Source organism: Gorilla gorilla, chromosome 14 (assembly GCF_029281585.2).
Source record: "Gorilla gorilla gorilla isolate KB3781 chromosome 14, NHGRI_mGorGor1-v2.1_pri, whole genome shotgun sequence".
NCBI lineage: Eukaryota > Metazoa > Chordata > Mammalia > Primates > Hominidae > Gorilla > Gorilla gorilla.
The window spans coordinates 102,540,365-102,828,722 of NC_073238.2; the positions used below are offsets into that span (position 1 = coordinate 102,540,365).

Sequence of the window (288,358 nt, forward strand, 5' to 3'; positions counted from 1 at the left end):
TGTCAAAAAACGATGATGTAATGACACTGCTGGACCTTCTCTCCAGGTTCTAGTGTGCTCCCCTTGGCACCAGGGGGGTTTTCTGGTGCCTTCAGTGAAATGCATGCCTTGTCCAGTGCTCCACACCGGCAGCATATGTGGCTTTCTTGTGTTCTTGAAGAACAGGCAATTTCTCCAGAACCTGTATACTTTCTCTAGGTCTGGGATCCCACAACGCAAGCAAATGTGCCATCATCCAAATTCTTCAGTACACAGTTTACAGAACTCAGAGGCCAGCAGATTCCTCTGGCACTCTTTCTTGGGTAGTTTTGGAGTAAAGTGGTTTGGAGTAAAGTGCCATCAGCGAGATATGTTCCCATGAGTAGCTTTTTCTGGCACCCTGGAGAGCAGATTTCCTGCCAGTTCTGCCATCAGAGAACTACAGACACCTTTGTGATATTCAGTGGCCATGGCCATGTCCTCTTCTACAAAGGCTGGATCTAAGTCCTGGAGAAGGAGCAAGTTTGCCTCGCATGTTCCAGCCCAGTCCAGAAAGTAGTGGCCGTACTTTCTCTCTGTGCTCTTATGTTCTTTGCAGTTCTCTTTACTACTCTCTACGCCTTACTAAGCAATATCCCCTTATTCCAACCACCTGTTACAGTTAATCATTCTTTATATTAAACTTTCCTTGTTCAATTACTATGTGGTTTCTCATATATAATAGATATATAATTGAATAATTAGATAGAATATAATAACCAGACTAAAAATGATGATGTGATTAAGTTCTGTTTACTGATGTTATTTTACATCTTTATACTAGACAAGTCATAAAACATGAAACCTGAGAAAGTTACAATCACTTCAGCACCTACATATATTTTTTAAAAACAAGATTGTTGACTTAATAAGCCCTGTCAATGGTGGTCAGAATGGCGACCATCTCCAAACCAAAATATATAGTTACACAATTCAGGATGTTTCTCTGGAAAACTTAGAAAGAGGTATCTATCTTCAAATATTTGAAGCTTTATTATATGTCTGAAAAATAAGATTTGCTGTAGAATTCCACGAAGGGAGCAGTGGGTAGTACTTATAGAAAGACAATTGTTGCCATAATGATAAGGAAGAACTTCTAATAATTGGCTGGGTTAAAAAGAAGTAATACTTTCTCTGTCACTAGGAATGTTTAACTCAAGGTTCTTGCTCCTCTTAGATATTATTGAAGCACAATTTATATTATAAAATATACAACATTATAATTTTCAACTATAAAAATCATGAATCTATACATCTCTTGTCATAATGTGATTGATAATTATATCGTGTAATTTGTGGTTTGTGAAAGATTTTAGTTGTATCTTTGAGTTTGTATATAATTCACAATTTTGGTTGACATTTATGTATTTCTTCCTATCACTTTAGGTTATGCAGGTCAGTGAAAAGAGCATTTATTCAAATGTAGTTTTGTAACTGAAGTTACTTTACTTGAAATAAATAGACTTTCAATAGTAACAACAACAAAATCAGAACGAAAGTCTCATTTAGGATTTATATAATAGGATGTTATAATACAATGACAAAGCTTCTTTTTCTGAATATTACAGTCTTTGTGTAATCTCATATAAAATTATTTTTCTTTACTCTACATTTTTCTGTTATCGTCTTCGGGAAAATGGGCACTGATAGAGCTCATGAGACATGTAACCTACTGCCTAAAGTATAAGCTAACAATTCAAGCAAAATAGTGTTTGACTCTAAATTTTAGAAGTAATTTAAGGATACTGAATAAAATGAACTAAGTTGGCATCTGTCCCAGGAACTGGAGTGACATGAGAGCTTCATTGAACACAATCAGTTGGGAATCTGATTTCACTTTTCATCCTTGCCACTTATGCCATTTTAATCATTGTATCATCCTTGGGTATTGGTGCATTTCTGACCTTTATGAAAATGCACCATCTTATAATTCACCAGTACTATGGTGTACTTCCCTTAAGTGTTCTTTAAATCTATTTCCTTTTTTATTTTTAAATTTAAAAATTTAGTACTTTCCCGTGTGTGTATCTATTTCAACTAAGGCATCTGTACTAAACTAAGCAGGTAGAGATGTTTGACATTGCTTGTCAAGTTTTTCCAAATCAATGACCAACTTAGTAATTCACGGCCCACAAAATATTTCTAAACTGTATTGCATGCACTCATGTATATATTTACTTACCCATAGAAATAGTCAATCAATCTTTACTTAAAGACTGTTACATGTTAAGAATTTTGTTAAGTACTGGTTATACAATTTAGTTAAGTACTGGTTTTATACATACACAAAATTATGTTTGTCTTTTTCTTGAATACAAAGTCCCATCTAGTTTGGATAATTGTTGTAGAGGCTGAATTATGGAAAAGCAGTGGTAGAAGTATTATGTTTAATTTGCTATGAAATAGAGAGAAAAGGTAAATATGGCCAGTGTCAGAAGGCCAGGGTGTCATTTAAACAGACTTTAAGTAGACTATTTGGAGAAGGTATAAGACAGAGGGAACCTTATGGATAAAATGTTGTGCAAGCAAAAAATATGGCTACATTTAGCCTGCTATGGTTGGAACCCGAGGTAGAGGGGAGAAAGTGAGACGAGATAAATCTAGGTATGTAGATAGATGTTAAAAGTGAAACACCATCAATTCTGGACCAGACCTGATACTGAATTTTTTCATGTCTTTATACAGGGAGCAACCAATATTCTATTTTATGTTAAAAACAAACAAAAAAGCAAACCCTTGAAATCTTCAACTCCTTTCCATATCCTTTCCTTTACTTTCACGTATGTCATAGTCATAGATGGAAACAAATAGCCCACACAAATTGAATAATTTGAAAAGCACCCAATAGAGAAATAATGTATGTAAAAGTGCAAGCGATGGATAGAGGCAGCCCATATAAAAAGTGTTGCACTCCAAGACAAATGAGATGTAGAGATACGCATGGCAGGGGCCTTAAGGTGAGGGGAAGAGTCAGGCCGAAGGATGAAGATGGGGAATGCATAACCCAACTCACCCTACATCCTACCACATACCTATTAACAGTGCTACCCTTCTACTCATTAGCTAAATTGTTGTGGTCTGAATGTCTGTGTCCTACCAAAAGTTAAAAGTTGAAAGCTAAAACCCAAGGTGTTGGTATTAGGACACTGGACCACTGGGAGAAGAATAAGTTATGAGAGTAAAGCCTTTGTGAATGGGATGAGTGCCTCTATCAAAGAGATGGCAGGGAACTAGCTAGCCCCGTCTGCCTTGTGAGGTGACAGTGAAGACTAATGTCTAGGAAGTGGGCCTTCATCAGACATTGAACCTGCCAGTGTCTTGTCTTGGCATTCCCACCCTTGAGAATTGGGAGTAATAAGTTACTGTTGTTTATAAGCTGCCCAATTTATGGTAGTTTGTTATAGCAGCCTCAATGAACTGGGACACAAGCTCAACAGGAAACCAATGGACAAAGGGTCTAATGACCATAATCGTTCACTTCCAGTGCATAGAACCTGCTGGAAGATGGTCAAGACTGATCCAGAGGGGCAAGCAGAAGATATGCAGTGCCTTGTCCTACAAAACATCCAAACCCACAAGAACTTTTAAATTTGTCCCATAAATGTATCTGTTATCTTTGCAAACATACATGTGCGTAGTTATTTGAATTTTATTCTATACAAAAGGGGTTCACTAAAGGTCTTCTACAAAGAAAACCACATAATCTGATTTATATTTTAAAATCAGCATTTATAATCTCTATAATGTAGAGAGTGGTTTGAGAGGCAAATCTACTTGCAGTCAATAGTCCAAGGAAATGAAGTACATCATGTCAAGAGCATTGAAAATAGGCAGTAAAAAGCATATAGAAGATTATCAAGAACTAGGTGAAAGAGAGTTTACTAAACAGTTGTCTGGCCAGGTGCGGTGGCTCATGCCTGTAATCCCAACAATTTGGGTGGCTGAGGTGGGCGGATCATTTGAGCTCAGGAGTTTGAGACCAGCCTGGCCAACATGGTGAAACACCATCTCTACTAAAAATACAAAAATTAGCCTAGCATGGTGGTGGGCGCCTGTAGGTTCAGCTACTTGGGTGACTGAGGCACAAGACTCACTTGAACTTGGAAGGCTGAGGTTGCAGTGAGCTGGGATCACGCCACTGTACTCCATCCTGGGCGAAAGAGTGAGACCCTGTTTCAAAAAACAAAACAAAACAAAACAGAGAAACAAACAAACAAAAACAGTTTGTGTCCATATCTGAATGAGAGTGTCTGTGTGAAGGATCACAGTGTTAGTAAAGTATGAAATTGAAACTGATTTCAAGAATTTAGCTTGGAGTTATTCTCATGACATTGACTTAAATACAAGGAAATAAGGGGTTCTTGGGGAGTTGAAAGTTAATTTAGTTCGGATGTTGAATTTGAGATGGCTGTGACATGTACAGATGGTGATTAGTGATAAGTAGTCAGAAATATGTTTCTAAAGCTCAAAATCAGAGTTTGAACTAGGATATAAATTGCAGTTGAAACTATAAAAATGAATAAGATTGCCCAGGGAGATCTATTGCAAAGAAAAGGGGTCATACTTGTAACATTCACATTTCCAAATATACTAGATATAAGAAAAAGAAATAAAAGATCTAGTGATTTAAAAGACAGAAATATAAAATTTTATTATTCACGACTGAAAAATTTCTGCTTTAGAATGCCTAAAGCAGAGAATTCTAAAATTGCTATAGGAAAAATAAAACTCTAACGGATCCAAGTAATTTTATAAGTCAATTTAGAAATGTTATAGAATCAAAATCAATTATATATCTATATGCTAGCAATAAAAATTTGGAAAATAAGATGTAAAGGATACCACTTACGATAGCATTCAAATACATAAGGCATTTGAGATTATAGTTAGTGAAAGTTTTTTCAAGATTTTAAGTAAAATTTTTAAAAATATGACTGAGATAAAATTTTTAAGTCCCCAAATAACTGAGAGATATACAACATTCATGAATTAAAAGACTCAAAAGTGTTACATGTTCCCCCAAATGCTCTATCAATTCAGTATAATTCCAAACAAAATCTCAAATTTTTTCTTATAGTTAATAGTGAACTAATTCTAACATTTAATTAGAAACACAAAATCTCTATTATAACCAAAACAGTCTTGAAAAAGTAAAACAAAATAGAAACTTCCTCTTTCTGACTTCAAGTTTTACTATTAAGTTACAGTAAATAGGACAGTATTTTGTGAGCATAAAGATAGACAGATCAATGGAAAAGAATAGATAGTTCAAAAATAGGTTTGCACACGTGATGATTTGTTTCAAGGATATTAAAATAATCCAACGTGTGGAGAAAACTATCTTCAACAAGTGTTGTTGGAATAAATGAATATCTGTATGCAAAACAAAACAAATCAAAACTTTGATCCCTAACTTACACAATACACAAATTGATTCTAGATGGATGATTTTGAATTCAAGACTTAACATTCAACATGTAAACATTAAAGCTAAATGCCAAAAAAAAAAAAAAACACAAAAAACTGTCAACCTTCTGAAAGAAAACATAGAATATATTTGTGACTTAGGCAGGCAGTTTGTCTTTTTCCATAAAGAAATAGTTATTTCTACATCATCATTTAAACTTGAACTGATATTTTACAAAAGGAAATAAAATGTAAATGGCTAATAAACACATGAAAAGGTTTTCTATCATTAGTCTTTAAGGAGGCACTACTTAAAAGTGCAATGAAATAGCATCCTTTAGAATACTAAAGAAAAAAAGAACCATTCAACACGGTCAATGATGTGGAGCCACTAGAAATCTCAGACACACGGTGGTAGAATGTAAAATGGCACAACTATTTTGAAAAAATAAAGTGTCAATATTTTTTTGGGCAAAGTTAAACAAAGATCCATTCTATGACAAGCAATTTCATTCCTATGTACTTACCTAAAATAAGTGAAAACATGTGCTTATAAAAAGCATTGTGCTATAATATTTATGGTAATTTTATTCATAATTGTCCTAACCTGGTAAGAATTCAGATATCTATTGACAGGAGAATGGGTAAGCACCTATTGTAGTGTAGACCCATTCATGGAATAATATTCTACAATTCAAATACCAAACTACCAACACTCTGCAACAACAAAGACGTAGCTCATAGTCACTTGAGTGAGAGAAGTCAGACAAAAAATGGAATACTTTCTAGAAGGCAACTCAAAGAAACTTTCTGAGGTGATAAAAATTATTTTGATACATGTATGAGTTATAAAAATGTACACATTTGCCAAGTTTATCTAACTATACACTAAATATTTACCCATCACATTGTATGAAAACTACATTTCAAATATAAAATTAAATGAACATTTCATTGTTTATTTGGCATTTTTTGCACTAAACAATAAAAAGCTAAAAAAAATGCTTCTTGTATCTTGTGGCTGGCTTGCCATTCTGTAGAAAGAAATAATATTCTCATTGCAAAGCAATATATTTTTACTATGAAAAATTATGATATAGGAACTTAGGATATATTTAGTGCCTAACAGTCATTACTTACGTATGTGCTTGGTATTATTGTTTAACATAACAAGTCAAATATAATTAATCAAAGAAAGAAACAAAATGAGTCTGATCAGCTCTAAAATATTCCCTCACATTTGTATTAAATACTAAAAAAAATGGTCTGGGTGTGGTGACTTATACATGTAACCCCAGCATTTTGGGAGGCTGAGGGAGGCAGATCACCTGAGCCCAGGAGTTTGAGATCAGCCCGGGCAACATGGCAAAATCCCGTCTTTACAAAAACATGCAAAAATTAGCCAGGTGTGTTGGTGCGCAACTACAGTCCCAGCTACCTGGGAGGCGGGGGTGGGAGGATTGCTTGAGTCTGGGAGGTTGAGGCTGCAGTGAGCAGAGATCGTGCCACTGCACTCCAGCCTGGGTGATAGAACAAAACCTTGTCTCAAAAAAAAAAAAAAAAAAAAAAAAAGCCAAAGTTGGTAAATATGCTATATATCAATGTGTTTTCAAACTGTCATTAGAATATTGGTTGCTGTCATTATAATCATGCTTTCTTTTCAAAGAGAAATCTGGATTTCAAATTCAAAACATGACATAGAAGATGCAAGAACTTAAAAATTTTTAAATAGTTTATTAAAAGAAACTGAATATTCTGACGACTATTTTGTGGTAGATGTCAAGGAAGTAAAAAAGTATAGTTAACATTCATATAATTTATTTTCTCCATAAACAAACAATAAAGAGCTTTATCATGGTGTTGCCATTATTGCTTTGAGGTGAGGTGTAGTGTTAATCATTGATTGGCTCGATCTTTGTGAACAGTATACATTCTTCTAACCTGTTTTTCTTTTTTGTAACTATACAGTACTGTAATAATGCATGCCAAGAATAATTATCTATTTGTTAAATACCATTATATCTAGAAGTCAAGGACTTTGAGAGGGCAATATTAGCACTGGTAGGCAGACTTCAATTACACAAGATAAAGAAGATATTTAGGATACATTTTCAGGATGTATTTGTAGTGTCAGTAAAATAAGGAACCAGAGTTGGGTTTGACTTGTATTTCCTCTGCAAATATTGTTTCTAATTGAGAGATAACAGAAAGATAAAAGGATTTATCAGTAGTGGTGATGGTAAATTTTACTTGTCAACTTGACTGGACCACAGGGTATCTGGATATGGTCAAACATTACTTTAGGTGTGTCTGTGAGGAAGTTTTTGGATGATATTAACATTTAAATCTGTAGACAGAGTAGAACATTTACTTCCCAGCATGAGTAGCCCTTGTCCAATCAGCTGAAACCTTGACAAGAACAAAAATGTTGGTCTTCCCATAAAAAAGGAGGAACTCCTTCACTCTGACTGCTTTGAGCTGCGACACCAGACCTTCAGACTTGAACTGAAGTACTGGCTTTTCTCGTGTTTTGAGGCTGCTGACTTTAGACTAAAACTACATTGTGAGTCCTCTTGGCACTCAGGCCTTCCTCCTGGGTCTCCAACTTGCTGACTGCAAATCCTGGGACTTCTCAGCCTCCAAAATCGTGTGATCAAATTTCTAATAATAAATCTATTTCTACATACGTATATGTATCCTGTTGGTTCTGTTTCTCTAGAGAATCCCAAGTAATACATCAGTAATATTTTGAAACAGCAAAATCCTGTACTAGAGATGAAAGAGGAAGCCTGTCTACTTCTTAACAGCAAATTCAAACACTATTGTTCCTGGTACTTCCCACCTTAAAACAGATGCATAGATAAGAATGGGATCTATTTCTCTTCTCTACCCAAGTCTCAAGAAGGATGATGATGGAGGTAAAAAACAGAAGTGAGGGAGAAACTTAAATAGTTATTCACACAGAAGGGATAAATGTTAACCGAAACATCCCTAGTGTTCCTTAGAATAATTTGAAAGTTTGTTCAGACATATGTTGACTCATTGCAGCAGTACTTACTTCAGAGTTAGTGTTTATGAAAGTTATTTAATGAGGGTGACCTTGGCTTTTATTTAGTTATTTTGAAATAGACAAGTATGTCCAAGTTATAGAAAATAATGTAACAATTATAATCACGGTACCCGGATTAAAAAAAAAAGTTAAAGTCAAATTCCCCAGTGTTTCTGTTTCTCTCCTTATCCACATTATCCCTCTCTTCCCACTTATCTGAAATTTGGTATGCATCAGTCCCATAGGTGTTTTCAAAAGTTATTACATATTTATCACAAAACAACACAGACTATGGTTTTGGTTGTTCTTAATCCTTGAAATGAGTTTTATTATATTGCTCATATGCTTTTGTAACTTTCTATTTTTCACTCAATACAACGTCAGCGAAATCCTTCCATGTTGACACATGCTGCTTCGGTGCACTCATTTTCTCCATCTTAATTTTGTCTAACAGTTGATAGGGATAAGACGGTGAACTTCCATTTTGATCATTTTGCCTTTTTTCTTTTCTCTTTTAGCAAAATTGAAAGTACGCTGATGAGTATTTCAGGCAGTTTCTGGGTGAGAGAACTGACTTTGGCAGGAGTTTGTATGCCACAGTTGTTTTCCCCTTTCAGAGCTGAGCTGAAGTGTTAATTACTTATTCCAACTGGCAGTCTTGCAAAAATTTCTTTGAAAGCAAGGGCTGAAATTGTGGAGATAGTAGCTGTGAAATAAGAGCATAGCAACCCGCATTTATACCAAACAAGGTAACAGAAACAGACTGAAGCAGTGTCCCTAAAACTGACCCAAAGTCTTAAACAGAACAAAAGAAAATATATACAGACGTGAACATGATTGACTGTGGTATAGATGACATATGCTTCTGTCATTCTTCCATTTAATCCAAATAGAGGGGTGATACTCTTTTCTCAGCTCACAGAATGTTGGAGGTTTTTAGAGACAGAAGCAAAGAAGTCTGCGTCAAGAATTCTCTGGCCTCCATCTGTATGCCCAAATAGTGTAAGATTTCTGTGCATAAATGGACTGATTATAATAATAATAATAGCATTATTTGAGTGCTTATTCTGAGCCCAGCAACATTGTAAAAACTAACATACAACCAATTTAATTTTCATAATAGTCCTATGAAATAAAAACTATTATTTTTTCCAATTTATAAGTGAGGAACTTGAGCACAAAAAGATAAACTAGTCAGCTCAAGAATGAAAATCTTTAAAAAAAAAAAGCCAAAATTAAAATCCATGCTCAATAATGTGCTCATTTTTTTCAGATACTACTGACTGATGCATTACTACTTACCATTTCCGTTAATCCCTTAGGACGAATTTTATACAGTAGACATAATCTCATTTAGAACCCCTTCCAACCTGTTCAAATATAGGTCCCTTAGATGTTCTGAAGACTGAGACAGTTTTTCCAGATACCCCCAGATTAAGTAAAAAGAGCTTGAGCTTGATTGGACATGACTTTGTTGTAAATATACAACTATCATTTACTAAGACTGACCATCAATTTTCTCATTTTTAGAATGGAACAATAAGAGTACTTCATACATTGCTGTGATAACTAAGTTAATATATACAAAGTTGTATTGGGTGAGATCCACAATTGAGAACACAATGTGTGAAGGACCCAGTGTTGTGAGTTTAGGAAACTATCAGCTATTAGAGCTAGCTAAAGTCCCAAAGATAATCTTGGAGCATCACCTCAACAGAAACAACCCTGCCACCACCTCTGTCATCACCTGAATGAAAACAAGTGTACAAAGGATGGCGATCATTAAAAAGTCAGGAAAAAATAGATACTGGAGAAGATATGGAGAAATAGGAACGTTTTTACACTGTGGGTGGGAGTGTAAATTAGTTCAACCATTGTGGAAGACAACGTGGCGATTCCTCAAGGATCTAGAACCAGAAATACCATTTGACCCAGCAATCCCATTACTGGGTATATACCCAAAGGATTATAAATCATTCTACTATAAAGACTCGTGCATGTATATTTATTTCAGCACTATTCACAATAGCAAAGACATGGAGCCAACCGAAATGCTCATCAATGATAGACTGGATAAAGAAAATGTGGCACATATACACCATGGAATACTATGCAGCCATAAAAAAGGATGAATTCATGTCCTTTGCAGGGACATGGATGAAGCTGGAAACCATCACTCTCAGCAAACTAACACAGGAACAGAAACCAAACACCACAGGTTCTCACTCATAAGTGAGAGTTGAACAATGAGAACACATGGTGGACACAGGGAGGGAAACATCACACATTGGGGCCTGTCAGGGGGTGGGGGGGTCTAGAGGAGGGATAGCATTAGGAGAAATTTTAAAAAAATCATAAAGGGCTAGGGACAGCCTTTGTGTGGGGCACAGTTGATAAAAAGAAGCAATTCCCTCACATTTCCTACTATAAGGGGTCAAAATATCAAGAGACGATATCATGAAGTCTGTAACAGACTGCATAAGGAGTCAGATCTTTACTCCCTGGTTGAATGTTTGCTTATTTACCAAATAAGCTTCCAGATATGAACAAAAATGTGGAGAAGACTCGGCAGGCAGGTGGCCAGGAGAAAGGAGAGCAAGAGCACCTACCACCAAACCTCAATCACGAAAAGTCACAAATAATCGATCCATCTCTCCTCCACAGGATTCAGGGTTGTAGGTCATAAAGGGGAGTAACTATAGGTTTATGGGTGACAAAACAAGCAGAGAGCTAAAACACAGGTGTCTCTGAATTTGCCACTTAATTTGACGTGGCCCTTCCCACTGGAGTGGTCAGACATTTGTTCAAACTGTCAATGAGCCAATAATACCTGGTTAGAAGAGTAAGGATTCAGCTTTTATTATCAGGGCTCTCTTATGATCATCAGTCCACCAACAGTTCACTGAAGCCATACAGAATGAAGCCATAGAACAGTCATTATGAGTCAACAAGGAGCAGACCTCAAATTTATTACAGAGAGCCACAGAAGGAGATGATGTTTGTTTTCCCTCAAGAGCTTCCCTTCCACAATCTGAATGGGAACCACAGGGAGAAAGGAGGGCATGAGAAGGAGCAGATTTTGACTCCCATCATGCTCCAGGCTGCTCTCCCTCTGTTTAGTTTGCACTGGTGGGTTGTGGGGAATTGATGCTAAGAAAGGAAAGCTTTGAAAAAAATGAGAATTTGAAATATGAAACAAAATGACAATTCTGTAAGATCTAAAAGTATCTGTTTCAATAATCTTAACTACCTGAAATGTATAGAACTAAACTGAGATGCCATTAAGGAACTCAGCTACCCAGTGGTAAAGCTGGTAAAGCTGGGAGGATTGATGGAACATTGCTAGTAGCCATTACTGGAGAAGTAACAACATAAGTGAATCTTCAAACACCTGCAAGTTAAAATTGCATACTTAATCAGTATGCCAGTTATTAAGCTATTGACTTTCACTCTTAACTTGGCTTGCTTTTTTATTTTTTTTTTAATTTTTTTTGAGATGGAGTCTTGCTCTATCACCCACGCTGGAGTGCAGCGGCGCGATCTCGGCTCACTGCAAGCTCCGCCTCCCGGGTTCACGTGATTCTCCTGCCTCAGCTTCCCGAGAAGCTGGGACTACAGGCGTCCGCCATCATGCCCGGCTAATTTTTATATTTTTAGTAGATACAGGGTTTCACCAGGTTGGCAAGGCTGGTTTCAAACTCCTGACACCAAGTGATCCGCCTCGGTCCCCCAAAGTGCTTGGATTATTGGCATGAGCCACCGCTCCTGGCCTGAACTTGGCTTTCTAAACTCCGTTTTGTGTTGCTGGGATTTGGACTATGGAAACCTCAGTTTCTCATTCAACAACTGGTTCCTTGCGATATTCTACCGACAGGGAGACATAGAAAGAGATGGAAAGATGAAAAAGAAAAGACATGCCCTGTTTGTTTGTTATGCTTGTCAACATTGCCTCTGCAATATCCCTTCAACTTTTTACTAATTCCCATTCTAGCGTTTTTCGTATTCTCGGCACCAGCTGGACAATGCCATCGCCATCCCCCCAGAGGTAAGAGCCACAGATCCATGGGATACCTCCCAGCTTCTAGTTTCTAATAATCTTAAATTATTCCAGCTTTAGGAGTGATATTTGGTTCTTAAACTTGCTATGACTGTGTTAACCTGTGTTCATTTTTCTTTTCCAGTTTTCCAACACTAGTTTAACTTTTTTACATTAATAGTTCTCTTAAAATTTCTGATGTTTCTTTTGCTTTCTTGATTGGACCCTGATTGATAAAATCAGGTAAAATAGCTACAGGCTTGATAGATAGTAGGTACTCAGTAAATATCGGTTCTTGTTCCCTGGTTGGAGGTGAAAATAAAAGTTGGAATTCTACTATGCCTTTTTCTCCCTAACTTGTCAACTAAGAGGAACATTGTCCTAAAATAAAGCCATGCGGACTTTTACTCCTTAAATAATTTTGATATGATAGTGGATGTATGTATTCTCTATAGATAATACATATTTTCTGTCACATTATACACACCACTGTATATGTATGTATCAATGGGTGCACCCAGACACGTGTATGTTAACTATATAAGTGTATGTATATGGGCAAGAACAAAGAAAATAAGGGAGCATTACTTTTAATAATGGTAAAAATTTTTTTCTTAATATTTTTATAGTGTGTGTGCTTAGACAAACGGTGTTAAAAAGTCATTTTTATATTATATAATAATATAAATTATTATATTTATATTATTAAATAATATATTTATCATTTTATTTTAACATTTATTATATTATTTAATAATCAGAGATTTCATAGTTCCTGCATTTTAAAGTCTTATTTCTAGTGACAATAGCAATGTACATTTCTATGACTTAAGAATCACTACATAGGTCATTCAGTAACCACCTTAAGGTTTCCTCAAGACATAGGAAAATATAAGGAATGTGCTTTAGAATCATGCCTCTGAACTTGGTACCTGTCTTCTGTCAGATTTCATGGCCCACTGTTGTGCCATTGAAGAGCTTGGCTACATCTACATAAAATCTTCCTGATTTAGGGATGTGAATTTCCTGATATTATATTTTTATGTTCAACCGTTTTAATTTGATTTTTTTCCTGTCTGAATTTCTTTTTCTGTTTCACCTTATCATAATTGTTCTTTTTATTCTGATGATTTCAGCTTCCTTGATGAATAGCTCAGACATCTCCTGAGAATGATATGAACTCCAGTTATTTAACAAAGTTGAAATTTCATTCTGTAACAGAGAGACAGATGCTGCTTATATTGCCCCAATTAATCTGAAATCTATAATCTCTGAGCATTTTAGGTTTTGGTACCTGGAACCCCTGGGTAACAATTAGTTTCTAACAATGTACTTCCATCTTCTTATAGCAATCTCTGATCACTCATAATTTCTATCTATTCTCATAGAACAACACATAAAAGTGTAATAGACCTGCTTTTCACCACCTGTAACCTCTAAAGGAGCAAATTTTTGACTTTCTTTTGTCCTGAGTCTTCTTATAACAGTAATAAATATTCACTTAACTTGTTGCAGAGGGTTATGTGGTGGTGGGGTAGGGGGGTGGCAGTAGGAGAAATGTCAGTGGTGTCAATGGATAAAACAAGAAAAAAACAACAAAACAATAAAGAGAGGAGAAAGAAACTTGAAAGCCAAAGATCATTTGTTATCATATAAAAATGTATATGCATCTCTGAAAGAGGTCCACATACACAAATATATGTAAATGTGTGTGTGCAAAATATAAAATATTTTTTTCATTTATTTTCTATGTGCTTTAGCACAACTAATATGGATCAAATACTAGAATCTACTATCTGACATTTGTGGAAATATGTTAGCATGTTTTACTATTTTCTCTCAGGGGTACATTGTGAGGTATGTGAAAGCAAGTCTTAGGGCCTATTGGGTAGTAATTATATACATATATATATATATAGAGAGAGAGAGAGAGTAAATTATATGTAGTAAATACATATATTATGATTGAATAAACCTACAGGTTGCCTGTTGACTATTAATTCATTCATTTATTTGTCATGTATATTTTAAGTACCTAATTTTTGCAAGGCATTGTAAATAGAGCAGGAAATGAATCCAACAATAACAAAAACGCCGACCAAAACTCACTGCCTTCATGATGCTTATATTCTAATTGGATTATATGGACACTATCAAATATATAATTGAAATATGTAGTGTATCAGATAGTAATGAATGTCACTGAGAAGAACAAGGCAAGTAAGGTGCATAGGGTGTGTGTGTGTGTGTGTCTGTCTGTCTGTGTGTGGTGTAATTTTTAAAAGGAGTCATGGAGACCTCATTGAGAAGAGGCTTTTGAATAATCACTTAAGGAGATGGACACAAAATGGGTCTTGTAAATAAAGGTAAAGGAAAGGGCAAGGGAAAGATCCTTGAGGCATCAGTGTGTCAGGAGGGCTTAAGAACCAAGAGGAGGTCCATGCATCTGAAGCTGAATGAGCTAGAGGAGGGTACAGTAGAAGATACGATCACAGGGGCAATTGGAACCTAGCTCTGTAGTTTTCCGTTAGCATTATAATGACTGCAGATTTTATGCAAAATAAATATGGAAACCATTGGAAAGTTTTGAGCAGAGGAGACTACTCAGATTAAGGGTGGAAGCAAAAGCCTGGGTAAAAGGCTATTGCTTGACAATAAAATGGCACAGGATGTTATAAAAATTGTGAGATTCTGTGGTATCTTGAAGGTACTTCCAACAGGATTTGGTTATGGGTATGAAGTGGGCTATGAGGGAAGGAAGTGAATCAAGAGATATAAATTTAACAAACAGTGATGAACCTATCACTGTTTTGTTTTACTTGTATTATCTAATTTAATTTTATAAAGAAAATATAGTATTAGAAAATAATGGTAGAACTCATTATTTTTCTCATTTTACAGATGACGAAATTAAGATATGTAGAGGAACGGTATCTTGCCCCAGTCAGATGCTTATACTTGACAGCTCATGGATTCCAGTCCAGGCAGTCAGGTTCCACTGTCTAATTCTCAATAACAGAGTTCTGGGGCTTCTCTACAATGGCATTTAGAGTGTTCGTTTTAAGAAACTGAAAGAATGTTCCACTAGGGAGTATTATGTGCAAAACTAAAACAAGACTTTAGGGAGAAATTTAAGAATTTGGTTGTGGAGTTGTTAAATTTGAGAGGTCATAAAGAAAGTTGGACATACAGGTAAAAATGGGGACTCCAGTTTAGAGATTAAATTTGGCATCATCAGACTGCAGAGTTAGGCTAATAGGTTTAGGAATAGGAATGAAAAGGGAGTGGGTCTAGATAGACTGTTCTGTTGCTTCATTTTACAATTTTATTGTTTAAAGCCAGATAAAGATTTAAGAACATAGCAATCACAACAACAAAGAAGAAGAAGAAACAGCATTTGGAGCATATTATTATTTATAATATTAGAAATATTCTCCCTTGTGCATATTTTATGGATCTGTTCTTTGTCATGCTTCCTGTAGCTTAAATGGTTAAATGTGGGTAAATGGCTTCCAGGAAGCTTAAATGCTTCCTGTAGCTTAAAGAGCAATTGTGACCAATAAGTGCCTGCTTATTCTCTTTTATTTTCATGTATTAAAATAAAATCATTTTAAAAGTAAAATTAAGTTTTCAGTTTGATATTTATAGGAATGAAAAGGCAGAGTTTTTCTTTCTAACAATGACAAAATAATTTGAAAACAAATACATTATCTCACACAATGAATGAGCTGTGGAATTCAATATAAGGTTAATTCTTATGCAACCTCCATTTAGCATGTACGTCACAGAAATATGAGAAAATCTGACTGTAGCACTGTTTTATTTACCATGCGATTTATTACCTAATGAATATGAAAAAAATGGAATAAAGCTGCACTGAAATTCTTTTATTTAACCGATATATCATAGTACATATGCTGTGCCAATCATTGCCTAAGCAGTTTAAACATATTAACTCATTTCACCCTCTGACATTTCTCTGTGGTAGAAACTCTATTATTAGTAATTCAAAGATGAATAAAGTGGAGATACAGAGACAATAAGCATGCTCAGAGACAAATATCTAGCAACTGGTGCTGCCAGGATTGGAAGTCAGGTAGACTGGCACTAGATCCATGATTTTTACCTTCATGAAAATGTTATTATAATTGATCACTGGCTTTTTTCATAATTACATTATTTATATGTTGACAACTTGGGTGTGTATGTCAAAGATTCAGAAAGTGAGATTTTCATTTTCCTTGAGTAGTCTTTTGATGATGTATTTCTTTCACTGAAGTGCAAAACAGTGATTGTATTTCTTCAGCTGTTTTGGAGAAAGGCGTTGCTTTGTGTATTGTCCTTTATAAATTCTCGTATCTATTTACACTTACACTTTCTCATTCCTGACCCCATCCTCTAGAAAAATGAGGAAAGTAGGTGTGATTAACTACATTTATTTTATTTTTTTTCCATTCTGAAGAACTTTCAATAGTCAAAACGGAAGGAAATTAAGATGCTTTTTCAATCCAATTTCCGTTTTTTCTTAGGAGGAAATTGAAGCAGAACGTAATCCAAATCTATTCAGATAACACTTTGGTTCAGTGAGGACTTAATCAAGAAAAGTGTCAACAGACTCATTCTGTATGGGCCAGACAGTAAATATTCTAAGCGTTTTTAGTTACATACTGTCTCCCCTGTATTCTTCATTGTTTATTTTTGAACCTTTGAAATTATAAAAATTATTCTTTGCTCTCTAGAATGTACAAAATCCATTGGGTAAGGTGGCTCACACCTGTAATCCCAGCACTTTGGGAGGCCGAGGCAGGTGGATCACTTGAGGTCAGGAGTTTGAGACCAGCCTAGCCAACATGGTGAAACACTACCTCTACTAAAAATACAAAAATTAGCCGGGTGTGGTACCATGAACCTGTAATCCCAGCTACTCAGGAGGCTGAGGCAGGAGAATTGCTTGAACCTGGGAGGTGGAGGTTGCAGTGAGCTGAGATCATGCCACTACACTCCAGCCTTGGTGACACAGCAACACTCCGTCTAAAATAAATAAATAAATAAATAAAAATTGTTCAAAATGGGGCTGCAGTCATGACTAGCCCACAGGTAAAAGTTTGCACACTTCTGATCTGGATGTATATTTTTTCAAAAATTACCAATTCCAATTTCACAGTGTGATCATAAATAGAATTTTTTTCCCTTCCTCCATTCAACTTTCCACAAATATTTATTAAGCACCTAAGTCTCTCTGAGCCCCATCCTTGATGTTGTGGATATAGTAATGCATCAGGCTGACCAACGCTCTATGCTTACTGAGTTTTCCCTGCTGTAGGACAAGAAATAAGTATATCTGAATGTAAATAGAAAAATATAAATGTAGATATTAATAAGTACATGAAGGAAACAAAACAAGGCACTAGGGTAGGTAGAACATGAAGTGTGGTGCCTTTTTATTTGGGTGGCCAGGGAAAATCCCTCTGAGAAGATGTCATTCAAATAAAGTTATAAATGAACATATCTGTAGAATAAGGAAAAGGCTAGTAAATAGGGCTATTGGCATTAGATGAGCAATGTAACACCAAAGGCTGACACTTAAAGCTAAGTTATCTTTCTTGAGGGGCCAACCTCCTGATAGCTGTCAATGTGGAATTTTTACACTTTTAGTCTGAGTGAAAGAATTCAGTCAACAAAGAACCTGGATCAGGGTTGAAAGTGTTCAAGAAACAGGCAAGAAGCAAACTAATATCCCTGGATCATAGTTAAATTGAGAAGCATAATGATAAATGAGGTTGGGGAAGTGAAAATTATTATGGGATTTACAATTTATTTTAATTGCAGTGGCAAATTATGGCAGGATTTAAGCAAGTGAGGAATATTATCAGATTAATGCTTTAAAAACATTACCCTGGAGAATGCAGTATGAGAATGCAAAAGCAAAATTTGAAAATGTAGATGTAATTCCTCTAGAAAAAATTCAAGCAAAGGCATAAAAAATGCTCTATGACGTGAAATTTACTTTCAGAAATAAAGATATAAGGACTGATTTAACGATCACTGTTTATTATATACACCAGAATTTCAGGCTTGTCTTTCAAAAATAAAAAATGGAAAAGGAGAGCACTTTTGTGGTATAAATATGAAAAATACAGTAAGAAGAGTTTTCTTATTTTTAACAATTAGTGTTTCTCAAAATACTAGAAATTAGCAGATTCTGTAAACACAGGTGGTACATCAAGTTGTATTGATTTTCTTTGGGTAATTTGTGTACATTTATAAAGTACTATAAAGTACTATTTAATAATATTTTTACATAAAATTGGAAAAGCTTAACAATGGTTAAAAGGACATTTGATGTGCACTAATGACTATTTTTTACATCCATTGATTTCTATTATTGTAAGCATAATTAATATATTTTGCTTAAAAGAAAAATGAGGTTCTGCTTGTTTGTCTTTCCGAGATTATGCCTGCATATTAAAAGGAAATAAAGAGAAAACAAATTAGGGAAAAAAAAAACAAGAAAAAGAAAGTAATATAAACAATATTAATCAATTTCTGACAAAAATAAGTATTTAAATTGTTGTTTATGTGGGCTATGCTTGCTTGATGTACCAGTAGGAAGCTAAGTATCTACATGTTGTCAGATACATTTAGTTATATAAGAACTGATTTTAAACCTGTAACCTGTCCAGTGTTTTTTTCATCAGTAAGTCTCCCAAGAGGTCTAACTGCTTCTATTCCCTTCCTCAGTACATAATAAATATACTTTATAGATACACTAGCTGCAAGCAGAATGATCTGTTCAAAATTCAAACCAGAACTGTAAGCATTTTTGCTTAAAATTCTTCCACATCATAGCTAAGATGCTGAGCAATTCAAACTCTATACTGTAGTTTACACCTCCTCAAATGAGTTTACTCCCTCCAACTCAGATTCCCCAGTTCTAAACAATACCAACTTCTTATCATTTCTGAAGTATAGGCTGAAATATTATCTCTACAAAGAGCTTCTTGACCACGCTAGTTGAATCCGCTTTTACTCTCTATTAGAGCATTTATTTTTATTTCCTTTAAGGGCTATTTCAATCTGTGCTTGCCTTGCATGTGAATATTTGCTTATATTGGTTGCCTCCCCTCAGTATATGAAAGTTTCTCTACTGGAGAGAACTCCATTAATCTAGAGACTTTTCATTCACTGCATAGATTAGATATATAGTAAACATTTGCCAAATGGATCGATAAGTAGGATAAGTAACATTATATTACTGAGAACATAATATACCATTGGAAAACAATATGACAGAACATTCCTGATACTCTAGATATATAAAGGAATACGTAATTACGTTTGTTCAGACTTGTGGGCAGAAAGTTCACGTGATGAACACAGTATCTAACTGACTTCTCCACTGATTGCTCCCTCTCCCATATCCATAGATCCACAGCGTTATGTATAATATGAACAGAAAACAAAAAACACTGAAAACTCTAGGATTGTGCTAAGCTATATAAAAGTGCCATTTGTCTATATGTCAAAAACTGAGGAATTCTTTCTATATCCTGCATTATTCAATTGAAAGCTCTGATGTGTGACTTCTCAGGGAAAAAAATATAGCATTGCTATCAAATACATGTTCTAGAACCCTAAAGAACATCACTGGAATAAATTAGTTTGGAGTGATTAAGTCAGAAAGTGAACACTGGTAGTGGAGAAGAGGGGAAAAACTTCATTTGAATTCGCTAATGGTTGTTTCTAAAATCAGAAGTATTTGGCAAAGGCACTGAACAGTCCCTGAAGTGATACGCCCCTATACCCAGCAGAGTCCTTGTGGTGTGATAAGAGCTTAACCCGGAAAAGGAACTGGACATAAGAGTGATCTTGAACTTGCCAATTAAGGGAAATGATACAAAATGTCAGATATAGGAAAATGCTTATTTCTTCCTAAAAATATTGCTAATAATGGAAATAATTATAATAGTGGCAAATAAGAGCACTTTTTCTAAGCAGAGTCTATTCAAAGCACTTTGCATATGTATATTAACTCAAATCTCACCACAGTGCAATGATATAGTAACTAACTATGTTTATCCCCATTTAGTATATTAGGAAATGTAAAGCAGAGGGAAAAGAGGAAACTTTCTCCAGGCCCTACACTACTAGATGGTGGAGTTTGGCTTCACATCCAGGCAGTGTGAACTCTCCACTATGCTATGCTCTTTGCTTGTTGGTTTAAACAAAAGAAGAAATTTAAAAGTTGCAGTGTGGCAAATAATATTCCCCTGTTGAGACTCATGGATTTTAACAGCTATACTCACTCTTTGGATTATTAAAATCATTATATAAATTACAAATCTTCTCTGTGTAAGATATAGGAAAAACTTTGCTATAGCACACAGGCAGATAACAAGAAAAAGAGAATATTATTAAATAGTTTATGTCTTAGATCTGGAGTCCATTCCATGTCTAAATTGAGTAGCAAGAAAAAACAGTAAAATCAAAAACAATGCAAATAACCCCCAAAACCAATGACACAAGAATACAAATACACACAGTTCTAACATAGAGTCAGTTAAAATTTGTGTAAACTTAGCAAAGGAGAAGAAATATTGAAGATGGATGGTAGAGAAAAAAATGGAAAGCATTTGCTTTTGCTTTAATATATATAAAATATATATATAAAATATATATATAATATATAAAATATATATAATATATAAAATATATATATTATATATAAAATATATTATATATGTAAAATATATATAATATATATATAAAATATATTATATATGTAAAATATATATAATATATATAAAATATAATATATATAATATATATATAATAGATATTATATGTATATATATAATATATATATATTTTTTAGAAGGAATCTCGCTCTTTCATCCAGGCTGAAGTGCAGTGGCATAATCTTGGCTCACCGCAACCTCCGCCTCCTGGTTCAAGCAATTCTTCTGCCTCAGCCTTTTGAGTAGCAAGGACTAAAAGTGCGTGCCACCACATCGGGCTAATTTTTGTATTTTTAGTAGAGATGGGGTTTCACCATATTGGCCAGGCTGGTCTCAAACTCCTGACCTCGTGATCTGCCCAGCTCCACCTCCCAAAGTGCTGGGATTACAAGTGTTGAAGCACCACGCCGGGCTGCTTTAAAATAAATATTAAAAAACACTATAAAACAACATAAAACCACAAGATAATAAATAAAAATAATAGGATATTTTATAAGGGGCCAAGTAAAAAGAATTGGGAAAGATCTGGAAAACTGCTATAAAGTCAATATACATAAAATCAAATTATTGATATTTATTATAGCCATCAAAAAGCAGAGTTGTCCCTGCAGAAAGTCAAGGAAGTGATTTGTAGGAGAGATTTGATGATTTTTCTCTGTTGCAGAGGACATTGGCAAAGGTTTATAAAAAGACAGAAAGCAATACATATTGATGAAAGACATATAATGTTGCTTTTGGTAGTTGAGATTTAAGAAAGATACAATAACAACTGAAATAGAAGCAATCAGCCTATGCAAAAGCTAGTAATAATATGAGAGTATGGCAAAAACCAGGAAAATTAATGTTCAAAGATACCAAAGTCATATATACCCATTTTATTTAAACAGGAAAAAAAAAATAAGAACATTGATAGTCCAAAAGAAAAAAATCAGGAAGGTCTCAAATTTCTCCGTAACATTGTATGCCTGAAGAGAAAATAATTTAGACAGTAAGCAAATGTGACTCATAATTAGCTAGTAAAATTGTGCCTCTGTATTTAAAAGCGGCAGAAATATATCTTGACATACATAAAATGCGTCTTGATATTTTTAAAACACTAGCTACATACTCTTCCTGAGCAGGGGAGAAATAGATGTTACATTCGGAAGAATCAAGAGGCTACAGTATAAAATAAATTTAACTGAGCATTGAAACCAGTTATTACAAACAAATTAAAATAATAAATTTTAAATTTATTTCAAAATAGTACATAATGATTAAACTCTAGTTAACAGCAATTATTATTATAATTTAAATATTTGATGTTTTTAAGGGGTACAGCTGAAAGAAGTTCTTTGGAAAAGGAGACAGACAAAGAGCCAAATAAGGATATTGAAACATGTTTACTAACTACATTTTAAAAGAGAAAATACACTAATTTTTGGTTCAATATGTGTTTGTACAATTTTTCATGACTGAGACCACCAAATAAATATCAATAAATTACTAAAGTAGAAATTGTGCAGATTTTTTTTTGCCATATGCATTAAAATGATAGCAATCATTTTAGTGATTTTAAATAACATTTTTACTATTAGTTAATAGTAAAAGTTAACTAATGATAGTTATTAACTATCATTAACTAACATAAGTTAAATAATGATAGATGATATGAAATTCCTTGGAAGTTAAGCTTGTGTTGAACACACAGAATCTCAAGTATTATTTCTATTTTCAAAAATAATTTAAGCCAGAATTATAGTATATGTATGGTCTGGTGGCAGGTTGAATAATAATCCAGAAGTCAACAACTGAAAATGAATTAATTAAATCTTCAATTTAGGAAGCACAAAAATAAAACTTAACTAAATAATAGGAATATAAAAGGAAAGGATTACTTAAAGAAAAGCATAAAGATAATAATTTTAAAAAATAGATTCTCACCTCACAGTTTAATAAGTTCCAAATGGATTAAGCATTCTAAAACAAATATAGTGCAATTTGAAGAAAATATAAAGAATATTTTCTGCCTTCACAGACTATTCTAGACAAAGAGACCACACAAAAAAATCTAAGGTCTATGACTGATACATTTGAGCATGTTATAGAAAAAAAAATTGTACATTTACGTGATTTAACAGATCTTAAAGAACGATCTGGAAAATAGTTTGAAACAGAAGTGGTTGTCATCAATATTCTCTATAAAGTTCTAACAAAAAAAAAGATGATGGTAAAGGCACATGAATAGATGATCTCAACAAAAATGCAAGAATCAAATAGTCAACAGGGCACGGTGACTCACTCCTGTAATCCCAGAACTTTGGGGGGCCGAGGAGGGTGGATCATTTGAGTTCAGGAGTTCGAGAGCAGCCTGGCCAACATGGTGAAACCTCCTCTCTACTAAAAATACAAAAATTAGCCAAGGGTGGTGGTGGGCAACTGTAGTCCCAACTACCTGGGTGGCTGAGGCATGAGAATTGCTTGAACCCTGGAGGCGGAGGTTGCAGTGAGCCGAGATGGCACCATTGCACTCCAGCCTGGGCGACAGAGTTAGACTCCATCTCAAAACAAACAAAAAGAATCAAAAAGTCATTCAGCAGAATAGTAAAAATGCAATGGAAGGAATAGGAGACGGTCTTTATTGTTTCTGGTTTAAATATGAAAGAAGAATATTTGAAACCACTCGCTAGCAATACAGATAAAATGAATTAATGCTAGCTATTAGGAGGAAGGGTGATTGTGTTTTCATAAAATAAATTTGAAAAAATTGTCAGCTAATTATTTGCCTACCTCATTAATTTTTGAATTATTTGGAATACCTGTTTAGGAAAAATATTAAATTGTGAGCAAATGAGCAAGTAGCTTGAAAATGAAAGTTAAAATATTTAGATGACAATTAATAATGGTTATATATAAATTTTAAGGCTAAAAGAGTAAGAGAGAACAAAAATGGCCTTAAAAATAATATCAGTTTAGGAAACTAATCATGATCTGAGACTTTATGTACATTTATGTTTATATTGGAAAATTAAAAACCAAATTTATAACACAATAGTTTTCAAGAAATTAATTTTCATGGCAATAGTCATAAAAGCTATATAATGCATATGAATACTAAAAGCCTTGGTTTTAAATCGCCTTGAATTCATCTTGAGATTGTTGGAGGAGGAAGGTATAATCTCTTTGCCCAACTCCTTAAAATTAAGGACATAATTTATCTTCTATCTCTCTGATAGAAGAAGTAGAATGTTTATTACACACCGATTAATTTATTAAATGACTAAAGAAACATAACAATAATGCAAAAAGTTATATAAAAGATGAAGAAAAGTATTATAAGATCCATGGAGTTCTATTAAATCAAAATAAATGAATATAAATGTGTATTATTTATAACAATTTAGCAATACTCTGTTGTATGAATATTTTGGTTGTTGAATCCTTTCTGCCTCAATTTATTTTTCAATTGATTGGTTTAATTTTTATGCAAAAATTATGCCTTTAGATTATACCATTCGTTGACAACTGCATTAGAAGCAAGGGAGGTCCAGAAAAATAAGAAATGGTCCCTAAACCCATTGTTACTTAATTTGTCAACAGATGTACAAAATAATAACCAAAAAAAGGGCATGATAGTGGAGCTGACGAAGATAAACCAAGCTGGACACTAAGTAAAATGGTAAGGACAGATTTTAATCAGGAATATACTCTTATGAGTATACTCAGTGTAAACTGAACTCACGTTCAATTTGTACAGAGGTGCCTGGGAGTTTTAAAGGGAGTATGTGGGAGTAAAGAGGGGAGTGAACAGAGACTTGGAAAGGCAGGGAAGTGAAAAATTACCAAGGGCTGCTCAGTGTAAATGCTGATTAGATCAGCTGTGTTTGCTGGCTGGCAATTACAGAAGTTAGGATTGTATGCCCACACAAAGGAATTGCTTTCAGTTCTGTGAGAAAGACACTCCTTAGTTTTAAGATATATATATATACACACACATCTCAATAAAAAAAGAAGGATTTCACAATGGTATTAGTCCAGTTTCATACTGCTATAATAAACTGCCTGAGACTGGGTAATTTTTAAAGGAAAGAGGTTTAATTGAATCGCAGTTCAGCATGGCTGGGGAGGCTTCAGGAAACTTACAATCATGGCAGAAGGCAAAGGAGAAGCAAGGCACCTTCTACACAAGGCGACAAGAGGAGAAGTGCTTAACAAAGGGGGAAGAGCCCCTTAAAAAACCATCAGATCCCATGAGAAATCCTTCACTATCACCAGAACAACATGGGGGAATCCACCCCGATGGTTCAATTACCTCCACTTGGTCTCCCCCTTGACACGTGGGGATTATGGGGATTATGGGGATTACAATTCAGAATGAGATTTGGGTGGGGACACAAAGCCTAACCATATCAAAAATTGAAAGCTTTTTTAGTAAAGGCTTTAAGAAGGGTTCTCAGGAACCTATCTTCAGGTGTTGGCCAGAACAAATGGTAAATTCTTTTGGCAGTCTAGAGCTTTCTTAGGAAATTAAGAGAGGCTAAGTTCATCCTAGGAATATGACCTTGAGCTGTTAGAAGCGATGTCAGTGCTTGCTTAAGTCTTTTAATGTTGGGGGATGGGATGGACAAAATCATTCCTGTTGAGAGTTTGGCCTAGGTGGAGGCCTCGTCCAGAAGAGGATGAGGAGCCTGGCTAGAATGTGGTCAAGGAGATAATCTTTGTCAGAGCAAGGGCTAAAATGTCTCCAAGATTCCACATTATCTTAACACAAGACATTACAGTACTCTGATTTATGTTTGAATTGATGTGGGAAAATCTCATCTAAAATGTCAAAACATATTTTTAAACACAATGAGAAAGTAAGAGTATACACAGAGACTAGCATGGTGCCTGGCATAAAGTTGCACTGGAATAAATATTTTATTTTTGAATAAATGAAGATAGTTGAACCTGAAGGTACTACTGTAAATTGCAAGATGCTTTTAAAAACCTTAATTTCTCTACATGTAGTTTGATAATAAAATTGATAATATAGCTTGCTTATTAATCTTATTCATACTCAAAAAAAATGGTTACATTCACTGTTTTGATACTGTGGGAAAAGAAATCAAATGTTTAAGGCATGCCAGGACTTCATAGCTGCTATTTAAGATGTTGTTTTGCTGCTTACCTTTTTTTTTTTGCTTTTGCTTTTTAATGAACAGCTTGTTTCTGAAGTAGACACACACAATTTGGCACAGTTCTCTACAGTTCAGCACAATATGGTTGAATTGGCAGTCTCTGCTCTGAGGAAGCCATTATTTTCTCAGCACCAAAACTTCATTAGTCAAATCCCTATAGAATGAGATCTTTACAAGGCAGAGATAAGACTAATGGCGTGAGGAGGGCACAGTTATGCTCATCTTTACACTTGAAGAATGTTTACCATAGAGAAAATGTGGATAGCTAGCTTATAATGTGTATGCTTTGCTTTGGTAATTCACTAAGAAGAAACAAAGACTTCAATTAGTTTTCAAAAAAAAAGATTTTATTAATAAAAATGGAAAATATCTATTTACTATACACATATATTAAAGTTAATTTTAAAATACCTATTACTATCTTTTCTGGAGACATGAAATACAAGTCATTCACAAACTGAACTTTTCAAAAATAGTGTCTGTAAGATTTGTTGATTGAATTAAACATTGTCTCTTATAAACTATTCAGCTAATCAGAATTTAATGAGAAACAAATACATCTGGATGTTAAAAATTTCTCCATATGTGAAAAAATTTTCTTACCAGCCTTTATGAAGGGAGGAAATCTTTCATGAATAAATCATATATTTCCTCTTTGCAAAGTATAAGAACCTGGTAAATACATCTTCCTCACAACTCAATCACTATTTTGAATTATATTTGTGCCACGTTATAAAATTATATGTTAAAAGGTTAAGTAAAATATTTTAATTTGTAGAATAAAAACCACAATAGGCCAAAATCTTTCCTAAACCTGGAAACACAAGGTATACACGTATACACAAACACACACACACACCAGTTTATATATACATTTATATGTTGATTAACTGTGGGGATACTTTCTGAGGAATTCAGCTTTAGGCAATTTTTGTCATTGTGGGAACATCATAGAGTGTACTTACACAAACCTAGATGGTATAACCTACTACACACTTAGGCTGTGTGGTATAGCCTATTGCTCTTAAGCCTGTACCACATGTAACTGTACTGAATAATGCAGGCAACTGTAACACAATGGTAAGTATGTGTGTATCTAAGCATATCTAAACATAGAAAAGGTACAGTAAAAATACAGCGTTAAAATCTATGGGACCAGTATCTTACATATGGTCTGATATTGACCAAAATGTCATTATGTGGTACATAACTGTATTTAATTTCAGGCACTGTCTATATTTAAAACTTAAAATGGATATTGCCAAATATTTGAAAGAGCTAAAAGTTCTAGTTCTAATTCTAGTTATTATAAGAGATATATAATATAATAGACATATAGTATAATACATAGCTATATATATTTTCTATAATATAATATAAATATATCTATATATAGGTTCTAATTCTAATTCTAGTTCTAATTCTGAAGTTTAATGCAGATTATTAGCTGTGTCACAATAATATATGTTGTAAGAAAAATTGCATGTAATGTGTATATAAAATGTAAAATATACAACATCATTTAAAATAAGAACAAAAAAATTAAGGTATTTAAAAGTGTTGTCAATAGTAAGCTACAGTAGAGTTATGCTAACCATATAGGAAGCATTAAATAAAGACCTTACTAATTTTTTTATATGATTTTATATTTTGAATAGAATTCTAGAGTATTCAAATTAGATAATTTATAAGAAAATTATTTAAAATTTCTAATATAAATATATCTGAGTAATTAAATTGTTATTCAAAATGGTATAATTCACTTTATGTTTTTAATATTGATAAGTGGCAAAAGGATTACTTCCTGTCAAAACTGTTCATGTGATTTTTAAATTTTGATTTACATTCTGTTACTTTTTAAAAACTTAGCTCCTCAAGATCATTCACAAATGTAGAATATATGTTTCTTGTCTGAATTATTTTTGTATTTAATACTAAAGTTTTTACATAATAGGCATTCCTCAATTATTTACTCTTTAACTGTTTTATGAAAACATAATTAATTGGTGTACTGTTATATTAACTAACAGTTATATAACCAGAACATAAAATATATGGTGTAATCAATCAGAATAAATATTAATTTTTCTATGTTTAAATTATTAAAATAGGAACAAAATATCTGTGGCAATGTCAAGTTTTAACAAATAAATGCATAGTCAGTTTGATTAAATATATGGAGCATGGGAATCTGATATTTATTGGGGTAAACTTTCATAATTACTTTCAGAATCAACCAGTTTTAGATATCTTGCAAACCTAATAGGAAATATACTGCCAAAGTCTACATTGCTTGACAAAACACCATAATTTCTCTGTATCTTTAAGGTTCCTAGTGATCTAATTTGTGTTTACTGTATAAGCTTTTTCAGTTAAGTAACTACTTTGAAGTTTTAATCTATGCAACATTTTTTTAAATTACAGAATAAATATTTTTCTATTCCAATTTTTCATTTGAATCAGCTATTGGGGTCTCCAATAGTCTCCAGTGGAAACTGCATTGTTGAACAGAAACTGGAGATACTATTGGCATTCTGCCCATATTCTTGATCTTTCCTGGGTGGCCATCTATTGACAGTTCTTTCTGTGTAAGAACATTCTTTGGAAGCAGGGGCATATTTTCCTGCCCCTCCAAAGACAAGTGGAACATTAGTAATGCTGGGGTATATTCTATACAGCTTTTAAAAGGGTCTCTAGAGGAACTGAAACCAGTTTCCCACTGTGGTTAACCAGTCACAGGAATATTGGCTTTGGTTCCTTCTCTGTCCATTTCATATAACATTTCTGTATGTTTGTTTTCACACTGCTATAAAGACATACCCAAGAGTGGGTAATTTATAAAGGGAAGAGGTTTAATTAACTCACAGTTCCTCATGAATGGAGAGGCCTCAGGAAATTTACAATCATGACAGAAGGGAAAACAGGCACCTTCTTCCCATGGTGGACAGAGACAGCCTGTGAAGGAGGAACTGTCAAATACTTATAAAACCATCAGCTGCCATGAGAACTCACTCACTATCATGAGAACAGCAGGGGGAATCTGCACCCATGATCCAGTCACCTCCCACCAGGTCCCCTCCTCAACACGTGGGGATTATGGGAGTTACAATTCAAGGTGAGATTTGGGTGGGGACACAGAGCCAAACCATATTAATTTCCCTCCATAGTACTTCTGATTATTTCCTGATTGAAATATTTATGTCCAAATTTGTTACCAGAAGTGGTTCTAGAATGAAAGTCTTCAAGATGGGTTTCTAGAATGATTGCTTGCCTCCCAGGTGGGAATGAAGATTTCATTATTGTATAAAATAAATGTGATAGCTCTTGGTACACTATAACTTCATAATTACTAAGAATCTCACCTGTGGTTAATTAGATTGGACATACCTAAAATGGAAGTACTAGCTTGTGCAACATGTCTAGGAGTTGAAATATACAGGGCAATGGTAATTAGAAAGACTGTGAAGTTGGCTAGCTTTGGGTTACTCTCATGGAAGTCTTGAAAAAGGAAAAGATAGTTTTAGGTCATCCAATTATTAATTCAGACTTTGCCATGAAAACCAGACCTTGAATCACATTGTTTAAAAGAGCCATCTTCCCCTGCATATGCTGAAATCAGGCTCAATATTTTACCACAACATTGGCAAAATCAGTACCCTGATAAGAAAGATGAGAAAATAGTGTGAGTCTGAGAGGATATATGGGGACTTTTGGTTGAATGTACTAATAAACCTTGAATCCACATGTCCATGTAAATGCTTAGGCTGATAGAAGCAATCCCTTCATTTTTCTTGACTAGAATAGCCTCGAAAGTCTGGAGATGATGCAAAGACCAGCCCTGAAGAGGATGCCATGTATGTTGATGTTTTCCCTCTTCAGGTTTTACCTGTCTCCTGTTCTCGTTGCTTCTGGACCAATAATTAAGATTGACTCTACATGGCCCAAATGAAGAAATGAAAGGAAATGGATCATTCACCAAAGGATCTGCAGAACTTTGCTAATATTTACCAGAAGTAACCAGAAGGATATGCAAGTGAGTGCTTCTTAAACACATTAGAGCAGGGGTATGCAAATAAAAGGCCGTATTAGGGAGAGTGAATTTATATGGAAAGAGACTCTTTTATGACTTAGGATTTAATTTCCTGGTAAGGATGCCAGAAATGGAAATTTGAATCCTGAAGATCAAATGGCTTACAGTAAATGAGTGGACCTGCTAGAACAGTCTTGGCAGAGTATTTAGACAGAGGTCAGAGGCACAGAGATATAGGCATGATAGAATAGATTTAGTATGTAAGGCCAGAGAAAAGGCCCAGAAAACTCCTTTCACTAAGGAAACGAGGAATATGCTAGTGAGTACTGGAACTTCAGAAAGGTTGGTGGTGACAGTCCACCATAGCCCAGAATGTATTCTGACAGATATAGCTATGAACCCATGCTTACTGGTGTAAATGTGAATGATAATATTCTGGTAAAGCAGAGGACAAGTGGTAGCATCTCACCTTGTCAGAAACAAGTTGGGTTTAATTCCAGCATGTGTAGCAAGCCTGAAACAGCAATCAAGGACCTTACCTATAGGGATCTGTAGCAGTGGCTAATAAACTATGGTATTCCTAGGGGCCAGATAGGCAGCCAATAAAGATATTGGATTGGATTATAGATGTCAAACGGGTAGAGTTGTTCAGGAGAAGAATCATGATGGCAGCTATAAGAGGAAATCATGATTCCTTTCCCAGTTTCTGTACCTAGGATAATTCCTAGACAATAAGATCATCCATTAAAAAAGAGACTGGACCTTCTTGAGGAACGATCCTGCAGTACCAACATTGTTTTTATAACAGATATTTCTGAACCTTTTCCAATGGAACCTATGGCAATTTACCAAAGTAATTATGTATCAGGAGAAATGTAACTAATAGATATTTGAAAAAAATATTGGTTAGAAGATCTTACCTGGCACTGATACTAGGGATCCCAAATGTAATCATAGTACCCTTTTAGAGTGGGGTCATATGGAGGCAAGGTAATAAATGAAGTCCCGGTCCAAGCCCATCTCATGATAAACAAGTTTGGGGTATCACTGTGTTGTCCTTTCTCCATGCTTTAAGCTGAATACTCGGGATGAATATACAGTCATAATGACGTTTCAGTCAACAATGGATGGTGTTCCTATAAAGCTATAAAATTATATTTTTACTGTACCATTTCTATGCTTAGATACACACGTATTTTCCATTGTGTTAAAATTCAGGTTTTCAGCCTAGAAGCAACATGCTATACCATATAGCCCAGGTGTGTAGTCAGAACTATACCACTTAGGTTTGTGTAAGTATACTCCATGTTGTTCGCATAACAAAATCACCTAATGATGCGTTTCTCAGAATGTATTCCCATTTGTTAACTGATGCATGACTGTACATATCAGCTTGCAGAAACCTTATATTGGCTTCCCACCGTATGGAACAAAAACTTTCATAACAAAGTCCAAGTGGGAGTACTTTCAAACCATTGGCCACTTCTCCTGGCCAAGTTAATCAGAAGCAATAGCCACATCCTAAGTAGAATACTAAAGAGTTATAACATATCCAAAGACTTAATAGTTTCAGGATTGCTGCTTTGTGTGCCCCACAAACTCTGGATGGATAATGGAAGATGATATAAATTAACATAACCTTAACCTAGTGGTAACCTCAATCATATCTGCTGTGGAAAACTTTTATATGTTTTTTGAAAGAGATTAACACAAACTCTGACACCTGATTTATGGTTATCGATATGATGACTGCATTCTTTTTATTTCCCATCAGGGCATCCGTACAAATGCCTTAATTCTCTTGTTCTCTACTACAATTTACATATTGCATAAAGGCCTTGATTGTTCAGACATTCCAGAAAGCCTTATGCTGGTCTAATATATTGATACTGTCAAGTTAATTAGACCTGGTAAGCAGGAAATGGCAGGTTCTCTAGATGTCTTGTGGAGAAATGTGTGGGCAAGTGATTAGGAGAAAATCTCTATGAAAATTCAGGTTTCTGCAACATCAGCGAGGCAATTAGATTTGCCTAAAGGGAATAAGAAACTATTTTCTCTAAGTAATAAGGGCATATCAAAGGAGTAAAAATCTATTTTCTCTGAGTAACAAGGGACTGTCAAGAGATATCCAGGGGCAGGAACTACACTATAGAGTGTAAGCATTCAGAAAACCAAGATGAAAAGCCCCACCTGCCAGGAATGCTGGCATTATCCAAAGCCTTACTGTCTCTGTGCGGGTTAGCCATTTCCAGTTGAATGGGGCCCTCCACTGAACTATCAAAAGGGGGAATTAATCCAGCCTCCAGCATCCTCCAGATTTGCTTCTCATAAATGTGAAAATGTGTTATATTACATATTGCAGAATTGCTCTTTAAGTGGTTGTATCAGCTTCTACTCCTAACAACAGAATTATGAGAGTTCTCTCTGGTCTACATCATCACCAACACTTGGTATTGTCAGACTATTTAAAATTTGCCAGTATAATATGTTTGAAAATGTACCTCATTGTGGCCTTAATTTCTCCAGTTTCTATTCAGCTTAGCACTTTCTTATCTTTATTGGCCATTCAGATCTCCTCCTCTCTAAATTGCATGCCCATATCTTTCACCATTTTTTAAAAAGCAGATTATGCTATAGTTTTTATTTTTAAAACTTATTTATATATATTGCAATAAAATCATGTCTTTTGCAGCAACATGGATGCACCTGAAGGCCAATATCCTAAGTGAGATAACTCAGAAACAGAAAATCAAATACAGATTGTTCTCACTTATAAAAGGGAGCTAATCAATGGGTACACGTAGACATAAAGATGAAAACAACAGACACTGGGGACTCCAAAAGTGGGGATGGTGGAGTGGGAGTGATGACTGAAAAATTACTTATTACTGAGTACTATGTTCACTATTTGTGTGATGGGTTCACTAGAAACACAAAACCTTGCATTATGCAATATACCCATGTAACAAATCTGCACAAGTACCCCTGAATCTACAATATAAATAAATAATTTTTAAAATGGAAATTAAAAAAAATTCTTTATGTATTTTAGCTATGAATATTTCTCAACTATATGCATTATAAACATCTTAGAGTCTGTAGTTTGCATTTTAATATATGTATAAAATATTTGGATGCACAGAATATTATTAATGCAAATTTTAGAAATATGTTTTATTTTTCTATCTTGCTTTATATAAAACTTATTTCTGATATCAATGCCATATAGATAATCACATACATTTTCTTCTACATTTAGTCTTTAATGCATAAGAAATCTATTTTTGGATTGAGTATATTGTAGAAATCTATTACTTCTCTTTCTCCAATTCATAACTAGGTTTCTTTTCATCACATTGTTCAAGGAATCATTGCTTTCTTCTAAAATTTATAGGTCCAGGCAAGGTAGCTCACACTTGTAACACCAGCATTATGGGAGGACACAACCAGCCTGGGAAATATAGTGAGACACTGTCTGTACCAAAAAAATACAAAAATTGGCCAGGCTAGGTGGCCTGTGGTCCCAGCTACTTGGGAGGCTGAGGTGGGAGGATCACTTGAGCCTGGGAGGCAGAGGTTGCAGTGAGTCAAGGTAATGTCACTGCACTCCAGCCTGGGTGACAGAATGAGACACTGTCTCTTAAAAAAGAAAATAGAAAATTGCAAAGACAGCTCTTCATTACATCTAATTTCCATACAGACATAAGTCTGCTTCTCTACTATAAACTCTATTTTACTAACAGATTTATCTTCACTGGCACCACTATGAGGACTGTGATTATAAGAATGAATATATTATAGAGAAAATCTTCTCATCTCTTTCTTCAAGAACTTTTGGCTGTATTTAATCTTGTGTTCTTTCATTTCTATTTGAAAACCATCAAAAACTACCGTGAAAACTATTTTGATTGCAACTTATTACATGTGGCTTTTAGCTTAATTTGAAGAGGATTTACATCTTTACACTGTATTAATAGATGCTTTTTATTCATAGGCATGTTAAATTCTGTCCCCTTATTTAGTATTACCTTTATATCTTAATTATTTTCTTTTCATACTGATCTTGCACAAGCTTTTAAAATAAAAATCATTTGAATCTTATTCTTCTGAAAGCCATTACCGGGTGAAAGTTTTGTATTAGATTGGGTGTTCCAGGAAGAAAGACTAAATTCTAACTACAAATCTTAGGTCAATTCTTTGATAAAAGATTGTAAAGTTTAATTATTATTACTTTGGCTGGGCACGGTGGCTCACGCCTGTAATCCCAGCACTTTGGGAGGCTGAGGTGGGCGGATCACGAGGTCAGGAGATCGAGACCATCCTGGTAACACTGTGAAACCCCGTCTCTACTAAAAGTACAAAAATTAGCTGGGCGTGGTGGCGGGCACCTGTAGTCCCAGCTACTCGGGAGGCTGAGGCAGGAGAATGGCGTGAACCCGGGAGGCGGAGCTTGTGGTGAGCAGAGATCGCGCCACTGCAGTCCAGCCTGGGTGACAGAGCGAGACTCTGCCTCAAAAAAAAAAAAAAGTTATTATTTTATTTTATTCAGAATCCAGATGAAGTTAGAAAACATCCATTTCAGGTTATTTTCCTTAATGTCCAGAATTTTTTGTGTATATACTCTTCCATTATGATTATAGTACATTCTTGAGACATTAATTTTACTGTTTCTCAGCTCTGCTTTGTTTAAATTGAAAGCCTTTTCTTATGTGCAAGAGTGACATTTAAACCCCGAATTCTAAGCACAGTAGCTCCCTTCTGTCTCAGCCTCAACCACTAAACTGTTTGGACCATGCACAGTCTCATTTTCAGTTTCCTCTTCATTTGTGTCCTCTGGTTAATCCTGTACCTAATTGGGAGCTCAGCTACAAACGTTTGTTTGATTTAGTTTACTCAACATTTTTCAGTAGTTGCTACTGCAAGGGTTCTCATAGTTTCTAGTGCAATATATTGCCAGAAAAGATAAACTTTTATTTCAAGATTTTTCTTATTAATATGTTCTATTCGTTAAAAAATAAGCCAGTCATTTAACACTTTTGTGAATAATTTAAGTAGCACAAATTCATAAAGAGTTTCAAAACAGTGAAGGGGAATGCTACAGGATTTTCTTTAAGATTATTAATAAATCTATTCTGGCAATGGAGATACAAATAATTCATATTTGAACAGTGAGAACATGGGAATGCCATGGAGCCGATATTCTACTGATGCAAAAAAATACCCTCATTCACTGAGTGTTAAAGACAATCCAACAGAAATTGAGAAGATGATGATGGAGATAAATTGCCAGTCATTTTCAATAATCTTAGCAATTGAAAATAGAATAATTGCAATAATTGCAGGACAATAGCAATAACGCACGGATTACAAGATGGTTTTTTCAAAATTCGTGGAAATTCAGAGCATCTATGTGTGTACATATTATGTGGGAAGTTTTGCAAAACTAAATGGCCATCAGAAGTCTTAGTGAAATTCTGCCTTGGATGTAAACCTGAATATTATACTCAATTATGATTTGGACACCTTTTCCATATGCAAAATTGAAACTAATTTACTTATAAAAGATCCCCTCCTCCCCCACCACTCCGGGCAACAAATTCCCACCTGTTTGAACTGGATAATCACCATCACCCTGGAGGACAATTATTCTGGTGAACATATTTTGGTAATTAATGAATAACACTGAAATCAGTTTTATTGATTTTAGCTTTGGTTCTGTAACTTTTTAACACCACTTTGGGCAAGATTTTTAATCTATTCCATTCTTCTTTTAAAGTAGGGTAAAAATTGTTACTTTTTTACTCCATGAAGGACATTTTGAATTGGATGTAACTATATAATCTAATAAAGTTAGCTATTCATGAAATGAATCATTCCCATGTTACATGATCTTGTTGAATATTCTTATCATCCAGCATTTTGAATCACCAGTATAATGATAATTTGTGTTGATAATGAAGCTCCCAAAATGCATTCTGAATCATCAAAAAAAGACTAGATTAGGTTCAGAATAATTTTAGTTCCAAGTGACTCATCTGTCTCATTAATCTCCAGTATTAAGCCTCAAAGTCCTTCAGAGTATTTCTTCAGAGAAACTCACATTCCATAGCAATCTTATTAAATAGTGTTAATATATTACATTTTTAAAAACTTTTGGTGGCAAAGCATGCACTTTAAGATAGGCCTGCATTTTTCACTACCTACTAGATATGCAGCTTTCAACAATTTACACAATCTCCATAAATACTTGCCTTTACCTGTAAGACTGGTATAATAATGGCTTGCTCAAAGTACTTTTTGACAGTGCATACAATATGCTTAGCTCAGGGCCCGGCAGGGTAGTAAGCACTTTCATTACCTTAAATGTCATTATTTTGTTAATGCTTTTCAGCCACTATCATAATTATGCTTCCATTGTTTCCATTAACAAAAAAACATGAATCATTATTTTTTATCAGATCTAGTCCAAAGTTCTCCAACTTACTTTCCAACAGAGAAATAGGATATTCATGGAACAAAAACACTCCTACAATTCTACAAAATGTTCTTGTGTGATCTTAAGATCGTGATTCTCTGTCATTCACAATTGCTTCCTCTGAGACATGAAGTTCAGGTTTACTTTAATTTTATCTCTTTTATTCTTTCCTTTACCTTTTTTCCTGAGCCTCGGTTTCTTCATCTGAAGCATGAAGTTAATGAATGGTAGACTGAATTGCAAATAATATTTTAGAACATCACTTAGCACAATGTCTGAGAAATAGGTGCCACATATTATTAGATATCTTCTAAAGTCCCTAAAGCATGACATGAACTTTTTAATTAAACCTTATTTCCCATCACTCCTTCAAAATTGCACTGGTTTACTCTTGCCACTGTCCTTTTCCTATTAATTGTCATGAATCCATTATGTCAAATATTAATTATTATGTATTAATTAGCCTTTGTCAACCTTTTTGCCTGAGTAAACCTTCAAACTTTTCAAGAACAACCCCAAGTTGACATTTTCATGATCTTCCTTCTTTACTGCAGTCTAAGCTGATATTTTCTTTAATTAAAATCCTGAAATTTCACTCCTTTAGTGAATACTTATTTAACAACTCTTATTTAAGAAATTTTTATTTAAAAACTAAGATATAATACTTGCACGTGCCTGTCTTGCTCTTGTCTGGCAGAAAATAGTAGGCACATGTATTAGTCTGTTCTCACACTGCAAATAAAGACATACCCAAGACTGGGTAATTTATAAAGGACAGAGGTTTAATGGACCCACAGTTCCACATGGCTGGGGAGGCCTCACAATTATGGCAGAAGACATAGGAAAAGCAAGGGGACACATACATGGTGGCAGGCAAGGGAGCTCGTGCAGAGGAACTCCCGTGTATGAAACCATAAGATCTCATGATACTGATTCACTATTATGAGAACAACAAGGGAAAGACCCACTCCCATGATTCAATAACCTCCCACTGGGTCCTTCCCAAGACATGTGGGAATTATGGGAGCTACAGTTCAAAATGACATTTGGGTGGGGTAATGGCCAAACCATATCAGCATGTGTATAGATGAATTGCAATATTTATAGGAAGTGATATGGGCTGCATGTTTGTGTTCCCCAAAATTCATATATTGAAAGGCTAATAGCAAGTGTGATGGTATTTAAAGATGGGGCATTTGGGAGGTGATTAGGTCATGAAGATGGATCCTTCATGTTGGGATGTGTGCCTTTATAAGAAGAAACACTATAGGACAGTGCTTCCCCTCTCTTACTCCCCCACTAAAATGTCAGGATACAAGGAGAAGACAACACTGCAAACTAGGAAGAGCGTCCTCACCAGACACTGCCAGTTCCTTGATCTTGGACTTCCCAGACTCCAGAACTGTGAGAAACAGAAGTTATTTAAATTACCCAGTCTATGATATTTGTGTTATAGCAGCCCAAACTAAGATAGGAGGGATATTACTAATTATATAATTATGTATTATAATTCTCTTACATATTACATTTGTTCTATAATATACATTATGTATTTCTCAATGGCAAAGAATGTCTCATGTTTCTATTTTACAAATTGTGTTAATTATTCGCAATGCTAAGTGCATTATAATAGGACAAAATAATATTATTTGGGTTACTGAATAAAAGGAATGTTTATTATCATAACATTTTTATTATCAGACTAATTCTAATTTCTATTTTTAAATTGTTTGAGATATTTAAAATATTGTAAATGCAAAGCAATGTTATATGTGAGTTCATGAGAGAAAGTTGGAATTGTACTAAGGAAGATGAAATTTTCAAAAGAAAAGATGGGTAGACATTAATGAATCAAGTAAAGAATAAAATGCTTCTAGTATCTGTCCTGTACTAATGGCAAACTAGCATCATGCTAGCTTCCCCTAAAACTAGTCCAAGAGAAAATATAGAAAAGGGATACACATTTTTCAGGAATAAGCCAGAAACAAACAAAAACCTTTGTGAAGCTCTTGGGTAGACTCAGTATTGTCCTGAACTGGTGACAAGGATGGGAATAAAGGTGAAGGTGTCAGTAAGATGATAGGTTGAAAGGAATCATTTAACTTCACCTTATTCCTATCCTTCACTTTAGTGTTTCACATAGAAATTTTCTGCAACAGTTCTTGTTCTAATAGTGGGGAGGGATGAACCCAATACAGCATAAATGCCCATTGGGTTAGGGAATCTATGAAAAATGGTGGTTGTGAACCAGTTGATCTGCCCTTGAGCATTTGTTCCTCAATTTCTACCCTTCAAAGTTCCCATGCAAAGCTGAGGAAGCAGGTTTTTGCAATGCTAATTTTTCCCAGTAGTTAAATGGGAGAAAAAGTGGCAAGTAATTGCCTGGTAAGGAACCACAAATGTGAATGATACATAATCTTTCTGTGATTTCTTGGTTCCCTTTCCTGAGATTCTGGCTACAGGGCTAGCCTTTTACCCATTTCCAGAAAAGATTACCAGATTGAGTAGCAATTACTGTCAGGGAACCTTGTACTCATGTGCCAAAAAAAAAGCCATCTAAGAAATAGAAAACACTCTGAAGAAATGTTAACTATTCATCTTACACCAACTGAAGCAGAATTCTTAGAACAAATGGACAAAGATTTTATATACAGACATTTAAATAGTATATAGCGAGATAAAATAAATTAATAATAAGGTAAAATAAATTTTAATGCAAAATAAAAAACAAATTTTAAATATTAAATATAGAAATAATCCACATTTAAATATATAATAATGAAATCAAAAATATTAAAACTTAAGAGAAAATGCTAAAAGCACACAGAAAGCAAAGTTTAAAGGCCTATGATTTATAAAGAATTAAGAAGGAGATTAATACCAGACTTCTCATTTTCAATATTGGAAAGGGAATAATAGTTATAAGTTTCGAAGAAAAATAACTTTGTACTTAGATTTATTTCCAACCAAATTGTTGTTCAAAGGTATGGATGTAATAAAAATATTCCCAGGACTCAATGATACCAAAGGGTTTATCTGTCAGATGAAGATCCACAGTTAAATGCTTTTTTGTTTTGTTTTGTTTTGTTTTTGACAGAGTGTCACTCTGTTGCCCAGGCTTGAGTGCAAGGGCGCGATCTCGGCTCACTGCAACCTCCGCCTCCCAGGTTCAAGCAATTCTCCTGCCTCAGCCTCCCTAGTAGCTGGGATTACAGGTGCCTACCACCACACCCAGCTAATTTTTGTATTATTATTATTATTATTTTTAGACCAAGTCTCCTTCTGTCGCCCAGGCTGGAGTGCAGTGGCATGATCTTGGCTCACTGCAAGCTCCACCTCCCAGGTTCATGCCGTTCTCCTGCCTCAGCTTCCTGAGTAGCTGGGATTATAGGCGTGTGCCACCACGCCCGGCTAATTTTTTTTTTTTTTTTTTTTTTTGTATTTTTAGTAGAGATGGGATTTCACCGTGTTAGCTAGGATGGGCTGGATCTCCTGACATCAACTGATCCGCTTGCCTCGGCCTCCCAAGGTGCTGGGATTCCAGGTGTGAGCCACCACACCAGGCCAGTTAAACACTTTTAGGAAGAGATATTCAATAAGAAAAGAAATCAGTCAAAGAATATACTGCAATAGATACATAAGGTAAAGTTTATTGTTGTCTAGTGAAATATTCATAGTGAGGAAAATAAAGGAGGAGGATAAGGTGAAGAAAGACTGAGAAGAAGAGAAAGAAAAAATCATCCCAGAACTAAAGTGTTAGACATATAATCATGATGATAGACCAATGATCAAAGCAGGGGAGAAATCAAAGGAGTATGTATCCATGATATGATGTATGAATTTTATTAGGGAAAGGTGCAGCTCTTATTTTTTAATTAAGAAATATGAACAGGGAACAAATATAAGAATAAAAATGGACTGTATAACATATATGACCCTTAAATAGAAAAGAATCTTAATATTAAAATTCAGAAAAGAAGACAAAATACTATAAAGAGAAAATATTTTTAAACACCTGAAATCAGTCCTAAATTTTAGCAATACTCAAATGGAAACTGCCTCTACTACAGTGTCAAAATTCAAAGGTTTTCAAATTAAGTTTTAGAAAAACAGGATTCAATTATAATATCATTTTCAGAAGATACACTTAACAAAAAGCATGGAAATTTTGAAACAGAAGGGGAAAAACAGATTAGGCAAATATCAATTAAAACTCAGTTGTGTTCTATTTTTGACAAAATAAAATTTAAAGCAAACATTGTAAGAAACAAAATACTTTGCGCTGGTAAAATGTTTATTTTTCTTTTACTCATCTTAAAATGTATTCTATCAACTCATTTTCAAAATATACATAAGTACAATTGAGAGAGCTATAGAGAGAAACAGAGAAAGCAATAATGGTATTTAACAAATCTCTCTCAAAAATAAATCAAGATTTAAAAATAAGCAAAATTCTTAATGATTAAATAATGTTAACTAAGATAATGCACAGAGATGCTGTGTATAAAAATTGTATTATGCATGCATATATACACAATATATGAACATATGCATGTATCTGCATTAGTCCATTCTCACATTGCTGTAAAGAAATACCCAAGATTGGGTGATTTATAAAGAAAAGAGGTTTATTTGCTCACAGTTCCATATGGCTGGGAAGGCCTCAGGAAACTTACAATCATGGCAGAAGGAGAAGCAAACACATCCTTCTTCACAAGATGTCAGGAGAAAGAAGTGCTGTGCAAAGGGGGAAAGCACCTCATAAAACCATCAGATCTCGTGAGAATTCACTCACTGTCATGAGAATAGCATGGGGGTAACCGCCCCCATTATTCAATTACTTCCCACTGTGTCCCTCCCACAACACGTGGGGATTATGGGAACTTCAATTCAAGATTAGATTTGGGTGGGGACATGGCCAAACTATATCAATATCCATGTATTTATATAGACATGCATCATAAATAATATGATTAATAAATTTGCATTCTATGTGTAGAACTCTACATCTAACAGAGAATAGAATTTTTAACTACACCCCAAAATGCACACATATATTTGATTTAAATGGTCAGTAAAATCTAAAAGCTGGTAGGGACTGTATCCTTCTATGATGTAAAATCAGACTATATTCTCTCCCATGCAAAAATCATCTTTAAAATAATCAATATGCTGACAGTTGCCTCATTTCTTTCTCTATCCTACTCTATTTAACATCCAGATTTATATAACCCATTGCCTACTTGGCATACTCACTTGAGTGTTTAATAGATATCTCAAATATTTTATGTCCTAAATTTAAACTCTGGTCTTTTTCTCAAACCTGTTCTACCTCCAACTTACCTTATTTGGGATGACTTCAGTTCAATTTTCTTTTGGCTGAAACTTGAGTTTTTGACTCGTGTCTTTCTCTATACTTTGCACCCTATTTGCGAGTCCTTTTAGGTGGCATTCTGCAGGAAACATATTCAGATACCGCGATTATCTTCAGGAGATTTTGAGAGAACTGTTTCTGGGAGCAATATTTATGGAGGGAAATCTTGGGAAGCAGAATTGGGCAAGGGAGGAGATGAACTGGAATGTATTTGCAATGTTGGCGTCAGCCAATTTCACAGAACTTTGGAGCTGGAATTGCTCTTCGGAAATCCCCTCCCCACACAGCACCATCCATCAGTCAGTAGAAATGCCTTGCTCCTAAGAGAGGCAAATTATCTGGGACTGAGCAGTAGCTGTCAGCTGAAGTCAGTTCCTGGAGAGGGTATTCAGATGAGTCATCAGCAGCCAATAAGCTCTGTGAATGAGCAGAATCTCAGCACTGCCAACAGCATCCACTGCACTGTGTTTACTTCTATAACCTAACCCGTCTTGCTGTGTCTATCTTTGCCCTTGTTACATAACAGCCAGAATATTTTTGAACCAAAGACAAAATCATTTTACTGTTAAAATTAATCTTAATTAATCTTTTCAGTGATTTTCATCTCCTAGTAGAAGACAAATCTTTCCAACTAGGTTAAAATAAAATGTAAAAAAAAAACCACACAAAAAAAACATCTATGGCTTTGCTTATACTAAACAGTGTTTCTACCATGAAAAACAGAGGAAATTTGTTCCAATGCAGAGGAATTAGTCTCTGTGGGCCAGCGCCTTCAGATTAACTGTGAATATAACTTACAATCAGTTCAATGCATTGAAGATTTACTCTTATAGTGGTGTATATAAGGAAGACCATCTCCTTAATGAAAGGCAAGTCAAACTTTTTTTATTTTAACTTTTTTTAGAGACAGCTACTCACTATGTTGCACAGGCTAAGAGTAGAACTTTAAATGGCAAAAGCCACAGTGAAAGAAGGAAAAAAAAAGCCACAGTGAGGAAAAGGAAAAGTAATAGATTACTTGAAACAAATCCTTTCCTTGCCATTTCAGGATTGGTTTGTTTTGGAGCTCTGTGCTACTCCAGTGTAGTTTGGAATTTCTTAGGAACCATGGTTACCCATCAAGTCCATTATTTTGAGTCTCCATGGTGGAGTTGTGTCATAGAGAGCAAAAGTCAGAAGTTAACTATCAGGCTAATGTTACTCAATTTTCAGTGAAGCAGTTGTTCTTGTTCTTTCATCTGTGTCTCACACTGAATTCTATTTTACAATCTCTCACACATTTCAGGCTTAGGAATATGCAGTGGAAAATGTATTATGCACATGCATGTCAAGAATCAGTAAAAATTTATTTTAGCAGTGGTTGGATATGTCCTACATGATCTGAGATGACCTTCTCTTTCTGACTTTCTTTCCTCATCACTAATTCTGCTACAGCCGCACTAGACACCTTGCCAGTCTTACATCACATCAGGCATTGAAATTTTTCACTCGCTTTTCCCTCTTTGAGACACTCTTTGCCCTGATATAACCTAACACCTCTCCTCCTTCAAACATTTGCTCAAATCTCACCTCTGCAAAAGGCTTAGCTTTATGTCCCTATTTATTACAATACTCTGTGCTCGTAATCTCCCTTAGATTTTTTCTTCTTTATTTTTCCCCTAATAGCACATATCAGCTCAAATCATCATCACCTCTGACCTTACCTGTAATTTTCGATGAAAACATTGATTCTGAAGACACTTTGAAGATATGAAATTATATTCCAGATGTGATCATATGATATGTAAGCTATAGTTTGTTTGCTTTACAATATTCTGCATTTAAAAGAGAAGATCAGGACTCAACTTTCTGACCCACCATCCACTGGTGGCATGATTTTGGAAAATTCACTTAATCTGTTGGGATTTATATGGCTATGACTACTGGCCTTCTTTATCATCCATCTTAAGTTCTGCAGCAGCAGATCATGAGACCAGGATTAGTGTGCAAGCGGTTTACTATAGAAATGTTTTCAGATAAACTGGTGAAGAGTGTGATAGCTCCAGGCAAGGGTGCAAGTTCAGGCCAAGTCCAGCTTCGGCCTGACCATGGAGTGAAGCTCTGGGATATAAATTATATCTTAGCATTTGTCCATACAGGAGGCAAGATAACTGAGTTTCATACTGGTGTAAAAGTAAATCCTTGCCTGTTCTGCCAGGCTGCCCAACAGTGGGATAGGCATAAATTCCCAGTCGCTGTTGTCTAGGCAAAGCAGGTCTAATAGCCAAGATTAGTCCTCTGAAATGTATGGTACCCAGACCTGTAAGAAACAAAAGACATGGACATCTGAGGAATAAATACTCAAAAATATTGAAAGGTATTGGAGGACACCTATTTACATCTCTGACAGCATCTACTACATACCTTCAAAAGGAACTGATTTGATGGGTCAACAAATTGCATTACTTTAAAAACTATAAAAACCCAGAGGGCAGTTCCAGGCTGGGGTCTTGAACAACATAGCTTTCACTGGGGTTGGTTTCTAAAATGACAGAAATGAAATCACACAGAAATACACTTGTAGCAGCCCTGAAGTTTTCCAGAAGCCAGGGTTGACCAATGCAATGTTTATTCTACTGTGAACTATACATTTTACTGCTACACACACAAAATATGCATTGTATTAGTCTGTTTTCTGTTGCTTATAACAGAATACTTGAAACTGGGTAATTTATAAAGAAAAATATTTTATTTCTTACAGTTATGGGGGCTAAGTCCAAGGTCCAGAGACCGCATGTTTGAGAAGACCATGGTCCAGGGGTCGCATCTGGGGAGGGTCTTGTTGTTGGTGAGGCTCTCAGCAGAGCCCTGAGTCAGTGCAGATATTTGCATGGCAAGGGAGTTGAGCTTGCTAATATGCTGGCTCAGGTCTTTCTTTCTCTGCTTATAAAGCCACCAGTTCCCCTTCCGTGAGTACTCATTAATCTGTGGATTAATCCATTCAGGAGGCATAGCTCTCATAAAGCAATCACTTCTTAAAGGCTCCACCTCTCATTACAGACACACTGGAAATTAAGCTTATTTTGTTTCTTTCCTTTTTTTTTTTTTTTTTGAGACAAGTTCTCACTTTGTCGCCCAGGCTGAAGTGCAGTGGTACCATTAAAGCTCACTGCAGCTTCTGCTTCCAGGGCTCAGGTCATCCTTCCACTTCAGTCTCCCAGGTAGCTGGGACCACAGGTGTGCACCACTACACCCAGCTAAGTGTTTGTATTTTTTGTAGAGATTGTGTTTCGCCATGTTGTCAAAGCTATTCTCAGACTCCTGGGTTCAAGCGATCCACCCACTCTGGCCTCCCAAAGCTCTGGGATTACAGGCATGTGTTACCTCGCCTGTCCCGGAAGTAAGTTTAAAGATGAGATTTGGAGGGGACACAGCATGCTTGTAGTTATTTTTTCTTATAAATCATATTGTAATTATCTTCTCTCTTAAATTATCATAAGAACTCCATTTTTAACAAAGTCTGGCATTTGAAAAATCCTAGAATATTCTTTATAAATTAAAATATATGCTGTTAGGAAGATTATTTAATGTAATGTATCGTGAATGTTGAAAAAAAGTAGAGACACTACAAGCAAGCCAAATAAACTTTTATTTATTTACTTAATTTGTCTACGAAAGTGTCCAATTTGTTCAGTGAATTGTGGCTAATGGGTGATGCTGTTAAGTCGCAAATTACCAGCTCTAAGCTTCATTTCTTTCGGTTTCCACTACCTGCTGAATGGAAGGAATAGAAAAGAACATTGCAGTGGAGATGGGTAAAGCAAAATGTGGAAAATTAATCAAAGAGGATGAGTAACTAAGAAAGAAAAATTAGAAAAATAGATGCTTTCCAGTTATCGATGCTTCTGTTTTTATCAATTGCCACCAAAACCAATATAGAAGTATCAATAGATGATTGCCTTTGTGTATTATAGAGGACTAGTTTCAAAATTACTTAACTGATTGATTGATGCCTAATTTGCTTGCTCGTTAAGCATCACAAGGTGTCCTGTACCAGGAAACTAGGCACAAAATTTTGAACATCTTTTAAATATAATGGCATTTTCCTTTGTAATTTTGTGTATTGCAACTAAAAGACTATTAATAAAAAATCAAACAAAATGGACCAAAATCTAGATTTGTTTTTGAAATATGGCATAATAATAAAATAAAATCAGATAAGGGTTAATGGTTTTGAAACAAGCAGCCACCTGCAAAAACTGCCCACACAAAAAAATGATAAATATTCCAGGAGATGGACAGGCTAACTACCCTGATTTAATCATTATGCTTTATATCCCATAAATACGTACAATTATCACATGTCAACTAAAAATAAAAGGAAAACAAGTTGATTAATGAAAAAAATGGGAAAGAATACAAAGCAAAGGGGACTAAAACACTATTTAAGACCCTTATTCAAGACAAGGACGCAGAAATGACCATGTTTTAAAGCTCCTAAACTTGAACCTCTGTGATAGAAGATTTTATTCAATGAAGCAGAGTTGTTAGGAATCAATTCTCTATAAAGTGAAGTAATAATGTTACTCGAGCAAACACTTGCCTTATATAAACCCTTCATAATGACAGCAAATCAAGAAAACTATACAATGACAGAGATTAATTTACTGTAGAAGCAAATACAGATAAGAGCTATAGCAAACCTTTCTGAAAGCTTTGTCTAACTAACCCTTCAAAGCTGAGTGCTTTCAGCTGTAAGGGCTCTTCACTTTCCTTAGAATGTTTACTATTCATCAGAGTGTTTCTACAAAATTTGACCAAAGAGTTAGCTACAAATTATACTAATAATGACTACTCTACTGGAAAAATGTGAAATATAAACAGCTCCAAATTGCTTGCAATTGAATGAAAGGTAGGATACATTGTTGTCTTTTGTTTGTTTTTCTTGCTTTTTTTTAATTTTTGCTAATCTTAATTCTTTTTTTCACAGTTGGCTAGGTGTTGAAATATTCTGAGGGAAGAGAAATGACAATGTAGACATTTATAATCTTGTATTAGCTTAATAGTACAGTTAATGTGTCATGATTATCATGTAGGTATAGTTTTACAAATGTGTCTGTCTAGATTAAGGAGGTTCAATATTAGTGCTAGTCTGCTAAGAATACTAATTATATTTTAAAATCATAAGCAAATTGAATTTTTCAACTACCTTTTCTAGATCTATTGAATTAAGCAAAATTTTTATTTTTTTGTATTTAAAACAATAAAACTTTTATTTTTGCTTAAAATGTGCAGCTTCTACCAATTGTCAAAATATAATCTCAGTTAAGAATACTCACCTCATTTTTTTTTTACCTCAGACTTAAAATAAGTTAGAAGAAAACAGAGTAAAGAGCACGTGATTTTCTTTTAATAGCACCTTGAAAAAGTACAGTGCACTAGCAAGGGCATTAAGAGGCGGGGAAATGCCTTCAGACCCAATGGTTATAGGGCACCGCAATGTATGTGACAGCATAAGGAAACGTGGTGACAACATTGTCATGGGTTAATGTTAATGCTTTATGAGAAGGAACTTGGTTAAAATAATTTCCTTAGAGGACAGTTCAGGACCTTCATCAGCTTCCTGGTCTTTTTGCTCTGAGGCCTTCATTTTCTCATTCTTAGCTTCTTTAGCCTGAAACTTAATTTTGTTTAGTTCAGGATCATGTTGGGACTTATTCAGGTTTTTGTGCTGGTAAAAGACAAGGGAGAGGTGAATTGATTGACTAGGCTTTAGATGCTCACAGGAGTCATAGTGTGAAGCTCTCACAGGGCACACTGAATCAAAACTGAGCTGTGCCACGACCACCTGACCAATATATGCAGCCAAAAATATGTGCTCACTGTCTGACCAATACTCACCTAGGTGGGACAATTTCTTTTCAGCAGGTGACAGGCAGTCATCAGATAGCAACTAGCCTGATAGAGGCTCATCTGCTTCAGAATGCTGCTCATCATCTTCCATCAAAGAGGCGAGGTCTTGAGAAGAGTTGAGGAAGGGGTGCTGCTGGCTTGGCTGATGAGAAGTTAGTGGTTCAGTTAGACCAGTGGGAGGCTGAGAAGAAACCAAGGGCTCTGTCACAGGGGGAGACAGAGTGGGGGGAGAAGCCACTTCGCCAGGCTGTGCAATTCTAGAGCATTCCGCAGCAGCTGCATTGGCACCACTGAGTCTTCCAGAAAGCATCGTGCAGTGAGCAGTGGGGAATGCTACTTCTTTCTGAAAACCTGTAGGGGACTGTTGCATCCTTCTTCAATAGAGCTGGGTGACTGAAGCAGTCTTCGGGGACCAGGAGAAGCCTGGAGATGCAATGGCCTCTTTCACTGGGTGACAAATGGATGGAATCAGAGAATAGGTTTTAGTGTTGTGGCCTCACAAATCTTTTAAGATAAAATAGGGTTCCTTTACTTTAGGTTGCACTGTCTCTGTTTTAATTGAGAAGATTGGCAGCAGTGAAGCCTTACTGAGGTTTATTGTTGCTGAGTTATTCCTCCACTTGATTAGGGGAATGTGTTTTTTTCTCCACTGCCCTTATCTTACATGCGAGAACCTCCATCATCATCACAGCCCTCTTCTTCTCAGAACTTGGGAAAAGGCTGAACGAAACATGTTCTTCTTTTTTTTTCTTTTTTTTTTCTTTGCGTCAAGGTGCCAGGACCTCAATGGTCCCAGATTTGATATTGGCTTCCATTCCCTCCCTTCAGCCAAACTCATCTGTGTCTGAAAGTGTATAAAGAAGTAGCACATGGAGCTGCTTATCTTGAGGAATAACACCCAAAGAGCAGTTATCTTCTTGAATTGAAGTACAAACCACAGTGCTTCCATTATTCGTGTTGTGAATGTCTTTGTGGGGTCGGGCAGAGAAGTCCAGGCAAGCAATGATGCCAGAGAAGGAAAAACTATCCTTGCTGCCAAGCTAACATTCTTGTGCAACATTTTCATGTTCCACCTGATTTTGGTAAGCTAATGGAGCATGTTGCTTATATATTGGAACTAATTGTGTAGCCAAACTCTTTAAGTTATCTTCAAGGTTTTTTTCCATGGCCTCATGTTCCACACAAATTTGTTCCAGTTTTATATATTGTCTTTCTGGATTATGTCCTTTAGTAATTCTTTCATAGTAGGTATGTAAGAGAGAGCTTGAATCAATTCCAAATCTTCTGGAGCTTGGGCCTCTACCAAACTTACAGCCATTAAAGTACATACTCCATGAACAGCCAAACGACAATGAAGTGCCACATGTCTCTGGATCAATTCCTTAACATGTACAGGTACGATTTTAATGGAGGATGCATCTTCGGTTGGTGGGATGCATACTGTATGACCTTAGATTCTTGGTGAGCTCTGTGTACAGCCAGTCAGCCACTGAGAAGTGATTGCCATCCCACACCATGATGAGCATCACTATCACAGCAGTTGGACAGTGGTGGCCTGTACACTGCTAGACCAGAGAGCTTTTTCTGTATTACTGCTTCTTGTTAAAACCCACTTAATGATTGGACACCTATTAGAGCTTTTCCCTTCATTACCAGTGTACACTACTGTTTCTATCCTTATTATGTTTCCTTTTTCACCATACATATTCACCATGATTTCCCTGACAGCAGCAACACCTAGTCCTGCCTCAGGTGTATATAATATGAGCCTTTGATTTTTCGTGTAACTCGATCAAGACAGTTGCAGGTGGGCAGTTCAGAATCTTTAGTTATAGACATCAGGTGTTTTGTAGGGATAGTAAAGAAATTCATGGCATATTCACCAGAATTTCATTGTGCATGCTTTGCTGTGGAAAACTGATGTTTCAACACTGGATGAACATACTTCCTCTTCACTTTTGGTAGAAACCATTGTAATTCCACCTGAACATGCAATATTTACACTCCTAAGAGTTGGTGCTGACTTCAGTAAGGATGTCTCATGAGAGATATAAGGTAATGTTGTCAGTCTCTGGTACATGAGTTGCTCTTTAACAGCAAGCATGGGCTTCTTTTTCCAACAATCTCCTGATGAGGTAGATTTTGTCTTTTTCTGGGTTGTGTTCTTTTACTTTGTTAATGATGAACTATGATTATTTTGGAAACTTGAAGGTGGTTTCTATTGTATTACACCCTTCTCCTGATGGTATTTTTGCTATACATTACATGCAACAAGGCTTGTCAGTGTACTTTCAACCTTTTTGTCCTCTGGTTTTATATAATTGAAATTAATTATTGAAGCAAGTTATGTCAACTGTGTTGCAACATGTTCTTCAATTTGAGTATCAGCTGCATCTTGACCTGATAGGCCATCTATACCAATTTTTCTTTTTTGCTACTGTCCAGTAACTGGTTACAATATCCCAACTTGTTATTTTTTAGGGGCAACTGATGGAAATTCTTGCAACAACTGTCAAGAGTAATTCTACCTTGAGTAATACTTTCATTGGTATCACTCTTGGATGAATTTAATTCTGGCTTAAAAAGAGATAACTAGCTGTTCTCTGCTCTGATTCTTCATCATTCTCTGACTTTGATGGGGAAGAATTCTCTGATGGGGCTTCCGAGAGCTGAGTCAAGACCTCTATGGCTGCCACTTCCTCCAGTGTTAATCTCTTACCTTTCATTAAGGATAAGAGACTTGGTTGAGATCCATCTTTTGGTTCTTTACTTGGTATAACCTCAGGAGTCTGTGGTTTATCAACTTCATTGTGTGTAATACCATGACAGTTTATGTTGGAGTGTGAAGAATGTGGAATGGAATTGCAGTTAAAGCCAGACTGCTGGAAGACTAAAACGTTACTTCTCCTTTGAGATGATAACAACTTGCATTAGTAGCAACGGAGCTCATGGCAGGTGTCTTTTAGGAATTTATAAGATTGTTTTTAAATGTCTTGCCAAATTCTTCAATATTAAATTTTTTAAATGACACATTTGTTTCCATTGATAAATAGTGTACATGTTTAGTGCCATTTCTTAAAGTTTGTACAAACAATTTTGGAGGTTTGTCTCTTGTCAAATTCGGAGTCTTTCGATTTTTCAGCTTCTGGGACATTAGCACTGAAATCTCCTTTGACATGATCAGTTAAATGTAATTTCTTGTTTTACATCTTCTCCACCTCAATGGTTGTCATGCTTTCTTCAAGTTTAGTTATAATTTCAAGGGGACGTGGATTCAATTCCAATCCTTGTTCTTCCCCATCTGCTGTAGTCTGTGGATTCTGACTTGGGGACATTTACTGATTTGTTGTCAAAATCTGCCTTTAAAACTTTGGGTTTCTTTTCCCTCTTGGGCCTCTTGATTTCCTTTATAACCTCCAAAGGCACAATGACAGATGATGTCTTTTTCAGCTCCTAACATTTCCTCTTCTTAAGATCTGATGGCTGTTCTTTCTCTTCTTGCAACTAGTGCATTCACCAAAGTTGCACTGCTGCTGGTAGGGTTCACAGACCTCATATTGCTTTCATTTCCTTTTTTTTCAAAGTGGGTAATAAAGTGGTTTAAGAAGGAGAAGAGGAGATACTGACCAGTCAAGCTGGCATAGTCACCACTGTGGTGTTGACAACATGAACTGTGCTTGTTATGCTGACCTGGGAGCTCCCTCTTTCTGATTCGCTGGGACCTGCCTGGGAGAGTTGGGCAATACCCAATGAAGCACGGAAGAGTCTTCTCTCAGGGGCTATTAGGAAACCCCGAGTGTTATCTGGCAGAAAGCTTATATGAACTTGCTTTTCATTTTCTACATTGCTTATAGCCATTGCTGGAGGTAATGAATTTTTCTCTGGGGTTGATGATGATTGAGGAGTGTGTCCTGAGTCCAAAGGCAAAATCTACATAGCACTCTGGACCACAAACCGATATGAGACAGTGCCGTAGGGCTCAGGCCATTTGGGAGGAGCATGATAGGTAGCACTTGGATTTGGAGGAACAGGAAGGAAGAGAGGCAAGTATGGGGCAATGCCCCTACTCATACCAAGGGTTTCTTGTTGGTCTAAGATAGTACCAAAGAGCTCTTCTTGGACTGGAATAGCACCAGGAACCTTTGTTGGATCTGGGGTCTTACCCAGGGCCTTGGCATGAAGTTGCCACTGATGTGGGATAGCACTGAAGATCTGTCCTAGGACAGAGGTGGTATTAGCAACTTCCTGTTGATTTGTAGTAGCTTTGAGGGCCTCTTGATGATCTGGTTTAGCACCAAGGGTTGCTTGTTCTTAGCCTGCCAAAAGGAATTTTATTAGACATGTAGAAGATGTAGACCTACCAAGAGCCAACCAGTTTCTAAGGTTCAGTTCAGGTATAACCTTATTAAAACTGGAGGTGGGATAACAATCATATTCACTTTTAAAGGGATCTGTGTAAGAATCAGATAACCTAAGGGATTCTACTCATTAACCCAACTCTTCTAATTGAATTCTGGGGTTTCCTTGAGAGATAACTTTGGCAGTTGTTCTTTGTGGCAAAGGAGCACACACAGTGCCCTTAGCAAACAGTCTTGGGGAACCACTAGTATCGTTCAATGTTTCTTCAGAGAATAGTCCTTTACCACAGCATGTCCTTTCCAATGGACAAGAAAGAATCTCAGCTGCAGGGCCACTGAGGGTAGGGATATTGATTTGAGAATGTTTAACCCTTTTGTACCAGGACTGAGTTGTCTCTTGGCTCTTACTTTTAATTAAAGAGGGATTTTGTACACCAGATAGAGCCTCTATATTAAGAAGGATGTGGGTGTCTTGCATTGGGACTGAATCATTTTTTGAGCTCTTTACTCCCAACTCAGTGAGTATCTTATAGTTACCATCATGTAGCTTTTCTAAACCCTTAGAAGGTGGAATTTTCTTGAAATTGGCAGTGACCAGTGGGGGTTGGGAGAGTCGCCTGCTAAGAAAGGTTCTTCTTAGAGCCACTGTGAGCCCATTGCAGGTTAAGAACCCTGGGTTCTGAAAAGAAACCTCAGTCCTATCCAAATTCATGTGTGCTGTTCCAGCTCTTGTCAGAAAGCTTCTGACTGGCATGGATGGTTTAGGTTCTGTTTTTTTTCTTAACATCTCTTTCTTGAATTGATTGCTTTAATTTTCCAAGACTTAAAGCCTTGACTGATGCCATACTTTTGTTGGCTGTCTTGGATGTCTTCTGTAGTTTGCTGTTTCTCTTTTTGTTTGCATCTTTCTTCCTGACTAATCTGGAAGCCTTGTGTGGCAGGACCCACACATAGCTGCAGGGTAGAAAAAAAAAATAAGAGGCACAGGAAACAGTCCTTTGTCCTTTAGAAAGTCTCACTTTAGAGGATAATCTGGATGCAGTGTTCTTAATCTCATTCACACAAGGTTTTGGTGCTTACCAGTGCATTATGAGGGACACAGATGATCACCCAAAGAGGACATACTAAGGGCATGGTTGTGGAGGGAGGTGTCACAGAGTTCCCATGCCCTGTCTGGGCACACTACCCTCCCAGCAAGTACCACTCCTCCAAGTGTTCAGCAAGTCCAAAACTCATGAAATCTCCTAGCTCAAAAGTTTTTATAGAAAATGATCTCCAACATGACCATCCTGACTCTGCTCTCACTGCCACCCTCTGCCTTTCCCGGAAGCTGGATCACTTTTTTGTTGTTTTTATATTGTGTAATATGTTGATAGATTTTATTTTATTTATTTTTTATTTTTATTATTTTTTAATTTTATTATTATTATACTTTAAGTTTTAGGGTACATGTGCACAACGTGCAGGTTAGTTACATACGTATACATGTGCCATGCTGGTGTGCTGCACCCATTAATTCGTCATTTAGCATTAGGTATATCTCCTAATGCTATCCCTCCCCCCTCCCCCCACCCCACAACAATCCCCAGAGTGTGATGTTCCCCTTCTTGTGTCCATGTGTTCTCATTGTTCAATTCCCACCTATGAGTGAGAACATGCGGTGTTTGATTTTTTGTCCTTGCGATAGTTTACTGAGAGTGATGATTTCCAATTTCATCCATGTCCCTACAAAGGACATGAACTCATAATTTTTTATGGCTGCACAGTATTCCATGGTGTATATGTGCCACATTTTCTTAATCCAGTCTATTATTGTTGGACATTTAGGTTGGTTCCAAGTCTTTGCTATTGTGAACAGTGCTGCAATAAACATGTGTGCATGTGTCTTTATAGCAACATGATTTATAGTCCTTTGGGTATATACCCAGTAATGGGATGGGTGAGTCAAATGGTATTTCTAGTTCTAGATCCCTGAGGAATCACCACACTGACTTCCACAATGGTTGAACTAGTTTACAGTCCCACCAACAGTGTAAAAGTGTTCCTATTTCTCCACATCCTCTCCAGCACCTGTTGTTTCCTGACTTTTTAATGATTGCCATTCTAACTGGTGTGAGATGGTATCTCATTGTGGTTTTGATTTGCATTTCTCTGATGGCCAGTGATGATGAGCATTTTTTCATGTGTTTTTTGGCTGCATAAATGTCTTCTTTTGAGAAGTGTCTGTTCATGTCCTCGCCCACTTTTTGATGGGGTTGTTTGTTTTTTTCTTGTAAATTTGTTTGAATTCATTGTAGATTCTGCATATTAGCCCTTTGTCAGATGAGTAGATTGCAAAAATTTTCTCCCATTTTGTAGGTTGCCTGTTCACTCTGATGGTAGTTTCTTTTGCTGTGCAGAAGCTCTTTAGTTTAATTAGATCCCATTTGTCAATTTTGGCTTTTGTTGCCATTGCTTTTGGTGTTTTAGACATGAAGTCCTTGCCCATGCCTATGTCCTGAATGGTAATGCCTAGGTTTTCTTCTAGGGTTTTTATAGTTTTAGGTCTAATGTTTAAGTCTTTAATCCATCTTGAATTAATTTTTGTATAAGGTGTAAGGAAGGGATCCAGTTTCAGCTTTCTACATATGGCTAGCTAGTTTTCCCAGCACCATTTATTAAATAGGGAATCCTTTTCCCATTGCTTGTTTTTCTCAGGTTTGTCAAAGATCAGATAGTTGTAGATATGCGGCGTTATTTCTGAGGGCTCTGTTCTGTTCCATTGATCTATATCTCTGTTTTGGTCAGTAAATGTAATCCAGCATATAAACAGAACCAAAGACAAAAGCCACATGATTATCTCAATAGATGCAGAAAAGGCCTTTGACAAAATTCAACAACCCTTCATGCTAAAAACTCTCAATAAGTTAGGTATTGATAGGACATATCTCAAAATAATAAGAGCTATCTATGACAAACCCACAGCCAATATCATACTGAATGGGCAAAAACTGGAAGCATTCCCTTTGAAAACTGGCACAAGACAGGGATGCCCTCTCTCACCACTCCTATTCAACATGTGTTGGAAGTTCTGGCCAGGGCAATTAGGCAGGAGAAGGAAATAAAGGGTATTCAATTAGGAAAAGAGGAAGTCAAATTGTCCCTGTTTGCAGATGATATGATTGTATATCTAGAAAACTCCATTGTCTCAGCCCAAAATCTCCTTAAGCTGATAAGCAACTTCAGCAAAGTCTCAGGATACAAAATCAATGTACAAAAATCACAAGCATTCTTGTACACCAATAACTGCCAAACAGAGAGCCAAATCCATTCCCAATTGGAACTCCCATTCACAATTGAACTCCCATTCACAATTGCTTCAAAGTGAATAAAATACCTAGGAATCCAACTTACAAGGGACGTGAAGGATGTCTTCAAGGAGTACTACAAACCACTGCTCAGTGAAATAAAAGAGCATACAAAGAAATGGAAGAACATTCCATGCTCATGGGTAGGAAGAATCAATATCATGAAAATGGCCATACTGCCCAAGGTAATTTATGGATTCAGTGCCATCCTCATCAAGCTACCAATGACTTTCTTCACAGAATTGGAAAAAAACTACTTTAAAGTTCATATGGAACCAAAAAAGAGCTTGCATCACCAAGTCAATCCTAAGCCAAAAGAACAAACCTGGTGGCATCACGCTATATGTTGATAGATTTTAAAATGCTAAAATAACCTTGTAATTGTGGGATAAATGAAAATTATTTGTGAATCACATTCCTTTTTATATAACACTAAATTTGCTGTGGTAATATTTTGATTAAGTTTTTGTACCTATGTTCATGAGAAACATTGATCTTTGATTTTTATTTTGTATAATGTCTTGGCCAGATATTATGCTGGCCTTGCAAACTATGTTGTGAAATGTTTCCACTTTACTATTATTTAAAAGACTTTTGCTAAGATAGATCCTATTTCTTCCTTTAATATTTGGTAGAATTTCTCAGTGAGTTTGGATATGAGCCTGAAGTTTTCTTTGCTGGAAATTTTAAATATGATTTATTTATGCAATGATTGTAAATGTTTTCAATTCTCTGTTTCTTCCTAGTTCACTTTTGGCAATTAGAGACATAAAACATATAGACTTTCTAACTTACTAGGATGATTTTAAAACTAGTATCCTTATCACCTTTTTACTGATGCCACATTTTTGTCTGTGAGTGTTGCAAGGATGCTCTTTTTGTATTGATACTGCATTTTAATGCCTTCTCTCTTCCTTATGTGCTTGACATTGTCCAGGGTTCATACACTGTGTTAATTTCTTCATACAATCAACTGTTGGCTTTGCTAATTTTTGCTATTTGTTTTCTATTTCACATTTTTTCCACTTTTTAAAAAATAATATTCTATATTTTGTACAATATTCTCTTTTTCTAAATTCTAAATTTCTATAATGAATATGTAGATGATTAATTTGATGGCTTTTTTATTTTCTAAATTTGTCTTGAAAGTTATGTTTTCAATCTAAACCACAGTGAGATACCATCTCACACCAGTCAGAATGGCTATTATTAAAGAGTCAAAAAACAACAGATGCTGGTGAGATTGTGGAGAAAAAGGAACACTTTTGTGCTGTTGGTAGGAATGTAAATTAGTTCAACCATTGTGGAAAGCAGTGTGGTGATTCCTCAAGGAGCTAAAATCAGATCTACCATTCAACCCAACAATCGCATTTCTGGGAATATACCCAAAAGAATATAAATCATCCTATCAAAAAGACACACATGTGTATGTTTGCTGCAGCACTGTTCACAATAGCAAAGACATGGAATCAACCCAAATGCCCATCAATGATGGATTAAATAAAGAAAATGTGGTGCATATACACCATGGAATATTATGCAGCCATAAAAAAGAATGAGATCATGTCCTTTGCAGGAATTTGGATGGAGCTAGAAGCCATTAACCTTAACAAACTAACACAGGAACAGGAAACCAGATACTGCATGTTCTCACTTACAAGTGGGAGCTAAACAATGAGAACACATAGTCACATAGAGGGGAACAACAGACACTGGGACCTACCTGAAAGTGGAGAGTAGAAGGAGGGAGAGGATCAGGAAAAATAACTTATAAGTACTAGGCTTAATAATCAGATGATAACATAATCTTTACAACAAACCTCCATGACATGAGTTTACCTATGAAACAAACCTGCACGTGTACCCTTGAACTTACAAGCTAAAAGAAGAGAAAGTTATGCTTTCCTTCTAAGCACAGTTTAGCTGTATATTGCAAATTTAAATATTCAGTATTTTCATTGTTATTTCAATTAGAAGTACATTTCTTAATTTCCAGACATTTGGATAATTTCTAATTATCTTCTTATATTTGACTCAAATCTAATTTCACATAAAAAATAATGTACCATTTAACTTTTTGGAAATTTGGTGAGACCTATTTTAAAGTTCAACATTTAAATCAAGTTAGATCTGGACTCAGATTTTACCACCAGCATTTGTGTGTGATCTTAATCCAATTTTAATTTATCACTCATTTTTCCAATTTAGAAAGCACATATAACATAATATGCAAAATTGCTAAGAACTTAACAAATAAAATGTCAGTTTTCAGACACATAATAGTTTCTCAATAAATTGAAGCTTTTTAAAAATTCCTTTGTTTACTGACTTAATTTAGATTTCCATTGCTCTATAATTCTATCTTGATCATCCTCTTGAGCTCCAGATTTCCCTTGAGTTTTGCAAGACTTACCTATCATCGTTCTCTTCAGTTAATTGCTCTGGAGGCTTTTCTTAATCAGCAAAGCTAAAGTAGCCATTTGTATATAATGATTATCCTTTTACTTAGTCTTTATTTATATTTGTCATATCACTTAACCTTCTATGAAATTATCTGTTTGTAAATGTTCTTATTTCTATTTCTGTCTATGCAATATAAGTCTTATATAGCTTTTCATTTAAACCTAGTGTCTAGAACAGATCATGGCATAGAGTGCATTCAATATATATGTAGGTTGAATGCATTAAATTCTGATTTAAAACTACAGCTAAAGAGCATAAAAGGATCGAAAGAATGTGAAGTTTTCTAATTCTATATAAAATTAACAGCTCAATTATGTCTTCATGCCAATCTGAAAACTTGTCTTATGTTTTTTATAAAAAGTCTTCTCCTTGAGATGAGAACCCATTTATTAGGCATTTTGATTCATTTAGGACCTAAAAATAAATAAATAAATAAATTCTTAAACAATTTCATTGTTACTTTAAATTTTATCTTTAAGTTTGGTAAAGTATTTGGTTGACAATAGATATCTGATGAGTAGACATGTAAAGAAAGTACATATCTCATTAAGTTTATAAAAATTAGTGTTTAAACTTTAGTGTGCATAAAATTCACTTGGGTGGACTTTCAAAATCAAATTTGTAGTCCCTTTGATTTTATTTATTTATTTTTAGAGACAGTGTCATGTTCTGTTGTTGTAGTATAGAGTGCAATCCTACCTCACTGCAACCTCAAGTTCCCGTGCTCAAGCGATCCTCCTGTGTCAGCCTCCTGAGTAGCTAGGACTACAAGTGCACACCACCACTCCTGACTAATTTTATTTTATTTTATGGTAGAGATGGGGTCTCACTATACTGCCAGCCTGGTGTTGAGCTCCTGACCTCAAGTGATCCTCCCACCTCGGACTCTCAAAGCCTGAGGATTACAGGTGTGAGCCACTGGGCCCTGCCCCTTTGATTTTAAAACCAAATTTTACACTTACAGCTCAACTGCGATTCAACTGGTATGAGATGATATTCCCATTTTTACAAGCACTTTGATTCTTAATCTAGTGCTACACAAAACACATTAGGGAATGCACTGATAATAAAAACATAGATATTTTCAGATCCTGATCCTGGGGTTACATTAAAGGTCTAAAAAACCGTTAAAAATTTGTCTCTTGGAACAGATTTTGTATAATGAGGCCACATTAGAATGAGACGTTAAGACAGTTTTTAAGTTGTTTTTTTTTTCTTTTTTTTTTTTTTAATACACTGGGATCAAGTGGATCTTTTGCAAAAGAAAGGTTGGTTTTACTCACATTGGATCACTATGGCCTATAGTTTTCTTCCCCCCAAAAATTACAAAATAAAATCACTTTTTAAGGTTTTTCTTACAGTTACTACATAGAATCAGTGGGAGGTCCAGTCACTGCACTTCAAGAATAGGAAGAAATAGCATTGACAGTATGAGATGTTTGGACTTTCTGTATTCTGTTCTGTGTACAATTCCAAAATCAAAGTGTAGTCATAATTTTTAGACTTCTTTGAAATGCATACTTGTTGCCTCTGTTCCAGAGTTTTCTAGCAAAAGAATGTTTATTAGAAGATGTTTCAACTCTCAGATTCTTTGATCGTCCTTCCTAGCTGGGAAGTATCTCTGGATTTTCTGGTAGAGTCACCCACTTGCTTCCTTTCACTGGTAAATAAATGAGAAGCTACAAGAACTTCTGTTTCCCTTCTATATCCATAGGGAATTTGTTTCTCTTAAATGAAAACAGCAAATGGCTGCATGATTTAAATTGTAACTTTGAACCAAGCCATCATTTCAAAATCCTCAACACTAGAAAAATGTATAATGCAAGAAAACATGAAAAGCAATTAATGTAGTGAGGCTATTTTGTGTTTTTCCACCAAATCAACAAATAAATTTTAAGCCCATTCCTGTTCTTTTTTTTTCCACTTTCTCTTGCAGTTGGCAGCTAGAGTGTTTAAGTCAAACAATAACTAGATTATGAATGTCTGCCAATTGCTTTCATTTTTTTGCTAACAAACACAGTTTTTAGATTCCTGGCTGAGTCAATAAGTTCCTACACTGAATAGAAAAATTAACCCATGCAGATTAAACTGAAAAACAACAACACAGTTTGGTAGCACTAGGAGATTTCTGAATTATTTTGTACTTTCATGTAAGGGAGTGAGACTTCTCATTGAAAAATACTGAACATTAGAAATGTGTGTCTTAGTCCTTTTCGGCTGCTATATCAAAATACTATGCACTGGGTGGCTTATAAACACAGAGATTTATTTCTCACAGTTCAGGAGGTTGGAAAGTCTAAGATCAAGGTACTGGCAAATTCAGTGTCAGGTGAGAGCCCACTCTCTGATTTATAAGTGCTACCTTCTAGCTGTGCCCTTATATAGTGAAAGGGACTAACTTGCTCTCTTTTATAAAGGCACTAATCCCTTTGTGAGGACTCTGCTTTTGTGAAGCAATCATCCGCCAAAGACTCCACCCCCCAATGCCATCACCTGTGGAGTTACAATTTTAACATATGAATTTGTGGGGTACAGACATTTACATGATAGCACTATGTAGTCAATATACATTGCATTTATTATTTATTAATTTATTAATAATCATGTATTAGTTTTTGCATATCTTCCTATTCGCATTTGCTGATAATCTGTATTTTGACAAAAAATTATTTGCAGAACAGAGTACAGTAACCTGACGTTTTTCCCCTTCTTGCTTGTGTACACAGTAAATTTACTAAAAAAAAAATAAGTTAATGAATAACATTTAGGCCATCTGCTACTTTCTGAATCACATTAAACTCAAGTTTTACTCTAATGCTGGCATAAGGAACAAGGAATTGTGAGATAATTTTATAATTAGATTCATTTTGCATTGTCAGTAACTAAACTTTTAATAACAGTACAATAAAGAATTATGTTAAGCAGAATTGTTTTCTATAGAAAAAAAGTCATAGGCAATCTTTACTATTATTTTTACGACCAACACAGATTTTTATGTGCACTTATAATTCAATTCCATTAATTAAACTCTGTATAAAAATGATAAGCACATCTTATAAACAAAAGACCACTGACCGACTTTTTGGAACAATAGTTTCTCAAATGTCCCAGTAGATTTCATGAAGTTTACTCAGAACTGGATAATGATAAAAATGCAGGATGAAAAGAGCTTAAAGATAGTACTATTGGGATTTGAGATAAAAGAACTAATTTAAACTGACAATGTAGTGAGCATTTTACCATGGGCATGATGATGACAACTAGATCTGATTTTTTTGTTTGTTGCAATTCCAAATTGCTATTCATTAATATTGGATTGAATAGAGAGATGGAATGAGAGTAAATGCTATAAGAAAGATAAATATCAAATATTTACAGTGTTTACAATGGGAAAGGCATTGTCCTTAATACTAGGAGGAATAGAAAGATAAATGATTTCAGATAGCTAATTCAAAGAGCTCTTTCCAATCAGAGTTTCTTATTATAACCTGAAACTGTGCCATTAGGAATATAAGGAGGCATAGGAATATAAGGAGGCACACATATTTTTACTGGTATCCTATAACTGGGGTATTAACTGTGTGCTCCTTAATAGGTAATTGTCTTCACTTAGTCTGAAAGCAAGGTCCAAATCTAGAATTCTAAATAGCAATATACACAGTTACACCAATTCACACGTGTTGACACAGAAATAAATATTCTTAATCATCTCTAGAAGAAAGAACACCAGATTTTCTCATGTTTTCTAGCCATATATAACTTGAAGAAATATGGGCAAGAGACCCTTATGTATGTTATATATAACATATAACACATATGTTTTATATAACATATAACATATATGTTTTATATATGACATATATAACATATAATATATATGTTATATATAACATAACATATATGTGTTATATAACACATATATAACATATATGTGTTATATATATGCTTTATATATAACATATATAACATATAGCATATATGTTTTATTTATATAACATATATAACATACATAGCATATATATGTTTTATATATAACATATATATAAAATATATATATATTTTATTGACTGGAACCCTGAACAGTTTTTGAGTATTTAGCTACAGTGCCACAAATTCCTCCAGCAATTTAATGATAAGCAAAGCAATGAAATACACAGGTTTTGATGTGTCAGACTCTTGGTACTGCTAACATGTGGATAAAAGTGACATCATTTTCACCCTAGAGAAAAATATGTAGGTTTTTGTTAGAGGGGAAAAAAAAGATCTCCTTTTGCATTTTTTAAAAGGAACATTTTCTTCCCTTTTTTCTTTTTCTTTTTACTACTCCTCACCCCTCTCTTCTTCCTTACTCACGTATTTATCAGAATTTTCTTTAGTACCACAATTTACATGAAATACACCTAGTAGTTCATCTACAATACTCTTCTACTATTTTGAAGCCTGTTCTAAATTTGGAGATAATAAGAACTGTAGGATAGTAACATGATCCTTTGTATAAGAAATGAGTTTTACAGACAAAAAAACACTTAAAGGTAAACGAAAAATTACCATTATGATATTTGGTGCAATGAAAACATCCTTTCTCTGATCCAAATATAGATAAACATAAAGGGTATGTGTTAGGAATTTACAGACATTAATAATGATAATACTAAGCAAAAGCAATCACGATGGACTTCATAAAGAGGAAAGCAATAACCTTAAGTTGAGGGTCTACAGAGGGCTGAATAGAAAGTAAGAACCTATGGAAAGTAAGAACCAATGCTTTAATGCCTGCTTTGGATTGAGAGCTCAACATATCCTGTAAATAAAACCAGGATCTGTACATTAAGCTGGGTGGGTATTGATTTCTGAAACTGTGGATTAGGACCAAGTAGCTACTCCCACTGTTCCCGTTCCAAGCTTACATCTGGAAAGATTTTAGATTTTACTCATTAGTGAAAGAAGTAGAAATGGGGGTAGACACAGAACATCCGCCTGACAAGAAACTGCGTTTTTCACCTTATAAGCAGTATTACATCTGTGTGCAGCTGAAGAGACCCAAAGGAGTGAAGTCACAGATACGAAACGGAGAGCTTATGCAACCCATAGAGCTGGTCTGTTCGGGAAAAAACATCAAAATGAGTTCACAAAATATTTTCAGATGCAAGAAGAAGCCCAGTGCCATGCTTGAGTTAAGGTTGATATGATTAGCAACAGGTTCAACAAATGAACAAATTTATGCTTGATTAAATTAGATTAGTTGTGCATCCTGAAAAAAATTATGTAAAAGTATCTTTTAAATATCCATAGTTTAAGCAGGGCAGAAAGGTAATACAGATGAAATAAGTACAGACACATAGAAAACATGACCATTTAAAAAAATAAAACTATAGTCATTGGAAAAAATTATAGGAACTCTTAAAACTGCCCACAGTTGAAGTTAGAACTTGCAAAGTAGACAATATAATTGAAGAAATGTTTCGAAATGAATCATGTAAGGTAAAGACATCAAAAGAATGAACTAGTTGCAAGATGTAAGAGATCAGGAGCTTACAAAGCAAAGCAGCATCAAGGAGATCACAAAACAGTGAACAGTGACTCACTGAGCAGGTGAAGTGTCAGAAAACAATTTGGATTTAGAGAAAGATATAAATCCTCATATCTGAAAACTGGATGTATACTGAGAAAGATGCATTTTTAAGCTTGTACACACTGAGTCCAGGAAAAAGAGAGGGCAAAGGGGAAAGACATTAGAGTGAAGAGTGAGACCAGCCACAACAGAATGGCAATGAGATTAGCTTAGTTTTCTTATCTGAGAAAAATACACGGAAGTAATGTCTTTAATATACTAAGCCAAAAAAGTCAAACCAATAATTCTATGATGTTATGTTTTTCTTCATAAGTGAGACTGAAATAAAAACATTTTAGTCTTACATTGCAAAATACTTTTACTGCTCATAGATCCACTATTATTAAAGTTCATAAACCAATATAAACAATAGATGGACTAAGATTGGGAAAGAAAGACAGGTGCAAAAATCAAGAATAGGCACAGAAATTATTCCAACAGTTATATGATCTAGGTAATAATTATGAGATTATAACAAAATATTTAAAAGTATTATGTTAACAAAATACTAAAGCTCGAAACAGAAGTTGAGGAATTGTGATTCAGCAGGAAATTAAAGTTGTTGGAAAATCTAAAGATAATACATATATTAATAATAAAATGGCAATCATTAAAAAAGTAAATTTAGAATAGATACTTTTCCAAAAGGTTGTGAAATAATAGAAATAAAAACACCAGATAAATCTATCAAAATCCAAAAAGAAGAACAAAAGTAGAGAAAATATAAAACCAAAAAGATAAATCTGTATTCCTCAGTTATCAAATTAATAGAAATAAACTACTATACACTGCAATTTAAAATCAGAGATTCTCAGATTGAGTTTTTTTTTTTAATTCAGGTAGATGTTCTTTATAATTAATTACTGAGTTAGCCAATATAATAACTTGGTTAAAAGTGAAAGTTGGCACTGAAAACTAGCTGTTGGAATATTGTTAGACTGGTGAGCTATATGAGAAGACAGGAATTGTCAAACTTTGCCTTGGGTCTTCTACATAACTTTCAGGGGCCTACTTTCTGGTCCTGTGTTTATTCCATATTTTGAAGTCAATGATTGTCAGGTTGTTGTTCATATGGCTACTTTCTCGCCTCTGTTTGGTAGAAAAAAACAAGACACTGCAAATGACTGTTCATTATGATGGCCTCTCTTTTTGTTAGGAGATGTCTATGTTAAATCTGTAGTTTCCTTTTAGAATTACTTTACTCATATAAAAATTATAAATTTGAGCCATATTTTATTTTATTTTATTATTATTTTTGAAATGGAGTCTCACTTTGCCAGGCTGGAGTGCAGTGGCACGATCTCAGCTCACTGCAACATCCGCCTCCCTGGTTCAAGCCGTTCTCCTGCATCAGCCTCCCAAGTTTCTGGGATTACAGGCCCATGCCACCACACACAGCTAATTTTTGTATTTTTAGTAGAGATCCGGTTTCACCATGTTGGCCAGGCTGGTCTCGAACTCCTGGCCTCAGGTGATCTGCTTACCTCAGCTTCCCAAAGTGCTGGGATTACAGGCATGAGCCATAGCATCTGGCCCAATTTTTACAAATGATGAAATTTTTATTTTAAATAAGAATGGTCATTTTAGGAAATTATTTTACATGTCAAAAGCCAACAATTAGTGTATTTTAGAGAAACTCAAGAAAAAAAAAAGACGACTAAATATTAAGTAGTCAGCTTCTTTAATCTGTATGTTGATATTCAGAAATTCAATTCTAAATCCAAGATATCATTCAAACACTGTGTCTTCTGAAACTTGCCCCTTGCATCTTTCTTGCTTTCTAATCAGATATATGTGCGTAACACGTGTATACTTTTTTATGTCCTTCTAGTGTATCTCATGCCTCAGCCTCCCAAGAAGCTGGGACTACAGGCGCCCACCACGATGTAAATTAACTACACTTTATTATTTCTGTTTTCTCAGGAAAGAACCATCACATTATAAAATTGCTAGACCAGCAAGGTGTGGTACCTTGCTACCACAAAGTAGATCTACAGAATTTGAATATAAATTTCAGATCTAGAATCAAGCTAAGAACTGTAATTTAGAAAGAGAGGCAGACTTTTTCTATAAAATATAGAATTTTGTCAGATGTTCAGTTCCTAGATTAATAGATATGTCAACTTATTTAACTATTTCCACCTCTGATGAAGAAAAGTGATTAAAATCAGCAAGATAGGAAAGAAAAGATTTAAGTAACCCAGCTTTGCAAAATTTTGAAAACTGGCTTTATAGGGTATGCAAAATAGAATATAGACTCCATAAGGGCGTTTTAGACACCTTATAAATGTGGAAAATTCATGCATAATCTGTATCTGTAATAAATCTGTAGAATAACCATGCTCTAAAGGGATGTTTTGAGCATTTCCAAATGGATATGGTTTTTTCCTGCATAGATAGACAGACAGATAGATAGATAGATAGATAGATAGATAGATAGATAGATATGAATGATAACATTATGTTTATTTTCTCATGATGATGTCCTTAAAGAAAAAGGGCACCATGCAGCAGTTAAAAGAAAACACTTAAACCCGTGGATGCATAGATAGATTTGAAATCATGTCAAGTGAAAAAAATACTATTGCAGAATGATACGAAGACAGTGAAGCCATTTATATAATTTTAAAACACAAATAATAATATATTATACATAATTGCACATGTAGTGTGGAAAAGAAGAAAAATACAGACAAGAACAATAGACTCAAGGGAAAAATTGCTTTGGAGATAGAATAAAGGCATAGGTTTGTGCTGGTTGTCAAAAGAGATGCTGATTTTATGAATAATGTTGTATTTATTTTGTTTAGAAACATTGAGGGGGCTCGGCGCTGTGGCTCACACCTGTAATTCCAGCACTTTGGGAGCCTGAGGTGGTGGTTCACTTGAGGTCAGGAGTTCGAGACCAGCCTAGCCAACGTGGCGAAACCCCGTGTCTACTAACAATACAAAAATTAGCCACACATGGTGGTGGGCGCCTGTAGTCCCAGCTACTTGGGAGGCTGAGGCAGGAGAAACACTAGAACCCAGGAGGCGGAGGTTGCAATGAGCCAAGATCACACCACTGCACTCCAGCCTGGGTGACAGAGCAAGACTCTGTCTCAAAAAAGTATATATATAAATAAATTTAAAAATAAAACAATAGGCCGGGCACGGTGGCTCACGCCTGTAATCCCAGCACTTTAGAAGGCTGAGGTGGGAGGATCACGAGGTCAGGAGATCGAGACCATCCTGGCTAAAATGGTGAAACCCCGTCTCTACTAAAAATACAAAAAAATTAGCCGGGCGTGGTGGCAGGCGTCTGTAAACCCAGCTACTCGGGAGGCTGAGGCAGGAGAATGGCGTGAACCCGGGAGGCGGAGCTTGCAGTGAGCGGAGATCGCGCCACTGCACTCCAACCTGGGCGACAGAGTAAGACTCCATCTCAAAAAATAAATAAATAAATAATAAATAAATACAAATTAAAAATAAAACAATAAAAAACATTGAAGGAAATAAGACACTAAAGACAAGCTTTTTCACTGGTCAAAATGGCTCAGTGTGCTTATATTTAAATGTTTCCCTACCCAAAACACATAGCACTAATAGATAAAGAGGAAACTAAAAAGTTTTAATGAGGGTTGCATACAAGACACACATATCTGAAGGCCATAAAAATATAAACCGGACTGGTGAACAGACTAAAGACGTAGGCTTGCTAGGTTTTTGATCCAAAGTAGAATAATAAATGTATTTAAAATGTTTCTCTTAAGATGGGATCCAACTTTTTTGTGGTAAGCCAGAGACCAGGAATATGGTTCTTCAATTTACGAAAAGATGAAAAAAATACTGGAGCTAAATTCCTCTTGGAGCTAAATATTTTAGCACAGAGAAGAACAACTCAGACGGAACTTTAAGACCGAGAATAGAGCCAAGATATTCCTTAGTACTGTTGATGCAAAATAAAACAAAACAAAACAAAAGTCAGATTACTTGGGATGCATTTGTATTCAAAAAAAACCTATGCTGAGTATTTGATGTGACACAAGGAATTGCAAACCATTGGAGCCATGGTGTGTCTCAGAAGGAGATGTCAGGAAGTACTTGTTAGAAGATTAGAGGAGCATTAAGTGAATTGGATGGAGGAGAGTGCATGGAAATGGGAGTCTGTTTTGGAATCAATGCTGTCAGCAAACAGGTGAAGATGCAGTAATCATTCAGGGTAGCTGGGAGAGAGGGATGCTTGATCACTTATTTGGTTGCATTGCATATTTGTTTTCATGATTCTTGATTACAGAATATTCGTGTTATTGTCTTTTTCCATCATGATCACAGATAGACCGTGTCGGTTGGTATTCTGTCAACATTTTTATTTTCAGCATGGCAACTTGATAGCCTCACTGATGGGAACTAGAATAGATACAAGATGTCAGCTGTCAGGACTGCACTTTATTTTATTTATTTATTATTTTCTCATCATCAACATACTGATAAACCCAGAACTGTTTCTAGATGAGGGCTACACAAGATTTAGTGAAGGTACTCGTTACATCACAAATTTAAGGAGAATGCACAAAGAAAGGTGGAGAAGAGAAAAATATAAGTAAATATGAATGCTTGGCTTAACCAAAATGTGTGGGCAAACCCAAACCCTCAATTCCACAAATTCCACAAATGTAATAATAAGGAAGATAAATTAATAATAATTTATGAAATGCACTCCAATTATTTTACTGAAAGATTTTGAATGGCTGCCTTAGGTAGGTATAGGCCATTTAATGAAAAAAACAGAGGTCGTAATTTTCTTAAAAATTATAAAATAGTGAGTTATCAATTCTGGTATGAGGATATAAGTGATTTATTATTTTTATACCCTCTTGCTCTATTGTATATTTTTAATTTCTCAAAAACAAGTTTCCAAAAATGATATGGGAGGGAGGCAGGAAAGTGCTGGATAGAGAAGGGCCGGGTCCCTATAGAGGGACCCACAAACCTAAATGAGAAGAGGCATTTCTGTTTTCATGCCCCAAAAGTTGCCTTTTGGCCTGCCACACACCCCCATTCTGTGCCCATAAAATCCCGAGACCCTAGCGAGCACAGAAACAAACAGCTGAAGATTGAGAGGAGCAGAAGAGCAAATTGACAGACACCAGCAGACACCAGCAGACACCAGCAGACCATCAACGGCAGTGGAATTCAGCAGGGGCAGTGGGAGGAGAGTGCGGCCGCTGGGCGTCCCAACTGCGGGGGAGGACCATCATCCCCTTCCATCCCCCTTCTGGCTCCCCATCCATCTCACTGGGAGCTACTTCCACCACTCGATACAACCTTGCACTCATTCTGCAAGCCCACATGTGATCCGATTTTTCTGGTACCTTAGGGCAAGAACCCGGGATACAGAAAGCCCCCCGTCTTGTGTATAAGGCAGAGGGTCCAGTTGAGCTGCTTAACACAAGCTGCCTGCTGCCTGGAGAAGGCAAAGCCGAAAGAGTGCACTATAACACACTCCCACTGGGGCTTCAGAAGCTGTAAACACTCAACCCTAGACAAGGCCGTGGGGTCAGAAAAACTACTCCCCATGACCTGTCCCTCTGCATGCTCCCCCAAGGGGTTTGAGCAGCAGGGCACTGAAGAAACAAACCACACCCCTGTCACACGCCCTGCGAGGGGAATAAGAGAACATCTCCGCTTTCAAAAACGTGATGGGATAATTGAGCACCCAGCATGTATTTAGCGTCTAGAACCAGAGTGCCATTCTTGTTATTCTGAATTATAAAGAGAGACGATATGATCTTACTCTCAAATGTCTTACAGCAGAGTTGAGAAGACACAGCTAACAAAGTGTAGTGTCAGAGAAATAAATATAGCACAAAATTTTATTGAATAATACAGAATTTATACATTCATTAAATATATATAGAATTAAAGAAAGTTTCATCACTTTAAGTTATGAACAGCTATTTGTTTTTCAAATTTTGGTCAAAAGTCAAAATAAATCTATGACAATCTAAGATGGAGAAAATAAAATATTCTGTATGCTTATTACTAGAGATAGCAGTTAATTTTATCAAAATTACCAAACGTGCAACATGTGTGCTAACGTTGCCTATGAATGAATTTTTCAATGGTTATATAAGATACATGAAAAAAGATATATTTTATTATTCTATTTAATACAATTTTATATTTTTTAATTTTCTTTGTTTTTACACTTTGCATTTTTTCATATTTCTTCCACCATGTCTTAATGTAATTAGTTATATTAAGTATATGTGTATCAAATATTTTCCCTCAGTTTATCCATTTTATTTTGAAAAATTGTAGTGAATGCAGCCCCCAATGCACCCTTTGTGGTGGGGGCATCTGCTTTCTCAGTTGCTGGGAGGGTGGAGGCACCTGTTTTTCTCAATTTCTGGGAGGGCCACCCTGAGTGTTCGCAGCACAGTGCCCTCCCCGGGTTTCCCTTGGCAAAAGGGAGCTGCTTCATTCAAGGAAATGTTTCACTCCCTGGGACAGCCAGGTCCACTGAGTGGGTGTTGAGGGAGTAAAAATCTTAGACTCTTTGCTTCCATGTGAGACAGCTTTGAAAGTCACCTTCAGAGCTGCCAGAGGGATGGGCTGACCCTCTGTGTCCACTGTATTTCAGCTTAACTTCTTCCTCTGTCCAATCTTGCTTTGCTTATCCTTTAATGGCTTTTGTTCCAGAGAGCAGCCCCTAAAAATCTTCTTGTATGCTAAGCGTCTTCTTAGAAATTGTTTCCAGTGAACCTTCTATAAAGAAAGAAACATAATAAAGTTTACAATCTGTAAATGCAAATGAAATCTTGCACAAATTTGAGTGCAATTGGGATTTTTTCTCAATGATTCTACATTAATGTTTACTAGTTATCAAATAAATCCTTAGTTTTCTGAATATTGAATTTATAAATATTAAATCTAAGACTAAATTAAGATTTTCAATTTTAAATAATTTTTAATTTTTAATTTTTTTCTCCATTGAAAAATTCAAATAAAGCTACAGATTTCCTAATCTATTCCCTAAAATATTTTATCAGAGGAAATGTAAAATGGCTTCTGTGGGTAAGATAATAAAAACAAAAAGAAATTACACAATCACATTCTTTCATCACAGAAACCTTAAAAATATTAAAAAATCATGCTACAACTAGCAGTCTCATCAAAGTTTCATATAATAAAATAAATGAAAACATAAAAAGACTTTTCTACTATGTTTATCATCTAGTTTTAACACACAAAAAATTCAACAACAAATTCACAACAAAAAATTTTGTTGACTCTTAAAATATGTGAAACAAAAATTCAAGGTCTATATCACTTGGTGGCCAATTAGTATATTCATCCATGAATTGTTTTAACAGCTTTATTGAGATTTAATTCACATACTATAAAATTCACTCATTTAAAGTGTACATTAAAATTGTTCTAGTGTATTCACATATATGCAACCATCACCACAGTCACTTAAAGAATATTCCCTCACCTCAAAATGTCTCCCTGTCCTATTGCTTTTAGCTATCAATTCTGTATTGTGGGTCTCCCCGCTCCAGTCTTAAACAAACACAAATCTATATTCTCTGTCTATAGATTTCCCTGTGCTACATATTTCATATAAATGGACTGGTTAATGTGGTCTTTTGTGACTGGTTTCTTTTGCTCAGCATAATGTATTTATGAGTTTCATGTTTTATAACATGTATTAATAATTCATTATTTTCATTGCTAAATATTTTTGTGTGTATTTTATACAACTGCTTTTTAAATCAATTAAAGAAAGGCTTTAATGGTATTCATTATAATTACGTAATTATCTTTACCAGTACTCTTGGTTTAATTCTGAGAATGAGAGGAAACGCAAAACAGTTTTTCGCTTCGAGAAACTTCCATAAATTTGAGAAAGTAACTTATAAAGTAGGGGCTGGCACTTAACCATAGCGGGGACACAGAGCAGAAAGTGATCCTTTTAATCAGGGGTTTGATAAAGGTCTCAACATGCAGGTGCCATGAAATAACTTTTATGAGTATAAGAGATATTCCAGGAGCATCTGAAAACGTGTGTGCAAGAATGTCATCTTTCCTCAACAGGATAAAATGGTGTTGTGGCTCCTCCTTGCATTACAGAACAACCAGTGTCAGCTGTGCGGTAGGCATACCCCAGACAAAAATATGTAATAAACAACTATGAAATATGGCTGTACTTATTTTATCCACATCATTTGTGGCATGTAATATTTTCATTTGCGTTTATTTTCTGTGTTTCTTAGATAAAAAATAATAAAAGAAAATTAAATTCTCACTCTGCTATTTAAGTTCTTGTTTCTTTATTACCTGGGAATTTGTAGAAAACATTAAATAAAATTAATCCCAGCACTTTGGGAGGCCAAGAGGGGTGGATCACCTGAGGTCAGGAGTTCGAGACCAGACTGACCAACCTGGTGAAGACCCGTCTCTACTAAAAATACAAAAATTAGCCGGGCATTGTGGCACGTGCCTTCAATCCCAGCTACTCAGGAGGCTGAGGCAGGAAAATCACTTGAACCCGGGAGGCAGAGGTTGCAGTGAGCTGAGATCCTGCCATTGCACTCCAGGGCGACAAAGCAAGACTCCATCTCAAAATAAATAAATAAATAAATAAATAAATAAATAAATAAATAAATAAATAAAATTAAAAAGTTTTAATGAATCTTATGTTTTCCTTGATGCCAGTGTGAGTGAGGAAATACAGTTTTCTCAAAAGAGTCAAACATATTTTTTAAAATTTTACCTAATTGAAAATCTTAGGATAGTTAAATAAAGAGAATAAGAAGAAAAAGTAGAAATATTTCATTTCAGATACATTTCAGTATTTCACTAGACTCAACCAAGTCCCTTCACTGACAAGATATTTGTTCCAGGGCCCAATATAGTATCCAGAAAGTAGCGTAGAATGTCATGAAATTCTAATTGTACGAAGAAGTCATATTGGAAATGACTGAAAAATTCAAATGAACCTGTATCAGTCCCCCTTCTCCCAATGTACTCTTTTAGGAATAATTGGCACAATGCTGATAAACCATTTACAAACATTATCATTTTAACAGATAATAAATTAATTCAAATCTATAGATTTTACATTAAAATATCTACAAACATAAATATATTGCAGAATTCTGATAACTGATCAAACTAAGAGTGGCATCCTATATGTAGAGATTTTTCCCTTAATTTATTGTATTCCAATAAGTTATGTTTTCCTTCTCAAAAGAATGAAAAAGAAAATGTATGCATTCTTCTACTTTACTAGTCCATGCTATGAATAGTATCATATTTATAACAGTATCAATAAAACACTAATGCTTTGAAAATCAATGGCATTAGAGAGAACTTTACTACAGCTTGTATGAGCAGCTATATATGACAGGTTTTATACTATTTGAAATTAAAATAATCTCCAAGATTAAATATGATTGATGAAAATAAATTAATAAATAAGTCACTTAAATTATGTAACTGTTTTTAAATTATTGATTTTTCATCAAATAATTATTTCAATTCCCATTATTTTTATTATTCATATTTATGATAATTTTGTGGTTAAGTTTATTTCTCAGTATCAAACATCTCAATATCACATCAAAAAGCTACAAAAATACAAAAGTGGAATCAACAATTAAGGTTACAATCCAACAAGTAAATTAAATTATCAGATTCAGAATTTCCAAATCATTACTTGGTTCACTGACTCTTGTGATAACCCCAAGACAGTCAGGAGGATACATTATGGGCAAAATATTAGTATTATATGGTGTGACTGTCACAAATTATGGGTAGGTAGTAATTGAAACAACAGAATTAATGGAAATAAGGAAACCTCAACTGTGCTTCAATTATTCCTGAATGTATAGTTTGGTTTCTAATACATATGTTGGCTTCCAAAAATTTTTCCATTTACATATTTTATGATTATTTTTCTCACTTGACTGGTGATCAATTAATTATAATAAATAGAAAGTAAGCATATAGTTACAAAACTAAGCCTCATTGGACATTTGCCTTAGCAAATACGTTTTTAAAACTAAAGTCATCGTCATAACCATTTACCATGTAATATCGTTTGGCTGTTTCTCACCCAAATCTCATCTTGAATTGTAATCCCCATAATCCCTACATGTCATGGGTAGGACCCTGTGGGAGGTAACTGAATCATGGGAGCGATTTCCCCTATGCTGTTCTCGTGATAGTGAGTTCTCACAAGATCTGATAGTTCTATGAGCATCTGACTTTTCCCCTGCTGGCATTCATTCTCTCTCCTGCCATCCTGTGAAGTGATGCCTTCCGCCATGATTGTAAGTTTCCTGAGGCCTCCCCAGCGGTGTGAAACTGAGTCAATTAAACCTCTTTGTAAATTACCCAGTCTCGGGTATTCCCTTATAGCAATGTGAGAATGGACGAACACCCTATGCTGGCATAAAACAGTGTGGAGCAGGAAAAATTGCACGCGCGCCCGCACGCATGTGTGTGTGTTGACTAAGAATGCCTTAATATTACCAGCAGCTGGACTAATCTTTAGAGAGGTTCCTTTCTGAATATAGTCCTCTAATTTTCCTTCTTTTTTTTAAAAAAAGAAAACAGGCTGGGTGGATTGGCTCACACCTGTAATCCCAGCACTTTGGGAGGCCGAGGTGGAGGAATCACCTGAGGTCAGGAGTTCGACACCAGCCTGGCCAACATGGTGAAACCTTGTCTCCACAAAAAAATGCAAAAATAAGCTGGGCATTGTGGTGTGTGCCTGTAGTCCTAGCTACTAGGGAAGCTGAGGCAGGAGAATCACTTGAACCCAGGAGGAAGAGGTTGCAGTGAGCCGACATCTCACCACTGCACTCCAACCTGGGTGACAGAGTGAGACTCTGTCAAAGAAAAAAAAAAAAGAAAGAAAAAAACATTTACTTTAGAAAATGTGCAATTGTAAATTCTTCCTCTTTCCATTTGAGACATAAATCTTATCCTAGCCTCTTGCCACTTTTATAACTCAAGGATGCCTTTCTCATGGACTGTGGGCTGTCCCAGGTCAAGGAATGTAGTGCCCCTCTCTTCCAGTCTCCTGGAAGAGTAGCCTAATTTTTATACATGCCAATTTGCCAAAAGTTTTGTAATCACATTGACTAACGTTCTTCTAAATCCCTCCAGTACTTTTCCACTTTCTTATGCCAGTGCTTAAAAACTTTTCTGCTTTTTGTTTCAACAGCGTTGAGTTCAGTCTCAATCTCCCTTTGAAATTGTCTTCACCTCTATTTGCTGTAGTCTTGAATAAAGTCTCCCTTGTATGTTTAACCCCTTCTCCTACAAATTTTGTTTGACAATACCTATATTCCTTCATCTCATTTGGATAAGGAAGGAGGAATGTTAAATATATATTTGCCCCCTCCCCATGTCCAAATATAATTAAAGGGCAATAAGTTATTTGGCCACTAGACGACACACATTTTAATTTCACTTTACTCCCTTAGCTGCACTAAAGCATGACCAAATAATGACAGACACCCTTTTTTTCTTAACATTTTATCCAAAATAAAAATATGACTACTGTTACAAATTATATGAATAAAATTATTTTAGACACAACATAATCATATCATTCATAATTAATTATTGATCCCAAATGTTATGCTGCTTTTATTATTTATTATTTTAACGGATTTTTGTTAATTTTTGTGTGTACATAGTATGTGTACATATTTACGGAGTATCTGAGAGGTTTTGAAACTGGCATGCAATGTCAATATTTTTTAGAAAAAGAATGAGATACAGTCATTTGCAACAACAAGGGTAGAACTGGAGATCATTATGTTAAGTAAAATAAGCCAGGCACAGAAGGAGAATCATTGTGTGTTCTCACTATATTTGTGGGATCTAAAAATCAAAACATTTGAACGTATGGACATAGAGAGTAGAAGGATGGTTACCAGAGGCTGGGAAGGGTAGCGGAAGACTGGATGAAGTTAGGGATAGTTAATGGGCAGACACACACACACACACAAACAAAATGAATAAGACCTACTATTTGATAGCACAATAGGGTGACTATAGTCAATAATAACTTAATTTCACATTTCAAAATAACTTAGAGGGTGTAATTGTGTTGTTCGTAAATCAAAGGATAAATGATTGAGGGGATGGATACCCCATTCTTCATGATGTGCTACTTTTAGTATTAAAATTTACTTTGCATCTTATTCTTTAATCAGAATTTATTTGAAATCATCTAAATACTTTTTTACATGGTTTTGCATCTATTATAACAATCTTGTATAAGAAGAAAGTACAATGTTCTATCTGGAAGTGGATGAATTGAGGTTACTTCAAACCCAATCACATAGTGTCTTTGCTGTGTTCTCAAGTTCCAAAAACAATCTCCTTGGATTTGTTGTCTACCTAAAGGGATTCTACCTGTAGATCAGCAGCCCTCTGTGGCTGAAACACTTTCCTAGTCGACAAAAAGAAGCACATCTCTGAACTGAGCTTTGATTTATCATTACCCTTACAGAAGATTTCAATGTGCTTTTACCCTGTACTCTTACCTAGCATTGAGGCAGCAATATCAGGATGGAAAATATTTGTAAAACTAAAATGAAATAATATTTAAAGTAATACAATATTATTGTTTGTAGAAATTATGTATTCTGAATTCTGTCTAAACCTGTGTTGTTATTCCAAAGGCCAAATTGTTAGTTCTTATTATTTCTAGGCTCACATTGAACTAGAGATGTTCATGAGTTATCAAATGTAACTCATGAATTGTGGACTTAAGCCTACATTTCAGTGTGATGTTGAGCATTTCCTATTCTTCCATACATATTACATAATCTGCATTGAAATATCAAAAGGCCTGAAGTCATTTTACATTTTCTTTCAGTTAGGTCTGGTAACCAAGTGTGGCTTGCAGTGATAAGCTAACCCTGCTGGAGCCCATCACTCCTGGGCAGTAAAACCATTGAAGAGTTTAAGCCTTCAAGTCAGAGATATGAAAAGCAGGCTGTAACTCCTATGCATGTTAATATCTCTGAGGATTTTGGCTGTTGTTTTACTCTGCTTGTATTGATGTGGAGGCACTTTCTCCTTCACTAAAATAAACAACCTCACAATTGAAATATAAAGCATATGATCAACTCTTTTGTTTAATGGATAAAGATCATGAAATTAGAAGATCATACAGGTTATGAAAGGGTAAAATCCACAAATATTTTCTTTGTACAATTGTCTTAATCTTCATGATTCTTGTAATTCATTCTTTTCAACAAACCTGCTCTTTCCCTTTACCATACCTACAAACCCTTGATTGATTTTCATTTTCCGTTAATCTTCATCTGGATTGCCTTTTACTGTGTGAATAGTTCAGTGCAGACCAGATAGAGCAAATATTTCAAGTGCATTCTCACCAATATAAATCCCTTCAATTTTTAGATTAGCGTATTAACATTAAGTGTCAAACATGAGGACCAAGGGTCACAGAATTTTGGAGTCAGTTGACATGTCAGCCACTTACTAATATCAAGTCGTTAGAAAAATCACATAATAGCTGTATCTCTCGAGTTTCAAGTCAACGTATTGGAAACTTAAAGAATTTCCATAAGAGTAAATAAAATAATTGTAAATTTGAAACACAATGCAAATATAAGGTAGTATTATTGTTCAAACCTCCATTAAAGCAGCTGAGAGTAGTCAGAAAGAATCATATAAAGTAGTATTTTATTTCTATATAAATGAATGATTTCTAAACACACATAAACATTTAGTGCAACTTTTATTTCATTCCTTTCAACTATAGTTAACTCTATTATAAATGTTTTCATCACTCTTCTGTAGACTGAAGTCTGTTAATCAATTCATTTCAATAAAGAGTTATTTAGAATTCCAAGTATTTTATGTTCTGCCATTGTCTCCTATTCATTGCAGATATGCAGGTCATCAGATGTGAATGCTTTTATCCTGCCTGTAAGGGAAGATACTTCTTTTTTATTTTATTTTATTTTATTTTATTTTATTTATTTATTTTTTAATTATACTTTAAGTTTTAGGGTACATGTGCACATTGTGCAGGTTAGTTATATACGTATACATGTGCCATGCTGGTGCGCTGCACCCACTAACTCGTCATCTAGCATTAGGTATATCTCCCAATGCTATCCCTCCCCCCTCCCCCCACCCCACAACAGTCCCCAGAGTGTGATATTCCCCTTCCTGTGTCCATGTGATCTCATTGTTCAATTCCCACCTATGAGTGAGAATATGCGGTGTTTGGTTTTTTGTTCTTGCGATAGTTTACTGAGAATGATGGTTTCCAATTTCATCCATGTCCCTACAAAGGACATGAACTCATCATTTTTTATGGCTGCATAGTATTCCATGGTGTATATGTGCCACATTTTCTTAATCCAGTCTATCATTGTTGGACATTTGGGTTGGTTCCAAGTCTTTGCTATTGTGAATAATGCCACAATAAACATACGTGTGCATGTGTCTTTATAGCAGCATGATTTATAGTCCTTTGGGTATATACCCAGTAATGGGATGGCTGGGTCAAATGGTATTTCTAGTTCTAGATCCCTGAGGAATCGCCACACTGACTTCCACAATGGTTGAACTAGTTTACAGTCCCACCAACAGTGTAAAAGTGTTCCTATTTCTCCACATCCTCTCCAGCACCTGTTGTTTCCTGACTTTTTTTTTTTTTTTTTTTTTTGAGACGGAGTCTGGCTCTGTCGCCCAGGCTGGAGTGCAGTGGCGCAATCTCAGCTCACTGAAAGCTCCGCCTCCCGGGTTCACGCCATTCTCCTGCCTCAGCCTCCCGAGTAGCTGGGACTACAGCCGCCCGCCACCACGCCCGGCTAATTTTTTGTATTTTTAGTAGAGACGGGGTTTCACCATGTTAGCCAGGATGGTCTCGATCTCCTGACCTCGTGATCCGCCCGCCTCGGCCTCCCAAAGTGCTGGGATTACAGGCGTGAGCCACCGCGCCCGGCCGTTTCCTGACTTTTTAATGATTGCCATTCTAACTGGTGTGAGATGATATCTCATAGTGGTTTTGATTTGCATTTCTCTGATGGCCAGTGATGATGAGCATTTTTTCATGTGTTTTTTGGCTGCATAAATGTCTTCTTTTGAGAAGTGTCTGTTCATATCCTTCGCCCACTTTTTGATGGGGTTGTTTGTTTTTTTCTTGTAAATTTGTTTGAGTTCATTGTAGATTCTGGATATTAGCCCTTTGTCAGATGAGTAGGTTGCGAAAATTTTCTCCCATGTTGTAGGTTGCCTGTTCACTCTGATGGTAGTTTCTTTTGCTGTGCAGAAGCTCTTTAGTTTAATTAGATCCCATTTGTCAATTTTGTCTTTTGTTGCCATTGCTTTTGGTGTTTTGGACATGAAGTCCTTGCCCACGCCTATGTCCTGAATGGTAATGCCTAGGTTTTCTTCTAGGGTTTTTATGGTTTTAGGTCTAACGTTTAAATCTTTAATCCATCTTGAATTGATTTTTGTATAAGGTGTAAGAAAGGGATCCAGTTTCAGCTTTCTACATATGGCTAGCCAGTTTTCCCAGCACCATTTATTAAATAGGGAATCCTTTCCCCATTGCTTGTTTTTCTCAGGTTTGTCAAAGATCAGATAGTTGTAGATATGTGGCGTTATTTCTGAGGGCTCTGTTCTGTTCCATTGATCTATATCTCTGTTTTGGTACCAGTACCATGCTGTTTTGGTTACTGTAGCCTTGTAGTATAGTTTGAAGTCAGGTAGTGTGATGCCTCCAGCTTTGTTCTTTTGGCTTAGGATTGACTTGGCAATGCGGGCTCTTTTTTGGTTCCATATGAACTTTAAAGTAGTTTTTTCCAATTCTGTGAAGAAAGTCATTGGTAGCTTGATGGGGATGGCATTGAATCTGTAAATGACCTTGGGCAGTATGGCCATTTTCACGATATTGATTCTTCCTACCCGTGAGCATGGAATGTTCTTCCATTTGTTTGTATCCTCTTTTATTTCCTTGAGCAGTGGTTTGTAGTTCTCCTTGAAGAGATCCTTCACATCCCTTGTAAGTTGGATTCCTAGGTATTTTATTCTCTTTGAAGCAATTGTGAATGGGAGTTCACTCATGATTTGGCTCTCTGTTTGTCTGTTATTGGTGTATAAGAATGCTTGTGATTTTTGTACATTGATTTTGTATCCTGAGACTTTGCTGAAGTTGCTTATCAGCTTAAGGAGATTTTGGGCTGAGACAATGGGGTTTTCTAGAGAAACAATCATGTCGTCTGCAAACAGGGACAATTTGACTTCCTCTTTTCCTAATTGAATACCCTTTATTTCCTTCTGCTGCCTGATTGCCCTGGCCAGAACTTCCAACACTATGTTGAATAGGAGCGGTGAGAGAGGGCATCCCTGTCTTGTGCCAGTTTTCAAAGGGAATGCTACCAGTTTTTGCCCCTTCAGTATGATATTGGCTGTGGGTTTGTCATAGATAGCTCTTATTATTTTGAAATACATCCCATCAATACCTAATTTATTGAGAGTTTTTAGCATGAAGGGTTGTTGAATTTTGTCAAAGGCCTTTTCTGCATCTATTGAGATAATCATGTGGTTTTTGTCTTTGGCTCTGTTTATATGCTGGATTACATTTATTGATTTGCGTATATTGAACCAGCCTTGCATCCCAGGGATGAAGCCCACTTGATCATGGTGGATAAGCTTTTTGATGTGCTGCTGGATTCGGTTTGCCAGTATTTTATTGAGGATTTTTGCATCAATGTTCATCAAGGATATTGGTCTAAAATTCTCTTTTTTGGTTGCGTCTCTGCCCGGCTTTGGTATCAGAATGATGCTGGCCTCATAAAATGAGTTAGAGAGGATTCCCTCTTTTTCTATTGATTGGAATAGTTTCAGAAGCAATGGTACCAGTTCCTCCTTGTACCTCTGGTAGAATTCGGCTGTGAATCCATCTGGTCCTGGACTCTTTTTGGTTGGTAAACTATTGATTATTGCCACAATTTCAGCTCCTGTTATTGGTCTATTCAGAGATTCAACTTCTTCCTGGTTTAGTCTTGGGAGAGTGTATGTGTCGAGGAATGTATCCATTTCTTCTAGATTTTCTAGTTTATTTGCGTAGAGGTGTTTGTAGTATTCTCTGATGGTAGTTTGTATTTCTGTGGGATCGGTGGTGATATCCCCTTTATCATTTTTTATTGTGTCTATTTGATTCTTCTCTCTTTTTTTCTTTATTAGTCTTGCTAGTGGTCTATCAATTTTGTTGATCCTTTCAAAAAACCAGCTCCTGGATTCATTGATTTTTTGAAGGGTTTTTTGTGTCTCTATTTCCTTCAGTTCTGCTCTGATTTTAGTTATTTCTTGCCTTCTGCTAGCTTTTGAATGTGTTTGCTCTTGCTTTTCTAGTTCTTTTAATTGTGATGTTACGGTGTCAATTTTGGATCTTTCCTGCTTTCTCTTGTGGGCATTTAGTGCTATAAATTTCCCTCTACACACTGCTTTGAATGCATCCCAGAGATTCTGGTATGTTGTGTCTTTGTTCTCGTTGGTTTCAAAGAACATCTTTATTTCTGCCTTCATTTCGTTATGTACCCAGTAGTCATTCAGGAGCAGGTTGTTCAGTTTACATGTAGTTGAGCGGCTTTGAGTGAGATTTTTAATCCTGAGTTCTAGTTTGATTGCACTGTGGTCTGAGAGATAGTTTGTTATAATTTCTGTTCTTTTACATTTGCTGAGGAGAGCTTTACTTCCAACTATGTGGTCAATTTTGGAATAGGTGTGGTGTGGTGCTGAAAAAAATGTATATTCTGTTGATTTGGGGTGGAGAGTTCTGTAGATGTCTATTAGGTCTGCTTGGTGCAGAGCTGAGTTCAATTCCTGGTTATCCTTGTTGACTTTCTGTCTCGTTGATCTGTCTAATGTTGACAGTGGGGTGTTAAAGTCTCCCATTATTAATGTGTGGGAGTCTAAGTCTCTTTGTAGGTCACTCAGGACTTGCTTTATGAATCTGGGTGCTCCTGTATTGGGTGCATATATATTTAGGATAGTTAGCTCCTCTTGTTGAATTGATCCCTTTACCATTATGTAATGGCCTTCTTTGTCTCTTTTGATCTTTGTTGGTTTAAAGTCTGTTTTATCAGAGACTAGGATTGCAACCCCTGCCTTTTTTTGTTTTCCATTTGCTTGGTAGATCTTCCTCCATCCTTTTATTTTGAGCCTATGTGTGTCTCTGCACGTGAGATGGGTTTCCTGAATACAGCACACTGATGGGTCTTGACTCTTTATCCAACTTGCCAGTCTGTGTCTTTTAATTGGAGAATTTAGTCCATTTACATTTAAAGTCAATATTGTTATGTGTGAATTTGATCCTGTCATTATGATGTTAGCTGGTGATTTTGCTCATTAGTTGATGCAGTTTCTTCCTAGTCTCGATGGTCTTTACATTTTGGCATGATTTTGCAGCGGCTGGTTCCGGTTGTTCCTTTCCATGTTTAGCGCTTCCTTCAGGAGCTCTTTTAGGGCAGGCCTGGTGGTGACAAAATCTCTCAGCATTTGCTTGTCTGTAAAGTATTTTATTCCTCCTTCACTTATGAAGCTTAGTTTGGCTGGATATGAAATTCTGGGTTGAAAATTCTTTTCTTTAAGAATGTTGAATATTGGCCCCCACTCTCTTCTGGCTTGTAGGGTTTCTGCCGAGAAATCCGCTGTTAGTCTGATGGGCTTCCCTTTGAGGGTAACCCGACCTTTCTCTCTGGCTGCCCTTAACATTTTTTCCTTCATTTCAACTTTGGTGAATCTGACAATTATGTGTCTTGGAGTTGCTCTTCTCGAGGAGTATCTTTGTGGCGTTCTCTGTATTTCCTGAATCTGAATGTTGGCCTGCCTTGCTAGATTGGGGAAGTTCTCCTGGATAATATCCTGCAGAGTGTTTTCCAACTTGGTTCCATTCTCCGCATCACTTTCAGGTACACCAATCAGACGTAGATTTGGTCTTTTCACATAGTCCCATATTTCTTGGAGGCTTTGCTCATTTCTTTTTATTCTTTTTTCTCTAGACTTCCCTTCTCACTTCATTTCATTCATTTCATCTTGCATTGCAGATACCCTTTCTTCCAGTTGATCGCATCGGCTCCTGAGGCTTCTGCATTCTTCACGTAGTTCTCGAGCCTTGGTTTTCAGCTCCATCAGCTCCTTTAAGCACTTCTCTGTATTGGTTATTCTAGTTATACATTCTTCTAAATTTTTTTCAAAGTTTTCAACTTCTTTGCCTTTGGTTTGAATGTCCTCCCGTAGCTCAGAGTAATTTGATCGTCTGAAGCCTTCTTCTCTCAGCTCGTCAAAATCATTCTCCATCCAGCTTTGTTCCGTTGCTGGTGAGGAACTGCGTTCCTTTGGAGGAGGAGAGGTGCTCTGCGTTTTAGAGTTTCCAGTTTTTCTGTTCTGTTTTTTCCCCATCTTTGTGGTTTTATCTACTTTTGGTCTTTGATGATGGTGATGTACAGATGGGTTTTTGGTGTGGATGTCCTTTCTGTTTGTTAGTTTTCCTTCTAACAGACAGGACCCTCAGCTGCAGGTCTGTTGGAATACCCTGCCGTGTGAGGTGTCAGTGTGCCCCTGCTGGGGGGGTGCCTCCCAGTTAGGCTGCTCGGGGGTCAGGGGTCAGGGACCCACTTGAGGAGGCAGTCTGCCCGTTCTCAGATCTCCAGCTGCGTGCTGGGAGAACCACTGCTCTCTTCAAAGCTGTCAGACAGGGACATTTAAGTCTGCAGAGGTTACTGCTGTCTTTTTGTTTGTCTTGCCCTGCCCCCAGAGGTGGAGCCTACAGAGGCAGGCAAGCCTCCTTAAGCTGTGGTGGGCTCCACCCAGTTCGAGCTTCCCTGCTGCTTTGTTTACCTAAGCAAGCCTGGGCAATGGTGGGCACCCCTCCCCCAGCCTCGCTGCCACCTTGCAGTTTGATCTCAGACTGCTGTGCTAGCAATCAGCGAGATTCCGTGGGCGTAGGACCCTCCGAGTCAGGTGTGGGATATAGTCTCGTGGTGCGCCGTTTTTTAAGCCGGTCTGAAAAGCGCACTATTCGGGTGGGAGTGACACGATTTTCCAGGTGCGTCCGTCACCCCTTTCTTTGACTCGGAAAGGGAACTCCCTGACCCCTTGCACTTCCCAGGTGAGGCAATGCCTCGCCCTGCTTCGGCTCGCGCACGGTGCGTACACCCACTGGCCTGCGCCCACTGTCTGGCACTCCCTAGTGAGATGAACCCGGTACCTCAGATGGAAATGCAGAAATCACCCGTCTTCTGCGTCGCTCACGCTGGGAGCTGTAGACCGGAGCTGTTCCTATTCGGCCATCTTGGCTCCTCCCCCAGGGAAGATACTTCTTTAGCTTGACCTTTTGTTCTTCACTTTTCCCTCTGACTCTGAAGACATCTTGGCTTCTGTTCTTTCTCATGGAGTTATAGATACCATTTGATACCATCAGGCACCTTGATGTTTCAATTAGATATTAAATATTTTTGTATCTTCATTTTTTCTCTTTATCAGATGATGTGTTAGGCTTACAAACTCAATCTTAATAACACTTTTCTTGGAACTTCATGATCATTCAAGTTACTGCCATTTCATTTTTCTTTCCCTTATTAGATATCTTTTTAAGCTTTATGTAGGTGTGCATATATATAACAAGAACATTCTCCTACAAAGTCACAATAAAACCATAAAAATCAGGAAACAATAATCAATACATTGCTAACATCTAATTTTCATGCTTCATTCATAGTTTGAAAATTATCCCAATAATATTATTTAGAGCAAACTCATCTAGTACATTATGTCATGTTATATTTAATTTTCATGTCTCTTTAGTTTCCCTTAATCTGGAGAAAATCCTGAGTCTTTCCTTGATTTCATGTCCTTGACAATTTTAAAGATTATTATACCAGTTATTTTGGTGAATGCCTGTCAATTTGGATTTGACTGATATTTCCTTATCATGAGGCTCAGTTTATGCATTTTTGGCAGGAATATCATCAGCAATGCCATGCTCTTCTCATTCCATTTTATCAAGTGGCACATGACTTTATTTTATTGTCCAATATTGATGTTGTTAAAACTGATTATTTGATGAAGCTGGCGCCTGCTAGGCATTCCCAATGTGTGGTTACTCATTTTCTCTTTTTAATTTATAAGTGTGTTTTCTGGAAAGACTGAATCTTTGTACACTTTCTATTTTTCATCAGACTTTATTTTATTTATATCAGTATGTATTTAAGGATTACTATATTGCTCTATGGATTAAAATGTATTAACAATATTAATTATTTGATGATACACTTATTCCAGATTTGGCCAGTGGAAACCCCGCATACACTTACCAGGGATCTCAGTTATAAAAAGTACATTTCAGTCACCCACTTTATTTTTCTTCTTTCCCTCCGCTCTCACTTGTTCTTTCCTTCCCTCTCTGGGCATGCCCTTCTGTCACTGAATGCTTATCTAATTATGTTCTTGCTTCAGAAATTCCAGAGGCTAATCTTGGAACAAATCAGTCACAGACCTAGAACACAGAGTCTTCCCACTTAGAGGGAGTCACGAGCAATTAGTCGCCACCATTGGGCTGAAGTTAGTTATGTGGAACAAAACTCACAGACCCCACACTCTGCACAGCTCCCGTAGGTTTTTCATACCAAGCTTCCCTTTTAAAATCCTATGGTAAAATTTAAATTTTAAGATGGTACTGTAGAGCACTAATTCACTATCTTCTCAGTCTGCTGGCTTTCTAATTAAACCTGCTTTTCTTCCCACCAACACTTGCCTCTCATGTTTGGCTTTCAAGTAGTGAGCAACAATACCTGGGTCCAGATTCGATGGTGGCCCTCTGTCCTTTGGAAATGAATGACAATTTTCTTACTTTCTGGCACAAAAAGATGCTTGCAACTCATCTTATGTTTTCCCTTCTCTGTCCTGGAATCTACCATTTCTCCAAGAGATGATGGTTTCTTTTACTAGAAAATGGAATTTAAAAACCAGGATCTTGGTGCCTAATTTGCTCACTGCTATTGCTTTGAAACTTCTCCCAATAACTCTCCGTGGACAGGGCTATGATATATGTGTGTGATGGTTAATATCGAGTATGAACTTGATTGGATTGAAGGATGCAAAGCATTGTTCCTGGGTGTGTCTGCGAGCGTGTTGCCAAAGTAAATTAACATTTGAGTCAGTGGACTGGGAAAGGCAGACCTACCCTCAATCTGGGTGGGCACAATCTGATCAGCTGCCAGCATGGCCAAAATAAAAGCAGGCAGAAGAGTGTGAAGAGACTAGACTGGTTTAGTCTTCTGGCCTACATCTTTCTCCTGTGTTGGATGCTTCCTGCCCTCAAACATCAGACTCCAAGTTCTTCAGCTTTGGGACTCGGACTGGCTTTTTTGCTCCTCAGCTTGTAGACAGCCTATTGTGGGACCTCGCCTTGTGATCGTGTGAGTCAATACTCTTTAATAAGCTCCCCTTTATATATACATCTATCCGACTAGTTATGTCCCTCTGAAGAACCCTGACAAATACAATATGTATCTTTGCATGTACGTGTGTGTGTGTGTGTATGCCCTCCCTTTCCATATTTGTTATTCATTTAGTTGATAGAAATTTAGCTCTTATTGTTTACAGTTAATTGATTATGACTTATTTGATTACTCTTATTGTATGTAACTAATCTCCCATTGCTGGCTCCCATACAAAATACATCTTTCTCAGATCCACCTTTTATTCAGAAATGTAGCAAGAAGAAAATGGAAGCAAGGGAAAAGGAAAAAAGGAGAATAGAAAGAGAAGATAAAACACACCTTCTTTTAAACTTATTATTTCTTTTTGACTTTGCCTCCTCAGTGTGGATTTGCTCATTTTCAAGTCTCTGAAATTCATTCCCTTACTCCAATACAACCAATCTCTCTCTCACTCTTTTTTTAAATGTCCTAACCATGGGATTAATGGTGAATACCTGCTTTTGCTTCAAGGTGGGGAGGCAGAACTGTCGTCTTGGTAACTGAGGTCAGTCCCCTGGGAGCTGTGTTCTAATATGACAGACATCCAACAAAAAAACTCCAATAGAAAGGCTATGGTAATCTTCCTTATCAGTGATACTTGGCATGTGTTCTCACCTGTCACTGCCGTTTGAATTATGGGCATCCCTGGGGGACTACACTGGGAGTGGACACCTGACAGTTCCCTCCTGCTTTCTTTCAGGTTTTGTCCTGTTAATATTTTTCCCTTGTTGATGTTAGTCTGTATTCTTTCAAAATAATAAGCTCCAAACATGAGTACAACAGCTTTTCTGAAACCCATGCATCTTCCTAACAAATTATTGAGCCTAAGTGTGGCCTCGGGAATACTCAACACACCAGGAATCTACAAATTCTTAAATCATGTGGTATGAGTTTTATAACTTTTTAAGCAATATTTGAGACTTGTAACTCTGTGTACCTCTTAATGTCCAGATCTACTTTTCATGTTTTCTTCTGACTACTATTCTCTGTGTTTCTTAATGCAGGAATTCTCCTAATGATAACATTCGTTTTTTTATGATAGCAAGTGTGTAAGTTATGCAACATTTATAACACAGTATTTAATTTTATATTAACTAGTACGTGTATAGTTGTGCATTTCTCTGTGGATATTTATATTTCCCCTTTAACTCTGAATTCTCTGAATCCCTGGATTATAATTCTAAATGCCACTGGACATTCCAGTATATATGTTCTCTAGGTGCTTTTCATTCAAAACATCCCCATATAGACATTGTCTTCTGGTTCCTTTTCTGAATTAAAAACTGGAACTGGCCAATTTTTCTTTTAACTGCAATTTATTTATACTGAGATGCTCATAAGCGTATGACACTTTCTATGTTCACAGGCAAAATAAAAACAAAAATGTCCATGCCGACTCTCCACATACATGTTCTGCTCCCATATTTTCTTTCACTGGTTATATTGACTTCATTGATTATCTCACCAACATTTGAACAGTTGGAGTCACACTATAGCAATTCTATTGCAGAAATGAGTAGTGTTCTATAAACTGTTACAAACCCATGATATGAGTGCACAACTTGAGTGAAAACAAATAGAAACTCTCATGACAATCTTATATAAGTGGCATTAAGATAAAAAGCATAACAATATAAATCATAAACACTGAATTTCTTTGAAAAAAGTGTAACTGTATTTAAAAGCTAGTAGAAGCAAATGTACAATATTTTACATATAGAACTTAATATTTTGTGGTTATCCTAAGTTAAGACTAAGACTGAAACAAATACATATGGATGACTGTTAAGACATTAATCACAGCATGGCTCAGAGTGTGCTCATATAAGTTGAGTAAATATGTGGCAAAGAAGTTAGCTTAAGTATTGGTTTCCAATAACATCAGAGCACATCGTTTAGCTAAGTTATATGACAAATACACTCAGTAATGTACATTTCATTATAATGTGATGAATGTGCAAATATTTTTAACGTAGATATTCTTCGAGGATATGTGCGATTTGAATATAATGGCGATATAAAGAGAAGATTTCTGTTTTCAGCTTTATTGCTGACAAACATTAGTACTGAACCAAACTATGAAGGTTTACATTGTCAACATACCCAATTTGGAGTTAAAGATTTGTTTTGAAATAGAATCTGATGACACAGCTACAATTACAGAAACATAATAGAATAGCTATCCACATAAAGGAGCCTATGCCAGAATATAAATCACCAGAATGTTTCCTTCATTGAGAAAGTATTTCTATGGAAAAAAAATCAACTGAAATAAAGAGTGCTTACAAGCACAGTAAAACTATGAATAATAAAAAGGCTAATGTTTTATATATCATATATATTATTAAATATAGTTCTCTGTTTTTTTAGGAAAATATGAAAGTTGATTGTAAATCATTGATAATGCAGACTAAAATAGAATTTTATCATGAGAAAATTGTCAAGAATATTTGAATTATGGAATAAACAGGATGTCTACAAGATTAAAAACAATTTGGTCTCAATTTTAAAATATGCTAATTGGACAGTAAAATTTTTTTGGAAATTTCATCAAAGGAAGGAAGGCAACATGCTTCTTCATGGCAAAAAAACAAAGGATAATTTCTGTAGTAACTTATGACATGTCCCATAATTTAACACTACTTTAACAATGGAGTAAGGGATTATCTTGATACATAGTATCTGCTAAAGTTCTCATCAAAAATAAAGAAATACGATAGAATTTTAAAATGTTAATTATATCAAATAAATAGCTTCATACAGATAATATATGGATATAGAATACATTAAACTAAAAAGAAATTATAATTATATATAATTTCAGCAGATTTACAGAATAACATGTATTCAATAAATATATATGAAATGTGCTTGGTAAAGGGTTAAAATTAATTTTAAAAATATAATAGTTGTCTTTTTTTATGCATCTTTCACTGAGATTTTTAAAAAATGTTTTGTCTTCTATCCCCATCCAGTGACCTTCGCAAGTCTGTACTGTGTATAATTTCTGTATTTCTATACCTGAAAATATCATAAAGGACTTTAAATGCTTCTCAAGATGTAGTAAAAGGATCAGATTACTCACCTTCCTTCATAAAACAAATAAAGCAATGGGTTTCAAGAAGCTAGACATTGAGACAATGAAAGTAGTATATACATGTTCAAAGGATTTCAAATCAATATGCCAAAGAGATATCTGCACTTCTGTGTTCATTTTGGAATTAATCATAATAGCCAAGTTGTGGAATGAACCTAAGTGTCCGGCAATGGATGAAAGGATGAAGAAAATGTGATGGGTGATTCCATGTCTTTGCTGTTGTGAATAGTTCTGCAATGAACATATGCATGCCATTATCCTCAGCAAACTAATGTAAGAATGGAAAATCAAATACCACATGTTCTCACTTGAAGCTGAAGGATTAGAACATGTGGACACATTGAGGGGAACAACACACACTGGGGCCTGTCGGAGGGTGTGGAGTGGGAAGAGGGAGACCATCAGGAAGAATAGCTAATGGATGCTGGGTTTAATAACTAGGTGAGGGGACAATCTGTGCAGCAAACCACCATGTCACACATCTACCTATATAACAAACCTCCACATCCTACTCACGTACCCCTGAACTTAAAATAAAAATTGGAAATTAAAAAAAAAGTGAAAAAAAAAAGAAAATGTGATGCAGATAGAGAGTATTAAGATGGTTACCAGAGGCTTGGAAGGGTAACAGGGCTGAAGAATTGGGGATGGTTAATGGGCATAAAAACATAATTAGATAGGATACAATCTAGTATTTGATAGGACAGCAGGGTGACTACAGTCAACATAATGTATTACATATTTTATTTTATTTTTAAAAAATGTATTGGGGTGGAGTTTCACTCTGTCACCCAGGCTGGAGCGCAGTGGCACTGAAACTTTTGCCTACCAGGTACAAGCAATCCTCCTGTCTCAGCCTCTCTAGTAACTGGGCTCAAGCCACCATGCCTGGATAATATTTGTATTTTTAGTAAAGACAGGCTTTCACCATGCTGGCCAGGCTGGTCTCAAACTCCTGACCTGAAGTGATCCACCTTCTTCGGCCTCCCAAACTGCTGAGATTACAGGCATGAGCCAGTGCACTGGTGGTATTCTAAAAGACTATAATCAGAATTAATTGTAACACAAATAAATGATAAATGCTTGAGATGATGGATACCCCATTTACCCTGATGTGATTATTATGCATTGTATGGCTGTATCAAAATATCTCATGTAACCCATAAATATATACATCTACTATGTACCCATAAAAATTAAAAATAAAATATTTAAAAATAAAAAATAATTGATAAATAAATAAAAGAAAATGTGGTGTGTAACAGAGTGCAGAATGATGACTTCCAGAGGTTGAGGGAGGGAAGATGGGGAAATGTTGGTCAAAGGTTAAAATGTTTCATTTAAAAGGAATAAATGGTAAGTACTTGAGATGACGTATATGTTTGTTAGCTTGACTCAATCATTTTACATTATATAAGTGAAGCAGAGTATCACGTTATACCCAATTAATTATACAATTATAACTTGTGAATATTCAGTAGAAAAGAAAACCCTATCTGAGTTCTAAGTAGAATAGCATTCTATTTACTTATTGAAAGAATTATAATTTCTACGAAATTTTCTTTCTATCTAATAGCAGGTTATAATTACTCATGTGCTTAGATGTTGTTTTGTTTTCATTTAATAAGCATTATCTTTTCCTTCAAATATATCCAATACCTATAAGTCATAGTTCTTGAAATTATTGTGAGTAAAAATTTTGTATCTTCGCAAAAAGGAAATATAAGGCATCCAAATAGAGAAGGAATAAATCTTCTTATTTCTGCCTGTAGATGACATAATTTCATATTTAGAAAACCTTAAATATTCTACAAAAAGGGAAACTATCAGAACTAGTAAACAAATCCAAACAAGTAGCCAAATACAAAGTCGATACAAAAAAAAAATTCAGTTGCATTTCTAAGGATTAACAGTGAATAATCTGAAAATAAATTAAGAAAATAACTCCAACAACATCATCAAAAACATTAAAATACATAGAAATTAACCAAGAAGGTAAAAGACACATGTATAATAAAAACTACACAATGTTGTTGAAAGTAATTAAAGGTGTCATAAATAAATGGAAAGATATTCCATGTTAATGGGATTGGAAGATCTAATATTACTAACATGTTAATATCACTCACCCAAAATGATCCACAGATTTATTGCAATTCCTATCACAATCCAGTTATGTTTTCTGCAGAAGTAGAAATATCCATACTAAAATTCATATGGAATGTTAAGGGACATTGAGTAACCAAACAATCTTGAAAAAGAACAAAGTCGGAGAACTAATGCTTCCTAATTTCACAACTTACTTCAGAACTATAGTAATCAAAACAGTGTCTTTCTGGCATAAAGACAGACATATAGATCAATGGAATAGAAAAAAGTGCCCAGAAAAGATCCTCGTATATATAGTCAAATGATTTTTGTCAGTGGTTCCAAAACTATTAAATGAGAAAAGGACAGTCTTTTCAACAAATGATGGTAGCAGAACTGTATGTCCACATGTAAAATAATAAAGTTGAAGCCTTACTTAATGCCATATAGAAAAACTTAAAATCAAATAATCCAACATCATAAATAAAGTATAACCCTGAGAAGGAAATATATGACAACAGCTTTATGGCATTAGATTTGGCAATGATGATATGGATATCATACCAAAGGCTATACAACAAAAGAAAAAAATAAATTGAACTTTATGAAAATTTAAAAACTGCTTTGCATCAAAAACACTTTCAACATAATGTAAAGGCAACCTATAGCATGGGAAAAATGCATTAGTCCAGTCTCACACTGCCATGAAGAAATACCCCAGACTGGGTAATTTATAAAGGAAAGAGGTTTAATTGACTCACAGTTCCAAATTGTTGGGGAAGCTTCAGCAAACTCAGAATAATGTCAGAAGGCAAAGGAGAAGCAGGCACCTTCTTCACAGGGCGGCAGGGCAGAGTGAGTACAAACAGGGATGCCAGAGGCTTATAAACCCATCAGATCTTATGAGACACACTGGATATCACGAAAACAGCAAGGGGGAAACTGCCCCCATGATCCAGTTACCTCAGCCTGCTCCTGCCTTGACATGTGGGGATTATGGAGACTATGGGGACTACAATTTAAGATGAGATTTTGGGTGGAGACACAGTCAAACCATATCAGAGAAAATATTTGCAAATCATATTTCTAATAAGGTATTGGTAACCAGAATATATACAACACTCCCCAAACTCAACAGTCATGAAAACAACCCAATTCAAAAATGAGCAAAGGATTTGAGCAGACATTTTTCAAAAATAAAAAGATATACACATAGCCAATAAGCACATGAAAAGGTGCTCAACATCATTAATCATTAGAGAAATGCAAATTAAAACCACAGTCAGGCCCACCAACTCACATCCATTAGAATGACTGTTATCAAAACAACCACAATAAAGCAACAGGAAATAACAAGGGTTGCTGAGAATGTGGAGAAATTAGAACACATGTGCACTGTTGCTGAGAATGTAAAATGATTCAGCCACTGGAAAATGGTATGGTGGCTCCTTAGTACTTTAAAAATAGAATTGCCATATGATCAGCAACTCTGTTTTGGGGTAAACACGTGCAGGAATTGAAAGCAGGGTCTTGAAGAGCTATTTGTACACCCATATTTATAGCAGAATAGTTCACAACAGCTTAAACATGGAAGCAACCCAAGTGTGCATTGACAGATGAATAGACAAATAAAATGTTGTATATACATAAAGTGGAATATTATTCAACCTTCAAAAAGAAGCAAATTCTGCAATGAATGGAACTTGAGGACATGCTATGTGAAATGAGCCAAAAAAAAAAAATACCAAGTGATTTCACATATATGAGGTACCCTGAATAGTCAAAACCAAAGAGACAGAAATGGAATGGTAGTTGTCAGTGGCTAGGGTAGAAGGGGAAGGAGAGTTATTGTTTAGTGAGTACAGAATTTCAGTTTTTCAAGATCAAAGGTGTTCTGCAGATAGATGGTAGCGATGGTTGCAAACAATATGAATTTCCTTAACATCACTTAACTTTACACTTAAAAAAGTTAAGATAATAATTTTTATGTTATGAATTTACTAAAATTAAAAATTAGAAAAGACAATACCAGTAATTTCAGCATGTTTCCCTTAGTGTAGCACCATCATCAATCCAGTCTCAGTTATATTAAGAAAGAAGACACAGTCTCAATTGTCATAATAAAATGTGTAAAAATTGGTACATTATTGTTAGTTCAAATTGTGTATAGAGGCATCTAATATGCAGTTACTATTTAATCCCATGTTTTTATTAGATAAAATTTTAGGATCACAAAATATGATCAATTGCTCATTTTATTATTAAATTAACTAGAAGATTAATTTATTATTAAATTATTCAATTATAGTTTAGTTAAAATTCAACTACTCACTGGTATGCACACTTCCAATAATTAATGTGTTGACTTATGTAAGATTTTTTTTTCGCTATGCATTTGTTCTATTTGTGCTAAAATGTAATTTTATGTCTGTTGAACCTAGTAATAAAAAATTAAATTATATATCTATGAGTTTTTAGATATTGTTTCCTAGTAATTTATTTCTGTTATGTATTGCAGATATATTGGTCAGAAACCTTTTACCACAGACAGTTGATGGAAGACTAAACTGGATGCCTCCTTCCTCTGTTAGCTTTCTAGAGCTGATGATGAATGTTTTTGAGATCTACCTCTTCAGTATCTCTCAAATAAGACATTTCCTCCCCACACCAATAATTATTTTTCCTTTTTCCCTGCCCTTCATTCCTTCCTTTAGTTTCCTGACATATTTTAAAATATGCATGTCAAGGAGTATCTGGCTGTTTGAACACCCTTTTAGCTATTTTTTAATGCTTTCACCAACCAAAACTTCATTATCTGTAATATTTCTACAAAGGGGAATATAGATTTAGAATCATTAGTCTGATATTTTTAACAGTCAGAAAGGCTCAATGCATACTCTGTTATCCCATAGGTCTTTGTTTGTTTCTCTACTATAGTTATATACAGGGTATATCTTGTTTTGGAGTTACTTGAAGGCAGAACCAACACCACCATCTTCTGTGTCCTTCCAATTTTAGCAGTAGATTTTATACTGCACAGCAGAATTCATCTCCTCAGTCATTGCTGCAGTCATTTTCTTTTTTCTGTATGATTCTATTTTCTCTTTAAAAATCAACTAAATAATTTCATGAGCTTAATAGAAAGCTCTCCTGATCTTTCCTGAGAATACTGTAACTTTGGGCCTCTCACTTGATCACTTACATCATAATAGTACAAAAATGAAATGTATAATAGTGAAACAACTATCTTTTTTCTTTGTCTGCTTGGTGCTAAATAGTATGCCAAGTGCTTTATTGTACATATTTAGTTTTCAAAAACAGATATTTTGTATTCAAACAAAATGCACCTTTATGTGTGATATATTGTGGCATAGTTTAATGGTTTATTTATTATTCCTTTCCTTATTAGATCTGAGAAACTAGTTGGCAAAAAATTGTATTTCCTTTTTGATTACTCCAGTAGAATGTCACCCCATAACCTAAGAGGTGTTAAAAAATGTTGTAATAAACAATCACCTGCAAAACAACCAAAAAACGTAGTAAAACAAGATTTTTTTCTCTAAAAATATTTTTATTATTCTATCAGACTTTATTTGCAATTTCACACATGGCATGTCTCCTTGAATAAGATTTTTTTGGGGGGTGCTAGTGTTAAAGTCAAATTAGGGACAAGTGGCAGGAGTTGACTTAAAGAGCATGAATCTGTAACAATTATAAATGTTAGATTTAATTAATTTCATATAGTTAGATAAATTATTAAATTATCGTGGCTTGCTGAAGAATTAATTTAAAATCAGTTGGAGTTATCATGTACAAATATCACAATCTTTATCTAAAATATAAAAGATTTCTCATCTAAGTAGTATGTGTAGAATACATTTCAAAATGCATTTAAAAATCAATATTACATTTTATGTTTAATGCAGGTCAGTGACAGGGTATCATAGTGGAATCAAAGGACATTTTCCCCGAAGGTAGCATTGAAGTTCTCTATTTCTTAATGCACATTACAGTTCACTGAACTTCTCTGTTATCTAATTCTGAAACTCTCCTGCTTCCTGACAAGCAGCTTTGTAGACAGTGAGATTCTCAAGATTGAATAGGATGGAAACCGAATTTCTGATCACCACCCAAGTTTTCCTTTAGCAAGTGATGTCTTCTTTCTTGAGGATCTATGATAGCCTGAAAAAAAAAAAAGATTATTCAAGTTGGTCAAGAAACATTATATGTACAATGAAATTTCTATTTTTTTATAAAGGAAAATTGACATCTCGTTCTTATTCCCATTCCTTTGCATTATTGTTGTTTTCCTTTTATGTATTATTATCTGTTGCTTTTGTGTTAAATCTCTCTTTTACCTGTCCAGCATTTAAAGAATCATGATGACTACAATGACTGGATATTCTCCAAAGTTCACCTCTCCTTTGACCTGAAATCCATGCTAGTAAATGTTTAATGAATACATTCTCAAAAAATACCTAATATATTCTTTTAGTTGGTATTTTGAGATATTTCAGCCCACTTTACAATGCTAGCCCTGTATTAATGTTTTAATCTCATTAATTAAATATTTGAAACTTTCATTTTATAAATAGTGTAATTATATGTTTGTTTTTCTTTATACCCTATGAAATAGAAGAAATTCATATGCTATTTTTTTCTGAAAAAGTCATCCAATGTTTGGGATTAGTTGTTAAAATTCATGTTTTCAAGTACCACACACCCTAACACAGCGATTTTTCAATTTCTCTCTCCATGAGTCCCTCTGACAGTCTGGTGAAGACTACGGACCACTTTTTAGAATAATTTTGTAGTATATAAAATATAAGAAGTAAGTTTGAAAATAAAATAAATTATATTAAAATGTAGTGGTAAGAATAACCAACCCACAAAATTGGAATAGTATGTGTAGTATATGTTTCCTTATTCATATGATAAAATAAAATATACCAACACATTTAAAAACAACTATACTTTTGAAGTAGTGATGAGTAGAAGTAATGATTTGAGATATCTGCAAAACCTGCAGTATTATATGAAATAACTTTTGAATTCTATTGCTAACAAAGATAAGGCTACATTGACTTGTTGCCCATATTCGTAATGGTAAGAAATAATACATTTCTGTTAGTGATTAACGAAAATTATGCTGTAAATCTTCCTATTTTAGCTCACAAACTCTGAATTTTATCCACAGATGACTTTGGGGTCTATGAATCCCTGTAACTGCATTTTAATTTTTCCTATTAGAAATTTTATAATGACAAGCATCGAGATTTGTTATGCTTGTTGAACTCTGAGGCAAACATTTTTACTCCTCTTGTATAATCTATATCTTGTCAATCTTTTAGAATAGTGTGTTTTGAGTCTCATAACTAAGAATTAAAATTAATATTTGTCATTTGTTAGCTGCTTAAAACTAGGCAAGTCGTTTGCATTTGACATGGCTTTCTCACATACTTTTGGAAAAGTTTTGTGAGAATCAGAAATAATAAAATGTAGAATATAAAATTAAAATACTATAAAAATCTCATAGTCCATCTGACAAAATTGTTCCAAATAAACAGTAGATTAGAGAAAAAGATTCAATACAAATCCGAATTTAACCATGTAGCATGTTGTATAGAGCTAACTACTAACTAATTCACTTCTGAATTTATAGAAAGCTACAGAATAAAGGAAAGAACAGAGTATGGGGAGGGAGTCAAAGAGAAGAAGAGGTGATTTGAATAGCAAAAGAACATGAAGATATTTTATTAACTAGTTCCCAAGAGAGATGGGTTTAGTTACAACCAGAAAGCTGAGCCAATATTACCAGAGTAGGACCTTCCTTCTTTTAGTGTGAGAGGAAGCACTGGGTATGAGTGAGAGGTTTGAGACATAGTAAGTGTTCCTTTAGGTGTTACTGACATGAGGTCATTTATCCTGGGTCTATAATATAGCCTTCTGTCTTCAGGGGATATTGAAGAAGCCTCTTAGCATATATTCAGATTTGTATCAGTGCTAAAATAAGAACATTGTTACTATTAATCAATATAATAATAGCTGATATTTATATAGCATTTCTATGTATGGCACTATATTTTGCTGTTTACAAAATCTGTAATCCTTGTGATAAAAATGAGATAGGTATTGTCTTAATCCATCTGTGCTGCTCTACTAGAACATGTAAATCTCAGTATCCTACAAAAGACGGAAATGTATTCTCTACAGTTCTAGAGGCTGGGAAATCCAAGATCAAGGCATCTGGAGAGGGCTTTCTCATGTCTTCACATGACAAAAGGGCAACAGAGAACAAACTACCTTGTGAAACCCCTTTATAAGGACACCTAATCCCATTCATGAAGAAGAAACTCTAATGGCCTAATCTCCTCTTAAAGGTCTTACCCCTTAATACTATCAAATTGGCAACACCTAAATTTTTCAGAGGACATATTCAAATATAGCCTGCACCCTTTACATTCCTACTGTAGATAAGATAATTGTGACAGAGATGAATTAAATATTCCCTAAAGTCACTTTGTATCAAAATATGCAAAGTACCCAAGCCTTCAAAATCTTTATTACACAGTGAAGAACAGAGGCAGTTATACAGAATATTTTATGTATATCTCTTATTTATAAGTTTTTTTGTGCACCACCTCGCAACCTCTCTTAAAATATTGCCCTATAACTGTTGTTAAACATATAAAACTGTATACAACATGAACCTTGGCCTGGAATTGATTGCACTTTAGTAGATTACATAAGACACATATGTAAGTAGATATAGCAAAATGCAGAAATAAATATTTTGCAACAAGTAATAATAAAGGTAAAATAACATTTAACATTCCAAATTGCATAGTGGCCTACTATCCTCTTTTTAAATTTTGCGTGTGATTTAATTCAAGTATTGATATTGAATGTACATTAAAAATCAAGCAAAGCATGGGAATTTGTGAACATATGGAGAATTTGTCAACAGTGACAAGATTGATGATAAGAATAATTCAGGAACTGCTCTGAAGTTTAACTCTTGCTCTGAATCTATTTCGTAAGGCATTACTATTAACATAAATAAAATCTAAAGACAGCATTCCATAATTAAACACTCAGTGGATTAAAAAATGAGGAAGTTGATACCATTTGCATTTGTCTTCAGGAACACCTGAATTTATTTCTAGGATCTTTTAGTAAAGAAGGAATGCAGCTGCTAATGTTGTGACTAATAAAAAACACGAAATTCAAGTCTCATTATATTTTTCCTACATTATATATTTCCACTACTCTAAACAGAAAAGAGACTTGCCTAGGGTTCAGGATTAAGATCATATATTATTTTGAATAGTAATTAACTTTTAGGAAAAATATAAGTTTGGCCATTTTTACCTGACAATGCCTTTAATGTTGGAATGTAAGCAGGACTGCTTAATGATGAGCAATACGGATTCTGTACTTATAACACAGGTAAATTCAACAATTCTTCTGTATGATGGAAAATTTAAGCATGCGCTCATGCACGAAGGCATAGAAATTATTAACTGGTTGGTTTTTGCACATCATATTAGGAAAGTAAGGGGAAGAAAACTTTATGTGTACTTTCATATGCTCACCAAATTTTGAATTATTTATAAAATTATTTGTTGATTTTAAAATTTAAGGAAGAAACATATATTTGGTTTATTATGCCTCCAAATTTAAAAGTTTAAGCATATGAAAAATTAAAGTAAAAATATTTTTAAAATGTACATTTTTCTCATTATGTGACAATTTAAAAGACAAGTTAGTTAACAAACAAGTTGATACTGAGGGAAGGGGAAGATATCTGCTATTATTATTTTAGTCGACATTGAGCCGGAAGTAATAGAAAGTCTAGTTGGCTGGAAAAAATAAATGACATTTATAGTGAAAAAGAAATTATCTTCTTCCCAATCATCAGTAGAATCTTTTTTCCTATGTCCTTCTTCTCTACTCCTAACTTACATGCTGTTCCTGTTTTCTTACTTTTACTCAAAAACTAAACTTAACTATGTATTTTCCATTAATTTTTATTTAGAATTGCCCACATATTTATAAACTCAGATATTTCATTTGGTTTTATTTTCATTTTTCTTTAAGAATACCTTTTAAAATTTCCATTAATGTGAATTTTACAGCTTTTCTTCATTCTACTTCTTACAATTCGAAAAGGTGTTTGTATTGCTACTAATCCTGAAATATTATTTGCTCATTTATATTTCCAGGCTGAAAGTTATTTTTACTCAGCACATGGAAGGCAGCATTTGATTGACTTTTGACATGCACTTTTTATTTATAAGGAAATTATAAGCCTAAAAACTATTTGTATGTAATTCATCTTCCGTCTCTGTTCTTTTAAGTCTTTTTATATTGTCTACATATCCTGATAACTTACTGAGTTCTGAAAATTCTAATTGGTTCATTTTGAAAACTGTTATTTCAAAAACTGTGTGCATTCTTTTTTTATTTTTAGGCATATTATTATTTAAGCATATAAAATGTAATTAATTTCTGTCCATTATCTCATTAGCCCAGTATCTTCTAATTTTGCCTGATGATTTTTGCTCCTATTTTTGTTCTTGTTGTTGTTGTTTTGTTTTGTTTTTCTCTTGCTTTTGCTCATGGTGCTTTGCATTCTTACCTGGTTTTTAATTTTTGACTGTGAATTATTAAAGTTTCGAGATATTTGAACTAGGTAGAATTTCAGTTCTCCGGTCAGAATTTGCCTTTTTTCTCTGTCATTTCCCAAGGTTTTACCAAGAGGACATCACTTTAAATTCTCCACTTATTTGATTTTATTTTTCAGATACATAGAGAAAATCCAACTATAAACTCTGTGAAGAAAATCAACTTGTTATTACAATTTAACAAGGACCTTCTTCCCCCTACCCACTTACCACCAAATCTAAGAAAATAAGAAAATTGTTTTATTTATTTTTCTCCTTTATACCGCTTTACTTTTGGTGTGCTAGTTTTGTATTGGAGTCTTTTCTTAAACTTCTAACTTATTTGTTAATTACCTCTCATCATGTATTTTTCAAAACTAAGCTCAGGCTCACCCATTGTGGACATGTACGTTTCAGATAAAATGCAGTTTTAGTACTAGTCTATATCTCAATAATCTCATTTACTATTTTGTCTCTGCACAGTTTTTACTCTTTTGCAGTCATGCATTTAAAATATTCACAGATATGTATATATGCGCATATATATATATATTGCAGTATTTTATAGACTTTAATTAGGCTAAGTAATCATGGTATCTATTATTATATATTTTAAATAATATAAAATTAGTATTTTAATGAATTCCTCAGATATTGTTTAAACTCCTTCTTTGTATACCTTATTATAATTTATATTTTCATCTTATGTGAATAACAAGTGCAAAGACAAATACATACAAGCACAGGGAAATACAAACATTTCTACTATATTTGATAAAAGTGGATTCTTGAAAATAACATTTGTATTCATAAATAAATTAACTACATTGAATCATGTCTTCTCTTGGTATCAATTTTTTGGCAAACAAATAGTAAGATGAAAACATCTCTGTAATATATCAAACTTAGAGCAATAAAATAATAAAGATGTTAAAATGAATTGTTGAAAACTACTCCAAAAAAGCAAGAAAGGGCAGTGATTTGATAATCTGCTGGCATTACTGCTAATCAGACACTATCAATCAATGTTAACAAAACACAAGACTTTGAAAATAACAGTCTTTCATAGGAAAAAAAATGAATTCATAATTACTTTTCATCCTTTTTTGTCTTTGAAATTTCAAAGCATATCCTCTAATGTCAAAATATGTTTTAAATAATAATAAAGATATAACTGCTACTTATGAATATGCCATTTCAAATTTTAATCATGCCAGTCTCTCCAACAAATTTTTAATGAATATCTTCCTCTTATTTAAAATATAATTATTTTCTGTTCATTATCTCATTAGTTCAATATCTTCTGATTCTGCCTGGTGTTTCTTGCTCCTATTTTTGTTCTTGTTTTTTTGTTGTTGTTGTTTTGTTTTGTTTTCCTCTGGCTCTTGCTCATGGTGCTTTGCATTCTTACCTGTTTTTTAATTTTTGACTGTGAATTATTAAAATTTGAGAGAAATTAAGTAAGATACTGCTGTGTCTTACCATTAAAAAAGGTAAAATTGTGAAGTATTGATAAAAACATTGTACTGCATTAATATAATAACATATTATTTTTGATCTATTCTTAAAATAATGTGCTTGTCACTTAATTTATACCTACATCAACAGTAATAGGAGTTTTGAGAAAAGAAAACTGAAAAATCACTCTTTATGTAAGCATAAGGAAAATAACTATTTCATATATGGTAGATATCTTCATTTTTTATTCATTACATTTAAAATTGAGAATGTAGTTTAATAGACATACTAAGTGTTCTTAAATACAGGCACTGAAAGTAACACCGATTTATCCAAGAGACTGCAATTCTTGAGGGGAAATGGTTTAAAATTTGTACGGGTTTATACTAAATATGGTCTAGTATACATTTACTTTTGAGAAAATATAGTTGACATTTTTAAAGAAAACTTAAGATGAACCAGTTGTTTTAAGAAAATTAACTCAGTAATTACAAGAAAATGAAATGACGTTTTGATACTTTTAACAGAGTTCCAGTCAAAAAGATAAACTATTCTATATTAAACTAACAATAATAGAGTTTAAAAAGGTATGAAAATTCTCTAGTTAGGTGATTGATTTCAAATAGTAGATGACTGAGTCAAAGTGATAATAAAGTATAAGAGCTGATTATCTTATGGCATTGCCTATATTTACATAGAACTAAGCTAAAAGTAAAGTTAAATAATTACTCCAGTAATTTAAATAATGAATTATTTTAATCTAAAATCACATAAAATATTGTAGTGTTAAATTATCTTTCAGCTTTATTGAAATTGATTTGTTATTTAAGAGATAACCACCCATGACTATTTTAAACAAAATTCATGTAGATAATGTCAGTGAAGCTGATGAGGCAAGGAAAAAAAAAGCAAAAACGGAAAAAAATGTCAGAGTTTAAATTTCTGGAAAGAAACTTAGCTGTATATTAGTTTTATCTCGATCTTTTTCTATGTGATATGTTTTGGGTGTCTGTTCCCTGCAAATCTCAAGTTCAAATGTAATCCCCAGTGTTGGATGTGGGACCTGGTGGGAGGTGTTTGGCTCCTGGGGGTGGATCCCTCATAAATGCCTTGGTGCCCTCCTTACGATAATGAGTGAGTTCTTGCGCTCGGCGCACACAGGACCTGGTTGTTTAAAAAAGTGTGGCGCCTCCTGTTCATATCCTTCACCCACTCTACTATAAAGACACATGCACACATATGTTTATTGCAGCACTGTTCACAAATCAAACACTTGGAACCAACCCAAATGCCCTTTAATGATAGACTGGATAAAGAAAATGTGGCACATATACACCATAGAATACTATGCAGTCATAAAAAGGGATGAGTTTATGTCCTTTGCAGGGACATGGATGAAGGTGGAAACCATCATTCTCAGCAAACTAACACAAGAACAGAAAACCAAACACCTCATGTTCTCACTCATAAGTGGGAGTTGAACAATGAGAACACATGGACACACGGAGGGGAACATCACACACCAGGGCCTGTGGAGGTGTTGGGAGAGCGGGTTGGGGGAGGGAAAGCATTAGGAGAAATACCTAATGTAGATGACGGGTTGATGGGTGCAGCAAACCACCATGGCATGTGTATACCTATGTAACAAAACTGCACGTTCTGCACATGTGTCCCAGAACTTAAAGTATAATAATTTTTTTAAGTGTGACACCTCCTGACTCTCTTGCTCCTGCTCTTGCCAAGTGGCATGCAACTCCCCATCACCTCCTGCCATGATTGTAAGCTTCCAGAGGTCTAACCAGAAGCAGGTGCCAGCACCATGCTTTTTGTAAAGCCTGCAGAACTGTGAATAAATTAAAATTGTTTTCTTTATAAATTACCCAGCCCCAGGTATTCCATTATAGCAACACAAGAATGGCCTAATACAGAATGCTGTTATTTGCATGCATTTTGATTAATTTGTTGTTAACAAAATAAATAAAATAATTGAATACATGTTAACTCTTTAACATTCATAGACTTATGAAATGGAGCTTTTTCTAAGAAGTATTAGTGGTTTTATTCTAAAAAAAAAGTATGACATGCTGCCATAAAACATAGCTCAACTGAATTAATTACTTAATTTTGAGCTCCCTTTAACACATGAAACCAAAATAGTAAAATCCTTGGGTTAAAGGTATTTTAAACTAGAACTTTGTTTGCATCTGCTTGATTTCCACTTCAAGGCCTTCTTGACAGATTTTGCATTAACAGACTAACCTAATAATAACCCCAAACCAATGTGCCTTTGAAATTAATCACAGGAGGACCGAATTCCAATGACTAAAACTGGCACAGAATAACCACTCTTGCACACTGGTTTTAAAATGAAACAGGAGGTTTAATTTTGAACTTTGCATGGCATGAAAAAGCTTTCCTCTTTTAAAATCACTTTTTGATGTAAACTTTCATTGAATTAGTATTTTTGATAAGTTCCCTTTACATTCACTTTGCTTATCTGCACATATGTGTATTCTGTTTATCTAGGAGGATAATTTCAGAACCAATCACATTGTGGTTCAGCACCAGTTTTCTTAATAAAAACTTAATATATCACATTACATTCCCAGCACACTCTAATTAAATTCCTTTTCATTTCAGTCTGTCTCAGAGGGTTAGAGAAGCTCAAGAATATTTAACAAAATTCAACAAAGCAACTACCTGAAGTTGATACATTAACCTTGGCACTGAAAGTTACTTTATTCAAACCACGTATGCCAGAAACATCATTATACAATGACCTAAAAATGACAGTATTTCACTCTAACTGGAGAGCCTGTAAATGAATAACGATCATTTCTGACTCATTATATGTATAATGTATTTTGCCCTGGGAAGTTTTAAAGGAAAAACAAACATCAGCAACAGCAATACCTGGATGTGAAACCTGAAACATCAGAATGTTTTCTTGATCATAAAGAGAATAGATAGAACTTAATGGTTTTTAATGTGATCATTTCCAGTAACAAATGCATATATATATATATATATATATATATGAGATATATACATATATCTCTTATTTTTCCTCCTGGATTCTAGAATGGAAGCATAATTTTAGAGAAGATAATCTTTCCTATGAAATATTCACTTGAGACTGATTATAATTTTCCAATAAAAATAACTCGTTGCCATGGGCAGTGAGGCTAAAGGAGAGGTCTCCCTCTTTAATTGATTCTAGAGGGTCATGGAGTCCTCCTCTATAACAATCACACCTATACAGGCCTATATACCCACTATGGTTGATCCAAACATCTTGTGGTGACATATATTTCACATTTGCAATTTTTCACATTTCAGTAACGTAGTATCATACATATATGTAGTATATTGTGTAGCAGTCCTTGACCAAACATACTCAGTTTTTACAGTGAGACAAAAATATCTATATAAGATTAGGTAAACAATGACCATACATAAAGTTATGTCAGTTCTATCCAATAGTTTTATGTAGGGTCAGGTTTTGCTGTCAACTGAGTTGCAAATTCTTTCAATCTCCAGAGCTTTTTGATTTTGTAGTATTTGATTAGGAACTATGAAACATGGCCACTTTTTGAAAACCACTTATACTTTCTATTCAGGTAACAGTCTGCCCACCTTCATTACCCTGACCATTTTATGTACTCCATTAATGTGAAGCACATTTAATTTGTATCATGAAAAATTAAAGCACTAAAAGAGGTGTTTCGACATCCCACAAGGCTGAATGAGTCAGACACTAAGTGCACAGTGCACAGGTTTGCATGCATTAGTTAGAATCCTTTTTTATTCATTTGTTTTTAATCACCTAGTCAGTTCATTTGGTTTGTCTGCTGAAGCCCCTGAAAATTTCCAGCTATGTTTTCGTTCTGATAGTGACTGAAGCAGCTATCCTACATACATCTTTGTATGGAAATGAACTGTTTCCCCTTTTCCTCTCCCCACCACCAACTTTCAAGTGTTGCTTTCCTTTAACTTCAAAGTTGTCTGCATAACAGCTGATCTTCATCATCTCTCCTTGCTCTGCCATAGGCTGTAACAATTATTTTGCTGGCTGGCTTAACCCTAGACTGCTTTAACATGATTCTATTTGGCCATGGAATTCTTAAAAAAGAAGAGCAGAAGGGGATAAAAGAATAAACATTCTCAAATTTTTTAGCATTCATGGATCAGAATGTTAGTCTATCAGCTGTATCAATGGTTTTGAATAGTAGAATGGCAAAAGGCACCTCTGCTTTACTGGAGATAAAATGGCAGGTGTTTGAATGAGTTAAGCACTTCTTAGCGTGGTAACAAAAATAATGGTCTGGACACTGTTGACATACTTGATGCACAGCAAGTAGAATACATGATCCAAATTCTAGTGATAGGAATACAAAGAACACTTAGATCAAGAAAGAAGTGAGAAAAGGTGAAAATCTCAGTTATGGTCCAAGTTCTATTTGGGGTGAAGAAATACAGATATACATTGGGGAGCATCTGCCCAAAATCAATGGTTAAAGCAATGAAGCAGCAAAATCGTTCAATATAGAGTTCTCTAAAGGCATAGGAGAAAGCTGATAAAAGATGTGGCTAATAAGACACATTTGAACAAAGAGTATAGATTTCCCAAGACAGCAACTCAAACTGAAAACATATACAGTTAAGTGCTTTGAGAGAAAAGTGATTATTTTTCTTTTAATGAAGCCTTATTCCCATTAATATTTTCCTTATTATTTATTTGATTATACAGATACTTTAGACACGTATAAGTGTTTTGTGTCTTCTGTAAAGTACATACCATTATACCAGTCTGAAATTTTAAAAGTATAAGTAGAAAAGCTTAATTTATAAGCAGATGTAGTTAATATGGATAGTTGTGAAATCTACAAGAATTACAGATTCTATACTCATATAATCTATATTGCCAAGACAAGCTCGGTCGGAGATACCCTAACCCAGTGGCACTAGAGGAATTAAAGACATACACACAGAAATATAGAGGTGTGAAGTGGGAAATCAGGGGTCTCACAGCCTTCAGAGCTGAGAGCCCCGAACAGAGATTTACTCATATATTTATTAACAGCAAACTAGTCATTAGCATTTTTTCTATAGATATTAAATTAACTAAAAGTATCCCTTATGGGAAATGAAGGGATGGGCTGAATTAAAGGAATAGGTTGGGCTAGTTACCTGCAGCATGAACATGTCCTTAAGGCATAAATCGCTCACGCTATTGTTTGTGGCTTAAGAATGCCTTTAAGCGGTTTTCTGCCCTGGGCAGGCCAGGTGTTCCTTGCCCCCATTCCCGTAAACCCACAACCTTCCAGCTTGAGCATTAGGGCCATTATGAACATGTTGCAGTGCTGCAGCAATTTTGTTTATGGCCAGTCTTGGAGCCAGTTTATGGCCAGATTTTGGGGGGCTTGCTTCCAACACTATATAGAATTAATATATTCTATATTCCTATAGAGTCTATTCCTCTGGTGTCCATATTTACAGTGACTAAAATTTATTGAAGAGAAATCAGTATTACACTCTGATGAACTGGCTGAATGTCACAAGAGAAATGCTAAGTCAGCAGACTATGGTCATCTTTGCTTAAGAAATAGAGCCTTTGGCTGACACGGCACAAATAATTAGGTGGTCATGAGACATAATTAGATAAATAATCAACAATACCACTACTGAGAATAATTTGATGGATATATTGATGGGACAGATGTTGGAGAAAGATGAGAGAGATTGGAGATAGGGAAGATGTAAGTAATAAATCACTTTTTAATATAAAACACATATTTATATACTGTGTCACCATAAAAATGTTAGGCTACAACTGAGTATTCACTTCCATGAGAGGCATAAAGACACTAATAGGGATAAGGTGAATATTTCTTCTTATGTTGTCTCTGGCTTATTACAAAGGAAGAAAGCTAATGACATTAAGTATGTTCTTAATACTACTTTTCCAGAATCTTATTTTAATGACAATAATTCTGTTCCTTGTAGTGACATGAAACTTATTTAATTTATATTCAGTTATAATCCAGGGTTCACATAAGAGAATTTAAAATGTCTTTACTTTGAAATTAAGTCTGGGCTATTTAAAAAATACATATTTCTTCATTAAGCAATTGGATGAAATGTTTTGCACTTTTTTACCTAACAGCCCAAGTGTTATCATAGTCTTATAATTAGTGCCCATCTTTCCTCTAATCCAGTGGTTCTTAATATGTGATCTGAGGATCTCTGGAGGTACCTGTGTTCTCTGTTTCCATGAAGTATCTGCGTAGAGTCCAAATTTTCCTTGTACACTTCACCCAAAACATTGTATAGCAACACATTTAATGCAGAGGAAATAAGAGCATGTAATGATCTTATATTAAGCTGTTTATTCTAGAGAGTTCAAAAATGTAAAACAATGTCACTCACCTCAGTACATTTTCTTTTGTTTGAAAAATATGTTGTATTTTATCAAAATATGCTAATTAACATGTAGTTAATTTTTGTTATTTTTAAATTAGTAAATAAATAATTATTTCAATTTTCTCTCCATTTTAATTTCCAATTTGTAAATCTAAAGAAATATAATTCACATAAACAAAGCCACTCCTAGGTCTTCAATAATTTTTAAGAGTATAAATGGTCCTGGAATTAACTCATTTGAGGACTGCTATTGCTGTAATCCAGGCTGGACGTCATCAACAGAGTGGTGTAACCTCATCGTGCTGATAAGTCTCCTGTGGCCCACTATGTATTTCAAGAGTGTCTTTCAATATGCTTACCTGGGTATCTACTGGTAAATCCAAACCTTATTTTCTTTGCCTATGCAATCCAAAATTATAAGACAATCTTTAATTTTTAAATTTAAATTCAAAACATCTTCAATTTTTAAAAGCTATTAGTACCAACACCACTTCACTGTCCCTAGTTTACTGAATCCCTGGCAGACTTTTCTTTGTTCACATCACCTGTGGTGCCCATATTTACAGTGACTATAATTTTTTAAGTTATTTATACATCAAGTAATACAGTTTATTCTTTTAATTTCCTTTAAGTTCTTTATACATTTCAGGACACAACACTCTAAGTTAGAAATATAAATAGAGTAAATATTCCAAAAAGGTATTAATCCACTATCACGATAGGTAGATTTTTATTTTCTTGCGTGAAACTTTCTTTAATGAGGATCTAAATTGAGCTTCTGTATAATGTCAGCCTGCATCATCAAGGTACCTTCATGGCAATGCATCAGTTGAATTCAGTTGCAATTTGAAAATGTGTGTGTTCACTGGAGCATTTACAATAACGCACAGCATAGGCTAATTTATTCGAATAAAATCAAACTAAATCTCAATTAAGAGGAAAAGACCACAACTAATAGTTTTCTGGAGTCCTCAGAGTGACAATAGATCAGACTCTATGAAGACATTATGGTCACACATTTCTACCCCAAATTTAAGGGAATGAAATGCTCCTTTAATTCATTCTCAGTTAATTTTTTTTAGTTTTATGTATTTCTCTTCTTAAAGTGAATTTTAACTTATCAGACTTCTGAGAAGTTGCTTTTTGACTTCGGTTGACTTCAAAGTTGTTATTTTAATGAGATACTGTTCAAGCTGTCCTATTAATAATTATTTCCCACATCAGTTTGTATTTCTTGATGCATTGTTTGTTTATTTATGCAGCTCAACCCTAGCTCACTCCCCTGAAAGCTAAATAGCTTTTAAGTAAATCTGAAAAAACAATTTTAATTGTTCTATGTGATCTTTTATAAATGCCTACAATATTTCATATAACTTTCTTTTAAATATTTAGATTCAGGTTGGTCCTAAGCACAAATGTGCCTTATTTATAATTTTTTAAATAATTATTTATAAATGTTCTGGGTATTACCTCCTGATTTGATATATCTCATATGATATTTGTAACTGAACAATACCCCAAAGGAGCTTATATAAGTATGTTGGAATTATTCAAAAAGAAGTTTGGTCAAGACTTGTAATTTTAATCAAATGGCTTTGGGGTGGAGATAAGAGAAAGGAAGGGGAAAAACAAATTCAGGTCATATAATTTAAGTAATTATGGCAACAGTAGATAATAGTTTAGCCTAAAGATAAGGAAATATGGAAGAATCTTTTTTCTTTAGTTCCCACTGCTAAAAAAAGTCAACAAGTCAAATTTTTAGTAAAAATTATCTGTTAGAATTATCTATGTACTAGATATTTTGAAGTTTATAACGTATAACTAGATAAACAATTTTTGCATTGATCACAATGAAAAGGCAAGAAAGATCGAAAGTATACATACACTAGCATTAAATATATTTCAAGATACATATAATAAGTAAGCATATAGGCCTTATTCATTTGAAGTTTTTCTAAAACAATGTAAGCCAGAGTAAACCTCTTAAAGAATATAGGGAAGATAATTTCTTCTTAAATATGCATCCGAGAGCAGTTGCTTAAATATAAAATTAATTTTCTCCCATCTCATTACTTAACTTCAACTAGAACAAAGTCCTTATCAAGGTGCATCTCTTTTGAAGATAAACAGTGGGCCAGAGGGCCCCTGTTCTCCCTGTATAACAGACAGCTCTTTCAATCTTTATGTTGCAGAGGGCCAGTTCACTCTTTATAGAATAAATTCTGGCCTAATTAATACAAGATTTATTAAATAATTGGTTCAGAAACAAAAATAATAACATGTACAATCTGTTAACCTTATACTTAAGCATGGACATTTAGTATATGTAAAATCAAATCTATAATCAAGGTAGTAATAAAAAAAGAATATTTTACATTTTTCCAACACTTTTGAATTTTAACCTTAACAAATAATTAGAGTCATATGTTACTAAGATTCTATAACTTTCAACAATATGCTCCTGATATTTGTTTACTTTTATTTATTTCTTTTTTTTTCAGAAGGAGTTTCCTTCTTGTTGCCCAGGCTAGAGAGCAATGGAGCGATCTCTGCTCACTGTAACCTCCTCCTCCCGCGTTCAAGTGATTCTCCTGTCTCAGCCTCCCGAGTAGCTAGGAATACAGGTGCCTGCCACCACACCTGGTTAATTTTTGTATTTTTAGTAGAGACATGGTTTCACCATCTTCGCCGGGTGTGGTGGCTCACACCTGTAATCCCAGCATTTTGGGAGGCTGGGGCGGGTAGATCACCTGAGGTCAGGAGTTCGAGACCAGCCTGGCCAACATGGTGAAACCCCGTGTCTACTAAAAATACCGTGCCTGGTGGCGGGTGCCTGTAATCCCAGCTACTTGGGAGGCTGAGGCAGGAGAATCGCTTGAATTCGGGAGGCAGAGGTTGCAGTGAGGCAAGATTGTGCCATTACACTCCAGCCTGGGTGAAAAAAGCAAAACTCTATCTCAAAATAAATAAATACATACATAAATTTGAAATAAATAATGGTGTAAAAATCTTATGTAAATATTTCTAATTTGCTATTATTCTTGAAAACATCAGATGCAGAGGGATATGAAAGTCATTATGCATTTCAATTAACATTAACATAGATTATATACTCTATATTCTGCTTAACTAGAGTCAGTTGGGAGGCACCTACTTGTATATTTACTTCCACATTTTTTTCCACATAACCTTTAATGGAAATCAATGAACATTATTAATTTTTATAACTTTTAATAAACATTTAATATAATAATTTTATTAAGTTACACAGAGATAGTACTTTTATGTATTTATTTCAGATCGCTATTTATAAATAAAATATAGAATTACATGAATAAGAAGCAAAGTTGCTTGGGGAAAAGAAAAGATTTAGGTCACTGCTGATGGCTGTTAATTAATGTTTAGAGTTTATAATATAATTAAAATTTTATTTAAAAATGGTTAGCAGTCTGTTTACATGGAAATCGAGATTCATTTTTGAAATTACTAGAATAATTACTAGAGAAAAAATAAAGGATGTGTCTAGAATTATGTATATATCTCACTACTTTTTTAATACATACATGTATATAAATTGCTTTATTTGTAAATTATATATTTTCAAAAGAAAATTCTTATTTATTCATCAGAAATAGAAGATCTTTCAAAAATTTCTTTTTTGCAGAAAAACCTGTAGACTGTACAAGGATATGATATGTGTGATAGGAGGGAGACAATCTGTTATGAAATTGAAAAGTTTACTGCAATTGAAATAAAGGAATTTATAAAATTGTTGCGAAAGGCAGACACTATAGCCTTTAGACGTATGCCCCATGAGGTTAGCCAGTGAAAATAAAAATAAGAATTGGTTTTGATATATGGGAAGAAAGGAAAAGAGCACTCTTCTAATTTGTTGAAGAGTTCCACATTGGTAATTAAGAACATAAAAACTCATGCTAAGTGGAAGTTTTAGCTTCCCAGTGTCTACTAATTTTATGTTCCCATGGAAATGCTTTGTAATGACAATTTTCTCTCAAAATTCTCATACTTTTGGAACCGATAGCTTTTATAGTATATAATAACATAAAAATTCCCAACAGATTGTCAATCATTGAGAACATGTATAATATAGGGATATATATATGTGTGCGCATATATATATACATATACATATATACACACCTCTATGTGTCTAGTGAAAGTTTTTGTACATATTAGATGCCAAATAATCTTCAACCTATATTGAACTTCATAATACATTCTTGACAGACAAGATCTCTGTTATTCCTTTCACATTCACAGATCACATGGTGGTCCATGTAGTTTGGTTAGTCAGGACTTTAGTTTTCAGTAATAAAAAGGCACTTAAAACCAGTTCAAGAAAAAAAAAATATTTTGCAGCTCGCATAACTTTGAAATCAAAGGGAAAGCTCTATTTTGCAGCTCGCATAACTTTGAAATCAAAGGGAAAGCTCTTGCTTTAGGCATGACTGGGTCCAGGAGTTAAAAAGATATCATCTGTTGTCTGTATCTTTCTTGTTCACTTTGATCCATTTTATATATTTTTTTCACTTAATTCTCAGGCAGGGGTTTTTCACATGTTTCCTTTACTATAGACAACGGCAATGCAAGTATCAATGCGTTCTCAGTTATATCCATCTCAAAAAGAGAGATTTCTTCCTTCCTATAATCAGTAATAAAACCATAAAAAGGATCCTTACTATCTATGTTTGTGTAGCCGTTAATGTGATCAGTACATCCAGGAGGAGTGGGATATCATTGTCTATCCTCGGTCATTCACCTACAAAAATGAATGCAGGGCAATGATAGCATTGACAACATCAGATGAGGGAAAGGGAAGATTCCGAAAGGGAAAAAGAAGTATTAAAGTGTCAAGAAATAATAAAAGTACATTACACAGTCTAGTTTCAATTGTTGATCTATTATTCCTATATTATTAATAGAATTTGATCAACTATATTTTTGTTTTTATATTTCTTCCATGTGAGCATAGTTGTCTTACATATCAATTGCTGCATAACTACCCAGCCAAAATTTAGTTGTTTAAAATGTAAATTTTCATTTACTTATGATTCTGTGGAAGGGCCCAGCTGGTGGTGCATATCTGATTCATGTGACAGGAGATGGAGTGTCTGCCACTGGGGGATTCATTTCCACATGGTTTCCTCACTTACACATCTGGTCTAAGTGCCCTGTCCTCTTCCTTTCTCTGTATTTCATCTCTGTCCTCTTCCTTTCTCTGTATTTCATCTCATTTTCTAAGGGATGCATGAGACTTGGGCTTTTTTTCTGTGGTCTGTTTGTCTCAGGGTAATTGTACTTACTGTAGGGTTCCTAGAAAATAAGGCCTCCAGGCCATTTAAAGTGATACTGGTCCAGCATCTCTTCTGAAATACTTTATTGGTTCACATTCAAGTGAATGAAGAAATAGACTCTATCTCTTGATAAGAAAGAGACAAGTTCACGTTGCAGAATATGTAAGAAGAAAGATATAGTGATGTTCTCTAGAAATAAGAGTCGGCTACAATGGGCAACTTAAATACCTCATTATTGATCAAAGATCAAATATGTCCAGTTCTATGAAAATAAAATTATATAAAACCTCTATAATTCTATTGTTTTTGTTTGTTTGTTTGTTTGCTTTGAAAGGGTTTTTCTCTACCCAGACTAAAGGAAAGTGGAGCAATCAAGTCTCACTACAGCCTTGACATCTCGGGCTCAAGCAATCTTCCAACGTCAGCCTTCCCAGTGGCTGGGACTACAGAAGCATACCACAATGCCTGGCTAAACTTTTTATCTTTTGTAGAGATGGGGTCTCACTATGTTGCCCAGGCTGGTCTCGAACTCCTAGGCTCAAGTGATCCTTTCTCCTTGGCCAACCACACTGTTGAGATTACAGGCTTGAGCCACCACACCTGGCCTATAATCTATTTAGTTAGGAATATCAGAATTTGAGGACACATAATTCGGATTATCATTGTATCAGCAAGAGTTACACAGCTAATTATTATCTTAATTATTAAAATTATTAATTATGTGTCTATTTCTTTTGTAAAACAAATAATCAGTGCTCTGTGTCAAAAGTTGATTACTGATTAACACTATGTTAACACACAAGTTTCTTGATTGCCTTTAAAAGGCAGCTATTTACAAAGATCTCACACTGTGTGATTAGAGATCCACTTACCTTAATGACAAGTTTTTTAAAATGTACACATGCATAACATAGATCATAATTTATTTTAAAAAGCATAATATAATAGGTATAGGTATTTTTGAACAAAAAACACTCCAAAAATATGAATTTCACACTATACCTATTATTATTGTTACTGTCATATGACAACATTTAATGTATTTTATTTAGGGGAACTTAAATGATTACATCTGATATGCTATAGAATTCCAGTATGATTTCTAAAATATTATGATTTATTATTTTTGCTTCTGTTTTTACTAGAACCGTTAAAATCTAAGTTAAAGAGGCAACCTAAGACAATATTTTAAAATACATGCTTAAAATTTATAAATATTAAAAACTAAAAAGTTACTGCATTTTCAGAGAAATGTTTTGTGTACCAAACACATAAAAACTAATAGGACCATACATATGTTTCTCAATGTACTTACCGCTTTTTCTGAAGTTGGTCAAAGTGTTATCTGGCTTTGCGTTGTAGGAACAGCACAATCTAAACATGTCCCTTACCAAACATTGAGAATCTGCTGGACTGTTGGTCCTAAAAAACTTGTGAAGGAGATTGAGTGGTCACAGCAGTGTTTCTTTCAAGCTTCCAAGTCAGGTAGCAAGTAGATTATTACAAAAGGGTCTATAAATAATTTTTAAAAACCTGTGGTAATTCACAAAATGAATAGGACAGATAAAATATTGGTATTGAAACTATTTGTAAAATGTAAGATGCAAAAATTTATTACTGGCAGTCATTCTCATTTTAAAAGTATCGTATCAGATAAATTAAAATGGTCTCTATCACTGACACTTTCCATTAGAAAAATGTTGGACATTACTGTAAATTATTTAAGATGCTAGCTAACTGTAATTATTTTCTTGCCTGCAATAACTATATGTATTAAAAACTGTGTGAGTAAAAGGAATATATTTTATGTCTAGCATAGACTCTTATAAAACAAATATAAATATTGTGAATTCATTGAATTGTTCTCTTTAGCGTAATTGAATTTATGACTTACTTTAGATTTATAACTTAACTTTAAATTTATGACTTACTTTAAAATGCTATAAATTAAATAAATACTTTAATTAAAATTACATTTGTTGAACATTTCAATTTATGTGAGACTTCCTACAGGACTATTTTAAAATATTGTGTAATGTTTAACTTCACCAGTAAATTGTGAAATAAGGATAAAATTTAAATTTAAATACATATGTTGATTATCAAATTGGAACAACCTTTAAGATGATGCTACTTAGTACTATCAAGGGGTTAAGTTAAATTCAAAGTCAGTCCAATGTTTATAGAGAACAATGCATTCAGACACATTTGCCAAAACATGCCAATGTATTTGGAGAATAGATGGGTCAAATATGTCACATTTTTTATCACATGACTCAGAAATACTGTCGGTTTTGATCTAAAAGAAATAAATAAAACTAGATACTGATTTAGGCAAAAAAGTTTAGTGTTTATTAAAACAAAACAAATGCATGAGGTTAGATCCTTAAACCTAAATAAATAAATGAAATGAAAATTCTATTCTTGAGGTAATAGTTAATGTAAGGGAGAATATAAATTTTATGAAATGTTGATTTCAAAAATCTAGATAAATTTATCTATTTGGCTATCAGTCTGTGTGTGTGTGTGCGCGCTTAGTTACTTGCTCATTTAAATACGTCATTTTTGCCAAGAGATTGACACAATTCATCGGTGACATTTAAGAAATGTAAAAGACTGGAAAGAAGTCAAGAGATAAGTACATATTATAAATTCTGAGAGAAGTGCTATATACTACATGGTGTATTTCATGTAATTAGAGATGTGGAAACTGGAGGCATGAGAATGTTCTAGGAATACAATAAAAATTTAGAACATTCTCCCAAACTTTTAAAGAACAACTAAAAATTTATTTTAAAAGCATTAAATAAGGAAATACAAATTTTATGATAAATATCTAAATAGAGATGGCAATTAGAAATCTGGAATCATGTTTCAAAAATTTCTTAAAATATCAAAGCCCAGAATTAGTTTTCTTTTACCATATGCATGCACTCAGATAAATCATTATTTACTTCCAACAATATCATTCAGCATATATGCCTTTATCCTTTGAAAAGAAGTTTCTCTGCTAGAGAATATCACACAAACGTTAAAACAAGGACTGAGTTCGTGAACAAATAGAGTGTGTAATTTTTAACTTCACCTACCCCTCCACACACACAAACTTAACTGACCCATTGAGGAACAGTTCTGCTATAGTGTTGAACCAAAGAATAAAAAAGTCTTTACAAAGTCAGGCAGAGAAGGGCCATGCATCCTCTTATGAGGTTTCAGCCTCAGGCATTTTATTTTCACGCTCATTAATTCTGATGTCACAAACAGAAGATATATTTTTGAATGGTTATGATATTCAAGACTTGCTACTATGATTCATATCTACTTATAGTTTATTCCATTGAGTGTTTTAAAGTGAGGATAGGGCAGGAAGGGAAATATTCATCCCAGTGTATGAATGATGGGACATACTTTGTAGGCATTCACCCAGAGACTTGACTTTCTTTTTAAAAATATAGGCATTCCCAGGATAGTATAAGGATCAATTGTGATAAATTATGCAGAAATGCCTTATAAAGTAATGCAAAATAGTTATGAAATTGTTAAATATTTTAAATCCTATTAGACAGACACTGATACAGAATGCAGACAGCAACGCTTTGATATATTTGTCAAAAGATGAGGAACGTTGTCATCCTCACATGCATCACTAATTTCCCCTCCTAGCTGCTTCATTTTCTTTCACCAGCTGCTAGTTACCTCATTACAGTCTTTCTTGGGTTTGTGCAAAAAATCATTCACATCACTCATAAACTAATCTCCTCCAGTCAGTGAAGAAAAATTTTTCACTGTGTCTGGAGATAGATGCTTTTCAGAAACACATGTATTACGAAAATGTCTTCAGTATTCATATTCTTAAAACCCATGGTGAGGATAGTTAAATGTTCTTACTTGTGCAAAAAGGATTGCATAGTTTATACAGAGTGGCATTTCCTCCCACGTTCCTATGTCAGTAGCTTTTCCAAATATGCCATTAATCAGAACAGGGAACAGTTAGAAGCAGGACAGAAGCAGAATGCATCTCTGTATCACATTAGATAATAGCACCACAGAAACAAGAGATGGTAGGAAAGTATGATTTGCCACGACTCACTTCCTAAAAATCATCTTAGCATCTACTGTAGCATTCGCAGGAGCATCCATTGGTATTCCAAAACCCAGTTGATGCCAGACTTATTGTACTATATTTGTGTGATTTTTGTGCAAGCCCTGGGTTGTAAATTATGTACTTATAGATGCTTTAAAAAAATTTAAACTCCACAAGGTAAGATTTACTGCATGGAGTCATGAACAAAAAATAAATTAATGACTTTTCTCTTCCCAAGCAACATGACAATACATAATGCTTAAAAAATTTCATATCCATTATAAAAATATTTATTACAATAGACTGGAAAGATCAATTGAAAAAACAGAAATAATGGAAAATATGGAGAATGATAGTGCACTACTTTTGTATAAGTCTTCTTATGTATTGTTTAACTTCATTCAATTGTCATTTTAGAGAAGAGTGTATATATGTGTGTGTGTGTGTGTGTGTGTGTGTGTGTGTGTTTATATTTTTTTTCCTCTTGGGTATTTTAATTGCCATTATTTTCTTAAAAAGTCACAGGTGATATAAAAATATGAATGGGATATTATTATTTAACTAAAATGTTTGAATGCTTAAACGTTCTTGAGAGTGGTCTCTGTTTTGCTTAAGCCTTCAAGAACTAACTAGGAATTCCCAGCAGATCATTTCCTTTCTTTCTTTTTTCTTTTTTTGTTTTTCTTTTTGAGACAGAGTATACCACTTTTGCCCAGGCTGGAGTGCAATGGCGCAATCTCAGCTACCTGAAACCTCCGCCTCCGAGGTTCAAGCAATTCTCCTGCCCCTGCCTCCCAAGTAGCTGGGATAACAGGCACACAGCACCATGCCCAGCTACTTTTTTGTGTTTTTAGTAGAGAAGAGGTTTCACCATGTTGGCCAGGCTGGTCTTGAACTCCTGACCTCAGGTGATCCACCCGTCTTGGCCTCCCAAAGCGCTGGGATTACAGGCATGAGCCACTGTGCCCAGCCAGAAAGCAGATTATTTTCTAATAGAAGTAACCATTGTTTCTTGCAATGCTCTTTTGATTCAACATATCCATAAAATGCCTTCTAAAAACCTACATAATTAGTCATAACTCATGTCATAACTGCATCCTCGTTGTTTCCTGTAATCATATTAAGCTCAAGAACAGGCAAATATACGTGTAATTAGGGATTATAAAGCAGTATATTCTCTTAATATTAATAGAAATTATGTGCATGAGTACTGAAGGCAAAGGGTCTAATATAAGTTTCACTTCTCCTTACAATTAAATGACTTTGTGAAGCATAATATTGCATGTCCTAGATTTCTAATCTATAAAATGGAGATTATCATACTCATCTCAAATGTTTTAGATATAATAAGTAAGATAAGAAAGCACTGCACTCCAGCCTGGGTGACAGAGTGAGACCCTGATTCAAAATAATAATAATAATAATAATGTAATCAATATCTTATTGTATTCATTGGCTCCATTCTGAAAGTAAGATAATATGAGGAACAAGAGATTAAAGAGAGAATTTTGTGTGCCAATAGAAGGGACCTATTTTGGTGATCAAATAATACATTCTGTGAAATCTAAAAACTGATTATAATAAAATCTGCCTAATGTGCTTATATTGTAGAAAAACATCATAAGATAATATGATTGTCTTACTGTAGAACCTATAAATTTTCTTCTCCTCCTCCTTATTGTTACTATTATTACTTTTAAATATATTTATTACTTTTAATTATATTTAAGTAGTAAATTATATATATATACACACACACATATATATATACACACACACACACATGCATGGGAGTATAGGGAAAATCCTGACCCATTGAAGAACAGTTTTGCTACAGTCTTGAACCAAAGAATTAAAAAAAAGCCTTTACAAAGTTAGGCAGTGAAGGTCCATGTATCCCCTTACGAGGTTTCAGCCTCATGCGTCCTGTTTGACTCAGTTTTAAAGTCCTGGCAAGAAGGCCGTTCAATTTTCCTTCTTGAGCAGAAGATTAAGTCCGCTTTCCCTATCTCCTCCCTTACTGGGCTCTTCCACCCAAACAGCCCTGTAATTTCTCCAAGGCCAGGTACCAGACAATGTGGGGAAGCCACTATGCCTCAAAGCCCACTGAAGTTATGCTAACTAGCCAGTCATAAACATGTTTACCTCCCTGACCCATTGCTTCCCTAGGAAACTACAGTAAAGGCACTTGCCTGGAGTTCCACTCTTTCCCTCTGCCTTGTGACTGACCCCAGTGCCTTGTGACTGACTTCAGTGGCCCTAGGTAAAATGTTGTGTTGTCCCAAGGAAATCCTGAGTAACAAAATTGTGTAACTTCAGGTTCTCCCTCTTGATCTGCATCTGAACTCCCTGTATCTTACCCAAGGTAATATCCTTAAAACAGGAGATTAGGGAGGCAGGTAGGAGATCATTTGTGGTACAGTGTTGGAGTGACTTTACAATTACTGTTGCCATTTTAAAATCTCGTTCCATCATTTTTTTCTCCTAGAGCTTACCCACTGCATTTTCTGGCAACAATGTTGCCCAGTTGTTGACAATGATCAACTTAGATTTTGAAGCTTGCTGTCTACTAAAACTGTCTATACTAACAATGATTACTCAAGGACTATCCTTTGGTACAAAATACTGAATATTTTCTCAATACAAAATAATGTCTCAATACCATGAAGAATGCAAAACAATAAGTCACAAAAATAGATTAATAAAAATGAGCCCAAGGTTTAAGCCGATAACAGGGGTCACCTTTCTATTGTGAGTTCGTTGGCCATCCATTTAGATGCATATTTAGGCTAGTGTCACCCCACCTGATCCACTGGCAATCATTTTGCATCCTGATCTGCAACCCTGAAGGTTGATCTGTAGGAACTCTGATATATCAATGGGCTTTCTTGTCTTCTAGCTTCTGATTAGTTACAATAAATAAATCAGGAGATCTACGCAAGTGGGAAGAATAAGGTCAGGGTTGTTATTCCCTTGACAATCTCATTGTGGGGTTGTCTAAAGTGGTGGTTTCCCTTGGCCGAGGTGACAAGCTTTTTCAAAGCAACCCTTTTCATAGTTCCTCAGTCTGAGTTCTCATACCTGCCTATCTTTGCCCCCTCAGAATTGGGGTTGGTAAAAACCCTACACTTTCTAGACCCCAGAATATTGAATTATTCCTGCGGTTTCCCTCTACTCCCATGACTTTATAAAATGGTTCTTTATTAAACTTTCAAAAATTTTCCAAAGTGAGTCTGCAGTTGGTCTTCTGCTGGGACCCTGAATTATATATTTAGGGTTTCTTACATGTATAAGAAGGTATTATCTTACTGTAGTTTGTTAATAACCAATTCAAGGGGTCCCTGCAAGCACAAAATACTTCTTTTATCAGAACACACAACTTGCATTTTTTAGCTCTACAATAAAAAACCCAGTTAAAATAAATAAAATAGCACATGAATTTAATGAACCTGGATGTGATGCTTCTATTTATACCTCAAACAGTTTAAACCTGAAGCTATAGACTAAACCAGATCATCAGAGAACAAAATACTGAAACCAGGACATTTTAATTCCTTTATCAGGTTTATTTATTGTAACAGACCCCAGAGTTACACCTTAATTCAGCCTTAAGGGCTATTATGAGAAAACAAAAACAATTTAGAGTTTTTAAATTATGTTTATTATTTTGATAACATTGAGTCTGCATTAGTCTGTACCTTGCAGAATACTCTTATCAGGTCCTTTGAATTTATTGGTTTGCTCTTTTGGAAAAAAACAACAAACCTGTAAATCTTGACTATTGGATTTGTCTCTACCTTTAGAAATTTAAGAATTTTTCAAATAGTCATATTTGTTTTGGTAGCTAAGATGCTTTGAACACTCTTTCATTTTGACATATTTATAAAAACTTTAGTCTATGACTTGCATTCTTGAAAATTATTTTTTTTTCTGATCAACTGCTTTTCTAATTTTATATTAGACCATTTTCTAGCAAAAACTTATTGTGTTCATTTTGCATTATGGGTATTCTTATAAAGCATCTCTAGTTGTTTGTCAATAGGTCCAGGATAAAATGATATATACTCACCCACACACACATATATATACACACAAATATACACACACACATATATAAAGAAGTAATATATATAGAAAGAAGTATATGTATTATAAAAATAGAAGTAATTTTATCTTATAGTTGGAGTATCAAAGGTGAAATCAATAGGGGCAAAGTAATCCCATATGCTGATCTAAAACAAGGTACAGACTGATTTGTGGGGGTCTTACAAGGAGCGTGGTCAACCAATATTTTTTTTAAAAATTACTAAAATATAATGTACCGACCACAAAGTCCCTCCTCAGAGTATATGATAAAATGGTCTTACTATGTTTACAATGTTGTCCAAATAGCACAAGAACCTAATTTTAGAAAATTTGCATCACCCAAAAAGACACAGCAATCCCATTTGCAGTGAGTCCCTATCAACTGCCTTCCAGGTTAAACAAATAGTAATCTCTTTCTGTGTCTATAAATTTACCCATTTTTGACATTTCATATAAATTCATGAATCGCCCAATATATATAGAATTCTGAATCTGGCATTTTCAATTAGCTTGATGTTTTCAAGGTTTATCCATGTTGTAGCATGTATCAGCAATTCTTTCTTTCCTTTTTATTGCTGAATAATTTCCCATTTATGGACATATCACAATTTGTTTATCTGTTCATCACTGATGGACATTTGGGTTGTTTCCACCTTTTGGCTATGATCAAGTATGCTTCTGTGAACATCCATGTACATAGGTTTTACGGATAGACATGTTTTCAGACCTATTGGGTGTATCAATAGGAATTGCATTTCTAATCTATCAGACAACTTTATGTTTAATATTTTGAAGAACTTCCAAACTGCCAAAAACTAATTTTTAAAACAATTTATTATTATTGAATTTGAACATATACGAGAGTGTGTAAATAAAATTCATTATGACAGAAAAGTCAATAGTGAGAATTTCTTTGGTGCATTTTTTACTCCTGTTGCAAACAAGAAGGTTTTCATTCTCCAAGTGAGAATGTCTTCTGGAAAAACTAATGGAAATTTTGGTAAATATCTTTTAATGTGGTATGCTCAGGCTTAGGTACCTCTCTCTCATAAAATAGGTGAAGATTGGCAAATCAAGGAGACAGAACCTAGCAGAAGTCAAGTTTTGAGAGATAAGTGTGAGCAGCCAACTAGGAACATTCATCTATTCCGGAGGTCTGAATGTTAAAGTCTTTGGAAGAACAATCCCCACTCCGCCCCTCACAACATGCACACACATAAGAATCAGAGTATGTGGGCATCTGCCATTCAGAGGCTGCTGATAAGTTTGTTATATCAATCAGGTGACACATTTTCTGCTAGTTTTCTTGCCTCTTATCCCCACTGCTCTCTTCACATTCCATCCAAACCTTGAGTTTACAAAGGCTGTCTTAAAAAAAAAAATGTGGAAAGAAGAGTTATCAAACAGAATTCCTTTCAATTCCTTAAACTTTGTGTCATCTCTCTTACCTCCAGGATGTTCCACAAGTGAAAACCATATGTTCTCTTTGCTTTGCCTGGCTAACTCCAAACCTGAAGGTTCCACTTTATTTCATCTTGTCCAATCAATCTTCCCTAACACACTCCACATTCCTACCTTTGAGACCAGAACAGATGTCACTCTTAGTTAAATTGAAAACATGTTTTTTTTATTTCCAATTAATTCTGTAATTTACTGTAGAGTATCCTGAGATCATGCTTACTTCTATTACAAGGTAAATTCAATAAAACACTGTGAGAGGCCATCAGCTTCACAGCTATTTCTCAAAAATTACCATAGTGTCCAATGTTTAATCAATGATTAATAAACATTCTAACAATTTATACAGTACATTGACCTTGGAATCAGAAGACATAGGGTTAAATTTAAATTTTCCATTTTAAATTGTTTGTCTGGCAATCTTTTTTTCTTTTTCTTTTCCTTTTTTTTGAAAGGTACTCTACTGCGATCGTCTTAGACTAATCATTTGCAAAATGACTATGTTGGGCAAGATGAACATTAATTCTTTTTATTTCAACTCTGATTAAAAGACTTAATTGTAAATATGACTTTTTTTAAGGAAGCATTTGTTTACATTTGATTGATTTGGAGTCACCACAGAATCAATGACTAAACTCTTGATCAGATGTCAGTGGTGTACAACTTTTTAACTTGTTTATTCTACCTTGCATAACAAAGGAATAAAGGGTATCTCCTCCTACTACTTACAGAGAAATTTAATCCACCCAAGTATTCAAGTGCTTCTGTACAATTGTTTAATATTTATATAGTTAACACCTTTTCTGAGCATGTTCAGTATATTTTCCTTGATTTTATTACGTGAAGTAGATATATCAATTTTAAAAATTTCTACTACATTTCATTCTACATTTGTCCTGATTGTCATCCTGTCTCAAAGCTTTCTGGCTGTTTTTCATTTATTTTGACACTATCGAATGTATCTTAATAAAAGGAGAATTTAAGAAGTGTTCACTTGGCATATGTATTGTCCTATTTATTGTTTTATAGTAGATAACATTGGTTTATGAGCTAATACGTTTTTTATTTGGACATTAGTATCTTTTTTGCTGTGCTGGGTAGTAGAATATGATAAATGCTAATTACATTACTACATAACACATAAATATATATAATTTATTATCATTATTTAATTCATAAAAGAAAACTTTGATATTTGTACAGTGTGGCTTAATATAATTTTTAGACATATAATATCTTTAAGAATATATACAGTGCATTAAAAATTCTACCTGAATATCAAAAAAAATTTGACTTCAAACATATACTTTAAAATGTCATATGAGAGCTATTGATGATAAAACTGAATATTATTTATTTGACTTCTTGAAGAATAAAATAACTATGCAAGAATTCATATCAGAAACATTATATATTAAAAAATCGATTCCAAAAGTGAGGATTAATTATTAATTATTATGATTAATTTATTATTTCCAAATATTTTTGACCAGAAATATATATATATATGTATATATATATATATAGAGAGAGAGAGAGAGAGAGAGATTGTGTGAGAGGAATTCAAAATCAACAAGAACTCACAGAAGCGTGTTCCTACAGAGGAGAAGAAAAGAAAGAATTGCCACCGAAAGCTACACAAGTATTGCCACTGAAAGCTACAGATGCAAGAAAATAAACACTTTTTTAGGCATATCTTTGTATTTGAGCCAGAAACTGTGAACTACAGTGCTTGTGTCACACAGCTATAAAAATATGCATGTCTATTTCACTTTTTGTTTATAGGTTCACAAACACACAGACTCAACACTTTTTTTTCCTCCAAATAGGACTGAATGTATACCAAGTTGCCTCTACCATGCAAACCTGACTTATTTAAATATTACTACAATACTATCTCTTTAGAATTTTTTAATATTCTACTTTTCAGTAGATGATATTATAGATATATTTTATGCTATCACATCTGGGTAATTAGATGATATTACACCCAACTTTCCAGAACCCCTTTTTCTTCTTTTAGATTAAATTGAAGTCAAGTTATGGAGAGAAACTTCAGCTCTCTTCTAGTTCAAAATACATAAAATGCTATGAGTTATACATCATATATTATCTGAACCAAACGTTATATGTATTCCTTTAGAGATCTACAGTGCAATATTGAAGGAGTAACATCAAACATTGATTAAAAAAAAGTAACACTCCTTTAACTCTGCTGGTATTAATTCCTTCTAATATAATATTTTGAAATATTTTGCAGTTAAGCTAGCTGGGTGCTGTCTGAAGCAGAACAATGGGTAGACAACTTTATCTCTGATACTCAGATGTTTTTAGGCTGACATTGAACATTGTCATCAACCTTATTATGCCAGATATTTGTAGCACTTGGAAAATTAATAATGTGATTTACCCTACATTGATAGGTGCTAACACATTTGTGTTGAGTCAGTGTCACAGTCTTTTCCCAGAATATTAGTTGCTAGGGCTGTTGTGACAAACTGTGCTTTGGCTCTAAAATCAGTTCTGTAATCCAATTTCCAAGAAGATGAATACAGGCCAATGTCCCTTGTCATTTTTGATTCATCAATAGACAGATTGATTTAATATTTATTGGGTACTGTTTTTCACAGTGCATAGCTTCAGTCATGTCCCCAGTAAGAAGTAGCCAAGCAAAGGGAGGGAAATTAATTCTTTCTGGTATTCCATTTTCTAGCAAATTTGCATTCCCTTTAAAAAGTAGACGCACCTGTGAAGCAATTGTAATTAATTATAGCCTGAATTATATTGTTAGGATGAAATTTTGCAAAATTCAAAGTGATTAACATGATATTTTGATTACTAAGAGGAATAGTAGCAGGGTTTAGAGAGTATATATTCTACAAATTACATAATCTGTAAAGTTACAATATATCAATAACAAAAAAAGCAATATTCAAGTGAATACTCTTAGTATTCACCCATATTTAAACAAGAAATTAACCAAATTAACACAATTATTTAGAATATCTTTTGCTGAATTAGAGCTTGAAATAATATTTCAAAATAGCTAGAACACAGTAAGTGCTATGTGTCGAGCAAAATTTAAAGCATTGAAGTACATTATTTAATTTGTAGTTGGCATAAATCGTTAGCTATCAATAACAATACTATCAGTAACAATACAATACAATACAATACAATACAATATAATACAATACAACACAGCTCTGTGTCACATAATGATGTTTTGGTTAATAGACTGCATATATGTCAGTGGTCACATAGATTTTAATACTGTATTTTTACTGTATCTTTTCTATGTTTAGATATACAAATATCATTATGTTAAGATAGTCTACAGTGTTCAGTACAGTAACACGCTTTACAGGTTTATAGCTTAGGAGTAACATGCTATGCCATATAGTCTAGGTGTGTAGTAGGCTATAGATAGAGTTTTGTGTATGTATGCTTAATGATGTTCACATGACAGAATTGCCTAATGATGCATTTTTTAGAACATACCCTCATCTTTAAGTGATGTGTGACTGCAGTTTGTTTTCCTTTTGTATAATGATGACAATGAACTTATAACTGGAACTTTATGGGGTTCTGTAAATGAATAGAATGCCAGAGCATAAGTAATTTGACCATTCACAACGACTTGCCTATTACTTTGAAGAAAAATGCAGAAGTATGAAGATGAACAAGTATTTCCTTTGTTACATGTATAAATTTTTAAAATCAGATCAGGACACTATTTAAAGGTTTATTGAAGAAATATATAGTTGCTTCTGTCTTAAGAGCCTTGAGAGAATAGTAACTGATTCGTACCAGTTTCTGATTCATTTTAATTATACCTATTAAGTGACCAAATAAAAATGGGGGAAGGGGCTCCAGTTGCTTTTTATACAGAACAAATTACATATATGGGATTTTTACTAATTTGCTTAATAAGTTAATCACATGTTTGCCATTCATTTGTACTGAAACTTAGATTATGACTTCAATGAAGTCTCTGTGTATAATATACTATTCTCAGGCTGCATGAATCAACCTTATTACAAATATCCTTGGATTTAGTCCAAAGCAGCAAAGTCTTCCAAAGAATGTGTTTCTATAAAGAATAACTATGTATATCATCTTTTGAATTATTCAAATGTGAATGAAATAGATGATTTATTTCTACAGGTGATTTAGGGTAGTTATTGAAACTTACAGGAATAACAAGATTCACTTTTTACTTATATTTATGTATAAGAAAATTATGTTATTCATCTTTTATTATACTGTACTGGAATACTAGGTGGCCTTTTTGGTAACAGCATACATTTTTAAACAGACTTGCCTAGAAAGAAAAGGAAAAAAATGTATCATGTTCTTTTTATATTAGATAAATATTAGACAAAACACGAAGTGTTGTTATTGCTATGACTTAAAAAGAAAATTGGCTATATGATGTTTTTATGTGATTTTATTTATTATTAAACTAATAAGGCACTTTTCATAGGAAGAACATTGCACATACAGACAGGTCTTAAAAAACTGCATTATAATAAAGTACGTTCAAATCATCATGAGATTAGTCCTATTATTTTTATTTTTGTTTCATTTTTTCTTACAATCTATTTTGAGGGTCAACCATTTGAAAAAATTGAAATTTACATCACCTTCCAGAAATCATGACAAAATGTTTTAAATTTCATGTAATAATACCTCTTAGAGAAGAAGACCACTCCTTCAAATAAAATTACTAGGTACCTTCCAAGTACTCACTGTACACCACACATTATGCAAAGAGGAAGAGTAACACTTCAACCTTGAGATCACTGCGGGTAAAGCAGGGAAACTACATGTTTTCCTTTTCTTGTCTTACTGTTCCCTTACGTCACTCTGTAGCCCAGGCTGGAGCGCAGCGGTGTTATCACAGCTCACTGCAGCGTGTGCTAAAACTAAAGTGATAAAACCAAAACTAAAGCCTTTATAGAAGTAAAGGGATACTCCAGCCTCAGCCTCTTGAGTAGCTAGGATTGCAGGTGTATGCCACCACACCATCTATTTTTTTTATTATTTTTTTGTAGAGATGGGGTCTTGCTATTACAGACCGATCTTAAACTCCTAGTCTCAAGTGATTTGCCTGCTTTGGCTTCCCTAAAACTGCTGAGATTGCAGGAGTGAGCCACCATGCCCAGCCCTTTTTGTCTTATTGACCCGTATTGTCTTGTGAGCTTATTTTCTTGTCTTACTAAGCCATAATTTGTCTACAATATGATTAGGTAAACAGTTCAATAAGTAACTACCAATCTGATCATGTTATAGAACATTCTGGCCAATCGGACAATTACCTTTTATATCTTTCCAGCCCATGCTCTTTCCGGAATATCTTATGAGACCACTGTTCTGATGTCTACTGCCATATCTTATTTTTGCCTGTTCTAGAATGTCACATTAATGGAATGTGGAAATTCGTGCTCTTTTTTATATATTGCAAAATAGTATTTCACTCTGGATATAACACAATCTGTTTTTCTAAGACTGCTCATTTCAAATCACAATGGTGAGTGAATGTTGATAGCAGGGGCAAATTACAGCATTTGAAAAACCAGAAGAAACTTTGCTGACAGTAAAAGTTGTATGTGCAAGTCGCTGAAATTACCAAATTGTTTCTCAGAAAGTAAGGGACATAAATACTTTTAGTGGTTTAAACAGAGGAATAAAATGGGTATATCTGGAGGGAGGTTTGACTGCCTGAGCAAAATTTAGCCTCACATATAATACTTTACTCTTACAATTAAAGAATTACTAATACTTTTAGGTAATACATTCATATAATTTATTAATTATATTAATACTATTTTTCTGATTACTGATTTTAAAGAAAAAGCATTTTGGCAGTTCCACTCTAGTAACAAAATATGCCTACAATAACTTCTTACTCATGTCTCTTTTGTTTACAATAATCTATAGATTAAAAATATCCCCAAACATACATTTGTGACCAGCATACTAACTTAGCGTATACATATTAGGAAGCAAAGGCAGAACAGTATTTCTGATTAAGAGAGCAGACAAAACACTACGGAGTTCCTCCAGAAGATTGCTTAATTGTTTGTGTCATAACATGTATTAAAAACACACTATTGTCTTTTAAATTGCATAGGCTTTTCAAAATACCATAATGCAAATGCGGACTGCTCACATGTACATTTATCAAAATGATAATGGGGTATATTATAATCTTAATAAATGCTTACATGTCGTAGAATATCTATCAACTATATTAGTATAAATTGAACAAATATTTAAGTAAAAATGGTGATACAAAATTTAAGAAAACCTAGAATTATAATGGAGTCTGATACATTTGTAATCATTGCTTCTTTTTTCTTTTCTTTTCTTTTCTTTTCTTTTTTTTTTTTTTTTTTTGAGAAAGAGTCTCACTCTGTCACCCAGGCTGGAGTGCAGTGGTGCGATCTCAGCTCACTGCAACCTCTGCCTTCCGGGTTCAAGCGATTCTCCTGCCTCAGCCACGTGAGTAGCAGGGACTACAGGCGCATGCCACCACACCTGGCTAATTTTTTTTTTTTCGTATTTTTAGTAGAGGCTGGTTTTCACCATGCTAGCCAAGATGGTCTCGCTCTCCTGACCTCGTGATCCACCCGCCTTGGCCTCCCAAAGTGCTCAGATTACAGGCATGAGCCACCGCGCCTGGACCATTGCTTCTTTTTAAGTCATCGTTTAGTGATTCATATTGAATCCAGTTTACTAGTCTCTGATAACAAAGCTTGTTTCCATTCAGTTATATAATAAGACATGGTGGACTTAATGTGGAGAAGAAATCATTTCTAATTCAGGTAGAATATAAAGTTACTAGAACACCCAGTTGCTTCTATTTGTAAGAGAGATATATTCCTCAATATCACAATTCTAGAATATATCTGAAGAATGTTAATAATGTAGTATTTTACACTGCAGCCACTATGTCTTGGGATATTATTAAAAAGAGAATATTAATATCCCTTCAGACTTGTTTATGTTTATATATGGAGTGTATACATATGTATATACACACATATATGTGACTATATTGTGTTATTCATTGCTTATTAATTCTTTAAGCAAATATTTATTGAGCACATATGGTATTCCAGACACTATTCTAGACACTAGGAATATAGTAATAAAGTAAGAAACAAAACAAACATGTGTGGTGTGATTAGTGATTAAAGTTATAGGAAAAATTGAGCAAAGTCAGAGATGTTCACAGATGTAGGGAAGGCCTGTGGTGGAGAAGGCTTTTACTTTATAAAGGGTAGTGAAAGCAGGCCTCCTTGAATAAGTGGTATTTAAGAAAATAATTTGAAGAGAGAGTGTGAGACAGCACATATCTAGAAAATAGTTATCCAGGTTGACGGTGCAACAAGTTCCAAGTCCTTGTAGTACAAACATGCTTTTCATATTTAAGGACTTCAAGAAGTGGGATGAACATAAGGAATATTGAGACTGAAAGTAATGAATAAGGGGTAGTGGGAGGAAATAAGAGAAGAAAGGGTCAAGTTGGCCTCAGAAACTAGAAGCATGAAGCTGCCATTATCTGATATGAGAAAGGCTAAAGATGAAGTAGGCCCGGCGCGGTGCCTCAGGCCTGTAATCCTAGCACTTTGGGAGGCCGAGGTGGGCGGATTGCCTGAGCTCTGGAGTTTGAAACCGGCCTGGGCAACAGGGTGAAACTCCATCTCTACTAAAAATACAAAAAAATTAGCTGGGCGTCGTGGTGGGCGCCTGTAGTCCCAGCTACTTGGGAGGCTAAGGCGGGAGAATTGCTTGAACCCGGGAGGCAGATGTTGCAGTGAGCAGAGATCACGCCACTGCACTCCAGCCTGGGCGACAGAGCGAGACTCTGTCTCATAAGATAAAATAAAATAAGCAGGTTTGAGATGTCCAAATAAGTTCCAAATTAGACTTACTAAGTTTGAGATGCCATCAGTCATCCCAGCGGAGGTGTTGTGATTTTATAGTCTGGAGCACAAGGGAGAGGTCTGTACCGGAGATAAAAGTCAGTACCAATTATGGAGTTGGAATTTCAAGTGTTGAAAATAGACGGGCTCACTAAAGAGGGTAGGACAGAAGGAGTAGAGAAGACATCTAAGGACTGAATCATAGTTCAGAGACCATTGTTTAGAGATTGAGGGGAACAGAAGAATTAAGAACAAACAGAGGACTAAAGCTGAAAAGCGTCAGAAGGACACCCCATTGGTGCTGGAGCTTAGCTAAAGAATTGGTAGCCCCTTCACACCCATGGCCTGATGGGGAGTAAGTCGAAAGAATAAGCACCTTGAAACACTTCTGCCCCGCCCTCCAATCCCCTCCTGGTTTATTACATGTGTTGATTCCAATAGAAATCTACTAAGGGAGGAAATTTACTTGAAGCAGCCCATATAAGTTAATCTTCTGAGACATATCAGGAGGAAATTATTGATGTGTAGGCGAAGCAGTAATTTGATTTAACGAGGGTTAGTGATGATTCTAGCAAACATGGTGGAGAAAGAGAGGACAAGGAAGTTGAGGATATACATAGGAAGATGTAATAGTAGAATATGCAATCCGTTAAGGAAGAAAGTGCAGGAAAAGGGAAGGTAAGGTAGTTAAAAGCAGTAGAATCCATGGATTATAGGTCTTGAGATAACTGAAGAATCGCTGGAGTCAGGTTGCTATAGATGATGATTAGGAATGAAAGGAAGTGATGACAAGAACGGACAATGCCAAAAATGCTTGAAAGTTACACCCTGGATGCCAGTACTTTTGAAGTCCATAGAATGATGAGAGAAGTGTGTGGGTGAAGAAGATTGAAGGACAGCATCATTAGAGAAAGGAAATTAGAAGAGAAGAGAAGTTAAGATACTGAAAAGATCAGCCACGTGAACATCAGAACTACCATAAATTAAGGCAGTCGTATTAGAATGAGTCCCTTTTCAGTATCATTGTAGAATAAGGGGAAATGATACAGAAGGTCTGTTGATGGCCAAACAAGAACCAAGATGTGTAGAGAATGTCATAGGCTGACACAGTAACATCAAATCTGGGAAATTTCAGGCAGGAGGGAATTAAAATGATCTACAAAGTGCAACAAAGAGGAAAAAGACTGTATCCTGTCCTGTATATCACTGACCAGGAGCAACGTTGTGAGAAATACAGGATAACACACCACCACCACTTGAGAAGCTGCAGGAAAAGTTTCCAATGATGGTGGGATATGTTAGTTAGAACAACAAGGTTATATAAACATAATAGAAGAAACAAAGCTCATAGATTTCGCTGCTCATGGATTGTGAATTCCAGAAACCAAAGTTGAAGGGTTATGTATAGTTGATGTAGATTCAATTATGAGGTGAAACATGAAAGGCACAGAGTTAAAATTGGATTACTAATCAGGACAAGCATAGTGCAAATGTTTCAGCCATTTTGTTGAGGTGAGGCTATGAGTCTGAAAATGGGGAGAAAATAAAAAATACCTTGTTAAGCATCTCAAATGATCTTGACTCTTCTTCATGTCAGTGTGGAGGCCAGGAGTGATGCTGTCTGATCACGACAGGAAAAATTGAGCAAAGTCAGAGATGTTCACAGATGTAGGGAAGGCCTGTGGTGGAGAAGGCTTTTACTTTATAAAGGGTAGTGAAAGCAGGCCTCCTTGAATAAGTGGTATTTAAGAAAATAATTTGAAGAGAGAGTGTGAGACAGCACATATCTAGAAAATAGTTATCCAGGTTGACGGTGCAACAAGTTCCAAGTCCTTGTAGTACAAACATGCTTTTCATATTTAAGGACTTCAAGAAGTGGGATGAACATAAGGAATATTGAGACTGAAAGTAATGAATAAGGGGTAGTGGGAGGAAATAAGAGAAGAAAGGGTCAAGTTGGCCTCAGAAACTAGAAGCATGAAGCTGCCATTATCTGATATGAGAAAGGCTAAAGATGAAGCAGGCCCGGCGCGGTGCCTCAGGCCTGTAATCCTAGCACTTTGGGAGGCCGAGGTGGGCGGATTGCCTGAGCTCTGGAGTTTGAAACCGGCCTGGGCAACAGGGTGAAACTCCATCTCTACTCTGTAGTTAATTACAGAGACCTCTTAATTTATAAGTATTTGTGTGGGTATATAAGCATGTATGCCTGTGTGCGTGTTTATTTTTATAATTATCTCATATTAGCAATATCAAGGGAACCATTAGTGTCAGATTGTGTAGGGGCATTTTCAGACTATTTAGGGGTATTATTTGGTGTTACATTGTGAATATTTTATTTAGGAATATTAGCTAAATTAGAAATATTTAATCATTTAGTGACTATTGAATATACGATATTTTTGAATAATAATTACACATCACAAATAATTCTCTGTACCTTTTGAGGAAATAATTTAGCACCTACTTCCGATGTAATTGTCTCTGAAAAAAATGGGAGTGGGAGCATCAGGAATAGACAGATTCCTCATGGTTAGAAATCAATAGAAAGGAATTACTGTAACAGTGGGACCGTGGGAAGGCAGGGCAAGTTATCTGTCTCGCTGATGTTCTGAGTCCTGAACAGACACTTTTAATTTTCTAAGAATAAGCCTAGGGAAAAACTAAGGGCAGTAAAGTCATGTCATGGGCCAGGATGGCTCACCAAGATCCTATCTGTCATCAGCCTTATCTGTCCACTGGAAATGAATGCCCAGATGTTGAAAATATATATATTGGGATAGGGATAGAAATATGTGAATATAGACCATGTAAACTATGGAAAAAGGGAAGGTAGGATTATGATTGGATGGATAGAAAAGATTTGGATTTGTGTATTTTTTTATTTATATATTTATATATCATAGTGATATATATTTTTTATTTGTATATAGATTTTTAAAATTTTCTCCCATGGACTTGATATTTTAGATCATCCTTATTTAGCTCTTACTCTTTTGAATCAGATACATTTCACACAAGACACAATGTAAAACAACCAACATTTTTTCCAGATGGAAAAGAAAAAATTATAATACTGGCTTTTAAATAATACATCCATCCTGCAGTAATCTCTATCCTAAAGCCATCTCTATAATAAAGTCAGCCTCCAGGTATGAATAAGATTTCTATTGTGCTTTATTGATATGTTTTCCTTCTGCACACCTATTTTGTACCATGTATATAACTGCTATTTTGAATTATATCCTTATATCTACATGAAGTGTCTTCCCTGTGTGTTCTTCTCTTTTGAAATTGTCTTGGCTCTCCCTGTATTTTTATTGTTCCTTACTTTCAGAATCAGCTTCCAACATAAACTTTTGCCATTTTGATGAGCTTTGTATTTATTAACGTGGGAACTGACATACATTAATTCACATATCTCCCTATGAAGATCTAGGGACATATGTAAATTCAAAATTTATCTTCTTCTAGGGAAGATCTAGGGATACGTTAATTCAAAAATCTCCCTATGAATATTTTTGTTGCTAGTGTAAAGGCAAATTATTTTATATTGTATTTTCTAGTTGGTAATTCCTGGTATATAGAAAAGCTATTGAATTTTCCATGCTGACCACGCAAAATTGCTGAAAGCACCTTACAGTTCCTTGAAATGTATGTATAAATTATTTTTGATTTATCATATTGGTAATCATGATGTGTCAATCAGGCTTCTCCAGAGAAACAGAGGCAATAGGAGAGAGAGATTCCATAAATAGATAAATGGCTATATATAAATATATATTTTATAGGAACATATTATAATTTGATAGACTATATTATATAGATGATTAATATATAGTGTTATAAATATATTCATATTTAATATATGTATGTGTATGCATATATGTGAATATTTGTGTGGGTGTATATATATATATATGTATACATGTATGTGTGTGTCTGTGTGTATGTATTATATATAGGAATTGGTTCAGATAATTGGATCCTGGAAAGTCTGAAATCCACAGGGCAGGCTGAAACCTCAGGCAGGAATTTTATGCTAAAGTCTTGAGACAGAATTTATTCTTTCCTGGGAAATTTGTATTTTCTGTTAAGGCCTTCAACTGATTGAATGAGGCCTACCCTCATCATTCATGATAATGTGCTTTACTTAAAGTGAACTGATTTTAGATGTTAATCCCTTATACAAAATACCTTTATAGCAATATCTAGACTAGTGTTTGGCCTAACAACCGAACGCCATAGCCTGCCAAATTGGCACACAAAATTAGCCATTACACATGCAAACTACAAATTACTGTAAAAAAATTTTCCCTCACAATCTTTTAGGCTTCCCATTTAGTTTACATACTGAACTTTTGAATTACTTAAAAATAATTTTAAACATTAGTGGTAAAAGCAGGCATTCTTGTCCTTTTAATCTTTAATAAGAAGATGTTTTTAAGTTTTTTCATTGACTTTGATGTGTGCCTTCTTCTGCCTTATTCCTTCTCAGGGTGTGGTTATATTCTATGTCAAAATAAGAATCTTTTACCTGTTTCTTATTTCCTAAGAGTCTATTTACATTTTTAATCTTTGAACTTTGAAAAATTATCTTTTTCAACCTATTTACATTTTCTTTATAATATTTATCAAGATTTTCTATGACAATCATTTTCTCCATTAATCATTTACAGAAATATTCAATGCCATTAGCTCACATGCAAGGGATAAAACCTACTAAAGCAAAATGAGTAATGTTTAATACACTATATAACAAACTGACTAATTATACCAAGATTATCAAACTCTGTTCATAAGAGTATTTTGCTCATAATTTTTCTCCTATAATGCTTTGAAGTATTTTATCATAAAAGTACGTTGAATTTATAAATTGCGTTGAACAAAACTTTTCACACTTTCTACTTCCTAGATATATTTGTGAGAGGAAGAAATTATCTACTTCTAAATAATTTGGTGGAATTTGCCTATAAATTGCTTGGTTCTGAGGCTTTTGTCAGGGTGTACAGGGTGGGAGAAGGGTGATTGGTTTCCATTGCATGCTATCAGATGTTTATTGTAGCATTCAAAGTAGTTTTTATAACCAAGTTTGCTTATTATAAGTTCTAGAAAATGTGGCCATTTCAGTTAGAATTTTTATATTTTGCCATTTAAAGTTTGTAGAATCTATTATGGTCTTTAAAAGCTCTGCAACAGATTTTATTATTTTATACATTTATTTTACTTTCTCTTTGCCACCCTTTGAAAAAATTCTTTTTGCAATAATTTCATCTATTATAATACTTTTTATTTTTTTATTTTAATTCAACTTAATTTAATTTGAATTAAAATGAAATTTAATTAATTAAGTTAAATTTAATATACAAATTAAAACTTAATTTAAGTTTACCCTTGTATATTTACTACCTTAGCATTCTCATCACTGGGTTTATATTTTTGCTAACTTTCTTAGCCTTACAATTAACCCTTCATCCCTTTGTGCTAGTTATTGTATTTTTCTTAAAAGCAGTGTTCATATCTACAAAATCCCTCTAAATACTGATTTGACTTAACTGATATGCAGCGTGTTCTATGTTACATATGATTTTCTTGTAAACCAAGGAGTATATAGGAGTATATAATTTGGTCTCCAGTTATATTTCTTAAATTCACATTTCTGTAATATATTTTAATATTTGGGTTGTTGTTGGAAAATTTCATGTGCATTTGCAGAGAAGCTTCTTAAGATTTCCCTTGTAGCCTACTACGTGGTCAGTTTGAGAGATAATTATCTGATCTAAAGTTACCTCTATTTTGCTAAATCTAATGGCCAGTTTTTAAACTTACCTTACTGGATCTATAAGCAAAAGTGATAACTTCGCCTCCTTGAAGTACTTTGCTAGGTTGACAGTGTACCCCACTTTCTTGGTTTTCCTTTGTTCTGATTGACAGCTTTTCTCAGTCTCCTGTGAAGGTCCTCACATCTCTATCTCAATATATCGTAGTGAGCTTGATTTAGTTGTTGGTCTCTTTTGCTTTCTTCTTTCATTGTCTTCCTTCTCTTTACTTCCCTTTCCTCTTTCTCTTCTCTTTCCTTCTCCTTACCTTCTCCCCTTCCCTCTCCCTTGCTCCCTTACCCACTCAGTTCTGCTTTCTTTCTCTCTTCTTCTTTCTCCCCCTCTCTGTTTCTCTTCTTCCTCTCTCCCCGTTTCTCTTCTCTCTCTCATTTTCTTTCTCCCTTTTCCTCCCTATCAGTTATATTAGAATTATCTATGGTTCTAATTAAATAAACTTATACCATCAATTTCAAGGCTTTCCAGTTTGGCACATTCATATTCAGCTGCCTACTCTTCACCTCTGCTTAAATATCTTATAAGCAACAAAAAATTATCAATTACAAAACTTAGCTGCTGATATTCTGTTCTATATCTCTTGCTTTTCTTGCAGCATCTCCCATCTTATCAAATAAAAAATTCATTTTTATACTGGTTCAAACAAAAATATTTAGTGTAATCTTTAACTCCTTACTTTTTCTCAGCCACCACTGTAGCTAATATGGTTAAGTCAGTTTTCAAAATAAATCCAGAAACAGGCCACTTCTTACTACCTTTGCAACTATCAGTTTATGCAAACATTATTTCTTACCTGAATAATCGTCACAGCTCCCTAATTAGTCACCTAGTTTCTGTCTTTGCCACTTATAGGCAATTTTTAACACAGAAGTCCAAACGATCCTATTAAAATATAAATCACCCTCTGCTTAAAATACTCATGGCTTCCTGTTATACTCTGAATTATAGCCAAAATTTATAAGCTTACTTCCCAAGTCCCTGTGATAATCTCAGGTCCCACTGTCTTTTCTCCTTCACCACTAGGCTGAAGTACCAGGAATTTTCCTCATTCCAATATAAAGAATCGATAATGTATACGTACTTGGAATATTCTTCCTCTCTACTTTACTTCCTAGATTCTTTCAAATCTTTACTCAACTTTACTTTCTAGGTAAAGACATTCTATCCATCCCCTCCATAATTCAAACTTTCCTTGCCATGTGTTTTTATCAGTACTTGTCATCATATAATGTATAACCTGTATAATTTATATAGTTTATTTATTGTAGGCAACCTCCTACAATAAGGTTGTAGGATGTAAGATGTAAGATGACTTATAAGGAGACTGGGATTTTTGTCATTTTGCTTCTCCCTAGAACTGCATGGTCTAGAACAGTGCTACCAACTACTAAATGCAATATAAGCTTTGATATAATGAATTAATAACTAATGAATGAAATTCCTGCACACATTAAATGTCTCTTTACTTCCCCCATGTTAGCTCATGTTGCACGACATCTCTCAGGTACCTTGGCACATAACCTGTTGGGGTTGAATTCTATCTTGAACTCAGGTAGAAGACTTTAGAGGACAAAGAGTTAACCACTCCTCACTTACCCTGCCACCGTATTTTCAAGTAACCTTGACTGTCACATTGCCTCCCAATACCACCATGCTTGTCACATTGAGCTTTTTGTAATTTCCCAGTGCATGACTTAAAAGAGAGCAAAGAGTTGGCCACCATCTATCCACACAGTATTATAGGTTTCCCAGCTTTATAGCGTTGATTTTCTGACCTGTACAGATGAGGCACTGTAGCTTTTACACTCTGCTGACCGAGTTACTCATTAACTTCCCAGTACAATGTGGACAGCTTACTTCGTATAAATTAGTCTTGACATTCTCCTTTCATAGGCTGCCGTTTTTTTAGAACATAGAGTTCCCTGACTCATTTCCAGAACTCCGTATTTTTCCTTGTAGTTTCTTTGATTAGTATCAAATCACCCACACCCATCTCATGTTTGTGGCACTCCTAAACTTGAGGTCAGAGTAGGAAGTGAACAGCCTTTACTGGTGAGTCACAGTATCTGCAACTTGATGCAAATTGTAAAGACCAGAAGTTGCAATATATTACTGAAACTCTGCTTACAGAATTATTACACTTTAATGAAACTACAAATGGTTCCAGATAGAGTAAATGGCAGAAAATGATGATGATTTCACTCATTTCTTAAAAGGTTATAATTATTTCTTTTATATCAGAAAAAAAATTGAGTAACTACCATAGTTCAACACCAAACTATATTAGTTTTCTGTTTGTGTTTTAAAATAGTATAAAAATATTTAAAATATTCTAGTATTCAAGGAAAGAGAAAAAAAAGTTTTCTTTCCCTCTGTGCTCTTTCATTTTTATATTACCAAACTTTATCTCTGCTCCATTAAATAAGTCCTTGCTCTGGTAGGCCAGAGGTGGAACCAGTGGAGAATATTGCTTGCAGAAAAGGCCAAAGAGTGCTTTAAACTTTTAGGGATTTCAACATTAAAACACTTACACGAATGAGGATTTCATGGGTGTTTGAGGCATGAATTCACAATCAGACCAATTTTAGTACAATTTATGTTTTTGTTTTATGTAACTATATAAGCATAATCTTCAGCTGTCTATGCTTTTAGTTTTCTTCTCTGTAAGTAATGCTAATACTTTATCAAATACATTTTCTGTGAACTCTAAAGATAGTATGCCTGCAAAGGATTTAGCACAGCATTTAGTATATCATGAGCACTCAATTATGGTAGCCATTATTATTATTATCTTTTTATAATTCTAACATGAAGAAAATATATTACTTAATTAAATACACAAGGAAATGAAAATATAGAACTGCATATATGTAAGTCTGACATTTGTAGATATTTCATTATTATTTAGAATTAAGTTATTTTAAGAGAGTTGAAATTTACCTTGCATTGTAAACTCATGTATTTCAGGAAAGAAAAGAGGAAAAAATGCCTCTTAAGGGATGATTTTCAGCCTATTATAAAGTATTTGAGATTCACCGTTAAAATCTTTGAATTGCTTTGTATTATTTATTAATATAATTTGATTGTATTATAATCATCATAAGCCATTTCTAGCCAAGTCAACTTTCTGATTTTCTCGTATCATAATTTATACAACTGTTTGTTAGTTCATGAAACTAACGCCAACTAAATTACTTGCCTTCAATTTAGAAATGTAATTTAAAGCCAAATATAATTCCTCAAAATCTGATGAAAACTCTTTCTTATTCAAACAACATCTTCACTATGGAGTTATTCATGAAGAACACACACACAGAATTTAATATAATGCTTTGCAATTGTGCTCATTTCTTCCATGCCATTTCTTCATTACTTTACTAGGCAAAAACATGCATATACTTCAAGGAACTTCACTTCTATGTTTTCATAGACATGTGCATCTCTCACTGGTTTGAATCATTGTTAAATTCATAATTATCTAGTTTTTTTCTGCACTTACAATTAAATGAAGAGACGAGCTACTTTGCAGAAGACATCTATATATAGTGTGTGTGTGTGTATAAGCTCGCGTGTGTGTGTTTCTGTGAATCTATAACAATCAGTCAATATGGAGCTTACATCTATTTTAAAATAGGGTGTTTATCCACCTTTATTTCAGCTATTTAGGTATATACAACTATTTCAGCTATTTTGCCTTATAAACTTGCTCTTTAGATTCCTGATGGAAGATCAACACTGATGATATCTTACTGATTTCGATTTTGTCACTGCATATGCTTAATCCAAATAAACAAAAATTTCTTATCAAATGGTTATAAAGATAAAAATCTTTATAGCCTATTTAAAAATACTCTTCACTTCTCATAAATTCAGATAATTCTAGAAGTACATAGCTTTTATGTGGCTGCTAAATATATGGCTAAAATTAAAGACTGTCTATTTCAATCCTCTATCATGGTTTCATTGCTTCGAGCACTCTTAGCAGTCACCACCAAAAAAAGCAATGTGCCCTTTGTTAATAATAGCCATTCTGACAGGTGAGCAATGAAAAAAAAAAAAAAAGGCAAGTGTTGGTGAGGATGTGGAGAAATTAGGAACCTTGCAAACTCTTCGTGGAAATGCAATACAGTTCAGTCAGTTCATACTATTTGGAAAACAGTATGGAAGTTCCTCAAAAAATAAATAAATAAAAAGAAAACTACCATTTGGGCCAGTAATCATACTTCTGGATATATAACCAAAATAACGGAAATCAAAATCTTAAAGAGATATTTACACTCCCAATGTTTATTGCAGCACTATTCACAACAGCCAAGATGCAGAAACAACCTAAATGTCCATTAATGGATGAATGCACAAAGAAAATATGGTATATACATACAATACAATATTCACCCTTAAAAAAGAAAGTTCTTTAATATGAGATAATATGAGTAGGCTGGGTAACACTATATTTGGTGAAATAACCAAGTCACAGAAAGACAAATACTGCATAATTCCTTTTATATGAGATATCCAAAATAAATTCATAGAATCAAAAAGTGGAATGGTGGTTGTCAAGGCAACCATGGTAGGAGGGGGATATGGACAGGTACCTATCAATGGGCACACAGTTTTTATTCAGTAAGATGAATAAGTTCTGGAGCTCTGGTGCACAACATGGGGCCTGCAGTCAACAACATTGTATTGGACACTTAAAATTTTATTAAAGGTTAGATGTCATGTTAAGTGTTGTACCGTAATAAAATAATTTAATAAATAAATGTAGGGTACATATAACATTTCAATTGTAGCAAATGCAGTTTCCTTTTCATTGGAAATTGATTTGATTACTGAAAAAGTTATTTTCAAAGAAAATTATATTTTAAAATCAACTATTAAGTCAAAATATACCAAACACATATTATAAAAAGAAAACACAGAATGATGAACATACTGCTAACTGTAGCTAATAAAGGGGGTATCTTCAAAGTATGAATTGCACTCCTTTTAGACAAATTCATTAATATGTAGTGATGATCATTTCCCGTTCAAGAACTGAACTGACTTGTATTTCTAACACTGATGCTTTCAGTGCTGCCTCTCAAAACCTCACAAAATATGCTAAACAATAAAATGAAAATAGATGAAATTAAAAAAAGAAAAAAGAAAACCATGTGTCCCATTTTGGATGTCGGAAAAAAACTGATTTCTCTCATATCTAGCACATCATTTGCAGCAAATGTGATATAGCGACTCATTTTGGACCACCATGATTGAACTTGGCCCCAATATTTTGTATTTATATAATGCAGGAACAAAAAAGAGTCTATGGTTTTCCTAATGGTGTCATCCGAGTGAAAACAACAACAACAAAAAAAGACAAACAAAAAAAAAAACAAGATGCCTGCACTATACTTCAGTAGCTTTTCCCAGATAAACATGGTGCTCTTTGAGAGTTTGTCCCATTCCTGCTCATTGGAAATTTGAATAGTTTTATACCAGTTCATTTCTCTCAATGGCTTATTTTCCATTATGTTTTTAACTTTTAGTATGTGCTAAACGCAGGGATATAATGATTTATTATTATAATAAAAATTATCATTGCTTTACTTTTTCTGTTCTGCAGAGGGAAACAAAGGTGAATTTACGAGACAAATCAAAACTTGCCTCTTGGTCTGAATTGTTCATACAAATTAAAATCTACTTCATTGACTTAGAGGAGTATATTCTAAACTAAAACGTATTAAACATTGATTTAATTATCTGTATTTCTATAGTGACATAATATTTTTTAGGAAATTCTCTAGAGAATACAAGTTTATTAAAAATTTTTAATTGCTGATTTAATTTCACTTCCTGCTTTGTTTGCCTTTCTGAATTACTGGGTTACATAATTTAGAGTATTCAGAGCTTTTGCCAAGAATTAAATTCAACTATTTCCCTTCTTCTAATTAATATATATAGATATAGGATATATATGATTCCCTCATATTTCTGAATACCAGACTGAATAGTGTTTGGTGTTTTGATGTCCACTTGCAATGCTTTTATTCTCTGAAGTTTAAAAAGCAAATATCATCCTTGCAAATACTTTAAGACTTCAAATAGCATACATATTTGTTCAAAAATAATTGGCATATTTTCCTTGCAACTCTATTGTGCTAAATCTACATTTGAACGTAGTTTAAGAGATTTTCCCTTTCTCAGCTAATTTAGAGACTGAGAATTGTGTAAAATTTAGTGTATAATTCAAAGTTCATGCTGCATTTTCAGAATAAGAATGGGAGATGAATGAATTCAAACTCTTTTTTAAGGGGAAAAATGGACCCTACTGAGAAATACTTCTTAATGGTGCATAACTGTTTTATGAATCAGGGAGAATGAGTTGGTGTAGGGTTATAAAACAATTAATGTTATTCATTGGGTCTAGAGTAGTAAAGCGAGAATTCAGTGCTAATAGCATTTCATCATTCGAAGTAGCAGAGAACAAGAATGTATTTATCATTAAGCTCTAACTGCTAGCACAATTTGTGGCTGGACGTTTTTGTTTCTGCTATGTTGATAGAACAAATAAAATGTGTGAAGAATTAATTTTCTGGAAATCAGGTCAACAATGAAGACATTTAGAAGGATAATATAAAACCAAAAAAAAAAAAAAAAGAGAAAGTAACTGCTTTAATGCTTTGCCACATAGATGAACTGTATTATCAAATTAAGTTTATCAATTCAGTAGTAATTTTAGACACCTCTTCTGATTTTCAGTGAATAACACAAAACTTAAGTCACTGAAGTTAAACAAATCTTTTAAATGTATATACATTAGTTTATAGTATACAACATATAATGACTGACTTCATTTACAGTATGCAGTTTGTTTGAGTAAATTACCAGAAGCATTTAAAAAATGGAGCACACCCAACATTAAATGGATACAGCAGACACTACTAATTACAAGAACATTTTAATATTTTGGAGACTTCATTATTCATTGGGCAGAGTATATAAGCAAACAATCATATTACAGATTTTTATGGCAAGACTAGAAACTTTTTGATATTATAATCAGAAGTGAGAACATTTCAAAAGGAAAATAATTGAGAGAATGATCATAATACATATTGCCTCAGTGAAAAATAGTGCAAAGTTTATGACCTGAACTATGCAGTAATTGTGTATTCAACTGCCTGCCTAGATGTGATAGGGTGAAAAGCTTGAGTTATAGTGGTAAAATATATTTTTAGAGAAAGATAAAAATGTGTTAAATGCTGCCAAATCTAGATTTCAAGTCTCTATAACTAGATTTTATGTTATACAGTAGTATAATTTGGAAAAGTGATAATAGACTTCAGTGAGAAGAGAACCAAATTATACTGACTCTGAATAGAAAATCTCATTTGAAGACTCAACTACTCTCCTCTCTACTGTTTAGCTAGAGTATTACACTTTAATGAGAAACAGGCATTCAGATGCCAATCAGCAAGTCTAGACAGTATTTCAATACTGTGGGACCAGATGAGAACTCTAAATTTGATTCTTATTTTCTGAGAATTAATATCCAGCATTCATTGTGTAATAGCCCTCCTTACATTCCCTCTGTTCTGCTCTAAAGGAAAGGTAAGAATAATTCTACCTCTGTCATTTCACTCTCTTACTCACCACTGCTTTGACACTGGTATATTTCTAATAATGGAATTCATTTGTTTAAATTTCATCTTTGGTTTAGAATTACTCTTAGGTAAGAATCCTAAATATTGTTCACAAAGTTCTTCATTATTAGTTCCCAATTAACCTTCCAGTTTTCTACTCATATACAGTGATTATATTGAAAATATTTGTACACTGGTAAAACACAGGCATGTAATTGCCACATGAAATGCCACCTGGAGGACCTTTGCTCTGCCAGACATTTATCTCTTAGTTGACAGATCTTGGGTGGCTGGAGGTTTTCTAGGTAGGGCTGCGAGTTCATGAGGGGCTCAGAGTGAAGAGGCTTTATTGCTCTTTTATCAGACATTCCCTTCTGCCTTCAGTCACGCAAATACTTCCCTAGCACACAACCATGGTGAACTGCAGTTTAGTTATTGGGATCTTGACACTTGTTTGTTTCCTCTTCCTGGACATCTCTCCCATCCCCTAACATTTGCATCTGGCTAAGTAGTACACATCTTTCAGGTCTCATAGTGCCACTCAATCCTCATCACAGTCTTCATTACATTTTTCCAGTTGTCCACATATACTATAATGTATTTTGTTTGCACAAAACGTTAATCTTATTATATATTATTATGTAATTAATTAGCATATTCTTTTACTCTAAACCATTGTTTTTATTTAGGGGAACTATAACTCCCTGGGGTATGTGAAAGAAAAATAAAATCTCAGGACCCCAATTTACTATGCCAAAAAGAAAAAATGAAGCGGAAAGATGAGTCATGCAAGAACCTGCTTTCATTTTGTTCCTAAGCAGAGAGCTACAGATAAAGGTTATATATCTCCATAGATAGCTACTCTATGTTCACCTTATGTTATATAAAGTGCTGATTTACTGAGAGCTAGTTGAAAACTTAACGGACTATTCCCCTACCTGCTCCTTTTCTCTTGCAAGATGTGGATACAGCAATGTCACGATACCCTCTCTTTCCCCTCCAGCCCGCATTTTCCCTTTAGATACTGAAGTTTTCAAAATCATCTTTGGAAAAAGGTATGGATCACAGATTGTCCCTATGGATTTGTGATTTTTCTTTTACAAGGAAGTCCTTAACCTTGGCAAAATAAACCTCTAAAATGGTTGACACCTGTTTCAGAGACTTTTTGGTTTACAAATTGGTGACTAACAAAGGGGACTCTGAGTGGAGGTGGCCCTAACCTTTGACAAATCTTCTATTGGTGCTTGGTACCAGCCTGGGTACCAAACCTCAAACCTTGGTACCCAAGCTGGTACCAAGATTTTATTGCTCAAACCAATAGGACAATTTGCTGAGGTACTGAAGGTTTTATTTACCCTCCAGAGAATCCTGATCTCCCCTAATTTGGTTGAGATCTAAGGTTGATTTAGCTGTATGACTCCTTTTCTGAAGTTTTACTCACTTCCAATAGGTAAGGCAAGTTTGAGCTTTTCCCTGCTTCTAAGATGGTAGAGATCAGCTTTCAGCCTTGGCCACATTCCTAGGAAAATAGCCGAATTGGGGTTTTGCCTTCAAATAAATGTCTTAGTCCTGTTTTTTTTTTTTTTTGTTTTTTTTTTTTTTTTTTTTTTTTTTTTTGTTTTTTTACCAAGTTCTGCTCTTTTTGCCCAGGCTAGAGTGCAATGGTGCAATCTTGGCTCACCTCAACCTCTGCCACCTGGGTTCAAGCAATTCTCCTGCCTCAGCCTCCCGAGTAGCTGGGATTACAGGCATGCGCCACCATGCCTGGCTAATTTTATATTTTTAGTGGAGAGAGGGTTTCTCCATGTTGGTCAGACTGGTCTGGAACTCCGGACCTCAGGTGATCTGCCCGCCTCAGCCTCCCAAAGTGCTGAGATTACAGGCATGAGCCACCATTGCCAGCCTGTCATTTTCTTTTTCTTTTTTTAATTATTATTATTATTATATGTAAGTTCTAGTGTACATGTGTACAATGTGCAGGTTTGTTATGACTAAAAGTTAAGATTGTCAACCAGCTGGTCTAGCTCTCAGTAATCATATTGTTTGTTTTTCTTGTTCTTGTTTTGGCCTTTAACTCCCTTTCCCATTGGATTTCACCAACTCTACCTGGTTTGGTCAAATCTGAATGAGAATTCCAACTTGTGCAGAACAAGGCCTCTGAATTGGCTGAAATCCCCTACAGCTGCAAAACTGAAAAACAAACAAAAATAAAAACAAACAAAAAAACATCCAGCAAAAAGGATTTTTTTTAAATGTTTTTCTACTACTTTAGGGGCTTCAGCCACAAAACAAGGGTACATTTTACTAAAAAAGCTGCTTCTAGTTTTTCTTCTTGTAAGAAGAGCAACAGCAGCTACCATTAGCTGTAGTTCAGTAACTAAGATCCTGCCCTTTTTACTTGTGTAACCTAGGTTTGCTTCCTAAATCAAGTCCTTTCTTGTTTGATATTTATGCTCCTTTTGAATATCAGCTGATTGTCCTAGCTAAAATATAGTAGTAAGAGATTTGAAATGATTTTTTAGGGAGCTTTATATTTAAAAGTCAGCTTAATTAAAAGCTGGTATCTAAGATATCTATCTATTATCTATCTATCTATCTATCTATCTATCTATCTATCTATCTATCTATCTATCTATCTCTTTGTGCTCCTATGAGAATCTAATGCTGCCATTGATCTGACAGGAGGTGAAGCTCAGGTGTTAATACTTGCCCACCTGCCACTTACCTCCTGCTGTGTGACCCAGTTCCTAACAGGCCACAAGCTAGTGCTGGTCCGCAGCCTGGCGCATGGGAACCTCTGCAATACGGGCTGCATTGGAAGAGCTCAGTGGTCCAGTTAAAAGACAGAGAATAAATTTAAACTCCCTATCTAAATAAAGTTGGTCTCCTTATAAAATCCTATGGTAGATTTCTGTAATTTTATGTTTGGCTTGGCATCCATTTTAATCTTCTTGCAACACACCCTAACTTTCTCTCTCTGTGTACTTTGCAATGTAAATTTTGCTGATTTTCACCTAAGAATTTATTTGTTATGCAAATTTAGGGTTATGTTGCTGATGATTGCTTAGGGTAATGAAAGAGGTTATCAAGAAGGCTGGGCATGGTGGCTCACTCCTATAATCCCAACATTTTGGGAGGCTGATGGGGACAGAATGCTTGAGCCCAGGAGTTTGAGACCAGCCTGGGCAACATGGCAAAACCCTGTCTTTACAAAAAAATGCGAAAATATATTTACACCTATTTTTCAAGCAGTTCTATATTTATCTCTACTAAATATTAAGGTCAAAATTTTATATTAAGTTGATAGAGCTACAAAGGCAGGCCAACAGAATGATCCTCGTGCAATTTTTTTGATAAAAAAGGTATTCAATATTATTGGTTTAATGAAAACAGCTAGATCTTGGGTTATTACCAAAAAGGCCCATTTATTTAACCTTAAGATATTACTCAAGTAAACAACCAGTCTTCACAGGCTATAAAAATGGTTAACAGGGAATAACTTTAAATGATGATTAGCTTTGACTAATATCACAATTTTTATAAGTAATCTAGGTAAACTATTATGAATAAACTAATTAATTAGGTAAACATAATAAAATAATTGCTTATAAAAATGCTTGTCATATAGTTCAGAATCTTAAAGTTTTATTCAATCGAATAATATATATTCATTAAATGTCTGCATCATACCAATATTCTATAATTATACTATAGAAAAACATTTTTCTAAAACAAACGTTGCTATAAAAGAGAAAATAAGTTTTATCTAATTCAAAGGTTACTTATGACAAAAGGTAAAAGGAAACAATAAACAAGGGAGAAGTAAATAAAGTTTAAATACAAAGACTTATTTTTGATGAGAAAGGTTAAAACTAAAATAATTTCATATGAGAGTCTTATATGGTAATTTTGTGTCCTAAAATAAAGTGTCTGGTTATTTAAGAAAGATACTTGTTTGGGATAAAACTGGAAGTCCAAGCATGTCATAGATGGTTTGTTAGTCATAATCAGATTTGTAAAAAGATAATTTTTGAAAAAAACTTCATGTAATTAAGTTTGCTACAATTGAAAGGAAATTGTATATAATAGTCTTCCTAGAGATTGGGCTTTGATATTAAGAATACATTAATACACAAAAGAATTGGTTAGAGTAATACAATTTTTAAAGTATTGATTTACTTTTAATAAAACTATAATAAATTTTAATTTTTCACCCCAAAATCTGACTTTTCTTGCATCTAATTTTCAGCTTTCTTTTCTATTTGAAGAGTCCTGAAATAATAACTCTCTCCTTCAAGCTTTTTATCACCTCCTGTAACTTTTTTCTCAGGTTCTGTCATTGTGGTCTGATGCTAAAAATATTTTATTTTGAAGATCTAAAATAAATGTATTTTTCAGATATAATAATTCTATGTTCTTGGCTCCTCCTAATATATCTAAATGGCTCTATGAAATGTAAAACCTTCACTGATGACCAAGGATACACTCTTACTATGTTTAATAAATTTTAGTGCCCTTTTCATTAGTTTGGAATTGCAGGTTAACTAAATGAACTCCCCATAAAGAAATGCAATCACACTGCACAAGATCAGTTTTTTGCTTTTTGGTAATTAGTCTAAGAAACACATTTTAATTTTATTGAAAAATTTGCTATGTCAATGTTATTAAGTTCTTAAAAAATCTGTTTTTGCTTAGAAAAAACTGAGATTTTTTTAAATTAATTAATGTTATTACATGCATGTAACTTTCTGTAAGGCTTTTAAAATCCTTGTTCTAGTATGTTACAGGGCTTTGACTCTTGGGTGTAAAAAGGACCCTAACTCCTGCTAAATCTTAAACATTGACCATAGTTAAAAACCTCGTTGTCAGGCCCATGAGAAGATGATTAAAAAATGAACTGTGTTCTTGAGACACAGGGATGAAAATTAAGACTATTCAACCCCTCTAGGCCAGGAACTATTGTGGAAAGGTAGGTATGTGAGATTGTAGAAGCCAATTTTGAGAGAAACAGTAAGTTCAGTTGCTCTATAAATTAAACATTAATATCAAAGGCACACTGATGAAAGACCGGCATTGGGGCCCCAGGTTTTCTTAGATCATTAATCTTCATTTTAAGGAAAAAAAATAGAAAAGTTTATAAAATGGTTTGCAAACATATCTTATGGTAAAGATATTAACAGTTTAATAGATTTGTTTATAATATCTGAGAGATTTTTAACTGGCATCATGCTATCTTTATTAGGGATTATTATTTAGGAAAGTAACTGTCCTCTAATAAAGAGTAAAGGCTTTTACTTTTTTAAAAAAATTGAGTTATGTAGGCTAAATTAATGACTTATTTTACAATAATCTGTGATCCCGTTTGATTATATCAAGTGTCTTAAACTTTTGCTATTTCACAAACTTTCCAAAATCAAATGCTGAATTTATTCTTTTTGATCTCTTTTTTTGATATTAGGTTTCCCTGAAATCCAAAACAGATATATTTGCTTACATTGGTATAATAAAACCATAGGAAGCATTGTCAACTATGAAATAATGTCTAACATGTTTTGGATTATATTTATAAAAGTGTACTATTAGTATGAGTTCCAAAATTATATGAGATTTCTGTGACTCTGATATGTCTTAGTATATATTATTAGTAGTAATTATGATTATGTTAAATAGTTGCAAGCCACAGAAATAACCAAATTTTCCTGTCAATTTTTTTATCATGGTTGTTCTAAGACTTATTTCATCCACAATTGTTATACTTTAACCTTTTGAAAGGGTTATTTATAATCGGCTACAGAGTTCTGAAGAGTTCTCTAAAATATAGGTTTCTGATAAATTTAGAGATTGTGCCATTGGAATGAAGAAAAAATCTTCCAGGACTCTCATGGAGATGTGATATATTCATGAGGATTGCTGATCAAATATGGAGCAAAAAAGTTCATTGCATGGAGTGAACTAATAGACGACTGAAAATAACCTTTTATGACCTTTGTTTAAAACATTGCCAGTTCTTTTTTTTATCAGAGCCAATGAAACTTTTTCCTCTTTTATGCCATTTAAGCTTTTAACAATTGAATAAAATAAACTCTTATGAGCAAAATTTAAAACTTAATTCTTTTTTTTTCAATGTGTTTCCAACATTTGGAAACTTTTTGATTATTCTTAATTTATAGATTATATAGCTATTTGCATCAGTTCAATAAGAATCTGTTTTCTTTTATAGCAACATATGATTAGAGACATTGGTTATTTTATCAAGGCTTTGACTAGGATGACATACTTTCAAATGGCCTTGAAAAAATAGGGCTGACCTAAAGAGCTTTAAAAGCCCCTTGGAGAAACAGGTCTCATATTTTGTCCTTAAGAGAGTCCTGACCTGTGGTAGGTAAAGAATGTTACTTTCTGACAGGTGCAGCAAACCCAAGCTTACTTGGTACCTCAAAAAAAAGAGAAATTCATTCAATTCATACCAGTACCTACAAGCACAGATAAATCTTTGACTGGGATCATGGCTTTTAGAAAGTTTCCAGCAAGGCCAATTTAAAAAAAAAAACAACACTTATATGGCAAACGATTATTCTTGCTCGATTTTAGGGAAATGAACATGCCAAGTATAATACAACTAAAATTTATTTTACAAACAAATTGGTCCTGCTATGATTTTGCCTTTAATAAAATTGGGTAATTAGAGACATAAATTATTTTTTCAAAATAAACTATAGTACACTTCTTACTAGATTCTAAGTTTATCTAATAATTTTCAATTTTTATTATTTTCTAAAATTTGAACTGAATCCTCACATTTTCCTGGCTACAAGTCTCTAAAGTCATGTTTTTTATTTTTTTCTGTTTTCTTTTTTTCTCTATTTTCAATGATTTGAAATCATTGAAAAATTAAAACTGTGCTTTTGTTAAAGTTCTGTAACCTGAAGCTAGAAAACTTAAACATTGGAAATAAACATTGGAAGAAAAGGACAACAATACACACACATATGTATGTTATATATATAGATTATGTATTATATTTTATTATATAGTATATATAATATATATTATATATAAAATGTGTTATAATATATTATAATATATGATATATTATATATATTATATATAAAATGTGTTATAATATATTATAATATATAATATATTATATATATTATATATATACTATATATTATATAGTATATATACTATATAATATATACTATATATACTATATAATACTATATACTATAGTATATAGTATAGTATATATACTATATATTATATATTATACATACTATAATATATAATATAATTATATATATTATATATAATTATATATAATTATGAAATATATTATATAATATATTAATATATTAATATATTAATATATATAATATATTATAATATTAAATATAACATATTATAGATAATATATTATAATATATAATATATTGTATATAAAATATAACATATTATATATAATATATTATAATATAAATATATATATAAATATATATATTTATATATATATTTATATTATAATATATTATATTATATTATATATAATATATTATATATAACATATTATATAATATATAATATGTTATATATAAAATATTATATATAATATAATATAATATAATATATTATACATAATATATAATATATTATGTATAATATATATGTTATATATAATATATTATAATATAAAATTTAATATATTATATATAATATATTATATAAAATATAATATATTATATAAAATATAATATATTATATATAATATAATATATTATATATAAAATATAATATATTATATATAATATATTTTATATAATATATTACATATAATATATTAAATATATAATATATTACATATAATATATTAAATATAAAATATATATTATATATAATATATTATAATATAAAATATATATTATAATATATAATATTGTATAATATATATTATATATTGTATATTGTACAATTATATTGTATATATTGTATAATATACGATATTATATACAATATTATATACAATATATACAATATTATATACAATATATAATATATAATATATATTGTATATTGTATATTATATATTGTATAATATATAAATATTGTATATTATATATTGTATAATATATAAATATTGTATATTATATATTGTATAATATATAAATATTGTATATTATATATTGTATAATATATAAATATTGTATATTATATATTGTATAATATATAAATATTGTATATTATATATTGTATAATATATAAATATTGTATATTATATATTGTATAATATATAAATATTGTATATTATATATTGTATAATATATAAATATTGTATATTATATATTGTATAATATATAAATATTGTATATTATATATTGTATAATATATAAATATTGTATATTATATATTGTATAATATATAAATATTGTATATTATATATTGTATAATATATAAATATTGTATATTATATATTGTATAATATATAAATATTGTATATTATATATTGTATAATATATAAATATTGTATATTATATATTGTATAATATATAAATATTGTATATTATATATTGTATAATATATTAATATTGTATATTATATATTGTATAATATATAAATATTGTATATTATATATTGTATAATATATTAATATTGTATATTATATATTGTATAATATATAAATATTGTATATTATATATTGTATAATATATAAATATTGTATATTATATATTGTATAATATATAAATATTGTATATTATATATTGTATAATATATAAATATTGTATATTATATATTGTATAATATATAAATATTGTATATTATATTATAATATACATTATATATAAATATACTTTTATACCTGCCTACTGACGTGTGAACTTCAGAGTAATATGGCCTATATCAGTTTTCCAGGATTGTTTTACCTTTCTATTTGTTAATTCTCTTTTTTGTTCTTGTTTTCTTTCTCTCTTCCATCCCCAATTTTCCTTAATGGAACAAGAGACTTCACAACCTGCTAACAATGAGCTTTCCTCACAATATGGGACCTATCCATCTAGGAATAAACCATCCTAGCCATGAGAGATTGGACAAAATCTGAAACCAGAGACTCATTTTCATCTGATATGATTTCTCTAAAAGATATTATTTTAAGGAGGAGTGGGAGATGAATGTGAAAGGAAAAATAAAATCTGAGGAACGCAATTATGGCCAAAAGTATAAATTAAGCTAAAAGCTGAATCATGCATGAAATTTCCTTTCCTTTTGTTCCTAAGCAGAGTTACAGATAAAAGGTTAAATATCACCACAGGTAGCTACTCTATACTTACATTTCTTATGTAACATTCTGAGTTACTGAGTGCTAGTTGAACTAATTGACTCTTTCTTTACTGCTACTTTTCTCTTGCAACATGTGGATTCAGTAATGTGACTGTACTCTCCCTATTTCCCCTCTAGCCTTCTTTTTCCTTTTAAATATTGAAGTCCTCAAAATCATCATTGGGAAAAGGTATGGACCACAGATTGTTCTTGTGGATTTGTGATCCTTCTTTTTTCAGGCATGTCTTTTACCTTGGCAAAATAAATTTCTGAATTGATTGAGATCTGTCTCAGACACTTTTTGGTTTACAGCTCATAGTTAAAGTTTCCGATTCCTGGAGTTCATTTTCTAACAAAATAATAAATTCACTTTGCTATGCCTCAAACATTGACAATTTAACAAGATTCTTAGTGATTCACGTGCAACTTATAATTTAAGAACTGCTCTGTGAAGACGGTATGTAAACATGCTTTTTCACTCTACATGTTGAGAAAATAACCCAAAACACAGCACAAAATCAGTACTTCGAAAATCTTGTTGAATGAATGAATGCCTGTCAAAAATGCTTCACTGATGAAAGTTTATTTTCAAGTGTCAGCTTGTGAAGTTAGGTAATATTTAATTAGCTGGAAATAGAATTAAGGTGTAAGGAAACTTGTACGCTATCTAAAAATAACCACTGATGCTGAGTATTTCAATAAGAGAGCTTTTCCTGTTTCAAGGTCCCTGTGTGTCAGAGCATATTTAAATTAGCTCTAAATCACTGGTCAATATTACTCTCTTTACACATGTTTCTTCTTTTCCTCTTCCTCCTCTTTCCTTTTCCTTCTCTTCCTCCTTTCCTTTTCCTTCTTTATCTCTTTATTATCACTTTGTTACCCTTTATGTTACTCTTTTGTCTCATTAACTTTTTAACTTTTATTTTAGATTTATCTTTGATTCTGATTGGTAATCAAAGGGATGATTTAGATCTTCCTTAGACCCTCAAGCCTAAGAAAATTATGAGGTAAATAACGAGTGTAAAAATCACCCCAAAACATAAGTAATTTGAAATATTATACCAATAATGATCTAATTGCTTTGATATGTAAATCCAAATATTACATTTTCTGAACTAGTGGTAGCCTCTTTATACTTACAAGCTTATAATAGTAAAAAAATAAAGCGTGAATTCCTAAATCAATTAAATTTGAAATAATAAAATCTGTATTTGTATCACATAGAATATTTTGAGTTTAATTCAAGCTTTGAAGTTCTGTTCACTTAATGTATAAAGTCTTTATAAATGTCACTTATTTGACACACGTGGTCGTAGCCTTGGGCAGGTAAACCCAAATACAGTTAAGTATGTATAAATTATTCAATAAACCCATACATAGTAAATATGTATCTGTGAGTAAAAGATATATATATATATATATATATATATGTTTTTACTTCTGGGAATGTTAATGTTAAAATAATAAGATATTAGATTATAAAGAGCTATAGAGTCCTAGTCTAAATAAGAATTGTACAAACATGTATAGAAACTTCACGACTTGGTCTGTTCAGTGATTTGCTCAACTATTCTTAGCAGAGATAGGATGAAATGCTATAACTTCCAACTTCCAGTGGAAGCCCATTCCACCAAAATATGAAGAATTTAGACTAATACTACCTGTCAATATGGTTTATAGTCTATGTGTCTCAGAGAGAATATACAAAGCTGAATTTGTTTTGGTTTCTAGTCAAAGAGCTTGGAATTTTTGTCTCATTACTAGAATTTGCCAACTAATAACATCTTTTCAATTTATAGACTAGTTTGGATATCATATATTTTAGTTTTTAAAGCTACAAATTTAGCAGACATACAAACTATAAACTTTGTTACTAATCACAGATATGCTCTTTCTCATAAACCATTAATAAAAGTCAAAGCTTAAGGAGCATTATAATTTTCAGAGGCTTAGTTGAAAACATGTATAATTTAATTTAATTTGTAAAGATATGTCTTCAACTGTTGTGAATGTAAATTGGAATAAACATTCAGTTTTATTGTTCTAGAAATATATTCTTAGTCACACTTAATATATGCCCTTAGGGTGATGATTTTCACATTTTTAAAATGATTACTTAACCAACTGTTCTTCAACGAAACATACAAAACAAATTGGGGAAAGCACATCTTATTCAATAAATGGTGGTGGAAAAACTGGCAAGCCACATGTAGAAGAATGAAACTGGATTTCCATCTCTCACCTTATACAAATATCAATTTAAGATGAATCAAAGATTAAATCTAATATCTGAAACCATACAAATTCTTGAAGATAATATTGGAAAACTCTTCTTGTCATTGGCTTAGGCAAAGAATTTATGTCTAAGACCCCAAAAGCAAATGCAACAAAAACAAAAATAAATAAATGAGACCTAATTAAACTAAAAAGCTTCTGCTCAGCAAAATAAATTATCCGAAGAGTAAACAGACAACTCACAGACTGAGAGAAAATGTTTACAACCTATGCATCTGACAAAGGACTAATACCCAGAATCTATAAATAACTCAAATTAGCAAGAAGAAAACAAATAATCCCATAAAAAAGTAGGCAAAGGACACGAGTAGACAATTCTCAAAAGCAGTTATACAAAAAGTAGACAAACATATGAAAAAATGCTCCACATCACTATTAGGGAGATGCAGATTAAAACCACAGTGAGAGACCACCCAACTCCTATAAGAAAGGGCATAGTATAAAAGTCAAAAAACAACAGATGTTGGCATGGATGTGGAGAAATGGGAACACTTTCACTCTGCTGGTGAAATGTAAACTAGTACAACCATTATGGAAAACAGTATGGGGATTCCTTAAAGAATTAAATGTAGAACTACCATTCGATCCATCGATCTACTCAAAGTAAAAGAAAGCATTATATGAAAAAGACGCATACACATGCGTGTTTATAGCAGCACAATTCACAATTGCAGAGATGTGGAACCAAGCTATGTGTCCATCAACCAATGAGTGGATAAAAAAATGTGGTATATACACACCATGGAATACTACTCAGCCATAAAATGGAATGAAATAATGTCTTTTGCAGCAACTTGAATGAAGCTGGAGGACATTATTCTACATGAAGTAACTCAGAAACGGAAAATCAAATATTGTATGTTCTCACTTTTAAGTGGGAGCTCAGCAAGGAAAATGCAAAGGCATAGAAATGATATACTGAACTTTGGCAACTCAGAGTGGGGGATGTTAGGAGCAGGGTGAGGGATAAAAGACTACATATTAGATACAGTGTATACTGCTCCAGTGAGAGATGCACCAAAATCTCAAAAATCATGACTAAAGAACTTACTCATGCAACCCCAAACCACCTGTACCCCAAAACTATTGAAATAAGAATAAAATTAACTTTTAAAAATGCTTACAAATAGAAAATAATTTTTCTGCTAGTTCTGGAGTAATGCTTCAAGATGGAGAGCATCTATAAACTCACTGATCCTCCAGTGAGAGAACTGCATAATAGATAAGACAAAATGACAAGAATATTTCAGAAAAAGGCTAAATGATTATTTCGAATATACTATCCTTCTACAATCGTTGTTCTGGTGAAATCCTTTAGTGCAATAAAATATTATCTGTGAAACATATTTTGATAATGATTATATATACATTCTGGTGGTTTCCTTTTTAAAATTTATATAAATTTATGAGGTACAGGTTTAATTTTGTTAAATGCATAGATTGCACAGTGGTGAAGTCAGAGCATTTAGGGTATCCACCACCCAAACTGTGTACATTCTACCCATTAAGTAGTTTTTCATCCTCTACCTGCCTCCCACACCCTCACCCTTCCAAGACACCGTTGTCTATCATTCCACACTCTACATCCACGTGCACCCATTATTTAGCTCCAAATTGTAACTCAAAAGAAGCAATATTCGTTTTTCTGTGTCTTGCCTGACTCACTAAAATAATGGCCGCCAGTTCCATTCACGGTGTACAAAATACATGATTTCATTATTTTTAAAACTGAGTAGTATTCCATTATATATATGTATCACATTTTATTTATCCAATCATGGTTTGATGAACACTTAGGTTGATTCCATATGTTCACTATTGTGAATAATTCTGTGATTAACATAAAAGTGCAGTTTTTTTATAATGGTTTCTTTTCCTTTGGGTAGATAAGTAGTAGTGGGAGTGCTGAATTGAATAGTAGTTGTATTTTTAGTTCTTTGAGAAACATCAATAATGCTTTCTATAGATGTTGCATTAATTTACATTCTAACCAACAGTGTATAAGCATTCCCTTGTCTACACATTCTTGACAACATCTTTTTTTGAAATTATTATTAATGATGGTCTTCCTGACTGGAGTAAGATGATGCATCATTGTGGTGTTAACTTGCATTTCCCTGATTATTAGTGATGTTGAACATTTTTTCATATATCTGCCGGACATTTGTATGTCTCCTTTAGAAAAGTGTCTATTCAGGTCCTTGCCCATGTTTAAATGAGGTTACTTATTTTTTTTGAGATCCCTGTATATTCTGGATATTAGAACCTTGTTGGTTGCACATGTGGTAAATATTTTATCCTATTCTACAAGTTGGCTGTCAACTCTATTGAATGTTTCTTTTGCTGTGCAGAAGCTGTATAGTTTTATTTAGTCCTATTTGTTGATTTTTGTTTTTGTGGACTGTGATATTGAGATCTTACCTATGAATTTGTTGCCTAGACCAATGTCCAGCAGAGTTTTCCCTAAGTTTCCTTCTATTATGTTTATAGTTTCAGGTCTTACATTTTACTCTTTGATAGATCTTGCTTTGGATTTTTTTATACGGCGAGAGATTGGGGTCCTGTTTCATTCTTCTGCATAAGGTTATCCAATTTTCCCATCACTGTTTATTGAAAAGGGTGTTCTTTCCCCAATGTATGTTCTTGTAACTTTGGCATATATAAGTTGGCTGTACATATTGTCTTTATTTCTGGGTTCTCTATTCTGTTCCATTAAACTATAAGTCGATTTTCATGCCAGTAACATGATTTTGTGGTTACTATAGCATTGTTAAGTCAGGAAATGTGATGCCTCCAGATTTACTCTTTGTGCCTAGAATTGCCTTGGTTATTCCAAGCTCTTTTTTGCTTCATAGGAACTTTAGGATTGTTTTTTTCTTCCTGTGAAAAATAATATTGTTATTGTGATAGGAATTGCATTACATCTATAGATTGCATGAGGCAAAATGTTCATTCAAAAATATCGATTTTTTCAATCCACGAGCATAGGATGTTTTTCCATTTGTTCGTGTCATCTACAATTTCTGTCATCAGTGTTTTTGTTTTCTTGTACAGATCTTACACCAGTTTGATTAATTACATTCTTAGGTATTAAATTTTTGGTAGCTATTGTAAATAAGATTGTCTTCTTGATTTTATTCTCAGCTGGATGATTATTGGTGTATAAAAATGTGACTAATTTTTGTACATGATTTTGTAACCTGAAACATTGTTGAAGTCTTTTTATTATTATTATTATTATTATTAGATCTAGGAGCCTTTGGGCAGAGTCTGTGGAGTTTTCTTGTTTCCATTTCATTCAGGTTAGTTCTGATTGTGTTTAATTTATTTTTCTGCTAGCTTTGGGGTTAGTTTGCTTTTGCTTTTCAAGTTTGGCTAGGTGTGATATTAGCTTGTTTGTTTGAGCTCTTTCTAATTTTTTAATGTGAGTGTTTAGCACTATTATCTTTTCTCTTAACACTGCTTTAGCTGTGTCTCAGAGATTCTGATATGTGGTGTCTTTGTTTTCATTAGTTTCAAAGAATTTCTTGATTTCTGCCTTAATTTTATTATTTACCCAAAATTCAGGAGCAAATTGTTTAACTCCCATATAATTGTATGGTTTTCAGATATTTTCTTAGTCTGATTTCTGTTTCTGTTGCACTGTGGCCCCATAGTGTTGGTATGGTTTTTTTTTTTAATTTGTTGAGAACTGCTTTATAGCAAGTATAAGATAAATTTTAGTGCATGTGCCATTTACAAATGAGAAGAATGTGTATTCTGTTTTTGTTACGTGGATTGTTCTGTAGTTGTCTCTTAGATCCATTTGGTCTAGTAACTAGTTTAGGTCCCAAATAGCTTTGTTAGTATTCTTCCCTGATGATCTGCCCAATACATTTGTTGGGGTGTTGAAGTCTCTCACTATTACTGAGTGGTAATGAAAGTCTCTTGGCCAATCTCTAAGATTTCGTTTTATGAATCTGTGTGCTCCAATGTTGGGTGCATATATATTTAGGATAGTTAAGTCTTCTTGTTGAACTGAATTTTTTATCATTATATAGTGCCCTGCTTTGTCTTTTTTGATTGTTGTTGGTTTAAAGTTGATTTTGTCTAAAATAAAAATAGCAAGCCCTGCTTTTAAAAAATTTCCTATTGCTTGATATATCTTTCTCCATCTTTTTGCTTTGAGCCTATGGGTGTCCTTCCATGTGAGATGGATCTCTTGAAGACAGCCTAGAGTTGGGTCTTTCTTCTTTATCCAACTTGCCACTCTGTACCTTTTAGGTAGGATGTTTAACCTATTTATACTTAAGTCTAATATTGATATGTGCAGATCTGATTGTCATCATGATGTTAGCTGTTTTTACATGTAGACTTGATTGTGGACTTGTTTTATAATATCGATGGTCTATATACTTGACTGTGCTTTTGTGATGGCTGGAAATGACCTTTCATTTCCGTGCTGCATGCTACCTTAAGGACCTCTTGTTATACAGCCTGTTGGTAATGAATTTGATTAGAATTTGCTTGTCTGAAAAGAATTTTATTTCTCCTTTACTCAAATTCTTGGTTGGAGTTTTCTTTTCCTTAAGGATGCTGAATATAGGCCCCCAATCTCTTCTGTCTTGTAAGGTTTCTGTTGAAAGATCTGCTGTTGGCCTGATGAGGTTCCCTTTGTAAGTAATCTGCCCCTTCTTTCTATTTGCCTTTCATATTTTTTCTTTTGTTCTGACCTTGAAGAATCTCATAACTGTGTGTCTTGGGGATGGTCTTTTCATTTAGTATCTTGTGGGGGTCCTTTGAACTTCCTGAATTTGCATGTCAATCTCTCTCGGGGGAGGTGGGGGGCGCAGTTTTTGTGGGCAGTATCCTCAAATAGAATTTCCAGGTTACTTGTTCTCTCTCCCTCTCTATCAAGAATGCAAATGATTTGTAGATTTGTTATCTGTACATAATCTCATATTTCTCAGGAGTTTTGTTCATTTTTAAATTATTTTTTCTAATTTTTTTCTAACTGAGTTAATTTGAAGAACCAGCATTCAAACTCAGAAATTCTTTCCTCAGCTTGGTCTATTATGCTGCTAAAACTTTAAATTTTGTTATGAAATATTTGTAGTGAGTTTTTCAGTTCAATCAGCTCAGTTCGGCTCCTCATTAAAATAGCTATTTTATCTTTCTTCTCTTGAAACATTTTACTGGTGCTTTGGTTTGGGTCTGTTTTCCCACCCAAATGTCATGTTGAATTGTTTTGCCTTGAAGGCATTTCAGAGACCAGGGCAGACCCTCCCATCACAGGCCCAGAGGCCTAGGAGTAAAGAATGGTTTCATGGGCCAGGCCTATGGTGTCACTGCCCTGTGCAGCATCAGGACACTACTGCCTGCATCCCAGTCACTCCAGCTCCAGCCATGGCTAAAGGGACTTACATACAGCTTAGGCCACTGCTTTAGAGGGTGCAAGCCATAAACCTTTGTGGTTTCCATGTGGTGGTAAGCCTGTGGGTTCACAGAATGCAAGAGTTGAGGCTTGGGATCCTTTGCCTATATTTTGGAGGATGTATGGAAAATCCAGAATGTTCAGGCAGAAGCCAGCTGCAGGGATGGAGCCATCATGGAGAACCCATAGTAGAACAGTGAGGAGGGGAAATGTGAGGTTGGAGCCTCCACACAGAGTACCCACTGGGGCACTGCCTAGTGGAGCTGTAAGAAAAGGGCCACCATTCTCCAGACCCTGGAATGGTAGAGTCACTGACAGGTTGCACTATGTCTCTGGAAAAATTACAAGTGTTCAACAGCAGCCCATGAGAGCAGCTATGGGGACTGAACCCTGCAAAGCCACAGAGGCAGAGCTGCCCAAGGCCTTGGGAGCCCACCCCTCACACCAATGAATTCTGGATGTGGAGCATGAATTCAAAGGAGATTATCCTGGAGCTTTACAGTTTAGTGACTTCCCTGCTGGGTTTCAGACTTGCATGGGGACTTTAGCACCCCCCTGCCTTTTTTTTGGCTGAGTTTTCCCTTTTAGAATGGGAATATTTACCTACTACCTTACCCCCATTATATCTTGGAAGTAACTAATTTTTTATTTTACAGGCTCAGGACAGAAGGAACTAGTCTCATCTCAGATGAGACTTTGGACTTTGGAATTTTTGAGTTAAGGCTGGAATGAGTTAAGACTTTGGGGGACTGTTGTGAGAAGGACATGAGATTTGAGAGGGGCCAACGGAGGAAATAATATGGTTTGGGCCTGTGTCCTTGCCAAAATCTCATGTCAAATTTTAATCCCCAATATTGGAGGCAGGGTCTGGTTGGAGGCGATTGGATCATGGGAGCAGAATTCCCCCCTTGGTGCTGTTCTTGTGATAGAGACTGAATTCTTATGAGATATGGTCATCTGAAAGTGTCTGGCAACTCCCCTGCTCTCTCACTTCCTCCTGCTCTGGCCATGTGAAGTGCCGGCTTCCCCTTCCCCTTCTGCCATGATTGTAAATTTCCTGAAGCCTCCCAAGAAGCTGAGCAGTTGCTGTCATGCTTCCTGCACAGCCTGCAGAATCATGAGCCAATTAAACCTATTTTCTTTATAAATTACCCCAGTCTAAGGTATTTTTTACAGCAATGTGAGAACTGACTAATACAACTGGATTCCATAGAATCCTTGGAATTTCTTTCAACATTATTCTGAATCTCAAGGATCTTAATTGCTATCCAGACTCCAGATTCTATGTCTTTTACTTCAGCTATTTCCTTCTGATTAATAACCATTGCTGGAGAGCTGTTGTGGTGTTTGGAGGTAAGAAGACACTCTGGCTTTTAGAGTTGCCAGAATTCTTGCACTGGTTCTTTCTCATCTCTGTGGACCAATGTTCCCTTTACCTTGGTGTAATTTGAGCACAGTCAGTTGGCTTCACTTCTGCATGTTTTCAGAGGGCCAAGGCTTTGTGCAGCATCTTTATTTTTGGCTGAATTCTTGTCCCTGGTCTCACAGGGGGATATAGTAATCCAAGTATTTTTTGTTGTTGAAGTTTGGGCTGTGATGCAGTAGATGGCAGTAAAGCAAAATGCCCTTTAGGTAGGCTTTTGCTCAGCCATGTAGCTCCTCTGTATTTCCTCCTGTTTATAGCCATGCTCCTCCTTAGGGCTCTGAGAGTGTGAACTCCTCTCTTACTTGAGTGCTGGCTACAGATCTTAGCTTGTCACTCTTGGGCTGTGCACCACAGCCATGGGGCAAGCTCAGGCTTTTTTCCCTCTCAAGCCTGGGGGAAGCAGGGACTAGGACTTTGGTAGTGGTAATGGGAGAAGGCCTTTTCCTTGTCTCTTGGAGCTCCACCCTAGAGCAATGAAGAGCATATGCCAATGGGAACAATCAGCCCAGGGCATGGTGGCTGCATTTCAGGCCCAAGCCAGGGGTCCCTGCCTGGTGAAGAGCAGGGGGTTGGGGACTCACTGAGAAGAGAGACTCATCTCAATTCCCTGTGGTGACTGTAGCATGCTGGAGGTATGAGTAAAGCACTCAGGCTGCTTGTTTCTTCCCCAGTTAGAGGGCAGTAAGGGCATTACTGCTGCATTGGCAGTGGCAGAAGGGAGGGGGATTGTCTCTGATATTTACTCCTCAGACAAATGCAGAGCCCCCACCAACTGATATGCTGTGCCCTGGCAGGGGCAGGGCAGCTGCGCTAGGGAGCCAGGTTGAGAGACCCTGGCCACTGAGGAGTTACAGGATCAGGGGTTCACGTGCAACACAGCCTGGCCACTTTTCTGGAGGGCAGGTGTGTTGTGCTGGAGGCCTGCAATAGTCCTTCATCTCTCTGCTCCCTATGGAACCTGAAGGCAGTTGGGTTGGGGGCTGCAGCAGCAGCAACAATGTCAGACCTGTGTTTTACTTCTGGGAGTTCTGTCCCATGGAAATGCAGAACTGCCACAGGCCTAAGAGCTCAGGCAGCTTGGGGTGGCTGTGCTAATGTCCTAGGCCAATTGTCTTTGTCTAATGAGGTGTAGCAGAGGCCAAGCCTGCAGACCATTCACTCCTCAGCACCATGGATGGGGCCCCTTTCCTGGGGAGTGTGAAAAAGCCTGGCCTCCATTGTTGGTAGAGCTACAGTCACTGGTGTCAAGGTCCACAGGGGTCCAAGGCCCCTGGGACTCTGTGTGTCTTAATGGAGGCTCTGCTCGTACTCCATGTAGCATTCTCTGTCACTCTGGAGGTCCCAGGGAGGGAAGAGGATAAGGGGAGATTTCCTATGCCCAGGTTTGCAAAGGTCTGTGGCAGAAGTGTGTCTGTGAGAAGAGCCAGGGGCTCTTGCTCACTCACCATTTCCCTATGGTAGGGAGCCTCCCTCTGTTCCATGCCAATCCCAGGTGGGTGGCTGTCCTATCTCACTTCTCTGTTCTCTGTGGGTCCTATTGCTTCCTTAATGAATCACAAAGTGCTCTTCTGGACAATTCAGTTCAAAAAATAGTGTTTACTCACCACACTATCTCCTCTCTCTGGGAGTGGCACATACTAGCTGCTTCTAGTCAGCCATCTTCTGGCCTTTATCACTTGAAGGCATGTCTCTTCTATGCTTAAGTTGTTGAGGGTGTTTAGCATGAAGACACACAGGATTTCATCAAATGCTTTTTTTACATCTATTGGGATGCTCATATGAGTTTTGTACTTAATTTTGTTTATATAATGTTCATATTTATTGATTTGCATATGTTGAATTATCTTTGCATTTCTGGTATAAAACCCATTTGATTGTCATGTATTATCTTTATGATACACTGTTGAATTTGATTGGATAGTATTTTGGTGAGGGTTTTGCATCTATGTTAACCAGGAATATTGGTCTGCAGTTTTCTTCTTTCATTGTGTGCTTGTCTGATTTTAGTATAAAAGAGATATTGGCCTTGTAGAATAAGTTAGGGATAATTCTCTCTTTGTTGTTTTTCTTTGTGTGACAATTTCAGGAGGATTTCTACTAGTTCTTCTTTGCATATTTGTAGAATAATTCAGCTGCTAATCCATCTGGTCCTGGGCTTTTCTTTGTTCGGAGATTTTTAAAAACTGATACAGTCTCACCACTCATTATTATTGGTCTGTTCAGGTTTTCTATTTCTTTTTGATAAATCTTAAAAAGTGGTATGTTTGGGGAATTTTTCTGTTTCCTCTAGGTTTTCCAGTTTGTGAGCATAGAGTTGGTAATAGTCTCTGATGATCTTTGTATTTATGTGGTATCAGTTGTAATGTCTTTTGTTATATTTGATTTTGTTTATTTGGATCTTCATTCTTATTTTCTTGGTTAGACCAGCTAGGAGTTTATCAATTGTTTTCATCTTTTTGATGAACCAACTGTTTATTTCTTTAATCCTTTGTAATTTTTTCTTTATATCTTTATATCTTTTATGTTTCTTATTTATTTTCTTTAGCAAATTTTGGGTTTGGATTATTCTTGCTTTTCTAGTTCATTGAGGTGTGATGTTTCATTGTTTATTTTTAATCTTTCTACTTCTTATGTAAGCATTTAAGGCTGTAAACTTCACTCTTTGCACTACTTTTGTTGTATCTCAGCAGGTTTGGTAAGCTATATTTCCATTTTTATTTGTTTCAATAAATTTTTACATTTCCATCTTATTTGTTGGCCCAATGGTCATTCATAAATGTGTTTGATAATTTCCATGTATTTATATAATTTCCAAAGATTTCTTTGGTATTGTTTTCTACTTGTATGCCACTGTGGTCTGAGTAAATACCTGATATGATTTCTATTTTGCTTTTAATTTGTTGAGACCTGTTTTGTGGCCTAATATTTAGTCTATCTAAGAGAATATTCCATGTGCTGATGAGAGCTATCTATATTATGTGGTTGTTGGGTAGAATATTCTATAAATACATATTAGGTCTATTTGGTCTAATGTGCAATTTAAATCCAGTGGGTTATTTTTTGTTGTTGATTTTATGTCTTGATGATCTGTCTAGGATTTGAGTGGGATGTTGAAATCCTCACTATTATTTTATTGCTGTCCATCTCCTTCTTTGGGTCTAGTAACATTTGTTTTATGAATCTGGTACGTATACAAATGGGTACATATATTTGAATTATTATATTCTCTTGCTGAATTGATAGCTTTATCATTATATAATGACCTTTTTAAAAACTGGTTTCAATTTAAAGCCTGTTTTATCTAATATTAACACAGTTATGCTTAATTTTGTGTTTTGTTTATGTGGAATATCTTTTTCCACACCTTTACTTTCAGTCTTTCTGTGTCTTTACAGGTAAGGTGAATTTATTGTTAGCAGTATATAGTTACATTATGATTTTTTAATCAGTTATGTCAATCTATATCTTTTAAGTGGAACACTTAATCAATTTACGTTCATGGTTAAAACTGATACGTGAGGTTTTGTTCCTGTTATATTCTTAATTGTTTTTTATTTTTTTTCTATGTCTACTTATCTTTGATTCAGTGGAACTCTGTAGTATTATTATTTGATTTCTTTCTTTCTCTCTTTCTCTCTTTCTTTCTTTCTTTCTTTCTTTCTTTCTTTCTCTCTTTTTTTTTACTGAGTCTCGCTCTGTCGCCGAGGCTAGAGTGCGGTGGCACGATCTCGGCTCACTGCAACATCTACCTCCTGGGTTCAAGTGATTCTTCTGCCTCAGCCTCCCAAGTAGCTGGGACTACAAGTGCCCACCACCACTCCCGACCTCAAGTGATCTGCCCACCTCAGCCTCCCAAAGTGCTGGGATTACTGGCATGAGCCACTGCACCTGGCCCCTTATTATTTGATTTATTTCTCTCTTTTTGTGTGTGATTGCTTTACCTGTGAGTTTTATACATTCATATGTTGTTAGAGTGGTGAATGTTATTCTTTCATTTCTAGTTAGGACTCTTGATTATTTCTTGTAGGACTAGTCTGGTGGTGATGAATTCCCTCAACATTTGTGTGGCTGGGAAAGATTTTATTTCTCCTTCATTTATATACCTTAATTTCGCTGGATATAGAGTTCTGGGCTAGAAGTTTTATTTCTTTCAGCAATTCTGACCTGCCTTCCCATTCTCTTCCATCCTGTATGATTTCTGCTGAGATGTCTGCTTGTTAGTCTGATGGGCTTTCTTTATAAGCGACTAGATGCTTTTCTCTTGTTAATTTTAGAATCCTTTCTTTCACTTTGGCTTTAGACTGATTACAGTTTGTGGTAAGTCCCTTTTTGCCATAAATTTCCTAGGGATTATTGGTCCTACTATATCTGGATGTCTAAATCTCTTGCTAGACTTGGGAAATTTTCATTAATTATTTTATTAAATAGATCTTCAAAATATTTTAATTTGTATTCACCCCGGGGAATATAATTCTTAAGTTCAATTGCTTAATGTAGTCTCAAATGTGTTGAAGCCTATGCACATTCTTTTTAATTTCTTTGTTCTTTATTTTTGTCTGACTGCATTATTTCAAAAGACCTTTTCTGAAATTGTGAAATTATTTTGCTTGATTTTATCATGGTTGAGACTTTTGAAATTTTTAAAAATTAATTCAATAAAGTTTTGAGGTCTGGAATTTTTGTATGTATGTACGTGTGTGTGTGTGTGTGTGTGTGTGTATGTGTGTGAATTGTTGTTTTTGTTTTTTCAGGTATAAATCTCCCTGGTAAATTTCTCATTTATATCCTGAATTTATTTTTTTATTTCTTTGTATTGGTTTTTAAATTTCTCTTGCATCTCACTGAACTTCTTTAAAACCAATGTTTTGAATTTATTATATGACATTTCAATGACTTTTTTTTTTTGTTAACACCTATTGCTGGAGAACTATTGTGTTTCTCTGAAGGTGTCATATTACTTTGAGTTTTGCTCTGGAGCAATAGTTGATTCTTTTTAATTTAAAATTACTTTCATAGGAGGGGATTTTTTTTCTTGAACATATTACTATGATATTTACTTGGTATGGCATTTGGCTCTGATTCTTTGCAGTGATGAAGACTGTGTAAGATTTATTTGGCTATACATAGCCTTGGTATCTGTGGATTGCTCAGTGAGTTAGGGTGCAGCCATGGGTGGGAGATATGGGGAAGTTGTGCTGAGGACTAGAATGCTTAATAAGTTCTTCAGGTTTCGTTGGTAGTAGTGGTGGGCTCGGCATGTTTATCATTGTGACCTAGGGTAATGTATGCTGGCACCTGAGGTGGCAGTTCCAGGCAGGCTGGTTCCAGGGCTTCTGAGTGGCTTTCTCAGATGCCAGTAGTAGCAGTAGTGTCGTAAGGAGGTGAGTGGGCTTTTGGCATCCTTGGAACCTGGGGTGTGGTGGGTGATGGCAGTAGCAGTGGTCATGAGATCCTTTTGTAGTTCCTGAGTGTTTTTGTCCTAGCAGTTGTTATAATGGTAATGAAATATATGGGCTATCCTCTAGGCCAGTAGGTGGCACTTGCAGGTAAAAAATAATAATAATAATACTGCTGTGGGGGTAGTGGTAGGATGTATAAATCTGACCTGTGTTCCCTGAGGGAAGTGCTTGGGTGTCCCACATGGTGGATTGATTTGTGGGACACCCACGAGCATGGATCCCACACTGTCTCAGAGAATGGGGAGAAGTTTGGCAGAGCTGAACCAGGCGACCTTGAACCCAGGCCTCCTAATGGCAGGTACAGGCACCACCCTTGTCAGGACAGGACAAGGCAATCCTCAGGGTGCCCAGCTCCACCAGTGGCTAGATCCTACTCCACACTCAATTCTCAGAACTACTTGTGGCAACCCATCCTGCAGTAAAGTTCCATTTCCATAATGGCCTCCTATGCATCCCTAACAGCCAGGACCAATGCTGCTACTCTCAAGGACCACGCACAGCTGGCTCAGAGCTAGGCTCAAGAATGGCATCCCAGGTCTGTAAAAGCGCATGAAACACTCCTGAAGCAATTCCTTCTCACAGTCTTCTGGCTGCTTCTCAAGTTAGATTCAGGGATTGGGAGGGTCAGGTTCTCCCCTTGTTCCTCAACTTGCACAATTCCCCCATAGGAAAGTGAACCACAAAAGCACACTCACTTACCCTTTCCCATGTTGAGGACACACATCCACCTCCTGGCTGATGCTGGCCACTCAGGCTGCCCATTTTCTTTTTTCCTCCCAGATTTGAAGACTTCCCTTCAACTTTCTGTTGAACTCCTGTGTTCCTTCCTGAATAATGTGTTCAAAGTGTGATTGTCTACATACTATTTTGGTTCTGCCAAATGGAGGAGGAATGCATGAAATGCTTCTAGTCAGCTATCTTGGAGACAAAAAAAAAAAAACAGTTCTGGTAGATGATGATGACATTTTGATTAGTTAAAATGGTAAAACCATCTGTATAGTCATGATAACATTCATGGTTAAAAGAATGACATAATACCCAAGTATAAATATTTAATCATTATGATGAAACAACAGTATATGCTATCTTCCTTTTTTGTTGCACGTTTTACATATTAAATATATGTGCTATATGTTTAGAATAAGGACAGGATTGAATATTTTAAAAGAATGTAAATTGAATAGGAGTGGTGAGAGAGGGCATCCCCGTCTTGTGCCAGTTTTCAAAGGGAATGCTTCCAGTTTTTGCCCCTTCAGTATGATATTGGCTGTGGGTTTTTCATAGATAGCTCTTATTATTTTGAGATACGTCCCATCAATACCTAATTTATTGAGAGTTTTTAGCATGAAGGGTTGCTGAATTTTGTCAAAGGCCTTTTCTGCATCTATTGAGATAATCATGTGGTTTTTGTCTTTGGTTCTTTTTATATGCTGGATTACATTTATTGATTTGTGTATATTGAACCAGCCTTGCATCCCAGGGATGAAGCCCACTTGATCATGGTGGATAAGCCTTTTGATGTGCTGCTGGATTCGGTTTGCCAGTATTTTATTGAGGATTTTTGCATCAATGTTCATCAAGGATATTGGTCTAAAAGTCTCTTTTTTGGTTGTGTCTCTGCCCGGCTTTGGTATCAGGATGATGCTGACCTCATAAAATGAGTTAGGGAGGATTCCCTCTTTTTCTATTGATTGGAATAGTTTCAGAAGGAATGGTACCAGTTCCTCCTTGTACCTCTGGTAGAATTCGGCTGTGAATCCATCTGGTCCTGGACCCTTTTTTGTTGGTAAGCTGTTGATTATTGCCACAATTTCAGCTCCTGTTATTGTTCTATTCAGAGATTCAACTTCTTCCTGGTTTAGTCTTGGGAGAGTGTATGTGTCGAGGAATTTATCCATTTCTTCTAGATTTTCTAGTTTATTTGCATAAAGGTGTTTGTAGTATTCTCTGATGGTAGTTTGTATTTCTGTGGGATCGGTGGTGATATCCCCTTTATCATTTTTTATTGCATCTATTTGATTCTTCTCTCTTTTTTTCTTTATTAGTCTTGCTAGCGGTCTATCAATTTTGTTGATCCTTTCAAAAAACCAGCTCTTGGATTCATTAATTTTTTGAAGGGTTTTTTGTGTCTCTATTTCCTTCAGTTCTGCTCTGATTTTAGTTATTTCCTGCCTTCTGTTAGCTTTTGAATGTGTTTGTTCTTGCTTTTCTAGTTCTTTTAATTGTGATGTTAGGGTGTCAGTTTTGGATCTTTCCTGCTTTCTCTTGTGGGCATTTAGTGCTATAAATTTCCCTCTACACACTGCTTTGAATGTGTCCCAGAGATTCTGGTATGTTGTGTCTTTGTTCTCGTTGGTTTCAAAGAACATCTTTATTCTGCCTTCATTTTGTCATGTACCCAGTAGTCATTCAGGAGCATGTTGTTCGGTTTCCATGTAGTTGAGAGGTTTTGAGTGAGTTTCTTAATCCTGAGTTCTAGTTTGATTGCACTGTGGTCTGAGAGATAGTTTGTTATAATTTCTGTTCTTTTACATTTGCTGAGGAGAGCTTTACTTCCAACTATGTGGTCAATTTTGGAATAGGTGTGGTGTGGTGCTGAAAAGAATGTATATTCTGTTGATTTGGGGTGGAGAGTTCTGTAGATGTCTATTAGGTCCACTTGGTGCAGAGCTGAGTTCAATTCCTGGGTATCCTTGTTAACTTTCTGTCTCGTTGATCTGTCTAATGTTGACAGTGGGATGTTAAAGTCTCCCATTATTATTGTGTGGGAGTCTAAGTCTCTATGTAGGTCACTCAGGACTTGCTTTATGAATCTGGGTGCTCCTGTATTGGGTGCATATATATTTAGGATAGTTAGCTCTTCTTGTTGAATTGATCCTTTACCATTATGTAATGGACTTCTTTGTCTCTTTTGATCTTTGTTGGTTTAAAGTCTGTTTTATCAGAGACTAGGATTGCAACCCCTGCCTCTTTTTGTTTTCCATTTGCTTGATTTAGAACATTTTAAAACACAACATTCACTTATCTGAATAACTCAGTTTGATGTTGATAGAAATAATCATATAGAATATCTAGTAATGGTTATAAATTTAAAATTGTAAGTGCCTGTTCTGTAGAGGAATATGACTTCAAGTCCTGTAATGGCTTATACTTGGGTTTATTTACTTTCTGAATGCTCATGCTAGATGATCCACTCGATAAATACTCTACTAAGTCACCTGATTTGAACTTGTTTCTAACATGACTGTTGTGAATTACAGCTTCATAACAAATCAGACATTACCTTTGAGGTTAATGAAATCATTAAGTAATTCCTATTCTTGATTTTAGCATTTTCTCAGAGTCCCTAATCTAGGGATGCACAAAGTATTTTTGAGATTCACTATGTCAAGAAAAGGGCACCCATCATTAATTACTACCTGCCATAACTTAATGTATTAATGGAGACTGCCAAGTGTGAGAAAGATCATTTTATATGAAATTATAAATTGGACAATTATGACCTCATCTGGAGGTCATTCCTGGCCTTCCAGAATATATGAGGAGAAATTGGAGGATGGTCCCTGAGACTTCATTATTTTTGCTTTAATGGTTATCAGAGAATGAAAATTTGGCTTTTGAATGTCATCATTTACTTATTTTTAACATTTCTTTAAAATGAGAGCCCTTTTGTAGTTCCTGACGACATGTTTGTCATACATTACATTTTATTAATACTTAATAAAATTATCTTCAGTTATTAACAGGTAATAACTTAAAATGGCATGTTTTGGACTTTTACTCAAGTCATATGACCATTGCCAAATTAGACAAGAATTGTATTTTTTTACACGTTTATTTTCTTGTTAACAATATTTTAGTAATAGGATAAGCCTCTATTGACTTGTACCAATTAGACTTAAATTTTACAATTGTTTACACAAATAAATTTGACTGCTTTAGTACAAAAATATTCATATTAGTATACAGAGGGAAATAAAACTTTTATCACATAATGTCATGAAATACTATTTAACGTATAATGTAGCATAACATAATATATACTGTAATATGATATACTATACTATAGCATAATATGATAAAATATAATATAATATGTACTATTGGGTTTGTAACAAACATGTCTTCTGAGATTTGCGAAAGTTACAATTCCATGATAGGTATAAAAGTGTTCCAAACTACTGCTTCCACAAAAACAAACAAACAAACAAAATACCCATCAATTTTGAATATGTCTTTCCCTATACAATATGTTATGTCAATTATTTGTGGTTTTGTTTATTTGTGTGTGTGTGTGTGATATGTTGACTAATTTGCACGTTTTAGTCATTCTTTTTGAATTGACCCTTTTATTGTTATATAATGATCTTCTTTGTCTTTTTTTGCAGTTTTTGATTTAAACATATTTTATCTAATACAGGTATTCTAATCTCTTTTGATTTCTATTTGAACAGAATATGTTTTTCCATTTCTTCACTTTCAATCTATGTGTGTCTTTAAATCTGAAGTGAGTCTCTTATAGACAGCACACAGTTGGGTTATGTTTACTTTTCATCCATTCTTTAGCTAAATGTCTTTTTATTGGAGAATTTGATCCTTTTATTTTAAAAGTGATTATTGCTATATATTGACTTTATACTGCTGATTTGCTATTTTTTCCTCCTTGTTTTGTAGGTCCTTTTTCCCTTTCTTCTTTTTTTGCTATTATCTTCCTTTATTGTTAAGTAATTTTCTCCAGTGGTATATTTTTATTTTTTGAATTTCATTTTTTTTTGTATCTACTATAAGTCTTTGCTGTAGTTACCATGAAGCTTTAAAAATTACACATTAAACAGCTTATTTAAGCCAATAATAACTTGTTTGATCACATAAAATACCTCTATACTTTTACTCCACTTCCATAATATTTTACATTTTTATGTGATGATTTACATCTTTTTATATTTCATATTGCTTAAAACATTATTATAGCAATTCTATTTTTAATAGTTTTGTCTTTTAACCTTTATATTGCAGATATAAGTGAATTACACATCACCATTACAGTAGTAGAGTATTCTGAATTTAACTATGTGCTTACTTTTTTCAGTGAGTTTTATACTTTCAGATGTTTTTATGTTACTCATTAGTATCTTTTTTTCTTTGAACTTGAAGACTTCCTTTATAATTTCTCATAAGATGGGTCTCATGTGCACAACAGGCAAGCTTGTTACATAGGTATACATGTGCCATGTTGGTTTGATGTACTCATCAACTCATCATTTACTTTAGGTATTTATCCCAATGCTATCCCTCCCCCAGTCCCCCACTCCCGGTGCATGATGTTCCTCTCCCTGTCTCCATGATTTCTCATTGTTCAACTCCCACTTATGAGTGAGACATGCGGTGATTGGTTTTTTTCTTCTTGTGTTACTTTGCTGAGAATGATGGTTTCCAGTTTCATCCATGTCCCTGCAAAGGACATGAACTGATCCTTTTTTATGGCTGCATAGTATTCCATGGTGTATATATGCCACATTTTCTTTATACAGTCTATTATTGATAGAATTTAAAGTATAATTATATATATTTATAAAAGATGGTTCTCATGAAGCTTACTGCCTCAGCTTTTATTTATCTGGAAAATTCTTTCATTTCTTTTTTTTTTTTGAGATGGAGTTTTGCTGTCGCCCAGGCTGAAGTGCAGTGGCATGATCTCGGCTCACTGCAAGCTCGGCCTTCTGGGTTCATGCCATTCTCCTGCCTCAGCCTCCCAGGTAGTTGCTGGGACTACAGGCGCCCGCCACCACAGCTGGCTAATTTTTTTGTATTTTTAGCAGAGACAGGGTTTCACCGTGTTAGCCAGGATGGACTCGATCTCCTGACCTCGTGATCCACCTGCCTCGGCCTCCCAAAGTGCTGGGATTACAGGCATGAGCCACCGTTCCCGGCCGGGGATCACCTTTTGAAGTCCAGGGAAAAGTCCTGTGCTCACTTTCCTCTCTTTCCCGGAAGCAAAGGGTATCTCTTTCCATGGTGTGCTGCCTGGGGCTGCGGGGAGGGTTGATACGGTTAGTGTAAAACAGTCTTTCCTACTCTCTTCAATGCCTTTTCAATGTGTCTTTTCTTATGACTGTGGTGGTGTCAGGTATTGTGATCTCTCAGCTGGTTTCCTTAGCTCTTGTGAAGTTACTTTTGAGTGTAGCTAGTTGTTCATGTTGACATTTCGGCAGCAGGAAGACCTCTGAAGAATCTTATTTTCCCACCATCCTCTAGTTCTGTCGTTTATTTTTGAATCACATAACGATTTTAATTTGTTGCTTTCTTTTCAGAGATTGGGCACATGCATGTATTCAGATAGAAAACTTCCACAATGATTCAAAAAAAATGTTTTTTAAAAAAATACTTATTCTATGTGGGTATTACTTTTATTTTTATATTAAAAAAATCCCTCTATAATAGTGTTATTATTGCATGGTGATGGAAAAGCTGTACTTTATACATTACATAGCTTACTCTGTCTCACAAATCTGATTGGTTTTTACACTGCAAACAAAATTATCTTTTTAAAATGTAAATCTAGTAATATCACTGAATTTGTAAAATGTATTTTACATCTTATTATTCATAGACTAAAAACACAAACATTTAACTAACTTGGCCTACAAAATCCAGTACTTTCTATTCCTTGAAAATCTTTTCACTTTATCTCATACTTTTTGTTCCCAGCTGTCTATGCTCCAACTTCACCGGACAGGTGTGGGTTTCTCAAACATTCAATGCTCTTTCCTGCGATATTGGCTTTCCTGTCTATTGTTCTCTTGCTAGAAATGTCGTCTGAAGAGCTCTATTTCTTTCTCAAACATTAAACTTTGTCTGTTTAACTTCTAACAGTTCTTCATTTTTACAGCTTAAAAGGTATGCTTTTGCAGAAAACCTTCATTAGCTTCCAAATTAGTGAGGTGCACTTCATGTGTTATGAATAATATTTTGGACTTTTATTTTATCACAATTATTTCAATTTTCTAATTTTGAATTTACTTGGGTATTTGTGTTCTGTCCCTAGACTGTGAACTGTCAAAGGGTAGAATCTATCAACTTTTCTTACCTTCTTATGCATGACCAATGCCTGCTCATAAGAGGTACTCAATAAATATATGTTAAATGAATGAATAGGTAGTTGATACCTTAGAAAATGCTTAAGCCTAGATTAAGATACCAACAACACTCTTGAGAATACAATATTTGAATATCTATACTATCTATAAAGGCGATGTGCTCCTGAAGAAATTCCCACTAAAGGCCGGGCACGGTGGTTCACGCCTGTGATCCCAGCACTTCGAAAGGCCGAGGTGGGCAGATTACCTGAGGTCAGGAATTCGAGACCAGCCTGACCAACATGGCAAAACCCCATCTGTGCTAAAAATACAAAAATTAGCTGGGCGTGGTGGTGGGTGCCTGTAGTCCCAGCTACTCGGGAGGCTGAGGCAGGAGAATGCCGTGAACCTGGGAGGCGGAGCTTGCAGTGAGCCGAGATTGCACCACTGCACTCCAGCCTGGGTGACAGAGCGAGACTCAAAAAAAAAAAAAAAAAAAAGAAAGAAAGAAAAAAAAAATCCCGCTAAATTTAAACTGATTTTGAGATCAAAATCTCATTGTCTAAACTAAAATAATTTCACAAATTGCAAGTAGATATGTTAGATTGTACCTAACCTTGCCTAGCCCGATTATACTGAAATTATTACTTGCTGTTCTTTTTTGTTGTATTGTTGTTGTTGTTGTAGGGATTATTTACTTATATAGTCACATTGGGTGACACAGATTTGAAAGTACTAAGTCATGTAATCTTTAACATGACATTCTAACAACCTCTAGAAATATGAAGCCACTAAAATTTCTGTTCTTGACCTTCTGATTTACATATGAAGAAAATTGGTGTCGGAATAGTTTTTATTTATTTTCAATGAAAGTAACTGAGTTGAAGGTAGGTATATCAGGATCACATGTGTGAGGGAGTATTTTCCAACCACATATTTTCAAGTGTCACCATCCTGAGAACATTTTAAGATGCCAAGCATCTCTGAAGTGACATGCCCCAACTCATCTCTAAACCTTTAAGAGGATCAATGTGAAGGTATATTATTTGCTGCTGCTGGATGTATGTGAAACTTGTTAAATATTTTATGGTTGCAAATGCATTGAAAGACACTGACTTAAATAGGAGAACAGTAGCATAAGAAAGGCAAAGTATTATTAGAAATCCCAACACTATTTCTCCTATATATATAATATACACTCTTTCTCTTCTCATTTTTCTATCACTGTCATTTAATGAATATTTTAGATTATTAGTAATGAGGATTCATCCCTAACTCCAAGGCCCTCATGATAACTAAAATTCATTTCTTTTCAATTCTAAGTTAATATCATCTCTTTTACTATTCTCTTATTTTAGACAGAAATGATTACTGTATTCAATAGAAGGATAAATAAGACTAAAACTCAAGAACAAAGGAAGAATTGTCTGTAGCTTTTAAGTCTTAGACAAATCCACATTGATGTATTACCTGCTCAGAATTTGTGTTTGCCATTTCAACTGAAGAGCTTTAAACCAAAGATGCAAGTGATAGATGGGTAAAATCCTTGCATATTTATAGTGTGCTGATTGGAACTAATTACAGAAGCACATAAATGTGGAATTTATTTTCAAGAGAGCTGGAATCAAATTTATGCTGCCATTTCCATTCAGTTAGCTCTACAAGGAATCTTCCTTCATTTTTAACTTCGAAAAAAATCATTTTTTCTCAACCAGTTGCTAAATGGCAGTTTGAATCCAAATTCAACTTTGATGTTTAGTTGATATGAGAAAATGAAAAGTAAATTAATTTTCTAACCTGTAAGACTCACAGAAAAATTAATGTTTACCTCAGAACCTTGACATTTACACAATAAGAAGTTTCAATGTCTTTTATTTTATGAAGAGTCTAATACATATTAGATTTCTTCACAAATATGCTAGCTCTTTTTTCTTTTCAGTCACTTTGTATGTTTGCATTTTCCCATCTTTTTGAAGTTGTTTCTTCTTGTGATTATTTCTAGTGAAATGGGACCAGAAATGATTTGTCTCATTTACAAGCGATTTAAATTTCCAGGTGATTTAAATCTATTTAAAATTCAGGGAATGCTTTGTGACATTGTTTGTATATTTGTTTCCTTCTAGAGAGAACATTTCTGATGGTGGCTACTTTATTAGGAGGATAGTGACACAGTTCAGAGACTCTAAATGACTATTTTTAAAAATGTAACTTGGGTGAGAAATTAAGAAACGAAAGAAAAACATACAACCATTGTAGCTTTAAGCCACTGAGTGTTAGTGGTTGTTTGTTATTGCCACATAAGCTAATCTTGCCTGATTGATTCATATCCCTTACAACATTGCTCAAACTATGATAAAACATGGCTAAAACCACAAAACTTTGCTAAATAATCCCCATGAGCATGATTACATGAAACAGCCATTTGTTGACCATTCCAGAGGGTGATTTTTAGACAAGGTGTATAATTTTCTTAGTTCTTGTTACTGAATTTGAAATTCGTGTTTTACAGAAACCTTTCAAATATAATTTTTAACAATACTTTTGCTGTATATTGCATTTTAAAGATAACACATCAATAATATATTGCAATTCTGTATATAGGTAATTAAGAACTTCATAATACAACTTTCAAAATACCATATATTTATTTTCTTTCAGTTGATAAAACTTCTGTGATCAATTAAAAGTGTTAACTTTACCTTTTCATTTCTCTTCTTCATTTTGTAGTCTAACCACTGTAGTTTCCACCTAATTCTCTTATGTATTCTATTGTAGGATAATGAAAAACAAATCCCCTTAACTGGCTTCTGCTTTTCCTTCATGATAGACCCATTTAATATATTCATAGATCTGGTTATTTCCATTTCTCCTCCCTCTCTGGCTTGTGGAGCTCTTTACTGTGTATACACCACAATAAATAAAATATAAATAAGCAGCTTCAACTGAGTGCTCAACAACAACAAAGGGACATTTTGTTGTATTTCTTTTTCTACTTTCTAAAATAACTCGATTATATCTTCTCTATTCTCCTCAAATCCCACATTTTTTACCCTCCTTTTGTTTCTAGTCTTACATGTCATGGAGATAATAAATATTTATAAAAGAGTTTCCATAATTTCTAGACCAGAACTTGATTATACCTTCTCTATTCTCCTTAAATCCCATATTCCTTGTTTGTTTGTTTCTTTGTTTGTTTGAGACGAAGTCTGGCTGTTGTCGCCCAGAATCAGAATGGGGTGCAATGGTGCGATATCTGCTCATTGCCACCTCCACCTCCCAGGTTCCAGCAATTCTCCTGCCTCATGAGATTACAGGTGCCCACGACCATGCCCGACTAATTTTTGTATTTTTAGTAGAGACAGGGTTTCACCATGTTGGCCAGGGTAGTCTCAAACTCCTGACATCAGGTGATCCACCCTCCTCGACCTCCCAAAGTCCTGGGATTACAGGTGTGAGCTATCGTGCCCGGCCTTAAATCCTGTATTCTTTTACCGTCCTTTTTTTTTTTCTAGTCTTACATGTCTTGGAGATAATAAATATACATAAATTTTTTTCTTAACTTCTGGACCCTAAACCTATGACTCTAGATGCCTCCACATTTACTTCTTTATTTCCTCTTGACACAAAATATTTATGTGCCTCATAATGAGATTTCTTGAACAATAGAACACATATTTGATGATGTTCCCATAAAATAATAGTGAGGCCTAAAAATTCTATACCGTAGTGACGTCATAGTCATCATAATGCTGACCGTAACGTAACACATTAGTCACTTCTTTGTGATGACATTGGTTTAAAAAACTACTATGTTGCCAGTCATATAAAAGTATAACACATACAAATATAATCATAATAAATGTTACCCTATTACTGGTTTATGTATTTATTACACTATACATTTTATGATTATTTCAGAATGTACTGCTTCTACCTATTTTTTTAAGAAAGTAAATGTAATACAGCCGCAGGCAGGTCCTTCAGGAAGCTTTGTGGAAGAATGCACTGTTATCTTAGCAGACGACAGCTCCATGTGTGTTATTGTCCCTGAAGACCTTCCGGGGGACAGGATGTGGAAGTGGAAGACAGTGATACTGATGACCCTTACCTTGTGTGTATAGGCTTAGAATAGCGTGTATGTTTGTGTCTTACTTCTCAACAAAAAATGTTTAAAAAGTAAACAATAAAAATTAAAGAAACTAACTAGGGAAAAGCTTACAGAACATGAATAAAAGAATGAAAATATTTTTGTACAGTTGTAAAATGTGTTTGTGTTTTAAGGTGTGTTGTAAAAAAGAATCAAAATGCTAAAATAATTTAAAAAATTTCCCCAACCACATTTACTACCTGGAGCAAAGAATGTCCAGTTGATGCTCAAGGGAATGTGTTTCACCTGAGATCCCCTTAGATTGCATGCATTTGTTTTATGCTGTTTATGTTGAGCAAATTCTGTTGGATATTTAATTCAGTAAATCTAAAGCAAATTGTGTTCTGCTAGTCTAACACTTGGCTTTGAGTAATTCACCTGCATGAAAGTAAGGAAACCTGTGTGCCAACAGGGGCTCTAGTATCCATAATTGGTATGTTGTTATGTTGCTTTATTAAAAAGGAAAATGAAAAACGAACACATTCATGTTAGCATTTTGCCTTACAAAGCTCTTGCAAAAGTTTTCCATTTTGAATGTGCAATTAAATCATAGTAGAAAGTAATGCTTATAAAACAAATTAATAAATTCACTGTCATGGGAAATTAAAAAAAAAGTTTATAAAATAAAGTTTCAGTAAGCAAAGTTTAACTTACTATTGAATGAAAATTTTTTTTTAGAAATTTAGTATGGCCCAAGTGTACAATGTTTATAAAGTCTATGGTAGTGTACATTATTACCCTAGGATTTCATATTCGTTTATCACTCACTTACTGACTCACTCAGAGCAACTTCTATTTCTGCAAGCTCCATCCATGCTAAGTGCCCTATACATGTGTAGCACTCTTTATCTTTTATGCCATATTTTTATTGTACCTTTCCTATGTTAAGATTCATTTATATACACAAATATCGTTTTGTTACAGTTGCCTACATTATTGAGTAGAGTAATATGCTGTACTCTTAGTACAGTAGTAACATGCTGTACTGCAGAATTGAGTAGACTAACATGCTGTACTGTCTGTAGCCTAGAAGCAAAAGGCTATACCTTATAGCCTGAGTGTGGAGTAGGCCACCCTATCTAGTTTTGTGTGAGTATACTCTGTGATGTTTGAACAAAGGCAAAGTTGCCTAAGAACACATTCCTCAGAATGTGTACCCACTGGTAAGCAACATTGTACATAGCCAGGGTGATTCTTTCTTTATATGCACTTCACTCCATATACTGTTAGCTTCTGCAACTATCCTGCATTTCATCTGCTGCTGCCTGTTCTGGGTCCTAATTTATCTGTCTTCTTTCTTGTGCATGTACATTGTCTCTCCCACACCTATATACTTCTCAAAGCATCAAACATGCCTAACAGGGCTGTAAAAAATAAATAACATAATATATTTTTAAAGTCTTCCATATTTTCATTTTGAAAAATAATATCGAATCCCTTCGTAAGTATTTATTCCAAGTAAATTTTAAAAAATTCTTTTTTCTCATTTGCTAAGTTGGAAAGATTTAGCTAGAAAATCTCTTCATTATAAGTGGAATAAAGTAGATAAAATTAAAAATGAGAGAAAGAGCCAATGATATGGACTGGCTGTTTCCCCATCCAAGTCTCATCTTGAATTTTAGTTCCCATAATCCCCATGTGTCATGAGAAGAACCCAGTGCAGATAATTGAATCATGGAGGTGGTTACTTTCATGTTCTTCTCATTATAGTGAGTGAGTTTTCAAGAGATCTGATGGTTTTATAAGAGGCTTTTGCTGCTTTTGCTTGGCACTTCCCCTTGCTGCCATCATGTGAAGGACATGTTTTCTTCCCCTTCCACCATGATTGTAAATTTCCTGAAACCTTCCCAACCCTGTGGAACTATGAGTCAATTAAATCTCTTTCCTTTATAAATAACCCAGTCTTAGGTATGTCTTTATTAGCAGCATGAGAATGAACTAATACAGTAAATTGGTAATGAGTAGTGGAGCACTGCTGTAAAGATACCTGAAAGTGAGAAAGCAACTTTGGAACTGGGTAACAGGCAGAGGTTGGAACACTTTGGAGAGCTCAGAAGACAGGAAAATGTGGGGAAAATTGGAATTTCCTAGAGACTTGGAGGTCTCAGAAGACAAGAAGATGCAGAAAAGTTTGGAACTTCCTAGAGACTTATTGCTTGGCTTTGACCAAACCAAAATGCTGATGATGATATGGACAATAAAGTCCAGGCTGAGGTGGTCTCAGATGAAGATGAGAAACTTTTTGGGAACTGGAGCAGTGGTGACTCTTGTTATGCTTTAGTGAAGAGACTGGTGGCATTTTGTCCCTGCCCTGGAGATCTGTGGAAATTTGAACTTGAGAGAAAGATTTAGGTTATCTGGCAGGAGAAATTTCTAAGCAGCAAAGCATTCAAGAGGTGACAGAGCATAAAACTTTAGAAAATTTGCAGGCTGATGATGAGATAGAAAAGAACAACCCATTTACTGGGGAGAAATTCAAGCCCACTTCAGAAATTTGCATAAGTAATGAAGAGTTGAATGTTAATCACCAAAGGGATGGGAAAAATGTCTCCAGTGCATATCACAGACATTCATGACAGCCCCTCCCATCACAGGCATGGAGGTCTAGGGAAAAGAGGCCTTCCCTGGAGGCCTAGGGGAAAAGTCCATACCTGGGCTGGGTCCAGGTCTCTGCTGCTGTGTGCAGCCTTGGGACTTGGTGCCCTGTGTCCCAGCTGCTCCAGCCATGACTAATAGGGGCAAATGTACAGCTCAGGCCATTGCTTCAGACGGTGCAAGCCCCAGGCCTTGGCAGCTTCCATGTGGTGTTGGACCTGCGGGTGAACAGAAGTCCACAATTGAGGTTTGGGGACTTCTGCGTAGATTTCAGAGGATGTATGGAATGTCTGGATGTCCAGGCAGAAGGCTACTGCAGGGATGGAACCCTCATGGAGAAACTCTGTTAGGGCAGTGAGGAAGGGAAATGTGAGATTGGAGCCCCCACACAGAGTCCCCACTGGGGCATTGCCTAGTGGAGCTGTGAGAAGGCCACCGACCTCCAGACCCCAGAATGGTAGATTCACCGACAGCTTGCACTGTGAACCTGGAAAAGCCACAGGTGCTCAACACCAGCCCATGAAAAGAGCCGGGAGGGGGGCTTTACCCTGCAGAGCCACAGGGGCCGAGCTGTGCAAGGCTGTGGGAGCCCGCCTTTTGCATCAGCATGACCTGGATGTAAGACATTGAGTCAAGGAAGATCATTTTGAAACTTTAAGTTTTAATGATTTCCCTATTGGATTTCAGACATTTATGGGGTCTGTGGCCCCTTGGTTTTGGCCATTTTCTCCCATTTGGAATGGCTGTATTTACCCAAGGTGCCTGTATCATCATTGTATCTAGGAAGTAACTAAGTTGCTTTTAATTTTATAGGCTCATAAGTGGAAAGGACTTGCCTTGTCTCATATGAGACTTTGGATTTGGGCTTTTGAGTCAATGCTGGAATTAGTTAAGATTTGGGGGGACTTTTGGAAGGGCATGAATGTATTTTAAAATGTGAGCACATGAGATTTTGGAGGGACCAAAGGTGGGATGATACAGTTTGGCTGTGTCCCCACCCAAATCTCATCTTGAATCGTAGCTCCCATAATCCCCATGTGTTCTGGTAGTGACCCAATGGGAGGTAATGTAATCATATGGTGTAATTACCATGATCCTGTTCTCTTGACAGTAAGTAAGTAGGTTCTCAAGAGATCCGATGGTTTCATAAGGTGCTTTTCCCCTCTTGCTTGGCACTTCTCTTTGCTGCTGCCATGTGAAGAAGGACATGTTTCCTTCCCCTTCTGCCGTGATTGTAAGATTCCCAAGGTCTCCCCAACCCTGTGGAACTGTGAGTCAATTAAACATCTTTCCTTTATAAATTACCCAGTCTTGGATATGCCTTTGTCAGCACCTTGAGAACTAACTAATATGCCAACTTAATCAAAACCATTTTAATGCATTCACTTACCTAAATCATTAAAAATACAAGACACTGTTAGCTTTTCTCTGTGCTACATTTATTCTTCTATTTGGTCAGTTGAGGCTATAGCACATTTCCTCATCAGTACATGCTATAATTCTCATACATTACCCATACAAATGAAAGTTCTTCAAATTTTAAAACGCATCATACCCTTAGAAAATGCAGAAGAACACATATAATCCTCTGGAGAGATTAGTAAACTATTCTTCTTTTTTAAACTGGCAAAGCTAATTAAGGATCCCCAGAAGAAAAAATAATATGATTTGGTAATATTAATGTGAAAACAAAAATGAAAACACAACAATATTTTCTGGTTCTTCATATACACTCCACACAGCAATCACACTCCTGCTTCTCATTTAAAACCCGTGTTGTAGATTCAATTCACATATCTTTTAGTTTTGGAAACTATGATAACATTTTATAATTTATTTTTTATTCTCATATTAAAACAAATTTTATCCCACTTTACAAAAGCTAATAATACAATAAGATTTCTATAAGAATATTGAACAATTTAATGGGACTTCTTTTGTAAGTCACGTAGATGATGTGCTACATACTTCAATTCTATGCACTGTTCCAAGTAAAAATTATTTTAAATGCTCTAAGCATGGTCTTTTCCTATTATAACTTCTGATAGTTATCTCACTACATTCCTCTAAAGGATTTTCAAATTCAAATTTTAGAACTTCTCTTCGTGAAGCTGACAAAAAAGTATTTTCATCTACTTTAGAGAATAATAGCTGGCAGATAAAGCCTATAAAATAGCTACTTTTTGATTAATTCTCATTTGTCTTTGTAAAGACTCTAAGTAACACAATGTCAATAACATTGTTGAGCATTCATAATAAGCACAGCCTTGAAAGACAGTTGGTTAGGCAGAAAAGAAAAGAAGTATGATAACCAGCAAATCAAAGCTGAATAAATAAGAAAACTACAATGAATGTGGTTAGGGGCTCAGTTAATAAATAATATGTTGTTTCACCGCATATACAAATTTTGAGTGTGTACGTCTGTTACATTCTTACTGTGTTGCCATGATACTGGCTTTTAGTTTTGTAACCTGGCATTGCTCTCCTTTCTGCCTGATCTTTACAAAAGAAGACTTCTCCCCTGATAATTGACGTTACTCTGCATATATCAGCCTTTGTGATCTAGCTCAGTGCTGGCTGCAAAATGTGTTGATATGGAATTTGACTTGATTATTTCTTTGAGTTGATATTTGAGTTTGGCATTTTTGAAGCTGAACTACATGGTGGTTAGTCTGACTTTTTTTTTTTTTTTTTTTAATAAGACGGCCAATTCTTGAGACTTTCACCACATATTTGACAGCTTAAAACAGATCTGTGAAAACACACGTGTCTCAAATTCCACTAGGTAAAGTAAATACGTAGTGTGTCAGAACATTAAAGTACAAATTGAATAAAAAATTAAAAGGAAATATTGCAAAACTGAAAAAAGTCGGGAAGTGAAAATGTCAGCCTGACCTCATTTTCTAAGGTACTGATCATCATTAGTTGTATTCAGGCAGATTGACTCCATCCATACATGGGAATTCTATCTAGAAGATTCTGGAAGATACCCACTTATTTGCCAAATCACTATGGAATCTTTATTATATTTTAGGTATTTAAATTTTCTTCTTGAAAATTAACTATTTAAGGACTATTTTTACACACACGCATGCACACAGAACTGTATTATTTAGGTATGAAAAATAAAAATAAAATTCTTAAACTTCAGTGGTTTATTCCCATAGAAATGAGAACCTCATTGTTCTCATTTCACTCTAATGAGGTTGGTTTAGGGGCGGCGAGTTGACCTAAATGTGGTAATTTCAGAGACATTAACTCTTTCCATGTCTTAGTACATCTGGAACCTCTGCAATTAGTAGCAAAGAGAAGGTAAGGGAAGCATGATCAATTCCTGTGTTTCTTAATACAGAAGTGTCATTTATTATTTTCTCTCAAATTCTGTCAATAAAAAAGTTGTATGGCCCCGATTAGTCCCCAGGAGAGTGAAAAGTAGTCCTGGCTGTAGACCTGTCACTCATCTAATACATCAAGTGTTATTAAAATAAGTTATATTGTTTACCATATTCTTTTTAGGACACTAAATGCTATTTCGGTTAAGTTTGAACATCACACAAAGGTCTTTCATCAGCAAAATGAAAAAATGTTTAATTTTGCCCTAATACAAATTAAATTACTATTCTGGTTCTAGGTGAACTGAAATAATTATTGATATCTATCTGACTTTTGTCTGCAACTGACTCTTTTTCTTCAAAATTAAACACAGAAATGAAAGCTTTGCTCTCAAGGGTTTATTTTTTTTCTCTTAAAATAAATGACATGAATTACTTCTTTCAGAATTATCTTTTCCCAAGTGTTGCTGATGGCTTCTTTTTAAAACATTTTACATTAGCAAGTGCCATCCTGATGAAAAGCCCATTTCGACTTGACATTAATTTTACACTCAGTGCATAATACTTGACCTTGTCATTAGGTCAACTATAAACTGCCATGAGTGAAATGTAATTTCTCTACTGCATTGCTATTTGTCCTTCTCTTATTTGTACCATGAGGTGTGTACTTGCCCTCTACTGTCATCTTTGTCTCCTTTGTACGCTGCTCTTTTACTCATTAACTCTCAACACCAATGTACCTTTGCTTACAAAAGGTAAAGGTGCCTCTACTATAAATATACATGAGTGTCTTTCTCCCTCAATTTCTAAACAAAACAAAAACTCCAAAAATCTACTTTGGTAGCTAAAAAACCCAGGAGTTTAAGCTTATAAAGGCCATGTATCAAGAAATGTTCTGGTAAGCTGGTAAGTAGAAATGTGCATGTTACCAGAGCACTTTTCTATAAGGTGCCTTTCAAGCTGTGCTCCTTTCTGTACTGAAACACACTGTGAATTCTGTTTCCCAACAATCACCATTTTGAAATCACCCATATATAAATAACTGAATGTTCCCTTACAGTTCATGCAAATACATTCTTGAGCAATCTTTTGATTCTTCCGCAATTCTGACAATTACTTTTATCTCCAAAAATTATAGACCATATAAAAATAGTCATACAAAAATATGACTTTTTTTACAATATAAATACATCTTTTTAAGAGTGCACATAACAAAAACGAGAATTCATTGTGAACTTGAAATTATAAAATGACATCATTTCAGATATATTATTGCAATCATATTTTCTAGATCCAACAAAAGCGGGTTTAAACCAAATTGTAAGACGGTGTCATTAATACCAATTTTATGTACTACATTACATAAACTAATTTATTTCAGCTTAGTCCAAAAATATGTATCATTCTTACCATCCATTTGTGTAGTTGAAAACTATCTATTTTCCAGATTTGGTTCATCTATTGCTCCTCTCTTGATATCCAACGGAAACTTCTTTGAGGAGTACATTTTCTTTAGAAGTGGTAGGCCATTGAAAACTACACAAATGTTTTGCAATATAGGAGGAGGACCCAGGGGAGGAGGAGGAGGGCAAAGAAGATGAGGAGACAGGGAGAAAGAGGAGAAGAAGGAGAAAGAGAGGGAAAACATGGAGATTAAAATTATTCATATAAATTTTGGAAATTGTCAGTAAGAGCAATAATAAGAAAATTTATTTAAGGAAAAGACTGAAAGAACAATGCTAGGAAATTATAGCTACAACTGCAGAAACATTATTTCCTTCTAGAAAATAAACTATGTGTACTGTTATTCTACTTGGGAAGTAGATAATAAAATTATTTGCTTACTTTGGAGTTAGGTTACAATTTGATAGGTTTATCTCAGTTTTCATAATAAATTAAAATATATCACAAGCTTGGATATAGTTTTACAATTACTTCTGTTGTTTATAATAATGAAAACAATTTCATGTATAATTTTTTGACACTTAGGAATCCCCTAAAAAGCAAAGCCTTTATTATATCTCATTATAATATATTATATTAATTATTGTATGTATCATTCCTGCTGCTGTATTTTACTTTTCTACAATAATTCTAGCAATTCAAAAATAAAGTCAGTAAGTGTTATGTTGAATAAATAATTGAATTAATATAAAAATGTGAATAATATACATTATAAGACATCTTTAAACTTCTGACTTGTAGCATTTGTAGCAAAAAAAAGGGAACATATTTGAAAGTATACGTGAACTTTTGATAAAAATATTTTAAATATGGAGCCAGACCTTTTTTAGAAAAATTTCTATCAGTCAAGTAGTTTTTAAAGTAACCCATGCGTGCTGCAAATTGGGATTAAAACCAATAAAATTTATCAGTAGAAAGGAAAAGAAATGATGATAGTAACACGGGATAAAGCCATAAAATCAAGCCTTAGAAAGTATTTATTTTAGCAAATAACTCCCTTTGAATCTCTTATTCTCTTTTAACTCTTAAAAGATGTAGTATTCTTTTCAAAACATGCAGATCCCTACAGTGCTTCATCTACTTTGAAAACAGTGCTATAGAAAAGTATGTATTTTATTTGAAAAATGAACAAGTCAATATCATACGTATTACTGGTTTGTACATTGTATTCAATACAGAAAAAGGCTGATGATAGCTGGACCACAATTAAGTCCTGGGTTTATGGTCAGAGTCAGCGTGAGGTAACTCTCAAAGTCAAAAAACTAAAGAAGTGTCAAAGAGCGAAACAAAACTGAAATATCTGTGGGATTTCATTGACATTATCAATCAGAAGAGGCCATGGCCAAGACTGCAAACACAAACACCTGTAGGTACTAGGCCATCAACTAACTGAGTTCAAGCAACAAAGATGTAAAAGTCAATAGCAACTGATCATTGATTTTCAGGTTCTGAGAACCAATACGAGGTACTGAGGACTGGGACCAACAAGAGAGGAAGTGCACGGTGGAAGTATTCCTTTCATTTACATGTGATATAGAATAATAGAGTTACATGTCCCTTTTAAATACTCTGTGAAATGTCTTCCAATGCCATTTGGCTTCTCTTTTTACAATTTCACTTTCTGTGTCATGAGTCTTCACACTACCTTCAACATGATGGCATTACTAAAGAACAGCTCACTTCAATTAAACATTTTGTAGTCAAAGAGTCATGTACAGTCTGAGTGCTGAACTTACCTTTAGCCTTCTTCTTAGGTGGTATCCTCAAATTTAACAGAGTCAACCATAGCTTTTTAAGAGATGAAATTTAAAAATTTCACACTTCCATGTCTGCTAATAACAAACTCAAGTTGCTTCAAATATAGCTATTTTTTAATATTTAATAGTTTAAGAACGTTTCTGTATGCTCAAAACTTACTGGGTGCTCATAGGTTGATCCCAGTGACTACACTGTTTTCAAATTATTCAACTTATTTCTCATTGAAGACAGGGACCATAGCTTTATTCCTTTCAGAGAACCCATACACAGTTGTCTCCTGAATTGATTCCTTTGGCTCTCTTCCAAGTTAGCAAAATGTTACTGGCATTCCAATGGTATTTATATTCTACTTTAAAATGTTTAGAATCTACTCTATAATTTGTAGGAATCAGTTTGAAATATAGGAAATGAAAAATAAAAGTTACAATGTTTTGCATGTGAAAGTAACAGATAAAATAAAAACATTTCTGGCAGTAAGGCAATACTGATATGGCTAACTCAGTGGCTGAATAAGAATGTAGTTTTCCATTCTGCCCTCCTCGTAATGTTGTCTTCTAGTAGTTCTAGTATGGCAACTGGTGTCACATGCGGAGGCCAAATTCAAGAAGCAGAAAAAAAAAATCATCTGTCTTTCATCTCCATCAGGAACAAGAAAATTCATCATAGAATACATTCACATTGAGAGAACTTCTCTGTATAATTGAATTGGCATAATTTTGTCAGATGACCTTGCCTAAAACAATCACTCATCAGGCAAATGAGACCACATTTTTGTCAGAGGCAGGTTAAGAGCCATTCCATGTTTCCTAGGAAAGGCAGAGCACTGCTGAAAGCAAATTGGAGAATGGTGAGCCCATGTGGAGTTTTAATAGCAAGGAAGATGCATGTCTAAGAGATAGTGATGAGGAGACAACCCAGAATGGCTGCCAAAAACAAAGGTAAATTTGGCTGTTTTGCTTTGGGCTCCCTTGTCTCTTACCTGAAAATCATTATAGAAAATAATGATTCCTACTCTATCAGATATTAGAGCAGCTGAGAATAATCTTCATTCTTGACTAAAATGCCAGTAAAATATTATCTGTATTCCAATTTAAATTCACAAACCTTCTGGCATTATTAAGTAGGAATTTTAAAAGTTTTATCCAAGGATATTTTGGCTTGCTCCAAATCCTACAGACTTAGAGGAAGAAAACACACTTTTAATAAAGAGAGCCAAGAATGATTTTTGTTTAATTCCTCCCAAATATGCCGTTTTTGGAAGGATTTCTGGCAGAAGCAGTTTTAAGAAGCACACTGTCAATGTTGTAATGGGTTTTGAACTTGTGGTTATTATTCCAGGATAAATTCACTCTTTTTTTGTGCCCCTATGCACAGTAGAAGGTATAAGCATTTGTTTTAAATGTAGGCATTAATTCTGACTTCTGTAAAAAAGATAACAATACACACCCTAATTATTGTTAGATTAAGTAATGTATTACATTTCTAGGACAAAAGTAACATTGTATCACACACAGTTGTCACTGTATACATAATTTTCATTTTCTAACAATCTTCAAAACTTAGGATCAAGTTCCTTCCACTGTTGTGGGTTATTTTCAAATCTTACAATTTTCAAAAATGACAGCTTTTTGTAGTAAAATGCTATGAAAGGTCATTCATTTTTACATAACTGTATCTCATGCGATAATAGAGTCCTTATAAACCTGAAATTGTATGCTTTGAGACAGTCATTTTTATAATACCATACTTGATATCATTTGAATTTGTATTCCCACCCAAATCTCACGTCGAATTGTAATCCCCAGTGTGGAAAAGGGGCTTGGTAGGAGGCAGTTTGCTTATGGGGGTTATTACTTATGGTTTAGCACTGTTACCCTAGTGCTGTCTTGTGTTAGAGTTCTCCTGAGATCTGCTTGTTGGAAACTGCTGTAGCACCTTCCCCTCTTCTCCTGCTCTGGCAATGTGTCAGCGACCTCTTCACCTGCTGCCATCATTGTGTTTCTTGGGGCATCCCCCCAGCAATGCTTTCCGTACAGCCTGCAGAACTGTGAGCCAATTAAACCTCTTTTCTTTATAAATTACCCAGTTTCAGGTATTTCTTTATAGCAATGTGAGAATGGACTAAGGCAATGCTCTAAGATATTAAAAAATAGGATAACAACAGAAGATGATACTAATTTACTTTTTAAGTAAATTGCACACTTGCCTATAATATACTATGCTTTTGGTATAATATTACAATAGTGAAACAAAGAAACTGAATACATGTAGTTCACAGTGGCAAACTAATATGTGGTTTATAAAATACAATTATATACGACTTTGTGAACTTCAGGATGAAGATATTTTTCATTGTCAAAAGTATTATTTTATAATATTTATGGTTGATTTAGCATGGGGAAAAATTGCCAAACATTATTTCTCTCTTTGAAGGCATCCCATATGAAAAGTCTACATATATTAAATGTGTAATTCATGTTATACACATAAAGATTGTGTAACTACTACTCAAGTAGACTCCCTCATACCATGCTCCAGTCAGGATCATACCCAATTGTAAACAATATCGTGATTAACCCATTCTACTGTTATTGGACATTTGAGTCTTGCCAAGTTTATGGTTGCAATGAATAAAATTTCCATGTTCACTTTTTCATATCGGTTTTGGTGTATTTTTGTTGGGCATATAGAATATAGGGATGGAGTTGCTGATTCCAGGCATATGAAAGGATACTATTTTTTTTTCTTCAAGTGGGTTCTATCAAAACATTTTCTTTCAAATGGTTTTACATTTTTTGTAATCACTACCAATATAGTTACTGTTATTCCACGTCCTCAGAAACTCTTGGTATTTTCAGCCATTTATTTAGATATTCTGATAGGTAATGATAGTTCATTGTAATATTGATTTGCATATCTGTGATCAATAATGATAATAAAACATTTCCACAAGTTTATGAAACTTTTTGATACCTTTCTGTGAAGCACACATTCAATTCAACCTATTTTTCTATATATATACATATGTATGTGTATGTATATTATATATATTATATATTATACAAACATATATTATACAAACATATATATATACACATATATATATATAGAGAGAGAGAGAGAAAAAATATCTCTTCCCAGACAGTTGTCTTTGCATCACTTCCCTTAATTATCAGGTTTGTTGAAAACCAGATTTTTTTTTCTTAATGAAGCACCATTTATCAATATTTGTTATAGATATTGCTTACTGCATGTTATTTAAGAAATTTATTCAGAGATTGAGTTAATGAAGACTTTTATGTGTTTTCTTCTAGTAATTTGATAAATATATGTATAATATTTAGGTCTATCTGCCATCTAACATTAGTTTGTGTTTGGAAAGAGAAGTGAATTAATATAACCATTTTCCCCAGTGGATTGTAAAAACCATCCTTTCCCCAGAGAATTTGTAATGAGGACTTTTAAAAATCAATTAAATATTAATGTGCAGGTCTCTAACTGGACTCTGTATTCTGTACCATTGGACCATTTGTCTGTCCTTGAAACAATGTCACATTGTTTGGGTTACTGTGTATTTATAGTAAGTCGTGGTATGTGGTAATACCTGCTCTGCTTTGCTCTGCTTCAGAATTGCTTTAGTGATTCTAGGACATTTGACTTTCAATCTACATGTTAGGATCATACTCTCAATTTTCATAAAAGAAAAATCATGCTGAAATTTTTTTGAGGATTGCATAGAAGCTTTAGGGAAACTTGAGAAGAATAGGCATTTTACTAGTAAGAGTAGAACAATCCATTAACTTGGAATAACTCCATTTTATTTAGATATAATTTAAGAAATGCTTTTCATAGTTTTCAGTGTGAAGATATTGCAAAGTTTTCATATATTTACTAGATTCATTCATAGAAATGTAATGTTTTGGCTATTGTAACAAACGGAGTTCTCTATTTAAATTTCATTCCCATTTTTATTGCTAGTATAAAAAATGTAACTGACAATTATTTATCTACCATGTATCCAGCTAAATTCCATTATTATTAAATACTTCCTATGGTTGGTTTGTAGGGTTTTTTTGTTTGTTTGTTCTTGTTTTTTGTTTTTCGTAGGAGAGGAGTGACTTTCTGTATCATGATGTGCGTCAAAAACTTCTTTTTCCAATATTCTCAGCTATTATCATGTCTTCTTAAGTAGATATAGTTTATTTTAGCTTTTCACTAAAACAGTACTGCCTTATATATGAAACAATCCATAATATAGTCAACCCTGCGTTTCCCTGGGTTTTGCAACCATGGATTCAACCAAACATGGATCAAAAACATGTGGAAAAAAATGCATAGCTACCTCTGTACTGAATATCTACAGACTTTTTCCATTTTATTCTTACCTAGACAATATAGTATAACAACTATTTACATAGCATTTACATTTTATTAGGTATTATAAGTAATTTAGAGATGATTTAAAGTATACAAGAGGGTGTTAGTAGGTTGTAATCAAATACTACATCATTTTATAAAAGGGAATTAAGTATCCGTGGATTTTGGTACCCACAGGAGGTCCTGGAACCAATCTCCTATGAATACTGAGCAGCAACTTTATTTTACTGTGATTTTCAATCAATACAGAACTTCAATCTTTCAATGCTTCATTTGATGAAGATGCAGATATGTGTAATTGCTTGTCTCTTTTGTATAGAGATGTGAGTTAGGCTTAGCACAGTTATTGTTACCTTTAAGATTTCAAACATTCTTAAGTCTCACAAAGTTCTGGTTATTGTGGAACTTTCCGAGATCTTGATCTCAGAAGGTTCTGGGCTCTCTAATTTCTTATTGTAAATATAAATGTCCTCTATGTCTACCACCATATCTAGCACTCATTGTGGCAGCGATGTTTTATCTTCTCTTTAACTTTTCACCCATGTTCCTTTTGTTATGCCTGTATGTTGACACTTTGTCTATGCTCAGAATACAGAATTTTTAAATATTTCTTTGTATCAAACTTTCTTTTTTTTTTTTCTCTTGGAGGTCTAACCCTTACGAGAGCATAAAGTATAGTATCTAATGTTTCAGGCATTATGTGTTAGGCATTTTTATCTTGTTGGCAATTATATATCTAGGTTTTATATTATATATAAAATAATTTTACATTCTTTAAGCAACAAATATCAAACCCTTGATAAATAAAATACCATAAGCATTAACTTGCATACAGTGTCTTTATGCCTTTTTTTTTTTTTGTCAAGAGGACCAGTGTCAGTACCGTATCATATAAACCATCTGTCCATCTAAAGGTCATGTTTAGCTCCTCAATGCCCTGAGTAATTTTGAGAGATCAAATGCACACTTACAAATTATGTTTTAACTAACCAACGTGGTTTTATAGATAATAATTAAGCACTTATATTTAATGACTTTGATGGACAATAAATTTAGAATAGTGTATAAAAACTTAGCGTGAAATAATTTTTTATCATAGAAATTTTTGATAAAATTTTCAAATTTATATGTAGATAGATCTATTTTATGACTATGAAAATATGTGAGCATATCTGTATCAATCTGTATGTAATATACATGTGAGAACATGTACAAACACACACACACACACACACCCTTATTGGCACACATATTTTACTTATATGATAAATGTTAAGATAAATGATAGAGTTAAGAAGTTAAGAAGACATTTTACTTTCATAAATATATGAGACTGAAGACATAGGATTTTTTTAAAGTCAGAAACAATTGCAACAAAAAAATAATGTTGTCTGGGACATGATATTAAAAAAAAGTGATTGTAACCAGGAGCAGCAATTACCTCAGAATTATCTGTGTCAAAGGACAGACAAATTATTCCCTATGTGCCAATTTCTAGGATTCTTCTTTTTTTAAATTCTAAATAATAATGCATCATCATACATCGTTTATCTCGGGCCAAAGATAAAGTGAGAAAATAATATAGTAAAACATGTTACATTTTTATAAATTTATAAACTTAAAAAATTTAGTAACAGTATGTAGATCTGAGTAAATTTTCACTTCACTCCTTAACAATGGATTCAATGTTTAATATTATTACAGAAATTTGATTATAAAGTAAAATGTAAAGTTTATTTCTTTTCCCCAAGTTAAATTGTGTGCTCTTCGTATCACTAGAAAAACATTGTCTCAATAAAAAAATCAGCCTTTCTCATCAATTATTTCAAAACATTGCTCATTTATATTCTAAGGCACCAACAATAATTAGTGAATCAAAGAAATCCAACGTAAGCTTCTTAAGATTAACAACCATTCCTTATGGATTTTTTTATCTTCGGGTTCATAAGTTTCTCTCACTTGAATTAATGACTGTATGTTGCCAAAATAAACAAATCTTTCTTGAGCTAATTTATTAGTACATCTCCCAAGATTATTTATGTTGATCTTTTTTCACATATTTCTGTTTCCTTTTAATGACATTAGGCTGACAGTGTATAACCAATTATATGTATATAAATGAATATATAATGTATCATATATTATATATGCATATAGTGTGTGTATATTATATATAACTACTGATATAGAACAGATAAATTAGCAGCAAATATTTTGTTAAAAGTGTATTTTAATAATATGCCAGTAGGAATAAGAGTAACAGCAGCTGTAATAAATATAACAAAATGAATAGCATATTTGTAAAATATATAGGTGTAAAGTTTGTAAATGAGAATGGGTTAAGTGCTTATAAGAATTATCTCATTTCATGTTAACTGTAAGCATATATTGCTTATATTAACATTCTTCTTGTAGATAAAGAAACTTGGGGTCTAAAAAGTTATGTAATAACCCTTGGCCATAAAGGTAATACGTATCAGAGCTAGTATTTGAGGTCATGTATACCAGAATTTCCACTCTTAATCATTAATACATAATAGTGTAGGTCTACAGATATAGATTTTATTCTGATGATAATCTTTTTCAGATATTTCACAACAGATAGAAAGAAACCAATGTCCTATTGAAAAGAATTGCCCTCAATTCCGAGTTTGATGAATCATTTTCATGCAAATGAATTTGCAATGAGTCAGAAAGTACTTCTAGGAAACAAATGAACAAAAAAAAATCACAATTGTAGAAGCTTGGTTAATGAAGCAATTATGGTGAAAATATTTCAAATGAATCACTGTGAATTGAGAACTTAGTGATTTACAGATATTTCTGGGTATTTAATCATTGAAAACCATACATGGCCACATATGAACACCTGGGATGCAATGAAACTATTTGAACATGGTGATGTTGCAGGCTGGGTGCTTGTGCAAACAGAGATTTGAACTAAGTCATAACAGAGGAATATTTTAGGAAATTAATATTTTATCTCTGAAGGCAACAGGGCCTCTGACAATAATATCAGATATCTTAATGCCCTTTACATTTTATTTAAAATACCTCATTATATCACCATGTATTCAATTTTGCCAGGTTACGTATGAAAGGACAACGTGACTGTCTTTGGAGGTTCTATTTAATAACTTGTGTTCAGGGAGCAGATTCATTATGTGGAATATCAATATCCAAAACCAGTTGTCTCAGTTAATATCATGGCAAGTCCAGAGCAATTGTATCACAGGTGAAATTTCCTGTGTTCTTCTGTGTCAATAACTTGTGGGATAGGGGTTGATAAAATTCTATTGTATTTTAATGTCTACATCCTTGTGGATGATTGATTGGATCTCTGAGACGTCAACTATTTGAATATATTTGAAGTGACAATATGTGTGGAAATAGGGGTTGGAGTATGGAGGATGGGAGGTGACGATGGAAAATTTGGAGGTGAGAACAAAGAATATAAGATAGAAAATAAAAGATCAAGACTATTTAGGATATTTGCATCATATTAATGATTTTGGATTTTAAACCTGAGAACAATGAAAAGTCACGATTGCAAGTTTTATTAATTAATTCACATTTTAAATATTGTTCCTTATGCTTTCCCCAGTTGTTTTTTATGGCTTTCTTCTTTCATTTCTCTCCATTTGTCCTTGTCCTCATCACTGCTTCATTTCCTAATTTAATCATCACTTAATTGTCTTCTCTAATTTTAGCTCCTTTTCTTTTGCTTGTCATGTCGTTAGTGCTGTTATGTGTTATCTCCTTTGTCAATTCTTAGAGAGAAACAAATAATAAATTATTTGAGAAATACTTGAGTATTTTCTAGGCTTCTTGATTTATGTATTTTGACATTTAGATATTACATTTTACTTGGTTCAATATCTTTTCCTCAGAAATTTATTTATATCTGCTCTCTGTAGTATATATATTTTTAATAATTTTCACCAGTTTTACATCATTTAATTAGTCTTCTCTATATTATATCAATTTTTACTTTAGTATCTGTGTATTGAATGAATTGGGCAAGATGAAATAAAAAGTTTAGGTAACAGGTGTTATTACTTTATCAATTTGTGCTCAGACTTTGCAAAACTAGTATATAAACCTGATTTTTACGAACATTTAATTTAGTTCCCGGATCAAAACTCATTTTAATGTTTAAAAAAATTATTTTTTGGTAATGTTCTGTAAAGAGCAGAATACATTCAGGGATAAATAATTCATTATTATAGTAGATTTTTAGAAAGAGTGTTTTCCTAGGCCTTATGTTTTTAATAACCAAAGGCTATAATTGTATCAAACATAGTCTGATTATGCTCAGCATATGAAATCTAATTTTTCAGCTACTGAGTGTGGAAAAAAAAACATATGTAATTTTGTCTACTGGTATCAGAAAGTTGGCCAGTGCTAATATATTGGTTTGGCTATATGGATAAGAATGTAATTGACCATTTTTTAAATATCAGAAACATTTATTCAGCTGAAGACATGATTCTCTGGATGCAGTGTTAGCACACCATATTAAGAATATTATTTTTATCTTTGATTATTTCACCCTTATCTACTCGTTTAATCTTCAGCTTTGCTGTCTGGTTGGTCATTGGCATTCACAGAAGCAAATCACATTTCACTTCAGTGCTGTAGAAGAGGAGCTGAAAAGCCCCATATTGCTCTATAAGTGACTAGGTTTTTGACTTCAGTGTCTATTTATATTCTATTCTTCTCTGACACACTGGGGCCCAGGAAAGAGTTGACAATAGCTAGGGTAATTAACCAATTGTGAAGCCCTTCATATTGCTGTAAAAAACTCAATAAGTCAATGGTTAGGCTCAAACTCATCAACATGAAAAAAATGCTCAATAACCAGCCTGGACTATGATTGTTAATTTAGCAATGACATTTTGAATAGGAATTTTAGTTCTTTAGTTTTAAGTAGTAGATGAGATGCTTAGCCTTATTAAGCCAGGACTTAAAGATTTGAGAAGTGGTAATGATTGGTTAAAACCTGGCTACTGGTGCAGAATACAAAGGAAATAAGCTCCAAATGTGAGGCACTAAGATCATAGAGAAAAACTGAGGATGTCATAAAACTAGAACAATGGCAGTATGCAAGGTTAAATAAAGCAAAAAAGCAGAATTGTTTTGGGAAATGAACAAATTTTCTCGGATTTTAAGGAAAAAGTACCACAGATGTTTAAATATTTTAATAAACAGAAAGACCGAAAATAATCGGTACTGATGACTGTATTTTATCCGTCTCAGTGATTGAAATGAAATGCCCACACCATTTGAACTTAAATTTTTTTGTGCAATGGTATGATTGTAGCTCATTGTAATTCTGAACACCTGGACTCAAGTGATCCTCCTGCCCCAGCCTCTTGAGAGCTGGGACTACAGGTTTGGGCAAGTACACCCCACCTAATTGAGTTTTTATAAAGAGCCAGTATTATTAGCAGCAGCCTTTGAAAATGTCAGAAGTCTTCTTTTTAAATATAATTTGATTTTTTTAATTTTTAATTTTTGTGGGTACATAGTAGGTATATATATTTATGGGGTATATGAGATATTTTGATACAAGCCTACAATGCATAATAATCACATCAGGGTAAATAGGGGATTCATAACTTCAAGCACTTTTTCTTTGTGTTACAAACAATCCAATTATATTCTTTTAGTTATTTTAAAATATACAATAAATTATTGTTGACTGTAGTCACCCTGCTGTGCTATCAAATGCTAGATCTTATCCATTCCATCTAGCTTTGTTTCAAGTTTCAAAAACCATATACTTTATCTTTTTCATTTTCTATTTAAAATTTCTTTAAACTTCAGTTTCAAATAAAATGAAAAATATATTTTATTTAATTTTATTTTCATTTTAATTACTAACACTGCAATATTTAAACAATGTATTTTTTACCTCTTAAAATTGATTGTATTAGGTTCTGACCAATAGTTGTTACAACGTAAACTATTAACCATTTCTGCTGCTTCATTATTTTATTGAAAGTAAACATTTGAATAAACACATTATGATTAAACGTTTTAATATGAAACTACAAAACCATTTTCAAAACTTTATCATGTTTATGTTCTCACTCATATGTGAGAGACTTTAAAGTTTATCTCATAGAGGTAGAGATTAGAATGCTGGATACCAGAGGCTAAGAAGAGAAGGGGTAGAAGGTGAAGAGAGGTTCATTAAGGGGTACAAACACATAGATAGAAGGAATGATTTATAGTGTTTTATTGCACACTAGGGTGACTATACTTATCAGTAATTTGCTGTACATTTCAAAATAGCTAGAAGAGAAGATTTGAAATATTCTCAACACAAATAAATGATCGTTTGAAGTGATGGATATCCCAATTGCTCTGATTTGATCATTACACATTGCATCTATCAAAAATCACATGTAATCTATAAATATGTACAATTATTACCATAAATAAAAGAAAAACAAACAGGCTATCAAATGCTAATGTGAAAATATTTTGCAATCTTAGGAAATGACTTGCAAATAAGTGCATGATCTTCCATAAATTGAATTTTCTTCGCAATGCAGTGGCAAGTAGATTGTCAGTACCAAGATATCTTGGCATTTAGAAATACAAAATGTGACTTGAGGGCAAATTGGCTAATTTTATCATATATTTGCTTTTTATTTGTGAATTAAAAGATTTAAAATATATTTAAAAAATACAAGCCTGAAAAAAATTGGTAAAAAGCTAATTTTATAATGATGAAAAATTTAATATCAAAGTAGCTTGTAACACATATATTAGGGTGTCCATTTATTTCATAATTAGCATAGGATATCTTGGTATTTGAATATAAGACATTTATTATAAATGCTACTTCATAGAAATTAATTATATTTGATATTATTTATTATTTATTTATTTATTTATTTTGAGATGGAGTCTCGTTCTGTCACCCAGGCTGCAGTGCACTAGCACGATCTCGGCTCACCGCAACCTCCGCCTCCCGGGTTCACGTGATTCTGCTACCTCAGCCTCCCAAGTAGCTGGGATTACAGGCTCATGTCACCATGCCCAGCTAATTTTTTTTCTTTTTTGTATTTTTAGTAGAGATGGGGTTTCACCATATTGGCCAGGCTGGTCTCGAACTCCTGACGTCTTGATCCACCTGCCTTGGCCTCCCAAAGCACTGGGATTATAGGCGTGAGACACCGCGCCCAGTCAATAATTTCTATTTAGATATAAAAATGATTAATAAAATGATAAAACAATACTCTTTGTGAGATAAATTCAAGATGATTTTTCTTTTGGAAAGTAGTAATATTTTACTTAATATCTACTTAGGACTCTAAATATGAATCCTGGGAAAACTAAACACTATTTGTTAGTGAGTCCTTAAATATAAAAGATATATTAGAGGGCAAGTTTAAATTATGACCCATTTTGAAAAATAAAATAAAGGATAGAACCAAACAAACTTTCAAACAACATTAATTTTCAGAATTCATGGTATTTGAATAACAATTATTTATATACCAAGAAATCACATAATCACAAGGAAAATATAAATATAGAATCTTAAATACAAAAGAAGTAATGATAGGACACAATTGCAAAACTAACATGAGAACTGTAGGAAAAAGACTAATTTTGAAATTATTTGCAGAGGACTAAGAATTTGTTCTACGGCAAGGGACAAAGTGTTAACCAGGCAGAAGGGAGTGTGATGGGGATATTCATTTAAAATATTTATACATTGTGAGCAAAAATGCAAAGAAAGAAGTAAGCATGTTCTGTTGATTAAGGAAACATTTATACTATCAAAGTGTTCATTGTCTAGTGGTTTAGAATATATAACAATTATAAGTCTGAATAATTGCATGTGTATAATAAGAAAACAAATCCAACAGAAGCAGATTCACCTATTAAATGCACATTTATTTATGCATTAGTTACTGCATTAGACCCTGAGGACACATTCGTCAGCAAAAAGGCAGGGTTGCAGTCCTTGAAGAATGTATATCTATTCTTCATTCTTTGTTTTTACCAATTTTATGACCAAAAATATGGAATTTGTGAAACGTCAAGCTGCTCTGTTGGAATCTGGCAATAGCAGTTAAGAACAGTAATTAAGATTTGGTGAACATCAGAAAAATTCAAAGCAACATCACAACGAGATATTACTTCACACCTCTTAGGATGGCTATTGTCAAAAACAAAAACAAAATGTGTTGGAAAGGCTGGAGAAAAATTGGAACGCTTTATGCTTTTGGTAGAAATAATTGTAAAATGGCACATCTAATATGGAAAACATGGAGGTTCTTCAAAAAATTAAAAATAGAACCACCATGTGATTCAGCAGTCCTGCTCCTGGGCATATATTAAAAAGATCTGAAGTCAGGGTCTCAGAGAGATAGCTACACTCCTATGTTTATGGCAGCTTTATTAACAATAGCCAAGATATGAAAATAACCAAAATGTCCATTGACAGATGAATGGGTAAAGAAAAACAAAAATGTGAAATATACATGTAATGGAATAAAATTCAGCCTGAAAAAATGAAATCCTAACATTTGCAACAACTTACCTGAGTCTGGATGACATTATATTAAGTGAAATGTCAGTGACAGAAAGACAAATGCTGAATGACTTCCCTTATATGAGATATCTAAAATGGCCAAGGTATAGGAAGGAAAAATAGAATGGTGACTGCCAGGAGGTAGGAGGAGGACACAATGGTTATTGTTGTTCAGTGGGTATAAAGTTAGAGTTATACAAAATAAGTAAGTTCTAGATAATGTGGTATACAGCATAATACCTATAATTCAGAGTACAGTTTGTGCACTTAAAAATTTCTTAAGAGGATGGAGCTCATGTTAAGTGTTCTTACAAAAACAAAAAAAAAAGGGACATGGGAAAACCTTTGGGAGTGATGGATATGTTTACTACCTTAACTGAGGTGATGGTATCATGGGTGTACACTTATATCCAAACTCATCAAATTTTATATATTAAATAGGAGTAGTTATTAAGATATATCAATTATACATTCATAAATCTGTAAAAACTTTACGGTGTAATTTTTTCTCTGCTCTTTAATTTTGAAGAATATATTACTATATGTAAAGGAATTCACAGAGAAGAATGAAAGGTTGTATTTCTCATATGATAATTCCAGCTTAAATAAATAATATGCCAATACCGACTCTCCCATTCAGCAGTTCTAAAAGTTTTTATAAATTATTTGGCTGCTTTGTGTTTCTTCATATGAAAACAAAAATAATATAGTTGTAAAGATTATAAAGAAAACATGTAACACTTTTACAGCTATGCTTGGCACATACACAGCATTAAAGATGTGTTGGTTATTATAGTACAAATAATTTGATGATAATAATTTCATTGTGGCTTAGTTTGCATTTTCCTGATAAACAATGAGATTGAGCCTCTCTTCATATGTTTATTAGTCATTTGTTTATCTTGTTTATTTGAAATGCCTATTTGTTTCTAGTTCATTTTGTGATTATGTTTATCGCTTTTATACACTGAAATTTTTAATACATTTGATGTGTGAATCCATTGATCAGTATATTTCAGCTATATTCTTTATGTCTGTGGTCTGCCTTTTCAATTTTTTAAAGTTTTTGATTAATAGAAGTTCATAATCATACTGTTTTCCAACTTTCAAATTTTATGATTAGTTGTTTTTGCTTTTGTTTTCTTTTTTCGTTTTAGAAAATCTTTGCATGCCCTCAGTTCATGATTACATTAATTGGCTTGTCTGTCTTTGAGCCAGTACCATACTGTCTTAATTCTTGTGGGCCTAAAAGTCTTGGTATCAAGTAGGGTACTTCTCAGATTTCATTCTTTAGATGCTTTAGTTCCTGTTGGCCTCTTACTTTACTTGTCCATATAAAATTAGAAATAGTTTGTCGGTACACACACACACACACACACACATACACACACACACTCTCTCTCTCTCCCTCTCTCTCTCTCTTTTCTAATATTTTGTTTGGGATTTCTTTGAATGTGTAAACTAATTTGCAGAAAATTGACGTTTTTACACTGTTGAGTCTTCCAAATCACAAACATCAAATGCAATTTATACCTCTATTTATTTAGGCCTGTTATGATTTTGCTCAGCTAAATTTAGTATTGTTTTATCTTGCATAACTCTTCTAGATTTATTCTAGATGCTTGATTGTTTATAGTAATATTCTTTTAAATGACATATCTATTTGTTGGATGCTTTTATATAAAAATTGATATTTGACATGAGTGTGTCTGATAACCTTGCTAAAAGTTCGTATAAATTTCTATAATTTAGAGTTTTTCTTGGATTATTCATAGAGACCATAATGTTGTATATGGATCAAGACAGACTTAGTTCTTTCTTTCCAACTTCCTTTAATTTTTTTCTTTTTACTTTATTACTAAGAGCTCCGGGCCAGTTATAAACAGAAGTGGTAATTGGTGGTCTCAGGGAAAGCATTCAGTCAGATCTATTGTTAAAGACTGTAGCACATGTAGTGATGCCCCTTTTCCACCTCTGATGTTAGTGTAACTTTCTGTTTAATTTTGGTGGAAATTTTTTACAATTATACATTTTCAAATAACAGACATAAGAGTTTAGAGGGATTTTGTATAAGTTTAAATTTGATTTCAATATTTCAATATCTTATCTGTCTCATTTAGTCTCTTATTTGTATGGCTTTCTATTTTTAACACCTTGAGCTGGATAATTAAACTGTGTCAGCTGTTCAACTTTTCAGTTATAAGAACTACAATTACATACTTTCCTCTACATAAGCTTTAACTGCATAGCATAATTTACAAGATGTTGTATTTTTTATCATCTTTAAATAAGAACACTTACTAAATTTCAAACAGTTTGAGAATTTTCTAAGTTAATTGTTGATATTTAGCTGAATCTCCCTATGACATGGTAACATCTTCTGAAGGTTTATTCTTGAGGTTTGTTGAGACTTGTTCCTCATATTTTAAAACAAATTTTATAGTTTTTTTAAGACTCTATTTAACAAGCTCATAAGCCTATAGAACGTCTTTTTGAGTCTCATGTTGTCTGGCAGTTAGTGATTCTTTTATATAATTTTGCTAGTCTCAAACCAGTCATGGTTTAGTGTAGAATTTTTTTCTTTCATCTTGTACATTCTGTCTTCCAATATAATCTTTCCTCAACATCTGCCACTGACTGTATAATAAGAAATTACAATTTCTGGTTAGATAATTTTAAGATTAGTAGGATATAAATAAGGAATTTATCTTATTCGTAACCATTTTCTTTTCACAACATATCCTTTTACTTAGAAATGCAGCATTTTAGATCTAGACAAATTATTTGACAAACTGTAACTTATCTGTTTAAATGTAAAAGCATTTAAAAGTTTTAAATAAAAGTTAGATAGAATCTTATTACTTGATATGGAAAAACATAAGTGCAGCCACTGTATGTGAAGTGAAGAGAGAGGGTCCAATATTCTGGATGCTGAACCTTCACATTGACCATCCTGAGTTTCTTTTAGAAGCATCTTCCAATAATCTCATTGGAAATCTAAGAAGCGAGCTGAAAGCGCCCTCATACAGTTCATCTTCCTTTAGCAGAGGATGCAGCCCAGAGAAACTGTTTCCATCGTCTTCTACAGAGTTGGTTTGTGGACCACTTTCATCTAAAGTTTGTTCTCCTAAATATGTTTATCAAATGTTCCACCATTGTCTAACTGTTTGCAAAAAAGAACATATCATTGAAAAAGCAAAATAAGTAAATAAATATTGTAATCTATTCTGTTAGAATGGCTTGCCGATCTGGATATAAAATTATTATCTCTCTTCTACCCCAAATTTCCTTTCCTGAAAAAGGTGACATTAGAGAAAAAATGTACATTTTGGAATAAAAGGGTTAGGATATTTCTAGTAACACTTATCCACGATGGCAAGATAAATTAAAATTTTATAAATTATACCATATTTTTCCACTCTCTTTTTCTTTACCCAAATCTATTTTGTATTTTAAAGCAGTCATATGATGAGTAAAGACAAAGTCAGGCCAACTTCTAAGGCTTTACTACAATTAATCTAATATTAACTGAATACAGAATGCAAATCTTATACTTCCTGAAAATAAGTAACATAATTTCATATATGGAAAATTACAATCAATATGGTGATGCTAAGTCATTAGCCAAAGCTTAATTAATTGAGTTTATTTGTAAATTCTTGTAGTTCATAATGGATTTTTAAAGTTTTGAAAGTAGTTGAAATGAAACACTCTGCATAGTTGTCACTTTGAATGTAATCTATTTATACTTCTTCCATTTATTTACCATTGTTGAATGTCAAAAAGAAATGTGATAGCACTTTGCTTAGCCAAATAATTTTTGCACCAAATTTAAGTTATTTGTCAGTGAGTTCTACTAAATTATCAAATTAATTATGCTTGCATTGACTCTGTTTTCCATGGAGGGGAATAGAAGTGAAAAAAAGGTTGAAAGTGTTCAATAGCCAAATCTGTTGGTATTTGGAAAATATTGAAGCCTTTTTTTTTCACGTAAAGAGGCAGAAAAGATAAAATAAAATGAAGTAAAAGTAAAGAAAAAAAGGAAAAGAATGAAGAGGATGAAAATAAAAGAGAAAGGAACAGATATTTTAAAAATTAAATATGATATCTAAGGGTATTTTTTATTTGTAATAAAGCACGGAAGATAAATTAAATGTATGAATTGTGCTACTTTTATATACTAATTTATCTATGATTTATTGAATAATTACTATGTTCCCGGCACTCTGCAGGTTGATAAGAATGAAAACAGTGCCAACGAGGAGGGCACAGTCTTTTGAGACAGTGGCAAGTCAATTGGCAAACATGATATTGTGTAGTGAGTGTTTTAATAAAGGTAAAAGAGAATACATAAGAGAGATATTCTTAGAGTTCTATACCTTAGAAGAAGTGTCTGGGTCATAAAGGCATCTGCAGGGCTCTGTTTCTTTCTGGAAGATCCTAGAAGAAAATCCATGTATTTCCTCAATTGTATTATTGCCAGAATTCAATTCCTTGCAACTGTTGAACTAAGGTCTCTATGTTTCTCTGGTTGTAAACTGTGGACCATTCCCACCTTTTAGAGGTTGCCACATTCTTTGGCTCCTAGCCTACTTCCTTTCCCCCAAAACCAGCAATGGTGAGTGCAGCCCTTCTCACAACAAATCTCTGACTCACTTTTCTGGCTTGCTCTTTTGCTTTTAAAGGCTCACATGGTGCAATTGGCCCCACAGAGCTAATATAAAATAATATTCCTAAATCAATGTCCTTTGCCTTCATTACATTTTCAATTTTTTTGGAATTTTACATTATATGTTTTCAGAGCTGGAGATTGGGAGATGGGCGTCTTTGAGTATGAGGGCATTATTCTGCCTATCACAGATACTTAACAATAAGTAGTGAGAGATGGGCAGACAAGGAAGCAGTGGATAGGTATCCATACGTTAAAGAATAAATTGATCTCAAGGAAAGAAAAAAATGAGTTTAGCAAGAACACTTTTAAAAAGTGGTTTGTAATTCAGAGAAAAAGAAACGACAATTTTGGAAAAGTGTCTTCCATTTACCAAGTGATGTCGACATCATGACAAGCTGAAGAGATTATCAGCTGGAATGAAGTGGCTCCTCTGCCATGGTTGGGTATTTCAGTTTTATTTTAAATGTAGCAGAAAACCATGGAATCATTTTAAGAGATAAAATGCCATTATATACTCATTGTATAAAAATCACTGACAGCAGCATGGGAAGGAATAGCAGGGGAGGGTCAAAGCTGGAGAAATAAAAGTTAAGAGGATAATACTATAAATGAGAGGAGAAATAGCCTGATCATGGGCAGTGACAGTAATGACCTTGCAGAGGGGAAGTATTCTGACAATATTCAGGAAATACAAGTGAGAGAACCTGACAGAAAATTGGATGTGGAGGAGAAAGTTAACAGGGAAGAAAAATAATTTCAAGAATTCTAGCTTTGAAAGCTGCAGATGAGAAATCAAAGTGTCAACTCATGTGCTTTTTAATGTGTGCCTGAAGAATTGTCATAATTAACCCTAAAAGGACTGATGTATTCTGTGATGAACTGGGCTTGGCTGTCCCTCAAGGAAACTTCCACTGGAACTGAGAGTTCACAGTCAGTAAAAAGATATGGCTCAGTCCTTATAAAATCGATACCATTGTTGTTCCCAATTAATATCATAACATCTATAAATCTAACTGACGTATACCTTCACTGTGCTAAGAGTCTAAAATCTTGAAGTTTAAAAGGTACAGAGGAGGTACTATCAATAAATGAGAACATCTTTGGTATCCATAACCCCTCACATTGAAAGAAAGCTATAACTAGTGTAATAATGAAAACATTAATTGGAAATCATGACTTACAAAATACATATTTTTCTAACTCTATTATTCCTAACCATATCTTAACACAATAACTGCACTTTTTTCCATGAAAAATTCTCATGAAGGCCCATACAAAACAATCTAGATATTATTTTGTTTCTGTTACTAATGTCTACTAAAAGTAACTAGGGCTCCTTGAAGCACGTTTGATTATGTGCCATGGGACAAGAAAAATAAAGGCTTGGGTCTGGAACCTCTTATAACACTTCAAATTTTAGTATAGTTTTGAGGTTTTCAGAGGTATTAAAGCCATCTTAAAGGGGCTATTACTGGGCAAGTGGTAATAATTAAGTAGACAATGGAATATTAATATTAATAATATTTGGCTATTTGGCCAAACATTAATGGCCACTTGAATCAGCTTACACTGATAAAAATCTACATGTTCAAGAGCATAAAGTGCAAGACAATTTATGTACTTATAAAGGAGAAAAAAGATAACAATGTTAGAATAATTGTACTTTTGAATTGTCTTCATACAAAGTGACATTCTATATGTATGCACTTTATTATGGAACATGTAAATATATGCATATATATATGTGTGTGTACATATACACACATATACAAAGGAAATTGTAAAAACACGGAAGTACAAACACTAAAATTGTCAGAAAAAAATATCATCAAAAGCTGAAGAAATGCCGCAAGAAAAAGATTTACAGTGAGTGCAACTGTTGACTTTCACTGGTGGTCATACCAAAAGATCAGTTAATAAAATGGTCAGAAAGTCAATATTCCAAAAACATAAATGTCAAGTGTGTCAAAGAATAGACTTGTGACTTGTGTCACACATCTCCTTACTCTAGAATTGAGAAAATTTCAAAATCACTTTACAAGTTTTTTTAAAAAGCTGATGTTCCATAATAAATTTCCAATAATACTGAGAAACCATGTTAATATATCATTAAAACATGGCCTTATGCTAGTTCCTGGCCATGGAAAATGTAATTAATATATCATTTTAAGAAAAGATACCAAATTTCAAAATCTACCATTTATATCAAAGGCAGAGACATAAAACCCATGATATAAAAACTAAAGCTTCATTGCATTAAGAAAAAACAAAAGCTCAGTCTCACATTGAATGCTATAACTTGCAACAATCTCATTGGACTAAACATCTCTATCTTAGCTTCTACTTAAAGATCTTCCCTCTAGAAAACAAAATTTTATTATTTTGGTATGGTGTTATTTTATTGTGTCTTGAAAGACAACTAAGTGTAAATGTAAACATAACATATAGTAGAATAAATGAAACCCTAGGAATATGTAGAAATGGCAAATAAAAGAAGCTGTATATATAGGATACAATCAAGTTTATGTCATAAGCACTTCATAAATTTGAGCTCGATCTCTGCCTCCTCAGTTCAATGAGACCCCAATCTGCTCAGAATCCGCTTCTCTGCACTGCCTGCATTTCAACATCCAAACTGTACTGGTTGGCTAAGTCTAGTCTTAGTTATTTTATCACATCCAATAGCAGGTGTTTTCTCCAAAACAATTTTGCCAAATTATCTAACAGTTCTAGTGCATAAGCTATACTCTCTAAAAGCAGGCCTTTCACTTCTCTGTCTGGATGACACTCTATTTTAGTTTTATTACAAAGCTTGTAGCAAGCAAGTCTTAATCCATGTGTGAGGCATGGGAACATTTGCTGAGATTTCTGGTAGACTTCTGGTTCACATTAAGGAAAATGGTGATTAAATTATGGCTAAAGCCATATAAAAGAGAATGGCAGTTAATAAAAGAATGGTCATTTTGAGGCATCCTCAAAATGCCTCATCCATGTGTGAGGCAAGGGCACAGATAATATTATTCATTTAAAAAAAAATACATTGGAAAGCTCCTTTTTTGTTTATCTACACACCGAGGGTGCAGGTTTTCTTTTTCTCTGCATTTATGTACTGGGAGATAATTTGCCATGTGTACCCTCCCTTTCTACACACCTGGTGAGCAGAGACACTGATTGCTTTTATTTCAGACTACTTTGCTGTTTGTATAGCAAACAATCTTGGAAGATAGAGATAGTGTTTCTCTCCAGAGCAAGTAACAGGCGTGATTCTCTGATTTCCATCTTGTAAAAGATTTGCATTTCCTAAAAAAGAGTTTCTCCTTTGTAATTCAAGCCATTGTGTGTAATTCTGTCTTTGCATCACACTGTAGAAATTTGAGCTTATGGAACAGAAGGCAACAAGAACCTGCTCTTCTGACTACCGCTATCAGAGTGACCAACTAATTTACTTGCTTTCATCCAAGAGGGTCATGTCTTCTGAGAGAATTCATGAAACTTTGAGGCTAATATTTCAGCTTGAAAATAGGGTAACATCTCAAACTATTCACAGTTCTTGACAGTTTTGTCTATGAGATGGGGACACTGGCAGAAATATAGCTTTCTAAGAAAGGAAGAATGAGACCTTGTAGGCCAACTAAGAGAGTTTGAGAAAAGTCCCTGTGAATCTGTATTGTGAAGATTGAGTAAATCCTGTGGTTATTCACATAATAAATGGTCCTTCACTTTGATGCCTGTTAATGAGGGGGAATTAAAAAGAATAATGAAGGGCTGAGTACTGGAAAGTAGATTCAAAGGCAGCTCCTTGAATGGTACCCTGGTTGTTGCTAACCTTACTCTAAGTAACAGGGCTTTGCCACAAATGTACCAGTCAGCCCTATGGCTGCCTGGGTGGGCAGAAGTTTCTGATCCATTTTTAGACAACAATTACATAGAATACACCTACACTAAGAATGAAAAGATGAAATTTGCAACCATTATGCGTAAACCCAAGTGACTCAACAACTCCAAGGTCCAACAGGCATGGGGAAAAGAATGATACATACAGATATAGAAATAGAGAGATACATAGATATCATATTTATGCTATTCAAATATATTTTCAAAGTCTTCCTTTAAAGTCTTTCTCACAAAGAAAAAAGCTATAGTGCAGCTCCTCAAACTGTGGCAAGCTCCCAAATTTTAACCGTCCACTCTTTTATTAACTGCCATTCTCTTTTATATGGCTTTAGCCATAATTTAACACCATTTCCCTTAATGTGAACCAGAAGTCTACCAGAAATCTCAGCAAATGTTCCCAGGGTCTTCTCTCAGACAAATCAACCATCTACACCTCCATATGTAGGTCCAATTCTCTTTCATTTTCCATGGCTCATGGCTCCTGAATGGCATAGATCTTACTTGGGGAGCCCCATCAATTATGAAGAAAATGTTTTATTCAGGGAGGTCATATTGGCTATACTAGTCTAATTATACCCCTGACTGATCTAAGTTTCATTTGAGACCCTGACAGTTGTAACATTTTAGTTGGAAAATCCAAAATTGTAGGAGTCATCAATGTCTCCTCTTTTACCTCACCAAAAAAATCCAAGTTCTAGTAATTTAACCTTATTTATAACCTTAGTTCAGCCCTTCATTTTACCAAAGCTGATTTAGTGTAGTAGTCACCATAGAATTGACCTTCATGCTTCCAGGCTTGTTGCCTAAAGTCTATCCTCCATCATATTAGTCTTTTCTCACAATGTTATAAAGAACTGCCCAAGAATGAGTAATCTAGAAAGAAAGGAGGTCTAATTGACTTATAGTTCCACATGGCTGGGGAGGCCTCAGGAAACTTACAATCATGGTGCAAGGGCAAGCAGCCATGTCTTAGATTGTGGCAGATGAGAGAGACAGTGTGTAAAGGAGAAACTGTCAAACACTAATAATACTATCAGATTTCATGAGAACTCACTCACTATCACAAGAATAGCATGGCAGAAACTGCCCCCATGGTCCAATCACCTCCCACCAGGTGCCTCTCTTGACATGTGGGGTTATGGGGATTACAATTTGAGATGAGGTTTGAGTGGGGACAGAGAGCCAAACCATATCATCCATTCTCTAAAAACAAAGCAAAATAAAACAAAAATTCCAAAATAAAATGAAGCAGAAAAACAGATTTTCCTAACATACAAATTATTTCTAAGCCTGATGTTTATTAAGATCCCCAAACATAATTGGGTATAAAGATCAAAATCCCTAGTGTGGTCAACAGCATCTACCATGACCTGGCCTTGATCTTCTTATCCAAGATTCCACTTGTTACTCCCAATAGCTTCTTTATAAATTCAAGCACAGGTATATCATACACTTTGCACTCACTCTTGTGGTTCCCTTGCTTTCTGTCTAGTTGTTCTCTCTGCCTAAAATTTTGTTTATTGAATAGCCATAATCTATCTTGCTTTATGGTGTTTATGTTCTCTATGTCTCATTTGGGGTATCACTTCTGATTGAACTCCTTCCTAGGATTTTGATTGGTTGCCCACTGATGTGTTTCCACGATACACTATAAGTGCTTTTAACGTGGTTGCTATCACTCTATATGGCATTATTCTATTTATTCGTTACACCTCGTAATACATGACAAGATCCATGCGGTCTGAATTTACCTTTGAAAAGCACCAACCAACAAATTTCAAACTCAATGTAAATACTCAGAAAATGCTTAATGAATTAATTATTAAATTACTGTATCTCACATTACTATTTCAATAATGTAGAATTCTATGTTCAATTAAACATAAATTAAAAATAAATATAGTAAATATATTTAGTAAATAAATATAGTAAATATATTAAAAATAAATATAGTAAAGAAATTGTCAGTTTTTGGTGAAGATCATTGAGTTTTTTATTTTATTTTATACTGCTCTTTCTTCAACATTATTTATGCAAAAATTACCTGTAAAAGCATGACGCTAATATTTTATGAGCATACGAATAATGAATACTTCTTTTACACACAGTTAGCAATTACATTTTTAGATTAGTTGGCTGTCACGTTGAAAAGAGCACAGATCTCAGATGATGGGATGCTAAGCAGATAAGAAGAAAACTTAGGCAGATCTTCACAAAACATTACAGATCCAGTGGGTTGTACTGGAAACATAACAGGAAACAAAGAGTGAAAGAGAAAAGAAAAAAAAATAGGAGATTTAAAAATGGGTGATGGGAAACATTGTTTACTCTTCTATATCATCTAATTTTGCTCTATGCTGTGGTGCTTTGGAGAAGACAATTGAAAAGTAATGGGGTGTGGAAGAGCTGAAGCACCCACTAACTAAGGGAGAAAGTCGTAGCCTAATGAAGTAAATGGGTTGGCAAAGAGCTTGTTAGAAGAGGGTGAAAATGGAACAATTTTAAAAGCATTTTTAATTAGAAACTAAAATTATAACATGTATGGATAAAGAGAAAATCCTGAAAATAAATTTAGAAATGTAAATCCATACACATTTGCTTTTAATGACTTAATTTTAAGTAATGAATTCACATGCCATTAAAATAGAGCAGAGTAGTAGTTTTAATGGATGATCCTAGGGAAAAAATAAAAGTGAGTATATCTCTCTGCAAGCAAATGTTAAAATTTCCCCTGAAAATGACAAAGAGAATAGAAAATATTCCCATAAGACCATTTTACATGTTTCTGATTCATTCCTTTGTTATGCTCTATTTTTACATTAACCCAATATGTTTTATCTTTCCTTTATACTCTCTGTGACAATAAGATTAATGTTAAGGCTTTAGTTTATGCTGCAGTAGATTTTATACAAGTAACAATGAACACAACATATTTGAAGGATTTTCCAAACATTGTTTTCCATAATAATTTTCATCTAAGAACTATAATGCTAAAATTATGCCAAGAAATATAATCACTTTTAAAAACATTGTAAACTCACTCTTATTCTTCATTCACTGCTTTAGGCTGTTACTATGAATGTTTATAGATTATAAAATTTACCTTTTTAATTTTAAATTATAAGATTGTGACATTAATAATCTCCCTTTTTCAGGCGTATCCTGATCATCATCTACTAGAACAGCAAGAGAAGGTTTGTCTATTTTTACTGTACTGCTTTTATTTTTAATCATTGTATAATGTCAACCATTCTGAAATAGCTAATCTCCCTTCTAAATTTAAATATATTTTTTCTTTCTTATTTACTGATGACAGAATATGTGTCTATGTCCTTCTCTCAATATTATCTAGATTTTTCACTCTATCTCCCTCAAAATCTTCCACTTGGGCATTTTGTTATGAGGAACAGATTTAACTCAAGGACATTGACTAATATATGAGAGATGTGGATTTATTTAGTTGATATCCACTGACACCCCACACCCAAACTAAAACAAGAAAAACAAAAATCAATAGATAGGGAGCACACAACAATGTGAGTTTATTGTATAATACAGATAAATTAATAATTGTCATTTATTGATGTCATTTATTGATTCATTCAACAAATATTTATCCAAAGTTTAGAATGGCTTTAAGTAGAATGGCATTAAATAGAATAAATAGAATGGCATTATTCAATTTATTAGTTATACTTCCAAATACATGATAAGTTCCGTGAAATCTGAAGTTACCTTTGCAAAGCATCAGCCAATACTTTTCAAACTCAATGTAAATACTCAAAAAATGCTTACTGAATTAACTATCGAATTATTGGATCTCACATTACTATTCAAATTATATATATTTGTATGTTTATATGGTCAATTATAAATAAATTAAAATAAAAATAGTAAAGAAAATATTCATCGTACTTTTGTGTGACATCCTCATGGGGCCATCACAGTTGCTAGCTGCAGACCTAGCAATTTTAATGTGCCTATGAGGATGCCAGTCAAAATTACAATGAACAGTAGGATAGAGGAGGTGGGTAATACAAGGACTGTCCATAGAAGGGCCAGTATGCCTAGTTGTTGGATCAGAAAAAATTGAAAAGTTAAGTCCTAGATTATGAGCAGTTGATGGATAGGTCAAACAGGGCAAGAAGAAAGAGAAATATTTTAACCAGAGAGAACATGATTGAAAGTGTAAAAATCAGAAAAAAAGAAGTAACCCAGACCATATTGGTATGGTTGGCTTAGAAACAGTATGAGAGTGGTGAGTCTAGGTAGGCTAGTATTACATAATAGCAATTTATAGGACTCATTAAACATTAAAGCTTCATCCTAAATTTCACAAGAGGCCAGTCAAGGAGGGGTGACAATTTATGTTTTGAAAAAATTCACCCAGGATGCTCTCAGGTAAATGATTGAAGACTGTCACTTATCAGAATGAGACATAACAGTTCCCTGCACTATACCTGTGGGAATAAGAATGGTAGGAAGAAGTGGAGGATCTGAGAATCTTTAAATGGTGGAGTCAATTGACTCTAGTGATTTATTGTTTCAGAATGAGAGATGAATAGCTATGCCTTGATTTTGACATTAGCAATTAAATTTATGGTGTTGCCAATTACCATGAAAGGAAACTTAAGTGAGGAGCTAAATTTTCTAAGTAAGGCACTACATTCAATTTAAACAAGAAGGTAGTTTATTGGTATTGAAATTTTTCAAATTGTATTAACTTTTTTGCAAATAAATGCCTGTCTAAAACATGTGATGTAACTTTCTCTGATGTCTTCATGACACTTCAGCATTAGAAGAGAAAAGCTCTATAAGCCACCATGTAAATGGTAAGAGTTTCTGGTTAATAAGACTTAAGGGAGATAGATTGGCCTACTTGGCAAATGATACACAAATAATTTTAATTCATCCCATGGTGTGGCCTATAAAAAAAAGTCAAAAAATAAGTCCAAAATCTCCAAGAGTAAATATTTAAGTAAGATATAATTTCCAGGGTCAAGAACTAAAAGGCCTATCTCTGCTGACCCTAAATACATATATAGTAGTACATGGACACAACTTTAATCTTTAGGTCTTTGGACAAAATATAGAGAAAATTAAAATCAGTAAATGAATTGCCTTTGCCCCATCCCAAAAATTGAATAAAATTCTTGATGCAGGATTTTTCTCAGCCACTTTGCCAGCCAGAGACCTTCCCAGCTGTTGACACCCCTTCCCAGGCCTTGCTTGGCCCTGGGTTCACCACAGGAGGTGCACTTCCCACTTAGCCCGTCAGGCTATGCCTGGCTTGTGCTCTGCACGGACAACATGACCACTGTGATGGTGCACTCAGCTGCCAGTTGAGGGTGTGTCTGGGTGAGTGAGTGCCAGGTCCGGCTGGCCACTCCAAGTGCTGGCACAGGTTCATGCTCTGTGCAGGGCTTGTGTCTGAACCAGGTGTGTCGCAAGTGACTCCTCCAGGAGACTCCAACATCCAAATGAGGGTAAGATGATGGCACCCAAACAGGGAAGCTTGTGACCTCAAAGCCCTAGAGGAGGTGTTACAGCATGCTAACAGCTCTTTTAGTGCAACCACAGCCTGCAGAATGGGGACTTGTTAACAGCTCTTTCAGTCCTGTTGCCACACTGTGCCCCACAGCTCCAGAGCTGGCCCAACCCCATCGCTGCTTCCTATTGCATGGGTGGCCACCAGGTGCCAACAGGGGTCAGATGGCTAAATAAAGTGTTACTACCTTTTTTGTACCTGCATTTGGCAGCATCCCGAGTTCTTGTCCCACATCCAAGAAGAATGAGCTTATGCTGACAACTGAAGGTTGAGAGGTGCTGAAAAGAATTTTATTAAGCAATGGGACAGCTCTCAGGACAGAGATGTGAGGGTGGTCCCCTATCTTAAGTTGTGTGGTCACTCTCTCAGCATGGCTGGGTCTGGGACTCTTATGGCCTCAGAATGGGGGAGTGCATGCTGATTGCTTTGTGAGTATGCAAACAAAAAAAAAAGCTAAATCAAAGGCACCACTCAAAGGTGGGCATGGCAGTGTAAAAAAAAACAACAATTAGGGAAGGGTAGTATATGTAAGATAGGTGAAGTGTGGGGACCAATCAGAGGAAAGCATGTCAAACAGGAAGAGAGGTTCTCAATCCTGCTTATGGATTTTTTTTGAGACTTGTAGCTTGGCTTTTAAACTGTCTTTGACTTGTAAGTGGGGTTTTACTGGGGACCCTCTGCTATTTGCCTAGGAATGTGGCTGCCTCCTGTGGCTATCATTCTAACAGTGTTACATGTTCTGTTGAAAGAATGTTAACAGGTTGTACAATAGAATTGTTTTCATTGGGAACAATATACTCATATTATTAATGTTTGTTCTGTATATTATACATGCTTCTGAACCACAAACATGTTGGATTACTCAGTATGATTTTAAGAAGAAGTAACTACAGTGTCCTTTATTATAAGCAGAAAGTACTGGAAAATCTCCTATATACTTCACTATAGATAAATGCCATTATCTCAAGTGTACAAAATTAGAAATTAACTTGTGACAAGTATAAACATATTTCCAAAGAGTTCTACTGCAAAATACATTGGCAATATTTAAGTTTACCTTGAATCTTCAAGGAGATTAAATATTTTATATTTAGATTCTAAATATTTTATATTTAGATTCTATTTAGTGAAAAGCTCATAAATTTTGTATATAAATCAGCATATATACAAATGTTAGTGTTTAGTGAAGCACACCTGTTGCTTAATCCTCATAACATTTAAAAATATCTTATGAGTTTATGCCAAGACTTCCTTTAAAATACCTATTGCTTATTAAACTATGGGGTCATTTATTTTAATAACCAAAGTATGACACGTATTTTAAATTTAGACTGACAAACTTCTAGCAGACTGTATTTCGTAAGACCAACCTCTCTCTCTCTCTCTAGATCTCTAGTCTACCCATCAGTGGTAAACTGAATAAAGAAAATGTGGTACACATATACATGGAATACTATGCAGCTATGAAATAAATGAGATTATGTCCTTTGCAGGGTTATGGATGTAGCTGGAGGCCATTATTCTTAGCAAATTTTGTTCATAAGTGAGAAAAAAATGCAGTATTTTGGGAGCTAAATGATAAGAACACATTGTCACACTAAGCGGAACAACACACACTGGGGCCTTTTGGAGGATGAAGGGTAGCGGGAGGGAGAGGATCAGGAAAAATAATTAATGAGTACTAGGCTTAATACCTGGGTGATGAAATAATCTGTACAACAAACCCCCATGACACACATTCACTTACGATATTAATCCCCTGCCGAATGAATAGTTTGTAAATATTTTCTCCCATTCAAAATGGTGCCTCATCACTCTGTTGATTATTTCATTTGCTTTGCAGAAGCATTTGATTTTAATATAGTACTATTTGTCTATTTTTGTGGCCTGTGATTTTGAGGCCTTAGTCATAAAACCTTTGCCTAGACTAGTGTCTGAATAATTTTCCTTATGTTTTCTTCTAATATTTTAGCAGTTTTCAGCCTATATTCATCTTGAATTGATTTTTCTATATGGTGAGAGATAGAGGTCCAGTTTCATTCTTCTTCTGGTTATACAGTTTTCCCAGAACCATTTATTGAAGAAGGTATCCTTTCCCCAGTGTTTATTCTTGACAGTTTTGCCAAAGATCAGTTGGCTGTAAATATATGGATTTATTTCTAGATTCTCTATTTTGTTCCATTGGTGTATGTGTCTGTTTTTATACCAATACTGTTTTATTCCCTATGGCTTTGTAATATACTTTGAAGTCAGGCAGTGCAGTGCTTCCAGTTTTGCTGTTTTTGCTCAGTATTTCTTTGGTTAGCCAGGCTCTTTTTTGGTTACATGCAAATTTTAGAATTTTTTTCTATTTCTGTAAAAAAAAATTGGTGTTTTGACAGGGATTGCATTGAATCTGTAGATTGCTTTTTGCAGTATGTCCATTTTAATGATATTAAATTGAAGAGGAAGCAAACAAATAGAAAGGCATACCATGCTCCTGGATCAAAAGAATTAATTATTCTTAGACATGCAGCTGTCTTACGCTAAGGACACAATAAACTTAACTGCCATTACAACAAACCGCAAATCTAGGATACCAGGGTCTTGAAGACCAAAATAGTGCTATTCCTTATTATACTCAAAGCATTGTGAGAGGGAAAACGTGTTGCATTCTTTCTCTCTCACAGTGACTATGGGAAGTCAGTGGGAGTTGTTTCACTTGGATAATTCAAGAAATAAAAGTTTCAGTGGCTATGTACTTAGAAATGGGATTCTCTGATAACACCTAATATTTTACATAGTTAAAACCATTTTTTTCTTAGAGAATGAATATTAAAAATGGAAGAAGGGGTGACTTTTTACTGTTTGTCTTATCTTCGTTTACAGTATGGATTTGATGCCATAAGCTTGTGTTATTTTTTATATTTATTAATATTGGTATAATAATTTCTCATTCCCAGTATTTTCAACAATTCTGAATATCTTATATAACATATTTTTATATTGGATGGCAAGGTTCTTCAATAACTATATGCGCTTTTGTTTATCAATCATTAGCACTTAATTTAAGTACTTGTGTATACAAAAATAACAGAAAAATAAAATTGAAAAAAGAAGGAGGGGAGATAGAAAGGAAAGGAGGGCTTCTAACCAAATGGTTTTGGAAAGAATAAATTAGTCAGTCCCAAAGTAGTTTCATATAAATATATACTTTTCAAACACCATGCTTAAAGCACAATGATTGAGATTACATTAATAAAATGTTGATTTAAAAGTCCTAACAGTTATTTGCATGAAGAAGAGTATTCAAGATGACATACAGTATTTTATGAATTTTCTTGTTGTTTTGTTAATGTCTGCAATCCTCAAAACATATGATTTCTGATTCACTGGTTATATTTCTTAATTTACCACACCAGCATTACATATTACGCAGTGCACAGAGATTAGCAGTGTATTCATTTTTAATAAAATGATTTATCGAATGAGAAAAATAGTTATTTTAGCATATTTTGGAAAGTTTAGGGAAACATGTATTCATCTACCTCTTAATCATAAGCTGCTACAATTTTGGGGAAAAAATAAATTACTTGTTATTACCATCTTAATGTAGTTGATAATATTTTATCCATATATCATACATCTTCTACATTAAAATTATATTATGCCAACATAAACTATACAAATAATATCATATACAACTTAAGTGTAATATATATGATATTGTTATAAAATTCTTAAAATCGAGTGTGTTCATTTTTTAATGCAGCCATAAAAAATGGCCACAAATATAGTGTCTTAGTGCAACACAAATTTATTACCTTACAGTCCTGTGGATCAGAAGCCCCACATAAATTTAAGGTGTCAGTAGGGTGCATTTCGTTCTGAAGATTCTTGGGAAGGAGAATTTGGTCCCTGCCTCTTCCAGCTTCTAGAGTCCACATATTTTCCTTTGCTCATGGCCCCTTTCTCCATTTCAAAAATCTGTCGCTTTGGGCCACATCCTTCTCATACTGCCATGTCTCTGGTCCTCTCTTCCACCGTTATGTGCTCTTGTGATTACATTGGACTGAATATAATCATGCTAAGGTCAGCTGATTAGCAATTTTAATTTCATCTATATATCCTTATTTCCTCTTTGCCATTTAATGTAACATATTAGTAGGTTTCAAGCATTAGAATATGGAACTTTTTGAGGGGCCATTATTCTGCAAATGACACCAAGACACATGGGTATGCAGTTGAAAATATTAACTGCAAAAAATAATTATTTCATATTAAATTATTTTATAAGGTCTTTTTCAAAATGTAGTCTTACCATCTTAAAAATAAGACTGTATGTAATGCATTTGAATATATGTGCAAATTATATTTATTTCATAAATTGAATAAAAACTAAAATGCACAAAAGCACACTGCTAAGTTTTCTCTATCTTCTTTTATTATTATTCCAGCTATTATATTTGAAATTAAGAATTTACTTTGGTTTATACATTTATATACTGTATTATTAAGGAATTTAACCAAGCCATTTGCAGATGCAAGTTTAATCATTATGTTATACAATTATTAGTTTCTAAGAAACTTTGACTTACAAAATGTATTATTTACTAAGTGTTGTATCACTTTGAAGAGTTTTTCATAAAATGTTAGAAAGAAATGTAGTCATAAAACTTCAAAACTCAGTAATTAAAAATCATTTAATTTACCAGTAATCTCAATATTACCCCCAAATACTAAACTCTTACTCTCTCTCACAGAGACACACACACAAACACACTCACATACACACACAGAATGTTTAAATATGTAAAGATATTAAGAATAGAGAGCCAGATTTTCTCCTAATTGAAGAAGGAATTTACAAATTTGAAGGGGTAAAAACTTGCATGGTTGGATCAGAATCAGAAATAAGAGAAATAACAAATATATATTTAATATGCAGACTTTTCATCACCTCTGTCCCTTTCTTGATGCACTGATGCTGCTTCCCCTGCATAGAAATCCTTCCTCCCTTGTCGAGATTTCCCCATAATGGGCAAACAATTGTTTACAAGAAAGCCCTTCTTAAGCTGGTTAGACTTGAACTTTCCAGCCCCAGTGTCCCCTAACAGAATGTTCTCATCCTGCTCAACTTCTAACACCCCACACCAGGCTGCACACACATTTCTAGGCCCCTTTTGGACTCTGATTTCCATGCTTGAATGCCATATCGTTTCTCAACTACAACACTTTTCTACCCAGCCTGGACTCTGACAACATGCCCTCTGTTTTGTTCCCCCCTTATTTGCACCGAGACATTTTCCTAATCCACTTCATGTTGGTCTGTCCATCTCTTGTAGAAACAAGCCTCACCCTGCTTTGGCTCTGAAATGATGTCCTGGGTCACCATACTACTCATTACTTTCTCACACTACTTGAAACACACCACTAAGAATCTGCCCCCATAGCACTCTTGTCATCTCTCTCCCACTCCTCTGTCACCTCTTCTGGAACACTGTCTTCACCATCCTTAACATAATGCTCCTTGTTTGACTCTACCTAGGAATAGAGTAGTTGAAGAAGAGAAAGGAATAAAAGGGAGGGAAAAGATGAAGTGGTTATTTAAAAGGAAGATGATGAGGAAAATCAAGAACCCAGTATAATCCTGAAAGTCATCAATATTAGTGTTTATTTCAGGTTCAAATTTTTAAATGAAGTATCTTTATATCTGTAATGAAGAATATACATCCAATGTACAGTATTCAGATCAGGGTTTCATATGGAAAAGAAATGTTTACTCATGAAGATCTAAAAAACTGTGACCAGGAAGATCAAGTGTGAAGAAAATCATGTCATAGAAATATCTAAAGGCACAAGATGTGGCATAGACAAGTGAAGTATTTGGAACATGAATGTATGATGATCTGAGTATTAACAGGAATGCCATATGCAAAACTGCTGTATTTATTCTGTGCAGTTTTGAAGGGATAACTGGGTAAAGCATAAACTGAAAAACCTAACCTAGCCTTTTTAAATATAAGAGCCATTAAAAAATAAGAAAGTTTTTTTTTTTTTAATATGGAGGTATGAGCACTTGCTTCCAACATTTTCCTCACTGGATATGCCCTCCATCATTACCTAACAAAAATATTTGATTAGCCCAAAAGTATGTGGACACATTGGAAAAAGTGGATGTATGCTGGTGATTTTAGAAGTGTCTATCTTCAAATTCAAACTATATGAACATTCTTTTAGATACTGTAACAATGGATCAAGATGAATAGAAATCAGCAAAGATCAAATAAAAACTTGAGTTCCTGAAACAGGTCCTCCATGTCATGAGAATTAAAAATAAGCAGTATTAACAGAACTCTACCAGTAACTTCTGAGAGAGAGAATGATAGCTCCACTGGGCACGTGACCGCTCCGTAATCACATCTGCTTTGTTTGGTGTGACATCAAATAGAAAGCCTGCAGCATGATGGCCTTACTTGTCAGGGCTTTCCCTGATGCTGACCGTTTCTCCATACTTCTTCACCGCTGTGAATTTGGAAAATCCACTTACATTTTGTGAGAAAAAAAATGGAAGTAACTACTGAATTGGGTAAATACACCGAATTGACATTTAAAGCCATTAAAAGTTTAATTAACTGAAAACTGTCTAATTAAAATTCAAAACAGGATTCCATTTATTTTTCTTTTCCCAAATGCTCACATTTACTTTCACTTTGACTGCTTATTTAAACTTTTTTTTTTCTATTTGTTTGCTTGTTTTTGTCTGTCTTTGGCTAATAAAGGGAATGAATAGAGGGATACAAGTGAAATAAGATGGAAGAGAAAGGGGAATAAAGAGAAGAAATGAAAAAAATCTTTTTGCGAGGTAAGTTTAGATATATAAAGTGAGCACTGATGCATCTAAGTACTAGGAACAAACTACAGAGAATGCACCAATGTGTGAAAAGATTTTAATGTGGTGTTAAAGGAAATGTGTAAGACTGAGTTAAAATGGGATGCCTTGCACACAGTCTTTATTTGGTGTGGGATCTGCGGCAGGACAGTTAGTCATATACAGCCCTTTCTTATGTCAGTGATTATAGGGTATCAGCTGATGGAAGAGGTAATAGGAAAATAATTTAATCTCTGTACTAGAAGTCATGAAATGTAAGGAGAAAGATATGGTATGGACCTGACATAATACTTTTTCTAAAAACTTCTAAAGTTATGAGTTATTAATAAAGAAATAAGGATTTACAAAATTTAAATCAATTAATTTATGGTTGGAAAGAGCTAATATGCCTTAGGTATTTTGTTATTTTGTACAAGCTGAGTTAATAAATTTATCTTGGTAGGTTTTCAAATAAGAAACCTATTGTGTACATTTTAAAACCAATTCTGATACCTCATGAACTGTAATTCCCAATAGCGTACTTTTCCTAATTATATATTCTTTAAGAAAATTTATGATGGATGTAACACCTTAAAATCTGTTAACATGATATTTCTGATCCTCTCAATGCACATTCAAAGCTAAAATGTTTAAAAGTAACATGTTATAACATAGCTGGATTAAAGCTATTTGGTATGACACCTTTTAAAACACCTGTGTTTCAAAGTGTCTTCTAGTAGGCTCAGTTGTAAGATATAAAGCTGAAAAGAATACTTAGCACAGGGAAAGGGTTTTACAAACCGGAACTGCTAATAAAAGAGTAGTGCACATAGGTATTACATTAATAATACAATTTCTCTTTAGCTTGAAATCCACTATGCATTTCTCACATTCTTTGATAAACAGGTTTGAGTTCCAATAACCCAGTCTCTTCTGTCATCTCTTTGAGATAGTTAAATTGAATAGAAAGTAGTTTTCTCAGTGGGTGTCTTTACATGAGACCTTAATAACTCAGTAACTGCATTTGTCCACAAAGGTGAGATTTTGATTTAAAAATTACATGAAGCATGTCGCTTCATGTATAAAGCCAATTTATACTTGTATAAAGCCGAATTTGTATAAAGCCAAATTAAATTTAGTAGTGATTTTAAACTTAATTTAACAATGGTTTTTTTTTGGTCTTATAGTGGCAGAAATGTCAACAGGGCATTGTGATATTGTGAAATCATCACCTTGAATACCTGTCATAATCACTGGCACAGCATACACAATGTGCTCATGAATAAAAAATAGATGGTAGCTTGATTTAGTTTTTATAATAATATATTAATCATAAACAATTTTATATTCTACTCTACAGAAATTACAAGCATAAAGGGAAAATATTTATGTAGTGAGTCAAATATTTTTACCAAAAGCAAAAGGTATTAATAAAACACTAGGTAATGAAGAAAATAAATTATGTTTTTTGGCTTCCTTAATAATGTTAGGATGTTAGGAATTCAGTATAATTACACAGATAAATGGAGGGTCAGTATTAGAATTAAAATGTAGGGGAAATATATTAGTGACTCTGACAGCAGAACACAACTAATTTAAGGGAAAAAATGCAAGAACACATTTATAAACATTTCAGATTTTCATGAGTTTCAGAAAATAACATGGTACATAGTCATTTATACTAATATGAAGTAAATATAAAAACTAATAGAATATGAATAAAACATGCAAAAGCTTACAATAATGTACTTTTTACAAATAAGTAGCATATATTTGCTATTCAACTTGTTCCTGGCATTTATGTACAAAAACGAAAAACAAAAACAAAATCTCATATTTTAAATTATTAAATTTTATTTTTATCTGGATTGAAATACACACATTATAAATTACTAATTATTCCCTAATTTGCAAATGTCATGCAATTACCCAAACTTTGGTTAATAGGTGGTTGTGGTAATGGAGAATGAGAAACAGAAGATCTCAATCTTCCTTTTATGAAAGTAAATGTAATTTATTGAATGTATCAGTCTTAAGAACTTTTGTATTAATAAGTCCTTCAATTGTTGTTTTTTGTATTCCAAAACAAAACTACTGCCTAACATATTTTTAGCCAATTTGAGTGATTTTCCTTATTCATAATCATTTTGTTCTATTGTAGCAAATGGGTACATTTATAAGGTGAAGAGCTGATTGTAAGGTGCCATCTGTTACTCTACATAATAGTCTTTGTTTGATGTGCTGTATAAGGATCAGACCCTCCAACTTGACCTCATCATCATCATGGTATAGATAATGGATCTAGTTAGTACCAATATAACTGGTTCATATTCTATTGTGAAACACATTGGAGTCTCAACTCACATTTGATTAAATTTCCATTAATCATTATTAAAGATTCCTCTGTGCAAATGAAATGGCATTTAGTTCATTTAACATATAATTGAGATCTAATTGAGCAGCAACTGTTTCATAGAATTGTTAAGTACTTTTTGAATGTAAAATAACACAGGTACCAATTTGTCGGTAGTTTTCTGTAACAATGTTTTCCCATTAACTTCAATTTCCATATACTGGACCAATAGTTATTGGTTCATCTTGCCCATCACCGACCTCATTCCTCACTCAGTTATGTGGTATCATACTCTCAATGAAATAAGTTACACCTTTGGATATCTTTCTAAATGAAATATTTTTAGTTTTTTATGGAGTGATAAATGTCCTCATCATGAAAAGAAAGCGTAAGCATGCACTCTACTGTTAGGGAAAACCCCATATTTAAGATGATGCTATCTGTAGATTATGAGCAATTCCTTCAAACAGAATTAAAAGTATCTCATTTACCTTAATGAAAATTATAAATCATGACCGGGCACGGTGGCTCAGACCTGTAATCCCACCACTTTTGGAAGCCGAGGCAGGTGGATCACTTGAGGCCAGGAGTTGGAGACTAGCCTGGACAAAATGGCAAAACCCTGTCTCTACTAAAAATAAAAAAATTAGCCAGTCTCAGCTGCTTGGGAGGCTGAGGTATGAGAATTTCTTGAACCCAGGAGGCAGAGGCCGCAGTGAGCCAAGATCACACCATAGCACTCCAGCCTGGGCGACAGAGCAAGACCCTGTCTCAAAAAAAAAATTCTTAATCAAATGTTTTCTTCTTAATTTTTTCAGTTTATTCCCAATTTGAGAATTTGATCCCCTATGCAAACCATTTTTGTTCATTTTTATGTTCATACTCTGTAAGTTTAAGACGTAGTTTTATTTTTCTTAATTTTTAATATAATTTGATCCTCATTATTCATGGATCCCATGGAAATTTGTCTACTCCATAAAATTTATTTGTAACCTCAAAATTAATAATAGTGGCACTTTTGTGGTCATTTGTGGACAAGTGGTGAGTGGCAAAAACTTTGATTCACATGGTGCGCAGGTTCCCAGCTAAAATTAAACAAGCTAAAGCTGTTTGTTTCAACTCTATACTCTAAAGAAATGGCCCTTTCATGGTCTAATTGGTGCCATATTTTTCACAACTTTGTACTTTTTGTTGGTGATTTCACTATTTAAATGTCTCCCAAAGATAATGCTGAAGAGCTGTTTGGTTTTTCTAAGGGAAAAACTGCTGATATGTCTTAGGAAGAAAATCTATGAGTTAGCCAAACTTTGTTCAAATATAATTTATATAGTGCTGTTGGCTTGGTTCATGTAAATCAATCTGTATTTTAACATAGATTAAATAACATGTCTTTAAATAGAAATACACACAAAACTAGGATACGTGTTGATTGCTTGGTAAAAATGTTGTGACCAGAGACTCACAGAAATCTAAGCCTGTATCTCTTCCAGGAGTAAGGGTTCAGGATTTGTTAATTCAGTATTATCTGTGAATTTATAGAAAATAGCAACTGCATATAATGAATAATGCCTACATGTGAGAGAGTAAGCTGGAAGAATTTGGAAAATAATATTTTTATTAATCTTAATATTTCTAATTCTCAAAAAGCTGACTTATAATCTCACTTATGTAGGATACCTAATGTAATCAAACTCATAGAAGGAGAGTGCATATTGGTGGTTTCCAGGAGCTGAGAGAAAGCAATGCAGAGCTGTTGTTCAATGGGTATGAAGTTTCATTTATGCAAGATGAATAAGTACTAGAGATCTTCTATACAACATAATTTCTAAAGTTAACAATGTTGTATTGTGCACTTAAAGAAGTTGTTGAGACGGTAGATCTCATATTGTGTTCTTAACACACACACACACACACAAAACAACGGCAATCAAGAAAACAAAGGAGCCTGAGGAAACTTTTGGAGGCGCTGGGTATGTTTATATCCTTGACTGTGGTGATGGTTTCATGGGTGCATGCATGTGTCCAAACTCATCAAATTGTACACATTAAATATGTGCAGCTTTTTGGTATATCTATTATGCCTCAATGAAGCTGTTAAAATCACTAATCAAGACAGAGAATATTTCAATATCTTTTAAAAATAAAAATTAATGCAACAAAGCTTTGTTGACCAACATACAAAAATTTTAAAAATAAAATCTAACTTTGCAAAAAAGAAATAAAATAAATTATTCTCAAACTAAGTTCAGTGTTTCCTATATCAGTCTCAATTTCTTGACTGCTTACTATACAATATAATAATTTGTGTATACATTTGACCCTTTGTATCTATGGTTTCTGCATCCATGAATTCAAACAACTACAGAGCAAAAATATTTTTTAAAAAACATAAAAAATAACAATACAGTAAAAAGTACAAATAAAAATACAATATGCTATTTACATGCATTTATATTTTAGTAGGTATTCTAAGTAATATAAAGATGATTTAATGTACATGGGAGAAAGTACGTAGGTTATATGCAAATATTTTGTTGTTTTATGTAAGGAACTTGAGCATCCATGGATCTTAGTATCCAAAGGAGTCCCGAAACCAATCCCCTGTGGGTACCAGGAGAGGACTGAACATCGTTCTAACATTCACCTTCGTTTTCTTCTTAACTATTCTCAGCTTTACCATATCTATTATAGACATATCAATGTGTATTCTTTTATTGTAAGCATTTATTTTCTGTAAATTGATGCAACATATTTTTTAGTGATCTTGATTTTGTAAATACAGAAATATGAAGCCAATTAGCATTTTAGGTTTGCGTTTGCTTTTGAAATGTCAAGTCATCATTTTTTAGTTATTCATAGTGTCATGTACAATTTGGGTTCTTTTTATTTTCACTTCAATTATTAATAATGTTTTATCTTAACTTACTTTGTATTTTGTTCATGACTCTACCACAACATTCTGTTGCATCTTTGTCTTACGTTTTCTAGTTACAATCTTTCTTGTTGCAGCACCACATGTGCCTGTTTCACTATAGACCTGTTTCTTATTTTTTCTCTATTTTACATATCTTTTCATATTTTTATATTTTTAGATAATTTCCTTTAGTACTACTCTCCTTTCACATTAGTTTGTATTGAAAATCATAGTTTTAATTTCTCAGAGATTTATAGTCTGTATTTTTTCATGACATTCTCTTTTTGCATATAGTGTCTTCTCCAATGTCACTGAGAAAAGAAATTAATAATTTTTAAATATTATCCATTGTGCCTTGATTACTTCTCTTTTATCCTTAAGTCTCTAAATATATTGACCTCCCTCTTTTCTTCCTAGTTGCTGGTTTTCTTCATATAATTGTTGATCTGTAGCTATCTGTTCATGGTTTGAGAAATAACTGGGCAGCTCCTTCTTCCATGAAGGATTGACTTTTATGAGATTTGCCCTCCTGCTATAAACAGCTAGAACCATCTCCCCCAAAAATGTAAAACAATTTATTTTAAGACAGTGAACATTAGTTAGCACAGGACTGAGATACCCGAGAGAAGGAAAACAGAGTAAGTTCAAAGTCACTGCCAGGCCTCAGAACAAGTAAGGAAAACCTAGGAGGAGCAGTGTCCTCCTGCTTAAATGTGGAGATAAGGGCATTAAGTTCAGGAAGGCAAAGATGGCTAGACTGCTGGGTAGGGTACTAAGAGGAAGAATCTGATACAGAGAGAATGCCAGTTCAAGGGATGTCCTGAGTCATTCCCTTGAATCAGACTGAGGAGTGATGTACACATATGTGAGGAATCTCCCCAGGATAATGGAAAGACACACCTTGAAGCACACAGCAAAACAACTAGAGCTTCCAGAGGGCTAGGAATCACTTTATGTTTCCACCAGTTAGGATGGAGAAACCTATTAATAATTCACAGGGCATAAGGAACAATTATGAGGAAGGCCATGTTGTAGAAGGGGGCTGCATTTGTACCAAGTAAAGAAAGGCTGATAGGAATACGTTAATTAGAAGGTTGGAAAATGATATACCACGGAAAAACAAAGTCTGAAGTAGACTTCAGATAAAATACTATTTCTAGAGATAAGGAGAAGTATTCCAAAATATAAACGGTGTCAATTCATTAAGAAAATGTAACAATCTTAAATATATATGTTCCTAACAACAGAGCATTGACAAATATGAAATAAATACAAATATGAAGTAAAAACTGAAAAGAAAAATAAATCCTGATTTTTGTCAAGTAACTTAACCTCACATTATGTATTTATTTATATTATAAGTTTATTCATATTATATATTTCTCCAGTCTCAACTCTGAGTGCAAGTTTTTATCTGCTTTTTTTCTCAAAACCTATCTTTAGAAAAAGAAATAAAATGGTATTTTGAAGGAAATTTTGCCCCCAAGATTTGCCATTTTATGTTTGTTCCATCCTGACTTGCTTGAAACCTTCGTATTGCATTGTAGGTCTTTAGCATCATTCTAAATTGTTTTTATACTTCAAGGATGGTTTTAAATTCCTAAAATTTACCTTTTCCCAAATATTTATCTCAGAATTTTTGAGACCTGGGAATTTTGGGTGTTTAAAGCAGAGAAACGCTTTTATCTCACATGTTGAGATACCGTAAGAAAGTTAGGCTGTGGTACTTTTCTCTGAATTATCAGTTACCACCTTTCCATCTGCCTTCTATCTTCCAGAAATGTATTGTTATCTCCATGCTACTAATTGTCCTAGTTTTATAAATGTGCTTGGTTTAAATTGCCAATGTTCTTTTGAAATAAATTTAATGTGGTCTCTTAAAAAGGAGGAGATTAATATATGTAGTGAGGCAGCTATAGTAATTCCAAACATTGCAATGTTTAATATATTTTATGTGATTTATTCTTTTTCTTATTTATTTATAAACATCTATTATTTTTTAATTGACTAAATTATATATATCATATACAACATGTTTTGTAGTATGTTTACATTACAAAATTGCTACATATAGCCAATTAACATATACATTACCTCATATACTTTTTGGTAGCAAGAACACTTAAAATCTCTTTTCTTAGCAATTTTCAAGAACTCAAGGCATTGTTACTAACTATAGACCCATGTTGTACAAAACATCTCCTGAACTTATTCCTTCTAGCTAACTGAAATTTTGTATCCTTTGATTAACATCACACCAACACCTATCCGCGCCCCCATCTGCAGCCCCTAGGCACCATCATTCTATTGTCTAATTCTATGAGTTCAACTTTTTTAGATTCCAAATATAAATGATACCATGTGGTCTTTGTCTTTCTGTGCCTCATTTATTTAACTTAACATAATGTCTTTCAGGTTCACTATGTGTCACAAATGACAACGTTTCCTCTTTTTTAAAAAGGTTGAATCATATTCCATTGATAAAATATACCACATTTTATTTATTCATTTATTAATGAATAATTATGTTGATTCTATATCATAGCTAGTGTGAATAATGTTGCAACTAACATGGGAGTGCAAATATCTTTTGATATACTGATAGCGTTTTTTTTGGATATATACCCAGTAGTGGGGTGGAATGATATGATAGTCCTATTTTAAAATTAAAAAAAAAACTTCCATTCTGCTTTCCATTATGTGTATAATAATTTGCATTCCCACCAACAGTATACAAAGGGTCCCTTTTCCCCATTTCTTTGCCAATGTTAGTTATTTCTTGATATTTTGATCCTAAAGAGTATGAGGTGATATCACATCTTTGTTTTGAATGCATTTCCCTGATGATTAATGATATCGAGCAACTTTTTATACACTTGTTGGCCATTTTTGTATCTTCTCTGGAGAAATGTCTCTTTAGGGTCTTTGCCCATTTGTTAATTAGTTATTTGTCTTTCTGAGTTGTACAAATTCTTTATAAATTTTAGGTATTAACCCTTTTTCAGATACGTGGTTTGCAAATATTTTCCAAATCCCTAGCTTCTATTTTATTTTGTTGTTTCTTTTGCTTTGAAGTAACTTTTTTAGTTTGATGTTTTATTTTTTATAGCATTGCTTATTGGTATGGTTTGGCTGTATCCCAACCCAAATCCCAAATTCCATCTTGAATTGCAGTTCCCATAATCCCCACATGTTATGGCAGGGACCCACTGGGAGGTAATTGAATCATGGGGGTGGTTACCCCCATGCTGTTGTTTTTTTTCCAACACTATCATTTCTTTCTTTTTTTATTTTATTATACTTTAGGTTCTAGGGTACATGTGCACAATGTGCAGGTTTGTTACGTATGTATACATGTGCCATGTTGGTTTGGTGCACCCATTAACTTGTCATTTACATTAGGTATATCTCCTAATGCTATCCCTCCCCCCTCTCCCCACCCCACGACAGGCCCCGGTGTGTGATGTTCCCCTTCCTGTGTCCAAGTGTTCCCATTCAATTCCCACCTATGAGTGAGAACATGCCCCATGCTGTTTTTATGATAGTGGGTGAGTTCTCATAAGATCTGATCGTTTTATGAGGGGCTTTTCCCCCTTTGCTCAGCACATCTTTCTCCTGCTGCCACGTGAAGGAGGACATGTTTTCTTCCCCTTCCACCATGATTGTAAATTTCCTGAGCTCTCCCTAGCCCTGCAGAACTTTGAGTCAATTAAAACTCTTTCTGTTATAAATTACCCAGTCTCGGGTATTCCTTCATAGCAGCGTGAGAACGGACTAATACGTTTATGTAGCCTGAGCTTTTGGTATGCTATCAAAATTAAAAAAAAAAAAAAAGAAAATCATTGCCAAGGCTGCTGACAAGGAATTTTTCTCTGTGTTCTCATATAAACGTTTTATGGTTTCGGGTGTTACATTTAGATCTTTTGTCCATTTTAACTTTTCTTGTGTTTGTATAATAAATGGGTCCAATTTTACTTGTTTCCATGTGGAAATTCAGTTTTCCCAGAACCATGTATTGAAGAGACTATTTTTTACCTATTGTAACCTCTTATTACCCTTTTCAAAAGTTACTTGACCATATAAGTTTGGATTCATTTCTGTGGTCTCTATTACATTCTACTGGTCTATGTGTTTGTAAGGGAAATAGATTATTTGAAATCAAATTTGAGCTACCATTAAATGGGTTTTCTTCTTCTTTGTGTTTCTTTTAGTATTTAAGCTTTTCATTTCTAAGTAATTATACATGCATAAGAAGTTGCAGAAAAACAATACAGAGGCCCCATGTCCCCTTCATTCACTGAAGAGGGTGAAAGTCCCACCTTTCCACTAACCTCCCTGCACCACCACCACAAACGGCAGCGGAAGTTTCTCATTAACTCCAGGTGGTGGTGGAAGTCCAGGAACCAAGTGCCTCTGAAGACACTACAAGGTTGGGGGTGGGGTAGGAGATGTTATTTTTTGGTGTTGGTGAAATTTCTGGTTTTCCAATAACCCCCTTCTCACACTACCCGAAGAAGGAATGAGACAGGCACCTCTTATAGTCAGGCAAAGATGGAAGTATTCACTTTCCACTCAGGCTTTGCTGATGTGTGTATAGATGGAGACACAGGTTTTTCTCATGGCTAGGGTAGGAGTAGAGCAGTATCATTATTGAAAAATTTCACCTCTTGCTAGGATCTTCCTTTTCTGGCTCTTTATCTAGTAAGGACAAGCTTTTCTTTTTTCTTGGTGTGACCCTTTGCTGTTTCTAGGTTGTAAGTTTCCCCGGTGTCCAGTCCAGTTAAAATGAACTAAAAAGAAACCCCACTGGAGCTCACCTTCATGTAATTCTTCTGGTGCAAGGTCTATAGCTGGTCTGCCTTCTCCTCTCCATGTTTTTATGTTGTGTTTTACAATTTTAGCTGTACCTAGCATGAAGAATACTGAGAAGCATGTCTATTACATCTTTCTTAAAACTTGAAATCTGTTCCCCTTTTTAAAGCATGTTTAGTATGCAAAAATTAGCTTTAAAAATGTTAACTAAGTTCAAGTGAACATTTACTTTGAAATAAAATTCTTCACTTTGCATAGTAATTCACTTTGGAATTTCAATAATGTCTCTCAAGTATAATACATGGTACAATTCCTTTGAATGTAAAAAGTTACAGGACTTTTCAGGTACACGTCGTTCTATAAAAGGATACATATTTGTATTGAAAATTTTAAGACTGGCACTGGGAAGATGATTTTAGATACTGTCTTTATTTATTTTTCTTTGAATTTGTATTAATAGTAGAAATTCACAAGTGCCTCACATTCATCACAGTGTTCTTTGTGCTTTGATCTATAGTTGTAAACCTTCCCAGGCACTGAAGGCAATGTTGTTTACTCAACATAAAAAAGTAAGGGTCACAGCTTTGCTTGCATTTTCAGGCTGAATATGCTGAGAATATTCTTATAAGATTCTTGGATCATTATTACATCCCTTATGCACATAGCTGTTACACTAAATTTAATTTGAACTTTGGTTTCAATTATGCAAAAATCCCTGAGTCTGTAGTTAAGCCAGCATAGTCTGAGTGAGTGTAGAGATAAAACCCATTATTGGAAAAAAATACATTCTTACTATTAAAAGGTCACAATGTTCCCAGACTCCAGAAAAGGGTGAGAACAATACTTGTCTTTCCCCATGAAATGCTATTTGTCCAACTTTGATGGTTATGCCAGGCCAGAGCCCCCTCTTCCATTTTCTTCTTCTGTCTTCTTTGCTTTAGTCTTTTATCTTCTCTGCCCTGACCCAGACTCCTAACTTCAATAATTTGAAGGCCTTGTAATCTTCATCACCATTTTGACTTCAGGTTGGAAGACTGACAGCAGTTATTATTCTGATTCATTTTGGAGGACTTCACCATTTTGGTTTCATCTTGGAGCACTGACAGCAGTTTTCTACTAAGCCCCACTCTGTGCTATTTCAACTTCGAGGTTCTTTAAGGTAGAGCTTTTAAAAATAAATAAATGTTTATCATGTATACAATCTAATGTCTTTGCTATATATAAAATATATATATATATATAATATTTTAAATGTTGAGCACACTGATAGCAAAAGTTGATGAATCATGCTCTTGGAGTCTTTGTCTTTACACCTCTCAAAGTCAAGCAGAAACAGAAAAAGAGATGAGGTGGAATAAAAATCTTGCTTTGCCATATGAGGTTTAAAATATTTAACTTAATCTTAAGTTTACTTCCCTCACAAGTAGCTTGAAAGATTAGAAATAGGATTTTCAATGTCAGTAAAAATTAAGCATGCTGATATTATATTTATATTTCTGATTATTTTATGTATGTAAACACATATATTGTAAATACACAATATATATAAATACTGTTGACCCTTGAATAACATGAGTTTGAGCTGCACAGTTTCACTTCTACATAGATTTTTTTTTCAATAAATATATTGGACAATATTTTGAAAACTTGCAACATTTTGAAAAAAATTTCAGACAAACTGCACAAAATATAATTTATCAATACAATTTAGGAAAAGTTAGGTAGGTCATGAATACATAAAATATATGTAGATACTAGTCAATTTTATTATTTACTACCATGAAATACACACAAACTTATTATAAAAAGTCCAAATTTATACGAAACTTACAGACCATACATGACACCATTCACAAGGAAGAGAAATGAAAACAAACATAAAGATCCAATATTAAAACATAATTGCATAAAAGTATAGTACATTCTGTCCTACTGTAATGATTTTGTAGCCACCTTCTGTTGCTATTTTTGTGAGTTTGTGTTGCAAGCATCCACTAACAACATAGTGTGGCTCTAATCATCTTCAGGTGAACAGTTCATCTCTTCAATAAATTGTGTATTCAAGTAAAAGGTGTTCTCTCACAGTTCTCATGTTATTTTTCACTGTGCTTAGTGCAATATCATAGACCTTAAATAACACAGGGGACCTATAGGCAGTGCCATCATTGATGCTGGAAGTGCTCCAAAGAAGCGTAGAAAAGCCACGGTATTACAAGAAAAAGTTGAATTGCTTGGTACCTTCCAAAGATTGAGGTCTGCAGCTGCAGTTGCCCATCATTTCAAATAAATGAAACTAGTGTAAGCACCATTGTCAATGTAAGAAAAAAAAATGCTGCAGCTATGTTAGCAGGGACAGAAACTTTGCACTTTTCATGAAATACATTTTTTATCTCATACACTTATGCTAGTATAGAAAAATGACACTCTTATGTTAGCATAGGATTGTTTTAAGGAAAACATACCAATGGATTGTAATATCATTCAAGAAGAAAACTAAACCATTATATGGAACTTAAATCAAAAGGAAGATGAAGTATCAAAGCTGGATAATTTATTGCCAGCAAAGGATGGTTTGATAATTTTAGAAAAAAGGGTTTGGCCTAAAAATGTCAAGGTAACAGGAGAAGCAGTTTCTATCAACCAAAAGGCAGCAGATGAGTTCCCAGATACCATAAAAGAAATCATTGAAAAGAAGAGGTATCTGCCTGAACAGGTTTTTAACGCAGATGAAAGTGTTCTATCAGGGGTCATAAGGACCTTTAAGGCTCATTACGCATGGTGCTTTATGGAAATAATTTTCAACTCTATGGAAGAGAACCCTGATAGAACATCTGGAAGGATTACACTGTTAAATTTGGCATCATTGTTACAGAAAAGCAATCAAAGCCATCAAGCTTGAAACAACAAATTGCTGCTGGAGAAAACTGCATCCAGAAAACTGTGCACGACATCGCAGGATTTCTGACAGAGCCAATCTAGGACATAATAAAAGAGATTGTGGATATAGCAAAAAAGATGAAGAATGGAGGGTTTCAAGATAGGATACTTGGAGAAATTCAAGAGTTAACAGACACTACACAAAAGGAATTAACAGAAGATTACTTGATAGAGATGAGTGTTTCCAAACTAGTGCCAGATGATGATGATGGGGAAGATGTAAAAGAAGCAATGCCAGAAAACAAGTTGACTTTTGAGAGTATGTCAAAAGGTTTCCAATTATACAAGACTGCTTTCGACTTCTCTCATTACAAGGAGCCTTCTTTGATATGGCACTGAAACTAAAGCACGTGGTGGAAGAAAGATGTTTACCACATAGGAACATTTTTAGAGAAATTAAAAAGCAAAAAAGTCAGAAATTATAATGTATTTTAATAAAGTTGGGCCGACTATGCCTACCTCTTCTGACTTCCCTTCTATCTCCTCCAAAAATCTGCCTTTCCTACCCGTGAGATAGCAAGACCAGCCACTCCACTTCCTCTGCCTCAGACTACTCAATGTTAAGATGATAAGAATTAAGAAATTATGACAACCTACTTCCACTTAATAAATAGTAAATATATTTTATCTTCCTTATAATTTTCTTAATGGTTTTATTTTCTTTAGCTTAATTTACTGTTCGAATACAGTGTATAATGCATATAACATTTAAAAGATATGTTAATCAAACGTTTATGTTATTGGTAAGGCTTCTGGTAAACAGTAGGTTATTAGTTAAGTTTTTCAGGAGTCAAAAATTATACACAGATTTTTGCCTTTGTGGGAGATCAGCATCCTTAATACCCACATTGTTCAAGGGTCAACTGTAATACATAACACATATAAATATATATATTATATATTATATATAGCATAATCCAATACTCTAATAACCAGGAAAATGTACCTTTTGTGAGAAATTAATCTTTTATTAAATAGAAAATATATTGTGTTTTCATTTGTGACTCCTTTTTGTGAGGTCATAATATAATCCAAAATAAGGTCCATGTGGAAGTGGAACCAGAAATAAAAAATATTTGAATAGCTAGATGAGCATTGAAATATGACACCCAGAAAATATGGTGACAGACAATAGCTGGATGTGGAGTGTAGAAAGCAGTCAAGAAGGCAACAGATGATATAGTAGAATTTGGGTAGATCTGGGTGGATGACCAGAAGACTGAAAGATACAATATAGGGAAGTTAAGGCAGACTATTGCGACAGAAAAACGATAGCTGAAGGTGTCATTCCTACCATGGTCATTTAAATTGTAGCAGTGCGTTTAAAGCAGGTGTGATGATTCATGTGGCAATAGACCACATGAATAAATAGGCCACATGAATAATAAAATCACCTGGGTAACCACATCAAACATACTCCTACACTCTAGGGAACATATGGGGAAGGAATCTGATGGACAGTAGATCCCTAGAGATGTTATACAGTAGGCTTGTGGAAAGAACAGAGGATTATTTTGTTCAAGACAGAATTAATCCTTTATAGTTTGGCTTTTCTGCACAACAAGAACACTATTTAGCTACTATGTATAAGTAGTTAAATTTCATTTCTTTGGCTTATGATAACCTTAAGCATGGTGTGTTTTCATAATTCTAATTCAGTATTTTTAACATTATTAAAATTATTATCACAGTTATGATTGTGCATCCCACTTCATCTTTTTTATCCTGATACCTACTTTCTGACCTCAAGTTTCAATTTTTTTTTTTTTTTATAAAACTAGGTTTCTTCTTTCTTCTGGTTCTCTATATTTCTATTTGGATAATGTGTCCCTTGTATCATTTTGTCTTCTAACTAGAACCTTAAACGGATCTTGGCATGGAAATCTTCGATAGTTTCTCACTGTTATCAGAGAGTACATCCTCATAATTCTGTGTTTCTACAATTCTAAGAGTCATCAACCTCACTAGTCTCCATTATTTTTTTCTATTTAACTCCAGCAATTTCCCCCCCTTGATACTGAATCACTGATGTCTTGCTGGAATATAACCTGCTTGATACCACCAAGTAAATACCATGAGCTTACTGATTAACTCAAATTTCCAATAAGTCCCCATGCATGTCATATCTCAGTGTCTAGGTCAAGTTCATAAACAGTAAATATTTTTTCTGCCAAATTCCCCTTGATTTGTGTAGGCTTGGTTACAGCTTCTGGTTTTAGCAGGCAGTTGTAGCTGCTGGAATGCGGATTTTAAAATATCCTCTCTGGGATATGTTATGTATGGATTAATTCCTTTTTCAGATGCCATTCTTGAAATCGATAAAAAAGCTAATCCAGAGATGACTGATTTTATCTATTATGGTACTCCAGTATTTGTCATGCAGAGGAAGTGTGACCATGTGCTTGCTCACATCTTGACTTTCACCATATTATTTTATTTGGGGTTTTTGGTTGTTGTTTTTTTTTTCTTTGTTATTGAGTAACTGGATGAGGGTTGAGGACTTCTATGAAGATCTAGAAATGGCTATCTTCTTTTTTTCAGATAAAACTGGATGTGTGAGTTCAAAGGTCTACATTTTGCAATACGAGGTAGGATATTAGTGTTAACTTTGTTACCAAGGTTTTTTTTGTTTTGTTTGTTTGTTTGTTTGTTTGTTTTTTTGAGAAACAGTCTCGCTCTGTCGCCCAGGCTGGAGTGCAGTGGGAAGATCTTGGCTCACTGCAAGCTTCAACTAAGGCAAATTTTACTTTTTCGTTTTTGAGACAGGGTTTTACTCCATTGTCCAGGCTGGAGTGCAGTGGTGGATTATGGCTCACTGAAGCCTCAATTTTCTGGGCTCAAGTAATCCTCTCACCTCCGCCTCCCAAGTAGCTGGGACCACAGGCGTGTGTCACCACCGCTGACTATTTTTTGCATTTTTTGCAGAGATGGGGTTCACCATTTGCCAAGGCTAGTCTCAAACTCTTCGGCTCAAGCAATCTGCCCACTCTACCTTCCAAAATGGTGGGATTACAGGTGTAAATTACCCTAAGGCATATTTTTCAATCAAGCTTTTACTTCAGCTTTGCTGTTGGTCTAAAATTATTGTTCTTTATCTTGATATGCTCTTGTTTGAGAACCCTTGCAGGGGATGAATCCTATTTGGCACATAAACCCCCAAACAAAGTAATCTTTAGCAAGACTGCTATATGCAGAACACAGCTCTGTGATTGATAGTAATGACACTCAGCAAGTATGAAGTCAAAATGCAGATATAAAAAGTAGCATTTACTAGTATTAGGGTTGACATTTTTGATAGAAGAATGTATCAGAGGCCAAGATTCTAACCAATTTTTTTTCTGAATTAAATTTCAGAGAACAGCTGAATTGAACTAGGGAGACATGAATTTGTCATGAATAAATCTTGCAGAAGGACTGTATTCAAACTCTGGAGATATGATATACAGTGAATATATTTGTGGTTAGCAAAATGATGTTACAGTTTTATGATAATAAATTTCTTATAAAAAAGAAACAGTTCTAATTCATTGTATTATCTTTAGTATCTTGTACAGTTCTGGCATGAATTAGATATTAAAACTTTCTACTCCAAATTAAGCAATACATTATTAGAAAATGTTAGTCAATACTTATCGATATGTATGCCCCAAACATTTTGCGAAGTATGGGAAATACAAATTTTAAAAGTCATTGTCTTTGCCTAAGGTCTTTCCATTTTATGAGGGAATAGCAGCAAGAATGGAGAAGGAAGTGTGGACAGTGTTGAATAAAAGTGATATGGAAGTGGAAGAAAAGTATAAGGAATAGAAAATGTACATGAAGCAAGAAATAACAACATAATGATGAGAAGAAAAAGGAAAGAAGCATAGTAGTGAATACTGAAGAGGCGAGAGGATGATGCAAAAGAATGATAAATAGATGCAAGTGGAGAAGTAAGGCAGAAAGGAAAAACAGAGAAAGCATTAACGGCAAATTAGACCAGAAAGGAGGACCAAAGGGAACAGGACTACAGCAAAATGTTTCTATATCTGCTATAATTAATTAATTACAATAGATGATATATGCTTTTACTCTAATAGGTTTAGTAGTAACTGATTTGAAATTATTAATATGTATAATTTTGAGATTTCTTTTAGAAATATTAAACTAGTGGCAGAAAATGAATAAATGACCACTATGTAGAAAAATAATTGTTAAAACTTAAAAGGATAAATTCTTGACAGAAACCTGCTGCAATAACAATCGCTACCTTATGTAACAAACACAGAACTTCCATTAGCTCCAATTTAAATCAAACTGACAGGCTTCACTAAGAATTTGTTATGAACACTAAATGTTCTTGTAAAATTATGTAAGAAATAAATCTTCTATTATGAAATAACAGTCATATTCCTGAAATAAAATATAGATACCAGGTTGTTTTACCCACTCCACCCCATTGGAGATTGACAATTAATTATAAAATATGCATACATGCGCAATAATGCGATTAGTACCTCTAAGCATATTACTCTTTTTCTATCTCTCACATAGGTGCACACGCACACACACACACACACAACCATTCATGCACACACACAGTTATTGCATATGTATAATTTTAATTGTTGCTGCTCTTTTCAACTGTCATTACCACCCTTTTATGTTTTTCTTTGTGGCTAATTGCTCCCCACTATTAGAATCGAATGAGATCTGATAGTAAAAAGAGAAACTTCTTGAGGTTTCTCCCCCACATTCCCCATATTCCTCAGCAAATTTCATCTTTAGTTTTTTAAGCTAAGAAAAAAAAATGATTAGAGAGCTTCTCTGTCTCCTGACTGAAACAATATGCATTCATCATAGTTGCACCCTAAAAATGTCACATTGGTCCAGCCCCAAGCATTGTTTATTTGTATAGCCTTGGCCTCTAGTAATGGGTACAAACTAGCCCCAGGTATGGTTTTGTCCCAAGTGGATCCAAGTACTTCTGCTGCATTTTCAGAACTTTCAAAATCTAAAATTGTCTAGTGAAAAGGAAACACATGCAATCTAAGTCATTCTCTTCAGTACATTGTTATTTCAGAATATGCTAAAGCATGTGCAATGAGTTGTTCATTAATATCAGGAACTGACAAAGTCTGGAAATGTGCCTCGAAATCAAAATCTACCATAATGCCGTTATAAAATAGAGGATCAGAAAGTAATTGCTACTACAATGAGAAAAATAAATGTTTATGATTTTTTGCTAAATCTATTTCTGATATATTTTACGATTATAAAATGATTGACATGCAAATAATTCTCATGATTTTAGGGTAAAAGCTAAAAATTAAATTATATTTATATGACCTGAATGAAGACAGTGGAATAAAACTGTAAATATTCATGAATGCACACATGGAGAGAAATGTATTTTTTTTTTGTTTCCTAAGATTTGACTGTGTTCCCTGAAAACCCAGTGGGTTGTTTTAAACTGGCAAGGAGGAATAATCCAGCTTGTTTACGATGTGGCAGCCCATATGAGCATCCTATTCCACACAGTCCTTGAAAATCTTGAAAATATACACATCAGCATTATCATTACCTATATATACATCCTGTGTGAATTTATACAGCTAGAATGTAAGATTAATGTGAACAATTCAAAAGCATTCTTCCCTGCCTAAAAATTAATTTATATTACCCTCTTATAGTCATATCGTCCATAGTATAGTAAAGGTGCCTTCTCACACTTTTCCCCCTATCTTGAGCTTCTGCCTTCCTATGTTTTTAAACTAAGTTACTATTTCCTGAAAATACCTCCACTTCTAACACTGAGTCTTTATCCACAGAGACCCAAAACCCTTAAAATAACTCATCAGTTTTCACAACATCTGGATACTTTTTTTTTTTATTTTTTATTTTTTATTTTATTTTATTTTTTTATTATACTTTAAGTTTTAGGGTACATGTGCTTCTCTAATCTCCTCAGTCTTGATTCCTTCTCAAGAATCCTACATGGTTAAAATCTTACTAGACTGAGTCATGCATTCTCAAAAGGATGATATTGTCCACAATGTGGCTACAATTGGCTCTTGAGGGGGAAAATATTCTTTAGAATTGCAACAGTTTGGGTCTCCACAGTTTAACACTGTAGGACAAGCTCTTCATCGCCAAAATTTAATTTCATGAGAGAATGGTGGTGATTTTGTAAAAGCATCTAAAAGGGATCCTGGTAGGGAGAAGAGTGATAATGAAAAGAAGATTGGGAAACACTGGGCACTATCATCGTCCCAGTTGTCCTCAATATATTTGTAAAGCTCTGTATCAATACACATGTTTTTTTTTCCTATCCAAGATAACTTTGTTCAACACTTGATGACTTATCTTTAGAAAATCCTCCCATTTTTCTAGATACAGCTCAAATGTAAACTCTTGTAGCTTTTGTGGATACAATCATTCCACCTGCACCAGGCAGAAAACTTTCTTTTTACATGTGTTTCCATATTTTCCAAGTACTTGGCATGCTATGGACCAAATGTTCCTGGCTCCCCCCACAATTTATACATTGAAACCCTAATTTCAGTAGGAACATTTTTGGAGGTGAACCCCTTGAGAGATAATTAGGTCAGGAGGATGAAAGCCCTCATGAACGGAATTAGTGCCCGTTTAAGAAGAGAGAGAGCTAACAAGTACTCTCTCCGCCACGTGAGGGCGCAGTGAGGACGTGACTCTCTGCAACCCAGAAGGGAGTCCTCACCAGAACCTGATCATGCTGGCAACCTGGCTACCAGAACTACAGGAAATATAATTCTGGGGCGGGGGCAGTGGCTCACTCCTGTAATCCCAGCACTTTGGGAGGCCGAGGTGGGCGGATCACTTGATGTCCGGAGTTCGAAACCAGCCTGGCCGACATGGAGAAACCCCATCTCTACTAAAAATACAAAAATTAACCAGGCATGGTGGCGGGCACCTGTAACCCCAGCTATTTGTGAGACAGCTGGAGGCAGGAGAATAACTTGAACCTGGGCGGAGGAAGTGACAGAGATCGCGCCATTGTGCTCCAGCCTGGGCAACAGAATGAAAAAAACAAACCTGGTTTTCACTGTCTCCTAGGCTGCAGCCTCGAACTCCTGGGCTCAAGTGATCCTCCTGCCTCAGCCTCTCGAGTAGCTGGGACTACAGGCATGTGCCACCACACCCGGCTAATGTTTTTATTTTTATTTTTGTAGAGATGGGGTCTTTCCCAGGCTGGTCTTGAAATTATGGCCTCAAGTAATCCTTCTACTTTGGACTCCCAAAGTGCTAGTATTACAGACATGAGAATTTCCGTTGTTTATAAACCACACAGGCTATAATATTTTGTTATAGCAGCACGAACTAATACATGTCATCACTGTATATCCATGTATTTATATATTGTTCTTCCTTGTGATAATGTGTCTTCATATTTAAGTCCATACTATCTACATCTTTATAATCCTCAGTAATACCGAGTTGTTACCAGACTAAGCAAGATGGTTTAAAGATTAGGAAAATAAAAGCCTTTGGATAAATAAAAGTAACAGAAATATTATTGTTTTGATGTAGTGAAAGAATGGGTAAAGATATAATCCTGCTTTATTTCGATCAACTATAGGCTATTCTGCTTACCTAGTATGAAACAGGATTATTAAGGCCAAATTTAGGTTTCTAAAATAGAGCCATAAAGTGAGTATGTGCTTTACAAATTATATTAGCATCATAGTGGTCCCCATAATGAGAATAAATATAAGACCAAGTAGATGACAATAAAAAGTCCTAGATGAAAGAAAGATATGTAAACTATACCTATGTCTGTATTTATTTATATCTTTAATCTTTCAAGCAATTTATATTTACTTATAAATACAGTAATACAATTATATAATATACTATATAAATTTATGTAAATATATATTTACTATACATCTATGGTTAGTATATTATATTTATTAAATATATTTATATATTATATGTAAGTAATTTTATCTGAATTAGAGACAGAGTCTTGCTGTGTAGTTCAGGCTAGAATATTGTGGCTCTTCATAGGTGCAATCATTGCACACTACAGCCTCAAATTCCTGGACTCAAACAAGCCTCCCACCTCAGTCTCCCCAAGTAGTCAGGACTACAGGTATCCACCACTGTGCCTGGCTCTATATTATATACTCACGTATAAATATTTTATAATTAATATAAATAAGAAATTATGATATGTTACATAATATAATAATGTAATGTATTTTATTTATTAGCCATCAAATAAATCTTCTAGTTTTGGTAGAAATTTAACTTAGAGGAGATACTGCTTTATTTCCCAAGTGTTGAAGAAAATATAAAGTGAACACATTTATTAGTAAGGAAGGTCAAACCATAAATCACGCCTACTTCAGTCTTTTTTCCAAGTTAATTTATAAATGGCATTAAAAAAATTAAATGCATCAAGTAGAATTTTAAAAGTAGTCAAAGAGGAAGTTTAAGATACCAACAAAAGGAAACATTGTATATTTACTTAAATCACAAAGGTAGACAGATGTAATTTTAAAAGTCAATGAAGAAATTTAACATAAAAACAAAATAATAAAAATGTTAAAATTAATTAAAATGCTTACTGAATGCTAGAGAGTTGAAAGTCCTTTATTAACATTCTTCGTATTGGCCATTTTACAGAAGGGATGAGATTATAAAACTACAAGAAACCAATATGTGTAAAAAAACAATAAAAGGAAAAGACTGTCATATATATATATTTTATCTCAGCTCACTGCAACCTCTGCCTCCTCAGTTATAACCATTCTCCTGCCTCATCCTCCCAAGTAGCTGGGACAACAGGCACACGCCACTATGCCCAGCTAATTTTTGCATTGTTAGTAGAGATGGGGTTTCACCGTGTTGGCCAGGCTATGTTATTAATATTTATATCTGATATCATGGTATTAGACATTTCTTGTCTTGATAGTATAGATTGCTGGGACTCAGAACACAATAACCCAAAGCTCATAGCCTTGACATGCTGAGTACTTTGAACAGGAGGACACTGGAAGACTTCAGAAACAAGATTGTACCTTCTCCTGTCCTCCTGTTTCCTGCCCCTCCTTCTTCCCCCGAAGTGAGTCATAGACACCAGAATTCTTCATTAAAATTGGTCATAGAAACTAGAACCCCTCTCCCGCAAACTAAGCCATAAAACTTAGAAAGTTCACTCCTTCCCTTCTCCCTTAAAGATCCTCATTCCAGAGGGTCCTACCCCATACCTAAGAGTAAGGAATGCCACCCAGAGAGGCCTGGAAAATCTCGACAGACAGGCTTTGTTGGGCTTCCCCACTTAGTCTATCACTATTAGTCCTACCCTTTGTCCAGTCACATTTCTACACAATTGTCCAATCTTCATCAAACCGAATCATAAAACAGACAGTTTTCTCTGGATCTTTGGGTCTTCATTTTCTGAAGACCCCTGTGTCACATAAATCTTTGATTAAACAAACTTGCTATGCTTTTCTCTTGTTATAGGAGTGTCTATTGTGACCCTTGTGATGAGGAAAACTGCCGTAACTTTCCGTCCTTACAAGATTCTCATGTTTCAAAACATCCTTCAATTTCTAGCATAAGCATAAATTTTAAAGAAATTAAAGAACCTATTTTTGTCTAGTTGAAAATAATATAAATACCTTTTTTTTTGGTGGAAAAGGAAAAGGCCCAACACACAGTGGCACAGTGGAATTCTAGATAAATCAGGGTTAGAGATCAAATAAATATACTTAGAACAGTTAGTTCAATATGCATTCTCAGTAGGATGCACCGTTCCTTATTGAATAAAAATTCCAAAGATCACCTCAGATCTTTGCATTTGTTAACAATTGCACTTACCACATATACCTAGTCTTTTTCTATTTTGATAATTAACACATTTTTTGGTAGCAGCTCAATAAGAAAAACAGTTTCTTCCTTTATTGTGCTGTGGACTTAATCTCAACAGGGTGTCTTTCCCTGCCCACCCTAATTAAGAAAACTGGCATATAAAACTTTCTGCAGATGGATCAACAGCAGGAGCTGCACAGATTTTCTTCATGAGCTTAATAGTTCTATCAGCAGCCCACATCACTTGAAAATCAGTAGTGCTGTCTATACTCCATAGGCCTTCAGAGCATCCAAGCTCCCTGCCAATGCTTCCTCTACGATTACTACTGAGATTCCTCTCAAGATTCTCCAGAACAGTCTCCTACATGTTAGTTTTTTTTCTGTTTTTTTTTTTTTTTTCTGAAACTATTTTCTCTGTTTTTTTCCTGGCTCCCACACTCTGTAACTCTTGCCAAGAGACTATTCCTGCCATCTTAATAGTCGCACATCAGAATTGGAGAATGAGAGGCCACAAGACTGAAGAAGATAATGAGCAAACGGAAGTAGCTTCTAGCTTAAAAAATTCACCTGGTTCACTTTATTTTTCAGTCTTTATATATATTATATCGTATCATTTTGGCAAGTTTAACCCACTGGAGTAGTCCAGGCTTAGTTACACCTAATTTATACATGTCTTTTAGGAGAAACAGCAAGACAAAATCAAGTATCTCAATTTTATCCCAGCTGCTGCCATTTGGATAGCTCATCTTTCTTTCTGTCCTCCTTTTGTTTGTGTGAAGAAATGACTAATGCGTTCCCACTCTGGTTCTCCTACTTCATTCTAGTGCTGGTCAAAGACGAAACTTGTTGTAGAAGCTCGATCTTACAATAGTGCCTAGAATATAAATGCTTAGAATAAGCTATTTATTGCCTCTGTGCTACCTAGTATTCACTTATAATCGCTAATATGAAGACAGATTAAGAGAAACACACATATGAAGACTGTTGCTGTTCCCTATTTTCATAGCAACAATCCTTAGAAAATCTTGAAAGGCTTCTGCATGCAATGTCTGATGATACATTCTAATTTTCAGTTATCATGATAAAAAATGCAAAAATTTATAATAAATTAGGAAAACATGAGGTTATATCAGCCAGATATATTATTTGCATAAAATATAAACTGTTTTAATCAGTAAATCAAAAGACATGTGACTCAGCCTTTTAGGTCTCACAATCTCCAGAGCCAGAATGCTAGGCTTGGAGGATACAGTCAGAAAAGACATCCAAACCACACAGTAAAGTTGTTGCTTTGGTGCCTTGTTTGGATTTTCCCCTCAAGGCTAAGATGTGAGAAGTCTTGGAAGTTGAAGGCTCAAAGCTGAGTCTATCTCAAGAAATTGCCCTCAACCAAAAGAAGGTGCCTCATCTAAGATTCCGCCCTATCTTTAGAATCAACCCACATCTGATGACTGGTTAAAATGGATACAAAGTCTGGGCTCCTTTTCTCAATTTGGAAAAACAATGAATTGCTATCCCAGCTCTTGAGTGTCCCATGGGATAGGCTAAATGCTCTGATGCAACTTGAAGAAAGCACAACTTCTCTTTCTGTCCAATCCTGTGTCCTTCACGCTTTTATAAATGGGTCTCTTGAAGCACTCCCAGGTAAAATATAGCGGGTATATCTGTACCTCAGAATCAGTTTATCAGGGAGTCCCACCAAAGGCATGGAAGGATTCTCTCAGCAGTGACCCCACTCATGATGCTATGATAAGAGACACAATGTCTGGCAGAATTGAACAGAGCACTGGATTCCAGAAACTGCCATTGACACCAAAAAGCCACCCTCTCCAATAAAAAATGCGATGCATCTCACCTGTATCTTCCAAGTGAAAGTCTCTACCAAAATTGTAAACATTGCATAGTACTCCTTGGGTGGGCATTGGAAGCAGCCATGTATCATGGGTTGCTAATACCTTTAAACATACTTTCTTTACGGTGGAGTTCATTACAATATGAATCCTTCTCCAAGATACAAATAAGAAACTTAGTTTTCTGATTTCTTTTGCTGCTAAGGGCACAGACATACAATCTATGCAGCACCTGTAGCATATACTCAAAAGATATTTTCTTTCAAAAGAAAATATAGCACAAGTTCTAAATTACAAACATTCAAATTGAAATTTGAAAACCATTCATTTGTAAAGTTGAGTTTCTTATATAGTTTAAATTGTGTTCTGTTTAATGAGAACAAGAATTTTGATGAAATCTGATCATTATTTGTCTGAATTCCTGTATACAGCAAAATACTAAATAAGGAAACCTTACCTGTCCTTTATTTGGAAAGTTTTTCTTAATGGAATTATTGTAGAAATGAAACATTCATATTAGAACAAAGTAGAGACAATGAAATTCTGGTATGTAATTTTTTAAACCTGTTTTTGTTTGTTAATGTAATATAAATTTGAAGTTACTCCGAGTTACAGAGTGGGACAGATATTCATTTAGCCAAATTAACAAAATGCTTTAGTTTTTGTTTTGTTTTCTGAATAAAATAATATCACATAAAACCACAAGTCTTTCTCACAGACACTCCTACCAGGAATTAATAACGATTACATAATATAAGAGGCATTTTAAGAGATCAGAATTGAGTAAGAGGTCTTATGCAAAGCTATTAACCAACCACAAGTAAGTAAAATCACTTATTCTTTGCTACAATGTGTGTTGTTGATTACATAATGTCTGTGGATGGCTCTGTTTCTAATATTCCACCATTCTATGATTCCAGATAATGTTGTTTAAATCATTTATGATAAAGTTCAGGTGGAACATTAATGTAAACAAATCTTCAGTTTGGCAGCCAACAGAAGATACGATTCTTTCAAGACAAAAGGAGAAACCAGCAGCCTTTAGGCAATGAATATTGACAAATTTAGTAAGCAACAAGAGGGGCTGGAGGCAACGTTGGAGGATCTGCAACATCTGTCAGTGGCACCCCTCCAGTTCTTCAGTTTTCTCTCATCAGCTCCAGTCATCTTGGCCAATAGAATCTTTTCAGCTCCAGGATTAATCATGTTCATGTATCTGAGTATATTCTGACTGTGGGAAATCATAATTATATCCAAGAAAGTGTTGCATGACTTTGTATCTTGTCTGGACCCCAAATCGATGTTATCCAATGTGGATTTCTGGTTTCCAACATTGTTCCTTTATTGCCATAAACCAAGGACTGATAACTATAAACCAAGAGCCTCCAATTTTATTCCTGTAACACTGAAGTTATTCCTTTCAAGTCTTCCCTATCACTTCTCAGAGTGTGTGTTTTCCCTATTTTTCTTCCTCTTACTTTTCCTCAGCCCAAGCAAATAAGCAGTTTTCTATTCTCTATTGAAAATATTGAGTACCAAAAATATGACATATATTTTAATATTCATTTTTATATAGTATCTTATTTAACCATCACAACTCTACTGTGATATATACAGTTTGTTCTCATTAAACAGTTGAGAAATATCCTCAGTGAAATGAAGCAAATAATCCAAGACCATACTGCTATATAATGTTAGAACTTGGATATTTAGATCTCTAAACTTGAATATAGATAGACAGATAGACATATATCTCCACTATATGTATATGTATGTGTGTGTGTATATATATACATGTACATATATACATAATATATACGTATATATACATGTATATATATACACACACACATACATATACATATAGTGGAGATATATGTCTATCTGTCTTTCTATATATACGTATATATTATGTATATATACACACACACACACACACACATATATATATATATACAACTGATTCCAGAGCTTTGCTCTTGAAATATAGTTATGAGGCAATTACCTAAACTTACTTTTCTCCCCGATTTAGACAAATTGCTTTAATTTTTATTGGGGTCTCTATGCTTTTGGATATATGTGGCCTAACACATCTCAGAGAGGCAGCCTCCATAGCTCATCTATTCCTTCAGTAACTATGCTGCTGAAATCTTGAACTTCCAGACGTCTCCATCAGAACCCAGAGCACACATACACACACAAATTGTATGCTTAGTCTCAGTCTATGTCCTATTCATGGAACAGCCTCTGAGCCATTGTTGCTACCTAGAGCCTTCTGACATATTTGAGTCTTGCACTTCGTCAGCTGGTTGACATACCACACCTCACTTCCTATGTCATTTAACATCTTCCCTTCCCAGGTAGCAAACTCCCTCTTGCTACTCCTTGTTCCTCTTATTATTAAAGAAATAAATTGAATTATTTTATAGTATTTATGGTGAAATATTTGTATTTCCTATAATGTAAATACTGTGTACACTTTCCTTTTCTTTTTTTAAATGTTAATATTGACAGTGGGTTCAAGTGTTAGCCTAATCTTCTGCAGCATTTCTCGTAATAATTTAGGCAGCCATTGATAATAATTTTTTGTGTCTACAATTTCATTCGTGGGTGCAATATGATGATATTACAATTCTATTAACCTTTTTTCTTTATCTGCTGGAATTCTTAATTTAAAAAATATTTCATCAATTATTTACTTGCAGTTGTATAAGAATATTAGGATGAATGCTAGTGTCCTTCCCTTTCTTTCTCAGTTTACAGAATGCATTGGTTACATAGTATTCACCAAATGTGGTTAAAGAATTTTTATTAAGTTAAAAAATTATCATTTTTATCACGAATTAATGTCAATCAATTTTTCAGTAACTGCCACTTGTTTTGCTACTAAAATTGCCTTGTCCTAGCAATAGAATCCTCTTCCAATTGTACCATGAGATCTTTTGATATGTAGTCTTTGAAATCTTCCTTAATTTTTTAGGATAATAGGTTGTTTCAGACCAATTCTGTACATTTTTTGCACCATATCTAGATTTAATCAGTTATTCGGGGTCCCCTGATTTATTTGAATGTAAAATGCTATATAGGAGGCTACCGTCTGCTTGCCAAGGTGGTCAGTGTTACTGGGTTTGTCATTGTTTTTAGGCTTTTTAGAATATGAGGCTTGGAAACATATATGAATATAAAATATAAAATATTTTATGCATATAATAATATTTTTTATTGCCAAAGCCAAAGTAACAAAATATTACCACCAATAGATGTACTATGGATATTGAAATAGTGATATTTAGTGGTGAGATTTTTTTTTTCCTTTTGAACTAAACACTTTTACTCACTTCTCCAAAGTCAATCTTTAAATCATTCATTTCCAACATGGGAAAAATTATATTTCTTTTCATTTATATGACAGTGTTATGATGATACATTTATAAAAATGTGAAAACGTTTTAAAAATTAAAATGTTGCAGTCAGCTTTCAATTATCAGAAAGCAGCTTCTTCTTTGGTATATCCTAGCTTTGAAAATTATTGAGGAAACTGCTAAATGATTTATTTTATTGGCAAAACTTTCTGAAAAATGGCACAGAACAAAATAAACAAAATCTTTAAACAGAGTTAGTAACCAAGGAGTGTGCACAACAACCAAAGTCAGTGCAATCACTGACATGCCCTTTGTCCAAGCGCAAAGGGAATAATTAAGGTGCATATTGAATTTCACTGCAAAAAGCAGAATACTATTTTGTGCATCAGACTGCAGCATAAGACTCAGGACCTGTAAAGACCACGCGGAACAACGGGACCATCTGTAGATGAGTGTTTGATGACATTTTTGAAGCATCTGTGATGACATGGGTCATTCACCCAGACTTCAACTATCTCACACCCTCACTGGGGTTCAGCCGAGTAACTTTGAAGCAACCCAATGAATAGCTACTATTGACATTTTCTAAAAATAAGACGTGAGAAAGGAAAGTTTCAACAAACTTCTTCAATTCATTTCAACTCAATAAACATTTTTGAAGGCTCACTAATGTGCACTGTCTTTGCTGCTCTATGCATCTCTCTTATCTGTTAAATGTTCATCCTGCTTCAGATCCCTGTCAGATCTATCCTTCATGCTGCTGATACAAGAATCTTTTTCAAACATACTCCTGATAGGGTCACTGCTCCACCTAAAATCCCCAGGATAAAATTCAATAACTTTAGCGAGATATAAAATGTCATTAATGATTTGTTCTCTCCATCTCCTCACATATCTCCTACTTATCCCTATGCCCCTGACATGCAAAGCTATTTATATGTCTTCTGGTGCTATTCTCACCTGAGTCATTTGTGCAATGCTTATGTTATATCCTCTTCCTGAAATGGTCATTCTGTCTTAAATGGACTATATACTAATTGGCTTTTTGATAACTCACACATTGCCTTCTACACAGAGTCTTCCATGATTTTTCAAGCTTGCTTAAATATCTATGGGTTCTGTCCATTAGAATGTGAGTGATTAAAAGGCAAGAGGCTGGCTCATAAGTCTCTTTGTATAACCAACCCCCACTTCTGCAACAGTACCAGGTAAAATAAAATGTAAAAAAAAAAAAAAAGATGTTTTATTTAATTACTCAACCAACCCTACAATGTATCAAGCAGCTGCCATTCCATTAGAGCCCTGATATCTAAAAGACTTACTCAGCATCTCTGTTTCAAGGGGGTGTGAAAGAGAACATTTCTTAGTAGAAAGCTTCGTAACTATTTGAAAAGCAGACAAAGAATGTGAAGCATGAAATGGATTACATGGAGTAGTTTTATACTTGTCAGAAAGGAGATTGATTAGCTTTCTGAATCTTCAGAGTGGCAGTTCATTATTTTACTGGTTTCTAGTATAAGCGAGATATCCAAATTTAAAAGCAAATAACAAAGAGATTCCATAAACAGATAAATATTATATTTGCATTGACAGTCGTCAGTGCCTCATTGCTTTTGAGGGTGCCAAGATATAATCCAGGCTGTCTTCCTACTCAAGCCACTGTAAAAGCACTAGACCTGGAGATGTACGTGACTTCCAAAGTGAAAGAGCTGAATAGTAGCAGAAACTGAAAACATGCCTCGGTTTCTGAACTATTAATCCAATGTGCATTTTACTAGAGTAAGGGCTATCAAATTATAAATAATATGTATCACAGTAAGACACCTTCTTTAAATATTTTTAGTTTCACAATAAAAAAATTTATTGTTGACCAGCATTTAATTTTAGACTCAAAATTCATAAAAAATATTAAGTTATACTTTTCTTTTTTGCATATATAAATACCTATTTTTAATTTTTTTCAAATTGAATTATGTTTTAGACTTTATGTGAACAGCTTTATAGTTCTTTACAAGAGGTGGTCTATTTGATGGTGCAGTTAAGAAAGTTGCATTTATCTCACAGCACTGAGTAAGGTTAGTATATTACAAGTAAAATTAATGAGGGGAGAATGGAGCAACCAACTTTTTATATAAGAAAACAGGATTATTTGAAGAGAAGTAAAAAATCAAATACAAATGAGCAAAAGTGTCACAATAAAGAGGATTTGAGAAAGAAGAAAATAGAAGTGAGTTAGAGGCATTACAATGTTCAATACTGCTTATAGATATTAATTAGAAAAGATACCAAAACGATAGTGATATTTACTATGTCCTGAATGTTTGTGTTCCCTCAAATTTCATATTCAGTATAAATTAGGAATCAAAACTCACATAGGTATGGTATTAGGAGGTGAGGTCTTTTGCGAGGTGAAAGAACCTCTTATGTAATTAGTGCACTTATAAAATAGGCCCAAGAAAACTCCTTTGTTCCTTCTACCTCATCAGGACACAGGCAGAAGGCACTATCTGTGAGAAAATGGGCCCTCTGCAGACAGTGCACGTGCCTGCACCTTGATTTTGGATTTCCCAGCTCCCAGGACTTTGAGAAATACATTTCTGTTGTTTATAAGCCACCCAGTCACCCAGCTGATGTATTTTGTTACAGCAGCTTGACTAGACTGCAACAACCTGGTAAAAACATAATAAATTATTTTTATCTCTGAAGGTATTTTAAAAAATACTAATTCAATGATATGGTGAGTGTTAAGACTTGGTAGTTTCTAAAATATCAAATAATGTTAAATGTTAACACTGTGTATAAAAAGTGGTTGTAGAATCCCTGGAGGATTTTAGTAAATTTTAGATTAACCCTCATATGCCCAAAATGCAGAGATGCAAACGCGGTTGTAGGATGCAGGCAAAACTGTGAGACCTCTCACACATAATTCTTTACTAAGTAGACATAGGTAAAGGAAATAAGCTGACATAACAATAATATAATATATCATATAATAAATACAATTAAAGTGATGTTTCAAACTTATAAAGATATTTGCATGATTTCATAGATTATTGGATATATGTAATTTAAGGAAAAAGCTAGCAAATGCATTATCTGAGAATGTCCTTCAATGTTAGTTCCTTTCTTTTTTAACTAGCTATTAATATCTATATATTTGAGGGCTTTTTTCTTCACTTGCAATTATGCTATTTTTATGATTTAATTCTATCATTAAAATGGCCTATAAAATAATATTATTCTATATTGTGCCCCATTTAGGATATGGCTCTAATGGCTCTCCTGTCCCTTCACCTTGCAAAATAATCAGTAAATTTAAAATCACTTTCTCTCTTCCATTACAGAGTTTTCCGCATCTTTGAAGCATTCACACAAGATGTCTTAAATTAGCAATTCTCTTCCCATGATTTCTGTGTCTGCTGGTTTGTTACAAAGGCTGCTAATTCTTCTTTGCTCCCTTCCATTTATGTTTAATAATATCCCCAATGTCAAGCAATTGCTCCCAATAGAAGGATGTTTTATTCACTATACTCTATTATGAAGTAATATAAAAAATCTTATTAATTTGAACTAATAATTTCCCTTTCTTTAGTATGTTGGAAAATGACATTAAAACTAGATTTTTAAAATATTAGAGTTAATATCATATACCTCATAATAAATTTCCTGAATTTAATTAATATGATATTGAAAGACTGAAGTATGCTTTAATATTAAAAATTCCCTTTAGCAAGATCTACTTCATTTTGAAGCCATGTTCTGGGATTGAGCAGATGTCAGATGTAAAAATTCATGAATCTTCAAATGTTTAAGTTAACTTTGCAGGATAAATAAAAATAAAAAGTTTCCATTTGACATTTTAAAGAAATATGCAACACTAAAAAATATTTTTCCCATGTAGATATAAAAGTTACTCTATTTTTGGAGAGACATATTCAGTACTAGTTGTATGATTATACTTTTCCTCAATTTTTAAACTTATTTTTCTGCATTGAAATTAATTTAAAAAATTTTATAAATGAGAAATTTACCAAGGCTATCATGAGAAATTTGGTCTTTTTGGAAAGAGGCGTTTATGAATTTTGTTGGAGTGATGTAGAAACTGTACGGTTGTAAACACATTTTTTTCAAATTTTGAATGCAATAAATATGTTATAAATGAGATGCATTATCCACTATGTTTAAATAAGATGATATAATAAAAAATTAACATATCCATGCATCATTGCTAAGAAATTTCTTCTTTTTGTATTGGACTTATAAATGTAGCCACCTTCATCTCCATATTATTGAGACATTTAAAAAAAATACTTAGCTTTTATCTGATGTTTAATCTTTCATCTTATTCTACAAACTCAGGAATCAGCTCTATCGAGCCAGGGGTTCTGATGTGTTGTTTCACTACCATATCACCAAGCAAATTAATATCCACATAAAATTCAATTTTCAAAATTGTGTTTTTCCATAACAAGCATAACACCTGATTATGTCCCTAAAGTTCTAAAATCTTGAAATTCATAAAGATGCATTCACATGGAGACTCCAGTATTTGGTTCACTGAAGAGTTACCAACTTTCAGTTGAAAACAAAGATGAAACCACACCTATTTAGGACACAGACCATAATCAATTACAGTTCTGATATCCACCAGGACCCAGTCTGCTTTTACTAGAACCTTGAAGACCATACTGAGCCCACTCTACTTTCCAGTACACCTGTGCCACACAGGAAGTTGCTAGTCTCCTATTTCCTCCCACAAACATTGTTTTCATGTTATTTGGTATGTCCTCAATTCCACATTTTTTTCCCGCTGGCAACTTTCCTCTTGAAATCTCTCTGATCCATGCTCTGAAATAATATTTTCCATTTTAAAGGAAAGATTCTGAATCTCTTCTGGAAGTATATCTCCTTTACCAGTTTGCCTTCCAAGGACGTGGCAACCTTTGGACCCTTTGTGTAGAACAATCATCAACTTTAGAAAAAATTTGCACTAGGTCATGTCAAGAAAGTAACAGTTGGCTTCTGTTAGATTCTCTGAAATTAATATCACCGAGGAGTGCAGATTTCATATTTTAGTGACTGTAGATTGAGTTAGAAGCACAAGAAACACTTCAAAACCATCCTTTCTCACATTATTGAGTCTTCAGTTTTAGGATTTGATCAATTGATTGTCTTTCCTTAATTCCCCTTCAGCCTGTTGCATAGTTGTTAATCATTGTCCTAGGAATTCCCTTTTCTCCTTATTGGATCATATCTGTATCACTAGGGTCAAGTCAGGAAAACAGAAATCACTGCAATTATTTCACTGAGAGTGATATTAATACCAGGCATTGGATTCAAAAGTGATGGAAAAGCTGAAGAACAACCAGGGAAAAGTGAAGCAACCAGGCTTTAGCAACATCTAAAAACCTCTGCCACCTTCAAAATCCTTTGCCACTTTATTATGCTGATAAGATCATGAAAGAAGATAGTTTTATTTGTGCATGGAAACCAAAGCCTTCCAGGAGTAGCTAGAACCTTGTGAACGTGGGATTAAGGCGGCTTCCTATAGAAATTATGATCACAGAGAAAGAAACTATCTTTTTGAATTTAGCGTCACAAAGAAAGAGTCTCTGCTGGACGTATCACCACAGAGAGAACTAGAGACAGAAATGTTCAGGCTCCTTGGTCTTCCTGGACTCCAAATTTCTGCAAGCCACTTCCACTGGCTGCACCTACAAGGAAGGCAGTTTTCATGGAAATCTGAAAATTGTAGATGCCTGCTATAGAGAACCAATCAGGAAATGGACAAGATAGACACGTGAGAGCAAAGACATAAAGGAACAGTAAAATAGGCTTGCTAGATAATGAATGTTTTTTTCTGCTTTCTTTTTACAGAATCTTTTGTTATTTATTTAGTTTTTGTATTTATTTAGTCTTAATGCATTGGTTTAAACCCCCATTTCAATACTGAACAGAAATGGCAATAATAGATACTCATATTTTACTTCTGACTTTAAAGAGAATGATTCAAACATTTCTCCTTCAATATTGAAGTAGGGTTATTTTTGTAGATGCCCTATGTTAATTTAAATGAGTTACCTTCCATTTTTAGTACTCTAAGAATAGTTTTTATAAATAGTTACTGAATGCTTATGTTTTAAAATTGTTGTGTTTTAATTTTCCCTGTAATCTGTTATTGTGGTAAATTATATTTCTATTGTTTAATCAGCCTGGCATTTTAAGGCAAATTAGATTTGTTCATATTATACACTGCTACTAATTTAATACTAATTGTAATCTATTTTAAATTTTTGTTCATCTTTGTTTATTGTTCTGTATATTTTTGTACTCTTGTCATTAAGTTTAATGAATTAACAGAATGATTTGCAGAATACCCTTCATCTCTGTCATCTACTTTTCTGTAGTTTTGGAGTGATCTACTTACTGAGAATTTTATAGAGTTAAACTATAGAACCGTCTAGTGCTACTTCTTTTTGTTATTTGCTACTACACCAATTACTTAATACTTAAATGATTATTAAGGATTTTTATTTATTCTTGAGTAAATGCTGGTAAGTAATATTTTTCTAGATAGTTGCATATTTCTGCTTACGCTTTAAATTTACTCAAAATAATTAATAACATGCCTTCGTTTTCTTTCTAATCACTAAGTATGCCATTAAACCCATTTTTATTCTTAATATTTATTTTCTGGGTAACATTTGTTGTTCCTTGATAAGCCTGAAGAGGTTGATAAATGTTATTACTAATTTTGGAAAATCAGTTTTTGGCTTGGGTGATCCTCTTTGTTGGCCTAGTTTTCATTTTATGAATTTATTTTCTTATTATTTAGTCTACAATCATTGGGTTTATTCTTTTGCTGATTTTCTAAACTCATTAGAGTTCAACTTTCTTCTTTTCTAATTTATGCATTTAAGGCTATAATTTTTCCTTTGCATAGAACATTTGTTGTGTCTCCCACATCTTGATATGTACTATTTAATTCTCTACAGGTGTTAAGAAACTTGCATGTTTTCATTATATATGTTCATATAATTGATTTTTCTACAAAATGAAAATAATATATAATCTGCACTATCCAGTATGATAGTCACTAGTGGCTACTGAACACTTAAAATGTGCAACTGAGAAAATGAATATTTAATTATATTTACTTTAATTAATTTAAATATAAGTAGCCACATGTCTAATGCCCACCTCATTAGACATCTCAATATAAAAAAGAAATGAAACATGAGCTGATAGAGGATATTTATATAATAAACATGTTTTGATGAAGGAGTTGTACCATAATGGTTGTATATTTTTAAGCTGATTTATATAACCTAACAGAGAAGCAGACCTGAATTATCCAAAAGAGGACAGAATCAGAGGAGCTATATTCTTTAGTAGACCAAATGTGAATGTGGATATGGCATATAGTATAAAAGGGGAAGTCTTAGCATAATATAGAAGTCTAAACATTCATTCATAATAGCAGAAGATGAAGCACAGTGTGTGAGTACACATGGGTATGTGATGGGAACATGTTGTATTTTCAATATGTTGTCTCCCCTTCCTAATTATTGAATGATCCTTGTATTACTGGAGTTTGCCAATATTTCCAGCTAAAAACTAATTGTCATAGCCACTCTTGCAATAGCTCTGGCCACTGAGACTAGGCATGATTCACTGTCTGTGAGCAGTAAATCAAGACATAAAGGTCAACCATTCTTCTGTTGACTTCTTTAGAATGAGGAAGAGTAGGCTGAAGTCCAATCAGCAATCTTCTATTTCTGATATACTGAGAATGGAAGACAATCATCATTTGTTTAATGAGTATGAAGCCACCAGAAGCAGCCATGAACTGTCTTCCTCCAGATATGTTTTAAGGTTATACTTTTTTGTGTGTTTACTAAACACAATTCTTGAAAGAGGCATAATTTAGAAGTGAGGTGTTGATAGTAATGCAAACTGAAATGTGGCTGAACAAGGTAGTCAGAAAGTAGTTGGATAAGTTTCATGTGGTATAAGACAGAGCTGGCATTAAGAAATAATAATAATGACCATTTGATTAATCCTTCATTTGATGTATATGTAAAAATGAACTACATGCCTAATGAGATTGTAAAACTAAAGAAAATGGCAGAAAATGTTTAAAACTTTACATGCAGTAGTAAGTGGCTCTTATTGCTACTTTTGGCAAAGAAGATGAACTCAGATAAAGCTATGTGGGCTACTTTGAAGTTTATATGTTCCTTCTCTTCAGAAAAACAATATCCAGATGAGGTAGGATTACATATGATCCAGAGACCTCAGGTTCCAAGTCAATATTTTGAAATGCAGGACACTGTTATAAGGATTATCAGTTGCCTATCCAATATTATCTCTCCTCATCTTCCATTGACATTGAATCACTCTGCTATTAGGAATGCACTATGCTCAGGCACCCATGAAGATGGAGAGAGGATAAATAGTGAAAAAGGAAATGAGTTAGGATTTTTGGTAAATACCTTTAAAAGAAGTTGGGACAGCTGGAGAGGTTTACTTACTTTTCCCTTTGCTGTTGCTTTTCGTGTCTGGAATTCAGAAGTCACAATTAGGGGTCCTGTAGTCATATGATGACTGTGAGTCAAACTTGAGGACACAAGCCACTGGTTAAGAATAGGATAGTAGAGAAGTAAAAAGAGTACATTCTGTGATACTAATGAGCTGTCATGCCATCCCTAGAGTTTGTTTTCACAAAATTTGTGAGTAGAAAATAAAATAGAGAGAGAGAAAGAAAGAAAGAGAGAGAGAGAAGGAGAGAGAGAGACAGAGAGGAACAGAGAGAGAGAGAGAGAGAGAGGGAGAGAGAGAAACTATTTTTTTTTTCCAGTGACAATTTGGGAAGGTACAGGATGCTAATTCCTTTTTTAACTTATATAATGTAATTGCCTTTGATGGCTTTTGTTTTAACAGTGAAATGAGAAACAAACTCCAGCTGAGAGTGAGCAGGATTTGAAGGAATGAGGATTTGGAGAGAGGAGAATGTAAAATAGATTTATAGGATAATGGGAGACTAAGTAGCCTGAAATAAAGAGTAGAAAGGTCAAACAACACTAAGGGCTCTCTGATATAAGTTATGGGTTCAAACCAAAATTATCCAAGTTTGCACGATTTTTACCTGCTGTCCTTAACTAGAGTATATAGGGTACTGGTTTTAACTTCTTGTGGTTTTGCAAGGCAGGGAGGGATGAAAGTGTGACTCATTACTAATTGCTTACATTCTATGAGCATTGCATTTTTTATGTGCATCACATTTAAACATCCTAAGAGCTATTGAGCAAACCTACCTTGCTGTCCTCTTAAGAGTCTGCTGCTCCTCTTGAGCTACCCTTTCCAAGTCCAATTAACTTTGGTTAATGTAACAGTGTAATAAGTCAGTGTTTTATTTAAGTCTTCCCAAAGATACTGTACACATAGGACACAGAAGGTTCTCTTGGCATAATCATTTCCAATCCATTCATGTACACTTCATGCCCTATAAAATGCAGAGATAGAAATTATATATTGAAACTGCAATTTATGTTACCTTGCAAGAACAGTGAGATCTAGTTTATATTCAAATTTGGTTTGCAGGCATCAATAAAATACATCAGTGAAAAAAACCATCTTGTCTATCGACTTGCCCTCTCCTGTTTTGCTTTGTTTGGTAATGGAGTATCTAAGCGCTTACATTCAAATTACATCTGTTTTAACATGCATGTTATTTACCAATTCTTACATCAAGGTAATTCGACAAGTGTCATAATGTCGAAATTAAAAGTGCAAGTTTAAGTTCTCCTACCAAAAAAAAAAAAAAAAAACATAGTAAGAGTTCCTTAACTCAAAGTAAAGCAGAATTGCAATTTTTAAAAAACACGTGTTAGTCCATTGTGACTATAACATTTAACTAGACTGAAGACATCTTTTAAAATAAAAACATTGCTTTTTCTGGACTTTATTACACGAGTAAGTGATTACTACAAAAGTGAGCTTGATTGCTCTTGCATTAAGATGTAAGTAGCTGAGGAAACACAAACAAGAAAACAGGCCAATGCAACTGTACCAGAAAGAAAAATTACATATTGGCTATACTACTTTCTTAATTATGTGACTAATACTCAATATTTATTGAATTAATATAAGCAGACTTCTAATATAAACAGTACTTTTGAACATGTTCCTCAAAAGTCAAGTATTGGAAAACAGCCCAAAATTATTGAATATATTTTGAAAATAATTTATTATCTCTATATTCTTAGTTGTAAATGTTTTCTGAACAGATGATTAAAAATAAAAAAATCAAACTATGATTTCATTTTACTGACAGTAGATAAGTATATAAGAATTCCTGGCTTTCAGCTAAGTGGAGGAATAAAGGAGTATCTGAAAATAGTAAGATATATTGAGCCAAAACTTCATGAAGTGAGCAATAGGAAGTAAAATTAATGTCTGAGATGACATTGATTAGCAAGGTTTATTTCAAAGTGACTTCTTATTACTTAAAATTGAAGATCAATAATTATTAATAGGAGATCATCAACTCAAATTTGCTCAGGTTTGGACTGGATTTAATGATGTATTGGGTAAATGATATTTATGCAATTATACATCTTAAGTTTAGGCTAAGTCAAAAATTTACATGAGTTTTTGTGAGGAAAAGAGAGACAAGCAGATTTGGCAATAACCCAGTTAGGCTGATGTTAAGTGAATGAATTTTAGACGTCTGTAGCATAGAAGATATTACTCGGGATTTGGAGCTCTGTATGTTGGAAAACAAACCAAGACTCAGGTTTAGGGTTGACAACGTTTTATTTTGCTATTAATGTACTTTCTTATCATTGTGTTGTTTTGCCACTAATGTTAAGTGAATTTTTATTCACATACAGGCACATGCACAGAGACATAAACAAATTCTTATGTATATATGCCTTAGTATAAATATCATTAATAATGGAAGTTATGTAGAATGTGTAGGACAATTCTGAAAACATACACCTCTAGCTTTATGAAACCTCCATTTAATTCTGCCTGCTGTTCCTTTTTCTCTGTGACAGGTAAAATCTTTGTATAATCAAGTATAGATAAACAGATTGGCATTTGGGATCCACTAAAATAGTTGCCAGATTTTAAGATGGAATTTACTAGTTTATTTACTAGTTTTCTTGAGAGTGCTATTACATTTCAAGCCTCCATTTCCCTTTCTGCTAAAAAAAAAAATTTGTAACTCAAAAATTTGTATAAAATGAAAGTTTGTTTGTGAAAGCATATTATGAATTATACAGGTTAATGCACCAGTTATTATTTTTTTCTAGATAGTGTCTATAAAAGATGGATGCCAATTTATTAAATTTAAAGAAACTAGTGCTAAGGCATAGGGTCCTACATTTGGCCTGGCTTTGCTACTGTAGGGGATAATGGGACAGGCCTTGACTTAAATTAATTTTTCACATATGGGTCTCAATCTCTTTGTCAGTAACATGGATTCTGAATACCCATGGAAAATAGTTCACAAATGGTTTATACAGGTTCTGTAAACCTCCTGAAATTAGGTAAAAATTATTAATTTTCTGGAGACATCAGTATATATTTCTTGAGATGATAAGAACCACATATTTATAAATGAAGAGATTTTTCTTATTATAAGAAAAGGTATTACAGAATAATGTTTCAAACGTATATTTATTGAACATACACCCCCACTACCCTTCCCAGCCACTGGTTACCATCCTTCTACTCTCTATCTCCATGAATTAAATTATGTTGATTTTTAGATCCCACAAATAAGTGAGAACATGTGATGTTTGTCTTTCTGTGCCTGGCCTGTTTCACTTAACATAATGATCTCCAGTTCCATCCATGTTGTTGCAAACGGAAGGATCTCATTCTTTTTTATGGCTGAATAGCACGCCATTGTGTATATGTACCAAATTTTCTTTATCCATTCATATGTTGATGGATAATTAGGTTGCTTCCAAATATTGGCTAAAAAAACAGTGCTATAACAAATAAGGGAGTGCATGCTTTTGCAGGGGTGGTACATACCCATCAATGGGATTGCTGGATCACATGATAGCTCTATTTTCAGATTTTTGAGGAACCTCTGAACTATTCTCCATGGTGGTTGTGCTAATTCACATTCCCAGCAACAGTGTACAACTGTTTCCTTTTCTCCACATTCTTGCCAGTATTTGTTATTGCCTGTCTTTTGGATAAAAGCCATTTTTTTTTTTGGTAATAATAGTATAATTTATTTTGTTAATGTTAAAAATAAAATTGATGATTTAAAAATTTTAAATCCATCTTGCATGCAAAAATGCACTAATTTATTATTATTATTATTATTATTATACTTTAAGTTTTAGGGTGCTAACTAGGGTGAGTTGATATCTCACTGTAATTTTGATTTGCATTTTTCTGATGATCAATAATGTCAAGCACCTTTTCATACGCCTGTTTGCCATTTGTATATCTTCTTTTGAGAAATGTCTATTTAAATATTTTCCCATTTTGAAATAGAATTATTAGATTTTTTCTATAGAGTTGTTTGAGCTCTTCACTAAAAATTTAAGTTATTATTAATCCCTTGTCAGATGGATAGCTAGCAAATAGTTTCTCCCATTCTGTGTGTTGTCTCTTTACTTTGTTGTTTCTTTCCTTTGCTCTGCAGAAGCTTTTTAACTTGATGTGATCCCATTGGTCTATTTTTGCTTTGATTGCCTTTGCTTGTGGGGTATCACTCAATAAGTTTTTCTAGCACCATTTATTGAACAGACTATCTTTTTCTCAGTGTATGTTCTTGGAACCATTGACAGAAATGAGTTCACTGCATGTGTGTGGATTTGTTTCTGGGTTCTCCATTCTGCTCTACTTGTCTAATGTGCCAGTACCATGTGGTTTTGGTTACCATAGCTCTGTAGTAAGATTTGAAGTCAGGTAATGTGATTCTTCCACTTTTGTTCTTTTTGCTTAAGATAATATTGGTTATTATTTATTTTCTGATTGTTTTGTGGTATCTCTTCCTTCTTTCCTTCCTTCCTGTCCTCCATTTAGTGAAGGAGATTTTCTCTCATAATTTGGTTTCTTGCTTTTTATTTTTTGTATGTTTATTGTACATTTTTTGGTTTGAGGTTACCATGAGGTTTGCTAACACTATCTTATATCTTGTTATTTTAAGCTGATAACAACTTAACACTGTCTGCATAAATGAACAAATAAGCAAATAGAAACCTAATAAAAACTCTACACCTTAGGTTCCCCTGCTTTATAACTTTTGTTGTTTCTATTTGTATTTTATTGTACTGTCTGTGTCTTGAAAATTTGTTCTAGTTATTACTGTTGATTGGTTCATCATTTAGTCTTGCTACTCGAGATATGTTTACACCAAGTTCTTAAAATGGCCTATTTTTTATAAAGAGTAGTTTACACACCACAGTTACAATGCTATAATAATCTGTGTGTGTGTGTGTGTGTGTGTGTGTTTGGTGTACTTACTATTACCAGTGAGTTTTATACCTTCAGATGATTTCTTATTGCTCATTAACGTACTTTTTTTTCCAATTGAATAACACTATAGCATTTTTTGTGAGACAGGTCTGGTGTTTATGAAATCTCTCAGACGTTTTCTGTTTGTTTGTTTTTTGTCTAGAAAAGTCTTTATTTCTCCTTCATGTCTGAAGGATATTTACGTACTTATGCCAGGTAGACTATCCCATGGTAAAAGGTTTTTTTTTTTGTTTGTTTGTATGTTTGTTTGTTTTTTTAAGCACTTTGAATAAACCGTGTCACTCTCTCCTGACCTGTAAGATTTCGACTAAAGAGTCTGCTGCCAGATGTGTTAGAACCCCATTATATGTTATTTGATTTTTTTCTGTTGCTGCTTTTTAGGATCCTTTCTTTATCCTTGACCTTTGGAAATTTGAATATCAAATGCCTTGAGGTAATCTCCTTTGGGTTAAATCTGCTTGGTGTTCTATAACCATCTACTTGGCAATTGATATATTTCTTTGGATTTGGGAGGTTCTCTGTTACTATCCCTTTGAATAACTTTTTTTTTTTTTTTTTTTTTTTTTTTTGAGGCAGAGTCTCACTCTGTCGCCCAGGCTGGCGTGCAGTGGCGCCATCTTGGCTCACTGCGACCTCCGTGTGCCCGGGTTTAAGCAATTCTCATGCCTCAGCCTCCCAAGTAGCTGGGACTACGAGTGTGAGCCACCACGCCCAGCTAATTTTTGTATTTTTAGTAGAGACAGGGTTTTGCCATGTTGGCCAGGCTAGTCTCCAACTCCTGACCTCAAACGATTCACCTGCCTCAGCCTCCCAAAGTGCTGCCTGGTCTTAAACTTTCTACCCCATCTCTTTCTCTCTCTACTCTTTAAGGTCAATAAATCTTAGATTTGTCATTTTGAGGCACTTTCTAGCTCCTATAGGGGTGCTTTATTCTTTTTTCTTTTGTCTATTCTGTGTATTTTCAAATAGTCTGTCTTCAAGCTCACTGATTCTTTCTTCTGCTTGATGAATTCTGCTGTGAAGAGACTGATGCATTCTTTAGTATGTCAATTGCATTTTTCAGCTTCAGAATTCTGCTCGATTCTTTTTAATTATTTGGATCACTTTGTTAAATTGATCTGATAGAATTCTAAATTCCTTCTCTGTGTTATCTTGAATTTCTTTGAGTTTCCTCAAAACAGTTATTTTGAAATTTCTGTCTGAAAGGCCACATATCTCTGTTTTTCCAGGATTTCTCCTTGTTCTCTTTCTTAGTTCATTTTATTGAGGTCATGCTTTTCTGAATGGTCCTGATACTTGTAGATGTTTGTCTTTGTCTTGGCATTGAAGAGTTAGGTGTTTACTGTAGTCTTCATAGTCTGGGCTTGTTTGTACCCTTACTTCTTGGGAATGCTTTCCAGATGTTTAAAAGGACTGGTGTGTTGTGATCTAAGCTGCATCTGCATCTGCCTGAGGGGGCACATAAGCCCAGTAATGCTGGTTTTTTTTTTTTTTTTTTTTTTTTTTTTTTCCAGACTAGTAGAGATACTAACTTGATGGTCTTGGACACAATTTGGAAGAATTTTCTGGGTTACCAAGAAGAAAAGCTTGTTCTCTTTCCTTATTTTCTCCCAAACAGTCTCTCCTTCTCTCTGTTCTGAGCCACCTGAAGCTGGGGGGTAGAGTGACACAAGCACCACTACCACCAGGATTTTGCTGAGTTAGATCTAAAGCCAGTCCAGCACTGGGTCTCACACAAGGCCTGCAGTAACCACTCCTTGTCTACCACGTATTTTTTTTTTTTCGAGAAACCTCCGTAGTGTTCTCCACAGTGGCTTTTTAAATTTCCTTTCCAACTTACATCGTATAAGAGTTCATCTCTCTATGTATTTTTGCCAGCATTCATGATTGCTTGTCTTTTGCATAAAAGCCATTTAAACTGCAATGACATGACATTTCATGGTAGTTTTTATTTGCATTTCTATGATGATCAACAATGTTGAGTATTTTTTATATACCTGTTAGCCATTCGTATGTCTTCTTTGAGAAATGTCAATTCAGATCTTTTGCCCATTTTTTAAACATATTATTTTTTCCTATTGAGATGTTTGTGCTCTTTATATTGAGTTGTTTGAGCTCATTTTAACTATTCATCCCCTGTCAGTTGGATAGTTTCCAAATTTTTTTTCCTCATTGCATGGGTATTCTCTTAACTTTATTGGTTGTTTTCTTTGCGGTGCCGAATCTTTTTAGCTTGGTATGATTCCTTTGTCCATTTTTGGTTTGGCTTGTAGTGCTTTTGAGGTCTTAATCAAGAAATCTTGGCCAAGATCAATGTCTTGTAGTGTTTCCCAATATTTTCTTCTAATATAATTTCATAGTTTTAGGTCTTAGATTTAAGTCTTTAATACATTTTGACTTGATTTTTGCATATGTTGAGAGATAAGGGTCTAGTTTCATTCTTCTGCATGTGGATATCCAATTTTCCCAGCAGCATTTGTTGAAGAGATTGTCCTTTCCTCAATGTATGCTTGTAGACTTTGTTGAATATGAGTTGACAGTAAATGAGTAAATTTATTTCTGGGTTCTCTATTGTGTTCCACTGTTCTATGTGTCTAACATTATGCCAGTACCACGCTATTTTGGTTACTATAGCATTGTAGTACAATTTGAAGTCAGGCAATGTGATGCCTCCAGCTTTGTTCTTTTTGGTCTGGATGACTTCAGATATTGTGCGTCTTTGGTAGTTCTATATAAATTTTAGGGTTAGTTTTAAACTGAATGTCTTCCTGACTTGGTTTCCTGCTGATATACTATGCAGCCATAAAAAAGGATAAGTTCATGTCCTTTGCAGGGACTTGGATGAAGCTGGAAACCATCATTCTCAGCAAACTATCACAAGAACAGAAAACCAAACACCACATATTCTCACTCGTAAGTGGGAGTTGAACAATGAGAATACATGGGCATGGGAGGGGAATATCACACACTGGGGCCTGTCAGGGGGTGAGGGGCTAGGGGAGGAATAACATTAGGAGAAATACTCAACGTAGGTGATGGGTTGATGGGTGTAGCAAAGCACCGTGGCACGTGTATACCTATGTAACAAAACTTCTCATTCTGCACATGTACCCCAGAACCTAAAGTATAATTTTTTAAAAAATTCTATACAACAAAGAGAACATTTAAAAGTTCATCCAATTTTCTTCACAGTGTCCTTCGATGTGTGGAAGTCAGAGAATACAACACCTATGAGATTTTTTCTAAATAATAAAACAATAAAACAAACTTTTAATTCAACAAGGATGAGAATTCTTTAAAAATCTGAGAAGTAGGAAAACATGATAAAATTCTATCTTTTTATATAATTTTTTTCATGATAAAAGTTCTAGTTTAGATTTCTAATTTTCGAGATGAAGTCTTGCTCTGTTGCTCAGGCTGGAGTGCAGATGTAGGATCTCAGCTCACGGCAATCTCCGCCTCCCTAGTTGAAGCGATTTGCCCAGTAGCTGGGATTACAGGCACTGACCACCCCACCTGGCTAGTTTTTGTGTTTTTAGTAGAGACAGGGTTTCGCCATGTTAGCCAGGCTGATCTCGTACTCTTGACCTTAGGTGATCTGCCTTCCTCGGCCTCTCCAAGTGCTGGGATTACAGGCGTGAGCCACCATTCCCAGCCTAGAAATTTTTATAATCTAAATATTTTACTAAGACCAAGCACACTGATGAGAATCAAGTCATCAAAAGATAATAAGTTTAACAGTTGTAAATTTTAAAACGTTGACATAATTATAGAAAATGGGAAAATTGGAAGAAGACAGTGGAAAGGCTAAGCATGCCAACTATATTATTTATTTTAATGGAGGGAGAATCAATTTCATCTATGTAAAATTCACATGTACATTAAAAAGATTATTACTTTAAAATGTTCATGGTTTATGTAATATTTTGTTTGTTTATTTGTTAGTTTATTTTGAGATGGGGTCTCACGCTGTCACCCCAGCTGGAGTGCTGTGGCACTATCTTGACTCACTGCAGACTCGACCTCCCAGCTCCAGCGATCTTCCTACACTGGCTTCTCTATCACCTAGCATCAGCGTCCTGCCAATATCTCTAGCTGTACTCACAAAATTAATATAACGGTAATTCTGGGAAAAGTGATTATGAATATTAAATTTTAATTTCCCACTATTTCAAAGAATTTTATCAACTTGCATTTTTTTTTCAATACTGTTTGCCCCAGCATTTTTTGTCCTCAAATGTGGCCCCTGAAAATCTGCAGTAGGCAGTACATCAGTGGGGACTCTGTGTGGGGGCTCCCACCCCTCCATTTCCCTTCCACACTGCCCTAGCAGAGGTTCTCCAATAGGGCTCTGCCCCTGCAGCACACCTTTACCTGAACATCCAGGCATTTCTATACATCCTCTGAAATCTAGGTGTTAGCTAATTGGTTTTATCTAAATCACTCGTATCCTTATGACAGGAGGTAGTTTTGCAAGTTAGAGTCAGTACCTCACCAATGTTAGGCTCGAACCTTCCCACGGAGACTTGGAGATAGGGACCCTGTCTTTTTTGATTACACTTTTATTACATTTCAAATAGATAGTTCTCTCAGTCCTTGAGAAAGTTAATCCTGGGACATAAAGATGACAAAAGGCCTTATAGTTTTCAAATGGATACATATATCCTTTTGAAATATATCCTTTCATGACTGTATATATGAATTATTCATATATACAAAGTATACATATATTCCCCCATGTTGTGGTGGAGATGTATTCTAAAAAATGCATCATTAGATGATTTTGTCATTATGCAAACATCACAGAGTGTACTTACACAAATCTAGACGTTATCACCTATTGCATACCTAGGCTTATGGTATAGCCTATTTCTTTTAGGCTACAACACTTTACAGCCATGTTACTGTACTCAATACCTTAAGCAATTGTAACAAATACTAATTATTTGTGTATCTAATATATCTAAACATAGAGAAGATACAATGAAAACATGGCACAAAACATTAAAGTGGTATGTATAGTACATACCATAAGTAGAATTGCTCTGGGTATGTGAATAAGTGGTTAGTGAATGGGAAGACCTGGAATATTACTGTACACTCTTGTAGACTTTATAAACACTGCACAATTAAGGCTACACTAAATTTATTACAAATATTTTACTGAACACTACTATAGGCTTTATAAACACTGTATATTTAGGCAACACTAAATATACTGAAAATATTTTTCTCTCATCAGAAATATATTTACCTTAGCTTACTTTTTATAAACTTTTGAACCTTTGAGTTTTGACTCTTGTGATAACACTGTAGCTTGAAACACAAACACATTGTGCAACAGTACAAAAATTTTTATTTGGTAAACTTTTTCTTATTTTTAATTTTTAAAAATTTTTCTTTAACTTTTTAAGCTTTTTTTTTGTTAATAACTAAGGCAAAGACAAGCACATCAGCTTAGGCCTACACAAGGTCAAGATTATCAATATCACTGTCTTCCACCTCCACCTCTTGTCCCACCAGAAGCTCTTCAGGGGCAATAACACACATGGACCTGTCATCTCTTATGATAACAATGTCTTCTTCTGGAATCCCTCCTGAAAGACCTGCCTGAGGCTGTTTCACAGTCATTTTTTTATAAGTATAAGGAGTACAATTTAAAATAATGAGAAGATATATAGTAAATACATAAACCAGTAACAGTTTATTATTATTATCAAGCATTATGTACAGTACATAATTGCATGTGCTATACTTTTATACAACTGAAAGCTCAGGTTTATTTACACCAGCATCACCGCAAACATATGAAGAATGCATTGTGTTGCAACTTTACAACAGCTCTAATGTTACTAGGTAATAGTCACTTTTCAGCTTCATAATGTTATGGGATCACTGTCGTATTTGCAGCCTGTTGTTGACTGAGTTGTCATTATGCAGTGCATGACTTTATATAGTTCAGAGGAGAAAATACTTTTTCAAAATACAATTTCAAATTTTTCAAGGTAAAAATCTCTAAGAAAAAGAAGAGAAGGGAACAATTCCCCCTTTCTTTCAGTAGGAAGAATTAAGGCTTTTATTCTTAATTTGTATTTTCTTTTTACAAACTATATCATTTGTAGAAATCTTGACATCTTATTGACTCTACTAGAGTTTTCCTTTATATGTTAGAGACAACTCAGATTTAATGTAGAAAGAGTAATGTAGAGATTAAAGGCTATCATGTTAATCAATGCCCAGCAAAATATAAAGCACACACTTTTAAATTTGAGCCTTCTATTACATATCAGGATAATGTAGTAAAAGTTAAAGTTATTTTATAGAAAACTTTAACAAAACTTTTAAGGATTTACTATGCAACAAGTGCTGTCCTAGGGAACAAAGATAGAATTAGCAACAACAACAAAAAATTCTCTCTCTTCATGAAGCTCACATTAATGTTACATTGAAAGACAATATATTTATAAACAATTACATATATCACAATCTTATGCAGCAATAAATGATATATGCAAAATAGCAGAGAAATCAGATCCAGTATAAGGGAATACTAACTTAGGTAACAGAGCCAGTGAAATCTTTATTGAAAAGATGGCATTTAAAATAGAGATGCAAATTATGTGAGTAAGCAAGTCATATGAATATGTCATTTGAGGATTAAAGAGGATGTGCAAGGGACATGAGACAGGATGTATTTGACATGTCATTGCCACACAGTCAGTAAAGAGAAGAGATTAAATTGGAGAATGAATGACAGATGATAATATATACATTTTATATGGTTTCCTAGTTTTAAAATTTTTTTCTAATTATAGTGAGAAATCAGAGGATTTTGAACCTAGCATTTACATTACTGACTTGAAAGGATGACACTACTTATCTTAAGAAAATCAGACTAAAAATGGATTAAATTGCAAGCAGAGAAACTAAACTCTGCCACAACAACCTGGCAAGAAATTGAGGAAGGTGAGAATAGTAATTGTGTTGAGAATTGATAGTGTTAAGAAATTATTTTGTGATTCGGGCTAAATACATTTGAGTCAATTTTGATCTGAAAAAAATGGACACAATTTAAAACCACTTATTGAGTTTAGGATGCAGCATGAATAGCAGGTTTGGAGCAAGCATCTACAGTTGGACGTTCCCATGCTAATTTTGAATTAAGCATGAGATATATAAGGTTAGAATTATTATAATTTTCACATGGATAATTTTATATGACTTAGAAATATAATTTTTCTAATCTGAAGAATTATGAAATTTTGTCACCTTTCTTTATCTTCAAAATGGCCAAAAAGACTTCTAAATGGTAAGTAACTTTTCAGGGTCATATATATACTTAGGGACAGACCATATCTCCTAAGACTATATCACTTACCACTACATATAATGCCTACCTACTTTTTTTGAGAAACATCAAATGTGAGGAGTGGAGATAAACTGAGGACAACATTCAATGCTTATGTGCACATTTTTTGTCTTAGAAGCTTTTACTTTTATTTAGGATATGTTTTATAGCACACGAGAACATACTATAATGAACTCCCTAATGTTTATCTCCCAGTTTCAACAATTTCAACTGCCTGTTAGATATCAGATAGTTCAGTAAACACTAACATAATTTAAATATTATAAGAATAGTGCTTTTTACTTATTATTTATTTAAACTATAGTTTCTGAATGAGGAACTGATTTTTCCTAAGTCATAGATTTAACTGGTTGATCCAGATTCTAGCATAGATCTGATGCCAAAAAAAAAAAAAAAAAAAAGAAGTTTCTTTGGCAACGTTTTGAAATAATGTGTCTGGCAAATATAAAGAAATATATGTATTGTGTGGTTGTAGATGGAGAGAGGAAGAAAAAGTGAAGGAGGAAAAGAAGGAAGAGGAAAATCAGGATGACATAACAGGAAGAAGTTTCAAAAATGTTATAAAGATTGTATAGTTGAAATTACTGTTTATTCAAAAATGTGCCTTCTGATTTGTTTGAATATAATGAAACTTTCAAAAAAATGTATTGAAATTGATATCACATTTAGATACAGTTATTAAAATAAATTGTGAAAAATACTTTTAAACAAATTTGGAATTCATTACAATTATTTGTTATTAGATTAATGAATCATAGATACAAGTTTTCTTATTATGTACTGATGATATAAAGTGGTTTGATAAAATACTATCTCTGTGTACATATAGCAAATCTAAAAAGATAATTTGTATTTTTAATAAATAAGACAAAGGTTCACCTTCTACCTTGAAAAAAAGATGTTTAAAACATGTTAAAGAGAGCACTGAAGGTTTTTGAGCTATTTTGAAAATTTATCTCCATATATTTTCTTCATTTCTAGTTTCATGTTAACTTTCAAATTACAATTAATATAAAATAAATATATTATGGAAAAAAATTCAAACTTTATGTAGACAGTGACCTACATTTTTAATCATAAAATGGAACTTAAAATTTAAATTTTACACTATTGAAAGAAAAATTAATTATAGATTTCTATTTCTTCTTTATAAAATACTTGAAGAAACAAGTCATGAAAATGTTATTAATAATTTCTGGAAAATTATATATTATTATGTCAGAGTCTAGATTAAAAACAAAAATTCTACATGAGCCCATAGAATTTAAATTAAACTATTTCCATCTGGAGAATTTCTTTGACTAGTCATAGAAATTGACATTATCACCAGACAGGATGACAGACATTTTGGATGCTGTTATGGGATGAATGTTGGTGTTATAGCTTGAAGTTCTGATACTCAATGTGATTGTATTTGAAGATGGAGCCACTGAGACATAAACATAATTATCCTTGTTTTCTGATAAAATAAATTTAAAAATTAGCAAAGTTAAGTACATTTTTCAGTGTCAGGACAAGTGGGTGGCAATGCTTGGATTCAGTCTTTTATTTTATTGAATTCCAAAACTTTACTATATAAGGCTACTGTTTAGGGAGTGTTAGGGAAGTAGCCCATGCATCAAGTACTCAGCATCTTCAATGAGGGAGAGCCCTCCACACCCTTGTACCTCCGCTATACCATGCCTCTTCAGGGACATTTTCTGCCATCTTTGCTTCTTCGCCCTCACATATCATTGAAAACTTAATTCTTCACCTTTACCTCAATCTAAACTAAACAGTTTAGGATTTCCAACACAGTCATCACATTTTCATTTAGTTTTTGCTAATATAAATTGTCCTTATATCATCTTGAAATATGATGTTTCTTTTTCATTTCTATGACCTAAAACCCTTTCAGTGAAAGTGGTGGAAGATAGTAAGAAACACAGCTATGTTAATGGATTGTGCTATCTCTTTCTTCCTTCTTTTATCAATTGTCTAGATATGCTTTATAAATTATGTCATATATTTTATCATTGTCATTATGCCACCTTCAATTTGTAATGAAAATAAAATAAATATATATATATATTTGACAGTAAATCTGACTTAATTCATTAAGTGGTATATATTTTAGTTTCTCATTGTCATTGTTTGTATATTTAAACTCAGGAAATAAATTCTGGTACCCCAAGTCATCTTGAGATTGAGCCTAAGAACTTCAGAGAACATATGGACATGAGTCATGATCCATACCCTAAGCAGCTAAGAAACTGTCCTAACACAACCCCGGGAGAAGAATGGTTAGTTCTTTCCAGAGGGTAACTAAGAATGACTCCACACTCGTAGAAAACAGGAAAGGATACAGGTAAGAGAACAAGTAATAAACATCTACAAACAAAAAATAAGATCAACAGTCCTCTTTCATAGTAGATTATTTTATTAATGGCATACATTTCCTGCTTCTCTCTGGGAAAGGATTATTCTTCCCTGGCCATCAAGAAAGGCTCGGTCATGTTACTTGATTGGATCTATAAAATGTGAAGGAAAATGAGATATTTAACTTCTGAGCAATGCAGTTTAAAGCTTTGCCATGGGAAGTTAGATCCCTTGCTTGGGTTCTAGAATAAAGACGATATGGAAAGGAGATGTACTGATCCTTCAAAAATAAGTAACATAAGAGCAAAATAAAAATTTGTATAAATCATGTAGATGTTGGGATCATTTTTACTACAGCATAAACTAGATGTCTTTGATTGATAAGCCTTCATGCATATTACTCCCAGGATGCTGGGGCATAGCTTATGCTTTCCAGGAAAAAGATTATAACACATTAGTCTGAGGATTTTGATAAGTCAAGGACAAAAGACCTAAAGAATCTGCCAGTCAGGAATATTCAAGCAAATCACTACAATCAGTTGATGAATCTTAGTAGATGACTCTGAAACTTCTAAAAGCAAATTACAGTATTTCCCACAGAAAAACAACAAATTAAAATCTCAAGTAACTTACACATAGATAGACTTTCAACAAATATAGGATTACACAAACACATGCACACACACCTGCAAACAACTCTAATAAGTGTGTTCCACAGGAATAATAAAAGAACTTCTCAGTAGCTCTCTAAAACCCTACCCTTAAATAGGAACGAGCAAGCAAGAATAACCAGAAGTTACAGGCAGGTGTTTAACATGACATACAGAATCTACAATAAACAGGTGGAAAGAAATTTAATAAGAATTTAGAAGTTATTCTTTGAAAAAATTTAGAGACCCTATTTAATATATTCAAAGGTAAAATAAAATTACTGGCTATGTGATTCAGTAAAAATAATATTATAAAAAGAAGTGTGCAAAGACTAAGATAGACTCTTAAAAATTATGATAAATTCAAAAGCAATGAAATTACTAAAATAGAGTAGAAGAAATAAACATAAATAATAATTAGAAGAGAAAGTTTAAATAAATTATAGAATCAATTGAGAGATCCAATATCTGAATAATAGGAGTTTCAGAAAGAGAAAACAGAGTCAAAGGAAGGAATAAATTATCAAGGAAATAATGGAAGACATTTTTAAAGAATGCAATAATTTCAATGTTCTAATAGAAGGAGCTGATGGACTAATCAGCACAAATACTATAAAAAAGTTTAATTTCTAGCTTTTCTATAGGCTAAAAATATTGAAGGATTCTTGCTGCAAATCCCTAATAATTAGTGCTAGAGAAAATAAAATATTAAAATGGTTAATGGTGCTTTAAATAAAATAACAGAATTTATTTCTGAAATCAGTAAAAACAGTGATCAAGAATACCAAGAAATGAGAACTCTCAGGTTATCTATGCATTATTAGTTTTAAATGGCCTCACATCATTTGCTTTGACACTGCTAAGTTCAGAAGATACTTGGTACTCTTGAGTTATCTATGCTTTGGTTCATGGATATATAAAGTAAGAAAGTTATTGAACCCACACACAGTAGGCCTAATTACAAATCATACTGCATAGAATTGGAACTCAGAAAAACTGACATGGAAAAAGTGAAGTAAAAAAAAAAATACACATTTAGCAGTGGTATTCAGCAGAGAACTTGTCTCAATCTTCATTCTGGCAGGAAGTTGAAAAGTAGTCATCCATAAGAATTCATGACCAATGATGTCCTGACACGTGGATTGCAGGTTTGAGTATTTGGCATTTGTACTTTAAAAACTGAATGTTAAATATTTTAATTGAACATTGACTGTCGAAACAGCGGCAAGTAGATATTAAAGTGGTGAAGACAAATTTTACTCAGGACTATTGCAATAGAAAAAAGATACTCCAGTATAGAACTGGTCTCTATTCTGAATACAGCAGGAACAAGTGGGGATTTATAGCCAAGGAGTAGGAGGGTCGATGGATGGAAAATTGCTAAAAGAGACATGAATTCTGGGCGAAATTCTGGCTGGACTAACCTAAAGGTGTCCTGCTGAAAGCAACCCAGGTGATCAGATTCCAACAGTGGGGTATGAGAAGCGTTAATCAGAGGATGATTAGATATGAAGGGTGAAAGATTTTTTATTTTATCTAAAACTGGAGTTTACAAGGAAGTACACAGGTGAGACTATGAGAAGGTTTAGAAGCCTGACTAAATTTTGGTAGAGCAAAGAATCTTTGCCAAGACCTAGGTATCTCATCAACCAAAAAATGGAAATAGTTCCGGAGAAAAGCGTCCTCAATTCAGTCATCATGTATTCTCATAAATAGCTTTCCAACAAACAGGAATCAGAAATAAACACAGACACACAACATGCAAAATGTACAAAAAAAAAAAGGCAAGTATTCAGAGAAGAGAATTAGAAAGAATAGAAACAATGAAACTACACTAGCAAAGATCACAGATATTTGAATTACTGGAAACAGAACATAAATAAGTACATATATATAATAAGTTCAGAGAAATAAAGTGTAAATCAAACAAATGAGAAAGGATTAAGAGACTAGTAGAAATTGGCAGCAGATAAGAAAAGAAATTAAAATTTTAGAGTCTCAACCAAACCTTTGAGCAGAAAGTCCCCATCCTTGATTAAATCATTGCCTTCAGGCTCTGGCAAAGTGAAACAAATCTGAACACTAGTTAAAAGCCATAGGCAGATTATATTCATCACTACTGCAGTGGGGGAGGGGCTTCAGGGAACCCAAACTCAGCTCTATCAAAGAAAGATGTGAGGCCATTTAAACAACAGGCTGTACTAAAGGAGAAGTATTGATGGACATTAAGGGATGCGATTAGGCCATGTTTGCTACCCAGTGCTTGTTGAAGTTAAACCTCTGCCCTCTCACAGAAACTGGGAGATAGTGTTCTTATCCTTCCTTCAGATTACATTTCAAACAAATAGCTTCCAAGTTTTTGAAAAAGGCATTCCTTCATTGTAGAAAATACGTAACTTTCTCTAAGGGACAGAGAAAGATTTAAAATGGAAAGTTTCTTAAAAGCAAATACTTTCAGAAAAGGGAAGCCAGAAGCCTATTATCATGTTTGGACTGGAACAAACTGAGTTCTTTTGGAAGTATTGAGCTTCTCAGGCAGAAACTTAAGGGGTGGAGCAGGGCTGGGTCATCTCAAGGACAGGGCTTTAGGCTGCTAGAAGCCACACTAGAGTTTGATTAAGTCTCTTAGAGCAGAGGGTTGAATGGAGTCCTTTGTGCCAGGAGGTTTTTCAGTTCTCAGTTGGCTTTCATTTTCTGAGCTTTTATTTCCCAGGTCAAGATAAAGGTTGAGAAAAAAAAAAAGTTTCTAGTTCTACCCTGAATGAATATATCATGTCTTATAGCTACAAGACAAGTTTTCTGAATAAAATCAGTTTTTAATTTTATGGGTGGCTGGAATAAAATGAAGATTGAATTCAACAACACTTCCAGGTCTCTTATGTCAAATTTAGGGCACTGTTCAGTAAAGAAAGGAAGCCAAAGAAAAGAAAAAGAGGTGTTTGGATGTATTCCAATAAATCCAAGTATGTTGATCCCTTGATCCCTTTTATATTCCTTTTTCAGTGGAACAGCGCTCCCTCCACGTTCTGAAGACTGTAATAGGCTTCATTGCTGGAACAGCTTATGATGTTTCTGTAGTCATACTCTTTTTTCTTATCAACCTATAGTTCACGCCCACTCTTAGTTTTCTCCACATGACTTGGTTTGGGAAACAGAATATTGCAGACTTGCAATGCAGTCAGAAAATGAAAAAGTTCTTTCTCATTTCCATTTGTTCCTTTGTTCCTTTGGATTTACCATTAAAACATGTTCATACTCATTATCTTAAGGAAGAGGAACCATGCGAAGCAGAACTATGTTGTCTCAGTCAAGGCCATCCTAAGTAGTCATCCTCATCCTACACACCAGCTGACTGAGAATCAGAGACAAGTCCAAATCAGGCTAGAATAGTGTATAAAACTGCTGTTGCTGGTCCTACTGAGAAGGAAGCTGGGATATGTGTAAAAAGCATACTGATGTGATATTTGAGATGTAACCTTGCCAGCGTATTAATAAATATGTCTTTCTCCTAAATTAAGAGGCTTAGCTTAAGTGATATGTAGGGTAAGTGCTATGCCCAAGATGTTACATTTAGTTTGCTTCATATATATTTTAGTGCTAAAAATAGAAAGCCAAAAAAAACAAAAAAAAAGAGAAATCTCCCATATTTCTCTTTTTCCCATCTTTCTTTGTCTCCTCTCTTTTTTTTCTCCCTTCTTTCCTTTCTTCCTTCTTCCCTTCCTTCCCTTTTTCCATCCCTTCCCTTTTCTTGTTTCTTTCTTTCAGTTCATCCAAATTGGCCTTCATGATATAAAAAATTCCTTAACGTTAGACTATAAAATTATGATAAGTATACACTGTGTTTCATAATGTATTTTACACACATTCTTCCATGATACTATGCTTGTACTTAAAAAATAGAGTGTATCCTTAAATTAAATTGTACAAAGACAAAAAACATATAAAATAGTTTAGATAAATTATTAATACATTTCAAAATGACCAAACACTTGTGAGAGAAAATAATCAATATTGCAAGAAAATACATTTTTGGCAGAAACCTCATTCAACTTAATTGTTACTGAGTGTAGAAAACCATTATCTAAAAAAGAAAAAAAAAAGTTGAAAACCTACACCTTACTATTCAAAACAACAACATATTTGAAAAAGAAAACAAGAAAGTAGGAAATAATCTATTTAAGTATTTTTAATTTGGCTTAAATTTTGTGGGAACTGAGCCTATTTGGTGTACTGAGAAAGAAGAGTTTGTCTTTATTCATTTACTGTGATAAAACATTTATATTATTTATCTTTTACTCCCCTACCTAACACTGTATTTAATGAGTTTAAGGTAGAAATAAGAATGAGTATTTTGCCAGTAAACTCTCACATCATTTAAAAAAAACTAAATTATTTAAATCTTATATGATGTTAGCTCCTTTGTTTAGTTCTACAGAGATTATTTTACAGACACATATTTTATATATAATATATATTTATATTATATGAATATAATATACTGCTACTTGGAAAGAAGGTGCTGCTAGACATTCTATTTAACTATAAATTAAGTGAAAGCAGTCTTGTAATAAATTAATTCTATTCTAAAATATATTTTATAAATATTGCTGTTAATATAAAAATTCTTTTGAAGTAACGGATAACTCCCTTTGCAATTACTCCCAGTACCACACATGTGCTAGCACAATGGCAAAACAGAAAGTTGATGAGTCTCAAATAATTGATTGCTTATTTTCTGTTTATACCTTCCTTTATAATTAAAGACATGCCATATGGAAACAAATAAAACCTTAACTCTTAGATTGTTTTTGAGGTTACAGAGCCTAAAGATACATATTCCATGAAATTTTGTTCCAAAATGAAGCAATTTGCTAACTGTATCCTCACTAGCCAAAGGATATATGAAATTTCCTAAAGCATTTTTACATTTGTGGGTTAAAAGGACATATTTAATAACTGCAAAACACCAGAAACTGTGTTAAGTCCTGAAAATGTAAAAATGAAATGCACAAAACATTCTGTTTTCAGGAAGTCACAACCCAAGGAGAAAGACAGACTTGCATTCATAGTCATAACAGACAAGGATACACATTCTATTTGAAAAACTATTTTTGAAATACTCTACCAGAACTCTTCTCACCAAGACAGCCCTTACTAAAGCAATCAGGAACTTGAATTTCAGGGAGACAGAAGGCAAGGTAACATACAATCTTGCTTATTCCCAAAGAAGTGAGCTGAACTGAAGCTTCGACTTAATATAGAAGTTGAAAAGAGAAATGACTTAGAACGTTGTCATAGGGTCATTACTTCACATTATCTTTATGTGAATATTTTCACTTATCCATAGACAGTACAATGAACTATAAAGAGACTAGAAGTAGAATTCTCTTTTAAATATCTTTAGTCTATATTCCGTGTAAGCTAAGTAGAGATGAAATACAAATAAGAAGACAATTTTTGGCCAGGCATGATGGCTCATGCCTGTAATCCCAGCACTTTGGGAGGCCGAGGTGGATGGATCACCTGAGGTCAGGAGTTCAAGACCAGCCTGGCCAACATGGTGAAACCCCAACTCTACTAAAAATATAAAAATTAGCCAGGTGTGGTGGTGGACTCCTGTAATACCAGCTACTAGGGAGGCTGAGGCAGAATTGCTTGAACCTGGGGACACAGAGGTTGAGATGAGCCGAGATTCTGGGCCACTGCACTTCAGCCTGGGTAACAAGAACAGAACTCTGTCTTGAAAAAAAAAAAAAGACAATTTTTTTGAAATTTATTTAGAAATAATTTCATTTGGTGGTTTAGTGATATTGTGCACAACTACTTCATAGAATCACTCAGCTGGAAGAAGAAGAACAGTCATCAAATTTAGCCACTTCCAATGTTACAGATTAAGAAACACAGATATTATTATTGAGAAATGAATAATTTGCCCAAGGTCAAGTAATGAGTCCTCTTTGTTCTTAGTTTATTTTGTCCATTATAGGACTCTAATTGATTCTTAGAGGTAGAAGAAAAATAATCTTATTGCATCTTAAGACAAAAAAGGAAGCAAATATTTTTTACAAGTATTATTTGGCCTGTAAGTTTTACTGCCTTCACCATTATGCTTCAGAGTATCTGACACAGAAGCTTTGAAAGCAGTGAGATCTGAACACAAAAATAGAATGTCTGCGGTTTTATTCATATTTAGGAGCAGCAGTTTGAAGAAAGTGAAGCTGCAGCTGTACTTTTCCATGTTACTTAGCAACTGGTATGAGACAAGAAAATCACTGAAAATCATAGCCACTGGTGGGAGCATGACAAATGATATTCGAAAGAAAAAATTGCGAGGTCGATCTACCTGTCGACTACCAACACGCTATTAAGAAATAAAATGAGAATCATTACTATGTTAATGATGTAAATTCAATTTTGAAGACTAGTAATGACTCTCAGGCACAGGGAGCCTCCTACGGCAACGGGTACGATGCCTGTCAGGGTACATTCTCCAGTGAGATTTGCTGAACTGAATTATTAGGCAAATATTTCTTGCCTCAGTCATTAATTTAGTTTATATATGATGAAGATAAGTTTTCACCTTAGCATTGACATATTTTGGTGAAATTTACAATGGCATGTTTATAATTTAAAAACATTTAAAATCCATCTAAAATCACCGTATTCAAATATGTACCACTAAAACATGGAAGACGTTTAGATATGAAGAAATAAAGGCTAAAAATGAGATCTATTATATAAACCAAATCAGTTAAAGAAGATGTAAGAGAATAATGTATGAGTTACTTGATATTTAGAAAACTATTTTGCTTTCAAAAGTAAGAAATGTGTTCTAAAAATCACAGAAGAAATTATTTCTAAATAGACCACTGTATCTAAAACTAGAGAGCAAAATTGATTAAATGAAAAAAATTCATACTAAGAAATATTTATCTAAAACTCTAGAAAGCATTTCAGCAAAGTGCGTAAGCATCTAATGTACATATTGAAATTTTTTGATATTTTCACGTATACGAGCTTAGCTGAAAAAACATTCATTATAAAACTTTGAAGCTTTATTATTAACAATGATTGGTTCTACAAACATTTTTAATCAATATAACTTGTCACTAACTTGAACTAAGCTTTTTTTTCTCCTAATGCAAATTAGATAGGGCTATCTAAAATCAGTCTCTAAGCTTTCTTCACCCCTCTCTTATCATTGCCTTCACCTTACCATAAACCCCCATCATTTCTGGTCTGAACTATAAAATTAGCCTTGTGGTGGTATTACTACTGTTTCCCCAAACACCTCTTTACAAACCTTCAGAAGGAGTCAGAGTGGTGTATATAAAATACATTAAAGAGATATTTTAGATCAATCACTTACTTTCAATTGCTTCAAATATCCTGTACAACACCAACTCCATTTCATAAACCACTTACTAACATCAGTTATTCAGTCCTTTTCTATTTCTGTTCCAGAATCCTGAAGGTGTTTGATGTAGATTTTAAAATTTCTTTTATTATCACTTTTAATTCATTCCAACATGTGCAGGTTTTCCCTAATGCACAAATAGGATCTCTTCATCTCAGGGTCTTTTTAACTTAGGAGACTTTTTATAGAGACAACTTGCTGTTCTCTCAGCCTGGACTATTTCTTCCCTTATCCCAAAAGATCTCAACTTAAATATTATGTCTTTAAATTATTTTTTCCTCAAAAGATGCTGTAAGGAGAAAATCTTGCAATCATATTAAAAAAAAAAAAAAAGTCTTTCCTCAAACTCGGAGGGAGCTGAGAGATCAAAGAATGACTTGGCCAAGTTTAGCTTGGCGAGGAGATGAGTTTATTAAGACTTACGAAGTACTCTTGGGTGGCAGCAGGACGGCTCTAGAGATCTGGGCTGCTTCTCATTCCTAAGCTGCTTTTAAGCTAATTTTCTGGCTTTTTGGCTACCATGCATGTGTGATGAGACCGTTTTCCTTGTTAGTTCTAATAGTGTACAGTAGGATGGTTTTCCTTGTTAGTTCTAATAGAGTACAAAGGGACTGTTTTCCTTGGTAAGTTCCTTTGGGTTCTCAGGGATACCTGCTCCTTGGCTGGGCATCATGGCCTTGGCTTACTGCCTGGCCTTCAGGGTTTGGGAAGCTGAATAAGTAACCTGGCAGGGACCCATCACACTATAGATGCTAAGTAAGCTCTTCTTCTAACCAATCTCTCTGTAATATATCACCCTGTAATCAATTTTTGTGAATATACTAATATACTAAATTTAATATTTACTTAATTTTTTTACTTGTTTATGCTCCTGTCATCTTGTGAGGTTCTTGAGAACACACCCTTTGTATGAATTGTTCATTGGTGTATCCTCAGCACCTAGGACATATGACTAGCATATTTTGTACCCAATAAATATTAGTTGATTTCATAACTACATGGATGATAATCAATATGGACTCATTAGTGGAGTAGAAATAATCAAATACAAGACATAATATGAAATGAAAGGAGGAGGTAAAACAAAAAACATACTAATGTTTAAAATTCTGTTTTTCAAAGTGCTGTGTAAGCGATAGTGTTGCAGTCTCTTGCGAAGGAAACTTTTAGAGGTGTTGCATACTAACCTATGCTGTTCTCTCCTCCACGGTAAATGCTGCAGCCTAGTGTTGAGACAATTGCATCGTACCATGTTGGAGACTCAACTAATCCAGTCAGCCGAGATTCACTAAATGTTGTAGGAGAAGAAAGAAATGATCCTTTGTTCTGTTAAGAAACCGAGACTTAGGCTCTTCATCTCATAGGAAATCTTCAGGTTTCAAAGAGTCAATGCGTTCACATAAATTACATGCAAAATATTGAGTGTATGTGTATTTTTTAAGAAGAGTGTTCACAGTTTAATCAGAATATAAAGGATATCCTTGAACTCTTTTCTCTCATCACAGCTTCTCAGAATCTCACAAATTAAACAGAGAAACAAAATGAAAACAAAATTTGGTTTGCATACAGGTATTTCACATCAAATTGGAGTGAATGACATTAATTTAAAATCTAAGTTGCATTACTAATCTTCTCACTCATTGTACAGTGTTTTGTTTGGTATATTTTGTCTCTTTCTGAAAAATGGACATTCATGTTTTATTCACTTGTATCTAGCATTATCAGGAAATGAGGTTTTAAAACTAATTCATCTCTTCACAGAGGATTTAATAATATAATGTAAAACCACAAAGGACAGAACACCTCATACGTAATATATTAATGTGTTCGTTTATTTAGAATATCAGAGGTAATAGGGGATTGTGACTGAGAACACAGCCTCCCAAACAAAGATACTGGATTTGAATCCTGATAACAGACAAATAATAGTAATAGTGCCTGTTTACTGTCATTGTGAGAAGATTTAGTGACTAGGAAGCAGAAGGTGTGGTATATAGTAGGTATAAGAATTTTCATTTTGCGTGGTTCTGATGTGCAGTAATTTCATTGACCATGGTTTAAATAGCATCAGTTCCCCAAAACACAACTACAACTGCAGTTACGACATTATATTAACTGTGGTACTTTCTCAAAGTAGAATCTTCTCTGCTAGCTCCTCAGGACACTAAAAAACTACATAAATAATAGATGTGCATGAAGATCAGTGGCCATTCCCACCACTGCTTCCAAATTCTGTCCTTGACTGGTCACTGTGCACCTGTTATTCAGTTCCCACACAGACAGCAAAGCATATAGTTTGGTCTCCTCCTTGTCTCCCAGAGATAAACCCCTGTGACACTTTATAAAAATAGATAAGTGAAAGAGGGAATTGAACAAGAAGGATGAAGGTACAGCAAATAAATGAAAAGAAATAACTCTGAAAATGAAATTAGAATCATAAAGTAAATGGAATTAAAGGAGATGGTTATTAATATGCATGAATAAAATGGTTGTGACAAAAAGAATGAAGATATCCTGAAGGAAGTAACATGGGCAAAAGTACTTCATATTAAAGGAACTCTCAGAGGCATTTTACAACATTGAAAGCACAAAGGATAAAATGTTCTGAAACAACATTGAAAGCACAAAGGAGCTGATTCAATGTTAGAGCAGAGAATGACAATTTGCCAAGGCATAGAAGCACACTCTGTTGAAAATTAAACAACATGAGGTAAAAGGAAGCAATGTCCTAGCTACTGATAATATTTTACAAAGAAATGAAATAATTGTCATTATTTTTAATTTTTTAATTACAATTTACTAAGTAAATGCTGATTTTACTAATTTTATTTTTCTTTACATTCATGCAATGAAGAGAGTTATTAACATACTGGCAAAAAAAATTAAAAGCCATACAACAATTGTAATTTTCCCCATCGATTATGATTGCTTTGCACAGCTTCTGCTTACATGGCCATTTTTATAGGGCAGTGTTATCACACAAAATGCCTATATTAAATAAAAGTTAGCTACCATGTATTGATGCAATTTTACTTATCATATCATTAGTATCTGCCTTGCCCACTTTTGCTCCTCTTTCTTTTAATTTGATTTCATCTTGTTTGCATGGATTTGAATAAGTTCTTTGTTAATTAAGGTATCTAATCCTTTTCTGCTGAAGTAGTTAAAAGATATTCCTCTTTCAGGTCTTCATTTTTGAGCTTAAGAATGATAGTTTTTCATTTAGACATTTTAATTTTTTAATCACTGCAGTTATTTAGCCTTTTGGGCATCTGTATTAGATTCACAGATTGATTAAACTTTCATTTGTCAGTTTTTTTAACTCTATAAACTAAAGATAACATTACTACTTATTGTGTGAATTAGATGTGTATACATGTGCCAAGCCTTATAATACAGGCTGTCCCAGTTGAGGAATTATGTATATGACAGTTGTTTTTGTCATTAGTAAAACTTATTAACTTCTTATCCAAGTAAAACTATAAGACGTTGATGGATCTTTGGATCATATTTTTGTAAAAAAGAAAAAAGCTATAAGAAGTTGAGTTAGAACAATAAAAAGACATATTTGCCATCCCTAGAAAGCTCACAGTCTTGTGGGAGGCAGAGAGAAAAGGTGCTTTAACAGAGATAAAGGCTAAAATAAACATTAAGGGACTAAGACAGCACCCCATCGACCTAAGCCAATACATACTGGGGACACCAGGGAAAGGACCTCAGAAAAGGTGACAATTCATACTCAAATTAAGACATTTAAAACAAAGAAAGACATTTAAAACAGTGACAATAGGATATGCAAAGAGAAAATACGCAAAAAAAAAAAGAATGACAAAATTAGGGAAGTACATGTGGTTCAGGATGACTGAAAAAGAGGAAACTATCTGAGTGTTCGAAGTTAACGTTCCAAATACATCTGTAAAGGAAAGAAAGGAACATTTCATAAAGTGGCAAGTGATTCACGATGGGAACACTTAAAATATATTGAATAGAGGATTTGCATAAATACATCTGCAATTTAGAAAAATCAACCTGGAAGTGGAAAAGAGACATGATTAAGGAGAAACAAAGCTTATGGCAAAACTGGAACGTAAGGGCAGTTAGAGGAATGATCCACAGAGAGATCATGGGAACCCGAATGGTGGCAGTGGGGCTGGCTCTAAGGAATAGACAAGAACTAGGAGATATTAACAAAATAGAACCTACATCCATGGTACCAGGAGATGTCTTCGGCCAAAGAGAAGGCTGATTTTAAAGGTGAATTCCTAACAGAAAAAAAAAAAAAAAAAAAGATTGTGGAATTTAGTAGCATCTGCTTTGACTATAATATATGACCCTTGCTTTTTAAATTTAATATGACATTAATCTTTAAAGTGGGTTTAGTAATATTTATTTTATTTCAACTATGAATCTACATTTTTAGAAAGTTAAATATATTTTACGAAGACAATTTGTAAGAATTTTTTAGATTATAAATTTCATAATAGTGTTTTATCTCAAGAGATGTAAGGTTCTGAAACAAAGAAATTCTCATCTCTTAAGAGTGGACTGTGGTACTCTGGGTGTGCTTGATTCATTTGCATCTCAACATCCTTTCATAAGGATCCCCAGGAGAAATTGCTGTCTGATTTCAGTATAAAGTATAGTGTATTTTCTCCTTAGCAATTGTTTTGTTTTTTATCTCATGGACATTGTAAATTTTGTAACTTATAATCTTTTTTTATTTATCACTCAGATCTATTTTTAGATCTACAGTAGGCTTGTGGGTTATTACGGTTTATCTGCAGTAGGCTTGTGAGTTATTTTTCTCTTTCTTGATTCCACTTTGTTCCCACTTTTTTTTCTGAAATAGCGCTCTTATCTTTCCATTTTATACACCCTTGTAAGAGATCTTAAATCATTCTGGTAACAATATATGAAATGCATAATAGATAAAAATCACCCGCATAGCTTGATTCTCTCTGCATTGGTAAATGTGTTTTCTATTTATTAAAGGTTGAAGAGTTCTCTGTATCCTTTCCCAGTTTTCTGTTAAATCACTCTACGTAGAATCCCTTTCCAATGAACTGATGCTTTGGACATGTACAAACTTTACAGAAAAGCCTCTGAACTATAGCTACTACCTCTGTGCTAGTAAAAGCCTCATTTAGTCACTGCCTTGAACTATGTCCTAGAAAATGATGACTTTTGACAAATGTGAAAGAATAGCCACTAGAACTGCTCACCTCATGGAGAGACAGACACCCTTCCTCACTGTGTTACCAGATACCGACTGAGCTGCCCCCTCTCAGTTAATGTTAAGGTTGTGGTATAAAGTGTGGACTATGAGAAAAGGCTCACTGACACCCAATGTTTGATATTCCCCAAGTAAGTATTGCTAAATGCACCTTACAAAACGCTACTGGGAATTTCAAATTCATTATGTTCTGGAAGAATGATCTAATTCAAAGACATCTCTGCTTTGATAACTTATCTACCTTTAGAAATCTCATTTCTTATTTCTATTTTCTGGCTGCATAGGAAGTACAAGAGAACATATTTGACAGCTTTTGAAAGATAATTGATAGTGATAGAGAAAATCATACAGCTTTGAACTAAAGCATAAAAATGACAAATCTATTACATGGGATCTTTCTCTCTCTCTCTCTCCAGTGTTAGATATTTGGTCCTAAAATGGATCTAAATCATATAAAGGCAGCACTGTAACATTTCAGGCTTACATTTTGATACATCAGTTACTAGGGCTTAAAAGTCTGCTACTACAAAATGAGATGTATATTGTGCCTGATAACAGAGCAAGGGAGGCTGTTTTAAAAAGGACTGTGACTTTTTCTTCCACTGTAAAGGATTCTCTATTTATGGTAGAAGATCGTCCATCACATTTAATCCTCTCTGGGTAAAAGTTGCTTGGAGATAGAATAAGCAGAAAATAAATTATATTCTATTCTTAGCAGTAGAGCTTGCTAAACTGATTCTGTTAATTAAGCGTTTAGATAAATGAAATAAATTATATTTTTGGCATATTACATTCTTTATGTCAGATTGTAATTCCTCATTTCTTTCTTATACATGATGAAACAGATATATTAATTAGTATGATGTTTAAACAAGTTCTTCTACTGTGGGAAGAAAGCAAACAAAATAAATTTTGAAAACCTCCAAAAATAAATTATGGTATTTTTTATAGGCATAGAGGATTTTATGAAACTAAATTATCACTCTTGGTCAGAAGTAGCATAGTGAAAAATAAGAT

General features: G+C 34.1%; 1 long non-coding RNA gene and 1 pseudogene across 1 annotated transcript; one reads left to right on the plus strand and one right to left on the minus strand.

The window, feature by feature from the left end:
• The first annotated feature begins 11,576 nt into the window (after nt 1–11,576).
• LOC109029281 (uncharacterized) lies at nt 11,577–222,731 on the plus strand. The gene is made up of 4 exons (XR_010130691.1): nt 11,577–12,518; nt 30,286–30,439; nt 213,495–213,533; nt 222,649–222,731. It is a non-coding gene; the product is annotated as an uncharacterized lncRNA (long non-coding RNA).
• LOC101126842 (methylcytosine dioxygenase TET1-like) lies at nt 47,736–50,266 on the minus strand (annotated as a pseudogene).
• Nucleotides 222,732–288,358: the final 65,627 nt, after the last annotated feature.